Source organism: Adiantum capillus-veneris, chromosome 21 (assembly GCF_014529385.1).
Source record: "Adiantum capillus-veneris isolate H3 chromosome 21, ASM1452938v2, whole genome shotgun sequence".
Taxonomy (NCBI): domain Eukaryota; kingdom Viridiplantae; phylum Streptophyta; class Polypodiopsida; order Polypodiales; family Pteridaceae; genus Adiantum; species Adiantum capillus-veneris.
Genome location: NC_140951.1, coordinates 126,076,487 through 126,289,431, shown reverse-complemented (window position 1 = coordinate 126,289,431; position 212,945 = coordinate 126,076,487). Strand labels below are relative to the sequence as shown.

At 44.7% G+C, this 212,945-nt stretch overlaps 3 protein-coding genes and 1 pseudogene across 4 annotated transcripts; 2 read left to right on the top strand and 2 right to left on the bottom strand.

Moving 5' to 3' along the window:
- The first annotated feature begins 42,361 nt into the window (after positions 1 to 42,361).
- LOC147431687 (uncharacterized) lies at positions 42,362 to 44,115 on the top strand (annotated as a pseudogene).
- A 3,522-nt stretch (positions 44,116 to 47,637) lies between these two features.
- CTC1 (conserved telomere maintenance component 1) lies at positions 47,638 to 198,340 on the top strand. Of its 2 annotated transcripts, none has more exons than XM_086494196.1 (19): positions 47,638 to 49,171; positions 65,359 to 65,477; positions 65,692 to 65,766; positions 65,857 to 65,935; positions 66,008 to 66,070; positions 66,162 to 66,239; positions 66,344 to 66,541; positions 66,655 to 66,759; positions 66,980 to 67,288; positions 67,401 to 67,727; positions 67,803 to 67,946; positions 68,253 to 68,594; positions 68,684 to 68,772; positions 68,849 to 69,074; positions 124,549 to 124,657; positions 196,602 to 196,900; positions 196,988 to 197,110; positions 197,406 to 197,496; positions 197,614 to 198,340. In XM_086494196.1, the coding sequence occupies exons 1-19, from the start codon at positions 47,732 to 47,734 to the stop codon at positions 197,667 to 197,669; spliced, it is 4,272 nt and encodes a 1,423-aa protein (XP_086350322.1). In that variant the 5' UTR covers positions 47,638 to 47,731; the 3' UTR covers positions 197,670 to 198,340. The 2 variants fall into 2 exon arrangements, 1 of the variants encoding a protein (XP_086350322.1); XR_015185716.1 differs by having other exon boundaries at positions 47,644 to 49,171; positions 66,980 to 67,065; positions 67,189 to 67,288; positions 196,988 to 197,496; positions 197,614 to 198,337.
- On the bottom strand, positions 76,200 to 77,907 carry LOC147431686 (uncharacterized). The gene has a single exon (XM_086494623.1). It carries the CDS (start codon positions 77,859 to 77,861, stop codon positions 76,809 to 76,811), a length of 1,053 nt encoding a protein of 350 aa, XP_086350749.1. The 5' UTR covers positions 77,862 to 77,907; the 3' UTR covers positions 76,200 to 76,808.
- Positions 188,115 to 195,096, bottom strand: LOC147431685 (uncharacterized). The gene is given in 3 exon segments (XM_086494516.1): positions 188,115 to 188,798; positions 193,925 to 195,016; positions 195,019 to 195,096. Coding segments are annotated over 3 exon segments (1,854 nt in total).
- Positions 198,341 to 212,945: the final 14,605 nt, after the last annotated feature.

The window sequence follows — 212,945 nt, the reverse complement described above, 5'->3', positions numbered from 1 at the left end:
ACTACTGTGCATTTTCTATGTGCATTGGCAGCTCAATCTATGCCTTTTTGTTGTGAATAATCTATTGCAACAAGTCAAACCTTATAGCAATCAATCTCACCATTCGGCTTACATTTCAACTTGTAAACCCACTTCATACAAATGGCCTTTTTTCATCAAAAGACAAAGGTTCCTCTACATCACATAAGCTATAAACAACCAAAGCATAACAATCTGATGCATAATATACATGGCACGAACTTGAACAAGTACGACTAGACAAAGGTGCATCCAATTTACTGTCACACAAAGTATTTACCAACCATTTTGACATACCTCTTTCGTGCTCATTCTCAACCCTTTCTACATGAAGTACATCATGTACATCTGTATCATTAATAGGCTTATCCGTAGCATTTTTTGAAACCCCCACAGGCTGTACATTTGCTTCATTTGAATTTACATTCAAATTTCCACCACTGAAAAGAGGCAATAAATTGTCATAAGTGTTATGTGAGCTTACATTATTGTCTCTAGTACATGACAACAAGGGTTGAACAGAATCTTCCACAAACACAACATCTCGTGAAACCAAGATACGCTTTGTTTGTTGTGGTACAACCTGTAACCTTTTCTTTCCGTACTGTAATTAACAAAAATGTATTTGACTGCCTAATCATCCAATTTTTTGTGTTGCGTTTGTGGCACCAAAGCATAAGTCAAACAACCAAAAATGCACACGTGTGATCAATAGATGGCTTCCTATCATGCCATGCTCCATAAGGACTCATAGACTGCAAAGCTTTTGTGGGACACATGTTAAGTAATAAGTAGCACACATGATGGCCTCAAGCAAAAATGAATGTGGCAAAGCTTGACTTTTGACCATACATCATGCCATCTCTATAAGCGATATGTTTTTCCTTTCACCAACACCATTTTGTCGAGGTGTATACGACACTGTACATTGGTGTTTTACCCCACAACTAGCCAGAAATGCATCAAACTCATGAGACATAGTCCCCGTTGTTGATTTATTTTTAAGAATAAAAAATTTAAAAACCAAAATTTTAAAAAATAAAACAAAAAAGTAAAAAACAAAAAAAAAACATTTTTTTACAGGTGTTTAAAAAAGGGAAAAAATCCAAAAAATTCACACAACCCCCAAAAAAATAAAAATTCAGATAAAAAAACAAAAATCATAAAAATTGACCCAAAAATTAAATAAAATATAAAAAAACAAAAAAAAATCTAAAGAGTCAAAAAATCGAGAAAAGTTTTAAAAATAAAAATTTTTACAAAAAACAAAGAAAAAACTTGTAGAAACAAAAAAAATTGTATTTGATTTGTTTATTTCTTCTTTTGCATAATTTTTACTTTTTGTTTTATCCATTTTCTTTTTTAGTTTACATTTGTCTACTTTTTTGTATATTTTTCCTTTTAAAAAAAACAAACACTCAAAAAACAAAAAAAAATAGCATTTCTTTCTCTCGACCTTTCTTCGAGCTTCACACGCGCATCACACACTATGTACACGCCCCGTTCATGCACTTACGTACGATTAGGCCCACTTTTGTCTAGATACGCCTGGAGAGTCCGATTTCGCTAGGTTCTGTCCGATTACGCTAGATTATGCCAAATTTGAGCTAGATTGCACGATATACCTTGTTCGTACGCATATTTTGATTTTGGTCTACGTTCGACTAGTTGACCATATTTAGAGCCTGTTCACGTGCATTATTTCATTTTGGCTTGATTTGACAACAGATTCCATGGTTGACTACATTTGACTTCAATTTGCTATAGAGATTCATTTGTGGCCTTGATATTGACCAAATTAGGCTAGTTAAAGCCCATTCACACGCGAGATCTCAACATAGCTTGATTTAGTCATTGATCACACGCTTGCACGCGATTAGAGCCCGATTTTCCCCATTTATTGATTTTAGACCGTGACTTGAGCCGAGAGATGATTTCTAGAGCTTGTCACACACAGTGACCCCAAATTAGCATTTGGCTAGCCTTCGATTGCCAGATTACGCACCCCAACTAGTCCACGTACTTATTGACACCAGATTTGACCTAGATTGCTAGATTTTGGCGATCAAGAATCCAAAGGTCTTGTTTGATAGGTTATTGTGGATTTATGGTGAGATAGACGGATTGCCTATATACACACATGTAGACACACAGAGGAGGTATATCCAGCTTTAGTCTAACAGACCTTCAAACACTTAGTTTTCAGGTGCTTTCCCACTAGATTCCTTACAAGGCATCTATATTCCCATTGCTAAGGTTTGGCATTGAAAATGCATTTTGGTATGGTCTCTAGCAAATGTCGTTGTCTTATGTTAACACATTTTGGGCATAAATGAGTCCAACATTTATTTTTTTTGTAGAACTCACAATTGTGAGTGTAATATATTAATAATAAAGAAATTTACAAAGATAGGCCATGCTCAGACCGAGGCATGGCACCACAAATAGTCCATCCACCATACAATGGCTAATTAGGTAGCCACCCTCAAACAGACCCTCAATATCAAGGAAACATACAAAATACCATACAAATGTTGGCTGAACAGGGAGCCATCCTCGACAAGACACCACAACATAAGGATGTAAAGCAACTCTAGACATGTATGTTTTGATCAATTTATTGAGGGAAAAAGAAAGAGTAACATTTGTGTTTTTCACATACCTTCCGCCCTAGTTCCACTTCTACAACGGTTCTAAGGAGAGTACAATTAAGCCATGTATGTGGTATGGCATCCAGTATGTCCATGTCTTTGTTGTTTCCACTCTCGTTGTCTTTGTAAGCTTTGTATTTGCATTAGCATCTTATGCTTATACACTAGTTACATTTGACATTCTCATGTCAAAATAGACCCTACATTGGGTGTGTGTGTGTGTGTGTGTGTGTGTGTGTGTGTGTGTGTGTGTGTGTGTGTGTGTGTGTGTGTGTGTGTGTGTGTGTGTGTGTGTGTGTGTGTGTGTGTGTGAGAGAGAGAGAGAGAGAGAGAGAGAGAGATTTGATAGAGAATAGATAATAGTTTGTCAAGGCTATTCTCGAGATTTGATAGAGAATAGATAATAGTTTGTCAAGGCTATTCTCTATTCTCTATCAAATCTCTCTCTCTCTCTCTCTCTCTCTCTCTCTCTCTCTCTCTCTCTCTCTCTCTCTCTCTCTCTCACACACACACACACACACACACACACATGTGACAAACTATTCTCTATTCTCTATCAAATCTCTCTCTCTCTCTCTCTCTCTCTCTCTCTCTCTCTCTCTCTCTCTCTCACACACACACACACACACACACACACACACACACACACACACACACACACACACACACACACACATACACACATCTACATTTTCAACCATGCAAAAAATCCTGTGTCAAAGTAACATGGAGCATTGAGGGGTAAGGAGGCTTTGTGAGCATCTCTTTGTTCCTTTATTCTAAGATATGAAAAACACTAACTCCACGAAGGTATTGAAAAATTAAATTATCATGCTAGCCGATTATATTCTTCATGAGCTAGTAAAACTTTGTTCTCAATGTTGAAGTCGAGGAAACTCAAATTACAACATGCTTAAATCAACCCAATGAGCATCATCTATGGGATAAGCATCCCATTTGACCATAAATTATAGTATATTTCTATTCCTAAAGTGTTTAACTCTCCTATGTGAAATTAGTCCAAGCTCCACTTTCAACAATCCATCATCCTTTAGTTCAATTTTTTGGTGTAAAATTTGATCAACATTAGGCACATACTGCATCAACAAACCAACATGAAAAAACATGGTGTACTTTAACATGTGTAGGCAACTCAAGATGATATGCAAGTGATCGAATGCTTTTTACAATTTTAAACAACCCAACAAAATGCATTGGATCACTTGCATATCATAATTTTTCCTTTCTAAGTATGAGGGTTGATCATTTTGAAATGCTCCCTTACTTTTGCCAATTCCCCTTTTGTCCCCGCAAGCATCTCTCTACTTTTATCAAGGTCACAAAAACTAACTAGAGTAGTAGAGTGTAACCATCTTGTAACCATACATTGCTTCAAAGAGAGTCATAATAATGGGTGCGCAATAAAAACTATCATTGTATGAAAGTTCAACCAAAGGTAAATATTTTTCCAATTATTCTGGTTTTTATTTACATACATATGAAGCATATGTTCCAAAACAAGATTTTTCTCTCAGTTTCTCCATCACTTTGATAATGAAAGGGGATATACATAAGTCGCTATGTACAAATCGCTTTGAATGTGGCTTGTCAAAAGTGTGATGTAATTTTGGAATCTCTGTCAAACATAATGTTCCTAGGTATACCATGCAAATGAAAGATTGCAACATTCAAATGGGAAGCATGTCAAGTTCTTGAGGTCAGATGGAGGGGGATAATACTTCTCCAAATGAGTTCAATGGTTTTCTAAAAGAGCATGAAATTTAGAGGCAACTTTCATGTAGGTATACTGTGCAACAAAATAGTGTTGCTGAGCAACAGAAAAGACACACATATAGCAGAAATCACTAGAGCATTGATGAATGAGAAGAACATGCCTCATTGCTAATGGGATGAGGCTGTTGCTACAGGTGTTCATATTATGAACATGACCCCTACTACTGTAGTGTATGCTATGACACCCAAAGAGAAGCTCAATGCTGAAAGCCTAGATGTATCAAGCTTTAAAGTGTTTGAATGTATTTTTTATGTGCATGTGCTAGATGAGTCGAGAAGTAAGCTTGACCCAAAAGCAAAAAAATGTAGTTTATTGGCTTCTCCCTTGAGTAGAAAGCGTATAAATGTTACTTATCACGGATAAAGCTAGGGTGAGCAAAGCTTTTGTTTTTAATGAAATGTCAAGTTGATACGCTAATGTAGAGGATGATTTAGGGGCTGATGTAAAAGATAATGTGTCTACAGAAAATACAAGTGTAGAGCTAGAGATTTTTAGTGGTCCGCAAGGGTCTCCTAGTGAAGTCATGGTGAGAAGCAATGGAGTGGAAGATTATGTGAAAGAGCGAGTCCTTCTAGCTCTTCATTTATGTATCAAGAAAAGGAAATAAAAAAGTTGATGATGACCCTAAGTTGCCAAATTTGAGTACTAATCATGACGATGATGATAGTAGTGATTCTAGGTAGAGTTTAGATGAAGAGTTTAGCATACCTCTATGAATTTTTTATTAGAAATAGAGATTTTTGGGCTTGATAAGCATCAAAATTTTAACATAATTTTGAGATAATTAACACTATCTATCAACAATGTATGGAGTTTATGCCAATCACCTCATGAGTTTTTAAGTTATGTTTCTTGCTAACTTTTAAAGCCAAAAATAGGCAATTTCTACTTTAAGATTCATAGATTTTTGCGAGTGTGTGGAAGCTTTGAAAATTATCTCATAACTATCTAATGTTTCTTGTTAACTTTTAAAGCTAGAAACAGGCAATTTCTACTTTAATAATTATCAAGATTCATAGATTTTTGGGAGTGTGTGGAAGCTTTGAAAATTATAACTATCTAAATTATTTTAGTACATTTTCACTTAATTTAAGCTAAACTTAAGCAATATTAGTCCTAATGCATTTTAATGATCATGCAATTAATATCTCTACTTAAAGAATTAATATCCATGAGTTTAAGTATATAGAATGAAACCAATTAATGATATGGAGAAGCCTAATCTTTTAATATAATCTTTCACTAATCTACAATGTTAAGGATTAATTATCTTGATTAATTCGCTTAGATTTTGTCTCTTCTAGTGACTTTTGAGAAGATTCTTTTTAAAACTAGAGTTGGAAATGTCAGGGTCTCTGAGTCTGAGAGAAGTTGTGAGACCTACCAGCCTATCTATCGGTCTCTGAAAAGTTGTGAGCTCTTGATAAGGAGAGGCTATTCTTAAGCACCCCCCAGCTTCCCAAGTAGGCCCCCAACTTCCCCAAGAACCCTATGTTGCTAAATTAGTCCTTGGTAGACCCAATATCTTTCGCCAATACCTGCCTAGCTTAAAACTGCAATTCTACTAACTTTGGATACAATTTCTTGCTTTAACTATAAATATGTGGCCCATGTGATAAAATATATGCTAGAACATGTGATTAAAGATCTTCTAGCCCAGATGATATAATATATGCTAGGGTTTCTATATATTAAATTATTTAAACTATTTGTTTATCCTTCTAGATATGATTTTGGGATTGGTTTCTATATGAATTCAAATTCAAATTTTTTTTGTTTAACTAAACATATGCTTAAGATTCCAAAAATACCAAATGCAACCATTTTTAGATGATGGGTTTATTGATTTCTATATATCCAATATTTTCAATTTAAGATCATAACACATTTTCTTTATTCCAGAAAGATGAAAACCTTACAATCACCCCACCTTAAGAAATTGAAATTTACAGATCTCAACCAAAGTTAGGAAACCTTTAAAAAGAGAGACATCATCTTTCCAAGTAGCATCTTCAGTGGATAATCGTTCCATTTGACAATATGTTCTCTAATCACTCTATGTTGAGGGGGTTCTTTCTCTGGTTTCAAGGATACAATTTGTTAAAGTTCAAGCACATTTTGCTTTTGCATTACAATTTATTTATCATCCAAAGCATGATTGGTATTCAATATGTAAGGATTTAGAAGGCTAATATGAAATAATTTGGATTTAGGATGTAAGGCTTTGGAAGACTCATATGAAATACATGTGAATGTTGATGTGTTCAGGTAGCTTTAGTTTGTATGCTTGAATACTAAGTACTTTGACTGCTTCATAGGGACCACAATATCTAGGGCTAAGATTTTTGAATTTTCATAGGGATAGATTGCTTCTTTTTTGTCAGATTCAATAAATACTTTATCCCCTTGTTTAAAAGTCTAGTTGGATTGCTTCTAATCAGCATAATGCTTTTGGTGGTCCTTAGCAGCCTAAATATCTTATCATATAACTTTGGCTTATACATCCATCTCTTCTAACATTATCTTCAAATCCTCTATCCTTATAGTTGGGTTAGAAAAATACAAGAGTGATATATGTTCATGCCCATAAAGCACATTGAAATGCAACATCCCAATGCTTTTATGGAAAGAAAAGCTATATACAAACTCCCCAAAAGGAATTATATCCATTTACAAGGCTCTCTGTGGCAATAAGCTCTGAGAATGTCTTCAATCACTTAATATACTTGTTCAATCTAGCCATCAATGCGAGAATGATACGCTGAAGTGAAACATAGTTGGGTTCCTAAGGTTTCAAATAAAGCCTTCCAAAACTTGAAAGTATGCATCCTCATCACTGACTATTCTTTTGGGTAGCACGTGAAGTCTAAAGATTCTCTTTGACAAAGAGGTGACTTATATTTGAAGTTTTATGGGTTTTTTTTACCAGTATTAAGTGAGATACCTTGGTGAATATCTCTACAACTACATAAGTGTGTTACAAAGTCTATGCTAATGAATTTCCACTTCATTTGAGGAATTTCCAGTGATTGAAGTTTTCCTAGTATCATCACATGCTTAGCCTTAGTTCTTTGATAGGAAAGACATTGTTTGATGTAAGGAAGTACAAGTTCCATCATTTTTGCCCAAACATAGCTCCTTCTCATAGCATTAAGGGTTTTTGCATAGCCAGGGTGTCCGGTGTCCCACTACTACTAGGGTGTTGTGTCCTTCATATACGATTAAATCCTTCTAGGTTGAAGTCCTAGGCATGTTAAGGGGATTCTTGTAGTAGAGAAGCCCATCTTCAATGGGATAGTCCTTGATCATGGCTTTTTTTTTTTTTTGGGGGGGGGGGGTGGGGGATTCCTCTTAACAAAGAATCTATGGGAGTTGAAGATAAACCTTATCTTCCAGGGAGGATTCCTTAACCTTATCCACAATTGGATTGTTGACCATGGAGATGGCCCCAAGGAAGCCTTTCGACTAAGGGCATCAACAACCACATTGTCCTTCCTAATCTATACCATATTTCAAAATCATATTCTTGTAAAATCTCTATCTACCTTCATTGCCTCATGTTAAGTGTTAGGAGAAGATCCAATTTAGGATTTGATGGTCGATGATTAACTAGAACTTTCATCTTAGAAGGTAATGTCTCCACATCTTGAGAGCATGAATGACATAGCCAAAAGTTCCACATTATGAGTAGGATAATTTAGCTCATTGCTTCTTAATTTTTGGGAGGTAAACGTGTCTGGTTTGCCTTCTTGTGTTAAGAGTCCTCCTATAGCAAGGCCGATTACTACTTCAAATTCTTGTGTGAAACTAGGCAATTTGAGTACGAAAGCTAATGTTAGGTACTGTTTCAGTTGAAGAAAGAAATCTTCTTGGCCTTTCTACCATGTAACCATGGATGATTTCTTAAATAACTGGGTCCAAGGTGCAATGATGACTGCATAATCCTCAATGAATACTTTGTCTCATCTTGTGATACCTAAGAAGCCTTGGATCTCATTGACAGATTTGGGTTGTGGATCACTGGGGGGTCACTACAATAAAATATTTCATATCATGTGGGTTCAATAGCAGGGATTATTTTTTCTCATATTTTTGCATACATAAGGTTGTTGAAAACATGTTCTTGAATTCCTCTAAGTTCAAATTATACCTTCTTGGAAGAACCTCTTTCCTATTTGCTAGTTCTACTACTAATTTTTTGACTAGGTACCAACTTAAGCTTTCTTAAGCATTTCAAAGAAATAAAAGACTGTGTACTACCAATATTTATAAGTAACTCAAACTTTTCATCCTGTTGGTTTGTAGTGATTTGGACGACTGCATCTTATTGCTAAGCTCCAAGATTGTCAATTGCGGCAAAAAGCATAGCTCTTTCATCTTCCTCATTCATTAAGGCTAGTTCTCCTACTACTACAATAGCTCTTGCTACTCTTTATCTTCCTCTGCCAATTCCTCCATTTCTGCCTCCTCTTTGATTATTTTCTTGATTTATTTGAGGTTGTTGGCTCTAGCGGAAATTCTAGGGTTTTGCTCTTTTGGACAACTACTTCTTTAGTTTCCCATTTGATTGCATCCATATGTTAGGGAAGGTCTTCTCTAAGGTTGATGTGGTTGTTACTGCACGTCGTTGATTTCCTTGGTTGAAAGTCCCCCTAGCCCTAAATTTGCTATAGTTTCTTGTAGGGGGGTTTCCTTCCGCTACAAGAGGTTTGGCTCTAAGAGGGCATCTTGATTTGATGTTGGCCTCATAGCTTCAAGATGCATGCTCGATAGTTTTTTAAGGCCTCAATAGATGTAGTCAGTCTATTGCTCCATTGTCATCTGGGGTGTGCATAGCACTGTAAAGACACGTACTTTGTGTAGTACTCCTCTAGTGTAATTTTTGATTGGCATAGGGCAAAAAACTTGTTCATATTAATGGATTGATGTGCACAAGGGAGATAGCACTCTTTGATTACTAGAGAGGTTGTCTCTACAATACTGTTTCCACCAAAGTTTAGCATCTCCGGTGAGACAAAACATGCCTAGCATAGCTTGATTTTTTGGGTAGTCTCGACTGCTAGAAAGTAATCAAACTCGATGTCAGACTCTAATTTGGATCCCTCTCTCTTCATGTTTGGGATTTGGACTTAATTTAATAATATTTTCTTTTCTGGCATGACTGTGTGAACGCTATTCATGAAAGCATTACCATATGAATAAATAGTGACGTTTAGTGTTAAGTGAAGATCTAGTTTGATTATGATTTCACAACCTATCTCGTACTTCAAAATTTAGAACTTAAATGAATAATGGTTAAGCAACAATTTTTTTTTAAAATCAAAATGTACATGACATAAAATACCCATGGAAACCATAATATGTACATGAGTAGATACAATCCACAAAGATCCTACTATGCACAAGGGTAACAATTATCATATACTAGAATCTTGTGGACTATGGGTGGGTCAAAAGTAGGATCAAAAAATTCATCTTTTGGCCCTCTTAAACTTGGGGATACACCCATGGATCTAGTCCTACTCAGGTAAATAACCTTAGATACGTGATCAAATACCCATTGATTTTGAGATACTTGCACACCATCTACATCAATGATTCATATGGCCTCTCAATTCCACTGAAGAAGTAAACTTAAATAAGCCAGAGTGCTTCAGTCCACTTGGGCTCTTCAAGTTTTGTGCAAGGCCTCCTAGCTATCTAGAATCAATGAGAAGGATTTCACCAGATCCTAAATAGTTGATCGCCAAAGAGGGAGGAAAAATATCTTGTCTAGCAATTTCATCACACTTTTACAAACTATGGAGCCTGATTGACCCCTTGTAATTTTTAGTATTAAAACTGCACATTTGTAAGGCCCTCGTTATGAGGAGAAGCCATCGTGCATGAGAAAAATCACTCACTAGAAGTTTGCCAGAATATTTCTTTTCGTCAAAATATTATGGTCTGCCAAAAAGACGTGGTCAAACATTGGCTGGTCGGTTGGCTGGTTGGCCAATGGTTGGAATTCAATGGCCGGTGGTCGGTGGCCAAATTCAAGGCGGACTTGTCTTCTCAAGGGCAGCCACGCATTGGTGCATTGGAGAGTCCAACTTGAACTTGTCTACACAAGGGCGGCTACACACGGGTGCCTCTCATGAGAGATGGCAGCTCTTTTGGTCTATAAAAAGAGCCCTCTTCTACACACAAAAAGTAGTGTGGTGCATTGTGAGGTTGATGAAACAAGATGTATTGAGGTGGTGAGACTGAATCAAGGTGTGAGCTCCATTAAGGGTATAATCCCTTTGTAACCTACTTCTAGTTTGAAGTAAGCCATTGAGTGGCTGCTTTCTCGTGGACGTAGCCCACATTGGGTGTACCACGTATATTGTGCTCTCTCTCTCTCTCTCTCTCTCTCTCTCTCTCTCTCTCTCTCTCTCTCTACACTCTACTCTATAATCTCTCGTGTGTGAAAATTATCTCTCTCTACTAAGTAAAGTACTATAATATCTACTTAGCTACACCCTATTTCCTAGCACTTGTTTCAAGAACACCAATACAGGGGTGAAAAATTACGCCCATTCCTTTAATTAAAACTCGGGTTGAGAGAAGATAACATCCAAAGGTTCGGATGCCCATACACCCCTCATATACCCTAACCAATTGCCCATACACTGAAGCGACTCCCCTTGGAGAAGAAAATAGTATGCTAGCATATGTAGACACATATACATGAACAGAGTAAAGACTCATCATCCATGGGGGTGGTCAACTTAAAAGTCAAAGAATAGACATCATTGTTCATCACCTAAAGTGAAAATATAGAAAAAAATCATAGGTGGTCTTGAGACACCAAGCTTTCTTAAGGATGATCAAACAATCTTTCCTAGCTCATCTAAACTAACAAAAGCATTTCTTTCTTAGTTTTGAAACAAGTGCACGGTGTTTTTTGAAAGACGTTCTTTTGTTTTTGATAAATTTTAGCACTTTTTAAGTACCTAATTTTCTCCTAACATATTCAATGTGATAACTTAAAGAACTTACATTACATTATAGAATTTCCAATAACCAAGGATCGACTAGGGACTAATTGAGGGTTGAAATCTATTGGGACTCAAGGGCATGAACACTCTCATTGGTCGAGATGCTACTCAGACGGGCCTCATGGTTGTAAGTGGTTCTAGCCCTGTTGGAGGTGCCCTCCTCTTTGATTTGGTGACTTTTAAACGTTCTTTTTGGGGCCATATTCATTATCCTTTTGTAAAAAGATGATTAACCATTAGATAAAGTATTAAAAACTCAAAATCTTACCATGAAAATTTTCATGACTCATTTTTCCTAGTTTATTTAATCCAAGAATTTAAGTCTTTTTTTAATTTTATAGTACTATAGGTAGGTCTTTTTTGTATGATATTACTATCATGGGTTTCCAATACCCGGTTTTAGCTATGGTAATTATCACATAAATTTTTGAGCGGATTTGCTAATTTTGTCCTTTAATCTATAGCTATAATTAAAGAATTTTAGATATTATAATTTTATAAACAAAAAATTTGATCAAGATTTTTTATCACAACTTTCTAATAGTGTGTTATAAGTCTAAAAATTATCACATAAGTTTTTGAGCTAATTTACTTTTTTATTCCTTTAATTTTTTTGCTAAAAATAGAGAGCTTTGGGCATGGTAATTATCTAAACTAATATTTGATTAGTATATTTTTATCATGAAGTTTTAGTAGTGTAGTGTAACTCTAAAAACCATCATATAGAGATTTAGTAATTTTCATGTTTAAGTTTTTGCTAAAAATAAAGAATATTAAAAATGGTACTCATATAGACTAGATATCTAATCAAGATATTTTTATTACATATTGCTATAGGTATATTATAACTGTGAAAACTATTAAATCATTTTTAACCTTAATTTATTGATTTTCTCCTTTAAGTATTTAAAAATTTTTAGCTTGGCAATTAGCTTAACTAAATATCTAGTCAAAATATTTTTATTACATATTTTTTAAGGTGTGTTTTAACTCTAAAATTTATCACATATTTTTTTAGTCTAATAATTTTCTCATTTAATATCTTATTAAGAACATTAACATAATTACCGCAGCTTGTTAACAATGTACAAAGTCTTGGATAATCACCTCATGAGTTTTTAAGCTATGTTTCAATATTTTGTGTTACTTTTAAGGCCAAAATTAGAAATTTTATTTTCTACTAATCATCAAAATTATGAGGATAATTTTGATATAATTCCCATAGCTTTGTGACAATTTGTGAAAGCTATAAAAATTATCTCATAGCTATCTAGTTTCTTCTAGTATATCTTCTCTTAATTTACACTAAAATCAAACAATGTATCCCTAATAAATTTCAATCGTCATGTAATGACTGTTTCTACTCAAAGAATTAATATTCAATAGTTTGAGTATATACAATGAAGCTAATTAGCAATATGAAAAAGATTAATATCTTAAAATAAAAACTAGTCAGGCAAAAAGTTGAAGGCTTTGCGCACTAACAATGGGGAACACGGCGTCTGCTTGGAGTTTAAGAACTTCTATAGCAAACAAGGCATTTGGAGGCAATTTCCTATGCCATACACACCTACTCACAATGGAGTTGATGAGCTCATGAATAGGACTGTTTAGGAGAGAATCACTCCCATGCTATCTATGGAAAATTTGCCTCCAAAATTTTGGGTAGAGACTATGATAGCAATGCATATAATCAATAGGTCGCCTAGTACACCATTGAACTACAAGATTCCATAGGATATGTGAACATACAAGAAGTCCAATTATGAAAGATTATTTGTGTTTGAATGTGAGGCATTCTCACATGTGCATAAAGAGCTTAGAAAGAATCTAGATCCCAAGTCACATAAATGCATTTTCATTGGCTATGGCGCAAATGAAGAGGTGGGTTATCGTCTCTGGCACCCAAAAAATTGGAGAGCTATTCAAAGTTCACAAGTGATCTTTAAATCAAAGATGCACAGATAGCCCATGAAAGAGGTTGAATATCACAAACTAAGATTCAAGGATGTAGCCTCAAGTCTAGCTCCGCAAACATGTCAGCCTACTAGTTCGCGATGTACCTACCGCAAGTAGTGCTCCAGAGACAGCTAGTGATGCTCTTGAGAGAGAGCTAGCAATTAGGCAATTAGGATAACTACACGTGTATCTCGTGTCCTCGTGGAATTTCAGACAGGATTAGACTATCTATTGGTCACTAACTACGGAGAGCCTACCCATTACCAAGAGGCTATTGAGATGGTAGATAGCATGAAGTGGGAGTATGCAATGAAATCTAAGTATAACTTGATTGGAAAATGAGACTTGGGAACTGATAGAGTTTTCAAAGGGAAAACAAGCCTTGCCTTGTAAATGGGTTTGCAAGAAGAAGTACAGGGCAGAGGATCATGAGCTCAAGTACAAGGCTAGATTGGTTGCTAAGGGTCAAGAAAAAGAAAGGAGCAAATTTGGATGACATTTTTTCTCAAGTGATCAAGATGGTTGTGCTACGTCTCGCACTTGGATTAGTATCCACTAAGGACATGGGACTTGTCTAGATGGATATGAAGTCAACATTTTTTCACGGGGATCTTGTTGGGGTATAAAGCCCAATGTGGTCGCCCAGGTAAGTGGGCGGGCAGCCAGGTATGTACACATATTCTTTTGTTAAAACCTAATAAGAACTCACTATGCTCTACACATTACAGTAGAGCGAGTTCACCATATCGTCGTGCTCTTCTTCTCGCGCACTCTCTCGCGTCGCACTTCCGCTCGTACTCCTTCAACTGGTATCAGAGCTCAAATCGAGGCTCGGGGCAGCATTTGCAGGTAGCCAGAGTCACCTGCTCAGATTGGAGTGAGATTCGACAGGCAAAGACACGGACCCAAATCCTGTCATCTCGGCCACCGTTTGGCTTTGACAAAGCTCTGCGCAGGCCATTTTCGACTACGTGGTCTTGGCGGGTGCAGATCCGACTCTGCAAATTTGGGGTTTCGGCCTACGACTGCAAGTGTTGAGGATATCTGCACTTCCAGAGTGCTGATTTGTGGCTGTCTACACAACGAAGGACGGCTCACGGTTCTTGGAGGCGTGTCACATACAACACGGGCACACCTACACACAGACTGTAGGCGACATCCACTAGTTCATTAGGTAGCTTGTGTTTGCTGCTTGATATTCCAGATTTCATCCTGACATTGCAGGTACTTCCACATGGGATGTATTGTCAGAGATGATGTATGTCTGTTGAGGGTTTGCTGGCTGTGAGTCACGCAACAAACAACCGCCGCAGCGATTACAGTACACAGTGGGAAATTTGTGGATGTATGACTTTGTGGGAAGTCTATGTACTGTCAGATTTACTGCAGCCTTTGTTGAGGGTCAAGTGAGGTTTTATTGAGCTGGGGGATTCTCGAATGTTGAGATCCTTTCGGTGATACAGGTCTTGGAGCGATCCCTCGAGCACCCTTAGATAGGCAACTAGGATGTATTGACTGTGAGTTAGACAGTTGGGATTGCATCTTTGCTTTACTGCCGTTGAGGCATTGTCGCAGTCTATGCTTACGGGACAGTGAGAGACAGTACAGGTGTGCAGGACAGGTTTACCCACAGCTTACAGTGTTAGAGAGACAGTGGTTTTTTGAGCTGTTTTTGCTCTGTTTTTTAGTACACCATAGCCATTTTACAAAGGAGACTCTGCCGAAATTTTTGCAGAATCTGAAGCTTTCTTGGTTCATTTGACAGGTTGATATTGGTTCAGAGGTCAGTTTACAGGGGAAACTCTGCCGAATTTTTCCCAGGAAAGTAAACTACTGTGAAGCGTAGCTATGGCTGGATCACGGGACACTACTCTTTACAATATCAAGAAGCTGGATGGAACCAATTTCCCATTGTGGAAGAAGCAGATTTGGCACGTGTTGGTACAAAAGAAGCAGATAAAACCTATAAAGCTCAAGGGGATAAAACCAGAAGATATGGACGAAGATGAATGGAGCGAAATGGATGAATTGGCACTTTCTACCATTATGCTGACTTTGGCAGAAAGCGTTTACTTCAATGTAGCAGATGAGATGTCGGCTTATGAAGCATGGACAAAGTTGAGTGATCTTTATGAGAAGCAGAGTGCAGCTTCATAGGTATATTGGCTTAAAAAGCTTGTTGACTTGAAGATGAAAGAAGGGACACCTATGTCCAATCATCTGAATGAATTCAACACCATCTACAGTCAGTTGTCAACTCAAGGTGTCAAGTTTGATGAACCTGTTAGAGCTATGTTCCTGTTGATCACATTGCCGGAAAGTTGGGACACTTTTCGTACAGCTTTGAGTAATTCTACACCTCCAGATGGTTTGACCATAGCAGGTGTAGAAGGCAATCTGCTTACTGAAGAAACAAACAGAAAGACAATGGACAAAGGCAAATGAACAGCCTTAGTTGTCAGGGGAAGGACCAAAGAAAAGTACAAAGGTGGAAAGAGTAATCAATCTCATAGCAAGTCCCGCAGTGCTAAAGGCAAGAGTGACATAGAATGCTACCATTGTGGCAAGAAGGGTCACATGAAAGGAGACTACAGAGAATGGAAAGCAGAAAAAGGCAAAGAGAAAGCTGAAGACCATGATGAGAAGAACAAGTCCTCGGTGAAGATTCAAGAAATAAATGTGACAAACACTGTTGCAGAGGATGACAGTCTAGTGTCAGGAGACATCTACTTCTTGAAGAATACAATGGACTCAGCTCTTCTTACAGCATCTGATGGAAATGCACTGAGTCACTGGATTTTAGACTCAGGGGCATCACTTCATGTGTCTCCAAACAAGGAGTGGTTTACCTCTTATGTGACCACTAAAGATCATGTTCGGCTAGGCAATGGGCACACATGTGAGATCTTAGGTGTTGGAGATTTTCAATTGAAGTTTCAGAATGGATCTTCTTTCACGCTGAAGAATGTGAGACATGTTCCCTCAATTACAAAGAGCTTGATCAGCACAGGTTTACTTGATGATGCTGGCTACTCACCACTTTTGGACAGAACATGTGGAAGATATCCAAGGGTTCTATGACAGTAGCACATGGAGTAAAGTCTGGAGGACTTTACATGATTTATGTATCAAATGTCTCTAAAAATGTAATCAATGTAACCGAGCAGCCGAACGTTTCTTTGTGGCATAGCCGGTTAGGACATATGTCCAAGAAGGGAATGGAAATCTTGTCTCGTTCTAGTTATTTGCCTGGCTTTTCATTTAATGATTTTGAATTCTATGAACATTGTCTGTATGGTAAGCAAACACAGCAGCCACATAAGCATAGAAGCAGGAGAAGAGATACACAGTTGGCACTTGTTCATAGTGATTTGTGTGGACCTATGCCTAACCTATCTCTAGGGGGAGCTTCTTACTTTATGACATTTATAGATGATTACTTGAGGAAAGTATGGGTTTACTTTCTCAAGCACAAGGATGAAGCGTTTAGTGTTTTCAAAACGTTTGTGACACTTGTGGAGAATCAGAGTGGCAAGAAGCTTAAATGCTTACGCACTGACAATGGTGGAGAGTATGTGCCTTTCACGACTTTTGTGAGTCAAAAGATATAAAACGTGAACTTACTGCTCCTTACAATCCTCCTCAAAATGGTGTTGTTGAGAGGATGAATAGGACCATACAAGAGAAGGTCAGAAGTATGTTGTCTAATGCACAACTGCCAAATGGGTTTTGGGTTGAAGCTGTATCAACAGCTGTTCATCTTATAAATAGATCTCCTAGCAAGGTTTTGCAGAAGGATTCAGTGGCAGAGATGCTATGGTCAGGCAAAATTCCCTCATACAAGCATCTCAAAGTCTTTGGCCGTGAGACATATACTCATGTTCCAAAGGAATTTAGGAACAAACTTGAGCCAAAGAGTAGAAAGTGCATCTTTCTAGGCTATGGTAATTCTGGTGAGATGGGGTACAGACTTTGGGATCCCGAATCCAGAAAGGTTATCCGCAGCAATGATGTTCACTTTAATGAAGCCAAATATCATTCTAAACTAGAGAGGGTTGAGGAGATTAGAAGAGTTGTCTTCCAAGAAGATGGACCTGCACGTGCAAGACAAAATGTCAGGGCTCAAGAGGAGCAAGGACAGGATAGAGTGGAACCACAGGTTGTGGCTGAGCCTTAGCCACCTATTTTGCGTAAATCGGGACGGATCTCACGACCTCCTGATCGGTTTGTTCCATCTATGAACTATGTCATGTTGACTGATTGCACTGAGCCTTCATGTTACAAGTAGGCAGTGCAAATGAAGGACTCCGAGAATTGGCAATTGGCCATGCAGTCAGAGATGACAGCTCTGCATAAAAACCAGACATGGAAGCTAGTTAAATTACCACAGGGCAAAAAGGCTCTACCTTGTAAATGGGTTTACAGGTATAAGATCACCACTCATGATAGTCAACCAAAGTACAAAGCAAGGCTTGTTGCCAAGGGCTTTAAGCAAGAACAAGGCATTGACTTTGATGAAGTCTTCTCTCCGGTGGTCAAGATGACTACATTGAGATGCTTTCTTGTATTGGTTGCCATATTAGATTCGGTGTTGCACCAAATGGATGTCAAGACAGAGTTCTTGCATGGTGATTTAGATGTGGAAATTTACATGCAGCAGCCAGAAGGGTTTGTTGAGAAAGGCAAGGAAGATTTGGTATGCCAGTTGTCAAAGAGTCTTAATGGCTTAAAAAAATCACCGAGGGCATGGTACCATAAGTTCCACAAGTTTATGCTTTCTCAAGGCTACAAACGTAGTGAGTTCGATCATTGTCTATATACAAAGAAGGATAAGGATGGCAGTTGGCTAATCCTTATTTTGTATGTGGATGACATGTTGATTGCTGGCAAGCACTTGGAAGAAATTTCAGCTTTGAAGTCAAAGATGGAAAAATCATTTGACATAAAGACATGGGTGAGGAAAGTCATATACTTGGTATGCGCATTGAGAGAGACAGATCAAAGAAGTTGATTTGGTTATCCCAAACAAAGTATATTGACAAGGTTTTTCAACGTTTCAATATGGAGAAGGGAAAGGCATTGAGTGTTTCATTGCCACCATATGTGAAACTTAGTAAACAAGATTGTCCTGTGTCTGAGGAAGAACAGGCTGAAATGGATAAGATTCCATATGCGTCTGCAGTGGGTAGTTTGATGTATGCAATGATTGCTACTCGCCCAGACATTGCATTTGCAGTGGGAGTAGTAAGTCGATACATGTCAAGCCCAAGCAAGAAACATTGGGAGGCAGTGAAAGGAATATTGAGATACCTAAAAGCTACAAAGAGTATGCGTATATGCTATGGGATTTAGGAGCTAAGTGTAAAGGGTTTTACAAACTCAGATTATGCAGGTGACTTAGACAACCGAAGGTCTACCTCAGGGTATGTCTTTACATTGGCTGGTGGAGCAGTATCATGGCGTTCTAGATTACAAGATTGTGTTACTCAGTCTACTACAGAGGCTGAATATGTTGCAGCATCAGAGGCATGCAAAGAATCAATTTGGCCTAATTGACTAGTAACAGATTTGGGAATCAAAGAAGAGATGCCTGTGTTATATTGTAATAGTCAAAGTGCTATACAATTGGCTCGCAATCCAATTTATCACTCAAAGACAAAGCATGTGGATGTGAAGTATCAGTTCATCATAGAAATGCTCGAGGATAAGCAACTTCAGCTTGTCAAAGTTCACACCACAGAAAATCCTGCTAATCTACTTACAAAAGGACTTCCCTCAGAGAGCTTTGCGCATTTTTGCAAGCAGTTAGGTGTAGGGTAGTACATCACTTCTCTACATCTCTTGTATATTAGCTTGTATAGTAGCTTCTCTCACACTTAAAGTACCACATTGGACTTTAAGTGGGAGGTTGTTGGGGTATAAAGCCCAATGTGGTCGCCCAGGTAAGTGGGCGCGCCGTAGGGTATGTACACATATTCTTTTGTTAAAACCTAATAAGAACTCACTATGCTCTACACATTACAGTAGAGCGAGTTCACCATATCGTCGTGCTCTTCTTCTCACACTCTCTCTTGTGTCGCACTTCCGCTCATACTCCTTCAGATCTTGATGAGGATGTCTACACGAAAAAGACAAAGGGTTTTAAATTCAAACCTAAGAAGCCTACGAGGGAAAATTTGGTTTGTATATTGCATAAGGCATTGTATCTTCTAAAACAAGGCTCAAGGCAATGTGATACATGAATTTTGACAATTACATGTAGTCCCAAGATATGAAGAGAGTGGTGATTTTTTTTGTGAGCATTTCATGGCGAGCACTTTTTTGGAATTTGACGAGCAGATTCCAAAAAGATTCTAGAGAGAGAGGAAGAGAGAGGAGATGTGATCAAGGAGGATGGGAGGAGAGGGAATGTATTCCACAACGGTCGTTCTAATTTGTGGACAAAGAGGCATGTGAATAGATCTTGGATAAAAGAAAAATAGATCTTATGAGACATATGCATTCTTTTCTCTAGAACTCATAATGCTCCATTTTGTACCCATTGTATAATAAGATCAAAATATCAAAAAGATAAAGATTTGTTATTCATAGAAACCATTACATTTCATATTGATTGTAGTATATACGGCATGTGGATAGATCTTGGATAAAAGAAAAATAGATTATATGAGACATACACATTCGTTTCAACAGACTCATGAAACTCCATTTCATACCCATTATACAATTAGATCAAAACATCAAAAAGATAAACATTTACTATTCATAGGATCCATTACATTTCATATCAATTATAGTACATACAGCATGTGAATAGATCTTGGATAAAAGAAAAATAGATCATATGAGACATATGTATTCTTTTCAATAGAACTCATAATGCTCCATTTTGTACCCATTGTACAATTAGATTAAAACATCAAAAGGATGAACATTTATTATTCATAGAAACCATACATTTCATATCGATTGTAGTACATACGGCATCACTTTATATGTTGCACCCGCAATCGATTGTTGAAAGGCCCTGGTTTTGTAGTGTTTTCCTCTTGGGTGGGTAAGAGATTATTCACCACACAACCTAGCTGCTCCTTTAGTTTCTCTTCATCATGTGATGATCCCAGTTCTCTTCTAGCAATTGATGGAAAATTTACCCTTTTTGTTCAAGATTTGCAACGAGAGTATTTGGAGCTACGTGTGCATTTGGTAAAGGCCATACACTTCCACCGTTGTATTGACAACTTGCTTGAACCATTGTTTTCCATGTATTGCTTCACTATTGGGGATGGTCTCCAAGGCATCCCAAGAAAATTTGATGGACATCACATTGTGGTTAGAGAAGGTGTGCACAACGTTAGTTGTTAATTGGTGAACAAAAGAAGACATGAACCCAAAGCTATTTTGTAACATTTTAGAGGCTATTAAATTAATATTCAATTGAACACATTGATTTGACAACTCCATAGATTCTTTCCTTATGAAACTATGCAAAAAATAAAAATATTATTGGATAATGCTCTGTACAAGTGGGGCCAACTAAAAACATGTTCAAAAAACCATCATTGATAGAATTCTAACATGGCAAGCACATGAGGAGAGATAACAAAGATTGTTGTAAGCAAAAGCAGATCAAAATCCAACTACATATTTATGGTGGGATAGGTGTGCTCTCTATTGAGTGCATTGAAGAGTTGGACCTCCCCAATAACTGGTTGGTGGATTAACAAATTTCTATTCTAGCTTAAGCCTAACACACGCTTAAAAATGAAGTAAATATGCTTACATGCAAGATATGGTCGCTTCGGTGCTATAAGATCTTGAAAATTTGGGCATGTACAACTTGGATCTTTGCAAATTTGAACCTTGTACAAATTCACATGATTATGGTCTCCATGTGATTTGAGCTTAAAGACTTTGTTCACTCTTTTCACCCAAATTTTTTTCTCTACCACCCTTCTTCAAAGCTAGAGCCGAAGCAATTTTGCAACTTGCCTCCAATGAGATTGTGATGTGGTACTTTGTTTAAACCCCATCTCGAGTGCTAGTGGAAGGACCGCTCCACAATGGATTTTGTGATGACCTCTTCGCATTCTCATTGACACTTGGTGTCCCCAAATTATCTAGAGGGCACTCTCCTACACCCTATTCCACTTGATACCCACCTTCATACAATTTTTGTACTTTCTCTAAAGAAAGGTTTGTGCCAATTTGCACTAGCCAAATAGTGGATATTAGCCTAGGTTGTGTATCAATATTGCTATCCAAAATATGATAATGTAAAACGTGCTCATAAACCATTGTCGGACCATTCCCCTTGGATGTTTGCAACATCCTTCAAAAGAGGGAGCCGAAACTCCCACACTGGAGCCTGTAAGAATGAACTTGCCACATCTTCTCCTTGGTGAGGCATTCCACTACATGTCACTTTGCTGTTAGAGTTTATCAGATATGATGAGGGCCAAGATCAAAGAACAAACAAGACAACCATCAAAGAGACCAGCAAAAGAATAGAAGGGAAGGAGCCAAAAAGAATAAAGACTCAGAATTAGCCTGAAGAAAGCCCCTCCGCCAAAGAATTGAGGACAAAAAAATGATTAGACCGCCAACAAACTGCTAAGACCACTACAGAAGAAGAAAATTTTGATCACGACAATGTCATAGATATGATGGACCATATCTATCAGCAGGAGGAGCAGGCAAGGCAAGGGAAGCAATAGGAAACTCAACAACAAGTATAACCAAAAATACCAAGCCTTGTGCCTACAAATTTGATTCACATGGAGTCCCCACCCACCAAGAAAGCAAGCAAGCCACAAGGAAAGCATGAAGGCAAAGACTTCATATGGACCATTCACAGAGAAATAACATGCCATTTGCCCAATTTCTTGATTTTTGTGTCAATTTTTCACCAAAAGTGTATATCTAGTGATCTAGAACCTCACTAGATACTTTTGTATCAATTTTTGCTCAATATGTCTCAGGGGGCATTACGGAAAATTTCGACTCTCAAAGGGACCCTATAAGGACTTTGACTTTCTCTCACTTGTCCAAAACGGATGCACGATAAAAAATTTATTAATGAAATCAAAATTTGTCGAACCTTTTGGATTTAGAATGTACTCATCGAGATCTATCCATTGATATATAGCATGCCATCAGATTCCTTATATTCTAGAAGATTCCATTTTTTGATGTGAAAACTCCATCTTATAAATGGAATCTCTCCCCACATTTCAGCTTCATTGGAGAGTCCATAACTTCTAAAAATAAACTCCAAGTTTGTCGGAGTTTGGGGATTTAGAACCTACTTTCTAAGATCTTTCCAATGATGTGTTGGTTGATAGGGTTTTGACAAAGCGTTTATGTACTTCATCGGGTTGCCCACTTGGACAAGAGAGGCAAAGTCAAACCTCCTTATAGGGCCCCTTTGAGAGTCCAAATTTTCCCTAATGTCATGGATCATGATCCATGTTCCTACACCAATTGGCTTGAAACTTTCCAAACCAGCTCTCCTTGGCTTGGTTTACCCCTTTTTGCACTTATTTTTGGGTTTGTATCAGCTTTTGAGTTCTGACCATCAAAATTTAAGATTTTAGAGTTTATGGTCTTGGCTATCCAAATATGGTTTTGACAGTTTTTCCCTGATCCTTTTTTCCCAATTTGATGGTTGTAGATGTTACCTAACCTACTCCTAAGTACTAAAATCTATCCTATTACCAAAAACCAAAAAATGGTATAAAATTGAAGAAAAGCAAATGATGGAACAATATTTTTAAAGCATCAAAAAAATACATAACGAAATACTTTTTTATCTCATTCACAACTCCCAATACCTCTCAAAAATAGACCTAGTAAGTCACCAACTTCTAGCCTCTACCAAGCACTAAACCTTGTGTCTAGGTGGCTTACTGCTAAAATGTAAATAGAATAGAAATCCAAATCAAAGATCTCTAAAGTAAAAAGCTACGATTAGGTCACTCACCACCTAAGGATCACTGTCCTTGGCAATGACGCCAACGTTTGTGAGTCTTATCTGCACATTTGAGTGCTTAAGTCACTATTTTTTGACATTTTGATTATAAAAGAGTACTATTAAACCTTAGGAAGATCCGTTTATGTTGTTTTTTTGTAGTTTCAATGACCTAGTACATGATGAATTGTGATTCTTGTACATTGTCAAATATACACCAAAATTTGTAGACTTGTTTCCTAGGACCTAATATAGCTTTCCTTAAAGTTTTGTGATGATCAAAGTCCGTTTAGTCGCCAAAATGGCCTGATGACCTAGAGCAGTAAGATAAAACATAGGTAGACTTTTTTTATCAGAGAATGGTGATTAGCTTGGTTAGCTTGTTGACTTAATGTGATTGCTTGATAGGTTCACTTCTTGAGGATTGACAATCTCAAAGAGTCAAAGAGAGTGGTGATTAGCATATTGAATTCATGCGTTTGCTTGGTAGATTCACTTCTTGAGGAGGACTGACAATCTCAACCTCACTTCTTGAGGGCTGACAACCTGAAAGAGTCTCTATGTTCCATTTGAGTCACTTCCTTGAGTATTGACATTGTTTCTAAGTGTTAGATATCTATGCTACGGGCTCACTTTTCATGCCTTATGTAAATTCAACAAAAGTAGTTTGAAGACTTTTGTAGTGAGGAAAAACAAGCATTTTGGTGAGATTTTTGGCGTCCACCTCCACTCCAATTTTGAAGAAGTGGTCGAAATAAAAATTATAGACCACAAGCTGAATAACCTTATCAAATTTTTTCATAATTTTTGAAGCTACCACAGGTGAGATATTATTTTTTTGGTGGACCCATAACTTCCCACTTTTCTCACAAGTCACCCCTAGTCTTCTCTCACCTCTCTTCACACTTCTAGTCTTCTCCCTTCATACTCTCTTCACCCCTGGTCTTCTCTCACTTCCCTTCACACTTCTACACACACACACACTCACTCATTCCTCTCCATTCCTCACTCAAACATGCACCTTCCATGGCTTCTCTCACCCTCTTCACCACTACCCTCCCCTCTCATCTCCATATCTCTCATAGAGACTTCTACATGTACATACACCATCTCTATGTCTCTCTCTATATATCAATTCTAAGTTACAATTCCGTCTTAATTGTTCTCCATATACATAACATTCAATATGTGAACCATGCTTAACTTATGCAAATTGGAGAATCTCATCAACATCATCATTTTCATCATTGGTGATTAACTTAGGTGGCGGTCTAAAAAAGAGAAGAAGAAGTAAAGAGCAGCGGTCATTTTTTATAATCTACACAAGGGTGAGTCCAAATTCTTCAAGACTTCACCATCACAAGGATTTTTCACTTCATCCATCCATCTTCTTTCAAACATTCAATTCAATCTATCCATTATAAATATATCATTAACATTTTAGTAATCAATAACACTAGCCACTAACCTACTAACACAAAATATCCATTGACCTAACCTTAAAAGGAACCTCACCTTAAGACATGTACATAGTAAAATCTCTCTCTCTCTCTCTCTCTCTCTCTCTCTCTCTCTCTCTCTCTCTCTCTCTCTCTCTCTCTCTCTCTCTTCCTTAAAACTTAATTTCAACCTTATCTACCATCAATAATGCTCTCTCTTGAGCCCACATCCATGACTCAAGCAGACAAAGAAGGCCCGTAATGTTTTGATATTCAAAAAAATCATAATCTTGATTTGATTATCTTGTAAAATAAGGTTACCAATAACCTTAATTAGGGGTCTCCAACCTATAAATGTGCTCCTCTCCTTCTCGTAAATCATATCATATCTCTCACATAGCACCCCAACGCTATATGCGCAAGGAGAGACGGAGGTGTAGTGACTAATGTGTGATCTTCACACTTGGTGTGAGGGAAGCCATATCCCAAACCACTATAGTACATGCTCTTCCATTCTCAACAAGTTGAGGTTTTGGTGTTTCAAAGGCATGCTTTGGCTTCAAATCTTCGTCTTTTCATTTGTGCAATGTGGTTCAATGAATGCAAGGTGACTCATATCTTTTAAGTTCTATCATTTGAGCTTGTTTGAGAAAGTGGTTAGTGTGTTTTCATTGCATAATTGTAAGAGGATATGGTGGTGAGAGGTGTGAATGATCACTAAGAAAATGTGTGGGTGATGGCAATGGTTAGCATTCACTAAGCATTCGTTTAGTTATGTACAAGCTTTGTGAAATCGTCTTAACAAACAATATCATCTTGCAAGTCTGCAAATGAGATATTGCACAAACTCAATTCTCCTCTCTCTTCCCTTGCTCTACATCATCCTTGCTTCACTTGGTGTGTATCTTTGTGTGGGATTGTTTGTGTGTGTTCCGTTGTGCCTCTTTTGGTTGTGATAAATCCCGCTTGCATCCTAGTTTGCATCCCATATAACTAGGTGGTGCCCCTTTTCTTGTCTGGGTTTTGATGTGGATTGTTGTTGTGATTTGTGCTTGTGGTTTCCCCAGTCCCAATTGAGCAGCACAAAAGCCTTGAGGAGTGCTTAGAGGTTGCTTCTCTTGCTTTCCGCCATGAACCGCCTCAATATCATCAACCACTTGAAACTAAAGCCCAATACACTGCACATAGCTCCTTCTAGTCTCCACATCTTCGATTGAAGCCCCCCTTTTCATATGCCATTGGTGGCCCCCAATGACTCCTCGTCTCAAACATACAGATCCTTTGCATGCAGGACCCCTTTTACTTTAGCTCAAGTTACTCTTGTCACTTGCTCCTCTGCATGTCTCATCATGCTCGAACTACTCCATACACTTGTAGGGTGTATTAGCGCCACCATGCAAAGAGCAGCAATGCTCATTCTCGGGGGTTTTTTTCATATTAATGAAGTTTAATTTTTAAAAAACCTTGCTTGGCCTTGGTTCACACCCTCGTCATGCCTTTGATTGCCATGTTTTAAAAAAAAGCTTTGGCTTGGCTTACATATCTACTAAAGCATCATTAGCGTTACATGTTTGCCATTAATTCTCTAACCCATGCCATTGACTTTGTAAAGCCGCTTGCCTTCAAGGTGCAAGCATAAATTAAAAGAATTTGGAGAAGGTCCTTGCCATCACATCCGATTAAAACACCTTGTAGCTTCCCTACCATAGCTATACAAGGTATATCCGCAATCAATGTATGCCAAGTGATGACATTTTGGATGGCAATCCCATTAATCATTTAATCAAATTCCATGTGGACACCATATTTTGCATATATATTAATCCAAGCACTACGAGGCATATCTTCTTTCTCCTATAGCCCCTGATTGACATTTTCCACTACCAACATGTTTCAAGTGATGATATTTCGGATAGGTATCCCATCAAAAAATCTGTTTGCTTTTGTAAGAGCACCACAATAGGCATACTTATCTGCTGCATTTTCCACATGTGCCTTGGTAATTGCAACACTGTTGATTTATTTATTGACCAAAGCATTGCTAAGCATAATCTTTTAGAATATCTTGTTGTCAATGCAGTGCAAGAGATGACATTCTAGATAGGAAACCCTTCAAGAACTGTATTTGCATTTAGAGTATCTCATACCTAGCTTAGTTATATACCAAAGCAGTTTAATTCTCCACACTTGGCCCACATACCAACCAAGGTAGTGCCGAGCACAACAACTTGTACTTGCTCTTCAAATTGACCTAGTCTACATCTTTTATCCCCATTTCCCATCGTGGAAGTGACACGACACTGTAAGAAAGGAGAGAGAGGGATCAAGAAGAGGGATAGTGTGTGACAGCATGCAAAAGGGGGGGGGGGGGGGGGGGGGGGGGGGGGGGGGGGGGGGGGAGAGAGAGAGAGAGAGAGGAGTTACAGAGAGATCGAGAGAGATGAATGAGATGGGGTGGTCGTGTATGAGAGAAATCGAAGGAGAGTTGATTAGCTTAGGAGAAAGAATAGTTGCCAACAATCTTGTATTTATAGAAAGTTTGCAAGAATCCATTTTTAATTTAACTAGTAGTAATTAATAAAGTTACCTTTTTTCTACAATGATATAAAATTAAGTCTTTTTCTATCACTCACAAACACTTAAGTCATAGTGGTTGTACAATGAGATCATGGGGATAAATATATTTTAATCAAGCGACGGAGTGAAACTATCTGAAAATGGATCAATTCTACACAAACTACCCAAATCTCTCTCTTTCTCTCTCCCTCCCTCTCTCTCTATACTCTCTCTCTCACTCACTTTCTCTCTCTACCCCTCTCTCTATGCACGCACGCACTTGTGATCTCCCTATCTCTCTATCCCTCTCTCACTCTCTGTAACATTTAATGGCCTATTTACTTGTGTGTAGCGGAAAATAGCATGAACATAGTGAGCATTTCATTAGAATAGATTCCTAATGAGAATAACAAGAGTGCTTGGGTGGAGAGAGCAACAAAAAGCATAACACCTAGTTAGATAGCATGAATACTTCAAAAGAGAGATAAATTAAGCTATTGACAACAGTTGAGGACCGGATTTACATGGAACTGGTCCCCCCTCCAAAAGGACTTTGTATTATGGTTTGTCCCATAAAGAGAGACATTTTACAATACAATTCTTTGTGTTCCTTCAATACTAGCTAGTGCAATGAAGATGGAAGCTTCAAGCATTAAGTAAAACACTTATCAAACACAACATCAATTCCCTCACGGTCTCAAACCCGAGACCTCACACACCTTCAAAGATGGTGAGAGCTAGCGGGGTATGAAGTAGATTAAGAGGAAGAAAGAGTAGTCTTACGAGAAAGATGTACATCTCCTCACATAATCACTCATATTAGCATAGCTTAGCTTAGTAATTAGCATGGTAGAGGAGATGAGCATGCATTGAAGCTTGGCTCTTGGTTGGATTTGCATCACAAAGCCAAGAGTTGTTGGTGTAGGCCTCCCTTCTCACAAGCTTGGAGTAGGTGATAAGCTTTCCATTAAAGCTTGAGAAGAAGAGAGAGAGAGTCTTCTTACTCCACACATGGACTAGTGTGAGTGTGTATGCAATAATGCCTTGTGAAAATCAGTTCTTCTCTCTCTCTTGGTCGACCCCTCTTGCTATTTGCTCATCCTCACACACTATTGGACCTCTCTAGGCTTAGCCAATGAAGGTTCAAGAGCATAAGTGACAGCCTTCTGACATGTGTCCCCCTTTCCCCATTTGTGAGAGCTTTAGGTAATTAATTAATGTAACTAAACTCTCATTGGACCCCTTTGTCTCCTAGAAAATAGGAATCATGCAAGCCATTGGGCTGCTGAATGCTCATTGGACCCCTTGGGAGACTGTCCAATAGTCTTCTAGAGAGTTTAATTCTTATTGGTTCTTTTATTAAGTGTTTTTAAATTGATTGAACTAGATTTACTATAGCCTAATTCTCATTGGTCCACCTCCAAGGTCATCCAATAGGATTTGAGTACACCTTGTGGGCATCTGGGCTAGGGAGCTGACATGTGCCCCTCTTTCCCTTTGTGTAAAGGGAGCTTGTGTGTGTGTGTGTGTGTGTGTGTGTGTGTGTGTGTGTGTGTGTGTGTGTGTGTGTGTGTGTGTGTGTGTGTGAGTTTCTCTCTCATCTCCTACAACTAAGGCTCGCCCCCTCCTATGTAGGGATGCATGAAGACTTTTGGGACACAGAGAGCATCCAATTTCCCTAATGTTTGACCTTTGGACACAACCTTTGAATTTTGGAACCTTAGCATTTTGGAAGTCTTAATGGGCTAAACCTTAGGGGTTTTTAAGCCCATTGTTGCACATTGCTCTTTTGCAGATGGCCCCCCCTTTGGATCCCTATTTTCCCTCCTTTAGATCCCTAATGTGGCCACTCTGCCAGCTTAACCAATATTCTAGCTTTTTCTCCCCTGGCACTTCCCCATATTAAATGATCGATTTAACATAAGAAAATCATTTAGGAGAATTAGATATTAGTTATTATGACATTACCTCTCTCTTGAAATCATAGTTGTTCTCGAGTATGGGGTAGAGAGGATAAAGCATATTCATTAGTCCTTTTTCTAGCAGGTAGAGGATCCCTATGTTACCCTACGACATCGTTCGTGAATGGATGACTAGTCCATTTGGTGCTTGAGAGCCTAAGCTACCGCAAGCATGTCTGCACATTAATCCTATCAATCTTCCATAGTAGAGTGACAAGCTCTACTTGGTGTTTGGGAGACTTCGTCTCCGCAAACTTGATCTAAGCATGGATACTACTTCACATTTGTGCACAATAAAGAAAAAGAGAGTTTTATAAGACAAAAACTTTGTTCATTTTAAACATTTATACATTTGCTTACTCTAGGGAAGCATTGTAAGCATTGACAAGGTTTAGGTTATCCTTTAATTTTATGCCTTGCATCCATCTAGCATCTTCAAAAGGATAATTCTTAAACTTAATAAGATATCGTCGGATAGTCTTACTACCTCTTAGTACCTTGTCTTCATGTTGGAGAATGGACTTGGGCTGCATCACCTCTTCTTGGTCCTCGATCTCCGGTGGGTCTTCAATAGTTGGTTCTTGTGGTGGCTCTCCTTTGTAAGGCTTTAGAAGGCTCACATGGAAAGCATTGTGTATGAGCCAAAGGCTGGGCAACTTGAGTTGATAGGCCATCTCATTGATTGGCCTAAGCATCTGGAAGGGACCATAGTACCTTTTGCTAACTTAGCATAATACTTTTGGTGTCCCATAGGATCCTTGCCCATCGTGTGCCTTTATCAAGCCTTGGGAAATTTAAGTAAGACCCAATCATTTTCTTTAAAGGCTTGGGTTCTTATGTGCTTATCAGCAGCAGCCTTTGCCTTTGCTGTGAGATAAAGATAGCATCCTTAATCTTTTGGAAAGATTCTTGTAGGTCTCGGTTGTACTCATCTGCAGCGAAGATCTTCCCGTGTACCTTAAGTAGCAGGGGACTTTTTTATCTTCCCTCAATTACCTCGAAAAGTGATTTTCCGGTGGAAGTATGTACAATGTTATTGTAGGCATATTCCACTAAGGGTAAGTACTTCTCCCATTGGGATCTTTGATCTACTTCCATTACATAGGCTTTTAGTAGATCGAGAATTATTAGGTTAGCTATTTCATTTGGCCATCCGTTTGCGGGTGATAGGCCAAAGAGAAATTTAGCCTTGTTCCTAAATTTTCAAAGAGACCCTTCCAAAAACTACTGGTCATTCTAGGATCTCTATCCGACACTATGGACATTGGCAAGCCATGATATTTGAAGATTTGTGAAATGAAGAGGGTTTCCATTTTATGGGCTTTGGTAGTCTTTTTGACAGGTATAAAATGAGCTTGTTTACTAAACCTGTCTACTATCGTCCATATTCACGTATTCCCATGGATAGACTTAAGCAATCCAAAGATAAAATCCATGGATATGCTCTCCCATGGTGAATAAGGGATTGGCAAAGGTTGAAGCAATCCAGGTTGCTTCCCTCTATCAAAATTTGTCTTTTGGCATACCACACATTTAGAAACATACTCTTGTATGTTTACTTTCATGGTAGGCCAATAGAAATATATTTCAATCCCCTTTAGGGTAGACTGAATCCCTCTATGCCCCGCATAAGAAGGAGCATGAGATTCATACATTACTTTCTCACGTAGTGAGGTAGTAATGCATAGTCTGTTGCCATAGAGAAGATAGCCATCTTGTAAAGTAAATGGTTCCTCTTTCTTCCCTAATGCAAGGGCCGAAATCACATCTCTAAAATTGGGATCAATAGCATACTCATCTATCATAGAAGATAGGTCATTGTGAGTTACTATGGAAACCGCATTCGCTCTCGGCCGTCTTGAGAGTGCATCGGCTACTTGATTATGCTTGCCAGCAATGTGAGCAATATGAAAATGAAATTGCGAAAGGATCCACCTCATTTGTTTGTCGGAGAGCTTAGTCTGCGTCATGAAGTACTTAAGACTTTGGTGATCCGTTCGCAGAATGAAAGGAGTCCCCAATAAATAGTGCTTCCATGAGTCTAAGGCATGTAGAACTGCGAGGAGTTCCTTTTCATATATGCCTAGAGCTTGCTCAATAGGGTTGAGCCTTTGACTTTCATAAGTTATGGCATGCCCTTCTTGGAGCAAAACAGCTCCAAGAAAATCACCACAAGCGTCACATTGGACCTCAAATGGCTTTGAGAGATCCGGTAGTTTAAGCACAGGTTGAGAGATAAGCTTTTCTTAAAGCTTTTTGAAAGCATTGTTCTCCTTGGCAGACCATGTATACCTAATGTTTTTCTTTGTTAGGTCATGTAATGGTCCTGCAATTTGTGAGAACTTTTCTATGAAGCATCTATAGTATGCACACATACCTATAAAGCTTCTTAGTTCATGAAGATTCCTTGGTTTAGGCCATCCTTTTATTACCTCTAACTTTGATGGATCCATTTGGATGCCATCTTGAGAGATAATGTGACCTAAATATTGAATCTCTTGCAAGAAAAAATCACTTTTCTTTCTATCAAAATAGAGTTTATTCTCTCTTAGAACTTGAAATATTACATGGAGGTGTTGCTTGTGTTCGTCTAATGAATTAGAATAGATGATGATATCATAAGGTTCGGTGAGGCCTGAATAGCTTTTCCATCAAGCGATTGAATGTGGTTGGTGCATTGGTCAAGCCAAAAGGCATGATAATATATTCGTAAAGACCAAACGTAGTGCGAAATGCGTTCTTTACAATGTCTTGATCAACTATCCTTATTTAATGATAGCCACTTTTTAGGTCAATCCTACTGAAGTAGGTGGACCCTTGTAGCTTATCAAATAGGTCTTCTACCCGTGGAATGGGAAACCTATTCTTGATAGTGATCCTATTTAGTGCTCTATAGTCGACACATACGATATGTGCCGTCTTTTTTTTTGCACTAATAGCATAGGAGAACAAAATGGAGATGAGCTAGGCCTAACCATGCCCTTCTCAACTAACTCATGCACTTGCCGCATAATCTCCTCTTGTTGAGATTGAGAAACTCTATAAGGATGTTTATTAGGCGGTGAACTTCCTGGAAGAAGTTCAATTGCATGGTCATCATTGCCTCGTTTAGGAGCTAGCTCACAAGGGATATCGTCAATAAAGACATCTTGAAACCCCTTGAGAAAATTGGATAACTCTAATTCCTTGTGAGTGTATATAGTTTCTTTTGCTAAAACATTAGGTTCATTTTGAGAATCTTGGACAAAAATCATGTACACGGAAATAGAGCTTGCGTATGTATGGTGTTACCCATTTGCTTAGCATCTATGTACATCTCTTTTTCCCTGAACCTAAAGTAGATTTTTCTTTCATGGAATTTAACATTGGCAGCCATGCAATCAAACCATGGTGCCCCTAGGATTACATCCTCATGCTTGAGAGGAGAGATAAAGAAGTCCTCTTTGTCCACATAGCTTTGGACATGGAGCCTCAATTTCTCGATTAAGGGAGTGATTGAAGCTTCTTGCCCCTTGAAAGCACTGTCAACGGGTAGGACATCTCCCATCTCGTAAGCTTGTATGCCTAGCTTGGTGGCCAACTCTGTGGATATGAAATTGTGAGTAGAACCAGGGTCAAAGAGAATAAAAGCATTATGTTCTCTTACCTTTCCCCAAGCATGGCATAGAGGAGATCCTTTGTGGTGAGTTTCCTCCTCTTGGATTTCAACCAAGGTAGCTCTAGGAGGCTCATGGCAGTTGTTCTTTTGGGGGCAAGCGCAGTACGCATGCCCTTGCTTGCCGCACTTGAAACAGCGGTTATCCTTGCGATAACGCTCAAGCTCTTCAGGAGATAGTTTGTTTTTGCCTTTGTAAACTCCCTTCTCCTTAACTTTGTTGGAATTGCCCTCAAGAGACTTTTGGACATTGTCCTTCCCCTTAGGATCATTGGAACCCTTGTTTTTTGTGGGCTTAGAATTTCTTTTAGCCCCAGTTTGGAAATTGATTCAAGAAGCCACCATAGTATGTTGTATAACCGCGGACATGGTGCATGGCCTTTGGGAGTTGACATACTCTGCCATTTCTTCAGTTAAGCCCGCACAAAATTGTTGCTTTTTCTCTCCAAAATCCAACTTTTTGAAGACAGTGGCTTTGAGTTGTAGGTCCCAAAACTTGTCTACATATTTGTGAATGGATTCATAGGGAAAGAGCTTCAGGCTTCGCCATTCGGTGAGTACTTTGTCTTTGGCATCGGTGGCCAAAAATTGCTTCATAATGGAAGCTCTTAGAGCTTTCCATGTTCGTGGAGCTTCACCGTTGGCCCGTAGGCGTGGCCCGTAGGCTAGACCACCATTGTCTGGCGGACTTTTGAAAGTGCATAGCTACATGGCGTAGCTTAGAGAAAACCTCCTTATAGAGTTTCTCAAGCTCAACAAGAGGAGATTATGCGGCAAGTGCATGAGCTAGTTGAGAAGGGCATGGTTAGGCCTAGCTCATCTCCATTTTGTTCTCCTGTGCTATTAGTGCAAAAGAAAGACGGCACATATCGCATGCGTGTCGACTATAGAGCACTAAATAGGATCACTATCAAGAGTAGGTTTCCCATTCCACGGGTAGAAGACCTATTTGATAAGCTACAAGGGTCCACCTACTTCAGTAGGATTGACCTAAAGGAGATTCTCCTTTTAGGGAATCTAGCATTGGAAGCCATGTGATCAAACCTTGGTGCCCCTAAGATTACATCCTCATGCTTGAGAGGAGAAATAAAGAAGTCCTCTTTGTCCACATAGCTTTGGACATGGAGCCTCAATTTCCCAATTAAGGGAGTGCCTGAAGCTTCTTTCCCCTTGAAAGCACCGTCTGCAGGTAGGACATCTCCCATCTCATAAGCTTGTATGCCTAGCTTGGGGGCCAACTCTGTGGATATGAAATTGTGAGTAGAACCAGGGTCAAAGAGAATAAAAGCATCATGTTCTTGTACCTTTCCCCCAAGCATGGCATAGAGGAGATCCTTTGTGGTGAGGTTCCTCCTCTTGGATTTCGACCAAGGTAGCTCTAGGAGGCTCATGGCGGGTGTTCTTTTGGGGACAAGCACGGTACGCATGCCCTTGCTTGCCGCACTTGAAATAGCGGTTATCCTTGCAATAACGCTCAAGCTCTTCAGGAGAGAGTTTATTTTTGCCTTTATAAACTCCCTTCTCTTTAGCTTTGTTGGAATTGCCATTAGGAGACTTTTGGACATTGTCCTTCCCCTTAGGCTCATTGGAATCGTTGTTTTGTGTGAGCTTAAAATTTCTTTTAGCCCCCGTTTGAAAATTGATTCGAGAAGCCACCATAGTATGGTGTATAACCGCCGATATGGTGCGTGGCCTTTGGGAGTTGACATACTCCACCATTTCCTCAGTTAAGCGTGCACAAAATTGTTGCTTTTTCTCTCCAAAATCCAAATTTTTGAAGACAGTGGCTTTGAGTTGTAAGTCCCAAAACTTTTCTACATATTTGTGAATGGATTTGTAGGGAGAGAGCTTCAAGCTTCACCATTCGGTGAGTACTTTGTCTTTGGCATCGGTGGCCAAAAACTGCTTCATAATGGAAGCTCCTAAAGCTTTCCATTTTTGTGGAGCTTCACCATTGGCCCGTAGGCTAGACCACGATTGTCTTGCGTATTTTTGAAAGTGCATAGCTACATGGCGTAGCTTAGAGGACTCCGTGAAGCCCTCATCTCCAAACGCCGCATCTAACTGTTGGATAAAGGCCAAGACTTTGTCCATAGCACCAAAAGTGCCAGCGTAGGTAAGGAAACAGATGCTCTTCCCTCCCTCTTTGGATTTCTTGAGCTTGGATAACCTCTTCCACACGGCATAGGATTTTCTATGGCCTCTTCTTTTTTATGGTTCAAAGGTTGCACCATCACTTTCTTCAGAAGGTGAAGAATTTGAGGAAGATAGAGAAGAGGGTGACCTTTTTCTCACCTTTTTCTTGCGTTGATCTTCGTTGTCTTCACCATCACTTTCATAAGAGGAAGAGGATGAAGAAGATGGAGAAGAGGGTGTCCTCTTTCTTGCCTTTTTCTTCTCTTGCTTTTTGGCATCTCTCTTTGAAGTATGGTGTGGAGAAGTATGCAATGGTCTTCTCTATTTTGGAGGTGATAAAGAGCGTTTAGCACGCCATCTTCGTGGAGCCATCTCCGCCGAGGTGGCAGGAGACTCACTTATTTCTCGTTCCTTTGGTGGAGGCTCTTGAATTCTCCTTCAAGAAGGAAATGCATCATCAAGGTGCAAATTTTTGAGCCCTTCATATGGATCCTCTTCTTCTTCCCAAATCGGAGAGAGAACTCTTTTGGAAGTCTCGCAAGGAGGCTTCCTAGGTGCTCTCTCGTCATGGTGGGGAGCTTGGAGAATCCCATGAGCACGAAGTTGCCGTTGCACTTCACTTTGGAGGGATGGATCGCCCATGGATTGTTGAAGCCTAGAAACAAGATCTGGGCATCATTAGTAGCCTGCTCATTAGCAAAATCAAAGTTATCAACATTGATTTTACTCTCTTTACTATTGTCAGCCATTCTAACAACTTTTAGGTGTAAACCTTTTTTAGGTGTACTTTGGCACTTCAAGCCCTAGTTGCTACTCTTCTTTACCCCTTTAGAAAAAGCACTCAAGCTATTGTACTCGTGGCTCGAATACCATTAATTGCAAGGAATAGAAGAGAGGGTCGTTCAACACCAAAACAACACAGGCTCCTGTCAAGATTCTAATAGCTCAATAGTGGTTAAGTCGTAGGCAAGCCCTGTAGGACTCCACTATTAAGACCATAGCTCTCGATGGTGATGCCCCGTTAACTGCACAAAGGCGGGCGCATTGCAAGGCTGAAAAATCCCTATTCTACTTACTCACATGCAATTAATAATACCAACCATTCATAGCTAGCTTGAGGAACTCCCTTCTTGAGCAAGAAAACAGAAACCTTGTGCTCTGATACCAACGTAACATTTAATGGCCTAGTAACTTGTGTGTAGCTGAAAATAGCATGAACATAGTGAGCATGTCATTAGAATAGATTTCTAATGAGAATAACAAGAGTGCTTGGGTGGAGAAAGCAACAAAAAGTATAACACCTAGTTAGATAGCATGAACAATACTTCAAAAGAGAGAGAGATTAAGCAATTGACAGCAGTTGAGGACTAGATTTGCATGGAGCCGGTCCCCCCTCCAAAAGGCTTTGTATTATGGTTTCTCCCATCAAGAGAGACATTTTACAATACAATTCTTTGTGTTCCTTCAATACTAGCTAGTGCAATGAAGATGGAAACTTCAAGCACTAAGCAATCCACTTATCAAACACAACATCAATTCCCTCATGGTCTATTTCCCCTTCTTTGGAGCCCTACTATGCCCGGTCGGCCAGCTTAACCAATATTCTAGCTTTTTCTCCCCTGTCACTTTCCCATATCAAATGATCAGTTTAACATGAGAAAATCATTTATGAGAATTAGAGAGTATGAACCCTTGTGCAAATCCATCAAGCTAGAACAAGGACAAAGGGACTATTTAAATTGTTACCAACACCTTACATGTAACAATTTCAGAGAGTATGAACCCTTGTGCAAATCCATCAAGCTAGAACAAGGACAAAGGGATTATTTAAATTGTTACCAACACCTTACATGTAAGCCTTGCAAAAAAATGTGTCAATAATGATGTTACTAGCTTATTAGGTGGGTTTCAATGCGTGGATGATTCCATACCCATGAAAGATATCAAATCCTATCACTGCAATGAGTTCAACAATTTGTATGTTGACTTGTTGAAGATTCAAGAGTCACTCATTAGGTTTTATGGGTTGACACAAGAAGAGTGTGATGGTAAAGTCATGATTTTTATGAAGCTCAGTAAGTGCTAGGTTGTGAAAGGTCAATGTCTTGGAAGGTTCAGCATTACCTTGATGAATAGGGCCTTGCCATGCGTCAATGTTGATCTAAATGCCAATAAGAAGGGAAACATGTGTTTTGGGATTCAATTGGAGAAGAATATATGGTGGCTTGTAGCTTGTCTCTTGTATGAGACACACGATTCCCTCATGTGGTATTTCAATCACATTATAATTGTTGATGTTGTTCTTGGCAACAGCAAAAAGGACAAAGATTGCAGGTTTCACATTTGGGTAGTTTCCAAGTCGAATGGCACTTGGTAGGAGGATTGAAAACTTTGAAGTTAATACTAGAACAAGGTGAATGACCCTCTTTCCATGCATTTATTACTACCATAGTAAGGTCCCGATGACCAATTAAGGCAAGGGTGCAATGCCAACAAGTCGTCAAGGGTGGAAAGGAAAAGGGTGGCAAAGGTGGAGCCCACTTTGCGAAGGGTGTGTCCACTATGTAAACAGTGAGTAAAGCACTACAAAAATGGTTTTAAGGTATCGTTACTTATTATGACCAAAGTATATGCATTAATCAAGACACGGAAGATCCACATTGGGATCCTATTCTACTGGCAAATGTAAATGTGTGCACCCTTTATGCAAGTTTTAGAATTTTTGACAAGTTTCTAATGCTCAACATTACTTTTTCTTGGAATATGGAGCATGTAAAAAGAAGAGAAGACTATATAAGAGAATTTGAAGGAATTCTACCGAGTGTTTGTCTCCATGGTAGTGTGGTTGAGCGAACAACAAGAAGGCATCAGGAAGCACATAGGATTGGCCAAATAAAATATGTATGGGTGGCAGTAAAGTGAGGCATCTGCTTTTGAACTATTCTAACTTCCAAAGTCCCAACAAATTTTGGTTATGTAGAAATTTATGTGCCATAACCACCGAAGACAAAGGTAATGAAGCAGCCCTTGGACTAAAGGATGATGGTCTATGGCAATTTGTTGACAAGCTATTTTGTCTACTTAAAAAGGAGAAATCAACCTCTGATGAGCTCTCCAACTTGAAGTTTGCAATCAACATTTTCACAACCAGTTGATGGCTGGCGACTGGAAACACACATAACACATTACATAGTGGGTATAACACCTAATCGCTATAGTGGAATTGCTTGTCAATTTGAGCTAAAATTGTCTATATTTGTTTGCAACACATACTTTTTGTACATGGTGCATTTTTCCTTGATACATATGGTTCATTGGGCATTTGAAGTAGCCAAGGAATAGAGTGCTTACAATATCAAAACCAGTCTGCTTCAAAAATACACGTCATGGAGGTGGGAGAAAAAGGAGCAATGCTCCGCATGACACGTTCAAATGGTTCTATAGAGTTTTAGATGATGAAGTCTCAAGTCAAAAGTAGTTTTATATGCAAGATCACAAAAATGATTAACATGAGGCAATCATATATAATCTTACATGCCTCAGGTGCAAGAGATTATCTCTTGCAGTGGTTGGAGACTAATGACAAAACAATAGGCATTGGACAAAAATTCAACAAATTTTTTTATACCATCTTTATTGTAAACATACACAGTAATGACGAGTCATTTTTTTGCGGCACAATCAATGGTTCCGTCCACAAAGTTTTGTCTTTTTTAGACTTTTTTGAAATTTCCTTAGTTTTATTAAGCTTTTTAATTTTCAAAAAAAAATTAGCATTATAGAATTCAGAACTCATAACCTATAGTTTATTTCACATTGTCTCGTTCTAAGCCACCCTCTCAAGCATGCACGGGCAGGTACTCATCTCTTGCACGCCATGGACTATACGAAGCACAAAACCACTTCACACACCAATTAGCCTCCACCATCATACCACAATAAATCTGCAACCAAGAGCATGCAAAATCCACAATCTCAATCACATGTGGAGTCCACCACGGACACACAACCACCACCGCAAGTGGCATCCACAATGGACAACCCGCAACCTCCTATAGTGGTGGAACAACCTCCACAAGATCCACAACCTGCTCCTACAACCTTGCAGCCTCCACCACAATTGAATAGGGAGGATTCATCAAGCATGCGATAGATTTTTGGTGATCTTTCATCGTTATCATATGCCACGTGTACACCTTTTCCAGATCCCCCCTCCCCTTTTGTACTATGACTAGAAGAAGAGCTCTAAATCCAAAGGGAGAGGGAGGAAGAGAGAAGGGTTGAGAAAACAAGAAGATCCCAAGTAGAAAAAAGAGCGGAGGTGGAAACAAGGTCCACTCAAGTAGAATATCAAGGCCCTCTTCTCAATACAAAGATAGTGCCACCCATGCCACAACCTACATCCCAAGCAATTGATCAGTCGATGTTGCAAATGTTTCCCTCTCATGTGATACAAAAAGTTAGGAAGGTCATGCCCGGTGACCCTAAATCAGATGCACAAGAAGCCAAGAAAATCAAGAGAGCCAAAGAGAAGTGAAAGAAAGAGGAAGTAGAGAAAGAAGCTCATAAGAAGCAAGAGGGGGAGAGAAAACTGAAGGAGCCGGAGGAGTGACAAGTGCAAAGGTAGAGAGAGCCCACCTTGCCAATTTACAAGCAAGGGGAGAGGCAGAGAAGAAGGCCACTAAGGACCAAGGATGAGCTACCCAACAAGGTGCAACTAGGAGATCCAATCCCACAAACTTTTGCAATGTTTTAGAAACCGTGCAAATTAGTGCGACAGAGAACTATCCCTTTTCCAACAGACACATTGCAAGAACCTCCGCTTGCAGTACGATAAGCCCATAGAGCTAATGTAAGCTTTAAATCCCAATCTGTCGATGAGCTTCCACTATTTTGGTCAAGATAGAGATTAAGGTCTTGTTGGTGCTCTCAGCTTAGCCATTTGCTTGTGGATAATAAGGTGTGGACTTATGGTGAGCTATCATAAAGTTGGTAGTGAGTTCTTTTATTACTCCATTTATAAAATGAGTACCATTGTCACTCACAATCTCAAAGGGACAACCAAATCTTGTAATAATGTTCTCAAAGAGAAACTTAGTAGTTGACCTCACATCGGCCTTACGTGTCGCCGTGGCTTCCGCCCACTTTGTCACATAGTCAGTGGCAACGATAATATATCAAGAGTGAGTGCTATGAGCTGCACTAATTGGGCCTACAAAGTCCAAACCCCATTTTCATTGTTTAAGTATAAGTGTGTTTTACCTAAGTATTATCACCCACTTCTTTGAGAGCTTTCCTTGTAAGATCGATTGTGGAACAATCGTCTCTACCCATTAGAATTAGTGGTTTGTGTGGGTGGAAGTGCTTTTGGACACACTATCATAAAAGTAAGCACAAGATTTTATATCCACCATGGTTCTTGCCACCGTTTGCACCAAATTCCACTCATTTTCCTTGGGTAGATAGGAGAGTCTTGTTGAGAGACTTTGATCTTCAAAATCAATTTCTAATTGTGTCGGTTTGTTCTTTCCACTTGGATCCTTCATGCTTGCATATATAGCAAGCATCAAGAGTGACTCATTCTCTTTGCATCCAAGCATCTTTGCAATGTTGTCAAGGAAAAGAAATTGACAACCCTTTACCACACCTGCATGCAAAGTGAGTAATTGGGAAGTTTGGGACTTCCTCCAACACTTCCTTGCCCTCTATCATCAGATCTTCCTCCTCGATAGAGTCGGTCTCTTGTAAGAGAACAAGTGTCATGAATGCTTCCATCTACTCATTAACCTCATTGACATCTTCATTTCCCCCCTCCACAATGGTTACAGGGTCCTTGTTGCTTGCCTCTTGTTTTTCCCTTTTCCATGTCTTTCAGCACAAGCAAAGCTACAACCTATCCCAAGTTATGAGTTGGATGCCTATACATCCCATGCCCAAGTCTATGAGGCCATCCTCATACTTTGCCTTATAGTCCCATTCGGTGATCCTAGAGAGAGAGAGAGAGAGAGAGAGAGAGAGAGAGAGAGAATGTTTTCCCCTCCTATTTCTTTTTCAAGTTCATGGCTATTTGGCGGTTGCAAATTACTATGCTGCACGCTCAATGCTTGTGAACGTAGCTTGCCATCCTATGATGCTTACTCATCCTCTCTAACACAATTTTTGAATGCCCTCCAACTGGGTGAAAACTTATTGAAAGTCGAAGCGCAGCTGCTTCCATGTGCACTAAACATTGGCAAAATATTTGCCAGCCTGCTTGGCTTCATCCTTCAAGGTTTCAAACAAAAACGTAAAAAAATGTCAAACCCCAACCCACAATGTGTGTACCTATTTGCTCCTCTTATTTTATTTGCTGGAATCTTTGTGGATTCCTCCTCTACACGTTCTCTCAACATTAGACCCACAACAAACCAAAAATGCCATGTCGTCAAGCCGGACTTGAACCCTGGTGTGCAAGATGTAAATTAGACACATTTGCTAACCATGCAAGCGCTACAAGGTGGTTGATGTCTGCTCGACACATTTATGATAAAAAATTTAGCATTTGTCTACTCCAGTACTCCCAAGCGCTACCCCCCTCGCCAAACCAACTCGCCTACATTTCCAACCTCCCTCACATTTCCAGCATTCATTTCCAACCTTCAGTCTATGCACGCCGCACCCATTGCTGCTCTTTCAAGTTTCACCTGCTTCACAGGACAAGGCCTACCCTTACTCGTCGCATCTTAGTTGATTCACCACGTATTTTATTTTTGACGAAACGTAGGCATGGTAAGAGTGGGAAGCAGAAGGTACCTCGGTGTAGATCAAAGTAGAGCACGGGGTGTGAATGCCCTGTATGGATTGCATGATCTTTCACCCTCACCAAATCACTTTCCCCTTTCCCCATTGCCACAAGCTTTGTGCACACTCTTGCTTTCCCCTCTCCCTCCCCTCCCCCTAGGAGCGGGGGGGGGGGAGACCAATGGAGTTGCAAGATGCTCTATGTAATGGGTTGGTCCACTCAGGGCCAAGCAACCCAGGGATATCTGGCATCTCGCCAACAACACCCTCAGTCATAGCCTATACTCCCTTGTTTCCAAGGTGCTTCTTTAATTGGGAATCCTATGCATGGTCCATCTCCTACCTTTCTTCGTGTGAGACAGGCCATTCAAAGTCCTAGGGGAGCTCTTCTTCAAGCTCAACCCCCTTCCTATGCCTCTATGGCAAGCATGCCTCCAAAGAACCCTACCAATGGGGGATTCTTTGTTGTAGAACAATTGAGGCCGTCGGTAACAACACATATGTGGCAGGAGCAAGTGCATGGTCTCAGGCCTCAGGTCACGCTCAATGCATGCATAAGCCATGACATTAGGGCATTCTCCAAACAGCTAGTTGAAGGACTGGGCTTTCAACGAATAGACTCCACTCATGTAGAGGATGGGAGTGTCGGGCCTATCCAACCTCATGTCAACCAGGATACTCAAGCACCAGACAATGCTTCGGAGGACACAAGTGGCCGTGAAGATGAAGAGAAAAGAGCATCGGAAGAAGTTGGGGTTACCATCCCCACCAAGGAGCTGGACATGTGGCACTCCCAACTGCAAGACAAAGTGATAATAGGTCTACTGCACGGAGTAAGACCTTCAATAGAAGATTTAAAGGCTTGGATGATGCAAAACTGGAGAACAAAAACATCAAGGTAATTCATGTCCCGTATCTCCCAACTAACTACTACTTATTATTTTGTGAGGATGCAAATGACGCTCTTCAAATTGTCAATCAAGGAAAATGGTTTATTAGAAACTCTCCCTTGTCTGTGTTTAACTGGTTTTTAGGGTTTAACCTAGAGGGCCTAAGCCAACTAAGGCCCCAATTTGGATTGATTTCCATGATCTCCTTGTGGAGTACTACCCATGGCTTAAAAATATTGGGTCCCCAAGTGGGATCCTTAGTTGCTCATTGAAGTTCACTTAAAGTTTGACCTGAAAACTTTAGTTCCTATCAAGGACTCAGATAGTAACTTGCTACACCTTCAAATAGTGGCTTACAAAAATCTCTCAAATGCCTGTTTTCACAGTCTAAAGCAAGAAAACTTCATCAAGGAATTTCCTGATCTTAAACCTCAGCCAACACAGGAACCTCAACCCCCTCAAGAAAAGGACTTCCAACTTGTCCCAAAGAGAAACAACTCAAAAAATAACAAGAATCCTATACCATCTACTTCTAGGAACAAAAATAGTTTTAGACCCCTTTGGAAGATTTCTTTGACACTTTCAATTATGATAATCAAGAACTAGAAGAAAACACCAAAGCTCAAGACAAAAGCCTTGCAGAAGGGGAGGAGAAGGAGACTGCACCTCAGGACCCTTCTCCCACTCAAGAACCAGCTCAGAAGCCCATATAGAATCTTCCCACCCCTCAAGATAGTCCTATGAATGAGGCAAGAGGATTATCTTCCTTCTCATCTCTGACTCATAAGACTTCTTTGTCCCTAATAATCAAGACAAAGGCAAACAAAAAATGGAGGAAAACCTTTTTGAATCACAGCTCCAAGCACAAGAAAATCAAGCTAAAGCTCAACTCAGTATAGACCCAGACAAATTAGTGGACATCGTCGTGACACAAGCTGAAGAAAAGAGGCTTCCACTTCCACCCACCTTCTCAACCAAAAGGAAAAAAAAAGCTTCAAAGGATCCTACAAGAGTTTCAGTGTCTCTAGTCAAACCCTCTAAGAACAACAAGATATGAAATGTCCCAATATCAGAGCTTTGTCTTTTAAGTGCAAAGGGACAAACCCTACCAAGCTCAAGCAATCAAGAGTTGGATATTGGACTCTAATGTCAAACCTGATTTTATATATTTATAGGAGATCAAAGTTTTTGGTCAGATTTCGTCTTCTAATCTGCAGAGGCTTGGTGCAGGATACAAGTGGTATACCACCTCTCACACTCTTGGAAGAGGGGGGCATCACTAGTTATATCAAAAAAATATGCCAATTTGGTATTAAAGGTTCATTCCTCTGCAAAAGGAAATTGGGTAGCAATATCCCTTGACAAAACTTTTTGAGTACACTATGTTTTCTATATATGCTTCTAATTCAACAGGTGAAAGAGCTATCATATGGGAAGAGATTGCTACTCTTCCTACTCCTTGTATCTGTGCAAGGGACTATAATATGGTTGAATTTGTTAAGGATAGGTGGAACCAACTTGGACAATCCACCTGTGGTAGAGAGAAGATGAAATGGGACAATGTAGTTTCCAAACTAAACCTGGTAGAATCTCAAAAGAAACTAGTTTGACCTAGTCCAACAAGCAACATGGCAGCTGCTATAAGGGAGATTGGACATGTTATACATGAGTAGTGAAATGCTTAATGAGTACTGGCAAGTAAGTTGTAATAAGGGCAACTCCCTTATGTTGTCTGATTATGTTCTTTATTTTTGAGCTCCAAAAGGACGTCTGTATGTATAAAGTAGGATGGCCTCACTTGGGTCAAACTCTTCTATCTTTAGGAGTAGTAGAGATAAAGTCGAAGCTATTTTTGTTGACTCCTTTTTTGGTAATACCTCTGCCTTTAAAGCCTGGAATCAAGCTATAAAGCAAACTCAAAAACTGCTAATTGAGTACAAAGCTAAGGCTAGAGACATGAATAGTAGAAGAATGATGATAAGGAGTTAGATAGAAAATCTAGAAAATGGCCAACCCCCTGGGAGTCCTCCTAGTCCCCATCTAGTTGAGCAGAAAGCCAAGCTTAGAGAAGGATATCTCTTAGATGCTAAGGCCTCAATCCGTTAGACAATAGATTTTTGGGTTGGTAAAATAGATAGACCTGATAAACATATGTTTAATCTTCTGAAGAAGAAAAAGGCTAAATATTTTATTCCATTTTTGAAAATTAAAGAAGGTCAACTTGTGAGCTCTGATGCTCAAAATCTGAAGGTTGCTAATTATTTCTTTTCTGACATCTTTTCTTCTCCCCCCAAAAGAGAGGCTGACCATATTATTGCGAGAGCTACAATTGCTAGAATAAGAAAGAAAACTGTGCATGTGTAGGTAGCTCAATTGATGGATCAACCCCTATGAGAGGGGGAGGTAAAAGATGCTAGAGATGCTTTAAAAGATGGTAAATCTCTTGGTATTGATGTTCTTCCAAATATTTTTTTAAATTATATAAAGATTTTTTTGGTCCCTCATGTCTTGTCCATACGGAATGAGGCCATTAGAGTAGGAGCTCTCTCTACCTCTATGAATACTAGTGTTATTAGGCTCATTCACAAAAGGGGGGACTAAAGAGGACCTAGGGAATTGGAGGCCTATCTCCGATCTGACTTCTGTGTACAAAGTATTTTTCTTGTTTCTAGCTAAACGACCGAGTCCCATAATGCATCAGATAATCTTACCAGAGCAGAAGGGGTTCATAAAGGGGAGGTTTATTCTTGATGCCATAATCACTTTGTGGGAGGCCATAGATTTTATTTAGAACAGTGAGTAGGACTTCATCTTTTTAAAAATAGATTTTAAGAAGGCATATGAAAGGGTGGAATGGGATTTCATTTTTCAATCTCTTCATAACATTTGGTTTTGGTAGGATATTCATAAAATTTATCCAAATCTTATTTGGTAATGCCTATGCAAGAGTCTCTATCAATGACCTTTCAGAGGCTTTTTCATTGAAAATATCCATCAAGCAGGGCTGTCCAATAGCCCCCCTTTTGTATGCCATCTGGTCTGACTCTCTAGGATGGTTGGTGCAGGATGCCCTAGAAAGAGGTCTGATGAAAGTTCCTAGTGCTAAGGATCTGATGATACAACAATTTGCAGATGATACTAACTCTTTAATGTCCAATGACAGAGATACTGTTGAACAAATTTGGACCTTCTTGGACACCTTTTGTATGGCTAGTGGCTCTGTAATCAACCATACTAAGACTGGATACAAGTCCTCCAAGGAGCAAGTCCCACAAGTCATCACAGAAGCTGGATGTATGGAAATCAGAGATGGGCAGGTCTTTAGACTTCTTGGTATCCCAATGGGCTTCAAGATTACTTATGTTCAGAGATGGGAGTGGGTTGTTGACAAATTCAAGCATAAAATCAGCAAATGGCGGTTCCATCAGACATCTGTCTCATCAAGAGCATTTGTTCTTAATCACTATTTGATTCCTTCTCTAATCTATTTTTTGTCCTGTTGGTGTCCAACCAAGTATCAGTTGAATCAGGTGTTCTCCCTGGCCAGATCCTTCTTATGGGGAGGTGATATGGATCACCTAAAGATATCTAAAGTTTCTTGGGACATATGCTGCCTTCCAAAAGAGAAAGGAGATTTGGGCATTCTCAATCTTGAATTTATTGCAATCAATTTGGCAGCTAAATAGATCTGTAGAGCCTTAGAATCAGATGACTATTAGGCATTGCTTCTGAAAAGAGATGTGCACAAATTTAAGCTGCAAAACTACAAAGCATGGACTAATCTGCAGCTCAGAGACATCCTTCTTGCTCATGTCTTATGTATCCCTTATGGGTCCAAATTGGTGTGCAAAATGTGGAATGCGTGGAATTTTGTTAAGTCCAATTGGAAACCTTCCAAGAATATCCTAGCTAACCATATATCCTTTTTGCTAGATTCCTTTTGGTTTGGTTTCTTTGCAGGTAAGGCTAAAGCTGGACTCAGTAGAAAGGCTCATAAGTGTGGGATCAAGGTATGGAAAGATGTGGTAGAGAACGAGCAGCTCAAATCACTTCAAACTTTGCAAAGGGAATACTCACTTCCAACCACAAATGCTTTATGGTGTCTTTAAAGAGCCAAACAATGTATGGGCAAGATAAGGGTACCTGCCAAAGTAGTGCAAGCCACTAGCAAGGCCTCCTTCTTAGCCTCTCAAGTGTTCAAACAGTTCAAACCCAAAGGGATTGTGGAGAGCTCTCTCAAACAAGAGCGTAATAGGATTTGGAAGCTGAGCTGGAGCCGTAAGCAATGGACCTACTGGTTCAAATGTCTTTGAGCCTACCCAACTACTAATAAACACAACACCTTAATGTGGCTCATCAAGGTATCTGGACTTCTAAAAGAGCTCTTAAAGCTGGAATTGGCAATGGTATGCGTAGTAGATGCAAGCTGGTTATTGAAGATTGTTCTCACTTTTGGTTTAACTGCAAGGACAACAAGGACATGATCCATTTTTTACATAAATTTCTCTCCCAAATATCCCTCAAATCCTTGGACTTCAAGGATCTGTTGCTGTAAGGGGATGGATGTTCCGAGGTCATATATTGTGGTACACATGGCTTCAGAGAAATGCCTCAGTGTTTCAACACCCTTCTTCCTTTCCCCTGTGCCTCCTCAAAAGAGATCTGCTGCAGCTGTGTAATAAAGCTATAGATGCCCCTTTTGAGAATGAAATTGTCTCCTCTATTGAAAGGAGCCTTGTTTTTTTCAAGCCAATAGATTTAGAATGAAAGAGGCTATGTCTCTTTAATCTTTGTATTGGGGCTCCTTGTATTGATTTCTTTCTATGATTAATCAAATTCTTATAGCATCTCATACGCTGGCGGGAGCGCATTCAAAATCAGTGAAGTACTAGAGCAGTAATGGAAAGTTCGTCTCCTGGCGAAAAGACGGTCACGGTTCAAGAGATTTTGCAGCGCCAATCTCCCTTATCTGTCCATCATCATATCTCTTCTCGCACGGGATGTGCAGGAAACCAGGACAGGTTCTTGGATTTCTCTTCAGCGCTTGAAAAGGAGAGTGGATTTTCTGGTGTATCCAACAAGCGTCAATGTATTTCTTCATCAAAAACAATAGAGCTTAACAGTGACACAGGACATCTCTCATCAACAGGAAGGAAGAATCAGCACATGCTTGGCAGAAAACCATCTTGTTTGAGATCCCAAACAGCTCTGCTACAATTTTCTGAGCAGCCTTGTGTATTGTTCGGCTGGATCCAGCTATGGAATGGCAGTGCTTATGAAGCCAATAGCCTTGCCTTTTCAGATTTTTCAGGTACAATCTGCTGTGCAGTAACTGAATTTGATCCTCAACTCCTTGGCCTTCCCATGCGCATACTTTCTTGGTCTTACATCCCTCAAAGAGAGAAAGGAGGATGCTTAGAAATACGGCACTTTGTACCCATGCAAACTTCCAAGAATTTGCCACGTCGGTCTGTTTATGTTTGCCCTGAAGCAGCAAATGTGCCCAACCTAGTGCTTGAAACACCTCCTTCGAAACAAAACATTAGAGCATTGCGCCACAATGTCACTGGATGTATAAACTTCGTAAGCCCTCCTTTTTCTATCCCGCATGGTGAATGCAGGACAAAGCATGCAAGTGAGCTGACAACCACAAGGGTGTCTAGGGACTCTGCCAAGAAATCGACGTTTTGTAAGAAAGGAGCACAGATGTTAGAAAAGAGTGCAGAACCATCAGACTTAAGTTCATTCAACGTGGCTTCATCCATTGTTAAAGAAAAGCCTCTGCTTGGGTTTTTTGTCGGCTTTTCTCCTTGCAATCATAAGCCTAGCTGCTTGCCTCCTAGGATGGACCACTGTGGCATGGTGGAAAGTGTTGCTGCATACGGGGACTATGATCCATACAAGCAACAAGTATCTTACATTTACTTCTCTGGCTCAGTAGTTGCCTGGCGTCCGCTTCTGTTAGCTACATCTGGAAAGTGCGTTTTACTGACTAGCTTGCGCAAAAAGATTCTTGTAGCAAAAGAAGCAGGAATAAAGTACAACATTTATGCAGCCACAAGGATAAGCAGTGTCTTGCTTTGTAATTCTTCGAATATAGAGAAGTTCAAGACAAGAGATAATGATAAAATTTTGCAAACAAAGTCCTTAGTATTCTCAAAAGATTTCAAGCAGCACAATAGGCAATGTTTGCGGCAGCAAAATGAAATTGGGTCATATGTTGGAGTTGTAACTGAGATCTTTGTGAGAGGAGGCTTGTTGGAGCTGGACGGTCATGTTTGGCTTCTATTGACTCATCAACCACTTTCCCACATACCGGGTCTTCGCGTTGGGGCAACAGTAAGGCATCATGATCTCTTATTTGGACGTTTATCCCTTTCTTTTGCTTTCTAGTGGGACACGTGTGTCTAAGCTAAATTATGTAAGTAGGTATAAGAAGAATAGCAGCTGAACTCATGAAGCAGTTTCACAAAGTTGGATTGTAGCACATGGCAGAAAATAGATGTTATGATTTTTGACTCGGTCTCCTCTTTGAATTATTGATATATGGCTGTTGATAGAAATATAAATGAGCTACGAAGACAAAAGTGGGCTAGTTGGACAAAATATACTAGTTTTACTTTGTACTTTTAAACATGCAAATACAATATCAGTCATTTGCTTGAGTGAATGTCAGAGTAGTTGGAGGTTGTATCATCACACGTCTGGGACTAGGTTGCATTGCATTCTTGTATCAGTGATTCGTACCTTGCAAACAGATTTTATTGAGGTCTTTGGTCCCTTTTATCATTTTGGTCACCAATCATTGGGGCATGTGTCTCCTTTTGGTCCTGGCATATCCGTGCATTAATTTCCAAGGGTTAAATAAGTAGTTTCTTGCCCTCATTTTGTTTCGAATCTCACATATATTTGAGTTAAAGTGTAGTTGGCTAGAGTTATTCCTCTCTCTCTCTCTCTCTCTCTCTCTCTCTCTCTCTCTCTCTCTCGCGCGCGCGCGAGGCTGAGCAGTAACGCGCAGGTTTGGCTCTCTCTCTCTCTCTCTCTCTCTCTCTCTCTCTAGCGCAAAATTCAAAATTGAAGGTTTGTGGCGGACAGCAAGCAGGTTTGTCTCTCTCTCTCTCTCTCTCTCTCTCTCTCTATCACCCAAGTGTGGTAGATTGGTTATGCCATTTCCCTCTTGAATAACAGGTCTTGAGTTCAACTCCTCGTCGGCTAGATCTTTAAGGTCTCTTGGGATAGTTTCCTACGACGTTAAAACTCTCTTCTTCCTCTCTCTCTCTCTCTCTCTCTCTCTCTCTCTTTCTCTCTGTGTGGGAGCCGTGAGTAGACACGCCATCACACTAGAGCAAGTTTCGAGGCTGCAGACCTTAGGGCAACGCCCTCAGCTTTGCAACCAAGCTTTACTGGTTGCAGGTGCGGGGACAGTAGGCCCGTCCCACAGTGGGGGCTGCTGGTTAATACACACTCAGACGGGTCGCCTGAGGGGCTGGTTAATGCACACTCAGCAGCGAGCAGGGCTGCCTGCGGATACCTTACACAGGGGGTTGCGGGACTTATTGTTTACGGCCAGACAGAGGGGCAGCGAGAGGCTGTTCGTCAGAGGCGCCCATACTGGGCTGTGGCGCAGGTCCTCCTCACGAGTACACGAGCCTGCGGGGCTCTTGCAGATGCGAAATTGTTGCCGCGAGCCGACCCAGTAGGGGGCCGCGTGTTTGCTGGTTGCATAGACCGCGAGTAAGTGAGCCCGATACATCTCTTGAACAACAAAACATGGAAGCAATCTCCCTTGCACAGGACGCGGAAGCCGTCAATGTCTCACCTGTTGCAAGTCGCGTGCAAAGGCAACCTTCATGCTCACAAACAAGCGGATGGCGCACATGGAGAGGGAAATGAAGGAGTGGAAAACAGAGATGGAAGAGGATGGTGGAAGGAGAAGGCCAACCTCCTTCAGATAGTCTTCAATGAAGGCGCACAATGGAAGAAGGAGAAAGAGAGCCTTAACGCAGAAATACAGACACTCAAAGAAGAATTCTCAGCCCTCAAACAGGAGAACCCAAACGCCGAGATACGGACACTCAAAAAAGAAGTCTCTGCCCTTAAACAGGAGCTTGCGGATAGAGTAAGTAGTGGACTAGAGGAAGGCGAATTTCAGCCCTCGGTAATAGATGAAATCAAGGAAATCAAGCAACAGGTTAGGATGATCACGGAGGAAGAGAAACTGAGTGTGGCAAAGACATCTTCATGGGCGGAGATGAGAACAAGGACACAGAAAAAGGCGGACGAGGCCGAAAAATGGATTGAGGTCGCCAAGAAAGGGAAAGGTCAAGAAACCCCTTGTACACCGACGCTTATCAACATGACCCTCGAAGAGGAACAAAGAAGGCGGATGCGAGCACTACACGTGAGAGTGACCGGTCTCAAGGACATAAACAATGTGGAGAAAGAGGTCACAAGCCTTACATCCATGATGGGGATGGAGAAGCCTTTGCACACAAAGGCGTGGAGGGTAGGTAAGAAAAGTGACGGCACGAGAGAGTCTTCAAAGGGGAGAGCTCTCATACTACGCTTCTCGTCGTTGGAAGAGAAGAAGGAATTCTTGAGGAAGAGGCGGCATGCCTACTCTCAAAAAGACAAGTATTTTCCTCGAGGATGACTTGACTCTCTCACAGCTCGCACATATGAGAGAGGTAATGCCAGAGATTATAGCGGCAAGGGAGAAGGGAAAGATAGCCTTTTACAGAGATGGACGGGTGGTGATTTTAGAGCGACGCACTGCACGACGGTGCGAGACTTATGGGACCACATTGAAGATGGCTACCTGGAATTGTAATGGGTCTATGAGGTTGGACGTGGGTGCATTTAAGGACAATTTCAAAGACAAGGATATTGTATTCTTCTCAGAGACTCATCAAGCCCTTGGACAGGTAATGCCACATGTGATGGGATACAGATGGGAGACAGCTCACAGGACAAATGTGAGATTTGAGCATGGGAGTAGAGGTTCAGGAGGAGTAGCAGTGCTATTCAGAGAGGAACTACAACCGTTACTGTATATTGTACGAAGAGATGATCATGCTAGATATATGTGGGTGAGACTGAGAGCTGACACAGGTCGATTCCTATATATTGCTATATGTTACTTTCCTCCCAGTACATCCGTGTATGCTGCATCCAGAGGGCAGTCACCTTTCTCTATTCTAGATGATGACATATGGGAGTTTTCTAGGGATGGTGATATCATTCTCCTAGGGGACTTCAATGCTCGAACGGACAACTCGCAGACAGTCTTCTACGACACTTCAGATGAGATGCTTAGAGAGATGGATGTGGGTGAGTTGGGACTGGACAGATGCTCAGATGACAGAGAGCAGACGGAGTATGGGAGATACCTCATGGAAATGACGACTACACATGGATTAGCCATACTTAATGGCTTACAGCGATTTCCCGAAGCAGCCCGTTTCACATGCTTTCCACACAGACATGGGGCAAGTACAGTGGATTATGTTATGACACAACCGAGCTTTGTCCCCTGCATTCAGGATTTCATAGTGGGAGCCAGGCCAATGGGCATAGCAATAGATCATGCTCTCTTGACACTGTCCGTTAAATTTCAGTATAGTACAACCTAGACATCAGGAGGCAGGTCACACACCCGCTATACATTTACTCCAGAGACTGATTTCGTTTATACAGAGGAGATTTGGGACCGTCTATTGGAAGGCACAACTGGCACATATGGTAGAGGCCTCTCAGTGGAGGAGTGCACCACTCTACTGACTCAGACACTGCATGGGGTTGCATCAATGGCATACCCACACACTCAGCCGGGTAAGAGACGACATTCTGGGAGCATGCCCCAGAATAGTTGGTATGATGAGGAGTGCAGAGAGATGAGAGCCCAGCTTCAGAGGGATCTTCTTTTAGGAGTCATCACTTATAGAGTCTCGGATTGCTTTCCGACGCCTTGTGCAACGGAAGAAGCGAGCTTACCTAGCTCAGATGGAGCGAGACTTATATCAGATGTAACCGGCTTGTTAACTTCAAAAAGGGCGGTAGACTTTACTTCAAACCTTGATTTAGCTTTCACCCATATTAGTCGTCTATTCTACCTGTGCTATAATGACACAAGAGAGGGGAATGGGATACGGATGCTAGAATGCATCTGTATGCGAGTCAGACACCAAATTGGCCCCTAAATAGGCGCCCCTTTCGGTATTTCTTTATTCTTTAAAAGAGGGAATAAAAGTTGTGGTTCCCTACAAGCTGCCCCGCACAATCTAGGCTGAATTTCTTTTGTTCTGGCCCGATTTCGGCAGCATAACTGTACTAGGACCCTTCACAGTCAGTATCCCCACGCATTTGATGACTTTCTCGACGCATACGGACACTTTGCAAAACCTGGCGAGAATCTGCAGCACGCTGAATTCTCTGTTTTCTGCCCTGAAAATGCGCCAGATCACTTATACAACGGTCCCCTTGCGTCCCCGAACCTCCTGGGGGTATTAGGGTCCGTTTAGGGCCGAAACCCTAAACCTGTAAAAATACACAGCAGGCTGTAATTCACTGTTTCGGGCTCCGTTTCGCGTGTCGGTCGCATCCGTAGCAAGTCCTCGAGTTCCCGCACCTGTAGGGCTACTTGCCCTTTGAATCGGACGGGATTTCGCATGTGAAACCTCTCCGAATTCACCTGTACCTGTGGGGGATTAGCCACTAGCTAATCCAATACTTGTGCAAGAGGCTCTTGCCTCGGCAATCGCGCATGAACCCACATAACTGTACATTGATCAAATGAAAAGCCCACTAGAGGGGCATAACCATAAAGAATAAGGGACAGAGAGAGCAGTGAGAGGTGTGCAGGTCATGACATCCTGCACCTCACTGTACATAGAGGGTAAGCCAACACTCCATTGAAACTCTCCCACCTGTGACAGCACTCAAAAACGAGCTCACAGCTAAAAATCACGTTTTTGCCTTCTCTTTAAGTAGTAAACTGGCCTCAAAGTGCCAAGTGTCACTCATTTGTGCATTTTCCCGTAGCATAACTGTAGTAGAAACCTTCACAACCAAAAATCCACATATCCAAGTGATTATCCACACATAATAGAGCACTTTTGCAAATTTGTCCTGGAAATTTAACACGCTGAATTCTTTGTTTTTAGCTCCTAAAATGCTCCAGATCACTTGTATTACTGTCCTCTAGCTTCCCCGAAGCTCTTAGGACAAAAAGGCATCAAATAGGGTCAAAATCCTAAATCTGCAGAAAAATATAGCAAGCTGTATTTTCTTCTTTCGGGCTCTGTTTTGCGTGCCAATCGCACCAATTTGTAGACTTTGATCTTCTGTATCAGTAGGACTACTTGCCCTTTGATTTACACGAGATTTCTCGCAAGAAATCTTGTTAAATCATCCTGTACCTGTTTTGAATTAGCCTTTAGCTAATTCGGTACCTGTATGAAATCATTCCAAGTGGAAGGAGTCTGTCCTTGTAACAACAGTGTATTCCACTACCGACTTGCATTTTTTTTTTTCCAGAAAAGTGGCAGCTTTCCTGACTTTAAATGCTCCTTCCAACAAATGCTTTGTCAAACTGTTCGAGGAAAGAGAAAACCTTTGTCCTCTCATCAAAGCCATTGAATGTGTCAATGGACTCACTGATCATCTTCTTTGTATGGCTTTAGCTTATCCATTGACTCCAAATTGTCAAAAGAGATAGTTTGCATAATGGGTACACTTGTGGGAGCCATCTGTACTCCCTGGCCAGTAACATGTTGATGTCTAGGTGTCATATTCACTGATGGGATTGAAAAACCAGCCATACCCAAGTTGCCTTGTGACACCCCAAACTGACCTTGTGTGCCCTGAAATCCTGGGTGCAAACCAATGTTTGCATACATGGGGTTGGGCACCATGCCTTGTATACCCCTAAACACTGTTCCTGGCACGCCAAAACTGCCTTGAACTTGATGTGCTATTGATGAAGATTGTATGAACTCCATAAATCTTGGATTCTCCATCAATTGCTTGAACATGGTCGCATTAGTAACAACCTGCAAAGCTTTCTCTGCTTGGCCTGAACTCTCGCCAATTTCATGTGCAGTTGGAATAGGCTGTCTATCCTTTGAAGAGGAACCCTTTTCCTTGTTGCCATCCATCCTGTATCCAAAGAAATACTCGTAGCCTTTCTCACCTGTATCCAAAGAAAGACTTTCGTAGCCTTTCTCACCTGTAAATCCAAAGAAAGACTCGTAGCCTTTCTCACCTGTATCCAAAGAAAGACTCTCGTAGCCTTTCTCACCTGTAAATCCACTCGATCTACTTTCAAACTCTCTGTGTTTTCAAGGTCATCCCAAACTCTCTGTGTGTCTTTAACCCAAACTCACCAAGGCTCACTTTTTGAGGGAAAAGTGATTTAATCCCATCGATGAAACCATGTAACCGGCGTGTTAACTTCAAAAAGGGCGGTAGACTTTACTTCAAACCTTGATTTAGCTTTCACCCATTATTAGTCATCTATTTTACCTGTGCTATAATGACACAAGAGAGGGGAATCGGATACATATGCTAGAATGCATCTGTATGCGAGTCAGACACTAGATTGGCCCCTAAATAGGCGCCCCTTTCGGTATTTCTTTATTCTTTAAAAGAGGGAATAAAAGCTGTGGTTCCCTACAAGCTGCCTCGCATAATCTGGGCTGAATTTCTTCTGTTTTGGCCCGATTTCGGCAGCATAACTATACTAGGACCCTTCACAGTCAGTATCCCCACGCATTTGATGACTTTCCCGACGCATACGGACACTTTGCAAAACCTGGCAAGAATCTGCAGCACGCTGAATTCTCTGTTTTCTTTCCTGAAAATGCGTCAGATCACCTGTACAGCGGTCCCCTCGCGTCCTTGAACCTCCTGGGGGTATTAGGGTTCGTTTAGGGCCGAAACCCTAAACCTGCAAAAATATACAGCAGGCTGTAATTCACTGTTTCGGGCTCCGTTTCGCGTGCCGGTCGCATCCGTAGCAAGTCCTCGAGCTCTTGCACGTGTAGGGCTACTTGCCCTTTGAATCGGACGGGATTTTGCACGTGAAACCTCTCCGAATTCACCTGTACCTGCAGGGGATTAGCCGCTAGCTAATCCAATACCTGTGCAAGAAGCTCTTGCCTCGGCAATCGCGCATGAACCCACATAACTGTACATTGGTCAAATGAAAAGCCCACTAGAGGGGCATAACTATAAAGAATAAGGGAGAGAGAGAGCAGTGAGAGGTGTGCAGGTTATGACATCCTGCACCTCACTGTATATAGAGGGTAAGCCCGCACTCCAATGAAGCTCTCCCACCTGTGACAACACTCAAAAACGAGCTCACAGTTGAAAATCACGTTTTTGCATAAGTGTCACTCAGTTGTGCATTTTCCCGTTTTAGACCCTCGGGTCTAAAAATATCTCACCTGCAGCCTCTATTGACTTGGCCACAGAGTAACAAAATGATCCCCATGTCAAACTGCACGTAATGACACGAAGACATTTTGCCGTCCAAAAATAGCAGTCCCTAAAATTTAGGAGTTTTTGCCATTACATTCTTCTAGGTCATCTGACCCTCTTTGTACACTGCAGCCACACCCAGAACTGAAATGTAGCCTATGTAGCAAAGGATTCCGCTTTGGCTGGCCAATGACTCCACTTTGGCTAACCATAGTCCTTGTCCAACCTTAGTGCTCTTTAGCCCTCAGGCCTGGACTCTCTCTGAACAGTTCCACACTGGCTATGCAATGCAGGGCAGTTAGATTTCCAGAGGGGTGTTTCCAAAAGGTAAAACAAACGAAATTCCCCAAAGAAAGAGAAAATAAACAAAAATGGAATTGCCACTGGCTGGTGACATTAGATGTTCTTGAGTAGGGACTCAAGAGAGGCATGGCGACTCTTCCATGAGCACTCCCCTCCCCCAGTGATTACTTCACCTTATGTGTGGGGCCAATATGCGACATCATTATATACGGTTCCTGGAGAGGAACCCCTTCCAGACCCTACCAAGCCTTGCCCAGCTACGAGCACTTTCTTTACACCTGAGATGGTACAAAGGGCCATCGACACTTTCTTTACACCTGAGATGGTACAAAGGGCCATCGACAGGATGAGGACCAGGAAGGCATATGATCATGACGGTCTAGTAGCGGAGCACTTTATACATGTCAGGGATATGCTGATGGAGGTTCTCGCAATGTTGTTCAATTGTGCCATGTGTGAGGGATTACCTGAGACTTGGAGATTGTCTAATATTGTGCCCATCTTCAAGGCTGGTGACCCTACAAAGCCTGGGAATTACCGCACTATTATGGTTGGACACACATTGGCACGGTTGTATGCATCTATTCAGGAGCAACACTTGAGTAATTGGGCAGAGGGCGAGGGTGTTCGAGCAAAGGGTCAGGCCGGCTTCAGGAGGGGTTTCTCCACTCTTGATCATATTCTGACACTCAGGGCCATCATTGAGGAGGGTAGATCACATGGGAGACGGATCTATTGTAGCTTTGTGGATTTTCGCAAAGCATTTGACATGGTATCAAGAGCTCGATTGATGCGCAGAATGCAGGAGACGGGGGTGCCCATAGAGGTGATTTGGGGGATTATGGCTTTGTACAGATCAGTGGTGGGACATGTACGCACTCCGGAAGGGGTATCTGATTTAGTTCACTCTACTATTGGAGTGAAACAAGGCTGCCCATTGTCTCCCACTCTATTTGGTATGTATGTTGATGAGGTGTCTGATTACATTGACAGAAAGGGTGACAAGGGTGCCCAGTTGGTAGGGACGTGGATCCCATTGTTGCTATATGCTGATGATATTGTGCTGATATCTGACTCACCAGAAGGTATGCAACGACATTTGGATGCACTACGTAGTTTTGCAGAGGATAGTGGACTGTGTGTAAACCTAGGCAAAACCAAGGTTATGGTGTTTAACACCACACCGCAATGGGTTAGGAGATCAGTACCTACTTTCAAATATGGTCAGGAGATTGTGGAGTGAAACCGGCCCGTGGTGGGGCGGTAGGCTTTGGCTTTCACCCAAAATTCTTTACTTTAGACACATACAGAGCACTTTGCAAAGGAAACCATCGACGGGAATTAACACTTGAATACACACACGGCTCGGAAGCTAGAATGCCCCGAGCAGTCGTCGACAACTTTTAGGCCCCAAAATTGGCGCCCCTTTCGGTATTTCTTTATTCTTTGAGAGGGTAAAGTTACAAAGTAGAGTCCTGGGAATCCTTTGTCTATATCCAACTAGATATCATTTGATTTGGCCAAATTTCGGCAGCAGCATAACAGCCCCAAAACTTGCGCGAAACCAATTCCCCTGCTGGAACTCACTTCCACTCGCATAAACCCTCTAATTTCTACCCAAAAACAGTAAATTCAGCTCGCTGTATTTACTGGTTTTTGCCTTGTTTTCAGCCCCAAACAGTCTCCTAACTGTTCTCTGTCAGTGGGGCACTATTCCCAATGGTTCTGGCGGCCGTATGGCTGAAAAACAGTCAATTTACAGCGCATACACAGCGCTGAAAACGCACCTTTACGGTGAGGTTATGACCCTCACCAGTGCCTGCTTTGGAGTAGCAGCTAGCTACCTCTGTTCCTGCTCAAGGAGGCTCTTGTCTCAGCACAAAAGCATGAACCCACACAGCTGTACATCATTCAAATGAGGAGCCCTCTTGTGGGACATCACATAACTGCACGTAGGGGAGAGAGAGAGCAGTGTGTAGTGTGCAGGGCATCACTCCTAGCACCACACTGTACATGAGAGGGAAAGGAAGCACTCCATAGCTCTTAACCTGTGACACAGGTTCTCAATGAAGCATCCCCCAAGCATAAATCGAGCGTCCCCTCTTCTGCCCTTAACCTGTAATGCATCTGTGAACCAATAGATGCAAAAAGGGGAAGATTTCCATGGCTGCCAAAACCTGCGTATCGCTGAAAACACAGCAAAACAGCCCTGTAAACACGCATCTGATGCCTTCCAATGCTGAAAATGAGCTCCTTGGACCTAGGCAAAGTCATGGGAAGCTCAAAAATGGAGAGAAATGGCTGAAAATCATAGTTATCAGCCTCCAAAACTGCTCCAAAAAGTCAGTTACGGATTCTCTTCTCCCAAACTTGGTAAATTGACCAAAAAGTGCCACTTCGCACTCATACATGCAATTTTCCCGCATTGTGCTTCTTGCTTAAAAATCTCTCAATTGGTGCATCAGTTGACTTTGCAGCAGAGTAATAAATTGTTCCCCTGGTCATACCGAAGGTAATGACACGAACACATTTCACGGCCCAAAATAGCAGTTCCCTAAAATTTAGGAGATGCTTCTGTTGGGCTCCAATTGGTCTTCAAACCATCTATCCTCATTGGGACCGCATCCAAAAGTGCAATGTGGCCCAACTGTCAGATACTTTCTATTGGTGATTCCACCTTGACTTTATGCCTTTATTGAGTTCACTTCCTAGTATCCACCAACTTGCTAAGTGCGACGGGGGGACCTACATGATCTTGAACTGAGCCTAGACATCCTTTTACTTTAGAGTTCCAGTGCCGACCAACTTCCCGTCTGCGGGTGAAACTACTGTTCACATTGGCCATACAATGTCCGACCATTTGCAACTTCAAAAAGAGGGTCTCAAAAATCAAACAAAAATCATTGGAAAGAAACCAACAACTAAGGTTAGTAGTTGCCACGTCCTCGTGACAAGATTGTGGAGTATACAGATGCATACACTTACCTGGGGGTAGTCTTTACCGGGTTGAGATTTTCTTTGAGAAGAGCAGCAGAGACTAGACTAACTAGAGCTGGTGCGGCTCTGGGAGGAATTGAGAGGATGTGTTCGCAAGTTCAGTTCCAGGAACCTAGGACAAAGTTATGGCTCTTTGATACTTTGCTTGCCTCTACTATGTTATATGGGGTGTAGGTTTGGGACCTTCTATAGGCCAAGATGGTTGGAGGCGTATGGAGAAGCCCCTGGTATCTATGATCTCTCGGCTGATTAGAGCCAAGGTTTCTGTAGTGCTTGATATCATTCGAGCGGAATTAGTTGCCCCCCCTATGGAGATTGAGGCGCTTATCAAATCAGTCTCCTTTGTACATAGTCTGTGGGATACTACCAGAGACAGATATGCTAGGGTGGCTCTAGAGTCCTCCAGACAATTAGCTCTTAATGGGGATACATCATGCTGGTATGCACAGATGGCATCATGGTTTCAGACACGTGGTTTCAACATGGATAGGTTGCCTCCTTTTCAATACTCTCTACAGACACCCTTGAGGTCTCTGACACGGGTAGAGATTAATAGACTCATCCGTCAGGATCTGATCCAACTGGACACGAGGAGGACATGGATAGAGCCATTACAGGAGTTGGACACAAAGATAGCTTTCTATAGAGAGCATCTTCTCCACCTCAAGGGGGATGGGTTTGTGATTCGACCTAGCTATATGGACACGCATCTATCGCATGGTTTGCGTTGTGCCATTGGCCAGATACGCACGTCCTCACATCAGCTCGAGATTGAGACTGGCAAATTCAGAGGGACACTAGCAGATAGCAGGATATGCCGCTTATGCCATCTAGAGCCAGAGACAAAAGTACATTACATATGTCATTGCAGAGTGTACTATGAGATACGAGGACGTTTTCACTGTCTATTCAGAGAAGGTTTTGGGCCTCTATCTAGGGTCATGAGTTATGAGGATCAAAGATGTCTTGGGCTATATCTACTTGAGTTACATAGGCATAGAGAAACTTTACTGAGGAGAGCTGAAGAGAGACATCCCCAGAGACAGATCACAGATTTCTTTACACTAGATATTGTACACCCAGAAGAACAGACAGAGGAACAACCAACGGTGGAGAGGTCTACCCGCACTACTGGCATTCTCATAGACCGAGCATTCTCATAGACCGAGCATTCTCATAGACCGAGCATTGGAGCTAGGGAGATCTAGACGACCCCGATGGAGAAGAGGAGCTACACAGTTTCGAAGGAGGCTACGGCAAAGGATTCAAGCCATACTCTTTCGTCGTCCAGAGTGCAGATGAAGATGGATCTCTACTCCCCTCCCATATTGTCTTCACATTGTACTGCTTAGTTTAGGATCCCGCATGTCACGTGACACATCCAGCCCTATGTGTCCGTGGACAAGCTACAACATGATCAAGGTTGAGTCAATCCAGTCAGTCTAGATTTAGAAGTGATCTGGCACTTTTGTGGGTCTATTCGTAGACTGTGCATGCCCAGTCACTTAGCATAGATGCATATCCTTTGGTTGCACACAGCATGATCATCAGTATTCCCTTCAGAATCCATCAGATTCAGTCAGGGGAATTTTCCAGTGCATTTAGCCTATTTTTCCTATTTTTGGTATTTTTCACTTATTATTTTTAAGTGACTTTCCAACAAAAGTAGGTAGGGCAATTTTGCTAAGTTAATATATAAGCAAACCCAAGTTAGCACTCAATGGCAGAAGAGGCAGCAGGAGCACTGCTCAACAGACACCTTCTCAGCAGGACCCCAAAGGCTTCTAGCGTTTTTGCTCCACAGCATCTGGGCTAGCGTTTTTGGACAAGACACCGCAGATCAGCTAGCGTTTTGCATTTGCAGAGCCACGGCGACAAGACCACAGCAGTTCAGCCTAGCGTTTTTGTATCTGCAGAATCCCGGCGACAGAAACTCCATTTTCAGCCCTAGCGTTTTTGCATCTGCCAGCAACCTGAGCGTTTTGCAGATCTATCGCGACAGAATCAGCCCTAGGACCAGCGTTTTCAGTTGTCAGCAGTTAGACATCGTAGATCAAGTCCCGAACCTCGCAGATCTCACCTTCCCGCATCAGTTTCTCGCCGCACGGTCAGTTTCCGCAAGGTTTACAGTTTCAGCCCGGAAAACGCAGATTTCAGCATCTGCGTTTTCAGCGCGTCGTCGTCGCATTGTCGTCATCGACATAGAGTCAAAATTCAGCAGATAGAAGATTTGCAGATTTCAGCCCCTAGCGTTTTTGGACAGTAGTAGAAAGACCACAGATTTCAGCCCTAAAGTCGTTGTCGTCATCACCGTCGTCGTCATCGGCATAGTCCCAGGTTGCATCAGTCCATTGCATACGCATTGTACCACTTTGTGCAATCAATAAGTAGACAACTCTCGCCGACGAGAGTGGGGCCTTCGGAGGAGGGTTTTACAACGTCTCTGGTGTCGTATCTCTCTTTCTCTCAGTCTCATACACTTGCACGCACAATGTCCATTCACTTTGTTTGTGATCATAGCATCTCTCATTAAGAACGGAAGGCTCTACCTTCCATAAGAACAAAAGGAACCTTGAGCACAGTTTGGAGCACTCATCTTGAGCAAAGCGCAAACAATCATTCCGCTGCACCTAACACCGCAGTATTTATATTTTGTTATCCTAGTTTAATTTATTTTGTTAATCTGACTTTGTATCAGATACACCGCATTGTAACTTTCTGGTCTCATAGGTCACTTTGGCCTTTTGAAGACGTTAATATAACATTTCATTTCATTTCATTTCTCTCTCTCTCTCTCTCTCTCTCTCTATGGGATACACATAGAGGCAGATATACTAGATTGGCTCTTGAGTCTTCTAGACAGTTAGCGATGCAAGGAGATGCATCATGTTGGTATGCGCAGATGACCTCATGGTTTCAGAGGCATGGTCTCAGCATGGATAGATTGCCTCCTTTTCAGTATTCCCTAGATGCACCCTCCTTGCCAGTCACACGGACAGAGATCACTAGACTCATTCGGCAGGATCTAATACAGTTGGACACCAGGAGGACATGGGTAGAGCCGATGCAGGAGTTGGGCACGAAGATGGCTTTTTACAAAGAGCACCTTCTCCAACTTTTGGGAGATGGGTTTGTGACTCGTTCGAGCTACATGGACACTCATTTGTCTCATGGTCTGCGATGTGCTATTGGTCAGATTCGCACATCCTCACACCAGCTGGAGACTGAGACGGGTAGATTCAGAGGGATACCGCCGGAGTCTAGGATATGTCAACTATGCGGTAGAGAGCCAGAGACAGAGCTACACTACATATGCCATTGGACTGTGTATTATGAGATACGAGGGCGCTTCCATTGCTTATTCAAGGAGGGTTTTGGACCCCTAGATAGAGTCATGAGGTATCAGGATCAGAGATGCCTTGGCTTATATCTACTTGAGCTACACCGACATAGAGATAGTCTGTTGAGGAGACATGGAGCACGACAGTCGCAGAGACAGATCACAGACTTCTTTGGATCGAGGGAGCCAAGAGACCAACCACCAGCACAGGGTTGTACCCGCATTCATACGAGAGGCACCCTCATTGACAGGGCGACTGAGCTCGGGAGATCGAGACGACCACGACCGAGACACAGGAGCACACTCCATCGACGGAGACTCCAACAGAGGATCATAGGCATTCTAGCATGACACCCAGATTGTCATTGAGGGCCTATTTTACATTTTCACATTTCACATTTCACACTCATTTTCAGTTTTCATTTTTACTTTCAGTACTTTTTGTACTTGTACTTCAGACGTATTAGATTCACCACTTTGTATCTGATGGTCTCATCGGTCATTTTGGCCTTTTGAAGATGTTAATATATCATTTCATTTCATTTCTCTCTCCCCCCTTTTGTAATGTATATGACTTTTTTGGATATCTCTTCGGAGGAATTTTGTGCCCTCAAGATGGTTATTCCTAGAAGATGTTTTTTTGTTATAAGAAAAGAGAAAGAAAGAAAGAAAGCTTTTTTAACATCTTTTAGAGGCCAAAGTCGGCCTATGAGATTGGACGATTTACATGTGTGTCCTCTCGGTATCCAAAAGAAAGGACAAAAGTGCTGAAAAGAAACATGCTACAAAGAATAATAGGTTGACATGGGGTGTGTATACATGTGTAAGAGGGATGTGGGGGACGGGGCTCCAACTCTAATGGATGTGAAACTATTGTGCTCTCGAGTTGATTGCTGATCTGTGCATGTTTCTCGTGCTAATTTTTCGCGACAAAGAGGAGCGTACGGCTGGTTGCTGCTGTTTTTCACAATCTTGGGGCTGATTTGGTGCTGTTTCTTGTCAAGCATGGACCCTGGGCGGGGGTGATGTCTCTAAAAGGAATTTGGTTCATGATATGAGGAAGCTATAGATGAATAAACAAAGAGCGACAAGATTGGGGAGATTGGTCGCAGTTCTACTCCAGTACGTTTATCCAAATATAGGTTGTTGATCATTTCGTGTAGATACTAAATAGCATCCAATCATCCCATTGCCAAGAAATTATAAACAAATAGAGCCATAAATGTTTAGCAGTGTGCTCCACATGGATAAACAGATGTATATATATGTAAGTAAATCATGTAACTTACCAAAAGATCTTAAGGAACCTAATAGCCTCTAACCTTACCAAAGGACCTGCACATGAACCTGGAACACCTCTAATAGCCAAAGTGGGATGATACTGCAGCCAAGAAGGGTCAGAGCAAGGGAGATACGTAGGCAACGAGTGACCATAGGGCAACACGAATATAGTTGAGGCAGCTAGCGTAAGAGTGGGAATGAGCGGGTGTAGACAAAGTCAAGGACAATGGTGAAGGTGTAGCAGATGACTACAACATCCAGGGAAATGTATGCTTTGATATTGACATTCTATTGTTTATGTAGATTTGAAATTGTTATTCAATTGAAAATAGCATCGACTAGCATGAGTGGAGTAGCTAACTCTGCTCTAATAATGTTGTGTGGTACTGAGTGCTTGCTGCGGAACAAATGTGATAGCATACATATCTGTGGTCTCTCAATTTGTGTCCATGAGGTGGCTGATAGTCCATGGGTCCATACTGCTGTACCTTACATCAAAGCTGGGGTGACCAAAGTGTCGAAGTCTGAAGAGCCACCCCTTGTGGTGCGGGGCTCTTGAAAGTGTGCCTCCTCTCTAGCATGGCCAAAGCCTCATATCCTTGGGTGAGTCTGTCCGTAGCCGCCTTTGCCATGGTCGAGAGAGAGAATCGACGTTCTCTAGAGAGAGAGATCTTGAGAGAGAAAGTACGTGGCGTTAGAGTTTTTTGATTCTAACTTGGAATTTGGCATGGAGCACCTTTCTAGAGATGGAGAATCTGTGATTGACGAGACGGACATAATTGCCAATTGCATCTTTGACTTAGACGCAAAAACCCTAACCCTAAAACCTGTTCTCTTACAAGTAGTAAGAAAGGAGAGGCTGAAAGTGAGGTAGGAAACAAAAATGTACATAGTGAAAGCAGGCTAGGAGAGCCTCTCAGCCAGCAGCGCAATTGTGGTAGAGCTGCATACTAGCTGCCAGAACTGGTCGAAAGCTAGTATGGCTCTGGGTACCAAGTGAGAGGGCTGCATTTCAATTTTCATAGTGAAGTGGGCCTCAATTTTCTGAGAGATGTTGAATTGAGCTTAGAGCGAATAAACTGCTCTTAAAGGATTGCGGATATGATACTTGTTTTGTATGGTGCAGATTACAGCTCTCCATGTGCATTTTCTGCGAGTAACCAGCTTTTTAGAAAACGGCTTATTGCTGGCTGCGTGCTCAATATCACATCTGGTGGTCACCCAGTTCTCTCCTCTGCAAACTGAGTAAGGGCAATTGAACTTATTTCACTATTTGTTCTGGTTAACACACTGATTTTGGTAGACAACCACGCCGATCTGAAGGTTATCTCTTCAGTTTGACTGAGCTTAGCGGGGGGAAGGACAGAGAGACAGGGGAAAGAAAGGGGGGGTGGTCTAAGGGGATGTACAAGCTGTTAAATTTTGTTTTCATAGTCACGTGGGTTGTTTCTTGTTCCAGATATGCAGGGAAGCAAAAATCAGTGAGCTGTCTAGTTCGTTTTGTTGAATCACTGCCGTTCTTGTCCACTTTCTGGTATTAACTTTTCTTCACCGTTTGTCCTTCATCAGTTTCTTGTGAGTCCTTGCCATCCTTCATCTAATGAATGCAAATTTAGTTTCAAAGGGCCTTGCAGGTGATCGCGAGCCTCAGACGAAAGTTTCAGGATCTCTATACTGAGAAGGAGCTTCTAGGTTCAGCAAAGGTTCTCATCTAACTATTTTGAGAATGATTACATAAACATGTTATTGCAGCTTAATCTATATCTGTTGATCAGAGTATGGGCATCGCTGAAAAGTATCTACGCGACTTATTGACTGTGGACAACATTCACTGTCGTGTAAGAGAAGTTTTTCATGCTATGGAGAATATGTATCTAGTCTATGTTGCTGTATTTCTGTGGGTGAACTCATCCCCATTTCCGAATACAGAATGTTTTTGGGGAGTTCTTTTCACATCGCACATCTTGCTCATTAGCAAAGACAGTACCATTCAATTGCTCAATGCAGGTACTTGTTCGTTCACTTGGGTTTCACACCCCTTGTGTTTAGTCTTGTTTTGAACTGACAAATTTGTAGTTTTGCAAGAGCCTTTTTGCTTTGTTTTTTCTTAGGTACCTCCAATCAAGAACTTTTGCAAGCAGCTCCAAGCGATGTGGCTTGATCGAAGTTCATGGTTCTGGAATTGGCAGCGTAAATCTATTAACAGGGGAGTTGAGATTTTTGACCATGGTGGACAAAAAGGCGATGTTTTTATTCGACGTGTCATATCTAGCAGAATACTCGGGTGGACTATTCTTGGTTTTTTGCAGGTGATAGGCATTGCACGATTATCCCCTTTAAGTGAACAAAATGCAATGTGTCAATTTTTGGTTGTTTAGCATTTAGTATTTGCCTTATGTGAGATCTCAATTTTTTGCATCAGTTTTCATCTGTTCTGGGCAAGTTGCAGCTGTTGGATGCTACTGGAGTGATAGATGTTATTATTCCCGATCTGCAAACTGCAGAAATTCCTCAAGGAGCCTGCCAGGTCTTCAGCCTGTGTTTACTTGAACTGTGCTTACTGTCATCTATCTGGAAAAAATAAAATCTCAATTTGTTCTCTTGCTTTAGAATGCGACTCTAGCTTTCAGTTATCAACCCATCGTGCTTGTTTTTTGACCAATCAATACGCATGCGACCATTTTGTGTCAGACTGGTTGGCTATTGGGTTGCAACTAAGCACCTCTTGTTCATCATGCCAAATGCAGGTGACTGCTTACAAACTTGTGATAGAGGGATATTTGGGGGCTCCTACGAATATCAATCTGGATCCGAGGCGCTTACCCTTGTCGTGGTACAGCCTCCTGAAAGGGACCTCGTGCAGTTTGGAAGCTTCTGAAAATGTTTCATTCTTTTTGATCTTCTCTATCAAAGAAGCATGCATGGTTCCTTATATAAGGCATCTTGGTTCTGCTAGCGACGTGCAACATCTATCTCCACTTTCCATGATTGTGAAAGAGGACACATGTACCTTTGATATTCTCTTAGTTATACACAAGCATCCAATGAAACTCAAGGTGATTCTTATGGCATAACTTTATCTGTGTTCCATTTTTTGTTCGCTTGTTTCTTGGTTGAAAAATTCCTATCTTCTCTGCACCCTTCTAATATGCTGCTCTGTATTGGAAGGCCTTTGGCAAGCAAACAGGAGACAACAGTTTTACTTTCTCTGTGGAGGCAGTAAGACTTCCTTACAAAGTCTGCACCTTCAAAGAACAGAGAAAGTCAATTAAAACTGAGGAGGCAGCTGGTATGCTGCATTCTTCTATGTGTACAATTTCTGTGTTGTCTCTTTCAGATTTCTTTAACATGTCAAAAAAAGGGACAGACAGAAAGGGTGAAGATGAGGGTTATACTAGCTACCCTTGCCTGTTCACTAGAACTTTCCCAGCAAGCAACCTCAAAGTGGAGAGACTTCTCTTTCGGTTCACTGACAAGTTCCAGGCAGCTTTTCAGGTAGCTGTGTTCATCACTTACTATGCTGATGTTTCTTAAAAGAATGATAGCAAATCAGGTTGTTTTGGCCGACAGGTTATTGAAATTGGCCAACTCTACCTTGTACAATCCCTTCGGGATCCTGCGGCGAGAACTATGTATATTGAAACCCAATTCTGGAGCCTTGTGGCGATTCATGACTATGGTTGGTCAGCAGAAGCTGACAAGGTGCCAAAAAATGTAAGAACCTCATTTGCTCACTCAGTGATGCTGTTTCCAGTTGCTCTGCCACATGCTTGTGCTGTGGGCTTTATGTGCTGCTTGTTTCCATCTAAAGGATGACTGGTGCTTTTTTTCCTTTTATTCTTTTATAGGTGGCCACTGTTCATTCTTGTACTCATTTCTGTAAAGCATCCAAAGTTGTACACAGATCTGGATTGCTTGAAAAGCTTTCATGACCCCACTTTTAATGTGTTCTATCAAAGGTCCATTGAGACAGTTTATCATTGTATCAGGCACTAAACGACCTTTTTCTTGTTCCCTAAGGTGCTACTGGAGAATGATTCAAGTTTGCCATTGGTCAATGCCATTTTGAAGCTTCCATTGACTTTTCAGTCTGAGTTCAGCTCTTGTTTGAAAGATGCAAGAGCACTTCTCTCTTGCATCTTATCCATAAGGGAGGTTATCAAGCATGGGAAATCCTTGATTCATAGAGAGAATGTGAATGGCACCAGAGTCTTGAAGGGAGCTCTACTCTCCTTCTATGGCACCATTGGAACTTCTGTTACAGGAAAGGTCTTTTCCCTTCGCACCTTTTATAGCTCATTTGGGGAAGGTGGGAAAAGATTCAGAACTTTTTCAATACAAGACTTGAATAGCTGTGAGTCGGTGAGTATATTGAATTTACTTATCGAAACTGTTTACTATTTTGTCAAAGAAGCTTAGAAAAAAGTAATACTGTAACGTAACTTGTGCAGATTATGGTTGCTTGTAACCTTGATCAATACCTTCCTGTTGGCTTTGGATCAGGAGCAGTTGTGGCCATCCATAGGGCACTTTTGCATCTGTAAGCCTTATGCCTGTTCGTAGTCTCCTTCGAAACAGCTTTTCAGGTTGTGTCTGATGTTTCTATTTGAAATTAGGTCTGTAGATGGTGAAGTAAGCATCGAATGCATCCCCTCCACATTAATAGAGGTTTGGCGTCTTGGAGAAGACAGTTTTATGGGGAAACTTGATTGTTTGACAGAGATGCATTGGCATCAAGATGAATGCAAAACTTGGGAAAAGGAGCAAACCATGATCGATTCCATTTTTCAATTGAGTCATATCAACTCATCTGTACCCAAGTCATTCAAGATTTGTTGCAGAGTACAATTTCTTTCTCTCTCTGTTTGAGTGTGGGGGCTGAATGGTGTATATACGTGGATGGCTTGCAAGACTCTAATTTCTTTTCCCCTAATGGTTCATTTGTTAAGTAAGAAAGATGTTTCCAACTTACAAGAAAGAGGTCTCGTGGCCTCTCCACAAGGCATGCAAAAGAGAGGGACTGATTAGTAGAGGTTTTGACAAAGAGTAAACACCATAGCAAGAGAGTGTGATGACGAGCAGAATGACCTCATTCTCCTGACCGAATAATAAAAACTGAAGGCATGATGCATGAGAAATTATGACAAAGCCCCATCCATTTTAGATGTGCGCGGTGAAGGGAAATATTTTCACAAAAACGGTTTTTACGAAAAACAACACCATAATTAGGTTGGGATGGTACGGTGAGGCCACAGTCGTATTAGTTGCCAAGATTCCATTTAATCAAATCAGAATTGCCAAAATTGAAGGGTAGGATCTAAATCAAGGGGTAAATGTTGACCAATCAAAGCAAAAGCAAAGTGTGCCATGTTTTTAGCAAAGAGGGAGTAATTTTTTAAAAGCAAGAGTGCTTTTGGAGGAAAATTGGGGCACCTAGTTTTACACTTTTACATTGGAGACTGACTCTTCTACATGGATAGTATTTACAGACACTTGGCCACAGAGGAGCCGAGAAGCCGAGACGCCCAATAGAGGAGCTTACCCAGATAGTGACAGAGACTTTACATGATGCAACAGTAGGGGCATATCCATACACCCAACCCGCGCGTAGACAACGTTTTGGGAGTATGCCACAGAATAGTTGGTTTGATGAGGAGTGTAGAGGGACGAGAGCCACACTTTAGAGAGAGGTGCTTCTAGGATCCATTACTCATAGATAGTCACTGATAGCCTTCTGGCGCCTAGGAAGAAGAGGACTTATCTTGCTCAGTTAGAGTTGTATCAGCTATTCCTGAGCTAGGACTCGGGCAATGTCACAAGACGGACACTACGTGCCAATGGAAAAGAACAAACTGAGCAGACTTTTAGCACTTCAATAACACGTGAACTGAAAAGAGAGAGAGAAATGAAATGAAATGTTATATTAACGTCTTCAAAAGGCCAAAATGACCTATGAGACCAATCAGTTACAAAATAGTGAATCTAATACCATGTCTGGGTACAAAAGAACTAGAAAAGAACTAGAAAAGAACTAGAAGTGGAACAAAATACTACTACTACTACTACAATCTAAAACTACGTGGGTGTAGCAGCTGATACAATAGGTACCCGGTAAACTAGATGTAACAGTGTGTGAAACAAAGATGGAAGAAATGGTGAGGATCCATCCTCATCTGCACTCTGGATGTCGAGAGAGTATGGCTCGAATCTTCTGTTGTAGTCTCCGTCAATGCTGTGTAGCTCCTCTCCTCAGTCGCGGTCGTCTGTATCTCTGTAGCTCCAATGCTCGGTCGATGAGAGTGCCAGTAGTGGTCGAATGAGTGTGGGACGAGCTCTGCAGTGGTGGCTGCTCCTCTGGCTGTCCCATATCTAGTGAAAAGAAATCTGTAATGTGTCTCTGGGACTGCCTCTCTCTAGCTCTCCCCAGTAAAGTGTCTCTACACCTGTGTAACTCAAGTAGATATAGTCCAAGACATCTCTGATCCTCATAACTCATGACCCTAGATAGAGGACCAAAACCCTCTCTGAATAAGCAGTGGAAACGCCCCCGTATCTCATAGAACACTGTGCAATGACATACGTAGTGCAACTCTGTCTCTGGCTCTCTCTGGCATAATCGGCATATCCTGCTGTCTGCTGGTATCCCTCTGAATCTACCAGTCTCAATCTCGAGCTGATGTGAGGATGTGCGTATCTGACCAATGGCACAACGCAAACCATGAGACATATGTGTGTCCATGTAGCTGGGTCGAATCACAAACCCATCTCCTGTGAGGTGGAGAAGATGCTCTCTATAGAAAGCCATCTTCGTGCTCAACTCCTGAGGCGGCTCTATCCATGTCCTCCTGGTGTCGAGCTGGATCAGGTCCTGACGAATGAGTCTAGTGATCTCCACCCGTGTAAGAGACAGCGAGGGTGCCTGAAGAGAATACTGGAAAGGGGGCAACGTGTCCATGGTGAAGCCATGCGTCTGAAACCATGAAGTCATCTGTGCATACCAGCATGAAGTGTCCCCCTGTAGAGCTAACTGTCTGGAAGACTCAAGGGCCAGTCTAGCATATCTGTCTCTAGTAGTATCCCATAGGCTGTGCACAAAGGACACTGATCTGGTAAGCGCCTCAATCTCCATGGGGGAGGCAGCTAGCTCTGCTCGAATGATCGCGTGAGGTACGGAGGCCTTGGCTCTAATCAATCGGGAGATCATAGATACCAAGGGCCTCTCCATACGTCTCCAACCATCCTGGCCTACAGAAGGTCCCCATACCTGTACCCCATACATCATAGCTGAGGCTACTAAAGTATCAAAGAGCCATAACTTTGTCCGAGGTTCCTGGAACTGAACCTGCAAACACATCCTCTCCAAGCCTCCCAAGGCCGCATAAGCTCTGGTCAGTCTAGTCTCTGCTGCTCTCCCCAAAGAAAACCTTGGCCCAGTGAAGACTATCCCAAGGTAAGTGTATGCATCTGTATACTCCACAATCTCTTGACCATACGTGAAGGTCGGTACCGATCTCCTGATCCACTGCGGTGTGGTGTTAAACACCATGACCTTGGTTTTACCAAGGTTTACAGACAATCCACTATCCTCTGCAAAACTGTGTAATGCATCCAACTGTCGCTGCATACCCTCTGGTGAGTCAGAGATCAAGACAATATCATCAGCATATAACAACAATGGGATCCAGGTCCCTGCCAGCTGGGCACCTCTATCACCCTCTCTGTCAATGTAATCAGACACCTCATCAACATACATACCAAATAGAGTAGGAGACAATGGGCAACCCTGTTTCACCCCGATAGTGGAGTGAACTAAGTCAGATATCCCCTCTGGGGTGCGTATTTGTCCCATCACTGATTTTTATAAAGCCATAATTCCCCAAATCAACATTGTGGGCACCCCCATCTCCTGCAGTCTGCGCATCAGTCGAGCTCTCGGTACCATGTCAAATGCTTTGCGGAAATCCACAAAGCTACAATAAATCCGTCTCCCATGTGACCTGCCCTCCTCAATGATAGCTCTGAGTGTCAAAATATGGTCAAGAGTGGAGAAACCCCTCCTGAAACCTGCCTGTCCCTTTGCCCGTACACCCTCACCCTCTGCCCAGTTACTCAACTGCTGCTCAATAATGGATGCATACAATCGTGCTAGTGTGTGTCCAACCATAATAGTGCGGTAATTTCCAGGCTCTGTAGGATCACCTGCCTTGAATATAGGCACAATAGTAGACAACCTCCAAGTCTCAGGTAATCCCTCACACATGGCACGATTGAACAACACTGCAAGAACCTCCATCAGCATATCCCTAGCATGTATAAAGTGCTCCGCTACTAGACCGTCATGATCGTAAGCCCTCCTGGTCCTCATCCTGTCAATGGCTCTCTTTACCATCTCAGTGGTAAAGAAGGTGCTCGTAGGTGGACATGGCTCTGTAGGATCTGGAAGGGGATCCTGCCCAGGAACCGTATATAACGATGTCGCATACTTGCCCCACACATCAGGAGAAGTAATCACTGGGGGAGGGGAGTGCTCATGGAAGAGTCGCCATGCCTCGCCTGAGTCTCTACTCAAGAACAACTGATACAAGTCTCGCTCCATCTGGGCCAGGTAAGCTCGTTTCTTCTTTCGCACAAGGCGTCGGAAAGCAATCCGCGACTGTCTGTAGGTGATGACTCCTAAATGAAGATCCCTCTGAAGCTGGGCTCTCATCTCTCTGCACTCCTCATCATACCAACTATTCTGGGGCATGCTCCCAGAATGTCGCCTCCGATCCGGTTGAGTGTGTGGGTATGCCTCTGATGCTGCATCATGTAGTGTCTCAGTCAGTAAAGTAGTGCACTCCTCTACTGAGAGGCCTGGAGCAACTGTGCATAGACGATCCCAGATCGCCTCCGTATAAACCGAGTCAGTCTTTGGTGTAAATGTAAAACGGGTGTGTGACCTGCCTCCTGATTTCTGGGCTGTACTAAACTGAAAAGATACGGACAGTGTCAAGAGAGCATGATCCACTGCTACGCCCACTGGTCTGGCTCCCACTGTGAAACCTTGAATACAAGGAATAAAGCTCGGCTGTGTCATAACATAGTCCACTGTACTGGCCCCATGTCTGTGTGGAAAGCATGTGAAGCCTGCTGCTCCAGGAAACCGCTGTAAGCCATTAAGTATGGCTAGCCCATGTGTAGTCGTCATCTCCGTGAGGTATCTCCCATACTCAGTCTGCTCTCTGTCATGTGAGCATCTGTCAAACCCCAGCTCACCCACATCCAACTCTCTAAGCATCTCATCTGAAGTGTCGTAGAAGACTGTCTGACAGTTGCCCGTTCGAGCATTGAAGTCTCCTAGGAGGATGATATCACCATCCCTAGAAAACTCCCATATATCATCATCTAGAATTGAGAAAGGCGACTGTCCTCTGGATACAGCATATACTGACGTACTGGGGGGGAAGTAACATATAGCAATATATAGAAATCGACCTGTGCCAGCTCTCAGCCTCACCCACATGTATCTAGCCTGATCATCTCTCCGTACAATATGTAGTAGTGGCTGTAGCTCCTCCCTAAACAACACCGCTACTCCTCCTGAACCTCTACTCCCATGCTCAGATCTCGTGACTGTTCTGTGGGCTGTCTCCCATTTGTATCCCACCACATGTGGCAACAGTTGGCCAGGGGCCTGGTGAGTCTCTGAAAAGAAAACAATGTCCTTGTCTCTGAAACTGTCCTCAAAGGCACCAACATCCAACCTCATAGACCCATTACAATTCCAAGTCGCCATCCTCAATGTGGTCCCATAGGTCTCGCACCGTCATGTAGAGCGCCGCTCTACAATCACCACCCGACCATCTCTGTAAAAGGCCATCTTCCCCTTCTCCCTTGCCGCTTGAATCTCGGGCATTACTTCTCTCATATGCGCAAGTTGTGAGAGAGTGAGGTCATCGCCTAAGAAAATACCTGTCTTCTTGAGAGTAGGTCTCTTCCTCAAGAATTCCTTCTTCTCTTCCAATGAAGGGAAGCGTAGTATGAGAGCTCTTTTCTTTGAAGATTCTCCGGGGCCCTCACTCTTCTTGCCCACTCTCCATGCCTTTGTGTGTGAAGGCTTCTCCACCCCCATCATTGATGTGAGGCTTGTGACCTCTTTTTCCACATTGTTTATGTCCTTGAGGCCGGTTACCCTCACATGTAGAGCCCGCATCCTCCTTCTTTGTTCCTCTTCGAGGGTCATGTTGATAAGAGTGGGTGTACAAGGAGCTTCCTTACCTTTCCCTTTCTTGGCAACCTCAATCCATTTTTCGGCCTCCTCTACTTTCTTTTGCGTTTCGGATATGACCGCGGCCCATGACTTCTTCTCCTCATTGATGTTGTCAATTTCTTCCCTCAAAGAGGGCTGGAATTCCCCCTCTTCAAGCCCATTTTTTGACCGTGTTTCCAACACTTCTTTGTGGAGGTCCAAAATGCTATTCTCCAACGTGGCGATCTTGTTGAGAAGATGATCCTTCTCGTCCTTCCACCTCTTCTCCTTTTCTTCATTTTCTCGGAGGAAAACGGTCTTCGCGTTCCTCCAATCTTCCATCTCTTTTCTCCATGCTTTCATTTCCAATTCAATGATGGAAATTCGTTTGGAGTGAAGCATATATTTGAGTTTGCTTGTTGCCATAGGTGAGGTTGGGGATGACATGAGAGAGAGAGAGAGAGAGAGAGAGAGAGAGAGAGAGAGAGAGAGAGAGAGAGAAGAGAGGATTGATGTTTCTAAAGTGTAGAAAATGCAGCTAACCCTAAAACGCAGATCTGTCCAACAACCCCCCCCCCCCCCAAAAAAAAAAAAAAAAAAAAAAAAAAGAACACGAGCCCTAAAAACAGGTCGCGAACCTTAAAATACAGGAGCAAACCCTAAACGAAAGCATGGTAAAGAGGGAGAGAGATGGCGTGATGAGAGAGAGAGAGAGAGAGAGAGAGAGAGAGAGAGAGAGAGAGAGAGAGAGAGAGAGAGAGAGAGAGAGAGAGAGAGAGCACACGCGACACGAAGTGGAAGAATTCCACCCGAGAGAGTAGTGGCCCCAAACCTTGGCGCCCCTTTCGGTATTGCTTTATATTACTTGAACTCAGTACAATGTTGGTACTTGCGCTCTGCACCTTCTCACCGAAGCGTGCTAGAGAATGAGCCTGTTGCACATATTTAAAGGCCCTTGGCCTATGAAAAGCAGTTTACATGAAAAGCCTTCAAACTTAAAAGCAACTGGCCCAAAAGCAGATGCCCAAAAGCTGCCAGCACAAAAGCTGAAGTCCGTACAACTCTGCCACGTCAGCAATCACTGTAAAACGTGGAAATCTATACAGCTCTGCCACGTCAGCATGTCAACGTAAAATCCGGAAATCCGTACAGCTGCAATGTCATCTTCTCTCCACCCGCGTGCGTGTGTGTGTGATTGCTTTATTTTAATGCCTTTATGTCACTTGGGCCCCATCGGATGGGGTCTCATAAATTGGTGGGAACTTCTTTTGCTTCTTCTTCACTTTCTCAAACAGAGTTAACTGTATCTAACTATAAAACAGCTAGAGAGGTTATTTAGGGTTTTGTTCGGACAACCGAAGGAAGACTGGCTTGCCCTTCTACATCACGGTGATGGTTCGGTTCCGAACCTGGAGAGTCGCATCATTCTTGTCATGCCAAGGCATGCCCAAGAGATCGTCGCAATTGCCCAAACTTCATAATATGGAAATCTGCTGTTCCATGATAATCTTGTATAGTCACTGAAAGAGCACCAATGAGCGGTACCACTTTTAGCACTTCAATAATAACTGAACTGAAAGAGAGAGAGAGAGCACATGAGACACGGAGTGGTGGAATTCCACCCCAAAGAGTACTGGCCCCAAACCTTGGCGTCCCTTTCAATGTTTCTTTATATTACTTGAACTCAGTACAATGCCGGTACTCCACCCTCTGCATCATAATCAAAGTGCATCTGCTTCAAGAATTCTGGATGAATGAAGTTCTCTGTACCTCCTGGGTCAAAGAAAATTAGGGCTTTGAAGCCGTTAACTTTGCCATATGCTCGACACAATTCATTTGTACTTTCAAGACATATGTTATAGATATCAGGTACTAGGTTCAAAGCGGGTCTAGCTCTCTTAGCTGGAGGTGGCGTTGGGGTTCTTTCGACCGTCGGTGCGGGCGTCTGCTCCGCTGGTCTATCCGTGCGATGGCGACAACTAGAACGGTTATACCCTGTTTGAAAGCATCCAAAGCTTTTGGCCTTCTTGTGATAAGGTGTCTTGTTGTTGAGACGTGAAACGAGGCCTTTGCGGTTGACTTTCACAAGACTCTCGAATTTGTTCGTTGTTGCTGAGAGTTGTGGTTAGCGGCCGGAGGTTCTTCTGTGGTAAACTCCAGCTTTTACTTCATCAGTATGTAGCTGACCGCACCATGGTCCATAAGCTCTTGCATGGTGCAGACTCGCTTCAAGAGACAATATTTGTGCAATGGATATGGTAGTCCAGGGGTCTCGTTGGCAAACTTAAACCCAGGGCTGCTCTTTGTGCTCGAGTGAGCACCCCAGTAGGCTTTGCTGCTTGTTGTGGCTAAACTGTATGTGTAGTAGGTGCTGGCTGAGGGGTGGTGTTCACTGTGATTAGATTGATTTTCGGGAATGTAAACTCTTGTTGATTTTGATTTGGGCCTGAAGATGATGATGCCCTTTGTTTGGGACAATCTTTACTGTAGTGGTCCTTAGACTCCGGACAATGTCTGCAAGGAGGAGACCCTTCAGGTAAAGGACACTTACTTTGGTAATGCCCATATTCACCGCATCTGTAGCATAGGATTGGCCGATTAGACATGCGAAACGGGGGACGAGGTGGTCGCTGCTCTTGTTGTTGCATGGTGTTGGAGGCTGAGGTGTAGAAACTTTGGGGAACTGAGGGAGTATTGGCATGATAAAAGCTGTGGGGTGCAAAGCTATTGTGCATATCTTGCTGCATAGGGGGTGTTGTCAGCAGAGGAGACAATGGGTTTTGATGGCCGTAGGGTGAGACCATGTTGGATGCAGGTGCTAGCCCTTGTCGGAGAGAAGGACCTAGATTTTGTTGTATTTGTCGCAATCCTTTGATATAGTAACAATCCTTATCTTCGTGCCCAGATTTTTCACAGAAGTGGCAATAAGCCCGAAGGGGACAGTCCTGTGGAGGATGTCCAGGAGAACGACAAGAGCTGCACCATACCATAGCTTTGGTCTCCTGCTGAGACCGAAGCTCTTCTAGTTCTCTCTTGATTTGATCCAAAGCCTCAAGGTGCGATGGTTTCTCTTGTCTCAGAGAGATTGATTTCTCTTCTTGGAGGGCGCGTTGTAGTTTGAGGGCTTCGAGTTCCCTGCGCAAGGAAGTCAAAGGATCAGCAGGACTTCCTTCGGAGAACACAGAGGGAGTATCTATGTGAGGAGAGTTGTTGAACAGCTTCCTAGCCCCCTCTATTCTAGTAGCAGTTGCGATGAATTCCTCCAGAGTGGCGTCAGGTTGGAGGCTCTTCCGGAGTTTTTGCTGAGAGGTTTTTGGAAGCGCCTTCTCCACCCAGTTCTTAACCATGAATTCACCAGGTTGCTGGGGAAGCTTGGCAACCAGAGACTTGGTTTTGGTCATAAGCTCTGCAAAAGTCTCCTCTGGCTAGAGCACCATGTTGGCCAACTCATCCAACACTTTCTCTTGGTAGTCGCCCGGCCTGAAAGCTGCACAGAACTGTTGTCTTAAGTCTGCCCAAGTTGCAAAATGATTCTCTGCAAACTGGCTGTACCATTTGTCTGCTAAGCCGTCCAAGGTGGATGGAAAAAGTACCAGATAAGCATCTTCCCCGTTAAGACCACGTCCTCTACAGAGAGATACGAACCTCCGTGCATGGTCGTCCGCATCTTCTGAGGAGAGTCCTTTGAAGGTGGGGAACTTGATGTTTACCTTGGCCAACACGCTAGCCAACGCCTCCATGGCCCCTTGTTGAGCCTGTTGCTCAATAGCCTGCTGTAGCAGAATAGGAGAGAGCTTTACTGGAGAAGGTGATCTAGAAGATGTGGAACCGGTTGAAGGAATGGGGGATGTCGTATGTGGAGGTAAGGTTGATGAGGTTAATGGACTTCTACTAGAAACCACAGGGCGTCTTTTGTTATAGTGCTTCAGAGGGCTCAGTAGTGCGCTTTGACGCTCAACTGACCGCCTTGTATGTGTCATGCAGTGAACAGTGAACAGCACAGGTCTAACACAGAACAAGTGAGGAGAGTGACTAGACCACCTGGTCCAGGACCAGTGACTAGACCCCCTAGCTGGCAGGACGAGGAGGGCTGGACCAGGGCGAGGACTAGACCAGGACCAAAGACCAAGGACCAGGGACGAGGACTAGGACTTGGACCAGCACGAGAGAGGACCAGACTTGCAGACTATCTACACAGTGTAAGCAAGTGTGCAGAGCCAGGTAACAACCGATTAGCTTCACGATTTTGTCTCCACAAGAGTGAGACTTCCTTTGAGGTCCCACCGTGATCGCCAAAATGAGAGCACCTGTAGCGCGGATAATGTGTCGTGCTCTCTACAGTGGGTAGTCCTCAGTGCAATGTGCGTGACAATCTCACTCAGTGCAATGTGCGTGACAATCTCACTCAAACAGACTGAATCTCCCTCAAACAGACTGAACAAGAAGGAACAATAGACGTCAACAGAGCTCGCAAAGACACAAGAGCAGACCATAACATATGAATCGACTATCTCAAAGACTGATACAGACTATGGCGTGGCAGCACACTCAGCTCCAGCCCAGGACTCACAGGTACAATGGGGGTGTCGAGGCTCAGATGTGTCGGGATGGTGAAAACGTGCTCTGTGTAAAGACCCACTGTAGACGACTACGTACAAGATAATGCCACAGGCCCCAAAACGACTACTCATATGTACAATCATCAAGAGCCACCAACGGCTCATAAAGAACATCATCTAAGTCTATCCCCACTGGGTGGCGGTGGTGACCTGGATACGATGTCCACTAGACCACCCTGCCACGTGTCTCTGCCCAAGTGTGAACCGACCAGACCAAAGACCAACTGACCAAAGCCCAACTGTAAACTACTGTCGTGTGAAAGTGAAAGTGACACTGTAGCAGGCTACAGGTTGCCTGCCACAAGACCGCTGCCCGTCCCGGGGAGCGGAATTGAAGAACTGAAATATCGGCGATCTACTGTTGGTGGTCGGATGATGGAGGAGGAGGAGGAGGAGGAGGCTGATAGTAAGGTGGGTAAGGGGATGGAGGCCAAGTGTATGGTGAGGGGTAGTGGCCATGAGGAGGGTACATCGGGTATGGAGTAGCCACCCCATGAGCAGCAGGCTGCGTCATGTGAGACGATGGAGGGTGAGTAGGTGGAGCTGGTGGAAACCCAGGAAAAGACTGGGCAGGCTGCGAGGGTGGAACAGGTTGTCGGAATCCCGGGAAGCCGTAGAAGTGTTGAGGAAGGATGGGGATTGGGAGGGGGAGGCCATAGAGGGACCATGAAATTGTGATGAGACCGATCCTGTTGGCTTAGACTCCATATTGGTAGGATTTGCTTTCTCTGCTGTTTGAGAATCCCTTGAATGTGCTTTGGAAGCGTCCATCTGTGTCGGTATCTGTGTTGCCATAGCAGGAACTTGTGGAGAAACCGGGGTTGTAGTTGTAGTTGTAGTTGTAGCTGGAACTGCCTGTGAAATGGCTACAGCTTGGTATTTTGCACAAGAGGGACATTGTGTATGTACCAGCGGAGAGAGGTCCTGAACTGCTACGGTCATATCGTTTGCCTCTTTTAACTGTTTTGCTGAGTGTGGACAATATGTTTGAGGTCCACTACTTGTTGAGTTAAGATTCTTATGCGATCTTGAGCTGTAGCAATGAAATTGTCCCTATCCATCGCTCGTTGAAGATGAGCCTACACTTCCCTTGTCATACCGTCATAGCAAGCGCGATGCAGACCGTTGGTACCTTGCAATGAGAGGGTTGCATTGATAATCGTCGAAATGGCTCTTCTGTCTGCCTCTAAAAGTCTGTCGGCTTGAGGCGCAAAAGTATCATATATGTCATGCTTGCCAGATGTAGGCATCCCAGAGGTAGATGCCCCTGCAGTATCCTTCGGTGCCCCAACATTATCCCTAGGTGCCCCTACACTAAGAGTAGTACGTGGTGCTGGCAACACAACTGGAGGTTGTGTTTTAGTGACTGCAACACTACTCACAAGAGGTGGTGTGAAAGTTGAGGTGGCCACAGAAGTAGACATACGCATTGTTGGTGTTGTAGTATGGACGTAAGAGATTTTGACCTGTGATTTTGAGAAAGGTAGTGTTGCTAGCTGCTCAGATGAATCTTTTTGTACCTTTGCCCTCTTGCGCAAGATGCCTTTCCCTTTGGCCATTTTGGAACGGTCTTGCTCTTTTGGATCATCTTGAAGGGTGAGAACTGCTTTTGCATCTGTTTTTGCTGTATAGTCTGCACTACCCAATACATAATAGGGGCTGCATAGCAATTGAACCTTTCCGCTTTGCCTTTACGCTGAGTCCGAAAACGCTTTGCCCTGTCCTGTAGTGCTTTAAACAACAAATTGTGAAATGGGTAGGGCAGGCAGTGGTAGAGACAAAAAAGAGCATCACATATTGCTGGAGAACCTAGAGAAGATGGAACCCCTGTTCTTTCCGGTGCTCGCATTAAAAAATAATACTGTAAGACTGAATACAATTGCTGACTCCTGTGATAGTCTGGATGTGAGTCCAACAAAAGTTCCTGACAAGCATTCACAATTTCTTTTGGTGAGAGATTCGAGAAGGTTTCGGTTGCGGGCAGAGGTGCCAGCATAGTCAATATTCCCATAGCCTGTCCGATATCCTCCGCTGTAAGTGCAGTATCATTCAGCTTTGGAAAAGTTAGCAAGAGGGAACATAGCTTGGCAGTAGAGATATTGGCAGACAAATCAGTCTGAGCCAAATTTTGAAGACCCAAGTGTATCAGTTGCTGCTGAGAGAACACATCCTTGAGTGCTGGATTCGGAGCCTGTAAATGATATATTATTATTAAAGGTACCTTGGAGAGGGCACCAGACGGGCGAGGCACCTGGAGAGTGGTGACCTTGTCAGCAGTGACAGACTGGGGCGAATCTTCCTCTGAAGATTCCTCTGAAAGCTGCTCTGAACTAGGAGTGTAATCCGATTTACTGTCAGAGCTATCCCTAGAGGCAGAGGACTCTTTCTCCGATTGGAGCTAGGGCGAGACCCAATTCGGTACTGGATGGACTGAATGGAGTACCAAGGTTCTAATAAAGGCTCTCTGCTTTTCGCTTTTGCTTTTCCCAGTTAACGCTCTCTGCTTTTTTTTTTGTTTTGCTTTTCGCAGGTAATTACCGCCCTTGCTGAGAAGTGCCAGGATATACGGCGCTCGCTTTTTCTTTTTGGTTTGTCGAAAGAGTCTAGAGGCTAGGGCGTTGGGAAGAGTAGACGAGGGTACAGGTTAGGTCTAGGGGCGAGGGGCGAGGGGAAAGGAGAGGGCGAGGGGGAAGGGGAGGGTTAGGGCGAGGGGCGAGGGGTGGGAGGGTTAAGGCAAGGGCGAGTCGGTGAGGGGGGCTAGGCGAGGGGATAGGGGGAAGGTTAGGGCGAGAGGGTGTGGGGGCTAGGGCGAGGGGATAGGGGGAAGGTTAGGGCGAGGGCGAGAGGGTGGGGGGAGGGTTAGGGCGAGGGCGAGGGGGTGGGAGGGTTAGGGCGGGGGATAGATAGGGCAGGGGCTAGGGGGCGAGGGAATGGGAAAGGGGGAAGGGAAGGGTTAGGGCGAGGGGATGTGAATGGATGATGAAGGCCAAGACTAGGGCGAGGGCAAGAGTAAGGGGCAGAGGCGAGGAGAGCGGGAAAGCGCTAGGGCGAGCATTAGGGCTAGGGGATGGGGTTGAGAGGAGAGACAACGTAGAGAATAGAAAAATAAGGAGGGAGTTTTAACGCTTAGGAAACTATCCCAGAGACCTTAAAGATTTAGCTACGACCAACTAATAGAAAGCATTGATAAATTCGAGGTACTCAGAAGTGGCAGATAAAACGCGAATCATTTCATAAATAACTACCCCGCTCCAAGATACAGAGGCATTTATGCATACCAAACAACTGAGTTTCATTTGAGATTCAAAAGCTAAGAAAAGGAATTGAGTAGAGATTGAGGGGATTAGGTTATGCCCAAGAAAGACAAAGATTGAAGACAGAGAGTGAAGGATAGAGTTGATCCAATGTAGAATCAACCCCCTTGAGCTTAACAGAGTCTGCAGAAGGAGAGCTGTCTAAGGGGAGGGTGATTTGGTTATGGAAATGTTCAGGAATCGGCGAAACTCCACACTTGATGTAGCTTGGTTAGACCCTTGAGCGGTAGCTTAAGCATGATAGCATTTTATCCGAGAGCCGTTGACTAAAGGCAGCGGAACTCCTTCCAGAGTGGCTAATTGTACAACGCTGTGGGGTAGAATCTCCATCACCTTATATGGTCCTTGTCATGCTGGGACCAACTTCTTTGCTTTTTTCAGAAACTTGGCCTGATAAAGTAGCACCAGTGCTCCTTGCGTTATTTGCGGCTTCCTGAGATGGCGGTCATGCCAGGCTTTACGACGAAGCTGCTCTGCTTCTAGAGCCAGAGAAGCCAAACCTCGGCTTTCCTCCAAAAGGAAAAGACGAGAGATAGATGCCGACCCCAAATTTCCATTGGCACGAAGACTCCCCACTCGCGGGGATCTTGAGTTGAATTCGAAAGGTGCTATCGCTTCCAAACCGAAAGCCAATTGAAATGGGGTGTGATTGGTTGTGGCTTTGAAAGAAGTTTGATATGCCCAAAGTGTACCGTGGATAGCTTGAGCCCAAGTCGAGGGATGAAGATGACATGCTTTCCGCAAGAGTGCTATCAGAACCTTATTAGTGCTCTCTGCCTGCCCGTTTGCTCTAGGGTAATAGGAACAAGATTTTCTGTGAAAAATCTTGTAGTTGGCCAGCAAGGTAGAAATTGTTTCATTCACAAAGTGACTACCCCTGTCACTGGTGATTTCCAAGGGACATCCAAACCTGCACAAAATATTTTCGTAGAGAAACTTGGCTACCGTAGTGCCAGTGCAGTCCGTTGTTGCAAGTACCTCTGTCCACTTTGTTGCGTAGTCGGTAGCCACCAAGAGATACTTTCGATTGCCGGGTTGGGCAGAGGGAGTGATTGGGCCTACAAAATCTATGCTCCCATCTCTCAAAGGGTTGCCATGCCACAGAGACCTGCAGAGGACGGTTTGACTGTTTGCTTGGTTTAGGGCCATAGCGCTGACATACATCACATACCTTTACATAGGCAATTGCATCGCGGAAAATATAGGGCCACCATAAGCTACACTAGAGAATCTTTTGTGCAGTAATATGGCCAGGGTAATGGCCACCAGTGGGACCACTATGGGCATCCTCTAAAATATACTCGACTTCATGAGTGGAGACACACCGCCTCAGAACACCATCTTGCCCTGATTTGTATAGCTAGCCCCCAATGAGAGTGAAAGGCCTAGACTTCAGCAACAGGCGTCTCTTCTGCAGGGGAGAAGCATTCTCTCGGTAGAGGCCAGTAGAAAGCAGATGCAAAACATTGCCGTACCATTCCGGAGTGGTATTCACCTTAAAGAGATTGCTATCAGGAAAGTCGTCAGCAACCCCTGTTGCTTCTTCACCAGTGTGAACGCGAGAAAGGTGGTCGGCAAGGACATGATGTTTGCCGGGCCTGAGTACCACTTCGAAATCGAACTCTTGAAATAAGAGTAGCCATCGCCATACTCTACTTGCAACCTGCGGCTTGTTGAGCAGATATCGCAGGGCATGATGATCAATAATAACTGTGAAGTGGACGCCTAATAAGTAGTGCCGAAATTTTTGCAGAGCATACACAATAGCTAAACCTTTCCTTTCTGTGGTGCTATAGTTGCACTCTGCCTTGGTGAGTAGGTGACTTGCATAGTGAACAGGGCGATCCAGGTTATACTCCTTACTAGGTTGAGTCAGCACCGCACCCACAGCTAGTTGACTGGCATCTGTATGTACATGAAAGGTGAGAGACCAATCGGGAGCTACTAAGATAGACGCTTCAGTGAGGCGTTTTTTAAGGTATGCAAAAGCTTCAGCCTCTGCCTTTGACCATTGAAAGGGAACTGCAGCACTGGTTAGGCGGGTTAGGGGTTGAGCCACCTGTGCATACATGCGTATAAACCTGCGATGATACCCTGTGTGGCCTACAAAGCTTTGTACCCCTTTTGGGTTGACGGGAGGTGGTAACTTTAAGATTGCTACAATCTTCTCTGGGTCAGGCGCTAAACCTTTAGCAGACACCACATGGCCTAGAAGTGTGTCTTCAGTAACCAAAAAATGACATTTGTTAGGATTTAGCTTTAGGCGTGCCTCTCTGCACCTAAGGAAGACAACAGAGAGCTGAGCGAGGTGTTCCTCTAGGTTTTCCATTGGGGTTGAACATTGAGCACCTGAGAAGGTCGAAAAATTGTCCATGAAGATGCGAAGATGATCCGTAAGCAGAGGACAAAAGATGAGATATACCGCCCTATTGAAAGAAGGTTGGGCATTTTTCAACCCAAAAGACATTCGAGTGTATATAAAAATACCCCAGGGAGTCATAAAGGCCGTTTTCAGCTGATCACCTGGATGGATGCCCAACTGATTGTATCCACTAAACCCATCCATGAAATTGTACAATACATGCCCTGCTACATCTTCGAGCACCCGCTCAGTGAAAGGTGTTGGGAAACCATCTGGGATAGTTACGTTGTTCAGAGCACGGTAATCTACGCACACGGATTTTGTTGGACTGCTTCTTAGGCGCGCTATCACCATGGGTGATAACCACTGAGAGTGCTCCACATGTACAATGATCGCTGTCTCTTGCATTTTTTCTAACTCTACCTTGACCGCCTTAGCATACTTCGGGTTGAGCTTGTAAGCTCGGCCTCTTACAGGCTTAGCTCCTTCAACCAGAGGTATAGTGTGGACACCCAATTCTGGTGGAATCCCCTCTAAATCCTTGTAGGACCAAGCAAAAACATCTTTAAAAGAGTGTATGAAAGAGACTACCTGATTGAGTAATGCGGGATGCTCCCATAACCAAGCTGCTAACAATACGTGCTGAGGGTTGTCAGGATCTCCCAGGTTGACTTCTCTGACCGGGTCTGGGGGTGTAGCTAGAGAGGGTGCTTCTGAAGATGAGTGGTGAGCTGCCTCTTGGAGCTTCAAGACATCATGTGCAGGTGTTTGATCGATTGGAAACTTTGCATACTCTTCTTGTAACCATCCCTGTGGGAGCTCCTCGAAGGGTAAATCTTCAGATGCAGACGAGATGACAGAGTGCTTTTGAAGGGGGTCCGACTTGGGAGATGCTCAAGGAAGAGGGAAATCTTTGGCGAGTGCATGCAGAGGAGATTTCTTCCCCCTTCGGTGATGTGTTATAGGTTCCCCAAGACCGAGGGGTTTCATCGGCGGGTCATTTGAAGCATGAGAATTTGGGGCTGACACACTTACTTCTTCGACTGTTGTATTGTCTGCTGTAGGACTTTGGACATCTATGTCCTCCTGAGGAGTTTGAAGAGAGAGTGTTACTGGCGGCACAGGTAAGTTTTGAGTAGAGACCATGTAGCATGGCCTCGATGTGGTAGCTTCCAACCATTGTAGCGGGTCCTCGTCAGACCCGTCTGGCGGCACAAGTAAGTTTTGAGTAGAGACCATGTAGCATGGCATCGATGTGGTAGCTTCCAACCACTGTAGTAGGTCCTCGTCAGACCCGTTAGGTGGGATGGGCTGCTCAGGGTCGGGGTTGGACTGTACTGACAATGAGCTGTGCTGAGCCACTGGATCCATCCCTCCTTCAAGCTGGATTGGTTGCATTTGGGAGCCGGGAGTGTGTATCCACATGGCATCGTTTCCCTAATCATGAAGTGCCTTAGTATGCCGCAACCATGGTCTACCAATTAGCAAAGGAAATCCTCCCTCTACCTGAGGAAGACCGACCACCACAAAATCCAAGCTAAATGTGAAGTCTTGTACCTTCAAAGGCACCTTCTCTACTATGCCCACAGGATAGACTGTCCTCTGGTCTGCCAATGTAATAGTGAACGGAGCAGGGCGAGTAGGCTCCAGACCTAAGGCTGACATGGTAAATTCAGGCATTAGATTGATTTTAGACCCACCATCCACTATGACGCCTGAGAATGACTGCCCAAGAATAGATACAGTAAGACGTGGACTTTTATAGTCGGTGAGGGGAGCAACTGGATATGAAATCATGTAGGACTCCAGGGGCTGCACAGGTAGGTGCCCGCCACTAGGCGATGAAGCACAATAAGGGAAAGCCTAAGGAGAACAAGACTTCCACAAGTACCTCGTAGACTCTCAGAACCCTCAGAGTGGTAAGAATGGTAACTCTTCTAACCAGTCTTCCAACAGTCTCTCAGAAAAGAATTCTTCCAATGAATCTAAGGGCAAGGCTAACACAATGCTAAACCTAAGCTTACTCCATATGAAAAGGTAGCACTAGGAATTGTAGGAGGATACATCATGTCGGAAGAGCAAAGCACTTATTCTAAGGAAGGTCGTCGTTTTCATTGTCACATTAAGGGTCACATAAAAAGAACATGTCCTAAGCTTGAATCGAATGAATCCACAGAACCCACTTCCTCTGTCAATGCAATTAATGATAACACGAGTGTGCCCCAAGTTTCTCATGACCCTCTCATTGATGATTCTCTCATTAAATGTTATGGTCGTATGTCGGGGCAGCGTTTTGTCATATTGTTTGACCCCGGTAGTATGCATGATGTGATCAGCCCCTCTCTTGTTGAGAGAGCCCGCCTCGAAGTTAGTTCAAGATCTCCTATGGAGGTCTCTGGCTTTCTTCCAGCTATGGACGCTCTCATCATGGAGGAGTGCCTTGATGTGTTTTTCGGAATTCAACAAGCTGCCTTCACTAGAAGATTTGTTGTTTCTCCTCTCTCAGGATGTGATATGATTTTGGGCATTCAATGGTTTCGTGGTAATAACCCTCTTATTGATTTTGCGGCTAACACTTTCACTGTCAACGCCAAAAGTGATTCTCCTATTGTCATTCATGGAGAGGACATTGTTCATTCTCCATCTCTCATTGCTAATATACAAGACAAGATTGAAAGGATTCATTAGAAGGAGACTCTCTCAGTCTCTTCTTCTCCAAAGCATGACACACAGGATTTGCATGATTGTGAAAAGCATGATGATTTGATTGACAATGATCAGCATGATGATTTGGATGATAAAGACAAACATGATGAGTTGCATGAAGAAGATGTGATTGTTCATAAGGATGATGTGTTAGTGGATGCTTTTTCTAGCAAAGCTAACCTCGTTGCAGATTTGATGAGTCTCACGAAGAAGCGATCTTGGCTCTTGAGCCTAGGTCTCAAGAACCCTCACAGGAAGTATTATGTGTTCGCATGATTGATATGCACGCATTGTTCCAATGTTTCATTCGTGATCGTTTCCTGTATTTTAGTCAGCATCGTTATGTGATCCCTTTTCCTAGGCATGACATATTGTATGTTGATCACGTTTCACTCATGAATGAGCACGGATATATGCGGATTGTTCATGAAAAGCTGAAAAGTATGTATGTAAGGAAGTCACATTCCATGTCTCTTCCTTGGCATGACACAGTTTTCGGACGAGCACATGAAAGTTTGAGCACCAAGAGTGGGCATTTCCATTGTGAATTGCCACATTTGATTGCTATAGATCATAAGAGCAAGATTCGATCTCATTGTTTGCATGTGTTTGATGAAGGGATTGTCACTCCGTCTCTATGTTCATCTACATTGCATACACAGTCTTTAGCGAAGACAAGATTTTTTCCCTTCGCTTTACATGGAATGGGTATGTTCATGGTTTTGTGTTGGAAGTGGTTTCAGGAAATTTCAGCCATGGAGATTCTTGAAGAAGAAAGAAGCATGACTCTCAACGAAGTTGAAGCATCGAAGGAGCCACAAAAGACTTTGTATCGCTTTCGGCGCGGCCCAAAGAAGAAAGCGTTGCAGACCTTAATGAAGTTCAAGTACCGCACGACCCACACATCAGAGTGGGCCGGCGAAGAGTCCCTTTGAGGATTCCGGATGCTATTGGCGATCTCCCTCGATGCCATACAGTTCAGTACCAGTACCTCACTTTGAAAAGGAGGGGATGTCACGTGACACATCCAACCCTATGTGTCCGTGGACCAGCTACAGCATAACAGGGTTCAGTGAGTCGAGTTAGTCTAGATTTAGAAGTAATCTGGCACTTTTGTGAGTCTATTCGTAGACCGTGCATGCCCAGTCACTTAGCATAGATGCATATCCTCTGGTTGCACACAGCATGATCATCAGTATTCCCATCAGAATCCATTAGAATCAGTTAGGGGTTTTTTCCAATGCATTTTCCCTATTTTCCCTATTTTTGAGATTTTTCACTTATTATTTTTAAGTGACTTTCCAACAAAAGTAGGTAGGGCAATTTTGCTAAGTTAATATATAAGCAACCCTAGACTAGCACTCTTGGGCAGATGAGCAAGAAGCACAACATGCCCTTAGGCAGCAGGTACCCCTTCTCTCTCAGCAAGAACCCCTCAAGCACTATCAACCCTAGCGTTTTTGGTCTCCATCAGCATCCCCCCCTAGCCTTGGCGATTTCAGCCCAGATCATCGCCACACCTTCCACAGTCCCTGGCGTTTTCAGTTGCAGTGTCGCCGCAGTACCAGATCAGCCAGCGTTTTCACTAACGCTTCCCAATCAGCCCAGCGTTTTGCTAGCGTTTCCAGATCTGCCAGCATTTTTGGTTTTCAGCCCATTCCGCAACAGATGGTCAACGTTTTCAGCCTTCATGGACAGCAGTAGATTCAGCCCTAGCCTCATGCAGAGTATCCCCATTTTCAGCCTTCAAAAAACGCAGCCAAAACAGTCATTTTCAGCCACCGAAAACAGTCCCAGATTTTCAGCCATAGCGTGTTTATGGACAGCAGTTAGAAGACCGCAGATTTCAGCCCTAAAGTCATCGTCGTCGTCCCCGTCGTCGTCACCGACATAGTTCCAAGTTGCATCAGTCCATTGCATCGTCATTGTACCACTTTGTGCAATCATAAGTAGACCACTCTCGCCGACGAGAGTGGGGCCTTCGGAGGAGGGTTTTACAACGTCTCCGGTGTCGTATCTCTCGTCTCTCTCTATCTCTCAGTCTCATACACTTGCATGCACAATGTCCATTCACTTTGTTTGTGATCATAGCATTCTCTCATTAAGAACGGAAGACTCTACCTTCCATAAGAACAAAAGGAACCTTGAGCACAGTTCGGAGCACTCATCTTGAGCAAAGCGCAAACAATAATTCCGCTGCACCTTACATTGGTATCAGAGTTGTGGCAGTGTTTTGTATCACTCAAGGAAAGAACCACAAGAACCACATAAATTTTTTTGCTTGTTGAGGTCGCACGAACCCAAGTTCGCTTGGGCGTGTCGATTCCTAATCGTGTTTTTTGAAGAGTGACAGGAATCCCAGGAAAGAAGGGCTTGTCCAGCCTCCCCTTGTGTCTCTTTTCACTCATTGAGAGCGGACCGTGCACTTAGTGGCCGGCCAATCGACATGAGGTGGGAAAAAGCAACCGTGGTGTGAGCGCAAGGCCGCCAAGGGGTGCGCCCGTGGAAAAGAGTAGAACTCGGGTGAAGAGAAGATCCTTCTCAAACGCGATTTGCAAGCGAAAGAATACCTCAAGAACCTCAAGATTCTCAAGAACCCAAGAACCCAAGACCCTCAAGAACCCAAGTTGAACTTAAGAACAAAAGATCATAGTGCATGGTCGTCACCCGTAGTGGAATGGATACTTCGCATACAGGTGATGAGCATGAGAGAGGCCGCGAAGATTTTTCCCTACCAAGAGATTTTTTCGACCCTTTCCCTTCGCCATCTACGCCACGAGTGTACTAACTCCTATGGAGATGATGGTCAAGTCGATGTTGGACATGATGGCACAACAACAAGATGGCACATGATGCTTGGTGGTGGGGGAGGTGGAGGCAACGATGGTTGCATTGGATAAGGGTTAGATGGCTGCACCATATTCCTAAAGACTCTCCCGATCAGAACAAATGATTGGGAAGGTTGCCGGTTGGAAGCTCTCGTACTTTCTGGTGCCGGAGGAGGAGGTACCACTTGGGGCATCAAAGGGGGTAACATGTAATTCAACAATTGTTGAAAACTTTGCAGCATCGGAAGATTCTGCTTAGGATGCCGCGAAAGAATGTCGCGAAGCTCGTCGAGAAGAAACTGCGAATATTCCGCTGAATCCATGAACGCCATGTCTGGGGTTCTTTATAGCTTATGCCTTGTAAGACAGAGCGGTGAAGACAAGAGCGCGCCCGATGCGTGATGAAGTAAGGGTGGGAGTGGCTAATACGTCCAAGGTTAGAGCATGAAGATTCTTCAAATAAAATTCCAGTAGCCTATGGAAGCGTCGGTTTGCTCTGTCTGGGATCGGTATGCTTTCAGAAAAGCACACTTGATGCTCTGATACCACTGTCACAAGACGTGCACCACATGCCAACGGAAAAGAAGAGACTGAACAGACTTTTAGCACTTCAATAACAACTGAACTGAAGAGAGAGAGAGAGAGAGAGAGAGAGAGAGAGAGAGAGAGAGAGAGAGAGAGAGAGAGAGAGAGAGAGAGAGAGAGAGAGAGAGAGAGAGAGAGAGAGAGAGAGAGAGAGAGAGAGAGAGAGCGAGCACATGCGACCTAGAGTGGCAGAATTCCACCTCAAAGAGTACTGGCCCCAAAACTTAGCGTCCCTTTCGGTATTTCTTTATATTATTTGAACTCAGTACAATGCCAGTACTCGCGCTCTGCACCTTCTCACCGAAGCGTGCCAGAGAATGACCCCTCTGCACATATTCAAAGGCCCTTGGCCTATGAAAAGGAGTTTACATGAAAAGCCTTCAAACTCAAAAGTAACTGGCCCAAATGCAGATTCCCAAAAGCTGCCAGCACAAAAGCGAAATCCGTACAGCTCTGTCACGTCAGCAGTCAGCGTAAAACGCGGAAATTTGTATAGCTTTGCCACATCAGCATGTCAATGTAAAATCCGGAAATCCGTGCATTTGCCACGTCATCTTCTCTTGGCACGTGTGCGTCTGTGTGATTGCTTTATTTTAATGCCTTTATGTCACTTGGGCCCCATCGGATGGGGTCCCATAAGTTGGTGATAACTTCTTCCGCTTCTTCTTCTTCTGTTGCTGCTTCTGCTTCTTCTAGGGTTTAGGCCCCTCGGCTAGGATCTACAAGTCGGCTCTGTTCTTTAGTGGCTTGACACGTCAGCAATTTGTGACAGGCAAGGCATGGATATTTTTTCATGAGCATTCCCCCCACCGGTAATCACATCCACCGAAATTTGGGGCGCATATGCAACATCTCTTACACAGTTCCAAGGCAGCAATCTCTACCCGCCGACCCTCTTGAGCCATCCCCTCAGACATGCACTTGCTTTACCGCCGAGATGGTAAAGAAAGACATTGACAGGATGAGGACCAGGAGAGCGTATGATTATGATGAGGTGATGGCAAAGCACTTTATACATGCTAGATATATGCTTGTAGAGCTTCTCGTAGTAATGTTCAACCGAGCCATGTGTGAGGGTTTTTCGGATACTTGGAGCATGTCTACTGTTGTGCCTATCTTCAAGGAAACTAGGGAAATACCTTAATATAATGATTGGGCACAAGCTAACTAGGTTGTATACATCCATTCTTGAGGAGCAGCTGAGTAGATGAGCAGAGAGAGTAGGCATTTGGGCATTGGGCCAGGCATGTTTTTGGAGGGGCTTTTCTACTCTTGATTATATATTGACACTTCTGCAACTCACAGAGGATGGATATGTGATCAGACCTACCTATATGGACACTCATTTATCCCATGGGATACGATGTGCTATTGGTCAGATGCGTACATCATCGCATCAGCTCGAGATTGAGACTGATAGAATTAGGAGAGCACTAGCAGAGGCCAGGATTTACCAGTTGTGTCATATAGAGCCAAAGACACAATTTACATCACGTATGTCATTGTCCGGTATACAATGAGATACGAGGCCGCTCTCACTGTCTATTCAGAGAGGGCTTTGGACCACTAGCTAGAGTCATGAGATATCAGAATGAGAGATGCCTCGGGTTGTTTTTCTAGAGCTGTAGAGACATAGGGAGAGTCTCTTGAGGAGATTAGACAGTGGGAGTCATTCACAGAGGGAGATCACATACTTTTTTAGAGCAGAGACTCGGAAATCAAACGAGCAAGCTTCATAGTAGACTTTAGAATCCACCTATACCAGAGATATATTGACTGATAGAGCCATTGAGCTTAGGAGAGCTAGACATCCACGTCTACGAGGGCCACCAAGACGTCGACGGAGGCTCCATAAGAGGATCAGGACTATTTAGCACGACATGGGAGACGTCCAATACGACTATTTACAGAGACGGATATTGACAATGCTCTTTAGCGACCGATGTAGTACATCCTTGGACACCCCCCAATGCTGAACATCCTCGGACATTGAGGTTCATTTTAGCTTTTATTTTACTTCATTTTAATTTGTATAAGATCCACCAGGATTGTATCAGTTTGGGCTCATAGGTCATTTTGGCCTTTTGAAGATGTTAAATATAACATTTCATTTCATTTCATCTCTCTCTCTCTCTCTCTCTCTCTCTCTCTCTAAACAAATATGAGGAGCATGAGGCACACACTCAAGGGTACATATAGTTACATACACACAGACATTGTATAAGATCCACCAGGATTGTATCAGTTTGGGCTCATAGGTCATTTTGGCCTTTTGAAGATGTTAAATATAACATTTCATTTCATTTCATCTCTCTCTCTCTCTCTCTCTCTCTCTCTCTCTCCCTCTCTCTCTCTCTCTCTCTCTCTCTTTCTCTCTCTCTCTTTAATTTGTACCCAGACATTGTATAAGATCCACCAGGATTGTATCAGTTTGGGCTCATAGGTCATTTTGGCCTTTTGAAGATGTTAAATATAACATTTCATTTCATTTCATCTCTCTCTCTCTCTCTCTCTCTCTCTCACACACACACACACACACACACACACACACACACACACACACGGATACATACCCACACACACCCTACACACATACACGCATACATACACGTACTCCCCTTCTCCCCTCTTCTTCACAATATGAAGAGAGGGTAGCTCCGAATACAACTATGTCTTCCCCCATCATCAAGACGCCGAAATCGACAATGAAGACAACCTTCATGCTCACGAACAAGAGGCTTGCACAATTGGAGAAGGACATGAAAGAATGGTGGATGGAGAGAGAGATATGGAGGGAGGAGAAAGCCACCTTCATCAAGCTATGGAACGAAGAAAAAGAGGACATGAGAGCGGAAATCCAAAACCTCAAAGAGGAGAAGGAGAGAAGGGCACGGGAGAACGAGAAGGAGAGGGCGAGATGGAGGAAAGAGCAAGAAGAGATGAAGGCACAAATCGACCTCCTTCATGCTTCCATCACATCCCTCACCCCCGAGGAAGGAGAGATTAAAGAGGAGGCTAAGGAAGCCCTCAAGGAGGAGATCACCAAAGCCCTCACCGCAAGCATTGAGGACAAATTAGAAGCCACCAAAGAAGGATGGGTCGAAGTGGTCAAAAAGAATATCAAGAAGGTAGCAAGAGAGGAAGCCCAAAAAGATGAGGTACTCATCGTACACACAACCATCGAGGAGGAGAAAATGCGACAAGCTCGCCGTCTCAATGTGCGAGTGACCGGCATCAAAGAAGAAGAAGGGTCCACACCCGAGAGCGATGGGAAAGCCTTATGCAAGAAAGTGGGATACAAGGAAGAAGAGATCCCTTTCTCCAAAGTTTGGAGAGCCGGCAAAGATCCAAAGAAGAGAGCTCTCATCCTCCAATTCGCCTCCGAGGAGTCTCGAACTTCTTTCCTCCGAAAGAGGGTCATCTTGAGAGGGCTAGAAGGCCCCCCGATTTATCTTGATGATGACCTCACAAAGATGCAACAAGATCACTGCCACGTGCATGCCTAGAGTCCACCAGGCCCGCAAAGAAGGGAAGAAGGCAGTATATCGAGATGGTAGGGTTATCATTGATGGCAAGACCATCGCATAGGGACTCGCGGCCTGTGGGACACACGAGGAGATTCATGTCACGGTTTGGAATTGCAATGGAGACCTATGGACACACCCAGAGAGACTTGAGGAGGTGATGAGAGGTCGAGACATCATTCTACTTACAGAGACACACGAGAGCCCAGAGAGAGGGTTACCACGGATACATGGTTTCCAATGGGAGTCTCTACATCGGGGATGTATGCGCCAGCACACCACTCGCGGTTCAGGAGGAGTGGCTATACTTTTTAGACAGGGGCTTCACAGCAGACTACAGATTGTTGCCCGGGACCCACAGGCCCGATACATGTGGATTCGCCTCGAGCTCTCACGAGACAGGATCGTCTACATTGCCCTTTGCTACTTTGCTCCCACAGGCTCCAGATTCGCCCCTATTGAGCAAGAGTCACCGTACGCATGCCTCACGGAGGAGATTATGGAGTACTCCACACTGGGTGAAGTCTTCCTTATGGGAGACTTCAATGCTCGTACGCGCAGTGAGCAGTGTGAGACATATGACCACGAGGACCCAGAGGCACTACACACTCTAGATGAGGAGGCTACTATGAGAGACACAGCAGACAGAGCTCCAGTCACAGCCTACGGACTCCACCTACTTCGACTTGGCTCCCAGCACCGTCTCATTATTTATAACGGGATGGCCCAGTGGCCCACCTCAGGGGGCCTGACTTGTATGCCACATGGAGTTACAGAGGGAGGGGGGAGTACAGTCGACTATATTCTGGGACCCAGGGAGGCTACACACCTTATCACATCCTTCACCATTCCACCCATACCCATCGGAGCCGACCACACATACCTCTCTTTCTCCATCACCGGAGATACCATCCCACATAGCTCCACAGCACACACTCCACACACCACCATCCATTTCACACATGAGCTAGCCTCTCTTTACTCAGCCGAGGTCGAGCATGGCCTATGCCTCCTCCACCCATCCACACCACTCTCAGTTCTCACATCACATATCTCTTCCGTTCTCCACACTTCAGCTATTAGCTCTTTTCCACACACCACTCACACTGGACGCACCCCCCCCCCCGGGACTATGCCTCAGAACCGCTGGTATGATGATGAGTGCAGAGAGTTATACCGACGCCTCCGTGCACGGCGAGCCTTAGGAGAGATCACAGAGAGAGAGGCCAGACGAGATATGAAGACGCTGACACGCCAAAAGCGGCGAGCATTCGAAGAGGCACAGGAGCTTGAGCTATACTGCCTATTCATGAGCATAGATAGCGCGATGGCATGGCGCACCCTGCGCGAGCCACGTCCGACCACAGCTATTGAGGATCCACAGATATGGCATGATTATGCAGAGCGCCTCTATGAGGTGCCAGGGCAGCCTCCTATCCCACAGCCACATGAGCCACGCCCCACGTGCTCCTCCTTCTTTACAGCAGAGATGGTAGAGAGGGCCATACGCCGCCTGCAGCACAGACGATCAGCTGACCACACTGGATTACAGAGTGAGCACATCATTTATGCGGCCTCCACTATAGCCCCGTTGATTGCACATGTCTTCAACCGGGCTATAGGGGAGGGCTTCCCAGAGGAGTGGACACAGCACACCATAGTGCCTATCCACAAATCTGGCGACACCCTGGACCCAAGGAACTACAGGACTATCATGATTGGCCACACGATGGCCAAGCTATATGGAGCAGTACTTGAGGCACAGCTTAGCTGCTACGCAGAGACCGAGGGTTTACGAGCTCCAGGCCAGGCAGGTTTCAGACAAGCTTTCTCCACCAGGTTTCAGACGAGCTTTCTCCACCACTGACCACATCTTCGTTCTGCGCTGCCTCATTGATGGGGCAAAGGCGCGGAAGAAGAGGCTTTACTGCTGCTTTGTGGATTTCCGCAAGGCCTTTGACACAGTCCCACGCGAGAGACTCTTCCAGCGCCTTCACAGCATTGGGGTACTGACAGAGATGATTTGGGCCATATATACTCTCTACGAGAGGGTGACGGGTCGAGTTCGTTGCCCAGGCGGCTTTTCAGAGACCATTGCTAGCACCATTGGTGTTAAGCAAGGATGCCCACTCTCCCCGACACTCTTTGGGCTCTACATCGACGAGATCTCCGACTACATACTACGAGCAGGGGGAGAGGGGAGCGACTTGGCAGGTACTCCGGTCCACATCATGTTATATGCTGATGATATTGTGTTGATTTCAGAGTCACCCGAGGGCTTGCAACGCCATCTTGAGGCCTTGGACGAATTCAGCACACACAAGGGGTTGACTGTGAACCTTGGCAAAACCAAGGTCATGATCTTTCACACATCCAGTGCAGTGAGGAGCGCTGCCACCTTCACAGCAGCAGGAGGACAGGTTGATGTAGTCACCTCCTATGTCTATCTTGGCATCACATTCACTAGCCTACCAGGACCCTTCACTATGAGGCAGGCTGCTGCTGACAGGCTCACCCGAGGTTATGCAGCTCTGACCATGCTAGAGCGGAGATGCCACCAGGCACACTTTCAGGAGCCCCGCACGAAGGGCTGGCTTTTTGACACCTTAGTCACCCCGGCCCTGATGTACTCGGCGGCAGTATGGGCACCAGGATTGACAGATGACCAGTGGACACAGCTTGAGAGGCCACAGGTATGTATGATCTCACGCTTGCTCCGCAGCAAGAAGACAGTGCCACATGACATTATTAGAGCCGAGCTCGCTACACCACCTATGGTTGTAGAGGCATTATTCCAGACAGTCTGCTTCATCCAGAGGATGAGAGAGCTACCCCCTGACAGACTTACTCGTAGAGCATTTGAGGCAGCTATACAGCTATCAGAGAGTGGGCATGCGAGAGCTTGGTACTCACAGGTCAGAGCATGGTTTGAGGGACACGGTCTTGACATGGAGAGCCTACCACCATTCCAGTACGACCCCCACTCACCATCTGTTCACCTCTCTCGCAGTGAGAGAAACTTGATATTGAGACAGGATCTGTGGCAGCTATACACTAGGAGAGTCTGGGAGTCACCTGGCTTGGGGACGAGGATGTCAGATTACAGAGACCAGTTTCTCACCATATTGTCTGGGGGGTTCATACAGAGACCACGCTATATGGACACATATATGCCACACAGCTCACGGGTGGCGATTGGTCAGCTGAGAGTGGCTTCACACAGGTTAGAGATTGAGATCGGGAGACATACTGGGGTTCCCAGGGAGGAGCGAGTCTGCAGAGCCTGCACAGAGGAGGTGGAGAGTGAGGAGCACTTTGTATGTAGATGCAGAGCATACACTGAGATCAGAGGCAGGTATGAGGCCTTATTCAGAGGACAGCCCACTCTCCGAGAGATCATGGACTCTCGAGATCAGAGACAGCTCGGACGTTTCTTACTAGAGATACAGAGCCATCGGGACACACTACTACAGCCACGCACAGCTACACAGACAGAGGGGAGACAGTCGCAGCTCACAGACTTCTTTCAGAGGATTGCCACCCCTACCTCACCAGATACTCAGAGAGGAGTGACACTCACACAGGCGGAGGTGAACCGAGCTAGACGACGACCACGAGTCACAGGCTACAGGGGCGTGAGCTCCCACCACCGACAGATCGAGGAGATCCGAGCCCGGGAGCGCCGTGCCACTGAGGAGCGAGTAGCTCAGATGAGGGCCGACCCGACAGATTTCATCCGGGTAGCCTTGGCACCAGCCCCGCCCATGTACCACATCTTACATCCCCCCATTTGTACAGGATGGAGCTAGAGAGCTTGATGCATTCTCATGATTGTACTACCTTGAGCATATAGACATGCATATACCCCTAGAGATAGAGCCCCATCCCTCCTCAGATACTCCATTACCTACATTCAGTTCAGTTTTGTATCAGTTTTGTTTCATTTGTCTTTCCGATAGACGGATGACATACACGCCATGTACATTTGATTTGTCTCATAGGCCGATTTCGGCCTGACATAGACGTTAAAAATCTTTCTTTCTTTCTTCTTTTTTCTCTCTCTCTCTCTCTCTCTCTCTCTAAACAAATGTGAGGAGCACGAGGCACACACTCAAGGGTACATATAGTTACATACACACATAGTTACCTACATACGTGGTACGTACACCTTTCAGGGCTGAAGTGAGCTCTCCATCTGCAATCTCTCCATCATCTTCTCCATGCTCTACGTAAAGCTCTTGCACTCGTTACATGCAATGTTGTGCCGTTTCAAGTCTACAGGAAGAAAAGAGGATTTTTTGCTAGTGTTCGGGAATGGTGTCTCTCAAGAGGCAAAGAGGTGAATATCCAGCCTGCTGTCCCCCTAAATACACGCCTGTGGGGGGGACTAGAAATGCTGCTCTCAAGCGAAATTCAGGAAGTGCGTGCGTTCTTGGCTTGGTCCGGAGCGGTGTAGAGGATTCGGAGAGGGTAGAATTGTACATACATAGCCGTTGAAGGCTGGAATCATCTAGCTCTTCAATAGCGCCTTGCTACAGGGACCATCAAAGCTGGGCTGGCCCTGTAAGCGGACAAGACATGGCCTAGACCAACATATTGCAGCATAGTGGTTCATACTCTCGACACCCCTATGTTGGGGGGAGGGGGGGTGGGGGGGGGGGAGGTGGTTGTAGGCAAATCGGGGTAGCACCTGTATACTCTCTTGTGTGTAGAGTTTGCCTGTAGTGCTTGGTCCCCTCTCTCTCTCTCTCAGGTATGAGGCCTTATTCAGAGGACAGCCCACTCTCCGAGAGATCATGGACTCTCGAGATCAGAGACAGCTCGGACGGTTCTTACTAGAGATACAGAGCCATCGGGACACACTACTACAGCCACACACAGCTACACAGACAGAGGGGAGACAGTCGCAGCTCACAGACTTCTTTTAGAGGATTGCCGCCCCTCCCTCACCAGACACTCAGAGGGGAGTGACACTCCCACAGGCGGAGGTGAGCCGAGCTAGACGACGACCACGAGTCACAGGCTACAGGGGCGCGAGCTCCCACCACCGACAGATCGAGGAGATCCGAGCCCGGGAGCGCCGTGCCACTGAGGAGCGAGTGGCCCAGATGAGGGCCGACCCGACAGCTTTCATCCGGGTAGCCTTGGCACCAGACCCGCCCATGTACCACATCTTACATCCCCCCATTAGTACAGAATGGAGCTAGATAGCTTGATGCATTCTCATGATTGTACTACCTTGAGCATATAGACATGCATATACCCCTAGAGATAGAGCTCCATCCCTCCTCAGATACCCCACTACCTACATTCAGTTCAGTTTTGTATCAGTTTTGTTTCATTTGTCTTTCCGATAGACGGATGACATACACACCATGTACATTTGATTTGTCTCATAGGCCGATTTCGGCCTGACATAGACGTTAAAAATCTTTCTTTCTTTTCTTTCTTTCTCAAGCCGCAGCAGAAGATAGAGATCACTCTAGCTCGACATGCAAGACGCCCAACCAGAGTACTCACCATGGAGGATGTGGATGAGATTCGACAGCGACCGATGAGAAATTCAGGAAGTGCGTGCGTTCTTGGCTTGGTCCGGAGCGGTATAGAGGATTCGGAGAGGGTAGAATTGTACATACATAGCCGTTGAAGGCTGGAATCATCTAGCTCTTCAATAGCGCCTTGCTACAGGGACCATCAAAGCTGGGCTGGCCCCGTAAGCGGACAAGACATGGCCTAGACCAACATAATGCAGCATAGTGGTGCATACTCTCGACACCCCTATGTTGGGGGGGGTGGGGTGGGGGGGGGGTGTTGTAGGCAAATCGTGGTAGCACCTGTATACTCTCTTGTGTGTGTAGAGTTTGCCTGTAGTGCTTGGTCCCCCCCCCCCCCCCCCCCCCCCTCTCTCTCTCTCTCTCTCTCTCTCTCTCTCTCTCAGGCCGCAGCAGAAGATACAGATCACTCTAGCTCGACATGCAAGACGCCCAACCAGAGTACTGACCATGGAGGATGTGGATGAGATTCGACAGCGACTGATGAGAGATTTCATTTGGACCCCCCCCCCCCCCCCCCCCCTCTCAATCTCAATTCCGAATCAGCTTCAGATTCATTCCTGTAATGTTTCTAGTGTTAGTTCTTTGTACTTTCTTTGTACTTTCCGTACTCAGACATGATATTAGATTCACCAATTGTAACTTCTTGGTCTCATAGGTCATTTTGGCCTTTCGAAGACGTTAATATAACATTTCATTTCATTTCATCTCTCTCTCTCTCTCTCTCTCTCTCTCTCTCTCCTGCCCATCCCCGCCTGCTGCCCCCTCCCAACCCTCGCCCACCCCCGCCTGATGCCCCCCCCCCCCCCCCTCCCCACCCTCGCCCCTCGCGCTGCCCTACAGTCCCGCCCCCACCTTCGCTCTCTCTCCCCCCCCTGCGGCTGCTGTGACAGCGCGCCCACTTCCGCCTGCTGTGGCAGCTCCCCCCCCCCCCCCCCCCCCCCCCCTCCCTGCCACCAGCCCATCCCGCCCCAGCCCACCTCAGCCCGCAGGTACATTTAAGGAGCGCAATCACACAGTCAAATTTTTTTCAGACTTGTAGATTTCAGACCTGTAGAGAAATTTATTTTCAAAAATTTCAGTGTCGAGAATTTTCAGCATTTTCAGACCTGCAGATACAGAAAATACATTTTCAGGGTTTTTCAAAATTTTCTGAATTCTCACGAGCAGGGAATTACAGAGCAGCATTGACAGACATTAGTAGAAAAGAAAAATCAGAAAATGTATGACTGATATGAGGAAAACGTAAAAAAAAAACATATGTATGCATTATGCGGGACATGGATGTATGCGTAGTGTGGATATAGTGGGTTGGCCTTGCAGAAGTGCAAACTGTGTTTTTGTTTTTGGTTTTGTTTTTGATGGAGGCCATGAGTGCTTCGCCATTGTGTAAGCCCCATACGAAGGCAACATGTGTGCTTACAAATAAGCGGATAACACAAATGGAAAGGGAGATGAAAGAATGGAAAGCAGATATGGAGGGATGGTGGAAAGAGAAGGGCCAACCTTCTTCAAATGTTTCTGAACGAAGGCGCGCAATGGAAGAAGGAGAAAGAGGATTTGCACGCAGAGCTACAAGCACTTAAGGCGGATTCACAAGCACTTAAAGAAGAGGTCTCAGCCCACAAGCGAGAACTTGCTGATAGAGCAAGTAGTGGACTAGAGGAAGGGGAATTCTAGCCCTCGGTGATAGAGGAAATCAAGGTCATCAAGGAGCAGGTACAGATGATCAAAGAGGAGGAGAAACAGAAGGTGGTAAAGACGTCTTCATGGATGGATGTGATCACGCAGAAGAAGGCGGATGAGGCCGAGAAATGGATAGAAGTCACTAAGAAAGGGAAAGGGAAAGAAACCACATCTGTCCCCACTCCTACAATCATCAACATGACTCTAGAAGAAGAGAAGCAAATGAAAACTAGAGCTTTGCATATAAGAGTAACCGGTCTAAAAGACCGAGATCATGTGGAAGGGGAAGTCGAAGAACTTCTCCGCGTGATGGGTAGTGAGGCTACTCATACAAAGGCATGGAGGGTAGGGAAGAAGATGTTGGGTTAAAGGCCTAAATAACCTCTTTTTGTACATTTTTATACTTTGTACAATGCTGAAAATGGTGCTGAAAATGATGTACAACAGCCCATTGTTGATGATTTTGTAGTGCCTGATGTAAACCCATTGCCGGATAATGTGGATCATTGGGTGAGGCGGTCTACTCGTCAAAGACGGCCTGTGAGTCGATATGACCCCTCTTTGCATTACATTATGTTGATAGATGAGGGAGAGCCTCTTACGTATAAAGAGGCAAAGACATGTGAGCACAGCGACAAGTGGGAGCTTGCTATGCAGGAAGAGATTAAAGCTTTGCATGCTAATCATACTTGGGATTTGGTTGAATTGCCCAAAGGAAGGAAGGCAAATGGGTGTATAAAATCAAGACTGTTGATGCAAAACCCAAGTATAAGGCAAGGCTTGTGGCAAAGGGATATGTTCAAACCAAGGGCATAGACATTCAGGAGGTGTTCTCTCCTGTTGTGAAGATGACCACTTTGCGTGTACTGTTTACCATAGTGGCTGCTCTTGATTTGGAAATGGACCAAATGGATGTACATACCGCTTTCTTGCATGGTGATGTGGAAGAAGAGCTTTACATGAAGCAACCCGAGGGTTTTGTCATCCCTGGCAAGGAGCATTTGGTATGTATGCTCAATAGAAGCTTGTATGGGCCGAAACAATCATGTAGACAGTGGTATAAGAAGTTTGATCTCTTCATGCTTAAACATGGTTACAAAAGAAGCCATGCAGACCATTGTTTGTATACCAAACGTGATGAGGATGGCAACCCTATTATTCTTGTGCTCTATGTAGACGATATGTTGATAGCTGCAAAGAAAAGAAGCACTGTTGATGCTCTTAAAGGGCAGCTGAAATCTGCGTTTTCAATGAAAGACCTTGGGGCAGCTGAACATATACTTGGAGTGCGTGTTACACGGCAAAGAGACAAGCGCCTATTGTATTTGTCGCAAGAAAAGTACATTGAAAAGGTGCTGGACAGATTTAACATGGCTGAAGCAAAGCCTCTTGGTGTGCCATTACAGCCATATGTTAAAATTTCCAAGGATGATTGTCCCAAGTCAAAGGAAGAAGCCAATGACATGCAAAGTGTGCCTTATGCTTCAGCTTGTGGTTCACTTATGTATGCTATGGTTGCTACTAGGCCTGACATAACCCATGCAGTGGGAGTTGTGAGCCGGTTTATGGCTAATCCAGGCAGGTTGCATTGGGATGCAGTGAAGTCCATTATGAGGTACTTGAAAGGGACTAAAAACAAATGCCTTTGCTATGGTAAAGGACCAATGGAGTTGAAGGGATTTTGTGACTCTGACATGGCTGGTGATGTGGACACACGGAAATCTACAAGTGGCTATGTATTTACTCTTGCGGGAGGTGCTGTTTCATGGTGTTCTAGATTGCAAAAGATTGTTGCATTGTCTACGACAGAGGCTGAATATATTTCAGTCACTGAGGCTTCCAAAGAAGCTATTTGGTTAGCACGCCTATGCAGTGAGTTTGGTTTGCCTGCCAAGGCACCTATGCTTGGTTGTGATAGCCAGAGTGCCATATGTTTGGCAAAGAACGCCATGTTTCATGCATGCACAAAGCATATTGATGTGCGGTATCACTTCATACGAGAAGTGCTTGAGGATGGCCTTATTACATTGGTTAAGGTCCATACATCACAAAATCCAGCCGATGCTCTCACTAAGTGCTTACCCAAAGCACAACATCATCTATGCATAGAGATGGTGGGAGTCACGTAGCTTAAAGAAGCCATTTATGCCTTTAAGTGGGAGGTTGTTGGGTTAAAGGCTTAAATAACCCCTTTTTGTACATTTTAATACTTTGTCCAGGTTCATATTGAACCTGGACACATTTTTTAAAGGTCACCTATAATAAAAGTGGGAAAACCCAAAACTCACTTATTGAGTTTTCCCCAAAAACGTGAGCTCTCTCTCTCCCTCTTCTTCTGCTAGCGCTTCCTCTCTTGCTGCTCTTCGCCTCCCCTCTCTGCACACACACTGCACTTCCTCGCGTGCTCTTTCACTTGCACACACCTCCGCGCGCTCATCAGAAGACGCAAGGCAATGGGGAGACTTCAAAAGGGAGAGCTTTAATCATCTGTTTCCTATCCATGGAGGCAAAGAAGGACTTCTTGAAGAGGCGTCCTACACTAAAGAAAACAGGCATATTCCTTGGAGATGACCTCACTCTCACACAGCTTGCGCATATGAGAGAGGTAATGCCAGAGATTCAAGCGGCAAGGGAGAAGGGAAAGACGGCCTTCTACAGAGATGGTCGGGTGGTGATTGTAGAGCGGCGCTCCACATGACGGTGCGAGACCTATGGGACCACACTCAAAGTTGCCACCTGGACTTGTAAGGGATCTATGCGCCTTGATGTGGGTGCTTTTGAGGATAGTTTTACAGGAAGAGACATCGTCTTCTACTCTGAGACACATCAGGCCCCTGGGAAGTCTATGCCTCACATTAGTGGATATAGATGGGAGACAGCTTGTAGAAAGGAGACACTATCAGAGCACAGAGGGCGGGGCTCAGGAGGAGTGGCAGTGTTATTCAGGGAGGAGTTGCAGCCATTGATACATATAGCCTGCGGGGATGAGCAAGCTAGGTACATGTGGGTGAGATTGAGAGCAGAGACAGACAGATATCTTTACATTGCTATTTGCTACTTTCCCCCGAGTACGTCAGTTTATGCACCACCCAGAGGACAGTCCCCCTTTTCTATTTTGGATGATGACATATGGGAGTTCTCTAGAGATGGTGACATCATCATTCTAGGGGATTTCAATGCTAGGACTGCCCATCATCAGACATTATTTTATGATACTTCAGAGGAGATGCTGAGAGAGTTGGATTTTGCAGAGACGGGCCTATCCAGGCTATCACAGGATGGGGAACACACTGAGTATGGACGACACTTGATAGACATGGAGACTGCACATGGATTGGCCATCTTGAATGGCCTACAGAGATTTCCCGCTGTGGGGGGTTTTACATGCTTTCCACACAGACATGGAGCCAGCACAGTGGATTATGTCATGGCACAACCGAGCCTCATCTCTAGTATCCAGGATCTCACGGTTGGACCCATACCTGTTGGTGTGGCATTGGATCATGCTCTTGTGTCGTTGACCATCTCTTTTCAGTTTACTGTAGTACACAGGCCACCGGAAGCAGCTCCTACTCGCTACACCTTCACGCGGGAGATGGACTTTGTATACATAGATGGGATCTATAGACGCCTGTGCACAGAGGAGCCAGGGCGACCTCTGGAGGAGCTTACTACTATACTGACACAGACACTACATGATACAGCAGCAGAGGCATACCCACATACCCAGCCTGAGCAGAGACGCCGTTCGGGGAGCATGCCCCATAACAGTTGGTATGATGAGGAATGCCGAGACACTAGAGCTAGACTTCAGAGGGAGGTGCTTTTGGGGGACACCACTCACAGACAGTCACAGATTGACTTCTGACGCCTAGTGCGGCGGAAGAAGAGGGCATTTTTGGCTCGCCTAGAGCACGATCTATACCGGCTATTCTTGAGTCAAGACTCACGTGAGGCATGGCAGCTCTTTTATGAGCCCCCCCCCCCCCCGCCATCACTTCTACAGAGGCCTGGGGCCAGTACGCATCATCTCTGTACACAATTCCTGAGCGGCCCCCCCTTCCCGACCCCCCCGATCCATGCCCACACACATGTGCTTTTTTCACCGTTGAGATGGTGAGGAAGGCCATTGGCAGGATGAGGACTGGGAGAGCATATGATCATGATGGCTTAGTGGCTGAGCATTTCTCTGCATGCTAGAGATCTACTAGCAGAGCTTCTAGCAGTTATGTTTAACCGTGCTATGTGTGAGGGCTCGCCTGATACTTGGAGCCTATCGACTATTGTACCTATCTGCAAGCAGGAGACCCTATGGAGCCTGGGAATTATCGCACTATCATGATTGGACACACATTGGCACGCTTGTACGCATCTATTCTTGAGCAGCAGTTGAGTAGAGGGGCAGAGAGGGAAGGGATACGCGCAGCCGGAAGGCAGGGTTCAGGAGGGGTTTTTCTACTCTTGATCATATCTTGACACTCAAAGCCATCATTGAGGAGGGCGATCACGTGGGAGACGGATCTATTGTAGCTTTGTGGAATTCCGCAAAGCATTTGACACAGTGCCCATAGCTAGATTGATGCGCAGATTACAGCAGATGGGAGTATCCACAGAGCTCATTTGGGGGGTCATGGCATTATATAGGTCAGTGATGGGGCATGTACACACCTCAGAGGGTCTATCCACACCGGCTCACTCCACTATTGGGGTGAAGCAGGGTTGCCCGCTCTCTCCTACTCTCTTTGGTATGTATGTGGATGAGGTTTCTGACTACATTGAGAGAGATGGTGATAGAGGTGCACAGTTGGCAGGGACATGGATTCCACTATTGTTATATGTTGATGATATTGTGCTGATCTCCGACTCTCCGAAGGGGATGCAACGTCACTTGGATGCTTTGCATAGGTATGCCTAGGAAAGTGGTTTGTCCGTCAACCTTGGTAAAACCAAGGTAATGGTATTTAATACCACCCCACAGTGGATCAGGAGGTCAGCGCCCGCATTCACATACGGCCAGGAGATAGTGGAGTATACAGATGCTTACACTTACCTTGGAGTGGTTTTTAGTGGGCCAGCATTTTCATTGAGGAGGGTAGCAGAGCCTAGATTGACCAGAGCCCATGCAGCATTGGGTAGATTGGAAAGGATGTATTCACAGGTTCAGTTTCAAGAGCCTCGGATGAAGCTCTGGCTCTTTTGACACTTTGGTGGCTTCTGCATTGCTTTATGGAGATGAGATTTGGGGACCTTCATTGGATCATCACGGGAGGACAGGCTGCAGTGATGGATGGGGGGACATGGAGAAGCCTCTGGTCTCTACGATCTCACGGCTCATTAGAGCCAAGGCTTCAGTACCATGTGCTATTGTCCAAGCAGAGCTAGCTGCCCCCTCACTAGTGGTTGAGGCGCTCACCAGATCTGTCTCCTTCATATACCGCATGTGGGAACTTCCCAGAGACAGATATGCCCGCCTGACACTTGAGTCCTCTCGACAGTTAGCCATGCAGGTATGGGGAGATACAGCATGCTGGTATGGGGAGATGACATCATGGTTTCAGGCGCATGGGTTCAGCATAGACAGATTGCCTCCCTTCCAGTACTCATTGGATGCACCCTCTCTGACTCTTACACAGTCCGAGATCACCAGGCTCATCCGCCAGGACTTGACTCAGCTAACACCAGGAGGACATGGATACAGCCAGCACATGAGCTGGGCATGAAGATGGCTTTCTACAGAGAGCATCTTCTCCAACTTATGGAGGATGGTTTTGTGACGAGGCCCAAATACATGGACACCCACTTGTCTCACGGGATACGATGTGCTATTGGCCAGACACGCACATCTTCACACAAGCTGCGGATCGAGACTGGAAGATACAGTGGAGTACCAGCAGAGGCCAGGACATGCCCCGTGTGTGACATCGAGCCTGAGATAGAGTTGCACTACACACGCCACTGCCCCGTCTCCTACGAGATACGAGGCCGCTTCCATTGCTTGTTTAGAGAGGGCTTTGGACCACTCTCCAGAGTCATGCGGTACGAGGATCAGAGATGCTTGGGTTTGTTTTTGCTCGAGCTGCGCAGACACAGAGAGAGCCTGATGAGAGGAGAGGCTAGTCAGTCTTTGAGAAGGATCACAGACTTCTTTAGAGCTGCCCACTGGACACCCGGAGGAGTTACTACCACAGCATAGCTCGTTGCCTCACACCAGAGGCACACTGATCGACCGAGCGACTGAGCTGTGGAGATCCAGACGCCCACGACTGCGGAGGACTACACCACATCGACGGAGGCTGCATCAGAGGATATGGATCACTTTGGCCCAACATGCGTGACGCCCGGTCAGACTACTGACCATGGAGGAGATTGATGAGATCCGCCAGACCGATGCTGGATGTCTTGTGATCTAGCTATCCCAGCTAGCTGCTTAGCTCACACCTAGCAGTTTAGGATTCCATAGTATTTTATTTTATCATTCTGTCATTTTGTCATCTTGTTACTATGGCTTTGTATCAGATCCACCACATTGTAACTTTCTGGTCTCATAGGTCACTTTGGCCTTTTGAAGACGTTAATATAACATTTCATTTCATTTCATTTCTCTCTCTCTCTCTCTCTCTCTCCCTCTCCGTGCTTGGAGAGGCATGTCGTTTCTTTCACGAGAACTCCCCCTCCCCCTCCCCCAATGACTACTTCTCCTGATGTGTGGGGTCTGTATGCAATATCCTTATATACAGTCGCGGGACAGACACCCCTTCCAGATCCTCCGGAGCCATGCCCATCTACGAGTACCTTCTTCACCATTGAGATGGTAAAGACGGCCAATGATAGGATGCAGACCAAGAGGGCATATGATCATGATGGTCTAGTATCAGAGTACTTTATGCATGCTAGAGATATGCAGGCAGATGCTCTTGCTGTTTTGTTCAGTTGTGTTGTGTGGGAGGGTCTACCTGAGACTCGAAGACTGTCTACTACTGTGCCTATCCTCAAGGCAGGTGATCCTGTGGAGCTTGGAAACCGTACTATTATGGTTGGAGACACATTGACATAGTTGTATGCATTTGTCCTTGAGCAACAATTCAGCAGATGGGCAGAGAGTGAGGGCATGCGAGTAGTGGGATAGGCCGGTTTTAGGAGAGGCTTCTCCACTCTTTACCATATTCTGACACTAAGAGCCATCATTGAGGAGGGTAGGGCACATGGGAGACGGATTTATTGTAGCTTTGTGGATTTCCGCAAAGCATTTGTCATGGTGCCGAGAGCCAGATTGATGCGCAAACTACAAGAGATGGGAGTGCCCATTGAGTTGATTTGGGGTATCATGTCTCTATACAGATCAGTGGTGGGACATGGACACACTCTAGAGCGGATATATGATTTAGTTCACTCCACTATTGGAGTGAAACAAGTCGTCTATTTGTTATGTATATAGATGAGGTTTTCTGATTACATTGAGAGAGAGAGTGATAAAGGTGCCCACAACTGGTAGGGACATGGATTCCATTGTTGTTATATGTTGATGATATTGTGTTGATCTTTGACTCACCGAATGGTATGCAACGACATTCGAATGCATTACGTAGCTTTGTGAAGGATAGTGGATTTCCTGTAAACCTTGGTAAGACAAAGGTACACCGTAGTGAATCAGGAGATCAACACCTGCATTCACTTATGGTCAGGAGACTATGGAATACACAGATGTATACACTTATCTTGGGATAGTCTTCACTGGGCTAAGGTTTTCTTCGAAGAGAGCAACAAAGACTAGATTGACCAAAGAGGATGCGGCCTGTGGAGGATTGGAGAGGATGTGTTGGTAGGTTCAGTTCCAGGAACTTCGAGCAAAGCTCTGGCTCTTTGATACCTTGGTAGCTTCAACTATGCTCAATGGGGTTCAGATTTGGGGACCCTTTGTGGATCTAGCTGGGTGGAGAGGTATGGAGAGGCCCTTGGTATCTATGATCTCTCGCCTCCGTGCCACATGAGATCATTAGAGAAGAGTTAGCAGCCCTCTCTATGGAGATAGAGGCGCTTACCAGATAAGTCTCCTTTATGCACAACTTATGGGATACTTATAGAGACAGATATGCTAGCTTGGCCCTTGAGTTCTCTGGACAGTTAGCTTTACAAGGGGACATGTCACAAACTGCTGACGTGTCAAAGCCCTAAAGAATGGAGCCACCTTATAGATGCTGGCCGAGGGGTCTAAACCCTAAGAAGAACAAGTAATAGAAGAAGAAGTCCCACCAACTAATGGGGACCCCGTCTGATGGGGCCCCAAGTGACATAAAGAATTAAATTAAAGCAAGACTTGCAGCTAATGATGTGGCAGTTTTTGGAAATCACGCGGACAGTGTTGATGTGACAGGTCGTACGGATTTCCGCGTTTTGCACTGGCAGTTGTAGGAATCCTGTGATTTACGTTGCCAGCTTTTTGGCATTGCTTTTAGACCAGAAGCTTTTGAGTTTTGAAGGCTTTTCACTGTAACTGCTTTCCAGGCCAAGGGCCTTTAAATATGAGGTTAGGGCTCATTCTCTGGCATGCTTCCTGGAAAAGGTGCAGAGTCTGGAGTATCGGCTTGTACTATGTTGATGCAATATAAAGAAGCACCGAAAGGGGCGCCAAGGTTTGGGGCCAATACTCTTTGGGGTGGAATTCCGCCGCTCCGTGTCGCGTGTCGTCTCTCTCTCTCTCTCTCTCTCTCTCTTAGTTCAGTTGTTATTGAAGTGCTAAAAGTCTGTTCAGTCTGTTCTTTTCTATTGGCACGTGGTCCCCGTCTTCTGGTGTGTGCATCAGGGGTGTGCTTTTCTGAAAGCATACCGGTCCCACCAAAGAGCAAATAGAGAAAACAGAGCAAACAAGCGCTTCCAAAGGCTACCGGAATTTTATTTGAAGAAGCTTCGTGCTCCGACCCCGGACTTATTAGCCACTCCCACCCTTACTTCATCGCGCATCGGGTGCGCTCACGTCTTCACCGCTCATGTCTTACAGGGCATAAGCCATAAAGATCGATCTAAGATTTGTTTCATGTTGTTGTTTTTCTCATAGGCAGTGCCATGCAGATGTTGATCTCTATAGAGGTATCTTCGGGCTCCAATCCCGGACTTATTAGCCACTCCTACCCTTACTTCATCGCGCATTCGGCGCTCTCCCGTCTGCATCGTTGTGTCTTACAAGGCATAAGCCATAAAGAACCCAAGACTTGTAATTCATGGATTCAACATAATATTTGTAGTTTCTGCTCAACGAGCTTTACGACATTCTTTCACGGCATCCTCAACAGAATCTTCCGATGCTGCAAAGTTTTCAACAATTTTTGAGCTACATGTTACCCCCTCTGATGTCCCAAGTGGTACCTCCACCTCCGTCACCAGAAAGTACGAGAGCTTCCAACCGGCAACCTTCTCAGCCGTCTGTTCCGATCGGGGGAGTCTTCAGGAATATGGTGCAGCCATCTGATCCTGATCGAGTGCAACCGCTTTTGCCACCGCCATTGCCCCCACCTCCACCACGACCGCCACTACCACCAGGCTATAATGGTTGGAGCCCATATGGATATCCTTATTATCCATACCCAGGATATGCGCCTAACCAACCCAAAGATTTCAAAGATGGTGGCATGACAGTCAAATTTTTCACTTTTTCCGAGGTGAAAGATTGCAGTTCCTACAGCAATTCGACAACATCTATGCTTTGGGGAACTATACAGAAGAATCCAAGATTTCTCGAGTAGCGGGATTTCTTAAAGATAATGCTATGCAATGGGGGAGTTCAATCGCGACACAATCGGATGCTCCAAGGACCTGGCAAGCTTTCAAGACAGTTTTTGCATGTAGTTACATGATTTCGATGTTTGAAGTCCGGATTTTGGCAGAGTGGGGCAACTTGAAAATGCTTGCCATCGAAACCATGGACAACTATAACGAAAGGTTTCTCGACGTGTACCTTCCGGTGTCCTTTAAGTTCATTCCTTTGGAGGAACAATGCGAGCGCAACACCATTGGACTACCATCACCATTGCAGGACTATTGTCTCTCCAAGCAAGTCTCTACCACGCAAGAGCTTATGGACCATGCCGCGGTCGGCTATAAGCTCATGAAAGGAGAGTTGGAGTTTACCATAGAAGAACCTTCGGCCACTAACCAGAACTCTCGGCAACAACGAACAAATTCTCGGGAATCCCGTGAAAACCAACCTCAACGGCCTCGTCTGACACAACGTCAACGAGACGCCTTGTTACAAGAAGGCGGGTTTAGTCGCCAGCTGCTCCAGAACACGTCTGCTCACTTTCTCCGATTTCAATGAGCATTGGCGAGTGTTCGCAGGTCGACAAATACTTCGGGCGAGCTCGTAGAGCTCGGTCTGCTCAGATTTTCGATTTGGGCTCATTTCGGCCTCCATTTCCACTACAGGCAGTACTGCACAGGCTATTTCGTCATTTTGTGCAGAATTTCTGTCAGTGCCGTTTTCTGCATAACAGGTGCCTTACAGTCTTCTACGGTTTGTGCTATATAGCACGTGTTGTTCTCGCTCTGTTTCTCCTATTTTCGGGCAGTTTTCACATCAGGTGCAGCATTTACCATGTAAGCTCACAGGACATTTATGACACTTTGTTGCCTCTTTTCAGTGGTGGAAATACGAATGTAAGTTCCAATGAGGCAAATGTACAGCCTATGGGGGTTTCTGAAAATGTTACAGATCAGCCTATTACTGATGCAGATATACATGATGTACTTGATGAGGAAAGGGCTGAAAATGAGCAAGCTAGAGGTATGCCAAAATGGCTGGTGCACACTTTGCGTGACAGTAAATTGGATGCATCTTTATCTAGTCGTACTTGTTCAGGCTCTCGCCATGCATCTTATGCATCAAATTGTTATGCTTTGGCTGTGTCTAGTTTACATGATGTTGAGGAGCCTCTGTCTTTTGATGAAGCACAGAATTCAGAAAATTGGATGGCTGCCATGCAATCAAAATATGATGCACTTATAGAAAATGACACATGGACTTTATGTGATTTGCCTCCAAGCAAAAAGGCCATTGGTGCGAAGTGGGTTTACAAGTTGAAACGCAAGCCGGATGGTGAGATCGATCGCCATAAGGCTCGACTTGTTGCAAAGGGTTATGCACAGCAAAAAGGCATAGATTATGAAAGACTTTTGCTCCCACTTGTCGTATGACTACTGTGCGTTTTCTATGTGCATAGGCAGGTCATTTTGGTTGGGATGTACATCAATCAGACATTGTTACTACTTTCTTGAATGGTGACATATTTGAGGAAGTTTATGTAACGCAGCCTTGCGGTTTTGTCATAAAAGGACAAGAGGACAAAGTGTGCAAATGTAACAAGGCTTTGTATGGGTTGAAGCAATCTCTCGTGCTTGGTATGAGAAAGCTGACACTCATTTGGTCAAACAAGGCTTTCGTAAGAGTCCAACAGAAAGCACATTGTATGTAAAGCGTGAGGGTGATGTACTTTTCATTGTGGTTCTTTATGTTGATGATTTGCTGATCACTGGACCAAATGAGAGACATATTGTTGAATTGAAGGCTGATTTGAATGCTACTTTCAAGATGAAAGATTTGCGACTGTTGCATCATTACTTGGGTATACAGTTTAAGCAATGTGATGGTGGTATTGCCTTGTGTTAGAAAAGTTACATAGAGACATTGCTATGTAAGTTTGGACTTGAGGATTGCAAACCTATTGCCACTCCCATGGAAATAGGTTTGAAGTTGAGTCTATATGATGCTGGCGATCCTGCTGATGTCACTCTTTATCAAACTGCTGTTGGTTGCCTCATTTATGTATGCAACACGAGGCTGGATATTCAGTTTGCAGTCTCACAGGTCAGCAGATTCATGCATAGCCCAGGGTCTAAGCATTGGCAGGCTGTCAAGAGGATTTTCCGCTACCTTAGTGGCACTTTACATCTTGGCTTGTTTTATCCCAAGGGGGGATCATTGCCGCCAGACTTACATGCTTTTTCGGACTCAGATTGGGCTGGTTGTTTTGACACGCAATTGTCCACAAGTGGTTTTTGTTTCATGCTTGGCAGTTCATGTATATCATGGTTGAGCAAGAAGCAACCTACTGTGGCCACTTCGAGTTGTGAGGCTGAGTACAGGGCAGTCTTCATAGCTACGGTTGAGTGTGTATGGCTCAGACGCCTCATGGCTGATTTGGGTGTTGGACAGGACACTGCCAACACTATCTACACTGACAGTTAGAGCGCATTGGCAGTTGCGAGGAACCCAGTTTTTCATGCTCGCACAAAGCACATTGAGGTGCATTACCACTATGTCAGAGAGAGGCTCTCAGCAGGAGAGATCAGCTTGGCTTATGTGCCAACACAGAACAACCTTGCAGATCTTTTCACAAAGGCATTGTCTCGTGAGAAGCTTGAAGCCTTCCGCAAAGCTTTGGGCTTACTCCCCTTTGTGGATTGATCATGTCCTTAGGGCATGGCACTTCCCTTTACTCATGTGCCAGCTCTCGTTCACCGCATCACTCCAGGGGGGATTTGTTACCATATACATGTGGTAGTGATGTGTGTGAACACACTAGGACCGCCGGGGCATTTTTTCCCTCTTTAGGAGGTTTTTTCCCCCGAGCATTGTATATACGTCCATCACTCTAGGGCTATCTATCTTTCCATTGCACACTAAGTAATACACTCTCAATTGTGTCTTGAGCTTCCTTCGTCTTCTCCAAGCTGTGTGTGTTTCTCGTCAACCCTAGTTCCAACAGATGCCTAGGGAGCGTTTGGTTGTATGCTTGAACCTCCAAGCGATGCAGACTGCGGTCTGGGGAGCGTTTCGTTGTACAGTCCTCTGAGCTCATGGCTCGGAGCTGTTTAGGTTATGTGCGGGGAGAGTGACGAGGTAGTCGTTGAGTAGCTTCATACCGCAGACTGTTTGTCTCGGCGGAGTGCTCAGCGGCGCTGTTTATTGTGTCTTGTAACATGCATATGTAAGCATTTGTGTTGCATTGTGATGTGCCAATTACTGAATATTTCTAATTGGATGAGATTGCATGGGTATTTAATTTTAATGCATCAAGACACCCGTGGAAGATCAGTACGGTCTGGGTGTGATGGCTAATTTTACTACACCGGAATATCAAGAGTTCCGATCTGGATGAAAGGAGAAGCTAACTCCTTGATAAAAAGAGCCGAAAGGAGAAGCTAACTCCTTAACCAAAAGAGCAAACTGATTGTCCCTCGAAATGACCCTCAGAATTTTTTTTGAGCTAACTTGAGTTGTTTTGCAGATATGCTGTAATCGCGGACGATTACTCTCTTTCAAGAAGGGAGATGTCACAAACTGCTAACATGTCAGAGCCTAAAGAATGGAGCCAACTTATAGATGCCGGCCGAGGGGCCTAAACCCTAAGAAGAACAAGTAGCAGAAGAAGAAGAAGTCTTACCAACTTATGGGGACCCCGTTCGATGGGGCCCAGTGACATAAAGGGATTAAAATAAAGCAGGATTCACACACACACTCACGCAAAGCTGATCACGTGGCAATTGTACGGAAGTTCCGGAAATCCGATGGCTGATGATGTGGCAGATTGTACAAATTTTCGCGTTTTACGTTGGTTGATGACGTGGCAGGCTGTACGGATTTCCGTAAATTACGCTGGCAGCTTTTGGCATTGCTTTTGGGACCAGAAGCTTTTGAGTTTTGAAGGCTTTTCACTGTAACTGCTTTTTTGGCCAAGGGCCTTTAAATATGAGGTTAGGGCTCATTCTCTAGCATGCTTCCTGGAGAAGGTGCAGAGTCTAGAGTACCGGCTTGTACTGTGTTGATGTAATATAAAGAATTACTGAAAGGGTCGCCAAGGTTTGGGGCCAATACTCTCTGGGGTGGAATTCCGCCACTCCGTGTTGCGTGTCATCTCTCTCTCTCTCTCTCTCTCTTTGTTATTGAAGTGCTAAAAGTCTGTTTAGTCTGTTCTTTTCTATTGGCACGGGGTGCCCGTCTGGTGACAGTAGTTTCAGCAAAGATTCCTCGCATATAGACTGCAGATGGCCAAATTTGCCACAACTAAAACATGCACCTGCAAATTTTTCCCATTTGAGTTTAAACGGCCTTTTGCCTACCATTGGATCACGAGAGTCAACCGTTATTCCTGACGGCGTCGGCTTATCCGTATCCCACAACGCACAAAATCTATTGGAATTAGTATCCAAGTTTGGGGGGCATATCACTTTGCCCAATTTAGCATCTAGGAGCGGCAAGAAATGCTTCCAAGTTCGAGGGAATCCAACTATTTCCACCCAAACTGGGCACCCATGTCGTATCAAGCTCTGATAGTCTTTAGTAAGCGCCCATGGCAATACATGTGTCTTTTGCATATTGAAAAACAAGGGCGACATTTTCAATAATTGTGAGTGGGCTTCCATGTTTGCTAGTAACACCTCATAAAAGCACAGGCACCAAAATACACTACTCAGACAGCTTGTCTTTTCAATAGGAAATAAGTCCATTGACTTACATCTTGTGCCGAGGGCATCTTGCCAAGGAAGAACAAAATGATCGCATTCAAGGCATACTGTGTTACCGGATCCATAAGTTGCTGAACTAGAATAACAACTTCAGTAGTTGGCTGCCGAACTTTCCAAGCATTCCGAGCATAAGCAAAATCCTCCGACAAATACTCTTTGATGATGTTTGTAGCATCCATCGAGGAAAGATCCACCTGTTTCCTACGCTTATATACAGCTTCTTCTGCCATATCCAATCAAAACTGCACTTTCTAGAGCACACACTTGACTAACACCCACTTTATATTTTGTTTTTTCCAGCTTTCTAGGAAAGACTCCGCTGAACACACCAACAAAAAGAACCTCGTGCTGGAAGTAATTACACAGACACACCCACGGTCACTCACACCAGCATCAGACAGAAAGGCCGCGTGCAGGTGAAAACTATCTTCAACCATCGGCGCGCTGAAAAGGGCCTACACAGTGGAGGAGTTGCACAGGGCAAAGTCGCACAACAAACAAGTGGCAAAAGAATTTACTACACCCGAAACCAACCGTCCACACACACACACACACACACACACACACACACACACAAAGCGAGAACTGAAAACTGGACGAGTTGTACAGAACTGCAGGGGATTGAGGGGCGCCACAGCACTGCGGACTCGTGAGTAGGAGCAGGTTCGCGCAAAGGAACAGTGGCGCACAGCGTTGCTGACTCGTCAGTAGGAGCAGGTCCGTGCAGAGGAACAATGGCGCACAGTCGGACGTGCCACAGAATAGGAGAGGCGTGCAGGAGCAGCTACTCGCGCAGAGCAGACTAGCAAGATGTGACTGGGGCAACAATTAGTGTCGCGAGCAAGCTAGCTGCACAGTCACAAGGGCAAGGTAGCCACACGCGTAGGGTAGTAGATCGCGAAGGGGCTGCTAAGCACGCAGGGCAGCAGGCGCGAAGGGCTAAAGAGTTCTCTCCTGTCACCTCCCTCACACACACACACACACACACACACACACACACACACACACACACACACACACACACACACACACACACACACACTTTTTTTTTGTTTGTAAATCTGCTTTAATTCATTTACAAGTGGGAAACCTCAAAGCGAGGAAAACCCACGAAAAGAAAGGGATGCAAAAGACGGAGCACTATGAGGCTCCGAAGGCTAAAAACAGTCAAAGTAAATCCAGTAGGCATCAAGAGTGATGTCTCCAGCTTCATAGGCAAAATGCAAGGCTTGACCAAGAGATAATTTGAAATAGGGAAAGAGGTCAGAGAGGAGAATAGTGAAGGCCCAACCGAAAGTGGGAGACGGCATCAACGAAAAAAAGAACATAACCCGAGTCATCAACCACCTGCACCTGGCATATTCTTTTTTGGGAAAGAAAATCCACTTGGCGAGGAGACCGTTAAACCAAAGTCGAAGCAAAAACCCTGCTCCAATGCAGACTCTCCAGGGAATTACCCCCAGAGGATTGTCGACCATCCCAAGCCAAATGCGAAGTGACAACCTTCCAATCAACAATATGAGAAGAAGTGAATGGACATCCAGGAATGTGTCCTTCAAGCTTCCCAAAAACAACATCCCAATAAGTCGGTTTCCAACGACCAAAAGAAGAGGTGACAATGTGCGCACACAAATGTGTGACCATGAGAGCCCAGGGTTGCTGCTGCTCCACCAAAACTGGCAACAACATAGCTTTCCGAGCCAGAAGATGACATCTCAAGTCCAAAATATTCAACCCTCCTAGCAGCTTGGGAGAACACAGCTTGTCCATAGATAGAAGCCGAAGGCCCCTCTTGCTAGACGAGGTCCGCCAAAAATGCTCTAAAGTATTGGACATGAGGGATTGCAAGCGTAACCGAGGTTAGGATAACAAAGGCAAGTAAAACTGCACATAAGGCACAAGGATGAATTAGACTATCCTGAGACGCACATGAAGTGGGCACGTGGACAATTTCCAATAATTCAACTTGGAATGCAGATGTTGGATCACCCAATCCAGTTTCTGCATAGCCGATACATTCCAACCCAGTGGATAACCCAAATGGCGAACCAGAACATGTGGAGGAACAATCTCCCCAGGCCACAATATCTTATGCCAGTCACACTCTTTCAGAGGCAATAGCTTGGATTTGCAAAAGTTAACTTTGAGACCTGCTGCCAATCCAAACAAGTAAAGAGTATGCATAATCTCTTGTACATCATCATAGTTATTACGAGGCATGAACAAAGAGTCATCCACATAAGCCTGACCAGCGAACTGTCGACCAGAAGGTAAAGTCAGGCCATGTAGCCTACGAGTGGAGGTCAAGGAATCCAAATACATAAACAAGGGATGAGTAGCGATCGCATAAAGCAAAGCACTCAGAGGGCAGCCCTGCCTTACCGAGCGCCCCAAAATCCAACATTCTGTGAGAAAACCATCCAGCAAGCTTGTAGAAGTACTGTATGCATACAAGAAAAACACGACACGGGATAGCCTAGGCCCAAAGCCCAAACGTCTCATGGTATCCGCAATGTAATCCCAAAGAACAATATGAAATGCCTTTTCAATGTCGACCTGCATGATTAAAACATCCTGTCGAGTATATTTTGCATACTCCATACCAATGACGACATTCGCGAGATTATCAGTAATTTGACGTCGCGGAATGAAGCCGTATTGATGCAAGCCTTCATGTAGAAAGCACTTGAGTCGGTTAGCAAGCATTTTTGCCATTAACTTATATACCACAGGCATAAGCGTAATAGGTCGCCAATGTGAGAATTCTTCCCACAATGCATGCTTCGGTATCAGCTTGAGCAAACCTTCTTTCCAAGAGGAGGGCAATTCTTCTTGTTTCCAAGCTGTATTCATCATGAACAATAGAGGCACCTTCAAATAATCCCAGAAAGACAAGAGAAATTCCACAGAGAGACCATCCCAACCAGGAGCTCTCCATCGACCCAAATCAAGCAAGCTGGCATACAATTGCGACTCCGTGAAAACAGCTTCCAAATCTTGAGCCTGCCGCATCGAAAGAATGGAAGTAACATGCGATAGAAACATGTGACGTGCTTGGCGAGCTTCTCTCGTGGGAGAAGAAGGGCCCTCAAAATTTGCCACATCGAAAGCAGGAATTTGCAAACTTGTCCCATTGAAGCTTAAATGGGCGCTTTCCAACCACTGTATCCCCGGAATCGATCGAAATACCTGTTGGAGTGGGGATATCCGTGTCCCACAAAATACAAAAACGGTTTGTGTCTGTGTCCAGCGTAGGAGGGCAAATGACTTTACCCAGTTGAGCAGCCAACAAAGGAAGAAAATGATGCCAAGTGCAAGGAAAATCGACCACCTCAACCCAGACCACTTGTGACGAATGAGACTTTGATAGTCTTCGGTAAGAGCCTAGGGCAGCACATGAGTCATCTGCGTATTGAAGAAAAGAGGAGACATTTCCAGCAGAGCATCCATGTCAGCCAGCAAGACTTCGTAGAACCCTTGCGCCGAAGTAAACCCCTCGGACTGCTTGCCGTTTGAGTAGGAAATCAACCCATTGGCCTACATCTTGAGCTGTAGGCAGCCTACGCGGGAAAAAAGAATCACCGCGTTAAGTACATATTGAGCAACAGGATCCATAAGCTCCTGTATAGGGATGCGCACCTTCATGACAGGAGCGGATCCTTCCGATGCTTGACGTGCATCTTCGAAATCCTCATGCAAACATTCTTTGATAAGACTCAAAGCATCCATCTCCAAAGTTTCCATGGCTTTCCTACGCTTATATATACATTGATCCCTTGAATCCATTTGAAGCTCTCTCGCACACACACACACACTCTTTTTTTTGGAGGTTTTGATATATGATTGCTGAAGACACAGATAGACACACACTCCGGCTAACTGTACAGAAACACTCACATCTCTCTCTCTCTCTCACACAAGATGACGGAAGGACCGCGTGCAAGCGAAATCAAACTTCAACTCCCGGCGCACTGTGAAGGGCCTGCACAGGGTAGATGTTGTGCAGAACAGAATCGCGTGACAGAGTGGTTGGAGGATTCACCACACAACCAAATCCTCCACGAACGTACACACGCACACGACATAGACACACCCACACACGTAGGCTGGCTGAATTGCTGTTGGTCTCTCTCACTCTCTCTCACACACACACACACACACACACACACACACACTAGTATACTAGTCATAAATGGTTTTTTTTGTAAGAAAAACTTTCCAAAAGAAACAACCCCCCCCCCCCCCCTTGTTTGCATAATAATGATAACTGGGTACTTGGCCCCCGCTTAGACCAAAGTGTGAAATTGAAATCATTTCATGGGGTAGGCGGCCCCCTGTCCACTCTCGATCACCTTCCGAGGCTATGGTGCCTACAAGCTTGAGCAGTTGAGGGCGGCCGACTGCATTCAAACTGATGACTCTAGGAGCGTGCATGACTTCTTATTTATACTGAGGTGAGGGCACACTCTGGCCCTCACTTAGCCCTGAAGTAGGTCTTTCTCTCTGTTTTTTTCGTTGCTGTATCTTGCCAACATGAGGCTTGCAGCTCAAGTAACACAGGTACCTTACTAAGCTTAGGATTTTGTTTAAGAGGTGTTGCAATACCTTGCATAGTAAGAGAAGAATGATGTCGTCTGAGCTTTACACTGTGTATTTTTAGAAAGACAAACTGTTTTGTTTAGCACTTGAGCAAAATAATGGACTCTTTTCACCCGCATATAATCGGCTCAGAAAGTAGCCGCTGCATAATCTAGACTACTGTACTTGGACAGTTTTTTGAGCCTTGGGACTGCTTGTGCATACAAAGCATCTGTTTTTTCTAGCCTATCTTATTGAGTGTACACTTGAAGGAATGGTGTTAGCTTGGGATGGTAACTATGGGCATGATACACCCCCGTCTGCTATGGGCTAACATAGTATGATATAACATCATGGTAATATGGGAGGGGCTCCTGACCTTGGACTGTTTATGCCGCTTCTTTGGTAAGCTGTCGGGATCTGTTGGCTCTTCATAATGTATGTGGTTGGCACCTCTTAGGCAATGATTAGCTGGAATGCTTTGGTATACATTGGGAGATAGGGGTCTTTTTCTGCTGTTGTTTTGGAAAGGAACTATGTGCAATAAGGCTTTCTTTTCTTTGGCAAGCAACCCTTCTGTAATGAAATACTCACTGAGGAACGGGGAAGTTCTTTTACTACTGATCTTATTGAAAGAGGATCTCTTTCTTACAATCATTGTACCTAAATAATTCTAATATTGAGTTATTTTTGTACATATCAGTTCATTATTCCTTGGCCAGCTGTCTTTTGAATGTAAAAATTCAATTATGTCTTATTAGTTAAGATTTACACACACACACACACACACACACACACACACACACACACATGCACATACTGAAGACTTTGCACCTCCCAAAGATTTCTCCAAAAGTTTGTGCCTCCCAAAGATTCTCCAAAATAGTCTGTGTCGGCGCAAACCGTTTTGGATAGTTTTTGAAGGCTGGAATTTCGATCTTTTCTTCCTCTGCCATGGTCTGAATGAGGCATATAGATAGTGTTTATGAGGTTCTGGGACATATAGTGAGGTCAACATCATCAAGTTCTACATCTAATTAACAGTTTGGTAAAAGTCCAACTTCTCAAAAAGTGTCCAAAATATTCCGAGCCCGTATGGACTCTTTCAGACACTTTTGGGAGGTCATTTTTCTCTTTCTAGTGTTTAAATGGGGCATGCAGATGGTTGTTTTTGAGGTTTGGGACATTCTGGACTCAATGGTGAGGTTAAGATAATGAACTTTGACGTTTAGTTGATAGTAGAGTAAAAATGAGGTCTCTCAATGACTATTCAAAATAGTTGTTAAACAATGGGTTTATATATCACTGTTATTAGTGCAGATATTGAAGATAGTTTTACATTTTTATGTTTACAAGTTCTCTTTTCACATTCTTATGGGTACATACTAATCTGGTGTTTGCTTACACATATTCTTTTAGCTCACCTGTCAATAAGCCAGGTTTTTTATCCTTTTTACTTCAATATTACCATTCGCTCAACTCTTGTTCGCTCGCAAAAACTCGCTCCGGCCTTGGTAATACTCCTACATAGCACCATACCCTCTTGTTTCTTATTGCCAATTTTGTTGTAGCCTTATTTCTCTTTTGAGACAGTTGTATCTTTCTTATTGTGGATGTAAGTTTTGGTCTCAATAGGTTATTTTGGCCTTTTGCAAACTCTTCATTTCTCTCTCACTTCATAATGGAAAAGGAACCATATTCAAGTCAAGGAATGATAAAGGTTGTGATTATGTAAATCTAGAAGTTGTCATGTCTTCCTTCCATTGTGCTTGACAAGGTATTTTGGCCCTTCTTCGGTTACCTAATCACGATTGTGATTGTGCTTTCAAGGCAATTGCGTTCGAGGTTTCCTTCTGCTGCATTTGGGAAACTTTTCTGGGTTTTCGGAAAACTTACACTGCAATTGCGTCCGCATGCGATTTTCATGCATTGGGTCAGATTTTGGGCCTTCTCCTCGATCTGGTCCAAAAGAAATGTTACTCTTTTTGAATCTCGACAGTTTCAGCTCTTCGCTCACTTTAGAGGCTCTCTACGGCAATCCTTGTTTGACTGTTGTAGACTAAAAGACATAGACATCACGACTTTGACACTTTTCTATGACTGTTTCTAGTTTGGAAGTTTGCTCCTATATGGAGTGACTTCCTCATGTTCGGTTGTATAGATCTTTATGGTGGGTTTTCCTACATGTAAATTGATCCAATAGATTTACAAAAAAAAAAAAAAGATAATATCGTTGGCCCATCGAAGTAGAATTTTTGTAAAATACAGATGGAAATATTCAAACAAGCTTTTCTCATTTCTTTCAGTCCTTTTTCTTAATTTACTAATTCTAGAAGGTTTCACAGAAAAATGTAAAATCGAATCATTCTTTTACTTGGTTCAGTTTTGAAGCTTCTTTCAATTGTTGGTATATGTGTGCCTCTTGATTGCATGCTTTGTGTCAGTGTTTTAACCTTTCTGGTAGTTCGTAAGTCATTATCATTGATTGAGCCTTGATGCCACTCTAAAACAAGTGTGAAGGTTCAGGACTTGGTTTTGCAGTTCAAAACTCATGCAACAACTGATAGAAGGTAAAATTAGCTTTTTCCTATGTATCAAAATCGTTCCCTGCATGTATAACTTGTCCCTTCTACCTGAAGCAACAAAGATTGCTTACCTACAGTTAGTTTTTTTTAAAAAAAAGCAAGAAAAGAGATCCTTCCATTAGTTAATGAAAACTGCTCGAAGGCTACAATCCACCTCTACGAGAGAGGGCTACAACAGAAACCTGGGAAGACTCTCCCTGTGAGAAAAAGAAAATATGTACAATGAGGGCTAAATCACGAGATGGGAGGAGGAAAAAGCCACAGTGGTGGCCAGTAGTGCCATCTACGCGCACCCTGAACCATGGTGAAGAAAGTCCTGGGCGCCATAGTAGCAAGAAAGCCTCTCGGCGCTCCCGCATGTGGTCGGAGCTTCCTTGAAGTCTCTCAAATTGAGCTTTGAGTGTGTATCAGCTCCAGCCAGATGTCCCGAACAGTTTCTGCCAGTGGAACAGTCGAAGCCTCGAAGATGCGGAAGCAACGGGCCTTCCAAATGAACCAGAGTGTCAGGCCGCAAATGAGCTCCCAACACCACTCTGTCACTGCACCACTCCTGAGGGATGAGCTTTGTGGCAAGGTGTAGTGTAGGTCGACCATTCTGGATCACTATCATCCTGCTGGTGAAAGCAAGCTCAAAGTGGAGTGCTGGGCCTGTGAGAGTGGACCAAGATGCAACCCCCCAAGTGTACTGTCGGGCTGTAGAGAGGGCTCGCATCAGCCGGAGAACGTGAAGCAAAACGTGCTGTGCCATGGGGCAGTCCCACAAACAATGTCGCTGACTCTCCATTGGATGGCCATAGGCGGCACATATTGCCGAGAAGCCGCTGTGTACCAACCAGCTCCCACGGCTGTAGCCCTGTACGCTACTACCCACTGGAACATAGTAACTCTCCTCGGCTGCCTGTTGTCCCACAACCTCTCCCAAAAAACTGACAAGAAATCAGATTTAACTTTTTGGAAGATATAATTGCATTATAAATATGTTATGCATGCATTCCTTTGCTAGTGACAAGAGGAACATGGTATCCTGCAGAGTAGATGAAGTTATCATAACTTGTATATTGACCACTGATGCTTATGCTTTTACCTGTTACTTCTTTTTCTAATGGTTAGGTTCTTCTAAGGCATTAAGATCATATAAATACTTTCTGATATGATTTTTTTTTGGTTTGTTTTAGAATATTTTACAGTTTTGCCATCTGATGCTGACTTTCAGTTCAATGGACTTTTATGAACAGGTTGTGTCGGTGGAGAAGCTCCTCATAGAAAGAAACGAGCCAATGAATAATGTTCTGATTCCACCGGAAGTTGCAATCTACAATGTGGGGTTTGCTTTGCTAACATTGGGTGAGTGCATCTAAGTGGGCATAATTTCGAGGTTTGGCTGTTTAATTTTAAGGCAAGTAGTGAATGCTTATTAATATGATGGTATGAGCAGTAGAAGACAAAATTGAGACTTGACATGATATTATGGAGGAATTCTCGGTAAAGGATGAGTGTGATGATCACAATTTTCCAGTATCTATATGCACACATTAGATGCATTCTTATTGGAGTGGGATAATTTTGTCATGTGAACTTTTGGGAGAGAGATACGGCATCCTATCTGGGCATTTTCTACACACCTCTCCAGATACGCCCCACATACTTAGACATACATCTCTCACATGGTATCAGGGGTGTTATTGGCCAGATGTGTAACTCACACACTCTGAGATTGGAGACATGTGGAAATGAGGGTATAGCAAAAGAAGATCTCATTTTCCAGATGTGTCGTCAAAAGGTGGAGTCAGAGGAGCACTATATGCCGTTGTCCTGTCTATCATGAGATTCAGGGGAGGTACCATTGCCTTTTTTGTAAAGGCTTTGGACCATTGCATTGGATCGTGCGCTTTGAGGATCAAAGGTGTCTTGGGCTCTTTTTACTGGAGCTGAGGCGTTACATAGAGAATCTCTTGAGTGTGACAAGAGAGCGACCAACCCCATGCTGCCAAGTACACAGAGAGCGATCACAGAGTATTTCAGTGCTGGTACCACAGCTCCAATAGGTTATGTATCCTCATCTAATCACTCACCTTGCCAAAGATGCCTGTCCAGAGGAGTAACGTTGGATAGGGCCGTTGCCAATTGTAGAGTTGTCTGCCAATTGTAGAGTGAGAAGACCACGACCATGAGGACCTCGTCTACAGCTTCCTCGCCATCATAAAATTTGGGCCATCATTGTTCGCCACCATGAAGGAGTACTGATGGCGATTTAACGGCCTCTTCCTCTTGAGACAACCCTTCATGGAGATATTGGGTTGTGGAGAGACTACTCGTACCACTTGCTAGTTGCAGCAAATACAACTTCAGAGACTACTCCTACCAGTAGTTGCGGCAAATACAACTTTCTGGAGATTTTTCTCTTCTTTTCAGCTAAGGATTCAGTAAGGATTATTTGTGACACTTTATGATGAGATATATCATCATCAATTGTACCTTGTTCTGGTCTGATGGATCTTTTTGGCCTTTTAAGAGACGATAATATATCTTTCTTTCTTACCATGAGCTAATATTGAGGCAAAGTGAGTGGAGCAGGGCTACAGTGTCACTTGCACTGGGCAGGTAGTCATAGTTGATCTTGGGTTCACACTGGCAGAGGAAGTTCAAGGGGCTTCATGCCCAGAGCTTGGGTGGGTCTGTTGCTATTGCATGACACATACAAGGCAGGCTAAAGATCGACAAAGCCCACTACGGAGTCCTCTGTAGTACTATCAGAGGAAGCATCAGCCTTTCTTACCTAGCAGAAGTCCTCCACTCCTGCTTCCACTACCCTCTCCCTCAACCAGCTCCTCACCACCCGTGTCCCCTCCCCGTGTATACTTTCCACCAACTGTGTTCCAACAGGCTCGTGAGTAGGCAACAATAAAGGAGCTGCCAAGCATACTTGCCAAGGTGAACATAAAGTTTCCGACTTTCGAGGGACTCTCCACAGAGGATGTAGACGACCACGCTAAGGTATTTGTATCTCTATGTAGAGGTCATGGCCTCAACAGAGAAGATATCTACCTAGTGCTCTTTCTGTAAACTTTGGATGGCTTTGCAGACAAACGGTACAATCACTTTGCAGAGAACCACTTTACAACTTGGGCAACACTAAGGGGAATGTTTTGTCAAGCTTTCAGACCAGGTGACTTTCAAGAGAAGGTTTTGGATGAATTAGCAAATTTAGTGCTCCAACTAGATGACCAAGCTTCCCTAGTAACAAGGAGAATTCATGGTCAAGAAGTCGGTAGAGAAAGCTCTCCCCAAGACATCTCAATAGAAGCTACGAGAGACTCTTTGACCTGAAGCAACTCTAGAGGAGTTTTTCACTGCCGCTACCAAGATAGAGGGAGCAAGGAGGCTATTCAAAGACCCCCCTCAGGTAGACACTGCCTCAGTTCTCATGGAAAGTGCCTCCGACCCCTTGATTTTTATACGCAAGGAACTTGAAGCACTGAAATTACAAGGAGGTCTTTTAGAGGAGAGGTCCTTCTCTCTTCGATAGGAGAAGTCCCCACATCAAGAAGCTTTGAACCAAATAAAAAGAGAGCTAGAAGAGCTCTGGGCTTAGTAGGAGTCTTAAGCATGTGGTCTTGTGTAGCTCATGTCGCTCTCAAGGGAATCCTCCACAAGAATGTCCCCTTTGGACTTATTGCCACTTCTGTGAAAAGTTTGGACATGAAGCCAAAGATTGCTACTACCTAAAGGGATTGCGGCAACTACAACAGAGTTTTGCCCCTACTCTTCAACTAGGGTTGACACTTGCCTTCAACATGGTTTCCCCTATGACCATCCAAACCCCCTTTGTTGACTACCCCTCGTGTGCAAGGTACTTTTCCGTCTTAGATCTTTTATCATTCGAACACTCCCTTAGCCCCTCAAAGCTTGTACACCTCAACGTCCGACTCCATGCAATAGGAGCAAAGACCACCTCGCTTCCTATGTCGCCCGTACAATTGACTCCTTTTGTGCTACAAATGCGGAGGATATGGGCACTATCAGAGTAAATGTCGTCTTCCTGAAGGGTCTCCCCCTTGTAGACATTGCCTTGATGCCAAGGATCACTACAATAAGGACCGTCCAAAACAACGTGCATCCGTGTCTTTGAGCCCAAGTTAGATCCAACATGAATTCACATTTCCCAAGATCAATCTGATAGCAGTTAGCACCATGCATCAGCCGCCACCTTCTGCCCGTGTGGTTGCCCCTCGAGACAAGTTGCAGTTGGCAGAGGAGCCCACTAGTGTCCTCACTCGGGCAAAGGGCAGCCCTCAGCCTCAATCTTCCAGCAGGTCCAACTCTCCCCTCCCCAATGACTACACCTCTCCCAGCAGTTGACAAGCCATCCACTAGTGCCAAGGGTGGGTCTTCATATTTGCTCTCCGATATTGACGGGGCTTTCTTAGGAGGAGTGGCTGACCTACAACAGATCAAGGAACTAGAGAAGGCATTGTTTCCAAGAGAAAAACCTATAGCAAAAACTATCTTGAAGAATACCCTTAGACAAGTGTTGCTCTATGACATGCTGCGGCTAGATGCGGGTTTTCAAAGTGACACCCTTGCAGTTATTCAATCGCTTTACCTGCAGCAGGTCCTAGTGGCGGGCGCCTCCGAGTGCAGCCATTAGAGTACTATATGATCTCCTACTCCGTTGCTCCCCCTCACTGATTATAGAAGCCGTCGTCTCACTGTGTCCATCTTGGGGCGGCAATTCTCACATCTATATGATCTCCTACTCCGTTGCTCCCCCTCACTGATTATAGAAGCCCTCGTCTCACTGTGTCCATCTTGGGGCGGCAATTCTCATGTGTGATAGTGGATGGGGACCTCGCATCAACCTGATGCCTGAGTTCGCTGTGTTGGCATCAGGTATGCAACCTACCCGACCCACCCCCTTCACAATTAGTGTGGTCAACCAGAGGACAGTCTACCCATTGGGAATAGTGGACAAGGTGCCTCTGTAGGTACAAGACTTTACCGTTAGCTTGTGTTTTCTTGTGGTTCGTCTTCCCCAGTTGAGGGCAGCTTTCCTTTGCTCATAGGTAGACTATGGCTATGACACACTAAAGCGCTACATGATTGGGGAGATGACGTGATGTGGATTCGTACTCTTGAATCCCAAATGAAGCCCATTTGCCTTGAAGGGGGGATGGATCCTGTGGTGCATCATAGTTCCTTGTCCATGGAGTCCAACCTCAAGCTGGAACAGCCTACCCCACTTGACGGGCCAGAGGAAGACCTACTTGAGTGGTTGGGACACTACCAGATCTATGCCTTGTTATGTGGTTTCCATTTAATCTTTGCCTGAGGATACACAATCTTCCAATGTTCCTACAATAGCTAACCCCAGTGTGCCACCTAGCCCAACAGTAGGTGTCAAGGTCACAGAGAATGATAACTCAGCTGCTCCTTGAGTGGAAGCCTTTGGACTTGGTGAGCCTATAAAGGACCATAGAAAAGAAGGGGAAAGAAATCTCCTTTACACGAGTTCACTCAACCCTCAACCTCCCCACTCAACTTCCTCTGTGTTTGACTCTCCGACCAAGACAAAGCTCTCGTGTGTCTGATGAACTATCCTTTGACGCGCTTCCACAAGGATGGCTACAAGAAGAATATGCTGATTTCAATATTGATCAAACACCAGCTCAGGAAGTCTCTATGCTCTAAGAAGCGGCAACCTCTACGACATCTTCAGCACTGCCCTCTCCAGATACAGTAAAAGAAGTCAACTTTGGCGACTCTGACAACACCCAGCCCATCCTTTTGGCTGCAAGGCTGTGGGATCACCCGGTGCTGCTAGACCAGGTACAGCCATCAAATTGGGAAATTGAAGAACCATATTCACATGACTTCTTTTCTGCTGGAGTGCACCCAGGCTGTTCTCTACGCAATCCATTCATCGGAAAAACCAATAAAAACTTTCAGCTTTCAAAAATCCTTGCCAGCTCTAATGCTTTGACAAAAATGAGCACAATAAATGTTTTAGATGGTAGTTGTATCATGGATAAGTGGCTGGTGGTGCTGCGCTTTGGATGTGGCCAGACGAAGACTGTTGTTACTGACATGAGATTTCTGTCATACAATTTGAGTCTTGTTGCTGGTGTAGTTGCCCTTGTATCATGGGATAGTTCTCTGCTAGTGGATTGCAGGCTTTCAATATCAATTTTGGGTTGCTTTATTGTGTCACATGAGGATATGGGCATGTGTTTCCAAACCTTTGAGCAAATGAGATTTGTGTAAACTCCTCCAAGCAAGCCTAGCCATACCTCTCTCTAGCCCCTACCCACCCTCTACCCCCCTTGACCCTATCTAGCTCTAGCGGGCCCCCCCCCCCCCCCCCCCCCAACACACACACACACACACACACACACACACACACACACACACACACACACCATCTAGCTCTAGCCCCTACCCACCTAGTCCTAGCCCCTATCTACCCTCCCACCCTACCCACTTAGTCCTCGCCCCTATCTACCCACCCACCCTACCCACCTAGTCCTTGCCCCTATCTAACTACTCCCTACCCACCCTCTACTCACCTCTACCCCACCCCCCTCGCCCCTACCCTCCCCCTCTACTCATCCCCTACCCACTCGCCCCTATCTAGCCACCCCCTTGCCCCTATCTAATCCCTACCTTACCCCCCCCCCCCCCCCCCCCCCCCCCCCCCCCCCCCCCCAATCTAGCTACCCCCTCGCCCCTATCTAGGCCTCGCCCCTTTTTGGCCAATCCCTTCAGAGCGTTTTCCCATGGAGAGGGCAGAGAGAATGAGCCTATGCGATGCAGATTCAAGTGTGCATTGACCTCCATGGAGATGCATTTGTGTTCCTTGTGTACCTCCACTCGCCCCTACCCACCTGTAGCCTCGCCCCCTACCTACCCTCTACTTGCTCGTACTCACCTTATACTCTCCCCTATCTCCCTTTAGCCCCCCCCCCCCCAAACACACAAACATTTTTTTTTTGTAAATCAATTTGATTTAACTATATGGGGAAAACCTCAAAGAGAGGAAAACCCACCAAAAAGATGTACAAGGAAAGGAACACAGCAGTGTTCGGCGGTATAAAATATCTAAAAGCATTCATAAGAAAGCTGATGTATCTCTGCTTTGATATCACCAACTTCCAAGGCAAACCGCAGAGACTGCCGAAGGGAAATCTTGAAGAAAGGTAGTGGATCCGTATGAATGCGATGGAACATATAGCCATTACGCTGCCGCCACAGGCTCCAGTATGCCCAAAACCTGACCCACATGAAGAAGGCTGCAAAGCACTGCAACGCCGGCGAGAAGATACCGAAAATCCAAAACCGCTTATGGAAGACTGTCGTTGGAAAACGTAGCCGCATACACGCTGAAACCCAACGAAGAAATTCTCGAGTGGCACAGAAATCCCACAAGAGGTGACAAACATCCTCCTCGGCAGATGAGCAACGGACGCATGATGAAGAGCGGATACGGCGCATCCTAAGAAAGGTACCCACTGGGAGCACACCAAGTAAACACCGCCAAAGAAACAAGCGCTCTTTCAACGGCAGACGACTTTCCCATAGTGCAAATATAATCCTGCGCCACCAAATATCTGATTTATGCATGTGCCAAATAGCGTTGCAATGATCAGCAATCCATGGACGAGGCAGCAGAAGAGCATATGCCCGGCGAGCAGAAATATCTCGAAATGGCATTTCCCCAAGCTTCCAGTTAGACATGCGATCATCATCAGCCAAAGGTGAAACTGGCAAGAAACCTGTCAACATTTGCTGTAATTCTCTCCAAATCTGGCGATAGTGCATGCCCAATCCAAAGCGGCGAGCGGCAAATGGAAACTCGAAAGTGAAACCATCTGCATCCACCACATCCTCAACCACTCGAATGCCACGACAGGAGAGGAAATACGCCTGGCGAGGCGAGCGGTCAACCAAAGTAAGAGAAAAAGCCCGACTCCAATGAAGACTCTCCACACGAAGCGAGTTTCCTTCCCTCCGAGTATTCCATGAAAGATGAATCGTAACCTGTTTCCATGCAGAAAGCAAGGTAGAAGAAAGTGGGCATCCAGGAATACGACCATCCATCTTACCAAATACTGCCTCCCACATGGATGATTGCTAGTGACCAAATGAAGATGTAACCACATGCTGAGTCAAGTGTGCAAACATAAGAGTCCAAGGCTGAGATTGTTGCACAAGTGTAGGCAAAAGCATAGCATTCCTAGCAATGACATGCCTACGCAGGTCCAAAATATTCAAACCACCAAAGCGCTTTGGTGTACATAGTTTTGTCATCGATATCAAGCGCAAACCTTTTTTGTGAGCACGCGTTTGCCACAAATGAGACAAAATGGCCGACATGAGAGAGTCAAGACAATGACGGGGCCAATGCAACAATGGCAAAAAGAACTGAACATATTCCACAAGGATACTCTGAACAATTCGTAGGCGAACATGTAGTGGCCAGGTAGAAAGCTTTCAGTAATGCAGTTTAACATTTAGACGATGCATAACCCAATCCACTTTCTGCGTGTGAGTAACATTCCATCCAATTGGATAACCCAAATGCCTAGTGATTACATTTGGAGGAACAATCTCTCCTGGCCACAAGAGAGCATGCCAATCACAAGAATGAAGCGGCAGAAGCTTTGATTTACGGAAATTGACTTTAAGACCAGCCGCAAGTGCAAACAATTCTAAAGCGTTCATAATCTCTTGAACATCATTTTGTTGATTGCGGGGCATAAATAGCGAGTCATCTGCATAAGCCTGCCCAATAAAAGTATGACCCGATGGTAGCTGTAAACCATGAAGACGCTGCGCAGAGGTCAAGTGATCAAGATACATCAACAAAGGATGAGAAGCAATTGCATACAACAAAGCACTAATAGGGCAACCTTGCCTAACTGAACAACCAAGCGGCCACGATTCTGTCAATTCCCCGTCGAGGATGCCCGAAGTCCAGGATGCCCGAAGATGTACTACAATCATACAAGAAATAAACCACATTTGCCAACTTAGGACCAATTCCCAGACATCTTATTGTGGCAGCAATGAAGTCCCAATGCATAGTGTCAAAGGCCTTTTCAATATCAAATGCATTGACGAGCACATCTTGTTGCGTATACTTAGCATATTCCATGCCAATCATAAGATTGGCCAAATTGTCCATGATTTGACAACGAGGAATGAAACCATACTGAGCCTGATGAAGTCCTGTAAACAAATAGTCCTTGATGCGGTGGACCAACATTTTAGCCAAAATCTTGTATATCACCGGCATCAAAGTTATGGGCGGCCAATGAGAGAACTGCTCGCAAAGCGCTTGCTTGGGCAACAACTTAAGTAAACCCTCTTTCCATGAAATTGGCAGATCCTGTTTTTCCCATGCCACATTTTCATGAAGATCAGGGGTTGTTTAAGGGCATCCCAAAACGAGAGAAAAAATTCCACACTAAGTCCGTCCCAACCAGGAGATCTCCACCGGCCCAATGCAAGCAAGGCACCATGCAATTCGGCGACAGAGAAAGGATCCTCAAGGAATTGTGCCTCCTGCGAAGATAGGATCGGACGAACATAAGAAAGCAACAATTCACGCGCTCGACAAGCTGCCGAAGAAAGGTGAGATGGGGCAGCAAACACTGTACGGTAATGTGAAACCATAACCTCAGCCAATTCCCGCTTCGAAGAAGTCCAAGCACCCGAGGGAAGCATAACCGGTTTAATCGACTGCGAGACTCTCGAATGATGCAACTGCTTAAAAAGTTTCTTCGAAGCACAACCTTTATCCATAAAGGCCTGTTGTTGTCGGGCACGCGTCTGCCACTTAGCAAGCTTCCTCTTATCATTTTGTTGAATACACACTTGAGCTTCACATAACTCCGTCATCTCAGAGTCAGACAATGGGCGAAAATCAGCGAGCTGATGTAATCGTTGACTAACTTGTTTCGCATCACCGACATTCTCCCGAATACGCTGCATATGCTGCCTACCATAGTCAGAAATCACAATTTGTACTCTCATGACAAAACGATACCAAGTAGCATCCAAATCAATATGCATTTGAGCCAATAGCGGGGGAATAATATCGGCAACCATGTGACGAAAACCTTCATGAGTAAGATAGGCATTATTAACATGCAACAAACGTTTCCTGTGAAGAGGCCGATCACAAAGAGACTGACCAAAAGACAACGACAGCAAAAGAGGATAATGATCCGATAACTGCAGAGCATAATCTATCCTCATGTCACATACAAATTCATCATACTGTTGGTCATTAAGCAAATACCAACGATCTAATCGTGCTCTGTAAGAGGAATGAGCAGCATACTGAAAGGTGAAACCAGAGGCATCAGGATGCAGAGAACGCCATATATCAATCATTTGAGCAGAGGCAACAAGAAGATCCCAGTTATGCTTCTCCGCAAGCAACATATGCGAGTTTCCTGTGGTGCTGTCAAGCAAATCAGGAGTATTATTGAAATCTCCACACAAAAATGCATTCGATGTCCATGGGTGAGACGAGATTTCTCTCCACAAAGTAGCTCTTTGCCCAGAGGTCGTATATGCATATGTACCGCCAAATTCATGAACTCGACCATTCAACAAACACTGTACAACCATCCACCGACCATGCGGATCATTGTATAACAGAATAGGTTGAAGCTCATGTCAAATCATCATCAATATACCTGAGAAATCTTGCAAGCCGGCATACGCAATCCAATATCCGGCAAAATAGGAACATTGACCAACAAACTCGTGTTGATTGTGCTCTTGCAAAACAACTATGTCTGCCTTACATGTATGTACATAGTGCGAGGTCAGCCGCCATTTGTCCAGGTTGCATAACCCACGCATAAAGCAACAAATTTCAAAATCAAGTGGAGGTGTCCATAGACACGTCTCCATCCACTGCATCCGTGCGAGGACTCATCCTCTGAGTCAGGGCAGGAAACGTGTCCACAGTGTTCACATGCGATGTGGAAGCCTCACCAAGGAGTACATCTTTGTAAGAGTGCATTGCTTTATCCCATGCATCAATTAGCGTGCGATTGTCATTGCATGGAAGTTGCTTAAACGATACATTCTTGTTAGCATTAACAGAAGGAACGTAATTACAAGCAGAAAGTGGCGTGCTAATCTTCAATGCTTTTTTCGGCACCACCCATGTATTGACATCAGCAGGTCCAACATTTTTGCCTTTAACAGCAGTCCCAGTCCCAAGATCAGTAACTTGTTGTGCCTTGCCTTTCCCTTTGTCCACAGTCGAAGCCACTTTAGCAGTAGAAACTCCACTTTGCTTGGCTTCACTTGTGGGTTTTCCAGTAGGGAGAGAGGTGGGCAAAGGAACAACAGAGGGAGGGGGTTGCAAGACCGGCTCTGGACATTCGGATTGCATATGACCAAATTTGCCGCATCGAAAACAAGAATTTGCAAATTTTCCCCATTTAAGTTTAAGAGGGCGCTTGCCTACCCATGGGTCACCTGAGTCAACCATAATACCATCGGGGGTAATCTTATCCGTGTCCCAGAGAATATAAAACCTGTTGGTATTCGCATCCAATTTTGGAGGACAGATAACCTTCCCAAGCTGTGCAGCCAACAACGGCAGGAAATGTCTCCACGTGCGGGGGAAATCCACCATTTCCACCCACATCGAGCATTTGTGACGAATAAGACTCTGGTAGTCTTTAGTGAGTGCCCACGGGAGAACATGGATCATCTGCGTATTAAAAAAGAGGGGAGACATCTCAAGCAAAAGATTTCGAGCTTCTGTATCGGCGAGCAAAACTTCGTAAAATCCACGCGCCCCAAAGTAGAAACCACGGACAACTTGCCGCCTAAGGAGAAAATCGACCCATTGGCCGACATCTTGCGCAGTAGGCATTTTCCCCGGGAAAAACAGAATAACTGTATTCATAGCGTACTGCGTAACTGGGTCCATAAGATCCTGCATTGGAATGCGCACCTCGAGAGCAGGCGCCTGACCATTCCATGCCTGTCGAGCCTCCTCAAAGTCCTCATACAAGCATGCCTTGATCTCAGAAGCTGCCTCCGACGTAGATTCCATCGCTTTCCGACGCTTAAAGACGACAGTGAGTCAAACATAAATTAAAAGAAAACCTCTTCTGCAAACAAAACCTATTGGCGAGAAACTTCTGCAGTCTACTGCTGAGAAAACCTTGCAAATAACATACAAACCACAGCTATGTACATGCTTCACCGAAAGCAACAACCAAAACCCACAACAATATACATCTCCTTAATTCTGCCGAAAGAGCCCCCAACACACACACACACACACACACACACACACACACACACACACACACACACACACATGGACACACACTTTTGTTTTTGTAATGTCAGATTAAATTGCAAATGGGAAACCTCAAAGCGAGGAAAACCCATAGAAAGTATTACAAAACTGTAACTCAGAAACAGTCAAAGTAGAGCTTGTAATGGCTAACAGGGAGCTCGTCCAAGTCATAGGCAACTTGAAGAGACTGTCTAAGAGATATCTTGAAGAAAGAAACATATTCCACTTGAATCTGCTGAAACATGAGGGAATTCCGTGCTCTCCACACTGTCCATAGTACCCAAAAATCTAACCCAGCTGAAAAAGTATGCATACGGTGGAAGCAAAGGCGGAAGCACTCCAAAGATCCAGAAAAATTTACCAAATTGTAAGCCAAGAAAACGCGAGCAAAGTTGAAGAGATGCTCTTCACTAACTGTCGCGTACGAGAACAAGACCACAGTAGATGTGGAATATTCTGAATACCTGCACCACAGCGAACGCATCGCGAAGAGGCCAATCTCCTAGAGCGCAATAATTTGCCAATGGGGAGAACCCCAACAATATATCTCCACATAAACAATCACTCCTTGAGAGGTAGCTTAGCATGCTAGATTTTCATAATTTCACTTCGCCACCAAGTAACACTCTTATTCATATTCCATATCTTGTTACAGTGTTCTTGGATCCAAGAAGATGACTGCAAATGATAGTACACTTTCTTTGCAGATATCGAACCAATCGAAGAACCAGCGTAGAGCTAATCGCAAATTCGATTGTCTTCAATTAGCGGCGCATGGGAGATATAGAATCGACCAACTCCTTAATGGTGTCCCACATGCGCCTGTAGTGTAACCCAAGTCCAAAGGTAAGAGCAGCTTGCTGTATGAAGGAGAGCACCCGTCCTTCAGCGTCTATCATATCTATTATCCTGTCAATACCTTTGTGGGAGAGAAAGTAAGCCTGTCTAGGAGAGCGTTGAATAAGAGTCTGAGCAAAAACTCTGCTCCAATGCAAACTCTCCAATCGAAGTGAATTTCCACAGGGGTCATCTCTACCATTCCACAACAATTCCCTCGTGACCAGCTTCCAATCTGCCACTAGACTGGAAGCAAAGAGACATCCCCGAATTGTAGCTTCAACTTTACCAGAAACCACATCCCAATACGATGGCTACCAATAGCCTAAGGCCGGCGTGGAAACCGCATGAGAGGACAAAAACGCAAGCATCTGCGTCGAAGGCTGTTTTTGCTCTACCAGCGCTCTACCAGCACTAACAACAAAGTAGCCTTCTTTGCTGTAACATGAGAACACAAATGAAGGATATTCAGACCGCCACAACGTTTTGAAGTACAAAGCTTATCCGTCGCAAGCAATCGCAAGCCTTTTTTTTGTGAGAGAAAGTGGACCAGAAGTACTCCAGCATCCGAGACATGAAATCACGAAGACGACGGGGTGGCCAATGCAACAAAGGCAGGAAAAATTGCATGAATGCCACCAAAATAGACTGCATTATTCCGAGTCTTACATGGAGCTGCTAGGTAGACAATTTCCAATAATGCAATTTTATTCTCAACCCATTGCAACAACTTGTGCATTGTTAACCGACCAAGCCAACGGATAACCAAGATGCCTTACAATTTGATCAGGCTTCACTATCTCAACTGACGATAAATAGCATGCCAATCCATTTGATGCAAGGGCAACAATTTAGATTTTCGGAAATTCACTTGCAGACCTGCAGCCAACCCATAAATACGTAGTGCTTCCATAACACAACGAACATCCTCAAGTTGATTTCTAAGCCAGAACATGGAGTCATTTGCATATGCTTGTGCCACAAAATGATCATGAGCTCGCAGTTGCAATCCATGCAGCCGACCAGATGCTGTTATGGAGTCCAGATACAACAGCAGAGGAGGTGTAGCAATAGCATACAACATGGTTCTCAAAGGGTATCCTTGCCTGACGGATCGGCCAAGATCCCATAACCGAGTCAGCTCACCGTCAAGAATTCCGACAGATTGACCGTTTTCATAAAGGAAATAGACTACCTGACGCATCCCGGGCCCAAAGCCCAAATCCGTCACGATCTGAGCAATGAAGTCAAGTCCCAATGAACAGTGTCAAATGCTTTCTCTATATCAATCTGCATGATAAGCACATCTTGTCCAATGTATTTTGCATAGTCAATTGCAATAAAAACGTTAACGATATTATGCATAATTTGCCTGCGAGGAATAAATCTATACTGAGCCGGATGTATGCCGGAAAACAAATGGTCAGCAACACAAGTAGCTATCATTTTCGACAACAATTTGTAAACGACCTGCATAAGCGTTTTTGGACGCCAATGTGAGAAGTTTTCACATAATGCTTGCTTAGGCAACAATTTCACCAGTCCTTCTTTCCACGATTGCGGTAAAGATTGCGTGGTCCATGCATTATTTATCATGAAAAGGAGAGGTTGCTTAAGGAATTCCCAAAAGCGAAGGAAAAATTCAACCGTAAGTCCGTCCCATCCAAGCGATTCCAACGACCAGGATGCAACAAACTGTCGTGCAACTCGTCCTCAGTAAAAGTGGCCTCAAGGGTAGCTGCATCATTCATTGTCAATGTAGGATGTACATAAGACAACAATAACTATCTGGCTTGCAAAACCTCACTCGAGGGAGCCTCAGGATTGGCAAAAACTTGTTGAAAATGATCCGCCATTGAGTCTGCCAATTGACCTTTCTTGGTTGTCCATTGCCTAACCTCGTCTCTAACCCTTTTGATAGAGGCAAATGTCCTCAAATGATGCAAATGCTTAAAGAATTGTTTCGATGAACAACCTTTATCCATAAAAGCGTGTTGCCTAGATCTAATTTTCCATTTTTCAAGTTTTCTCTTATCATTATGTATCAACGAGGTTTGAGCTACGCATAATTCCTCTTGTTCTGAATCAGTAAGCCCTCTAGTATCTGCAAGACTTCCCAAGGCTTGGCAAGTCTCCTTATCTTCCTGCACTTTATTTCTCAACTAGTACATCTACCACGAACCATAGTCCTTTATGATTGCCTGGATGCGCATGACAAAATGATACCACGTCACTTCCACATCAATAAACATATGAGAGACAAGTGGAGGAATCACCGCTTCAATGAAAGTTTGAAATGCTCTATGTGAAAGATACGAATTATTAATATGCAACAACCGCTTACGAAGGAGCGAGAAATCTACATCCAATGCCTCAAAATAGACCCAGAGCCAAAGAGGAAAATGAACAGATAAGGTGAAAGAATGATTAATTATAATATCACATGCAAACATATCATATTGCGTAGTGTCCGGTACATACTAGCGATCCAATCATGCTCTATATCCAGAGTGAGCATTATTAGTAAATGTATAACCCCGCTCTCAAGAGTGCGTGCTGGTCCATAGATCCAAGACACGTATTAATGACCATGGCATCCCAAGAAGAGCATTCAGAGCTCAACATATGCGAATGACCACTTGTGTTGTCCGTGTTTGCAAGTGCATTATTAAACTCCCCGCACCAATAAGCATGTGAACGCCAAGGGTATTTGACCAACTCTTGCCAAAGATGACTTCTTTGTGCCGAGGCAGTATAAGCATAAATACAAGCAAATTCCAGAATATTCCCTTGGACAAGACATTGAACCACCATCCAACGCCCTGCCAGATCATTATGAGCTAAAACCGGCTGCAGTTCATAACGCCCCATCATGAAAACACCCGAGAAAATACCATTACTAGCATAAGCAATCCAGAATCCTGCATAATACGAAGATTGCCCTACAAAATCATGCTGATTATGCTCCTGTAACAACACTATATCTGCTTTATTTGTATGTACATAATGCCAAAGTAACTTCCACTTGTCGTGATTGCACAATCGACGCACGTTGTACGTAAAGCATCTAAGAGGAGAATGCATCTGTACAGTATTTACAAGAGAAGCATGAGGCACTATCCTCAAGTGGTATTGCCCATGGGCACATCCGCTTCCATACTAATAGTCAATAAAGCAGACTCCATATGCGTTCCTTAGTGGGGATCCTGATGCAGAGGCAACCGGCCAGATGTTGAACCAAGTAGAGCATCTTTATATGAGTGTACCACTCTGTCCCACGCTTCAACTAGCGACTTGCGATCATGAGATATAGATGTAGAAGGTCCACCACTTCTCGCATCCAAAGCAGACACATAATTTTTTGAAACAGGTGAAACACAAGGCTTAGTTGGCTTCTTTGGAGTTTCCCAACCATCAGTAGAATCTGATATTTTGGCTTTACCTTTGGTATCTGCCTTTGCAGCAGGATGCACATTAGACATGTTTTTATTTTGATCTTTTCCTTGTTTAGCCTGCATGATTCCATTAGCATCCCCCATCTTTGGTCTCACAAACGAAGAGGAGGGAGAGGCAACATGGGTTCCAGATGCAGGAACAACAGAGGGTGGTAGTTTCAGCAAAGATTCCTGGCATTCAAACTGCATAAGGCCAAATTTTCCACAATTGAAACATGCACCTGCAAATTTTCCCCATTTGAGTTTAAATGGCCTATTTCCTACCATTGGATCACCAGAGTCAACCGTTATTCTTGATGGCGTCGGCTTATCTGAAACAGACTTGGACACTCCAAGTCAAGAATCAATCGTGACAGCACCAAATAACCACTTCAAACAATTCACAGATCACAATAGATTTGCACTGGCCCAACGGAGTTCCGTGCCTAGAGATATTGGCCCCAAAGACTGGCGCCCCTTTCGGTATTTCTTTTTGTATTAATCAGTTGAAAGTACAAGAGAGTGGTTCGGGTTTCACTCTCAGACTCTGCGTCCAGATACTCTGAGAAGTGAGGCCCTCACCACTAATTTAAAGGTTACAAGGGATGCCCAAAAGCAGAGCCCCAAAAGCTTGAAAGTAAAAGCAGATTCTCTCTCTCTCTCTCTCTCTCTCTCTCTCTCTCTCTCTCTCTCTCTCTCTCTCTCTCTCTCTCTCTCTCTATCTCAAGAGAGCCAACAAAAGTAAAAGCAAATATTCTTTTCTCTCTCTCCTTGGCCAATAGCGTAGAGAAAAAGCATTAACTGAAAATTCTGCCGCAAAAAGCAGCCAGCGCGACTGCCGTAGTGCCACGTCAGTAGGCCAATACTTTCCGGAATTCTCTCCTGCTGCCCTAGGGTTAGGGTTTCCAAGAATTAGGGTTTTTGGCAGATTTTAGGGTTTGCAAGGAATTAGGGTTTTCTGGCAGAAATTAGGGTTTCTGCTATCGGTAGCCACGTCATCACTTTGTGACATACCCCTCTCTTGAAAGCATTGTAATCGACCGCGATTATGCATGCAAAACCGACAGAAGCCATAAACCATCTTAGCAGACACTGACTGTTAGCACCTACGTACTAGGAACACACATCTAGCACATGTAGCAAATCGACAGTCACATCACATGACATCACAAGACATCACCAGACATCACAGGACATCAGATGACATACAACATTCATTCGGATCTTAGAACATGATTTATGCGGGCAATGTAGCTAGCAATCACATCTAGGTCCAATCGGGACCTCATCGATGTCCGATTGACTAACCCCTATTGCAACCATGTCTATTTAAGATCAATCAGACCAAAATGCTGCAGTCATTTCGTCTATCAGTTTTTGTAGTTAAGAGAAGTCAAGAACAAATCAGTATCATAATCAGGAATTCCATTTCATTAAAGTCATATAGCAGAATACTGTCAGCTTTCAGTATCCCTGGAGCTCAAAGAGACATCAGTGACTCTAGTATCTAAATCAAGGCATTTGTTGACAAAGGAGCGGTGTGACTCCCCTCTTGTGCATCTCACTGCACTAGATTTGCGGCCAAGCTGAATTCTGGGTTCCGTTTGGAATAGACTATGCTAAACCAAAAGCATCGAGGTAAAGTTTCACAATCTGAGGAGTATTTGCTAGGTCCTCCTCCTCCATCCACTTCGCATCCAATGCAGGATAGTTCTTGAACTTAACCAAGAACCGCCTTCGGACTTTACCTTTATTCTTCGTATCCTTCTGTGCCAAAATCTATTTAGGAACAAGGATCTCCTCGTTTTCTTCCACTTCGGGTTGCTCATCAGGCTCCCCATCATTAGGCACATCACCCTTAAAAGGTTTCAAGAGACTCACATGGAATGCATTGTGAATCCTCCAAGTATCTGGCAGTTTCAATCGGAAGGAGACATCATTTATTTTTTCAGTGATCTGGAAAGGTCCGTAGTATCGCATACTAAGCTTTGGAAAAAGCCTCTCCTTTCCCTTTTTCTTTCGTAGGCTTGCCTTTTCAAAACGTAAGAGCACCCAATCATCCTCCTTCAATTTCATGTCGCAACGATGGCGATCCGCTGCCTTTTTCTGTCGTTCTTGAGACTTCTGCAAAATCTCGCGAACCTTGGCAAAAGCCGTATCCAAATCTCGCGTATATTCATCCGATTCAAAGATTTTATCAGGAAGGATGGGACTTTCGCAGCACCTTCAACAATCTCAAATGGCGCCTTCCCCGTCGAAGAGTGTATCGTGTTATTGTAGGCAAATTCAACCAAAGGTAAGTACTTTTCCCATTGAGTCTTTTGATCCGAGATATAAGACTTCAATAAATCTAGAACCACTGAATTTGCAATCTCAGATTGCCCATCAGTCTGCGGGTGGAACGATGATGAGAACTCAAACCGTGTGCCAATGTTCTCCCAAATTGCCTTCGAAAACAAACTCGTAAATCTGGGGTCTCTGTCGGAGACAATCGTCTCAGGCATGCCATGTAATCTGAAGATCTGGGCCATAAACAGTCTCGCTAAGTGATCCGGCTTAACTGTTTTCTTCACTGGAATGAAATGAGCCTGTTTGCTAAATTTGTCAATAACAGTCTAGATACCATCGTGACCACTCTGTGTTCTCGGGAGATAAAAAATGAAATCCATCGCAATACTTTCCCAGGGGCGGGTGGGTATGGGTAAAGGCTGTAACAATCCCTTTGCCTTATGCCTGTCAAACTTCACCTTCTGGCATACTAAGCAACTACGCACAAACTCTTCCATATCCTTTTTGAGTCTCGGCCAAAAGAGGTATCTCTCTACGCCCTTCATGGTGGTAGCAATGCCGCGGTGACCCGTAAAAGGTGGACAGTGGCATTCAATTATAACCTTTTTCGTCAACGGCTGTGTAACGCACAACATAGTCTTTTTCATCAAGGAGCCAACCCGAAGGGAGTATCCAGATACTGTCTCCGCATCTGTATCCGTGTGAAAATATCTGCAAAATTTGTATCTGTGGCATACTGATCGACCATATCCTCGAAGCTCCTATGATGTATTGCGGAAATAGCCAGAACCAACGGCTTCCGAGACAAAGCATCTGCCACCACATTCTTCTGTCCCTGCACATGGACAGTCTGGAAGTGAAACTGTGACAAGATTTTCGCCCACCGCATCTGCTTTTCCGAAAGCTACTTCTGTGACAAGAAGTAGTGCAAACTCTGATGGTCTCTAAAGACAGTAAAATCTGCTCCGAGTAGGTAATGCCGCCAGTGAGTAAGAGCATGGATAACCGCCAAAAGCTCTTTCTCATATATCTGTGCTGTCATCTCCGGCCTAGAGAACAATCGGCTCCCGTAAGCAATGACATGGCCTTCTTGCATCAAGACCGCACCCAGACTACGACCGCAAGCATCACATTATACTTCAAATGACTTCTGCAAGTCCGGCAAAGTCAAAACTGGTCCCGTAGTCAATTTCTCTTTGAATGTCCGAAAGGCAGTCACCTTTGTGGATCCCCACGAGAAAGGGACTCCTTTTTATGTCAAGATATGCAAAGGGGAAGCAACCTTTGCAAGCTTTCGTATGAACCGCCTGTAGTATGAACACAGTCCCAAGAAGCTTCTAACTTCATGGACATTCTTCAAATCGGGCCAATCACAAATAGTCTCTATCTTGGCCGGGTCCATTTGCACTCCAGTTGCTGAGACAATGTGTCCCAAAAAGTGTATCTCTGGTAGGAAAAGTTCACTTTTCTTTGTATTAATCACTAACTTGTGATGTCGTAATGCCTGAAAGACCTGAAGCAAATGATCTCTGTGTTCTGCCTCATTCTTGGAGAAAATAATGATGTCGTCAAAGAAAGTGCCAACAAATAGTCTGTACTCTCGAAAAATCTAGTCCATCGTCCAGTTAAATGTTGCAGGGGCATTGGTTAAGCCAAAAGGCATCACCAAAAACTCAAATAACCCAAAAGTCGTCCGAAAGGTTGTCTTGTAGACGTCACTGTAACAGGGAGCGGGGGAAACATAGCCCGAACGTTCCGAAACGGCGTTCCGAACGAGATCCGTTCCCGAAACGGAGATGGAACGGAATGCCGTTCCGGAACGGGGTGTAACCGGAACGCTGTTCCGGAATGGGCGGAACATGAGGCCGAATGGTGAAACGCGGGGCGGAATGAGCAAAAGTAGGCATTTGGGGAAAAAAGTGGGCATTTGGGGGCAGATTTGGGGTTGTTCGGGGAACATATTTGGTGCAGTTTGAGGGCAGGTTAAGGGGCAGTTTTGGGATTGTTTAGGAGTTTATGTGGGACTAAGCTGAATGGAGGTAATTCAATCCTTACTTTAGGTGGACCATTCCAGCCCCGTTCCCGTTTCGGGCCCCCCTCCCCCGTCCCGTTCCGAACCCTCCCATTCCTGTGCCCCGTTCCTGTTGGTAGATGTCTCCCGGCGCGATTCGGATTTGATGATATCCACTCTTCAAGTCAATCCTGCTAAAGCACGAGGATCCGTTTAACCTGTTGAGTATATCATTGATCCTAGGAATCGGAAATCTGTTCTTGATGGTGATTTTGTTGAGAGCTCTATAATCGATGCACATCCTCCAAGATCTGTCTTTCTTCAAAACCAACAACACTGGAGAGCAATACGGTGAAGTACTAGGCTGGACAAGACCCTTTTCCAAGAGGTCTTTCACTTGGTTCATAATCTCTTCATTCTGTGCTCGGCTCACACGGTAAGGTGGCCGGTTCGGTGGTGTGCTTCCAGGTCTCAGATCAATGGTATGATCTTCAGGACGAGCAGGGGGTGACTCTCCTGGTAGGCCCACAGAGAAGCAATCGGCGTGAGAGTGGAGAAAATCTTGGCATCCTTTATCTAGTTTAGACATATTTGTCGTATCCTTATCGCTCAATTCTTTCATAAAGATCGAGTAAACAAATAGATTGGATTTCATTAATTTTGAAATGGCCAAAGCCGATACAATAGGGACAGACTCGCCCTTCAGTTTTATATCAAGTACAATTGTTCTGCCCTTTTCTGTAGTCAAAGTCGCTTTTCTGGCCCGATAATTGACCACGACGTTTGTTCTTTTGGTACCAGGGAATCCCTAAGAGAACATCACAACCCTCCAAAGGCATTATGAAGAAGTCCTCATGCCCCAAATACCCCTGACAATGCAACCGAAGTTTGCCAATGACAGGTGCCGCTAGAACTGCCTCCGCAAGTGGTCCCATCCGATCGGGAGTAATCTCGAGCCGTGCTGCCAATTCCGGTGAAATGAAGTTGGCCTTGGCTCCTCCATCAAAGAAAATCAGGGCCTCTTGATCTTTCACTTTGCCCCAAGCTCGGCAATGTTCTGTACTCTCATCCATGGTGTCGGGATCCGTACCCACACAATCCAGAACTAGTCCTGTTTTCATCTTGCCTTTTCGTCCACGTTCCTCAGCTGCTCTCGAACTCTCAGGCCTGTCGTCGTCCTTATCATTCTGTTCTTTATTTTTTTTTTCGAGAAAAAGATCCTTCTATTAGTTACTGAAACTGCCCATAGGGCTACAACCACCTCTTCAAGAGAGGGCTACAACAACCATGGTGGGAAACTCTCCCAATGAAAAAACCAGCATATGTACAATGGTGCTAAATCAAGAAATGGGGGGAGGGAAAAGCCACATAGGTGGTCGGTAGTGCCATGTGAGTACACCCTAGACCATGGTGTAGAAAGGCCCAAGACGCGAGAGTCGAAGGAAAGCCTCTCTGCACTCCCGCATGCGGTCGGAGCTGCCGTCCCTCGAGCTGTCCTCTAAGAGTGGATCAGCTCTAGCCAAAAATCGCGAACAGTCTTTGGCTGGTGGCACAGGGCGAGCCTCAAAGATGCGGAAGCAATGGGCCCGACAGATGAACCAGAGTGTCAGGCCACTGATGAGCTCCCAACACTCCTCTCTCTCTGTACCACTCCTGTGAAGTAAGTTTTCTGTAGCAGGCTGGAGTGTAGGTCGCCCCTCCTGCATCACTATCATCCTGCTGGTGGAAGATAGCTCAAACTGAAGTGCCGGGCCCGTGAGGGTGGACCAAGCCGCTGCTCCCCAAGTGTACTGTCGAGCCATGGGGAGAGCAGGCATCAGCCGAAGAACTCGAAGCCACACCTGCTGGGCCGAAGGACAGTCCCAAAGACAGTGACGCTGACTCTCCACAAGATGGTCACAAGCTGCACATGCGGCCAAGAGACCACTATGCACTAGCCAGCTCCCAACTGCTGTAGCTCTGTGTACGACCAGCCACTGAAACAAGGTGACTTGCCTCGGCTGTCTTGAGTCCCACAACCTCTTCCACAAGGCTGCCAAGAACTCAGCTGAGACCCTCCTCCTGCCAATGAGGTGCTGCAGCGGGGAGGGCCTCTCTCTGTGCTGCTAGTATATGACGTCCCAGTCGAACAATGTACTGAAAGAACAAGACACGTGGGTGGTCTGCAGAAGAGAAAGGGTCCCTCCAGAGCTACTCACCAGGATTCCACTACTCGTGCCAGTGGACAACACTCCCAATCCCACAGCCTCCAGTGTCGAGTCTCAAGAGCTGCTGGGTCAGGATCAATGACACAAGTCCTCCCACAATGCCCACTACTCGAATCCTCTGAAAACAGCAGTCTGCCACCTGCGGGGCCTCTCGTGCAACTCGCTGTAAGCGTCCCCCACCCTGAAGCTCGAAGAAAAGGGATGGAACAGTCTCTGAGCACGCCCTTATTGAGATGAGAACCTCCAGTCGTGTAAAGGCTCCCATCCACCTGGGTGCTACTGGCTCGAGAGGCGTGAGCCACTCCGCTGGAACTGCCTCTGAGATGTCCTAGCACATGCTCTGCACCCCTCTCATCCCTTGTAGCTAGAATCGGGCACCTCCTCTAACGAGCCTGTGAACTCTAACCAATTACCTAAAGAGCGCGCTGGACCCGCTGCCATGGGACCCCAGGAAACATGAGGCCAAGTATCAACCAAGTGGCCTCTCTGAGTGGTAACCATGGGGTTCCAGACAAGGGGCTGCCGTAGGTGCTCCTCTGTGCAAGTAGGCTGTCTCTGCTCGAGGCCTCGCCACAAGAGCTCCTAAGATCGAAGCAAACTCACAGCGAAGCGGTCCTCCAGTCTCCTGCTCAAACCAACTCTGCGCATCTCTGTGAAGATCCATCTGGTCGAAGGTCGCCACGGGCTTCCAGCCTGAGGCACCCTAGCACGAAGCCACTGTAGCCAGAGTTACTGGGGAACGTCCCCTAGCTCCTGTTCCGGCGTTCCGGGGGGCAGTTTCCTTCCTGAACGTTCCGGAACCTCCCAAAACGTCTGACGTTCCGTGTGGCTAGTGCAAACCGGAACGGCCGTTCCAGAACGTTCCGGAACGCCCTTGTAACGGCCAACAGCTACAAACAAATTTGGCAAAAGTTGAAAAAATTGAAGTAAATGTTTGAGCTTCTTTCTAAAGTGTGCAAGGCCTCAAGAACTCATAAAATGCAGCCCCCTCCCCCTTTCTCTCCACAAGCTAATCCTCAAGGTTCAAGCTCTCTCCCTCTCACACTCTCAAGATCTCTCCCTCTCAAGACTCACTCTCTCAAGGCTCAAGGCTTCAAGCCTTCAAGCTCTCTTCCTCTCCCTCCCACTCTCTCAAATCTCGCCCTCTCCCTCTCACTCTCTCGAGTCTCTCCCTCTCTCCCTCTCTCTCTCTCTCTCTCATCATCTAGTCATAGCAAGGTTGAATGGTCTTCAAAACGAGTTTTTGTGAGTATTAGAGTCAAAGCACTCTAATACTCGTTGTATTTAAACACAAGGAGCTAAAAAATGCAGTATTTGGGTGTTTTTTATACCTCCCGTTCCGCGCCATTCCCGTTCCGGACCACTAGCCGTTCCCTCGTTCCGCGGGGATCTCGTCGCCGTTCCCGTTCCGCGTTCCGGGTAACTGTGGCTGTAGCAAGAACTCCTTCCAGGGCTCCTCACCTGGAAGAAGTCGTTTGATTATGAACTTCCCAAGAAGGGCTCTGCTTTGCTGTGCTGGGTCAATGATCCCAAGCCCTCCCTGTGAACAAGGAAGAGTGATGACCTGCCAAGCCGCTTTGGCTCGGGCTATTTGAGTGTCATGTCCTGACCAAAGGAAGTTCCTGATCAGCCTCTCTACCTGGCTGATACAAGAACTCGAGAAGATCCAGCAAGAAGTGATGTACCACATAGTCACCAACAACACGTGGTTGGCCACTACTACTTTGCCAGCCAAAGAAAGTCGTGCTGAGCTCCAATGTAACAACTTCCTCCTGATAGACAGGAGGAGGGGAGCAATCTGCTGCTCGGGAGACAAGTCTAAACCAACCTGACAGCCCAAGAACCGAACTGCAGTCCCTGGGGGAATTGTAACAAGACTTGATTTCGAGGTGTTTTAGTAATAAATTTTGTTTTCTAGGAAGTTTTTGTCATTTTAAAGTTAGTCCACTGTGTAGAAGGATATGTGGATTGTTTTCGTCCGATAAAATTTTTTGATCCGGAAGGCACTTTCTGGGGCATTTTTGAAGGCGTTAACGTGGGATTTTGAAAAAGTGATGTATGAAGCGATTGAAGCCTGCATTATAAGGAACAACTTTGGTTCTTTGAGTCTTTAGAGATTTTGATGTTTTGATGCTCGTTGAAGGCCAAAGATTAAGAAAAAAGTTGGATTTGCTGTTTTTTTTGCATCGTTTTTTGTAGAAAATGCTATTTTGCAGGTTGATTTTCAGCAAATCGGAGCAGGCTATGGAAATTTTCCATCACATAGCCGTCGAAGAGCGCAGCGAGGGCAACAAGATTGTATGAGACGGACACTGGGGCTGTTTTGGCTCCGTTTGGGAGTTATGTTCAGTTGAAGACAGCTGAAAATTTGTGGACTTATTTTAAAAAAAAAAAAAAAAAAAAAAAAAAAAAAAAAAAAAACCTCTACAGATCGCTTCGCGATCACATTTTTTTTACCTTGTTCTCGCAAGTATATTGGTGCGCAAGTCGAGTCGATCGAGCGCCAAAAATAGAAAAGCGACTATTTTAAGAGGTCGCAGGCTTTTGGAGGAGAATAGAAGGACGGGTGGTGCGTTTTGGGGGGATTCACCATTCTCTCTTCTGCGAGTGCGAGTGCGAGTGTGAGTGCGAGTGCGAGTGCGAGTGCGAGTGAGACGCTGCATGCAAGCGAACTGAAGCTCGGGGATGGTCGGGAGGTTCGAGCTCCGTACAACGGAGTGCGCCCATATATTTTTCTCCTCTGTTGTATCAAAACTCTACAAAGATTCATCAATACAAAGATCTCTTTCTCTATCTTTTTCTATCGATCTCTATTATTCCGTTCCCGTGACAGGAATCCACCTAAAACCCTCTCTTGGTATCCAATCGGGCACAGGAGCACTACCAATCGAGAAAGCCACTGTCTTTCTCGAATTGATCAGTGCGCCCGATGCACAACAGAAGGTCTCCAGAGCTTGCTCACACCTGTGAAGGTTGGCCTCCTGGCCATCTAAGTACAAGGTTGAGTCGTCGGCAAACTCAGCGTCCAGTAGCTCATCTCCCCGAATAGGGAGTGCTAAGCCCCGTAGACCAACCTACTGCGACACCAAAAACTTGCTCATTGCCTCCGCATAGAACAGAAAGAGGAAGGGGGAAAAGGACAGCCCTGTCTGACCGAACGTGTGAGCATGAAGCGATCACCTCTACCTCCTACCAAAAGTACCTGACTGTGAGCTTGTCTGTACAAAGTTGACACCCCTCTGACCCAAGCATCTGAGAAGCCCATCCTACGTAGAGTGCCCTCTAGAAAGTCCCAGTCAACTCTGTTGTATGCCTTCTCAGAATCGAGAAGAAGAATCACTAGGTCCTCACCACGAGCCGTGCTATTGCAGAAGCCTCCCAAAAAGTAAATATGTTGTCAAGGATACTGCGTTCCTTGACAAAACCTGTCTGAGTCCCATGTATAAGGCTCTGTAAAAGTGGCTGAATCCTCAAACTCAGAGCCTTGGCAAGAATTTTGTAGGCTGAGTTGAGAATGGTGATTGGGCGCCACTGTCGAATCTCATCCAAGGAGCCACCCTCCTTGGGAATGAGGTAGATCAAGTCCTCACTCATGCTGTCAGGTATCACTCCTGTGTGCAAAATGTACTGAAAAGCACTACAGAGATCTGGGCCAAGCAGGTCCCAGTACTCCAAGAAAAAACTGGGAGTCAGCCCATCCTCACCTGGGTAGCTACCACGGGGGAGGGCCCTTAGAGCCGTGTGCAGCTCCTCAAGCTGAAGTGGCAGCTCAAGCCTCTGACGCATCTCCTCGGTCACAAGACAAGGCATCTGTGCCCAAACCTGCTCCCTGCATGCATACTGACGCTCTGATTGGGGTTCTGCAGACAGTAACTCACGGTAAAAGTCAGTAGCAACTGCACGCATATCCTCGGGCTAAGAAGCAAATGGCCCGTCAGGCCTCCTCAACTGACTGACCTTGGCATGCAAATGGCGAGGTCCCACTGCCTCAAAGAAAGCACTAGTCACTCTGTCGTCCACCTGTGTCCTTCTCCTCTGCCTGTCTTCCACTGTGAGGATCACTGGTGCATGGTCTGAGAAGGAAGTCCGTGCCAGAGTGCCAACTGTCCCTCCCAAGTCATTGAAATGGTCACTAGTGTAGAAGCGATCTATCCGCGATAGATTCACTCCTCCCACTCTGTTGTCTCACAAAACTAGAGTGCTGCCAAACATCCGAGACCCTTAGAGTCATACAAACCCTCTCTCAAGCTGCCACCTCAACTCCATGCACAGTAGCATGGCTACCACCAATCCTGTCAGAAGGGTCCTCCAACATGTTGAAGTCCCCTCCTATGTACCAGTGTTCTGCCTGCGGCGGCAGAGACTCAACTATTTGTGACCAAAACTGTGCTAGAGCACTCGCCACATTGGACGCATAGATGTTCAGGAAGCCGACTAGGCAACCCTGAACCTGCATAGTAATCCACTGATCCCTGCTTGGCACAATAATCCCTCTGCCCACAATGGTTTGCTGTAAAGAGTCCGCAATGGTCATACATACCCCACCCTGGATGCCTCCTGGTCCAAAAGCAGCTGACCAAAAAGTATCATATCGTCCATGCAAGAGCTGACCACGTCTAATGCGGCTCTCACACAGATGGTGCTCCTGAAGCATAAGGAGATCAATCTCTCCTCCCACAAGGCAGCGCTGAAGCTCCTGACGCAGTCGGCCCCGTTGACGCTGAAACTGGGGCCCACCTAGTCTCTGCACGTTCCATGAGACGATCCTCATGGGGGGAGAGAGAGAACAGATGTTGCTGCAGTAGCTAGACGGGCTATCTTCGAGGTTGGCTTGGATGGAGAGTAATCCGTATGCGAGCGTCCTCTAGATAGGCATGACTGCAACGAGTGCCTGGCCCAAGCCCAAGCAGAGGGAGCCGTGCGTAAAGCAACCTCCTGTGTCCAAGAGTCCTCATGAATGTGTACATAGCATGGCAAGCACTTTGTATCGGCAAAGAAGTAAACCACAATGTGTCTACATCCTGGTGTATCTGGAGGTGTCACCGCAAACTTGGCCAATGGCCACAAAGTCTGAAGCATGTCTGTAACTCCTAATTCTCACATGTGGTGAGAGAACTCTAGGACCTCTGTGTGCAAGCATCCCAACATTGAGTCGAGAGTCCACTCAGTCTGGTCCCTGCCGCAAAGGGGAAAAGAGAAGCCAACTGCTGAGTCCAAGGCCTCTGTCCCCCTAGTTGCAAGGAACAGAACATGGACCCTGAAGCAGGCTGCCTCATGGTTTGCTGAGGGGTCGCCGAGAAAATGAGTAAAGTTGTAGTCGAAGAAGTCCCATCGGCGTTGGATGTCGATGCTCGTCAGACCACGAGGGATAGCTGCAAGGGGAGACGTCTGTACCTGTAGAGGGGGTCGCAAGAAAGGTTATCCCTCTCTCGCCAAGCGACTCGTGGAAAAGGCGTTGCCAAGAGATCTCCTAGCAGCCGGAGAAACTGAAACCGGAGGGGGGGGAGTAGGAGTAGGGGGGACCGGTGGAGAAGGGGGCGGGGGGGGGGGGGGGGGGGGGGGGGCGGGGGCGGCAGAGGTAGAGGGGTGGGGGGAAGAGGCGGCGGGAGTAGGAGGCGGGGGGGAGGATGATGAGGAGGGGGGGAACTCGGGGGGGGGGGGGGGGGGGTGGGGCTGTCGAGGGTGAAGCTGGGGTGGGGGCTGGAGCAGGGACCTCATCCTGCTCAAGAGGACCAAACCGGTTTCCCGTGGGAACCCACTGCTGCTGAGTAGGCGCCCGAGGACCACTCTGAGTGCAAGGCTGTTGCTGTGGCCCCTGTCGTCGTCGACCACGGACCTGTTGCCATCCCTCCTCCGCTGGATCCCCAGGCTCAGAGGGTGGCTCTGCATGTGTGCGCTGTGTCTTTGTCTGTGGCTGCTGGCCAGCCCTTGCAGGCTGGGGCTGAGTCTGTGGTGTAGGTCGAGGCCTCCTCCGTGGACAGGCCTTCGCAAGATGGCCCATCTGTCGACAAATGAAGCATTGGTTCGGAAGGCTCGAATACTCCACACTCTGTCTAAACCAACCCCCACTCACCCGAGGCAAAAGAATGACCTTTGGGAGCGTGTGAGTGTCTCTGACCAAAACACGAACTGAGGGAATGCTAGCCGCCTTGGCAGCTACTGAGGCTGCCGTGCGAGGTGTCTCCAAGATAGTCCCAATGGTTGAGCCTATCCTGGACAAAAGTGGCAACTACTCCCTCCGCAAACCCGGAAAGCAGACGGAGATGGGGATGTCTGCCTCCTCTACTAGAACATCCGAAGTAGGGTCGAACCATGTCTCCACTGTCGAAAGTGGGCTTGTGCTGCTCGGATTGTCAATGGACTCATGGCGATGACCTTGGACGCCATCTCGGAGGTCTCAAACTCGATTTGATAGTAACCTCGTCCGAGTATCTGTACGTCCAAGATCTTGCCCACCTTTGCGAGAAGGCGGGCCTGGAGAAGGTCACGCAGCTCTCCTCTGCTAGGTTGGGTGCCGAGAATCTTGCAGATGACAGAAGTCGCCGGCAAGCGCTCTACCTCTGCTGTTAGGCTCGCTTGCTCTGTCGGTGAAAGAGCAAGTCAAATGGTGGGCTCAGCGGGGTCGGGCGAGGGGGCTTCGGACGAGTCCCTCTGTGGCGGAGCTAGAGCCTCCATCTGTGTCTACTGCAATGGCGAAGAAGCGGACGGAGAAAAGACTCTACAATCGAGAACGCCGAGCACTCTCCAAAGAACAATGCTGCCAGAGCCAGTTGCAGGGTAACTTCGAGAAAGAGCAAGGCCGGAAAGGGGGGGGGGGGGGGGGGGGGAGCGGATAAGGCGGGCAAGGGGACGGAAGCTCAAGAGGCAGCGGGCGGGGGGTGGGCGGCGCGAGGGGTCAGCTGGCGGGGGTGGGGCGGCGCGAGAGGGGGCAGCGGGCGGGTAATGTAGTGCGCAGCGGGGGGGGGCGTTAGCAGCAGCGAGCACGCAGGCCCTACTTAGACTTTGACAAAATAAAATAAAATAAAATCATTCTGTTCTTTCTGTGCCTTTTTAGGGAACTTCGCGGAGATGTGCCCCTGCTCCCCGCATCCAAAGCACTTCCCCTCCTTGATGAATCGAGCTCCCTCGGGAGGAGTAAGCTTCGGTCGTGCATCCTTTTTCTCTGGGTTGCTCTTTTTCTTTCTACTTTCATTCCCAAAAGTCTATTCGGCTCGTTGTGTCATGGCCTCATCTGTGGGGTAGGTCAGAATGCCAGAGTGAATGGCAAAGCCCCGCTTCGCATGACTCATCAACTCCTGAATAGAAGCTGACTTCTGCTCCAAGCAGTGATCTCGGATCTCTGTAGGTAGACCCAAGGTAAACCGCTCAATCTGTTCTCTGAACTCTTGGATGAAGAGGCGGGTAGAAAAGAGCTCCAGAATCTTTCACAATAAGCATTGATTGTATCTTTCTTGGTCATCCGAAGATGGTTCCAAGTAGCTCGTATATCTCGTTCATATTCTTGCGTCGACCAAGAAGAAATAAAAAGCTTTTTAAATTCAGCCATTTAACCGGCGCAGTCTTGTTTAAAAGAAGCGTGGACCACCAAGTACGAGCATTCCCCTTAATGTAAGAGCTAGCTCTCCGAATCTTGGAGTGCTCTGAATAGCGTCCTCCTGCGAAAGCGATGTCAAACTGCTGTATAAAAGACAAAGCCTTCGAAACATCTGAGTATCCTGAAAAAGTATCAAACTTGATAAGGTGGCCACATTCCTTAAACTCTCAGACTTTCTTGCTTTTATCTTCGAGAAAGTCATACTGGTTGGCTTTGTAAAAATTCTTCTTGTTCGCATAGAAGTTTCCGTCATCAGAATCTGAGCTGTCTGTAGACGAGTCCTCAGTAGAACTGTCAGGCTCTGGGCGAGATTTAGCCTTCTTTGCCTTTTTCTTGCCCTTTCCGAAGCTTTGTTTCTTGCTTCGTTGTTTACCTTTTCTGTCTTCTTCGCTCGAATTTGAAGAGCTAGAAGAACTGTCAAAAGAAGAAGAAGAAGAAGAACTGGGTGCTCTTTCAAATCGAACACGCTTCTTCTGTTTCTTTGCCTTGTCAAAAGTCGACTGATACGACCCAAATATCCTGGGAAGTTGTAGCGCGGATAATATGTCGTGCTCTCTACAGTGTGGGTGCCCCTCAGTGCAATGTGCGAGACAATCTCACTCAAACAAATGGAAACTCTCTCAAACAGAATGAAACACAGAAACAATGGATAACAACAGAGACACAAGAGTGGACCAGAACATGTGGACTCGACTAGCTCAAAGAACCGTGTACAGGCTCTGGCGTGGCAGCACTCTCAGCTCCAGCCCAGGACTCACAGGTACAATGGGGTTGTCGAGGCTCAGATGTGCAGGGATGGTGCTAATGTGCTCTGTGTAAGACTCTCTCTAGACGACTACATACAAGATAAGATAATGATAATGACCCAACGGCTACTACTCATAGATACAATCATAAAGAGCCACCAACGGCCCATAAATGTCAGATAAAGAATGGTATTAGTCGATTAAGGTTCTTGCAGCAAAACTGAAATTTTAATGGCACCAAAGGTTTTTTGTTGCTATTGGAATCAAGAGGTCTTTGATATTCTTTCCATAGACAGTATTGCATTGGGAGTCTCATCAAATCCTTGATTACACTTTGTTCACTGTAAAAATCGCCATCTAAGCAGAGTCCCCAAGCAGATTCCACTTTTCAAACTGAACAAACCCACTCCGACGAGAAGCTTGACTGAAAGCTTAACTGGAAGGACCTTAATACTTAACCGCAAATAACACTGAGAATAGAAACAATTAGAGGAGTGACTGAACTGTAGAAGTTCCCAATAATACCCAATTACCAGGACTTAGTGGAGAAAAGATATCTTAGAGGAAAGGCGGAAACTTATAGACAGCAGAAACCTAGATAGTAACAGAACATCCATTCTGGTGGAAAGCTAGTGGGGAGGAGAGCGATGGGACATAGAACCTACAGATGGCGGAATAGTTGCAGACCCTTTACTCAGAGGAGTAATAGCACTTGATTCTGGAGCCATTTACCAGTGGCAAAGGAACGCCATCCAAAGTGACTAATTGGATTGCTCCGTGTGGTAAAATCTCTTCCACCACGAAGGGCCCTTGCCAAGGTGGAACCGGCTTCTTTGCTTTTTTCAAATATTTTGCCTGATAGAGTAGCACCAGAGAACCCTACGTTAATTTCGGCTTTTTGAGGTGGCGATCATGCCACGCTTTGCGACGAAGTTGCTCCGCTTGCAGAGCACGTGAAGCTAAGCGGCAGCTTTCCTCCAATAAGGTGAGACGGGATATAGAAGCACATTCCATACCCGAACTTGCACGCAGACTGTCCACTCTAGGGGATCCGGAGTTGAACTCAAAAGGAGCTATGGCTTCCAAACCGTAAGCCAATTGAAAAGGCGTGTGATTCGTTGTTGCTTTGAAAGATGTGCGGTATGCCCAAAGGGTACCGTGCACAGCCTTAGCCCAAGATGCTGGATGGAGATGACATGCTTTCCGTAGTAGGGCAATCAGAACCTTGTTGGTGCTCTCGGCCTGCCCATTGGCTCTAGGGTAATAAGAGTACGACTTGCGGTGAAAAATCTTATAATTTTCCAGCAAAGTTGAGATCATGTCATTGACAAAATGACTGCCCTTATCACTGGTGATCTCCAAGGGACAGCCAAATCTGCATAAAATATTTTCATATAAAAATTTGGCCACTGTATTGCCAGTGCAATCTACTGTCGCTAGTACCTCTGCCCACTTTGTTGCATAGTCTGTAGCCACTAGCAGATATTTGCGATTACTTGGTTGAGCCGGGGGATATATTGGTCCCACAAAGTCCAAACCCCATCTCTCAAAAGGTAGCCACGCCATCGAGACCTGCAGAGGACGGTTGGATTGCTTACTCGGCTTCGGCCCACATCGCTGGCACACATCACAAACCTTAGAATATGCTATTGTATCCTTAAAAATGTAGGGCCACCACAAACCACTCTGTAGAATCTTCTTGGCAGTGATGTGACCAGGGTAATGGCCACCAGTGGGACCAGTGTGGGCATCCTCCAAAATATGCTCCACCTCATGAGGCGAGACACAACGCTTCAGCACACCATCTGGTCCCGATTTATAGAGCTGGCCCCCAATCAAAGTGAAAGGCCTGGACTTCAACAACAATCTCCTCTTCTGATCAGTAATAATTGTGAAGTGGACCCCTAGCAAATAGTGCCGAAATTTGTGTAGAGCATATACTATAGCCAAACCTTCCCTCTCTGTGGTGCTATAGTTGCGCTCTGCTTTGGTGAGTAGGCGACTTGCATAATGTATAGGGCGATCCAAGTTGAACTCTTTGCTAGGCTGAGTCAGCACAGCACCCACAGCCAGCAGACTCGCATCAGTATGCACATGAAAAGGTAGGGCCCTATCCGGGGCAACTAGAATGGGCGCTTCAGTGAGGCGTTTTTTGAGGTATGCAAATGCTTCATCCTCTGGTGTAGACCACTGGAAGGGAACAGCAGCACTGGTGAGCCGGGTCAATGGTTGAGCCACCTGTGCATACATACGTATAAACCTGCGATGATAGCCGGTGTGACCCACAAAGCTCTGAACACCTTTGGGATTTATGGGAGGAGGTAACTTCAAGATGGCCACTATCTTCTCTGGGTCAGGTGCTAAACCTTGAGCAGACACCACATGGCCCAACAGTGTGCGCTCGGTGACCAAAAAATGACACTTGTTCGGATTGAGCTTCAAACGTGCCTCTCTGCACCTGAGGAAGACTGCAGAGAGCTGAGCAAGATGCTCCTTTACATTTTCTACTGGGATTGAACATTGAGCACCCGAGAAGGTGGAAAAGTCGTCCATGAATATGCGAAGGTGATCAGTAAGCAGAGGACAAAAGATGAGATATACTATGCGATTGAAAGAAGGCGGTGCATTTTTAAGCCCAAAAGACATTCTAGTATAGATGAAAATACCCCAGGGAGTTACAAAAGCTGTTTTGACTTGGTCGTCAGGATGTATTCCTAACTGATTGTAGCCACTGAACCCATCCATAAAACTATACAGTACATGGCCAGCGACATCTTCAAGGACTCTCTCAGTGAAAGGGGTTGGAAATCCATCCGGTATTGTGACCTTATTCAGAGCCCGGTAGTCGACGCAAACTCGAATTTTGTTGGACTGCTTCTTTGGGGCAATAACCATAGGGGACAACCATTCTGAGTGCTCTACTGGTACAATAATACCTGCTTCTTGCATTTTCTCCAACTCGATTTCGACTGCTTCTGTATATTTGGGATTCAGTTTGTAAGCCCTTCCTCTGACTGGCTTAGCCCCCTCAACCAGAGGAATTTTGTGGACTCCTAGCTCTGTTGGAATTCCCTCCAAATCGTGGTAAGACCAGGCAAACACATCCTTGAAAGAGTGCATGAAAGAGATTACCTGGTCGAGTATAGCGGGATGATCCCATAACCAAGCGGCTAACAAGATGGACTGATGGTTGTCAGGGCCGCCTAGGTTGACCTCTCTGACTGGGTCAGGTAGTACAGTGGGCGGGGCTGTGTCATGGATAGAAGACCGTGCCGCCTCTATGAGCTTCTGGACATTATGAGCTGGCGTTTGATCAATGTTGAAATCAGCATACTCTTCCTGCAACCATCCTGATGGAAGCTCTGCGAATGGTAAATCCTCAGATACCTCAAAGTGCTCCGGCATGGGTGGAGATTCAGATGGAATGGAGGTTAAGGAGGGAAGTGGGATGTTGGCCAACTCTTGCAAGGGAGACTTTTTCCCCCTTCTATGGTGGATTATAAGCTCACCCAAGCCGATGGTTTCAATCAATGGACCCTCTGAAGGATGGTCATCAGAGACTGGCCCACAATGTTCTGGCGCACTTGGCTGACTGGGATTACTGGCTTCAAGTGTAGGATCAGGGGAAGAGGGTGAATCTGTTGTCAAGGGTTGAAGAGAGACTACATAGCATGGCATCGAAGATGTAGCTTCTAACCATTGCAGTAAGTCTTCATCGGAACCAGCAAGAGGGACCGGCTGCTCCAAGTCAGGGTTGGACTCTACTGACAAAGAGCTATGCTGAATTACTGGATCCATGCCACCTTCGAGATGAATTTGTTGCATTGGAGAGCCAGGGGTATGTATCCACATGGCGTCGTTTCCCAGTCATGAAGTGCTTTCGTATGTCGCAACCATGGCCTACCAATCAGCAAGGGATAAGCTCCCTCTACCTGGGGAAGATGAACTACCACAAAATCCAAGTCAAAAGTGAAATCTTGTACCTTCAGAGGCACCTTGTCGACTATGCCCATTGGGTAGATTGTTCTTTGATCAGCCAATGTAACAGTGAAAGGAGCAGGTCGGGTAGGCTGTAGACCTAAGGCCCTCATAGTGAATTCGGGCATCAAATTGATTCCAGATCCACCATCAACGATGACGCCGGATAGCTGCTGTCCAAGAATAGATATAGTGAGACGAGGACTTTTATAATCGGTGAGAGGAGCAGTTCGATAGGAAATCAAGTAAGACTCTGAGGGCTGTACAGGGAGGTGCCCGCCACTAGGCCCAGCCCCCGGGTACAGAGACTGAATGACTGACAGGGTGTCACTTCTAAGTGTTGCGTCAAACTTTAGCATGTCGTATAGTGACACCTGCTGAAAAGTATTTTTCAAGATGGATTCTGCTGTGGGCTTGGCGCCTTCGAACTGGGCTCCTTTTGGGACCTTAATCTGTTCCAAGTCAGCCACTGCTTCTAAGAAGGCTCCATCAATGTCAGATAACAAGGAAGTTGGTTTGCTCTGAGCAATTGGGAAGGACTTGTCCTTTGGGTCAGGTAGACCTGATTGAGGAAGTGGAGACTGGTGAGGTGGACTTGTGGGTAGACTGAGACCAAGAGCTGCTCTTTGTGCCCGAGTAAGGACACCAGCAGGCTCCTCCACTTGCAGAGGCTTAACCACATGAGTAGCAGGTGAAGGTTGAGGCACGGTGTTCACAGTAATCAAATTTATCTTCGGAAAGGTGAATTCGGGCTGGTTCTGAGTCGAGCCTGAAGACGTGGATGCCCTTTGCTTGGGACAATCCTTTCTGTAGTGATCCTTCGAATCAGGGCAATGACGACCAGGAGGGGACCCCTCGGGTAAAGGACACTTGCTCTGATAATGCCCATATTCTCCGCATCTGTAGCAGAGTATGGGCCGATTGGAAGGACGAAACGGGGGACGAGGTGGTTGTTGCATGGAGTTGGAGGCTGAGGTGTAGAAACTTTGGGGAACTGAGGGAGTACTGACATGATAAAAGCTGTGGGGTGCAAAGTTGTTGTGCATACCTTGCTGCATAGGGGGTGTTGTCAGCAGAGGAGGGAACTGGTTTTGATGGCCGTAGGGTGAGACCATGTTGGATGCATGTGCTAGCCCTTGTTGGAGTGAAGGACCAAGATTTTGCTGTATTTGTCGCAATCCCTTGAGGTAGTAACAATCCTTATCCTCATGTCCAGATTTTTCACAGAAGTGGCAGTAAACCCGAAGGGGGCATTCCTGTGGGGGGTGCCCTGGAGAGCGGCATGAGCTACACCAAACCATAGCCTTAGTCTCTTGCTGACACTTGAGCTCTTCTAACTCGCGCTTAATCTGTTCCAATGCCTCATTATGTGTAGGCTTCTCTTGTCTAAGAGAGAAGGACCTCTCCTCTTGAAGAGCTTGTTGTAGCTTTAGGGCTTCCAGTTCCTTGCGTAAAGAAGTTAAAGGATCAGTAGGACTACCTTCCGAGAACATAGAGGGAGTATCTATTTGAGGAGAGTTGTTGAAGAGCTTCCTAGCCCCCTCTATTCTACTAGCAGCTGCGATGAACTCGTCGAGAGTGGCGTCGGGTCGGAGACTCTCTCGGAGTTTTTGCTGAGAAGTTTTGGGAAGCGCCTTCTCCACCCACTTTTTAACCATGAATGCACCTGGTTGTTGGGGAAGCTTGGCCACGAGTGACTTAGTTTTAATCATAAGCTCCGCAAAAGTCTCCTCAGGCTTGAGCACCATGTTGGCCAACTCATCCAACACCTTCTCCTGGTAGTCACTTGGCCTGAAAGCTGCACAGAACTGCTGTCTTAAGGCTGCCCAAGTTGCAAAATGGTTCTCTGCAAATTGGCTGTACCATTTATTTGCTAGGCCATCCAGGGTGGATGGAAATAATACCAAGTAAGCATCTTCTCTGTTCAACCCACGTCCCCTACAGAGAGATACAAATCTTCTTGCATGGTCGTCAGCATCTTCTGAAGAAAGCCCTTTGAAGGTAGGGAACTTGATGTTCACCTTGGCCAAAACACTAGCTAGTGGCTCCATGATTCCTTGCCGAGTCTGTTGCACAATAGCTTGCTGTAGCAGAATAGGAGAGAGCTTTTCTGGAGAAGGTGATCGCGACGATGGGGAACCTGATGAAGGAATAGGTGATGTGATATGTGGAGGTATAGGTGATGAGGTTGAAGGATTTCTACAAGGTGTCAAAGGTCGTCTTCTGTGATAGTACTTCAGAGGGCTCAGTAGTGGGCTTTGACGCTCAACTGACCTCCTTGTATGTGTCATGCAGTGACCACCAGTCCAACCAAGTTTGGGCAAGAAACTTGTGACAGGTCTAGACTCCACCAAACCAACCAGGTAAATGACTAGACTCGGCTGGACCAAGGACGAGACCAGGGACGAGGAAGGCTAGACAAGGGTCGAGGAGGTGTAGACCAGGGACGAGGAGGACTAGACGAGGGTCGAGGAGATCTAGACCAGGGACGAGGAGGACTATACCAGGGTCGAGTAGGTCTAGACCAGGGACGAGGATAAGTTGGACCAGGGCGAGAAAGGACTAGACCAAGGACTAATGGACCAGGTGAGAGGGGAACATTGCAAGGCAAGGTCGGCGAAGGCGAAGCTAGATCAACCTAACCAGCTTCAAGATTTGCACCTCACAGAGTGAGATTTCAGTTGAGGTCCCACCGTGATCGCCAAAATGAGAGCACCTGTAGCGCGGATAATATGTCGTGCTCTCTACAGTGTGGCTACCCCTCAGTGCAATGTGCGAGACAATCTCACTCAAACAAATGGAAACTCTCTCAAACAGAATGAAACACAGAAACAATGGATAACAACAGAGACACAACAGTGGACCAGAACATGTGGACTCGACTAGCTCAAAGAACTATGTACAGGCTCTGGCGTGGCAGCACTCTCAGCTCCAGCCCAGGACTCACAGGTACAATGGGGTTGTCGAGGCTCAGATCGACTTCGTACATGATAAGATAATGATAATGACCCAACGGCTACTACTCATAGATACAATCATAAAGAGCCACCAACGGCCCATAAATGTCAGCCAGCTAAGTGTGACCTGGCCACATGTCCACTAGGCCACCCTCCGTATCCCTGCCACGTGTCACTGCCCAAGTGTCCGTCCAGTGTGAACAGACCAGACCAACTGTACTAACTGTAACTGTGTCCTGTGAAAGTGACACTGTAGCCTGCTACAGAAGTCAGTGCTTTTCTTCTGCTTTTTGCCGTGATTTTTGGCTTTCTTTTGCGCGTCAAAAAGTTGAGCAATTCGTGCATCAACCACCTCTCGTAATTCCTTCTCTGAGTATTGGTTGTAATCAGAAGGTTTCTTGAGATCGGGTTTCAGGGGTGGTGTACTGGTTTTCTGACACTATGCATACACTTCCTGAAAAGAAGTCTCGCTCATATATTTTGCCAATTTCGGACCCTTCGCAAAACTGAGCATCATCTTTGTTGCATCGCCGATCAATTGACGACGCTTCATCTCTCTTTGCTCCGCCTGAGTAGGTCGAGGCAGGCCGATCAATTGACGACGCTTCATCTCTCTTTGCTCCGCTTGAGTAGGTCGAGGCGGGCCATACTCTCTGTCTCAATCTTCGTTGTGATCTGTGCCCGCATCTCCAGATGCAGAGGGAGTCGACTATTCCTTGAGTGAAGCCATAGGTGCCGGGGAAAAAAAATTGGGGATCGGATTTTTTCCCGTAGAAGAGAAATCGGCTGTGCTCTGATACCATTGAAAGAGACTTGGACACTCTAAGTCAAGAATCCATCGCAACAGCACCAAATAACCACTTCAAACAATTCACAGATCACAATAGATTGCACTGGCTTGGTGGAGTTCCGTGCCTAGAGATATTGGCCCCAAAGATTGGCGCCCCTGTCGGTATTTCTTTTTGTATTAATCAAAGTACAAGAGAGTGGTTCGGTTTCACTCTCAGACTCTGCGTCCAGATGCTCTGAGAAGTGAGGCCCTCACCACTAATTTAAAGGTTACAAGGGATGCCCAAAAGCAGAGCCCCAAAAGCTTGAAAGCAAAAGCAGATTCTCTCTCTCTCTATCTCAAGACAGCCAACAAAATTAAAAGCAAATATTCTTTTCTCTCTCTCCTTGGCCAATAGTGTAGAGAAAAAGCATCAACTGAAAATTCTGCCGCAAAAAGCAGCCAGCGCAAATCTCGGGACTGTCGTACTGCCACGTCAGCAAGCCAGCGCATTTACCGGAATTCTCTCCTGTTGCCCTATTGTTAGGGTTTCCAGGAATTAGGGTTTGCTGAAAATTAGGGTTTCTGGCAGATTTTAGGGTTTGCAGGAAATTAGGGTTTTCTGGCAGAAATTAGGGTTTTTGCTATCGGTAGCCACGTCATCACTTTGTGAAATTATCTGTATCCCACAACACACAAAATCTATTGGAATTAGTATCCAAGTTTGGGGGGCATATCACTTTGCCCAATTGAGCAGCTAGGAGAGGCAAGAAATGCTTCCAAGTTCGTGAAAATCCAACTATTTCCACCCAAACTGGGCACCTGTGGCTTATCAAGCTCTGATAGTCTTTAGTAAGCGCCCATGGCAATACATGTGTCATTTGCATATTGAAAAACAAGGGCGACATTCCCAATAATTGCGAGCGAGCTTCCATGTCTGCCAGTAACACCTCATAAAAACCATGGGCAACAAAATACACTTCTCGGACAGCTTGTCTTTCAATAGAAAATCAACCTATTGACCTACGTCTTGTGCCGAGGGCATCTTGTCAGGGAAGAACAAAATGAGCGCATTCAACGCATACTGTGCAACCGGATCCATAAGTTGCTGAACCGGAATAACCACTTTAGTAGTTGGTTGCTGACCTTCCCAAGGATTTCGAGCATCAACAAAATCCTCTGCCAACCGAACCCCCCCCCCCCCCCCCCCCCCCCCCCCCCCCCCCCCCCCACACACACACACACCCACCCACCCCCCCACCCCAACCGACCCACCCACTCTATACTCATCCCTACCCACACCATCTCGCCCTTATCCACCCTCTACTTCTCCTCGCTTCTACCCTGCCTCTACTCTCTCCTACCTCTCTTCGCCCCTACCCAACCCCCCCTTGCCCCTATCCACCCCTTGCCAACCCTCTTGAAACGAACTAAACGGGAGGATCTCCCGGCTACATGGACCGCCTATGGACACACATCGGACGAACCACCTGACCATAGCCACCATCCGGTAGCACCCCCTTGCTGGGACCAACATCCGAGGACATAGGCATGTACCTATAAGATCGAGCGTCCCATACCACAGCCTCACCTCCTTAATAGTGTCAGTCTTACATAGTTTTTCTATAAGGCGGTGGAGAGGGGGAATGGGGGAACACACCCAGCACACAACACAAAGCCTCTCTATAGCTCAGGGCATTCACAACACCTCTGTCCTCTCGAAAACACCTTTACAACTTCACACTTTCCACTGGCAGACCACAGTTCGCACACACACCGACGGACATACACGCTCACCATGAGAAAAGACACCACACACTCACACTTGTTGAGACTAGCTACCCACATGCATTTCACAGCTCATTTGAGACCACACAGTGTTGCCGCACACAATACCTCTCCCTCACTCTCATTCCGCACACAAAATGGCTTGGGGGCACACCTGCTCAGACACACAGGCAACACGACACAACAACAGAAGTAGAGAAAGGGGCAAGGGAGAAATGGCACTCGAGAAACGACTATGGAAGCTTGATCACACTCAAATGACACCATGCATGGCTCTCTTACAACACATGGTTGCTTGGAAAAATACACTCTTTGGGCTCTGCAGGCACACACCTCTGCACAAAGAAGCCCCACAAAAAACACACTCTTGGCTCCCTACAAATGGCAGGCTAAAAAGCTCTGGCAAAAAGCATAAAAATGATACAAGAAATGCCCTTTATAGGGGGATTCCACTCATTCTTGGCAGCTACATTCACATTGGCCCACCTTGCGTCCAATTTTAGCACCTTTTGGGAGGGCGACGCCCTTGCTTGACTTTGCTTCATTTGCTCTCCTTCTTGAGCTGAGGGGAGCACTAGCGAGGTGGCTAGTGCCCCTTGGTCTTGAATATCCAATTGTTCCTTGCCTTCCTAACTTGATTGAAATAGTACTATCTCACAATTTGTGTGACTATGAGTAGCAATTGACTCTTGAATGCGTTTCCTCCCAAGCATAGGTCATTCTTGAAGAATCGTATTTTCTAAGTTTTTGGACCCATTTGCAGATTTTCCCTACAAATAGGTGAGCGAGGTCTTCCCTAACCGATCTGCATTGTGAGCATGTGTCCGAACCAATTTCCCTGGCGAATACCTTCACCCCAGCCGACATGGCTCCCCAAAGCACCTTTCACACAAAAACCTTCATTCTATGTGGCCATGGAGGGTGCCAAATATCGTTAACAACTATCTCCCATCTTGACTCCTACCAGTTCTTCCCCCATTGCTTATCAAGCCGTGAGAACCAATTCACTTTCTCCCTCTCTCAACCACTTGAAACTCATTTTCAACTCACCCTCTCCCTCCCTTGCACTAGCGAGGTCGCTAGTGGGGGGAATTTTTTCCTTGCCTTCAAACGTTTTGGCCCTTAGGGCTGTGTGAACCCTGCCCTACACGAGCGTACCACGTCAGCACTATCGTTCAACTGTCCGCAATCGGCGCCGTTTATTGCCAAAACCACCACCACAACCCACAAGGCCACCAAAACCGCCCAAGGGCCGCCTGAGAGCACCCGCGTAGCGCCCAAGGGGCCCTGCCATAGCTCTCTCTCTCTCTCTCTCTCTCTCTCTCTCTCTCTCTCTCTCTCTCTCTCTCTCTCTCTCTCTCTCTCTCTCTCTCCCCCCTTGATTGACAGTAAGGGAGTCATGCTCCGGTCTTTATACTCCGCGTTCATGGGTCCCGATTTCGTTTATGGAATTATTCGGGCGACACATGGCCGCCCGTGGCCCGTGGTGGAGACACCCCCCTAGGAGTTGAAAATCCCTTTGAACTCACTTAAGACCTGCTTTGTTGGCACCTTTTTTAGAGTATCCTCATCCATTGCTCGCCAACCAAATGCTCGAATCGTGAAAAGCAACCGAAAGTTCTCCGTGCTGACTCCCAACTCCAAGCATCCCACCACGCTTCGACTCTTCCTCGACCTCGAACGATGAGCTCCAAACTGGACAAAAATTATATGACACCACCCAGTCCGCAACGGCTTCGAACTTTGACCGAGCATATCTTGCCTTCCGTGACTTTGATCGAGGAGCCATCAAATTTGGCCAACTCCACATAATGCCCACTAGCTTCTAGGACTTTGACGAGCCCAAATAACTCTAGATGGCACGGCTACCGAGCAGCTCAAATTGCCACATAATTGGCCCCTTGCAAAACTTCAACTAGCCATAACTTGTCCATCTGAACTCTGATTGATGATCCGGAAAGACCGGCACCACAACTCGAGCACTTTGCATCTATCCACTGACATCAGCCCTGATCACTCATGTCCACTTGCTCTGGTTGATCACCCATCTCCACTTGCTCTATCCGTCGGGGATCTGCAAAGCATTCTATCTTTGAACTGCCATAACTTGCACATCGTAGCTCTGTTTGAGCAGCCGTTTGGACCGATTTGAAGAGCATCTTGATTATCACCTTTCAAGGCACAGTCCCAACACTTTAGAAACCTCGCCTTGCCCTCCTGCTTCGCTCTCTTTGGAGCCTTCTTGGCCCAAAAAACCACATGAAGCATACACCTCAACAACCATTTGGCTGCCTAGGTCCTTCGTACCCGCTTTAGCACTCTGTCGTGCACCCATAGGCACTTCATAGCACTGACCAACTATGGCTGCACCAACGCATCACATGATATAATTGATGTACTTTAACATCCAAAGGAAAAGCTAATTTATAGGCAACTTTGGCTGCACCAATGGATGACATGATACACTGGATGTACTCTTAACATCCAAAGGAAACCACATCGATTACACTTGAGTATCGGCATTGTAGACGTGCTCGCTTAATTGGTTTGCATTAGTGTGGTGTTCTTTTGTAGCCTAATAGGACACTCGGCCACACGATGTGGACCTCCACACTCATGGCATTGAAGAGGTGGTCTCTTGGTAGTGTAATTGATACTTTGGCGTCTTGTAGCAAGAGCAGCTACTTGATAGACATGTTTGACTTCTCCCCAATAGTCCTCCATGTAGTATTGTGGACTTTCTTCAAGCGCATCAATCCCATAGACAATATTAGGGTCTATATCTTCCTCATAGCCTTCCAAACAAGCAATAGATGACTCACAACCCACTTGATTCACAGAAGTGATTCTCGGATGTGGTAGTTGCGGTCCTTTCATTGGAGGTGGTAAGGGTGTTGTTTGAACAACATGTTGGGCCCTAGGGACCATGTGTTTTGATGTTTGTTCAAGAGGTGGGGCCGGCATCAATGCAGGCACTCGAGGTGTGTCTGTCCATGCTAAGGTTAGTCTATTGGCCATTGTGCGCTTATATTATACAATCCTTAGCTTGATGACCATACCTCCCATAGGCATTGCAATTCCCATTGAGTTTTACTCTAAAAGTAGGGTATTCACTGGTACTATGTGGACCATAGCATACTGAGCACCATTGTTGCTCCCTTCTTGTATATATGATTGTTTTGCGGAACACGATTGTGTTTAAGACTCTCTTGAATGGCCTTGGTGAGATCTGCTAAAGTCATCTCAGATATCTTTGGCTCCTTAGCAATAGGCTTTAGGGTCATTGGCTGATGCCCCGGTGCTTGCGAGCTAGTAGATTTAGGTTCCACAGACACTCTTTCTCCTTGAATCATTAAATTATCCTCCAATTGGATCGCATTGGTGGCGATTGCTTCGCAAGTGGTGATACCTCTAATGACTAGGCCATTGTAGAAATCGTCATGTCGTAATCCCCTAATGAATCTATCATGCAATTGACTATTAGTGAAGCGCTCATTTGGATTACAACGAGAATTAAAATGCTTCAAGGGACTAATAAAGTCTCTCACCGACTCTCCCTCCTCGTTGGGCTTTCTGGAGCTGAGAGGCTACACCCCAAAACACTCCCTCTTGTATGTATTCTTTCAAGAACAGTCTCCTAAGAGTAGGGTAAATCGTTTTTCCTTCCACCCTTAGGGTTCTATACCAATCCCGAGCCTTCCCACTTAAGGTTAGGCTTAAAGCATTACTCTTATGTAGATCATTGTGTTCTCCTAGAGAATCGCATATTTGTTCAAACATTTCGATATGCTTTCTCACATATCTGTCTCCACTATATTTTTGTGTGAGCTTGGCTATTTGTATTGCCTTACTTCTAGGCTCTCTATCAGGCGTGTTACACATATTCTCAACAATAAATCGACCGATGGTTTAAGCAAATGCTGCCAAATCTCCTAAATAAGTAGATGTAGTGGTAGTAGGTGCAGGAGCTTCTGGAACTACATGTGGGATGGAAGCTGGCCTTGGCCTTGGCATACGCGCGGCCCTCGGGTCTCATACCTCGTATGGTGGTGTACCACGTGGTGGTCCAAAGTTCATAGGTGTGGCCCTAGGCATAGACTTGTGGCGCTAGAGGTAGATTGCACAACTTCTAACCAACCTATATGGTATGTGTAACCCGTGTACAGGTCAGTCAAGGTTTCAGTTTGCAGGTCATATTCTCCATTTTCGTTGAGAAATAACCCTTCTAGGCCCGGCGTACTAGAGGTTTTCCTTGAGGTGGAAGCATTGTTTGCTCGCTAGTTACTCGGCCTCTAGCACACGTCCATAGCGCAGATGCATGTGCCTTTGGCACCCTAGTTGCTCGGCCTCTAGCACACGACCAGAGCGCAGATGCATGTGCGTTTGACACCCTACAAGCGTCGGTGAATACCCTTAAAGGTTAACCGCTTGATTTTTTGGGCGTTTTGCACCCCGTTTTCACTCGTTTTTTGATGTTTTTTAATGTTTTTTTATAATCGGTATTTGGATTAGAGCATGTGATAGCTCGAAACGAGTGATCGCTCAGGGGGTCGTGGTGTGTTTTACAACACAGCGTTCGGTTGCTTGAAGCTTCGATGGTCCTCAAAAGGGTCGATTTTTACTTAGGCGTGAGGCTATAATAAGTAAGTACAAAGGGTGACTGAGGCCTGAGCCTGGGCTTGGGCTTGGGCTTAGGGAATGTTCACGATCCCGTCCTTCCTTTTGAATAATCTTTTTTAATTTTAATTTTAATTTTTTAATTGGAAGATAAGGTCGTCGAGGTCGTGCCGCGCGCGTGCGCACACACACCTAACCTACCTACTTGCAATTAACAGAGTTACTGTTACACACTGTTTAACACAGTACTACAACAACTAATTAACTAACAGATTTGCTTACTATGCCTTACAGATCTAACATTATAGATCTAATACCTTAAATCTAACACCTTATCAACAGAAAACAATACATTGCAGCAAAAAAATCCAACACATTATTAACAAAAAACAGTACAATGCAGCAAAAACAAAGTTCACAAATCCTTCTCAACAGCCACACACCTTCTTTCTCTACCTTTCCTACATCTCACATTGCACCACAAAGCAGCAGAGAGTGCTATTCGAGCTTAGTACAGGGCATCTCCCTGGCAACGACACCAAAAATGTGCGCATCTGTCGCACGTGTCAAAGCAAGGGACTTACCGTACACTGCGCGAGCCACAAATGGTTGCAAGCACACAACCTGATTAATCTAGCAAGCTCAAGAGAGCAAGGGTGTGCCACTCACCGTCCTAAGCTCGCCTTTGTGGAGGATTCCTCGCCGCGAAGAAGAGGGAGCTACCGCCGTGCCGCGCTCAACCGCCTCGCCGCCGCCGTGCCGTCGCAATGCTCGATTACTTTCCTGTGTATAACTCCTAGTAGTCCTGCACTTGGGGTAGGCCTCTCTGGGCTCTCATGTGTCTCTGTGAGCAGGTCTCCGTCATGCATCACCTCCTCCAATCTCCTTGGGCGTGTCCACAGAGAGCCATTGCAATTCCAAACTGCCATCTGTATCTCCTCATACAGTGTCCCATAGGCCGCGAGTCCCTATGCTATGGCCTTGCCATCAATGATGACTCGACCATCACAGTAGGAGGCCCATTTTCCCTCTTTGCGTGCTTGTTGTACTCGAGGCATGCATGCTCTTCTGTGCTCTACTTGCATCCTTGTGAGATCATCATCAAGGTAGATGGGTGGCCCCACGAGACCTCGTAGAATGACCCTCTTGCGGATGAAAAGGGTGCGTGCTTCCTCCGATAGAAATCAAAGGATAAGAGGCCTCTTTTTGGTGGGGTCTTTACCGGCTCGCCCAGATTTGATGAAGAGGGTCGGGTCTTCTATCTTGTACCTACATTTGATGCATATTGCTTTGCCATCTTTCTTAGAGGTGGAGTCTTTCCCTTCTTCCATGCTGGTGACTTGTACATTTAGGTGGCGAGCATGTCGCATCTTTTCCTCTTCAAGTGTGGTGTGCACAAGGAGAGCTGCTTCCTTGTGAGCATCTTATTTTGCTTCCTTTTTAAGGTTCTTCTTGACAACCTCCACCCATCCCTCTTTCGTGGCCTCGAGCTTGTTTTCCAAGCTTTCGGTGAGGGCTTTGGTAAGCTCTTCTTTGATGGCCTCTTTTGTTTCATTGTTGATTTCACGTTCGTCGCGGGTGAGAGACGCTATTGAAGCTTTGAGGATGGCCATTTGTTCGTGCATCTCCTCCTCCTTGTTCCATTCTTCTTGGGCCTCCTTCCACTTCTCGAGCTCCTTCCTTTTCTCCTCTTCTTTAGGTTCTTTCTCCTTGGCCCATTGTTCTTTCCCCTTATTTAAGGCTTCTACTTCTTTCTCGAGCTTGGAGAGGCGGTTGATGATGTTGTTGATTGCGGAGTCCATCATCTTCTTGTTCTCCATGATTGTGGCATGTATCTTGTCGTCCATTTTGGCCACTTCTTCCTTGGTTGCCCCTTTCGCCATGTCACAAACGAGAGCGCATAGCAATATAAAATATATTCAGATAAATAGGATTTATCATTTATTACTGAAGCCAGAGAGAAATATATATATATATATATATATATATATATATATATATATATATATATATATATATATATATATATATATATATATATATATATATATATATATATATATATAGAGAGAGAGAGAGAGAGAGAGAGAGAGAGAGAGAGAGAGAGAGAGAGAGAGAGAGAGGATCGACCAGTACTCACAGTACTGGGGACTAGAAGATGGGCTGGTCCCCCCTCCGTAATAGTATCTTTATTACTGAGGAGAAGTCCATACAAACACTTGAACCGAATGTATTACCACGTTCGTTCGAGAATAAGACTTGATGGTTCCTGGAAGCCTTGGCTTCCTATTCCTAGGGCAAAACCCTATTCCAAGGAACTTCTGTTCCTTATTCCAAATCCTCAAGAACCAAGGTTCTCGTCTCTGGATCTCACCTTCCAGACTCAAGGTATAGCATCCTTGCAACTCTCTTCCGACTCGGTTTCCAAAGTCCTCTTCCTGCAGAATAACTCTGCTTTCCTGGACACGAAGTTCTTCCCTTGGGAATTTCAACTTCCGGGTCACATCTCGAGAGTCTTCCACTCTCGCATCCGTGGATCTACTTCCCAGACTCGGGTACAAAACCCTTAGGCTGATCTGGCTCTAGTTCCTAAGAGTGCTTTTCTCCTGTAGAGGCTCATGCCTTCCTTTGCCCTACTCCCTCGCGAAGAGGAAGTACAACTGCAAACAAACACACAGAGATCATAACATGAAAAGCGTTATTTTAGAAGTCTAGACACTCGAAACGTAACTTGGTCCTTTATAAAGAAATTTCCTGGAAGAGATCTCTACACAAAGGATCCTCTCTTCCAATCCCACACACAGAACATGTGTGCTCTCGGGTTCCTTCTCATAAATCAACCCAGTCTCTACGATGTTTATGGGCTGAAAAACAGAGAAAAACAGCAACTTGTCGTGATGGAAACTCACTCCGTAGGCACTTCTTCGTGATGGAATTCGCGCACTTGGTCTTGGCGTCATCTGGTACACACGGGCCAGCCATGGGCATCACCGGCGAGGTCAACTTCATAGCTGAAAATCTGCATGCGTCAGCACTGGGCCATTGGCTTTTTTTAATCAGATGGTTGCCCACTTATTAGTGGGCGGCCGGTCACTTTAAAAATGGTATGAACTTGCCCAAAACCTAATAAAACCTTATAAGTTAAAACAATGCTTTCACAATACTTTCCAGGCGTCCCTGGATGCTACCACATGCACAGATGCAATGCAGACACAGACTTCCTCGCGGAGAAGCATGTGCTTTCCCGTAAAGCAACTTGCTTTCTGAGAAAGCAATTGCATTTCCTCAAAGTTTCCTCTGAACCCATCTTCATTCAAGTGCTTCCTCTGCCTTGTGCACAATTCTAACACAATTTGGAATTTCCTCCTGACTATGGAATATTCCCTTTTCGATGCCCCTGTCACCCACCTTGTGACACATCAAGATTACCTCCAGCTAGTACTTTTCTACCGAACTTACGGTACAATCTCCTTCGCAATGCTATATGTCAACCATCCTATGACGCATGAGAGATGTCCGTTCCCGGATGGTCGAATACTTCTTCCTAACACATCAGAAGTACCCGTTCCTGGTGGCCTTACAGATATTTCTTTTCACGGTGCTCCCGTTATCACTCTGAATGACGCACGAGAAATATTTGTACTCGGATGTCTCCAATGAGAAAATCTCTCTCACTTAAAAATCCAAATAATTCATTTAGAATTATTTTCCTGTCAAATAAAGCCAATTTAGCAACACACCATGTCGGGGGCTTCAATCCATGGTTCACGGGGTGTAACTCAAAGGCATGGCTCAAGGTACATGAGAATCATGATGGTGGGTATGTGGGTGGGTGTGTATATGTGTGTGTGTGTGTGGGCGCGTAAAGCAGGGAGGTTGTGTATGTGGTGAAAAGGCAAAAGGTAGGATGGCAAAACCAGCGTTGGCGGAGAGTGTACGCCGGCGGGGGCCAGCAGACGAAAGGGGCGCGTGGGTTGCAACAGTAGGCAGATGGGAGAGGGGTGGGGGGTGGGGGCGTGGGTTGTAGCTGCAGGGGGCCGCGCGTAGCGCGTTGTAGCGCGCACACACACACACACACACACACACACTTTTTTTTGTAAATCTTCTTTGATTAATTTACAAGTGGGAAACCTCAAAGCGAGCAAAACCCACGAAAAGGAAGGGATACAAAACACGGAGCACTATGAGGCTCCGACGGCTAGAAACAGTCAAAATAAGTCCTGTAGGTATCAAGAGTGATGTCTCCAGCGTCATGGGCAAAATGTAGTGCTTGACCAAGAGACAATTTGAAATAGGGAAAGGGGTCAACAAGAGTGCCCTGGAACATTAAGGAGTTCCTATGATGCCAGATGACCCACGTAGTCCAAAATCTGACCCAGGTGAAGAACACCGCAAACTGAGATTGCGGTGATCGAAGCACCCCAAAAAGCCAAAATCGTCTATGAAAAGAGCCAGAAGGAAAACGCAGCCGAAGAGCAATCGACACTTGCCGAATGAAGGCTCTGGAGTGACGACAACACCACAGTAAGTGGCACGGTCTCGTCAGCTTCAAGGCATCTGGGGTACTGGGAAGGCGCAATATGCCGAGCACACACTGCCAACAGGTAGAGCTTGCACCAAGCACCGCCACAAAAAAACAGGTTCCTTCATAGGCAGATGACTCTGCCAAATATGAGACAATGGGTGTTGCTACCACAAGGATGACTCGGAAAGCGACCACAGCTGATTACCCCGATGCACAATCCATACATCAGACTGAAGGATGGCACAGACACTGGCAGCTGAGATGTAGTCCAATCTAGTAGTAGCCAGAATCCAATCAAAGAAGCAAGAGTCTTCATCCAGAGGAGGAATGGGCGAATGAGCAGAAACCATGTTTTGAATCTCCCGCCAGAGAGGAGAATAGTGAAGACCCAACCGAAAGCGGGAAACGGCATCAGCGAAAGAAAGAACATAACCCGAGTCATCAACCACCTGATGCACCTGACAGATTTCTTTTTGGGAAAGAAAATACGCTTGGCGAGGAGACCGTTGAACCAAAGTCGAAGCAAGAACCCTGCTCCAATGCAGACTCTCCAGGGAAAGAGAGTTGCCCCCAGAGGATTGTCGACCATCCCAAGCCAAATGCGAAGTGACAACCCTCCAATCAACAATATGAGAAGAAGTGAATGGACATCCAGGAATGTGTCCTTCAAGCTTCCCAAAAACATCCCAATAAGTCGGTTTCCAATGACCAAAAGAAGAGGTGACAATGTGCGCACACAAATGTGTGACCATGAGAGCCTAGGGTTGCTGCTGCTCCACCAAAACTGGCAACAACATAGCTTTCCGAGCCAGAAGATGACGTCTCAAGTCCAAAATATTCAACCCTCCTAGCCGCTTGGGAGAACACAGCTTGTCCATAGATAGAAGCCGAAGGCCCCTCTTGCTAGACAAGGTCCGCCAAAAATGCTCTAAAGTATTGGACATGAGGGATTGCAAGCGCAACCGAGGCCAGGATAACAAAGGCAAGTAAAACTGCACATAAGGCACAAGGATGAATTAGACTATCCTGAGACGCACATGAAGTGGGCACGTGGACAATTTCCAATAATTCAACTTGGAATGCAGATGTTGGATCACCCAATCCAGTTTCTGCATAGCCGATACATTCCAACCCAGTGGATAACCCAAATGGCGAACCAGAACATGTGGAGGAACAATCTCCCCAGGCCACAATATCTTATGTCAGTCACACTCTTTCAGAGGCAATAGCTTGGATTTGCAAAAGTTAACTTTGAGACCTGCTGCCAATCCAAACAAGTGAAGAGTATGCATAATCTGTTCTACATCATCATAGTTATTACGAGGCATGAACAAAGAGTCATCCACATAAGCCTGACCAACAAACTGTCGACCAGAAGGTAAAGTCAGGCCATGTAGCCTACGAGTGGAGGTAAAGGAATCCAAATACATAAACAAGAGATGAGTAACGATCGCATAAAGCAACACACTCAAAGGGCAGCCCTGCCTTACCGATCGTCCCAAAGGCCAAGATTCTGTGAGAGAACCATCCAGCAAGCGTGCATTGTTCGCATACAAGAAAAGCACGACACGGGATAGCCTAGGCCCAAAGCCCAAACGTCTCATGGTATCCGCAATGTAATCCGAAAGAACAGTATCAAATGCCTTTTTAATGTCGATCTGCATGACTAATACATCCTATCGAGTATATTTTGCATATTCCATAGAATAATGACATTCGCGAGGTTATCAGTAATTTGACGTCGCGGAATGAAGCCGTATTGAGATAGATGCAAGCCTTCATGTAGAAAGCATTTGAGTCGGTTAGCAAGCATGTTTGCCATTAAGTTATATACCACAAGCATAAGTGTAATAGGCCGCCAATATGAAAATTCTTCACACAATGCATGGTTAGGGATCTGCTTGAGCAAACCTTCTTTCCAAGAGGAGGGTAATTCCTGTTGTTCCCAAGTTGTATTGATCATGAACAATAAAGGCAACTTCAAATAATCCCAGAAAGACAATAAGAATTCCACATAGAGGCCATCCCAACCAGGAGCTCTCCATCGACCCAAATCAAGGAAGCTGGCATACAATTCTGACTCAGTGAAAGCAGCTTCCAAGTCTTGAGCCTGCCGCATCGAGAGAATGGAAGTAACATGCGATAGAAACATGTGACGCGCTTGGCGAGCTTCTCTCGTGGGTGAAGAAGGGCCCTCAAAAATCTTGCCATAATGAGAGTGTAGGGCTAGTGCTAGCTCTCGGAAAGTCGAGGTCCACTCCCTTGACGGTAATTTAACTCTCCGTATAGCTTGAGACTGCGTCGAGTGATGCAAATGCTGAAAGAATTGTTTAGAAGCACATCCTTTATCTGCAAAAGCTTGTTGACGAGCTCGAGTCTGCCATTTGGCCAATTTCCACTCATCATTGTGCCTTAATATTGCGCGAGCAGAAAACAACTTAGTCATTTGAGCGTCAGTAAGAGAAGAATGATTAGCCAAGTGCATTAATCGGCTACAAGCATCCTTTGCCTGGTTAACCTGTTCCCTTAATTGTGACAAATTATCCCTGCCATAATCTTGTATAACTGATTGAACACACGTAACAAAACGAAACCAGGCTATGTCCATGTCAACATACATCTGGGAGAGCAAAGGTGGGATGATATTCACAATCATAGTGCGAAAAGGCTCATGCTTGACATAAGCATTATTGACATGCAGAAGTCTTTTCTTGGGTAGGCGATTGACATCAAAAGAGCCAAAACGAAGTTTCAAGCATACGGGAAAATGATCCGAGAGACACATAGCATAATCAATCCTCATCTCGCATACAAAGTCATCATATTGTTGCATGTGAAAAAGATACCAGCGATCCAGCCGAGCGCGATACATGGATTGAGCATTGTGTTGAAAAGTAAAGCCTGGATCAGTCACATGCAAAAAGGGCCACAAATCAAGCCCATTAAAGGTCGACATAAATTGGTCCCATGATTGCCGTTCCATATGATGCATGTGAGAATGGCGAGTAGTATTATCCGCAAGGTTTGGTGCATTATTAAAATCCCCGCAGAGAAAGGCATTGGAACGCCAACAATAAGAAGAGATAGCACTCCACAACCGTGCTCTATCTGTAGAAGCTGTGCATGCATATAATCCTCATATTCGAAAACTTCTCCATTAACAATACATTGGATGACCATCCATTGCCCAGCTGGGTCATTAAAGACCACGTTCAGGAAGAGTTCATGTCGAACAAGCATAAGCACTCCAGAATGGCCAACTGATCCTGCATAAGCTATCTAGTAGCCCGCAAAGTAAGAAGTCTGCCCTGCAAATTGGTGCTTGTAATGCTCTTGAAGAACCACAATGTCTGCTTTACATGTATGTACATAGTGCCAGGTAAGCCGCCACTTGTCGTGATTGCATAACCCACGCACATTACAGGAGATGTAATTCAAAGAACTATGCATTCTATATGGTATATACAGTCGACGAGGAAAGAGGAAAGGAAAAGGGGGAATAAAACTCAAGTACGAGTGCCCATCGATACATCCTCCCCAATTGAAGGTGCCTGAGAAGGTGGGTCAATACGTGGACTTGGATAATTGAAAGGAAATGCACCTTGCGATGAAGAAGCTTCTCCACAGTAACAACCTCCTTGTGAGAACGAAGAACCTTGTCCCAAGGTTCAGCCAAAGAAGTGTTGTCATTACAAGGAAGTTTTTTCTGAGCAACATTCTTGAAAGGAGGCACATAATTACGAGAAGATTCCGGAACACGAGCTGTAGCAGCTTTTGCGGGTTTCTTGGGCACTATCCAAGTTTGAGAGGTCGAAACCTCTTCTTTTCCTTGTCTTTAATATTTGGAGAAGCAGAAAGTGCAGACGATGGTACCTATTTCCCCTTGCCTTTAATCGCGCCAGTTGTGGGGGAGGAGGTTGAAACTGCTTTAGTTTGAACCTCAGTAGAAGGTTTCGGAGGCGAACGAGGTTGAGGAGCAAGGACGGTTGAAGGAGGTTGTTGCAGATTTGGTTCTGGACATTCGGACTGCATATGACCGAATTTGCCACAACGGAAGCAAGAATTTGCAAACTTGCCCCATTTTAAGCTTAAATGGGCTCTTTCCAACCACTGAATCCCCAGAATCGATCGAAATACCTACTGGTGTGGGGATATCTGTGTCCCACAAAATACGAAAACGGTTTGTGTTTGCTTCTAGCTTAGGAGGGCAAATGACTTTGCCTATTTGAGCAGCCAACAAAGGAAGAAAATGATGCCAAGTGCGAGGAAAGTTGACCACCTCAACCCAGAAGGGACACTTGTGACGAATGAGACTCTGATAGTCCTTGGTAAGAGCCCAGGGCAGCACATGAGTCATCTGCGTATTGAAGAGACATTTCAAGCAGAGCATCGCGAGCATCCATGTCAGCCAGCAAGACTTCGTAGAACCCTCGTGCGCCAAAGTAAACCCCTCGGACTGCTTGTTGTTTGATTAGGAAATCAACGCATTGGCCTACATCCTGAGCCGTAGGCATTCTACCCGGGAAAAAAAGAATCACAGCGTTAGGTGCATATTGAGCAACAGGATCCATAAGCTCTTGTATAGGGATGCGCACTTCCATAAGAGGAGTGGATCCTTCCCAGACTTGACGTGCATTCTCGAAGTCCTCATGCAAACATTTTTTGATAAGACTCAAAGCATGCATCTCCGAAGTTTCCATGGCTTTCCGACTCTTATATATACACTAATCAATCGAATCCATGTGAAGCTCTCTCACACACACACACACTCTCTCTCTCTCTCTCTCTCTCTCTCTCTCTCTCTCTCTCTCTCTCTCTCTCTCTTCTTTTTTTGGAGGTTTTGATATATGACTGCTATAGACACAGGCAGACATACACATCGGCTAGCTGTACAGAAACACACACCCCTCTCTCTCACACAAGCCGATGGAAGGACCGGGTGCAGGCGAAATCAAACTTCAACCCCCGGTGCGTTGGGAAGGGCCTACACAGGGTAGATGTTGTGCAGAACAGAGTCGCGCGACAGACGAGGCCGAAGGATTCACCACACACCCAAATCCCCCACGAGCGTACACACACACGCACTCGACATAGACCCACACGCACTCGACACAGACACACACACACACACACACACACACACACACACACACACACACACACACACACACACACACACACACACACACACACACACACACACACACACACACACACACACACACACACACACGCAAGGTGGCTGTGATGTTGTAGGTCTCTCTCACACTCACACACTTGCTGTCACACCACGCGCGCGTGCGATCACACACACAAGCAGACCAGCAACATCAGACGGCGGGCAGGTGCTGTACCAACAAGCTGCCTGATGCAGGTCCTGCAATTACATAGGCCACACAGGGCACAATCCACGCAGAGATTGAGTTCGCGCTTGCAGGGGACTGAAGGGCGCTGCGCGCAGGAGCAGAGAGCAGGTAGCGTGCAGAAAAGCAGGTACGCGTAGAGACCTGAGGCGCGCACAGGCGAACCTGTCACAGAGGAGGGAGTCGCGCGCTAATTTCCTATGTCACTGTCTTTCTCTCCCTCTCTCTCTCACTCACGCTCTGTGTAGTGATGCCGCCAGCACGTCATTTCACACCACACGTGCGCGCGCGCGTGCACACTCACACACACACACACACACACACACACACACACACACACACACACACACACACACAGAGAGAGAGAGAGAGAGAGAGAGAGAGAGAGAGAGAGAGAGAGAGAGAGAGAGAGAGAGAGAGAGAGAGAGAGAGAGATGAAATGATATATTAATATCTTCAAAAGGCCAAAATGACCTATGAGACCAATCTGTTAAAAACTAGAGAATTTGATACCATGTTTGGGCACAAAAATGAGATACTAAAATGAATCTAGAAGTGCTTCTAGCTGGAACCATGCGGAGTATGTGTGATCACTGATAAAATGGGTGCCCAATACAAGAGGATGATATAATGGGTGATGAATCCATCGTCATCTTGTCTCGATGTCAGATAGTGTGGCTGGAATCCTCTATTGTAGTCTTCGTCGCCGTTGTGAAGCTCCTCTCCTCAGTCGTGGAGGTCTTGATCTCCCTAGCTGCAATGCTCGGCCAATGAGAGTATGGGGGGTGTTGTGAGTATGAGCTGAGCTTTGCAATGGTGGCTGGTGGTGTGAAGAAATCAATAATCTGTCTGCGGGATTGTCTCTCTCCAGATCTCCTCAGTAAAATCTCTCTGTGTGTGTAACTCAAGTAGATACAATCCAAGAAGGGTCTAAAGCCTTCTTTGAATAGACAGTGGAAGTGACCCCCTATCTCGTATTACATTGTGCATTGACATGTAGAATGCATCTCTATCTCTGGCTTTGGATGGCATAAGCGACATATCATATCCCTGTGAATCTACCAGTCTCAATCTCAAGCTGGTGTGAAGATGTCCGTATCTGACCAATAGTACACCGTAACCCATGAGATAGATGTGTATCCATATAGCTGGGTTGAATCACAAATCCATCCCCTGTGAGTTCGAGAAGATGCTCTCTATAGAAAGCCATCTTCGTTCCCAACCTCTATGTCGGCTCTATCCATGTCCTCGTGGTGTCCAAGTAGGTGAGGTCTTGGCGAATGAGTCTAGTAATCTCCATCCATGTAAGAGAGAACGATGGTGCATCAAGGGAGTACTGGAAGCCCTTGGAACTGAACCAGCTAACACATCCTCTCTCCAATCCTCCCAAGGCAGCATACGCTTTGGTCAATCGAGTCTGTGCTACACTCTTCAAAGAAAACCTTGGCCCAATGAAGACTACCTATGCGCATTTGTGTACTCCACAGTTTCCTGACCGTGAGTGAATGTAGGGGCTAAATGTCCTGATCCATTGGGGTGTGGTGTTAAACACCATAACCTTGGTAAAACCAAGGTTTAAAGACAATCCAGCATCCTCCACAAAGCCATGTAATGCATCCAAATGTCGCTGCATAGCCTTCTGTGAGTCAAAGATCAACACAATATCATCAGCATATACCAACAATGGAATCCATGTCCTTGCCAGTTAGGCACCTCTGTCACCCTCTCTGTCAATGTAATCAAAAACCTCATCTGTATACATACAAAATAGAGTAGGAGACAATGGACAACCTTGTTTCACCCCAATAGTGGAGTGAACTTAATCAGATGTCCCCTTTGGAGTGCGTACATGTCCCACCATTAATCTGTGTAGAGCCATAATCCCCCAAGTCAACTCAATGGGCACCATGTCAAGTTTGCGTATCAATCTGGCTCTAGGCACCATGTCAAATGCTTTGCAAAAATCCACAAAGCTACAATAAATCCGTCTCCCATGTGCCCTACCCTCCTCAATGATGCTTTGAGTGCTAGAATATGGTCAAGAGTGGAGAAGCGTCTCATGAAACCAGCCTGTCCCGATGCCCGTATGCCCTCACTCTCTACCCATCCGCTCAAGTGTTGCTCAAGGTTAGATGCATATGACTGTGCCAATGTGTGTCCAATCATAATAGTACGGTAGTTTCCAGGTTCCGTAGCATCATGTGCCTTGAAGATAGACACAATAGTGGACAGTCTCCAAGTCTTAGGTAACCCTCACACATGATACGATTGAACAAAATTGCAAGAACGTGTGCGAGCATATCTCTAGCATGCATAAACTGCTGTGCTACTAGACTATCATGATCATATGCCTTCCTGGTCCTCATCCTGTCAATGGCCGTCTTTACCATCTCAGTGGTGAAGAAGGTACTTGTAGATGGGCATGGCTCAAGAGAATCTGGAAGGGTTGTCTGTCTAGGGACCATATATAAGGATGTTGCATATTGACCCCACATATCAGGGGAAGTAATCACTAGGGGAGGGAAGTGCTCATGAAAGTAACGCCATGCCTCTCCTGAGTCTCTACCCAAGAACAATTGGTATAAGTATTGCTTCATCTGAGCTAGGAACGCTCCTTTCTTCCGTCGACAAGGCGTCGGAAGGCTATCCGAGACTGTCTGTGATTGATGACTCCTAGGAGAAGATCCATCTGAACCTGTGCTCTCTTCTCTCTCTATAGTCCTCGTCATACCAACTGTCCTAAGGCATGCTCCTAGAATGGTGACTTTGATGAGGCTGAGTGTGTGGGTATGCCTCTGCTGCTACATCATGCAGTGTCTAAATCACTAAAGTGGTGATCTCCTCCACTGAGAGTCTTGGCCTAGTTGCTGTGCTTTGCTGTGCATAGACGACTAGACCTCATTTGTATGAATAGAGTCGTTCTATGGTGTAAATGTATAGCGGGTATATGTCCTCCCTCATGACACCCGAGCTGCACTGTAATGAAAGGAGATGGAAAGTGTCAAGAGAGCATGATCCACTGCTATATCCACTAGTGTGGGTCCTATTGTGAAATCTTGAATGTAGGGGTTGAAGCTCGGCTATGCCATGACATAGTCCACTGTGCTTGCCCCATTCTTGTGTGGAAAGCATGTGAAACTGGCTGCTCTAGGAAAACCCTGTAGGCCATTAAGTATGGCCAGTAGTTGCCATCTCCGTGAGATGTCTCCCATAGTTTGTCTGCTCTTTGTCTTGTGAATGTGTGTCAAGCTCCAAATCTCCTATATCTAGCTCTCTAAGCATCTCCTCTGAAGTGTCATAGAAGACTGTCCGAGCATTGAAGTCCCCTAGGAGGAGGATGTCACCATCCCCCTTGATTTTTTTGGTCCCTTCCACCTCTGCACAAATGTGAGTCAGTCTTCAACTTCATGCCAATCCACTACCCATGTGCCCAATGTGGTGACTAGGTATTCCACACGTTTCTTCGTAATTTCATGCATGATGATGTATGTGCCCACCTATTGTACATACACTCGTACCAGCTGCTGTCATCTATGAGCAAGACATCGCTTTCGCGATACTCTTGGTGTAGCTCAATGAAGCTTGCATGCAATGTCTTGAAGAGCACTGGCTTGCCACCTAGGAGTGTACCCACTTCACAGCTCTTGACCAATCCACCCACTTAAAGTAGGTCTCACCTCTTTGAAGCATGTCTGTAATGGTCGATCCAACATTGTAGAGCTGCAAATGTATTACTGCTACTTTTGTGATCCTTTGCTCCCATACTCAGATCTCGTGTCAGTCCGGCAAGCTGTCTCCCATCATCTGCCTAGGGCCGTACGAGTCTTTGAGAAGAATATAATGTTCCTATCCCGAAAGTTATCCTCAAAGGCACACCCACATTCAGCCTATAAGATCAACCATTACCATTCTAGGCTGCCATCTTCAGTATGGTCCCATAGGTCTCACACCGTCATGTAGAGTGTTGCTCTACAATCACCACTCGACTATCTTTGTACAAGGCAACCTTTTCCTTCTCCCTTTCTGCTGTAATCTGTGGCATCACCTCTCTCAAGTGAGCCAGTTGTGAGATCCATACCAAGAAAAATACATGTCTTCTTGAGGGTTGGCCTCTTCTTCAAGAACTCCTTATCCTCCAAGGAGGGGAAACATAGAATGAGTGCTCTGTCCTTTGAGGACTCTCCCGCGCCTTCACTCCTCTTGCCCACCCTTCATGCCTTTGTGTGTAAAGGCTTCTCCATCTTCATCATGGACATGAGGCTTGTGACCTCTTTCTCAACATTGTTTTCATCCTTGAGGCTGGTGACCCTCACATGAGGGCACGAACTGGCCTTCTTTGCTCTTCTTCGAGGGTCATGTTATTGATGGTAGGTGTAGAAGAAGCCTCTTTACCTTTCCCTTTCTTGGCGACCTCGATCCACTTCTCGGCCGCCTCCACTTTCTTTTGTCTCTTAATGGTGAGCTCGACCCAAGATGACTTCTTTTCCTACTCCTCTTGGATGACCTGCACTTGTTCTGTGATTGTGTTTAGCTCCTCCATCATGGAAGGCTGAAATTCCCCTTCTTCAAGTCACCCACTTTGGGTTCAAGAAGCTGACCTTGTAGATTTCGGATTATGGAATCTTGGATGACCACTTTCTCCTCGAGCAAAGTTCTACGCATGCTATCTCTTTCTTCACTCCATCTTTGAAGAATAGTGCTCCTCTCCTTCCTCCACTCTTCCACTTCATCTCTTCATCTCTCATTTCCTTCTTTATTGCCGACATCCTCTTCCTTGTTGGCATGAAGCAGGCTTTGTGGGCGGCCGACGAGGTATGTGTCTTCTTACACGTGGGGGAAGCCATTGGAACTTCTCCAATGCTTCGCATATGAGAGAGAGAGAGAGAGAGAGAGAGAGAGAGAGAGAGAGAGAGAGAGAGAGAGAGAGAGATGAAATGAAATGAAATGTTATATGAACGTCTTCAAAAGGCCAAAGTGATCTATGAGACCGGAAAGTTACAATGTGGTGGATTTGATATGAAGTCAGAGTAACAAGATGACAAAATGACAGAATGATAAATTAAAATACGATGGAATCCTAAACTGCTAGGTGTGAGCTAAGCAGCTAGCTGGGATAGCTAGATCACAAGAGATCCAGCATTTGTCGCTGGCGGATCTCATCAATCTCCTCCATGGTCAGTAGTCTGACCGGGCTCGTGCATGTCGGGCCAAAGTGATCCAAATCCTCTGATGCAGCCTCCGTTGATGCTGTGTAGTCCTCCGCAATCATGGGCGTCTGGATCTCCCCAGCTCAGTCGCTCGATTGATCAATGTGCCTCTGGTGTGAGACGACGAGCTTTGCTGTGGTAGTAACTCCTTCGGGTGTCCAGTGGCAGCTCTAAAGAAGTCTGTGATCTGTCTCTGAGAGTGGCTAGCCTCTCCTCTCATCTGGCTCTCTCTGTGTCTGCGCAGCTCGAGCAAAAAAAAACCCAGGCATCTCTGATCCTTGTACAGCATGACTCTGGAGAATGGTCCAAAGCCCTCTCTGAACAAGCAATGGAAGCGGCCTCGTATCTCGTAGGAGACGGGGCAGCGGCATGTGTAGTGCAACTCTGTCTCAGGCTCGATGTCACAAAGGGGGCATGTCCTGGCCTCTGCTGGTACTCCGCTGTATCTCCCAGTCTCGATCCGCAGCTGGTGTGAAGATGTGCGTATCTGGCCAATAGCACATCGTATCTGGTGAGACAAGTGGGTGTCCATGTATCTGGGCCTCGTCACAAAACCATCCTCCGTGAGAGAGAGAGAGAGAGAGAGAGAGAGAGAGAGAGAGAGAGAGAGAGAGAGAGAGAGAGAGAGAGAGAGAGAGAGAGAGAGAGAGAGAGAGAGAGATGATAATGATGTATTTACGTCCTCGGGGGGCCAAAATGACCCATGGGACCCAAAATCTCATATATGAGACTCCCCCCTTCCCATGTGAAGGAGGGGACGTGTCATGATTCTGTGGTGATTTTGTTTGTGAGTGTGGTGTGATGTTCTAGCACTTTGGCAAGATAGATGCCTAGTGTTACTGGAGAGGGATGTGTTCTTGAGAGAAGCTCCTCAAATGTAGTACATCCTTGAATAAGTTAGGGAAAGTCGACCCGAATGTGTGCATATGCTGGACATTCAAGGGTTACATGTGCCTCATTTTCCAATGAGTTCAAGTTGCATTGAGTGTATCTCCTCATGTTTGCATCAATATTCAGCCATCCTCCCGTTTCACTTTTGAGCATGTGTGATCTTGTCCGCATCAAGGTGATGGCCCTTCTCGCACGGTAAGACATGGGTGTCCCGATATGTATTTGGGTTTCCCCGGTCTTGTACTCTTCCCAGTATCTTGTGTTTATGTGCTTGCAATAGTATTCAAACTTGGACCTGTGCATTGCATTCTTCCATTTGCTGTGGAGAGCCTCAAGTAATTGTAGTTCAAAAATCAGCTCGTGGTCATGCTCGGTAGCTGCCTCTACATGCATGTCCACATGTGCTCCCACATTCCATTTAGAGAACCATTTCCTGATGTCCTCAACAAGGCTAGATGTGAGAAACTTGCTTTTATGGTTCTTTTTTGGCTTACATCGTACCTCTCATGCTATGTGAGGCAAACGGTTATGAGGCATCAGCTTCACCTTCAAGAGATATCTATGCATTCTTTGCAAGGCAAGCATTTCCAATGGTCTTTGTCTAGTCTCCAATAGCATCATTGAGTATGGTGTTGTGGTTTTTATCCCCATATGTCTACATAAGAACTTTTTCTGAATTTTCTCAATGTCATTCCATGTGCTGGTCGGAATACTTGGTCCCCATACCTCTACCCCATACAATAGCGTTTGGACCACAAACGCATTGAAAGCCATGGACTTTATTTCCCACCTTCTAGTGACGCTTTGTTGCACATGTTTTCAAACTCGTAATACCTTGCTTGTCCTGCTTCAATTCTTGTTTTTGCACATTGCCCCCATCTATGATTCGAGGGTATAATGATGCCCAAGTATTTAAAGCTGTCCATTGGTTGAATCTCTTGCCCATAATACATAAGGGCGGGCTGATCCTTTGATTTGTGTGTACAAATCGCCATACATTTTGTTTTCGTGACATTCACTGAGAGTCCTATGGCTTCGCAAAAAGTATGTACCGCATCCAAAAGTTTTTGCAAGAGAGACATGCTATGCGCTAAAAGAACCACATCATCAGCATAAATGAGGAGTAGCAAAGTAATGAGACCTATGTTTGGTGCATCTCCATTATCTTGCGTTGTTTGGCAGATAAAGTCCTCAAGCTCATCTATGCATAGCCCAAATAATGTTGGGGACAGAGGACATCCTTGTTTGACTCCTATTGTGCTAAAGAACTCTTTGGAGAAGCCTGTTTGTATTTTCAGTTTACATCGAACCGCATGGTATAGGTGTGCCACCGCAACCCTCAAGTGTATGGGAACCCTAATGGTCTCCATACGGGACCATAACCCATGACGAGGTACCGTATCAAACGCTTTCTTAAAGTCCACAAAACTGAAGTACATAGTTTCCCCTTTGAGTCGCGCCTCTTCCATCATAATCCGGATTGTAATCAAGTGATCTATAATACTATGTTTTGCTCTAAAACCTGCTTGACCGAGAGCCCTCTTTCCACTATTTTCAGCCCATGTGCTAGTATTGTTTTCTATTAGGCTCCCAAAAAGTTTTGCCATGCAAGAGCCCACCATGATGGTGCGGTAATTCGTGAGTAGCTTACGGTCTCCGCCTTTAAACAAAGCTTTGACCCAATTCTCTTGCCAATCTTCAGGCATGCCTTGGTGGATAGCTTGATTCATCATGCAGTGTATCCATTTCTTGGCTTCATTGCCCGACCATTTCAGCATTTCAGAGTTGAAGTGCAAAATGTCAGAGGCTTTCCCAGTGGCTAGTTTTTTCAAACCTCTCAAAGCCGCTGCAAAAGTTATAGGTTCCTTAGTGTCAACCTGAATTTCAGTATTCATCATTATTTGAGCATCGGTGGGAGCATAGAGTGTTTGTGCATATACATACATTTCGTCCATGCTGAAATTTCCCATTATATCCTCCTTTTTTCCTTTCATGTTGCGCCATGGTTTCTTGGGCTCTTTCTTAAATCTGATCACCTCTTGCTCCTCCTTCAAAAGTTCATGCATCCTTCTCTTTTTCCTTTTCAGCATCCTGTATTCCTTGGCTGCACTTTCCCACTCCTTCATGGACTTATTGAAGCACTTTAACTTGCGTTTGGCTGCTTTACATTCTGCATCAAACCAGGGGTTATGAGGGAGACCTTTCACTTGTTGGTGATTTCTTTTAGATCGTCCCATAGTGACCTCTGCAGCCTCTTCTATTGCTTGACGAAAGGTAGCCCAATTTTCTGAAATGTTTTGAGACATGCATTGTCTACTCAATAGGCTGTCCAGAAAAGTGGCATAATCGAATTTCTTTGTGGCTTGCATTCGATATGCCCCACTTGTCGCCTTTTGGATGCGTTGTGTAGGCATGTGTGGGAGGTCTAGACATACATGAATTGGAGTATGGTCCGAGTTCGGTGACCGAGCCCCAATTTTAAAGTGTCCAATTAAATCCAATGCATTGTGGCTAACTAACGCATAGTCATTAGTGCTTCTTCCATGGTTTGATGTATAGCATGTGTATGTTCCGGAGCTTGCAAATTTCTTGGTGCCATTCATGACTACAAGTTGCATAGAATTCATCATGGATATCAAAGCCGAGCCTTGTTCATTCATGAGGTGATCGCATGAGCATCTATCCCATATTGCATCTAATACAAGATCGCCATCTTTGTCGGCGGGATGGATTGAGTAGTCAACCAATTGAACCTGTATGTTGGCTATGCGAGCATTAAGATCCCCGAGTATCATCACTGCCCCGTGTGGTGTGTAGGTTGCAATATCTGTATATAGGTCGGCAAAAGGGTCATTCTTGGAGAGATTATGCAAATCAGAGAACGGGGATTCCCAATGTGGGATGTAGCATCCCGCAATGAGCATCGATCTCCCAGATGTACAAATCTCAGCCCATATGTATCGTTTGTGTTCATCTATCTTGCATATCTTAACCTGATTTTTCATTTCCTCCTTGTACATTATAGCAACACCCCCTTGCCCGCGCATCTTAGTACCAGGCCACCAAACCGAGTGTGTAATATATCTTGGAATACTTGGCAGTCTGCATGTGTCCTGTTTCCACGTTTCAAGTAGAAAAAGTATGTCTGCTTGTGGTAGAACCTCTGTCAATCCTTCCCCTTTGTTCCAAGGGAAACCTCGGCAATTCCAACTTGTGACGTGTATGTTCGTGGTCCCATGGGTTTCCTCCTGTCATGCTTTTGGTGGTGTTGCCCCTGTGGGGGTGGTGTTCTTTTTCATTCGTTCTTCATATGCGTGTCTTCTTTCCTTTTGTTTCGCGGGTGTCTTGTCTTCAGTGATGTAAATTGGGCTGTCCCTTAGATAAATGCGAGCATTTTCGAGTATGATGGCTCTTTTACGTGCATCCAACATTGTGCATACAATTGCGCGATTTTTCTCAGGCCTCTGCTTACCCACACGGTGTGCCCCATACACCACTACATCATGCATGCCAAATGTGTTTGCAAGGAGGTCCGTGACCTCCGCATTCAACATGAGTACTTTCTCATTGTCAGATTCGGGTATGCCTCGGATCACAATATTCATAGTGCGTTTCTCTCGCTCACTATACTCTGTGTCATCTACATTTGCATACGTCTCATGTGTCTGCGGAGTGGCATTTGGAGTACTTCTTACTACATGTGCCCAGGAGGTCGTATTTCTTGTTGCATTATCACTGATGTGTGCAAGCTTCTCGTCGTGTGTAGCCAGAGCGTCTTGCACATTGGAGACCTGTTTGTTTAATGCATCTTGCAGGGCCTGAATTTTCTCATCTTGATGTTGCAAATTCAGATTCTGTATTTGGATTGTGTGCTTCAATTCCTGGTTCTTTAGTGCAAGATTTTTGATGTCTTCACCCTGCTTCATCACCATTTCCTGTAAGGATGAAAGAAAGCCCCAAATATCTTGCATCGAGCATAGCACCGATTTCTCGGTTCTTGCACGTGTGTCTTTACCTGTCCCTGTATTTGTACCTGTACCTGTATCCATCTTGGATGGGGGTGTTTGTTTATCCTTTGCATTTGGCATGTTTCTTGTCGGTGACGATCGCAGGGAGAAACCACTTCTTGAAACCCGCAGGTTGACTCATATGGGGTCCACCCTTGCTGCAGTGTTGCGCACAGGTGTCCATGGCAGTTCTGCGCAGTGTAACAGGGTTGGCGGGGGCAATGGCGGCAGGTGTGCTCCACAGCAATGCTGCGCAGGGGTGTTGGGCTGTCGAGGACTGTGGCGGGAGCAGTGGCGAGCAGCTGGCAGCTCATGAGGTCCCGCGCGAGCAGCAGACTGTCATGGCCTGCTGGTGTGCAGGGCCACGTGTAGGCAGGGCTGCGCTGCGCAGGCAGAGAGAGAGTGCAGCAGATGATGCGCACAGAGAGAGAGAGAGAGAGAGAGAGAGAGAGAGAGAGAGAGAGAGAGAGAGAGAGAGAGAGAGAGAGAGAGAGAGAGAGAGAGAGAGAGAGAGAGAGAGAGAGAGAGAGAGAGAGAGAGAGAGAGAGAGAGAGAGAGAGAGAGAGAGAGAGAGAGAGAGAGAGAGAGAGAGAGAGAGAGAGAGAGAGAGAGAGAGAGAGAGAGAGAGAGAGAGAGAGAGATGAAATGAAATGTTATATTAACGTCTTTAAAAATGCAAGAGTGACCTATGAGACCAAATTGATACAAAAGTGGTGAATCTTTTACAATGTGTGAAAGTGTGAAAATAAATGGGAAAAACTAAATACAAAGTATTAGATAGACTTCTTAGGAGCATTCTGGGTGTCTGGCTAGAATGCTTCTAATTCTTTGTTGTAGTCTCCTCCGGTGAAGTGTGCTTCTGCATCTTGGTCGTGGTCGTCTGGATTTCCTAAGCTCAATCGCCCTGTCAATGAGGGTGCCTTTGGTATGAATGTGGGTACTCCTTTGTGCTCGCTGCTGGCCTCTTGCTTCTCCTTCCATTCCTGCTTCTCTCGATCCGAAGAAATCTGTGATCTGCCTCTGAGGCTGTAGTGCTCTTTGTCTTCTCATTAGATTATCCCTGTGCCGATGTAGTTCCAATAGGTACAGGCCTAAGCACCTTTGATCTTGGTATTGCATGACTCTATCTAGAGGTCCAAAGCCTTCCTTCTTTGAATAGGCAATGGAAACGCCCACGTATCTCATAGTATACGGTGCAATGGCATATGTAGTGTAATTCTGGCTCCGGCTCCATTCTGCATAACTTGCAAATTCTGCTCTCAGGTGGGATTCCCCTAAATCTGCCAAATTCAATTTCCAGCTAGTGTGAGGATGTATGAATTTGACCAATAGCACATCTCAAACCATGAGACAGGTCGGTATCCATGTAGCTCGGGCGAATCACAAAACCATGTTCAGATAGCTGTAAGAAGTTTTGTTTGTAGTCGGCCATCTTCGTGCCCAATTCTTGTGTAGGGTCTACCCATGTCCTCTTAGTGTCTAACTGTATAAGATCCTGGCGGATGATTTTATTAATCTCCGTTCGTGTGATTGCCAGTGATGGAGCCTCAAGAGAGTATTGGAAGGGGGGTAATCTTTCCATACTGAACCCGTGTCTCTGAAACCACGAGGACAGTTGCGCATACCAGCATGATGTATCTCCTTTCATTGCTAATTGTCGAGAGGATTCGAGGGCCAATCTAGTATATCGGCAATTATTTGTATCCCATAAACCATGTATAAAGGACACTGATCTCGTAAGAGCTTCAATTTCTGTCGGAGGGGCAGCTAGTTCCGCTCGGGTAATCGCGTGTGGTACGGAGGCCTTGGCTCTAATCATTCGGGAAATCATAGATACTAAAGGTCTCTCCATTGACTTCCAATTATCCTGATCCACAGATGGTCCCCAAATCTGGACCCCATAAAGCATAGCCGAAGCCACCACAGTATCAAAGAGCAGAGTTTTGTTCGTGGTTCCTGAAACTGCACTTGTGAACACATCCTCTCCAACCCTCCCAAGGCCGCAGAGGCTCTGGACAATCTAGCATCCGCTGCTTTCTTAAGAGTAAACTTCGGACCTGTAAATACCACACCAAGGTATGTGTATGCATCTGTGTACGCTACTGTATCCTGGCCATATGCAAATGTAGGTGCCGATCTCCTAACCCACTGCGGTGTGGTGTTAAAAACCATAACTTTGGTTTTATCCAAATTTACCGACAGTCCGCTGTCGTTCGCGAATTTATGTAATGCATCTAACTGCCTCTGCATTCCATCTGGTGATTCTGCTATCAATACAATATCATCTGCATATAACATTAAAGGGATCCATGACCCTGCAAGTTGAGCAGCTCTGTCACCCTCTCTATCAATGTAATCTGATACCTCATCTATATACATACCAAATAAAGTAGGGGACAATGGGCATCCCTTCTTTACTCCAACGGTGGAATGAACAATGTCGGAATCCCCTTCTGGAGTATGTACATAACCAGTTACTGACCCGTATAAGGCCATGATCCCCCAGATAATCTCTTTGGGGACCCCTAACTCTTGCATTTTGCGCATTAACGTCTTCAAAAGGCCAAAATGACCTATGAGACCAGAAAGTTACAATGCGGTGTATCTGCTACAAAGTGAGATTAACAAAATAAATTAAACTAGGATAACAAATATAAATACTGCGGGATCCTAAACTAAGCAGTACAATATGAAGACAATCTGGGAGGGGAGTAGAGATCCATCTTCATCTGTACTCTGGACGACGAAAGAGTATGGCTTGAATCCTTTGCCATAGCCTCCTTCGAAATTGTGTAGCTCCTCTCCTCCCTCGGGGTCGTCTAGATCTCCCTAGCTCCAATGCTCGGTCTATGAGAATGCCAGTAGTGCGGGTAGACCTCTCCATCGTCGCTGGTTGCTCCTCTGTCTGCTCTTCTGCGTGTACAGTATCTAGTGTAAAGAAATTTGTGATCTGTCTCTGGGGATGTCTCTCTTCACCTCTCCTCAGTAAGGTTTCTCTATGCTTGTGTAACTCATGTAGATAAAGCCCAAGACATCTTTGATCCTCATAACTGAGGACCCTAGATAGAGGCCCAAAACCTTCTCTGAATAGACACTGAAAACGAACCTCGTATCTCATAGTACACTGTGCAATGACATATGTAATGTACTTTTGTCTCTGGCTCTAGATGGCATAAGCGGCATATTCTGTTATTTGCTGGTGTCCCTCTGAATCTGCCCGTCTCAATCTCGAGCTGATGTGAGGACGTGCGTATATGGCCAATGGCACAACGCAAACCATGCGAAAGATGGGTGTCCATATAGCTAGGTCGAATTACAAACCCATCCCCCTTGAGGTGGAGAAGATGCTCTCTATAGAAAGCCATCTTTGTGCCCAACTCCTGTAACGGCTCTATCCATGTCCTCCTCGTGTCCAGCTGGATCAAATCTTGACGGATGAGTCTAGTAATCTCTACCCGTGTCAGAGACCTCAAGCGTGCCTGAAGAGAGTACTGAAAAGGAGGCAACCTATCCATGGTGAAACCATGTGTCTGAAACCATGATGTCATCTGAGCATACCAGCATGATGTATCCCCGTTAAGAGCTAATTGTCTGGAGGACTCTAGAGCCACCCTGGCATATCTGTCTCTTGTAGAATCCCAGAGACTGTGTACAAAGGAGACTGATCTTGTGAGCGCCTCAATCTCCATAGGGGGGGCAGCTAATTCCGCTCGAATGATATCATGCGGTACAAAAACCTTGGCTCTAATCAGCCGAGAGATCATAGATACCAGGGGCTTCTCCATACGCCTCCACCCATCCTGGCCTATAGAGGGTCCCCAAACCTGCACCCCATATAATGTAGTAGAGGCAACCAAAGTATCAAAGAGCCATAACTTTGTCCTAGGTTCCTGGAACTGAACCTGTGAACACATCCTCTCCATTCCTCCCAGAGCCGCACCAGCTCTAGTTAGTCTAGTCTCTACTGCTCTTCTCAAGGAAAATCTCGGCCCAGTAAAGACTACCCCGAGGTAAGTGTATGCATCTGTATACTCCACAATCTCCTGACCATATTTGAAAGTGGGTACTGATCTCCTGACCCATTGTGGTGTGGTGTTAAACACCATAACCTTGGTTTTACCTAGGTTTACACACAATCCACTATCCTCTGCAAAATTGCGTAGTGCATCCAACTGTCGTTGCATACCTTCTGGTGAGTCAGATATCAGCACAATATCATCAGCATATAGCAACAATGGGATCCACGTCCCTGCCAGCTGTGCACCTCTGTCACCCTCTCTATCGATGTAATCAGACACCTCATCAACATACATACCAAATAGAGTAGGAGACAATGGGCAGCCCTGTTTCACTCCAATGGTAGAGTGAACTAAATCAGATACCCCTTCCGGAGTGCGTACCCGTCCCATCACTGATCTATAGAAAGCCATGATCCCCCAAATCACCTCTATGGGCACCCCCATCTCTTGTAGTTTGCGTATCAATCGAGCTCTTGGTACCATGTCAAATGTTTTACGAAAGTCCACAAAGCTACAATATATTCGTCTCCCATGTGCTCTACCCTCGTCAATGATGGCCCTGAGTGTCAGGATATGATCAAGAGTGGAGAAACCCCTCCTGAAGCCGGCTTGACCCTTTGCTCGTACCCCCTCGCCCTCTGCCGAATTACTCAAGCGTTGCTCCAGGATGGATGCATACAACTGTGCCAATGTGTGTCCAACCATGATAGTGCGGTAGTTTCGAGGCTCTGTAGGGTCACCAGCCTTGAAGATGGGCACAATATTAGACAATCTCCAAGTCTCAGGTAATCCCTCACACATGGCACGATTGAACAACACTGCGAGAACCTCCATCAGCATATCCTTGGCATGTATAAAGTGCTCGTATACTAGACCGTCATGATCATATGCCTTTCCGGTCTTCATTCTGTCGATGGCCCTTTGTACCATCTCAGGTGTAAAGAAAGTGCTCGTAGCTGGGCAAGGCTTGGTAGGGTCTGGAAGGGGTGCCTGTCCAGGAACCGTATATAATGATGTCGCATATTGGCCCCACACCTCAGGTGAAGTAATCACTGGGGGAGGGGAGTGCTCATGGAATAGATGCCATGCCTCTCCTGAGTCCCTACTCAAGAACATCTGATACAAGTCTTGCTCCATTTGGGCTAGGTAAGCTCGCTTTTTCCATCGCACAAGGCGTTGGAAAGCAATCCGAGACTGTCTGTAAGTGATGACTCCTAAAAGAAGATCCCTCTGAAGCTGGTCTCTCATCTCTCTGCACTCTTCGTCATACCAACTATTCTGGGGCATGCTCCCAGAATGTCGTCTCTTGCCCGGCTGAGTGTGTGGGTATGCCACTGATGCAGCCCCATGCAATGTCTCAGTCAGTAGCGTGGTGCACTCCTCCACTAAGAGGCCTGTACCATTTGTGCCAGCTGTGCCTTCTAATAGACCGTCCCAGATCTCCTCTGAATAAACGAAATCAGTCTCTGGAGTAAATGTATAGCGGGTGTGTGACCTGCCTCCTGATGTCTGGGTTGTACTATAGTGAAATTTAACGGATAGTGTCAAGAGAGCATGGTCTACTGCTATGCCCACTGGCCTGGCTCCCACTGTGAAATCTTGTATGCAGGGGATAAAGCTCGGTTGTGTCATAACATAATCCACTGTACTGGCCCCATGTCTATGTGGGAAGCATGTGAAACCGGCTGATCGAGGAAATCGCTGTAAGCCATTAAGTATGGCTAATCCATGTGTAGTCGTCATTTCCATGAGGTATCTCCCATACTCTGTTTGCTCTCTGTCATCTGAGCATCTGTCAAGCCCCAACTCACCCACATTCAGCTCTCTAAGCATCTCATCTGAAGTGTCGTAGAAGACTGTCTGCGAGTTGCTCGTTCGGGCATTGAAGTCCCCTAGGAGAATGATATCACCATCCCTAGAAAACTCCCAAATGTCATCATCTAGGATAGAGAAAGGCGCCTGCCCTCTGGATGCGGCATACATTGATGTACTAGGAGGAAAGTAACATATGGCAATATATAGGAATGGACCTGTGTCAGGTCTCAGTCTCATCCACATATAGCTAGCATGATCATCTCGTCGTACAATATGCAGTAATGGTTGTAGTTACTCTCTGAATAGCACTGCTACTCCTCCTGAGCCTCTACTCCCGTGCTTAGATCTCGCATTTGTCCTGTGAGTTGTTTCCCATCTGTATCCCACCACATGAGGCATTACCTGTCCAGGGGCTTGATGAGTCTCTGAGAAGAACACAATATCCTTGTCTTTGAAACTCTCCTCAAATGCGCCCACGTCCAACCTCATAGACCCATTACAGTTCCAAGTAGCCATCTTTAATGTGGTCCCATAGGTCTCTCACCGTTATGCAATAGGCCGCTCTAAAATCATCACCCGTCCATCTCTGTAGAAGGCTATCTTTCCCTTCTCCCGTGCCGCTGTAATCTCTTGCATTACCTCTCTCATATGTGCGAGCTGTGAGAGAGTCAGGGTCATCACCGAGGAAAGGAGTCCTCTTCTTGAAGAATTCTTTCTTCTCTTCCAACGAGGGGAAGCGTAGTATGAGAGCTCTCCCCTTTGAAGACTCTCTCGTGGCATCACTTTTCTTACCTACCCTCCATGCCTTTGTGTGCAAAGGCTTTTCCATCCCCATCATGGATGTAAGGCTTGTGACCTCTTTCTCCACATTGTTTATGTCCTTGAGACCGGTCACTCTCACATGCAGTGCTCGTATTCGCCTTCTTTGTTCCTCTTCGAGAGTCATGTTGATATAAGCGTCGGTGTACAAGGAGTTTCTTGACCTTTCCCTTTCTTGGCGACCTCAATCCATTTTTCAGCCTCGTCCACCTTTTTCTGTGTCCTTGTTATCATCTCTGCCCATGAAGATGTCTTTGCCACACTCGGTTTCTCTTTCTCTGTGATCATCTTTACCTGTTCCTTAATTTCCTTGATTTCATCTATTACCGAGGGTTGAAATTCGCCTTCCTCTAGTCCATTGCTTACTCTATCAGCAAGCTCCTGTTTAAGGGCCGAGACTTCTTTTTTGAGTACCCGTATCTCGGCATTTGTGCTCTCCTGTTTGAGGGCTGAGACTTCTTCTTTGAGTGTCTGTATTTCTGCGTTAAGGCTCTGTTTCTCCTTCTTCCACTGTGCGCCCTCATTGAAGACCATCTGAAGGAGGTTGGCCTTCTCCTTCCACCATCCTTCCATCTCTGTTTTCCACTCCTTCATTTCCCTCTCCATCTGCGCCATCCGCTTATTCATGAGCACGAAGGTTGCCTTTGCTCGCGGCTTGCAAATAGGTGAGACATTGGCGGCTTCCGTGTCCCGTGCAGGGTCTTCTTCAAGTGGATCCATTACGGTGAGGCCCAAAGAATCAGAGAGAGAGAGAGAGAGAGGTGCGATAGATAGGTTGAGGAGAGGGGCCGAGGGGGGGGATAGACGGGGGGGGGGGGGGGGGGGGGGGGGGGGGGGGGGTGTGTGCAGCGCGATAGAGTAGAGAGGGAGCGGGGCGGGCAGCGTGAGAGAGAGAGGGAGCGAGGGGCAGGGGGTGCGGGAGAGCGCGCGAGAAAGAGAGGGTGCGGGAGCAGTAGGGGGAAGCACGAGGGGCAGGGGCAGAGAGAGAGAGAGAGAGAGAGAGAGAGAGAGAGAGAGAGAGAGAGAGAGAGAGAGAGAGAGAGAGAGAGAGAGAGCGAGCTTGAGAGCTTTACTGTAGATGATGGTTCGGGGTTGGCAAAGTGCTCAGCACAAGGTGAAGCAGCAGCAAGCTTGTTAAAAATGCCTGGGCTAAACTCGGGACAAAATGGGAGGACATCTAAGAATACATGTTTAATCAGTCGATTGAATGCCATAGTGACAAAATATAAGAAAGTGCTATATTGCAGTATGGATTCTCAACAGGATACATTAAGTAACACCTTCATGGTTCACGGGGCAGAGGGTGAAACTTTGGATTTTGCAGAAAGGAAGTTTATGCATGCCGTCGTCATAGGGGCTTGCCATGCAGGCTTATTGGTAAGGCTGAACTCTATCCTCTTATTGAATACTCGTGTTTGATGCTGGATAAGGGAAGAGGTGTGAAATTTGTTTTGGATGTTGAAGGATATTGTAGCTGAACTCCCAACTCATGAGAATGAGAGCAGTAAGGTATGGGAAGACCAGGGAAAAGACATGCAAAACACCAAGGAAGCTTCAGAGTTATTTATAGTGGCGAAGAAGGTTGGGGTAATCGGATATGAAACACACTTGAATGTCATCTGCAAGGACCTCGAAAACAGTCTGGCGAAGCGTAAACTATAATTGTTCCTCAGTTGCAAGCACATGGAGTGCATTACTCCTGTTCAGAGTTTCAATTGAAATTGGGGCTCTCTTTCTTTAGCATGGACAACGATTTCCAGCCTTGCAGCGAATTCATTGCCATCTGTTTTCCCCCCCCCTAACTGGCTTTGCTAGCGGAGCTTCACCAAGCTCAAGAGTTTAATGGAGTCGATATAGCTTTTGCAACACTGCATGCTTGCAGTCTGAAGCGTTTTCCTCTGTAAGTTTCTGGAGCGAAATCAAGCAAATTGCTGAGCTTCACGAAGGTCAACAGTTGCGTGGCGCCGATACAGGTTTGTGCATTTCTGCAGTCCCAAGTGAATTTCACCGGATGTCTTTGATGGAAGAAAGTTAATGTTATTTGACCTTTTTTGGCATTTCAATCACTTCAAAACCAATTGAATGCTCAGACTCCACAAGAACAGAAGCAAAACTGGTTGCACATTCAAGCAAAAGATGTACTTGAAAGTAAGCTTTGGCCCAGTCTCACAGAAAGTAAGCTTTGGATGAAAGCCAAGTTCGCAGAGCTTTGTTGCAACTCAGTGTGTAACCTCACATCCTGTTGTTGGAGCGACAAATCGACAGTTGTTTGTAGGCTTCAAGACCCAGATACTACTATGAGTCAGAATGGAGTTCCTATGATCAACAATTATTGACTACCTTTTTTTTGTGCTGGGCCTCTTTAGATGCTAATTTTGTGAGGCACTTTCCAAGCTAGTTGGGAAAGGGAGTCACCTTGGTATAATGCTGCTGGGTTGCTGCCATCTGCTACTTGATGTTGACGCACTGAGGAGCACCCTTCAAGCTTGGATGGGGAGAAGGATAACCATGAGAGCAGCACTAGTACTTGTTTCTATCATTGTAATTAAACTCAACATTAGCACATGCAAACTTCCGATCTCAGATGCTTCTAAAAGGTGCCATAACCATCCATGTATAAATCAGAGCATCCACAATACTGCACAGGTAGACTCTTAAGTGGCATCAATGTGAAAGGAAAGTTTTCTTCTACATTTCATTAACTTAGTTTGCTCTAATAGTCTTCAAACATTGAAAGAACCTTTTGGATTCTAAGAGCATAGTATAACATGCATTATGGTTGTGCTGAGAAATTGATAATTTTTCATTCCTCTTTCACTTGAGACTAGTTTAATCTCAAATTTATTCATGTTGTGATTTGTGAGATCAGTGTTTACATTCAAATGTAAGGCTTTACAAGTTCCTTTTCTGATCCTCTTTTTGGTAAACCTCTCAACCTCCCAAATTGTATTTAACATGTTCAGAACTTTCAAAACATCTTTTTTTTTTTCTCTGTGAAAAGAGGAAACATTGATCCTTGTCTGAAAATGTATGGCAAAGCTAGTATTCTCTTGAGAACCGAATTGGTCAATATTAACCTAGAATGGAAAGCTGATTTGGCCCAAAGCATTGTATTTCTTGTGTCAATAATGACTTGACCCTCCTATCATCTGTAGATGTGTAACTATGGTGATGAAGGTAATGCAGGATTACTGCATATGTATGTTTGGTCAAACGTCATATGGCACATAATTTTTGTTTTCTGATGGGACTGACTTGGTGGTACAGAGGTGGAAAAGGGTGCTTCAGTTTGTCCTCAAGTGATCATTTTCCAGCCTTTCCCTTCAGTGCTTTGATATAAAGGTGATCTCTTTGACTATGGTTGTGACTAGCTTAAAGAGAGGACTTGTCCTTGTCGATTTGCTGAACAGGTCGTTGCTCTTGTCTTTACCGACTTTGCCGTTTTTGATATTATTGTTTCTGTTGGATTTTGCCCTAACAAGGTGCCTCAAGGAATGACAATGGAGGCATTGGTTGGATTGGATATAGCGTCTAGAAACTCCGCGGAAGAAAGAAATGCCACACACAGATGGAGAAGGCTCCTTTGTGATGGCACAAAGCTTTGGCGAGAAAGGAAAAACGGCCGTTTTCGGCTGAGAATCAGAGAGAACGTGTGCGTTGGTCTCTCATTCTGCAGGATGGGGATTCAATCCCTGCTGGCAGTGGCGGCTCTAATTTCCCCTTTCCTCCACTCGCACACAGCTCTAATCACGACCAGGCAGGAGTTTTCTTCAGGCTTGTTTAAAGGGGATGAACCAGAAAAAGCTTTATATTTGCCATTTCTGCACAGTTTTTCGCAAGGATTAGCACGTGAGAGCTGAAGCAAAGCTTCATGTACGGGAAAAATCTGGCCGTGAAACGACGCGTCTGCAGCCGCACGTTTTACAAATTTACCGATGACGAACCAACCAAGGGGAGGCGTTTCCCTCGTCACTATATCACACGGGCATGCTCAAATGGGATCAATGGTGGAGGAGGAAAACGCTGCTCAAATGGGATCAATGGTGGAGGAGGAAAATGCGGAGCGTGTCAATCGTGGTACGTCAGATTCGACAGTTGTCCCGAATTTACTAGTTTGGCTGAACTTACGAATTTGCCTTGAATTTACGAATTTGCCTTGAATTTACTAATCGACCCACATTTACAATGACATACTCGAATCTCCTATATTTCAACGAACGCATGCGAACGTAGTGGTTAGTGCAAATGGCTTACAGTGGGGAGGTCGTAGGTTCAACACATGGGGTGCGGGTTGCACCAAATTTACAAGCCTACCCGAATTTACCAAATGTTCCGAATTTACAAATGTGCATCTAACGATCCGAATCAACTCAACCGTAGATCCCATTTGAAGTCGCCGGGCGAGAGAGTGTGGAGGGAGGCATTTGACTAAGTGGCACGAGCATGAGGAGGTGGGATCTATGGTGGGGGGATTGTGGGCTGTAGATCTGGGTGCGGATACTCTAGATTACTTTTTTTGTAATCTAGAGTATCCTAGATTACTTTTACCTGCGTCTCGAAGTAATTTAGGTACGCCATTTTGTGGGCATGGGGTTTGAACCCGTGACCTCACCCATGGGAGGCACATGTCCTAACCACTTCGCCTTGCGCGCGTTTATGAAGCATGGGAGCCATAATTTACTTAAAACACGTGTGCAAGACGGCAATCCCTGAAAGTTATCTAAGGTACCCTAGATTACTTTCGGCGCCGTCGCCTAGATATACGGCCCACAATTCCCCCACCGTAGATCTCAATCCCCCCCCCCCCCCCGCCGTGCCACTTAGTCTCGAGCGTAGTAGGCCGCGTAGCAGGCCTACCTTTTTCGTCGTGCTAGTGAAAATAGTAGCAGGGTTTTTGCGTAGAATCTAGATTCTCTAAAGAGTAAAGCTCTTCACCCACTCACACGAGGTGTAGACTCAGCTCCAAAGGTTGGATAGCAGTCGTGGGTCTGCACAAAGAGATCCGTCACTACAAGCCGCTGTTGTAAGTAGGGAATATCCACTATATAACATCTAACTATAATAATGTAGAGAAGAAAGTGCCACGTGGTTGATGGAGGGATGATCCAAACATTGTAATTTTTTAGGGATGATTACTGAACTGTCGTTGATGTGAGAAAGCGTTTTCTCGACATGTGATTGAGGAAGCAAGGATCAAGGAAATCTCTCTCTCTCTCTCTCTCTCTCTCTCTCTCTCTCACAAGGAGATCTATGCCTACAGACCGGTGTGTCGAAAGTAGAGAATATCCCTATGGTATTGCAGCTAGCCCCTCAATCCCAACCCTCATCATCTCAATAGTGCGTGTTCTCTCCATGGAGCTTTGCTACCATGTCTGTCAAAAAAACATAATATCTACTTTCTCAAACAATTCTCATATTAAACTGATCATTGGAAAGCAATGGTTGGATATTGGAAAGGTTGCTAGATCGGTCTCAACAGGGGATCGAAAAGAGGGGAATTGGAGGTCTAGATGGGGATGGTCTGCTAAAGAGCAAAGTACATCAATGGGTTTAAAAGACCTCTAGGTTTAACTCCATTAAGACTTCCATAGGGCAAAGTTCCAAATTTTTACTCAAAGTGCTAGGCCATGGGAACTCCTCTTAGTGACTAAAGTATTGAATGCTAAAGTCAACAAAGTGGCTACAACAAGAAGAGGAGAGTGGGCGAGCTGGGATGAGACAGAACACACGCAATGAACCTCCTAGAGCTTCCATAGTTGAAGTTCAAGAAGAAGATGCTCATCGCAAAGGATATCCTCTATGCCATGCTTGGGGGGAGGTAAGAGAACATGATGCTCCAAGCCTTTGAGGTGGGAAATACCTTACCAGTCGATGGTGCTTTCAAGGGAGAAGAAGTCCCAGTTACTCCCTTAATTGGGAAATTGAAGCTTCATGTCCAAAGCTATGTGGACAAAGAGGATTTCTTCATCTCTTTCCTTAAGCATGAGGATGTAATCCTAGGGGCACGATGGTTTGATTGCATGGCGGCCACCATCAAGTTCCTTGAAAGGCAAATTAACTTTAAGTACAGAGACAAAGACATGTACATATATGCTAATGAGACATGTAACACTATACCTCTTGTACAGAAGCAAGCTTTTGATAAGTCAATAAAGAGCTCTATTTCCGTGTACATGATATTTGTAAAAGACTCTCGAAATGAACCTAATGTTTTGTCAAATAAAAATAAAGGGAACAAAAAAGAATTAGGATTATCTAATTTCCTTAATGAATTCCAAGATGTTTTTACTGACGATATCCCTAATGAATTGCCTCCAAAACGAGGGGATGATGACCATGCAATTGAGCTTCTTCCAAGAAGCTCACCGCCTAATAAACCTCCTTATCGAGTTTCTCAAGCTCAACAAGAGGAAATTATGCGGCAAGTGCATGAGTTGGTTGAGAACGGAATGGTTAGGCTTAGTTCATCTCCATTTTGTTCACTAGTTTTATTAGTGCAAAAGAAAGATCACACATATCGTATGTGTGTCGACTATAGAGCACTAAATATGATCACTATCAAAAATAGGTTTCTCGTTCCGCGGGTAGAAGACCTATTTGATAAGCTACAAGGATCGAGCTACTTTAGTACGATTGACCTAAAAAGTGGCTATTCCCAAATAAGGATAGTGGATCAAGACATTGTAAAGACCGCATTCTACATTTGGTCTCTACGAATTCATTGTCATGCCTTTTGGCTTGATCAATGCAACGGCTACATTCAACCGCATGATGGAGAAGCTCTTTAGGCCTCACCGTAGTTACATTGGAGTGTTCTTTGATGATATAATCATCTACTCCAATTTTTTGGACGAACACAAACAGCACCTCCAAATAATTTTTCAAATATGCGAGAGAATAAGCTTTTACATAAATCAAAAGAAAAGTGAAATTTTCTTACAACAGATTGAGTATTTAGGTCATATTATCTCTAAAGATGACATCCAAATGGATCCATCAAAGTTAGAAGTAATAAAAGCATGGCCTAATCCAAAGAATCTGCATGAATTAAGAAGCTTTATAGATATGTGTGCATACTAACGCTTCATAGAAAAATTCTCACTCATAGTAGGACCATTGCATGATCTAACAAAAAAGAACGTTAAGTATGCAGGGTCTACCAAGGAGAACATTGCTTTTGAAAAGCTCAAAGAGAAGCTTATCTCTCAACCGGTGCTTACACTACCGGATCTGGCAAAGCCATTTGAGGTCCAATGTGACGCTTGTGGTGATTGCCTTGGAGCTGTTTTGCTCCAAGAAGGGCATGCCATAGCCTATGAAAGTCGAAGGCTCGACCTCGTTGAGCAAGCTCTAGGCATATATGAAAAGGAATTCCTCGCAGTTCTACATACCTTAGACACGTGGAAGCACTACTTATTGGGTACTCCTTTCATTCTGTGGATGGATCACCAAAGTGTTACCATATACATGTGGTAGTGATGTGTGTGAACACACTAAGACCGGTGGGGCATTTTTTCCCTCTTTAGGAGGTTTTTTCCCCCGTGCATTGTATATACGCCCATTACTCTAGGCCTATCTATCTTTCCATTGCACACTAAGTAGCACACTCTATTGTGTGTCTTGAGCTTCCATCATCTTCTCCAAGATGTGTGAGTTTGTCTGCAACTCTAATTCCAACAATTGATATCAGAGCAGGTTGCGTCCTCCCGGGCTTAGTCGCCAGTAGCTCCAGCACACGTCTGCTCATTTTCTTCGATTTCGGTGAGTTTTGGCTAGCGTTCGAAGGTCGACAAAAGTTTCGGATAAGCTCGTAGAGCTTAATCTGCTCAAATTCTGATTCGGGCTCATTCCGGCCTTCGTTTCCACTACAGGCAGTATTGCACAGGCTATTTCGTCATTTTGTGCAAAATTTTTGTCAGTGCCGTTTTTTGCATAACAAGTATCTTCTTACAGTCTTCTACGGTTTGTGCTATATAGCACATGTTGTTCCCACTTCGTTTCTTCTCTTTTCTGGCAGTTTTCACATCAGGTGCAGCACTTACCATGGCTGACAACAACACGGATGTGTTCAAGATGTTTGTTGTTGAGGACAGATTGGATGGGGACAATTACCCTATGTGGGCTTACATGATGCAACATGCCCTTGTGTCAAAGGGCGTCTGGAATATTGTGTAGGGCATTGATGTACGTCCTGGTTCTGAGGATGTAGACGATGTTGAGGATGTGGCAAGTCTTGCTGCTATTAGAGTTGTTTTGTCTACGGTAGAACAATCTCATTGGGATGTAAAGGATGTGCAAGCTTATGCATTGATTGCGTTTTCTGTGAAGTGCACCATTGTTCCTCACATTCGTTCAGCAAAATCTGCAAAACAGGCTTGGGATATTTTGGCTGGTCTTTATGCAAGTCGCAATGAGGCTAAAATTGCTTTGCTGCGTAAAGAGTTGGAGTTGAAGATGCATGAGGAAGATGATATGGACACTTTCTTTGCTGGTGTCAAGGATATCAATGAGCAACTTATTTCTGCAGGTGAAGTCATTTCAGACAGTTCTCTTGTGTAGACTGTTCTTGATGCCTTACCAGATTCTTACCAGACTTTTGCCAGTACTTGGAGACTTATGACGCAAGAAAGTTCTGAAGTTGTCAAGTTTGATGCATTATGCACATCGCTGTTGCAAGAGTGACTTTTCAGAAAAAATAGGACTAGACAACGTGCAGTTGAACATGCTTCTATTGCTTCTTAAAGAAAGGGTGGTAACAGTAATGCAACCACTTCTTATGGTTCTGTTGCGAGTGGCAAAACTTCTGTTCCTAGTGCTTCTGCTGGCAACACTTCGTCTGGCAATTTTGGTGATAAGGGCAAAAAGAAGATGCATTGCCATTATTGTAAAGCTAATGATCACTTGATCAAGCGGTGTCCTAAGTTGAAGGCCAAAGAGGCTAAGGAAAAAGAGGGTGGTTCCACTGCAAATGCTGGTTCCATTATCGTGATGCTGATGTTGATGCAGAATGGGCTTCTAGTGCAGAGTGCAGTTACAATCCTGTTGTCCATGATGTATGCATGCCAGTTGTTGTAGATACACATGTTGTATTTCGACAGTGGTGCTACAAATCACATTACCTCACATCGTGAATTGTTCACCTCTCTCGAGTCTGTCCCTCATGGGAATTCAGTCACTTGTGCCAACAACGCCTCTTGTCCGGTTCAGGGAGTTGGAAAGATTATGCTTACTGCTGCAAATGGCAGTTCTTTCACACTTGTTGATGCACTTTATGTACTTGGGATCAAGAAGAATCTTTTTGTATCTGCACTTGCTAGACTTGGACTTGCAGTCAAATTTGTGGATGACAGATCTATAGTTCATGATCTCAGTTTTGGTGATGAAATTGTTGCATCTGGGCTTTTGTGCCGTGGGCTGTATAAGCTCACTTCGTATGACAAGTGTGGACAAAATTTTGCAAATGCAGTTGCAGATTCAAGGGCTATTTCAGATGCAAAACTTTGGCATGCATGTTTTGGTCATTTGAATTTTGCCAATTTGCTGCGTTTTACAGAAATCTGATATGGTTGCTTCTTTGCCGCCTCTTGAAGCACCTGTCAAACATGTTTGTAAAGGCTGTAATTTAGGTAAGATGCAGTGGTCGAAGTTTCCAAAGGATGGTTCAGTTAGGGCCAGTTAGGGCCACATGCAGGTTGCAGCTTGTGCATAGTGATGTTTGTGGGCCCATGCAAACTCCGTCCTTGGGCAACCGTCCTTGGGCAATTACCTTTACTTTGTGACTTTCATTGATGATTACTCCAGGCATGCATGGGTATTTCCACTGAAAGCAAAGTCCGAAGTTTTTATGCGCTTCAAATAATTTCTGGCTATGGCTGAAAATGTCTCAAAATGTACTATGGGCACCCTCCGTTCTGATCGAGGGGGGGAGTATATGTCTCATGAATTGAATGCATTTCTGGCTAGTCATGGGATAAAACTCCAATGTACAATGCCTTATACACCTCAGTAAATTGGTGTTGCTGAGAGGGATAACAGGTCACGGAAATGGCACGACGTATGGTCAAAAGTCAAGCTTTGCCGCATTTGTTTTGGCTTGAGGCCATCATGTGAGCCACTTATGTACTAAACAGGTGTCTTGCGAAATATTTACAGTCTATTACTCCATATGAAGCATGGCATGATAGGCATCCTTCTATTGAGCACATGCGTGTTTTTGGCTGTTTAGCATATGCTTTGGTGCCACAAACACAGCGCAAAAAATTGGATGATAAGGTTGTCAAATGTATTTTTGTTGGTTATAGTGCTGAAAGCAAAGGTTGCAGGTTGTATCATCCGCAAACAAAGCGTATTCTGGTTTCACGGGATGTAGTGTTTGTGGAAGATTCTGTTCAACCCTTGCTGTCAAATACTAGAGACAATAATGTAAGCTCACAGGACATTTATGACACTTTGTTGCCTCTTTTCAGTGGTGGAAATACGAATGTAAATTTCAATGAGGCAAATGTACAGCCTATGTGGGTTTCTGACAATGTTACAGATCAGCCAATTACTGATGCAGATATACATGATGTACTTAATGAGAAAAGGCGAAAATGAGTAGGCTAGAGGTATGCCAAAATGATTGGTGCATACATTGCGTGACAGTAAATTGTATGCACCTTTGTCTAGTCGTCCTTGTTCAGGCTCTCACCATGCATCTTATGCATCAGATTGTTATGCTCTGGCTGTGTCTAGCTTACATGATCTTGAGGAACCAGGTCTTTTGATGAAGCACAAATTCAAAAAATTGGATGGCTGCCATGCAATCAGAATATGATGTACTTATAGAAAATGACACATGGACTTTATGTGATTTACCTCCTGGCAAAAAGGCATTGGTACGAAGTGGGTTTACAAGTTGAAACGCAAGCCGGATGGTGAGATCGATCGCCATAAGGCTCGACTTGTTGCAAAGGGTTATGCACAACAAAAAGGCATAGATTATAAAGAGACTTTGCCTCCCACTTGTCGTATGACTAATGTGCGTTTTCTATGTGCATTGACAAGTCATTTTGGTTGGGATGTACATCAATCAGACATTGTTACTTCTTTCTTGAATGGTGACATATTTGAGGAAGTTTATGTAACGCAGCCTCATGGTTTCGTCAAGAAAGGACAAGAGGACAAAGTGTGCAGATGTAAGAAGTCTTTGTATGGGTTGAAGCAATCTTCTCGTGCTTCGTATGAGAAAGCTGGCACTCATTTGGTCAAACAAGGCTTTCGTAACAGTCCAACAGAAAGCACATTGTATGTAAAGCGTGAGGGTGATATACTTCTCATTGTGGTTCTTTATGTAGATGATTTGCTGATCACTAGACCAAATGAGAGACATATTGTTGAATTCAAGGCTGATTTGAATGCTACTTTCAAGATGAAAGATTTGGGAATGTTGCATCATTACTTGGGTATATAGTTTAAGCAGTGTGATGGTGGTATTGCCTCGTGTCAGAAAAATTACATAGAAACATTGCTAGTTTGGACTTGAGGATTGCAAACATATTGCCACTCCTATTGAAACAAGTTTGAAGTTGAGTCTACATAATGCTGGCTATCCTGCTGATATCACTCTTTATCAAACTGTTGTTGGATGCCTCATTTATGTATGCAACACGAGGCTGGATATCCAGTTTGCAGTCTCACAGGTCAACAGATTTATGCATAGACCAGGGTCTAAGCATTGGCAAGCTATTAAGAGATTTTTTGCTACGTTAGTGGCACTTTATATCTTGGCTTGTTTTATCCCAAGTAGGTATCATTATCGCTAGACTTACATGCTTTTTCGGACTCAGATTGGGCTGGTTGTTTTGACACGCGAGTGTCCACAAGTGGTTTTTATTTCATGCTTGGTAGTTTATGTATATCATGGTTGACCAAGAAGCAACCTACTGCGGACACTTCGAGTTGTGCGGATGAGTACAGTGAAGTCTTCACAGCTACGGTTGATTGTGTATGCCTCAGACGCCTTGCTGATTTGGGTGTTGGACATGACACTGCCCACACTATCTACACTGACATTCAGAAGGCATTGACAGTGGCGAGGAACCCAGGTTTTTCATGCTCGCACAAAGCATATTGAGGTGTGTTACCACTATGTCGGGGAGAGGCTCTCAGCAGGAGAGATCAACTTGGCTTATGTGCCAACAAATGACAACGTTGTAGATCTTTTCACAAAGGCTTTGTCTCGTGAGAAGCCCGAAGCTTTCCGCAAAGATTTGGGCTTACTCCCCTTTGTGGACTGATCATGTCCTCAGGGCATGGCACTCCCCTTTACTCATGTGCCAACTCTCGTTCACCTCATCACTCCAGGGGGGATTTGTTACCATATACATGTGGTAATGATGTGTGTGAGCAATAGGACCGCTAGGGCATTTTTTCCCTCTTTAAGAGGTTTTTTCCCCCATGCATTGTATATACGCCCATCACTCTAGGGCTATCTATCTTTCCATTGCACACTAAGTAACACACTCTCTATTGTGTGCCTTGAGCTTCCTTCGCCGTCTCCAAGTTGTGTGTGTTTTTCTGCAACCCTAATTCCAACACAAAGCCTCAAGTACTTCATAACGCAGACCAAGCTCTTCGACAAACAAATGAGGTGGACAAATTTCCTTTCACAATTTCATTTTCATATTGCTCACATTGCTGGCAAGCATAATCAAGTAGCCGATGCACTCTCAAGACGATCGAGAGTTAATGCGGTTTCCATAGCAACTCACAATGATCTATCTTCTATGATAGATGAGTACGCTATCGATCCCGTTTTTAAAGATGTGATGTCAGCCCTTGCACTAGGGAAGAAAGAGGAACCATTTACCCTACAGATGGTTATCTTGTCTATGGTAATAGGCTATGCGTTACTAACTCACTACGTGAGAAAGTAATGTATGAATATCATGCTCCTCCATATGTGGGGCATAGAGGGATTCAAGCTACCCTAAGAGGGATAGAAATGTACTTCTATTCGCCTACCATGAAAGCAAACATACAAGAGTATGTTTCACAATGTGTGGTTTGCCAGTTTGATAGAGGGAAGCAACCTGGTTTGCTTGAACCTTTTCCAATCCCTAATTCACCCTGGGAGAGCATATCTATGGGTTTTATCTTTGGATTGCCTAAGTCTATCCATGGGAATACGGGAATATGGACAATAATAGTCAGATTCAGCAAACAAGCGCATTTCATACCTGTCAAAAAGACTATTAAGGCCCATCAAATGGCAACCCTCTTTATATCACAAATCTTTAAGTACCATGGCTTGCCAATGTCAATAGTGTCGGATAGAGATTCTAGAATGACCACCAATTTCTGGAAGGGTCTCTGAGAATGTAGGTAGAAGGCTAAATTTCTCTTCGGCCTATCACCCGCAAACGATGGCCAAAGTGAGGTAGCTAACCTAACAATTCTTGATCTACTAAAAGCTTATGTAACGGAAGTAGATCAAAGGTCCCAATGGGAGAAGTACTTACCTTTAGTGAAGTATGCTTACAATAACATAGTACATAAATCCATAGGAAAAGCATCTTTAGAGGTAATTGAGGGAAGATAAAAAAGCCCCCTGCTACTTAAGGTACATGGCAAGATCTTCGTTGCAGATGAATATAGCCGCGACCTACAAGAATCTTTCCAATGATTCCAGTAAGCAAATGTAAATATGTTTTAACTGATCAATGTTTTTGTCTTATAAGACTACCTTGTCAATGCTTACAATGATTCCAGTAAGCAAATGTAAATATGTTTTAACTGATCAATGTTTTTGTCTTATAAGACTCTCTTTTTCTTTATTGTGCACAAATGTTAAGAAGTATGCATGCTTAGGATCATGTTTGTGGCAACAACGTTTTCCAAACACCAAGTAGAGCTTGTCACTCTACTATGAAAGATTGATACGGACTAATGAGCACACATGCTTGCGGCAGCTAAGTCTCTCAAGCACCAAATGGATTAGTCATCCATTCTAGAACGATGTCGTAGGGTAAAATAGGGATCCTCTACCCGCTAGCAAACGGACTAATGATTAGGCTTTATCTTCTCTACCTCGAAGTTGAGGACGACTATGATATCAAGAGAGAGGTAATGTCATAAAAACCTGATATCTACTTTTCCAAATCATATTAAACTAATCATTTAATATAGGAAAAATAACATGGGGAGCAAAGGCTGGATATTGGAAAGGCTGCCAGATCGGTCTGAACAGAGGATCCAAAAGAGGGGATTTAGGGATCCAGATGGGGATAGTCTGCTAAAGAGCAAAGTATATCAATGGGTTTAAAAGACCTCTAGGTTTAACTCCATTAACACTTCCATTGGGCGAAGTTCCAAATTTTTACTCTAAAAGTCATAGGCCATGGGAACTGCTCTTAGTGACTAAAGTGCTGAATGCTAAAGTCAACAAAGTGGCTACAACAATGAGACAGAACACACACACACACACACACACACACACACACACACACACACACACACATACACACTCACAAGCTTACCTTTACACCTAAAAGCAAATAGGACACATATCAGGCATGCAACAAAATCCCCAATTTTGCATGAATCCTATTGGATTGACAAAGAGGTGGACCAATGAGAATTGAGCTAGTGTAACTTCAATTTCTTATTTTAGAAATTCTCCCGAAAAGACTATTGGACAGTCAAAAGGTCCAATGAGAAATAAGCAGCCCACAAATTTTCTTAATTCCTATTGGTCAGAAGACTAAAAGGTCCAATAAGAATTTAGATAAAAGAACCAATGAGAATTAATCTCCCAAAAAGACTATTGGACAGTCAAAAGGTCCAATGAGAAATAAGCAGCCCACAAATTTTCTTAATTCCTATTGGCCAGAAGACTAAAAGGTCCAATAAGAATTTAGATAATTAAATTAATTATCTAAGCTTTTACAAAAAGGGTGGACACTTGTCACAAGGCTCTTGACTTGGCATCTCAAATGCTATTGGCTAAGCTTTTCAAGGGCGAATAGGGAGGCAACATGAGTAAAAAGCTTTCTCAAATGCTATTGGCTAAGCTTTTCAAGGGCCAATAGGATGCCATCAAGAGTAAATTGGAGAAGGGTTTGTCCAAGAAGAGAGAGAAGCCTCACTTTTGCCTAACACGATTACACACACACACACTCACACAACTCATGTGTAGAGCAAGAAAGTCATCTCCTTCTCCAAGCTTTAACACTAGGTTGGTAACCTAACAGGACATAAAAGTGTCTTTTCAGGGTTTTGAAAAAAACCTCCAAAACCATAGTAGATCCACTCATTTTGTAAAATCCTTTCATGAGGTTATAGTTCAAGGCCTACTACACATGGAAAAAATAAGAAACTTGTAAAATTTCTCATCTTTTGGTCACACCAAGCCTCCAAAATGGATGGGCCATTACATTTTCATCAAAACAGTCATTTCTTACGTTTTGTTGCATAAAAATAAGATTAGGGATTTTTGTAGGACTTGAGATAAATTCCCTAGTTAACTTCAATGGGTTTGTGATCAGAACATATGATTGCTTCTCACTCAGTATTTTTTATTTTGTCAAAAGAAATAGGTACAAAAAAGTTGAATTTTTACCATTCTGCAAACCTATCATCAAAGTGTCTATAGCCACGCTCAATACATGTTTTCTTAGTTCCCTATTGTCCTTTAGGTTCATAAGGAGCCATGGAGCATGTCAAAAGAATAATACATCTCTTACCAAGGGGAATCTTGGGGACAAAGATAAAGTGCTAAATACAGCAAACATGAAAAAACTGGGTTCAACATTATGAGTTGTAGAATCCCATAGAAACTATTCAATATCTAGCTAAATTTGATCCTTATGACTAGATATGGTTACTACTTACAAAATGCATGTAGTTGTCACAAGAAACTAACAATATTGAAAAAGCTATACTTGATATACTAGAATGTTTCGTTTTCTTCTATAATTGAAAAAATCAACCATCGTTGTCTACTATGCAAAATAGGGTATTAGGTGCCCCAAAACTCAAGGAATATTAGCTTTATGTTACAATATGCGACATAGAAAATCAAAACTGCATTTGGATATCATGAAAGCCACCAAAAAAATCATAGAAGAGCTAAAATTGGCTAAAAAACAGGATTTGACAATTTCTGTAATTTGGTCATAACTTACAACTTTAACATTTATTTCTCCCTAGAAGCATCAGGACATGTTGAGGACTACTAAAGATAGTTCTCTAGCATTATAGACCTCACAAACATGAATTCTAGAGTGGTATAGTTGCAAAAAGTTGAAAAAAAGCCAAAAACAGGACCCTTTTTTTCACACAGTTTAGGTTGTGAAATGTTGTGCAAGGACAAGGTTAAAGATGGAATTGATATTCCAAAAAAATGTCGAGTTTTTTTTCAGCTCATGAGACAACTTTCTAGACAGATAGCACCTCAAAATCCATTTTGAAACTCTTGACATAATTCAAGTAAAATGGTCACTTCACAGGACATAAAAGTGTCCCAGGACATAAAAGTGTCCCATTACCAACCTAGTGTTAATGGAAATCTCATCTTCTTCTCCAAGTTTTGAGAATGGAGTCCTACACCAACAGCTCTTGGATATGGAATGCAAATCCAACCAAGAACCAAGCTTCAATGCCATGCTTCTCTCCTCTATTATCTAATTACTAAGCTAAGCTAAGCTACAAGAGTAATTAAGTGAGGAAATAATTCTTTCTCGTAAGAATACTTCTTCTTCCTCTACATCTAGTCTCATACCCTGCTAGCTCTCACCATCTTCGAAGGTATGTGAGGTCTTGGGTTTGAGACCGCGATGGAATTGATGTTATGTGTTATCACATGTAAGTTTGGTGCATGAAGCTTCCATCTTTATCGCACCAACGAGTTTTTACCAAGGAACACAAAGAACTGTATTGTAAAAAGTCTCTCTTAAAGGGAGAAGCTATAATACAAATGCCTAATGGAGGGGGGAATGATCCATGTAAATCCGGTCCTCAATAGTTGTCAATTGTTCTATTTCTCTCTCTCTTTCAAGTATTGTTATGCCAAACTAATCAGGTGTTATGCTAATGTTTCTATCTCCAACCAAGCACTCTTCTATGCTCATTAGGAACTTGCTCTTAATGAAATGCTCACTATGTTAAGTTATTTTCCACTATTTACAAGCTATTTAGACCATTGAATATTACAATATCAAAGTCGCCAATGTGGAAGCGTACAACCAAAGAAGAGAATGCAAGAGAGAGAGAGAGAGAGAGAGAGAGAGAGAGAGAGAGAGAGAGAGAGAGGGATAGATAGATTGTATTATCGTCCGTGGAGGTTAGATATGACCTATGGGACTTGATGACAAAACATTACAACGGTTGCTTGCCAATGAAGCATAGATACATATCAGTTAAGGACTGAGGGTCCGTCAAA

Coding starts and splice junctions, on each gene's coding strand:
- CTC1 (XM_086494196.1), top strand. CDS start 47,732: ATGGAAAGTTCGTCTCCTGGCGAAAAGACGGTCACGGTTCAAGAGATT. Junction 65,478..65,691: donor TTCTCTCCTCTGCAAACTGA/GTAAGGGCAATT, acceptor TTCTTGTTCCAG/ATATGCAGGGAAGCAAAAAT. Junction 68,595..68,683: donor ACTTGAATAGCTGTGAGTCG/GTGAGTATATTG, acceptor TAACTTGTGCAG/ATTATGGTTGCTTGTAACCT.
- LOC147431686 (XM_086494623.1), bottom strand. CDS start 77,861: ATGACCAAAACCAAGTCTCTGGTTGCCAAGCTTCCCCAGCAACCTGGT.